Source organism: Oncorhynchus mykiss, chromosome 3 (assembly GCF_057628025.1).
Source record: "Oncorhynchus mykiss isolate SJ-2025 chromosome 3, ASM5762802v1, whole genome shotgun sequence".
Taxonomy (NCBI): Eukaryota; Metazoa; Chordata; class Actinopteri; order Salmoniformes; family Salmonidae; genus Oncorhynchus; species Oncorhynchus mykiss.
The window spans coordinates 4761246-5049603 of NC_143024.1; the positions used below are offsets into that span (position 1 = coordinate 4761246).

Genomic DNA, 288358 nt, shown 5'->3' on the forward strand with positions numbered 1-288358 from the left:
ATATAGTCCTAGACTATCATCAAGAGGATGAATGAAAATGAGTTAGAAATGTGTTTTTATGTTTTTATTTCACCTTTATTTAACCAGGTAGGCTAGTTGAGAACAAGTTCTCATTTGCAACTGCGACCTGGCCAAGATAAAGCAAAGCAATTCGACACAATACAACAACACAGAGTTACACATGGTATAAACAAAACATACAGTCAATAATACAGTAGAAAAAAAGAAAGTAAAAAGTGTATATACAGTGAGTGCAAATGAGGTAAGATAAGGGAGTTAAGGCAATAAATAGGCCATGGTGGCGAAGTAATTACAATATAGCAATTAAACATTGGAATGGTAGATGTGCAGAAGATGAATGTGCAAGTAGAGATACTGGCGTGCAAAGGAGCAAGATAAATAAATAACAGTTAGGAGAGGTCGAACCAAAATGTGCTGTTAAAATGAGATATATTTAAAATAAAAGCAATGCAATAGCGAAACTCATGCATCTCTAACCTCTAGGGTTAGGTTACTCTTGGCGGGTCTCCAGTTGTGAATGGGATGCGGAAGCCCCGCCTGTTTCGGGATATGACGCGAACCAATGAAAAAGCCCAGTGCGTTATGGAAGAACGTCATATCGTCATCAGACGCCGTAGGGTTGGAATGCCTCTGTGTGAGATCCAGAACAACTCACCAAACATTTTTTACAATTGGGATATGTTACGGATATGTTTCTTTAAAATGTGTAACAATAATTTCCCGACGCTTCAACAGACTGAGTTGTCTTTCATTGGACTAGGAGAGTAAATGAGAGAGAAATAGTGTTGTGAATGCTGCCAAGTCGAATTGCTTTCAACTATTGATTGAAGTGCAGAAATTCATATGGACCAGAAGGCTAGATATCAGGCTTGGTACCCTCCAACATTATGTTAAATGGTTCGTTTGGACCATGGAGTAGTCCAACACGGACCGTTATAATGTGAGTCCTGAATCTCTGGATGTTTGGGCAAGCTAGCCAAGTTGGCTACATTCTTGTCGCCCTGTGTAGCTGGCTAGAAAATTGTGATTGTGTGCTGCCGGAGCGTTAGGCTACAAAGCAAGAAAGTGTAAGTGAAAACACCTGCTTCTTTTTCATACAGGCAGATGAAACACTGAAGACGAATCCGCTAATGGCATAAAGAAATGTAAGGTCCGGGTGCATCTTCAATCCCTAACTTACCAGGAAGGTAGTCTACTCCTAAGTGCTGGAAGATAGCCACTGTTAGCCATAACTATTGACAAGGGGAGAAGTAAATTATCATTATAAATCGCCCACATGCGCTGGATCAATCGTCGGCTTGGGGAAAGGAATCAGAAGGTGGTGGACGTGTTGAGCGCTAAACCCTTCCTGGCTGCAGGAAGATGGCGCAGCCGTTCAATTGGAAGTAGTGGCGAGAGGAGTGAAACTTCATCGGGGCTCGTTGGATTTACTAGACATCTCGACCCTGATCGAAGGACACATGCAGGCCAAAAAACGGTACTTAATTCTGTTCTCCGCCGGTGCGTGTCTCATTCTGTTGTTGTACTTTGGAGGGATGCAAACCCCGCTATCCAGAAGCAACAACCGGCGTGATGACCGCAGCCTCGATGGACACCACGGGAGTCCCCAGTGGCACCACTTCTCGGGGTCCCTGCAGCCGTTCAGCCCCTGGGACCAAATGGAGACCGAGGAGTACAACGTTCACATATCGCCACGACAGAAGAGGGATGTCATTTCGGGAGTTTATAACGGGAAACGTTGCCGGATGGACTCCTGCTTTGATTTTTCCTTGTGCAAAACCAACGGATTTAAAGTTTACCTTTACCCGCAACAGAAAGGAGAGAAGATGTCAGAGAGTTATCAGAATATTTTATCTTCCATTGAGGCTTCCAGGTTCTATACGTCTGACCCGGGACAGGCTTGTCTGTTTGTCCTGAGTTTGGACACTCTAGACAGGGACATTCTGTCTCCGCAGTATGTTCACAACCTCAGAACTAAAGTCCATAACTCGCATCTGTGGAATAACGGAAAGAATCACCTCATCTTCAACCTCTATTCGGGAACTTGGCCCGACTACACGGAAGATCTGGGCTTCGACTTTGGACAGGCCATGCTAGCCAAGGCAAGCATCGGCGCAGAGAACTTCAGACCCAATTTCGATGTCTCCATCCCTCTTTTTGGGAAAGACCACCCCAGCGCCGGAGGGGAGAGGGGCTTTTTAAAACACAACTCTATCCCACCGTACAGGAAATACATGCTTGTGTTCAAAGGGAAACGATACCTCACTGGAATCGGATCAGACACGAGGAATGCGTTATATCACGTCCATAACTCCGAGGACGTGGTGCTGCTCACCACATGTAAACACGGGAAAGACTGGCAGAAGCACAAGGATGCCCGCTGTGACCTCGACAACGCCGAATATGACAAGTAAGTACATGACTATTGTCATGGTCCTGTATAGAGAGAGGTCTGTTGTCGTTTTAGATTTTTTCAGGTAAATGTGAGGGTGGCAGTGTGACATCACTCCCGAGCCTTGATGTGTGGCTGGCGTGGGACACATCAATGGATCAGTGTTGTCTGAGTTTGTTCGGACCCAAGGGAATTCATTAACTCAGTCGATATTGAAACAAACCTCATTAATATAATGGAATAACAGTGGTTCTGCCCAGCGTGTTTATAACAGTGGTACTGCCCAGTGTGTTTATAACAGTGGTACTGCCCAGCATGTTTATAACAGTGATACTGCCCAGTGTGTTTATAGCAGTGGTACTGCCCAGTGTGTTTATATCAGTGGTACTGCCCAGTGTGTTTATATCAGTGGTACTGCCCAGTGTGTTTATCAGTGGTACTGCCCAGTGTGTTTATATCAGTGGTACTGCCCAGTGTGTTTATAGCAGTGATACTGCCCAGTGTGTTTATAACAGTGATACTGCCCAGTGTGTTTATAGCAGTGGTACTGCCCAGCATGTTTATAACAGTGATACTGCCCAGTGTGTTTATAGCAGTGGTACTGCCCAGTGTGTTTATAGCAGTGGTACTGCCCAGTGTGTTTATAGCAGTGGTACTGCCCAGTGTGTTTATATCAGTGGTACTGCCCAGTGTGTTTATAGCAGTGGTACTGCCCAGTGTGTTTAACAGTGATACTGCCCAGTGTGTTTATAGCAGTGGTACTGCCTAGTGTGTTTATAGCAGTGGTACTGCCCAGCATGTTTATAACAGTGATACTGCCCAGTGTGTTTATAACAGTGATACTGCCCAGTGTGTTTATAGCAGTGGTACTGCCCAGTGTGTTTATAGCAGTGGTACTGCCCAGTGTGTTTATAGCAGTGGTACTGCCCAGTGTGTTTATAGCAGTGGTACTGCCCAGTGTGTTTATAGCAGTGGTACTGCCCAGTGTGTTAATAGCAGTGGTACTGCCCAGTGTGTTTATAGCAGTGGTACTGCCCAGTGTGTTTATAGCAGTGATACTGCCCAGTGTGTTTATAGCAGTGATACTGCCCAGTGTGTTTATAGCAGTGGTACTGCCCAGTGTGTTTATAACAGTGATACTGCCCAGTGTGTTTATAACAGTGTGTTTATAACAGTGATACTGCCCAGTGTGTTTATAACAGTGATACTGCCCAGTGTGTTTATAACAGTGGTACTGCCCAGTGTGTTTATAACAGTGATACTGCCCAGTGTGTTTATAACAGTGATACTGCCCAGTGTGTTTATAGCAGTGATACTGCCCAGCGTGTTTATAACAGTGTGTTTATAACAGTGATACTGCCCAGTGTGTTTATAACAGTGTGTTTATAACAGTGGTACTGCCCAGTGTGTTTATAATAGTGGTGCTGCCCAGTGTGTTTATAACAGTGATACTGCCCAGTGTGTTTATAACAGTGATACTGCCCAGTGTGTTTATAACAGTGGTACTGCCCATTGTGTTTATAACAGTGATAGTGCCCAGTGTGTTTATAACAGTGATACTGCCCAGTGTGTTTATAGCAGTGATACTGCCCAGCGTGTTTATAACAGTGTGTTTATAACAGTGATACTGCCCAGTGTGTTTATAGCAGTGATACTGCCCAGTGTGTTTATAACAGTGTGTTTATAACAGTGATACTGCCCAGTGTGTTTATAACAGTGGTACTGCCCATTGTGTTTATAACAGTGATACTGCCCAGTGTGTTTATAACAGTGATACTGCCCAGTGTGTTTATAACAGTGGTACTGCCCATTGTGTTTATAACAGTGATAGTGTCCAGTGTGTTTATAACAGTGATACTGCCCAGTGTGTTTATAGCAGTGATACTGCCCAGTGTGTTTATAACAGTGTGTTTATAACAGTGATACTGCCCAGTGTGTTTATAGCAGTGATACTGCCCAGTGTGTTTATAACAGTGTGTTTATAACAGTGATACTGCCCAGTGTGTTTATAACAGTGATACTGCCCAGTGTGTTTATAACAGTGATACTGCCCAGTGTGTTTATAACAGTGGTACTGCCCAGTGTGTTTATAACAGTGGTACTGCCCAGTGTGTTTATAACAGTGATACTGCCCAGTGTGTTTATAACAGTGATACTGCCCAGTGTGTTTATAGCAGTGATACTGCACAGTGTGTTTATAACAGTGGTACTGCCCAGTGTGTTTATAACAGTGGTACTGCCCAGTGTGTTTATAACAGTGATACTGCCCAGTGTGTTTATAACAGTGATACTGCCCAGTGTGTTTATAACAGTGGTACTGCCCAGTGTGTTTATAACAGTGATACTGCCCTGCGTGTTTATAACAGTGTGCTTATAACAGTGATACTGCCCAGTGTGTTTATAACAGTGATACTGCCCAGTGTGTTTATAACAGTGATACTGCCCAGTGTGTTTATAACAGTGATACTGCCCAGTGTGTTTATAGCAGTGGTACTGCCCAGTGTGTTTATAACAGTGATACTGCCCAGTGTGTTTGTTTTATACCGGTGAGACTCTCCCTGTTTGTTTCAGGTCGTATTGACAAGAACAATGTAGTGTTGAAAGCCAGTTGAAGGCCCACCACTCTGAAACCAGGAGGCAAAGTATGTTGAATCTTTGCATCCAAATTTGTCCCTTTTTATTGAACCAGATGGGTCTAATCTCCAGTCAACATCTAGAATTACCACTGCTGGTCTGATGGTGCTGCTAATATCAGTCACAGTCTACGATCAGTCACAGTCTACGATCAGTCACAGTCTACGATCAGTCACAGTCTACGATCAGGCAGCCAGTCACAGTCAGTCAGTCACAGTCTGTCAGCCAGACAGTCCAGTATCAGTCAGTCAGTCAGTCAGTCAGTCAGTCAGCCAGTCAGTCACAGACAGACTGATAGATACTGGACTATCAGTCAGTCAGTCACAGAGCTACTGCATATTGTTCCTGCTGCTCTGAGGTCAAACCCTTCTGAATGACCATGTTCAGGAAGCCCAGGTCCCTTCCCTGGCATTAAAACCGTCTGAATAAACTGACCCGGTCTCTGTTTAGTCAGTGGGCTCCCTGTCCTCCAGACCCTACAGTACTGTTGTTACTCTGACCGTGGCTCAGCTGGCACACGTTCATCAGGGCACAACGTTTTGAAACCTCTCCACTTTAAAACAAAACAAGCTCTTCTCATTGGACGATGTCCTCTTATTCCCTCCGGCCTGTTTTGAGTCTTGTTTTCATTGCGTTTTATTGCCTTATGAACACAACCCTGCCCTGTGTGTTGGACTGTGGCTCATTGATGGGTTACTGGGGTAGTCTGGTTACACTGCCCCGGTGACAGCAGGGAAAGCCTACCTCCCACTGTTGACTCAGTCACTTCCCAGCAGCAGGACCCCACTCTGTAGCTTGCTTCCCAATTGGCTCCCTATTCCCTAGTTAGTGCACTAGTTTTGACCAGGGCTGATAGGTCTCTGGCCAAAAGTAGTGCACTTATATAGGGAATAGGGAGCCATTTGGGATGCAGGCAATGGCCCCTGGAATGTGTCCTGTTTAAACTTCCTGACTGTGGTGGTGCTGTGTGTGGATGGTGCTGGGTGGCTTAGAGCTCTCCTACCCCAGCACGACGGGCCCCGACAGGATACATCGGGTTGGGGCCGGGCCTGTTTTCTTTCATCAGTAACTAGGGGCCAGGCCTGTTTACTTCATCAGTAACTAGGGGCCAGGCTTGGGGAACCCTAACATTTCTTTAACCTGAGACATTTCCAGTCCCGTCATGTCGGACTAAGATCATAACGTGGTGTCAGAAGTCCTTCAACCTCGTCAAATATAAAACACCACAGATTTTTATTTCACACCAACTAATAATGTTCCTTGAGTTTTGTCAGAGTTTTTAGAGTGACACCGTAACTAACTGCTAACTGCTCTCATGTCTCTTCATTGAGCAGAGCCGTTGCTATGGATACTCAGAGCGCCATGAGCAGAGTGCATGCAGAGCGAGCGGCGCAGGGAGCGAGTCACAGACTGACAGAAGCAGCTCATGGATTTACTGACGGAAGGAACTTATTTCGGACAGGGCCGGGGGTTTAAATTTGGCAGAAGCAATCGGGCCTGGATAGTGTAGGGCGTTGAGCGTCGTGGGTATGGGTAGGATTCCGGCTTAAAATACACGCAGGGCTCTAGTGTGGCTGTTTCTGTGTGGTGTGGGGCTGTTTCTGTGTGGGGCTGTTTCTGTGTGGGGCTGTCACTGTGTGGGGCTGTTACTGTGTGGGGCTGTTACTGTGTGGGGCTGTTACTGTGTGGGGCTGTTTCTGTGTGGTGTGGGGCTGTTTCTGTGTGGGGCTGTTTCTGTGTGGTGTGGGGCTGTGTGTGTGGTGTGAGGCTGTTTCTGTGTGCTGTGGGGCTGTGTGACCCCCCCCCCCCCACTATCAACCCTGCCTTCACAGGAAGGAACATTGTCTGCCCTTTATGGATCAGCTGAGGACCTACTATGCCTTCTGTCCACACAGATGAGCCGACAACAAGAACATCTACCCTGTAGACACTGGCCCACGTACACTACCAGTCATACGTTTGGACACACCTAATCATTCAAGGGGTTTTCTACATTGTTGAATAATAGTGAAGACATCAAAACTATGAAAAAACACACATGGAATCATATAGTAACCAAAGAAGTTTTGAGATTCTTTGAAGTAGCCACCCTTTTTGCCTTGACAGCTTTGCACACTCTTGGCATTCTCTCAACCAGCTTCATGAGGCAGTCACCTGGAATGCATTTCAATTAACAGGTGTGCCTTGTTAAAAGTTCATTTGTGTAATTTCTTTCCGTCTTAATGAGTTTGAGCCAATCAGTTGTTTTTGTGACTAGGTAGGGGTGGTATACAGAAGATAGCCCTATTTGGTAAAAGACCAAGTCCATATTATGGAAAGATGCATCGACCTGTCAACTGTTTCCAGGGAAACTAAGATGCATCGACCTCTCAACTGTTACCAGGGCGGCTAAGATGCATCGACCTGTCAACTGTTTCCAGGGAAACTAAGATTCATCGACCTGTCAACTGTTTCCAGGGAAACTAAGATGATGAAGAGGAGTCAAACCCTAACAAAGGAACATCACTTATGACTAATGTCCTAGAGATATATTGATAAAAGTCACCTTGTCCTAGAGATATATTGATAAAAGTCACCTTGTCCTAGAGATATATTGATAAAAGTCACCTTGTCCTAGAGATATATTGATGAAAGTCACCTTGTCCTAGAGAGATTGACATGGTAATTAAAACGCCACACCGGGGTAAACGACACCAAACACAGCCCTTATTTTAACTGTTTCTAAAATCCCCTATAGGGGGGAAAAATGAATGGTGAGAGAAAGATTGGAACCTTTTCCCTGTTTTTGACCCGCTAGGTTTTATGGGTATTATGACACCACCTCCACTGTGGGGCTCTATACCTCCAGTACCCTGCTGAAGTGAAGTCCTCTCAGCCAGAGGCTCTCCATTGGGATAAATACAGAGCTGGTACAGATACTGTATGACTCCATGTGAAAATGCTGCTAGCGTTCATGTTGAACAATTAAAAAATATATATATTTTAAACATTTTTTACCCCCTTTTTCTCCCCAATTTCGTGGTATCCAATTGTTAGTAGCTACTATCTTGTCTCATCGCTACAACTCCCGTACGGGCTCGGGAGAGACGAAGGTTGAGAGTCATGCGTCCTCCGATACACAACCCAACCAAGCCGCACTGCTTCTTAACACAGCGCGCATCCAACCCGGAAGCCAGCCGCACCAATGTGTCGGAGGAAACACCGTGCACCTGACAACCTTGGTTAGCGCGCTCTTGCGCCCGGCCCGCCACAGGAGTCGCTGGTGCACGATGAGACAAGGACATCCCTACCGGCCAAACCCTCCCTAACTCGGACGACGCTAGGCCAAGTGTGCGTCGCCCCACGGACCTCCCGGTCGCGGTCGGTTACGACAGAGCCTGGGCGCGAACCCAGAGTCTCTGGTGGCACAGCTGGCGCTGCAGTACAGGGCCCTTAACCACTGCAGTACAGGGCCCTTAACCACTGCAGTACAGGGCCCTTAACCACTGCAGTACAGGGCCCTTAACCACTGCAGTACAGGCCCCTTAACCACTGCAGTACAGGGCCCTTAACCACTGCAGTACAGGGCCCTTAACCACTGCAGTACAGGGCCCTTAACCACTGCAGTACAGGGCCCTTAACCACTGCAGTACAGGGCCCTTAACCACTGCAGTACAGGGCCCTTAACCACTGCAGTACAGGGCCCTTAACCACTGCAGTACAGGGCCCTTAACCACTGCAGTACAGGGCCCTTAACCACTGCACCGCCCAGGAGGCCCATTGAACAATTTTTTTATTACATTTCTCTTTATTTTCCAGTCTTTTATCTGATGCTTTCTACATTTTAATTTATAGCTTGTACCATTTCTGTATCCGTACAAATCGGTAGAATATGTTATTTTTTGGTTCTGTGGAGTTGTGATCCTATGTGATGCACCTGGGCTCTGGTTTATACACACCTGGTCACATCACCTGGCTAATCACTTTTAAAGTTCTCCCAATCCTCTGTGAGATGTTTTTCCAATGGGGAATCCTTAAAGCTGGCTGGGGTTAGCGTGTCCTGTCTGAAGTCCAAGCCGTTAGCTCTGTGTGGACACAGACAGCAGCACCTGTGGCAAGTGCTTCAATGGATGAAATGGGGTTTTTATGTTTCCACTGATACTTCCTCTTCGCCAGGAGGGACTACTATTTAGTCTTCGGCTTATTTTAGGCTTACATGTGTTCAGTATAGCTAGGCCCAGATCTGGAGCTAGGCCCAGAGCTGTAGCTAGGCCCAGAGCTGAGGCTATGTTCAGTATAGCTAGGCCCAGAGCTGAGGCTATGTTCAGTATAGCTAGGCCCAGAGCTGAGGCTATGTTCAGTATAGCTAGGCCCAGATCTGAAGCTATGTTCAGTATAGCTAGGCCCAGATCTGAGGCTATGTTCAGTATAGCTAGGCCCAGAGCTGAGGCTATGTTCAGTATAGCTAGGCCCAGAGCTGAGGCTATGTTCAGTATAGCTAGGCCCAGATCTGAGGCTATGTTCAGTATAGCTAGGCCCAGATCTGAGGCTATGTTCAGTATAGCTAGGCCCAGATCTGAGGCTATGTTCAGTATAGCTAGGCCCAGATCTGAGGCTATGTTCAGTATAGCTAGGCCCAGATCTGAAGCTATGTTCAGTATAGCTAGGCCCAGATCTGAGGCTGTGTTCAGTATAGCTAGGCCCAGAGCTGAGGCTATGCATGCATTGAAGAGGCCATAACAGAGAAATGGTTGGTCACCATGTTGACGCTGCATTGAAGAGGCCATAACAGAGAAATGATTGGTCAGAAAAGACTTCTATGACTAAATATACCAGCAGCCTACAACCTTGGATCGACTAGCAGGAAATAACCTTCATGAAAACATAAACCTGTTTATTATTCCCGTGTGACCCATACAGCATCAATCAAATGCAAACTGAATGTCAACACAACACATGTCCACAGGCTTCATAATACTGTGTGTTTAAAAACATTTTTGATCAGGCATTATATTACAAAGAAACAGAGATTCAGAGACCTAATGAGACAGGCATCCTGAAACGGCACCCTATTCCCTACATAGGGGACTTATTGACCCTAGTCAAAAGTAGTGCACTAAAAAGGGGACTAGGATGCCATTCGGTATACAACCGTGGTTTACTAGCTAGAGACTGGGTCAGATAGAGAGAGAGAGCAGTCTGGTTTACTAGCTAGTGACTGGGTCAGATGGAGAGAGAGAGGGCAGTCTGGTTTACTAGCGAGAGACTGGGTCAGATGGAGAGAGAGAGAGAGGGCAGTCTGGTTTACTAGCTAGAGACTGGGTCAGATGGAGAGAGAGAGGGCAGTCTGGTTTACTAGCTAGAGACTGGGTCAGATGGAGAGAGAGAGGGCAGTCTGGTTTACTAGCTAGAGACTGGGTCAGATGGAGAGAGAGAGAGGGCAGTCTGGTTTAATAGCTAGAGACTGGGTCAGATGGAGAGAGAGAGGGCAGTCTGGTTTACTAGCTAGAGACTGGGTCAGATGGAGAGAGAGAGAGAGGGCAGTCTGGTTTACTAGCTAGAGACTGGGTCAGATGGAGAGAGAGAGGGCAGTCTGGTTTACTAGCTAGAGACTGGGTCAGATGGAGAGAGAGAGGACAGTCTGGTTTACTAGCTAGAGACTGGATCAGATGGAGAGAGAGAGGGCAGTCTGGTTTACTAGCTAGAGACTTTGTCAGATGGAGAGAGAGAGAGGGCAGTCTGGTTTACTAGCTAGAGACTGGGTCAGATGGAGAGAGAGAGAGGGCAGTCAGTCTGGTTTACTTGCTAGAGACTGGGTCAGATGGAGGGAGAGCGAGGGCAGTCTGGTTTACTAGCTAGAGACTGGGTCAGATGGAGAGAGAGAGAGGGCAGTCTGGTTTACTAGCTAGAGACTGGGTCAGATGGAGAGAGAGAGAGGGCAGTCTGGTTTACTAGCTAGAGACTGGGTCAGATGGAGAGAGAGAGAGGGCAGTTTGGTTTACTAGCTAGAGACTGGGTCAGATGGAGAGAGAGAGGGCAGTCTGGTTTACTAGCTAGAGACTGGGTCAGATGGAGAGAGAGAGGACAGTCTGGTTTACTAGCTAGAGACTGGGTCAGATGGAGAGAGAGAGAGGGCAGTTTGGTTTACTAGCTAGAGACTGGGTCAGATGGAGAGAGAGAGAGGACAGTCTGGTTTACTAGCTAGAGACTGGGTCAGATGGAGAGAGAGAGAGGGCAGTTTGGTTTACTAGCTAGAGACTGGGTCAGATGGAGAGAGAGAGAGGGCAGTTTGGTTTACTAGCTAGAGACTGGGTCAGATGGAGAGAGAGAGAGAGGGTAGTCTGGTTGACTAGCTAGAGACTGGGTCAGATGGAGAGAGAGAGGGCAGTCTGGTTTGACCAGGCGGAAGCCATGTTGTTTCTCCCTCACAGTGGCCCATTGTGGGACAAATCCTGCTGTCCTCTCTCTCTGTCTATAAGGAAGTTATTGCCATCCTGCAGGGGTTCATCCTCTGATATTAATACCATATTAGAACTTAGTAATAACCATTAAATGCGTTATTGTAATTGTTATTTATTATTATTTATGGTTATTATTATTTATAATTATTATTATGGTTATTATTATTTGTAATTATTATTATGGTTATTATTATTTATAATTATTATTATGGTTATTATTATTTGTAATTATTATTATGGTTATTATTATTTGTAATTATTATTATGGTTATTATTATTGTAATTGTTATTATTATTTATGGGTATTATTATTTATAATTATTATTCTGGTTATAATTATTATTGTAATTGTTATTTATTATTATTTATAATTATTATTATGGTTATTATTATTTGTAATTATTATTATGGTTATTATTATTGTAATTGTTATTATTATTTATAATTATTATTATGGTTATTATTATTGTAATTGTTATTCATTATTTATTGTTATTATTTATAATTATAATTATTATTATGGTTATTATTATTGTAATTGTTATTTAATATTTATTGTTATTATTTATAATTATTATTATTATTATGGTTATTATTGTTTTTACTACTATTATTATTTGTTATTACTAGGCATACACTTGCCTTTTGAGAAATACTGAGAGGGATTCAGAAATGACTGTCTGCTTTAATACAAAAAACAACATCCTGAAGTAGAGAGACTTCATTCCCAGGAGGCTGTATGTGGTAATGAGAACCGTGGACTGACAGACTAGTGTAGCTGTCTAGAGGGCTATAGAGACACACACACACAACATTCCTCTGGGAGCATTGTATACACGATGCAGGGGATTTGTGGCTTTTGGGTTTCAAAAGTGCCCAGGATAAAAAGCATCTCATAGAGAGGACAGGGCTGTAGAGACTGTTCCTGGAACAGAACAGAGCACCTGTATCAATCCTACAATAGAGAGGACAGGACTGTAGAGACTGTTCCTGGAACAGAACACCTGAGTCAATCCTACAATAGAGAGGACAGGACTGTAGAGACTGTTCCTGGAACAGAACACCTGAGTCAATCCTACAATAGAGGGGACAGGACTGTAGAGACTGTTCCTGGAACAGAACAGAACACCTGAGTCAATCCTACAATAGAGAGGACAGGACTGTTCCTGGAACAGAACAGAGCACCTGTATCAATCCTACAATAGAGAGGACAGGACTGTAGAGACTGTTCCTGGAACAGAACACCTGTATCAACCTACAATAGAGAGGACAGGACTGTAGAGACTGTTCCTGGAACAGAACAGAGCACCTGTATCAATCCTACAATAGAGAGGACAGGACTGTAGAGACTGTTCTTGGAACAGAACAGAACAGAACACCTGAGTCAATCCTACAATAGAGAGGACAGGACTGTAGAGACTGTTCCTGGAACAGAACAGAGCACCTGTATCAATCCTACAATAGAGAGGACAGGACTGTAGAGACTGTTCCTGGAACAGAACACCTGTATCAACCTACAATAGAGAGGACAGGACTGTAGAAACTGTTCCTGGAACAGAACAGAACACCTGAGTCAATCCTACAATAGAGAGGACAGGACTGTAGAGACTGTTCCTGGAACAGAACACTGGTATCAGTCCTACAATAGAGGGGACAGGACTGTAGAGACTGTTCCTGGAACAGAACAGAACACCGGTATCAATCACGTTAGGATGGACATGAGCAGAAAATGAGTTCTCTGGGGACGTTTGTTGTCTACAATTAGAAAAGTATGTTTGATCTGAGCGCTCTCCTTTCATCCCTCTTGAACACAGTATCTCTCCTCATACAGAGACTGATGTTAGGAGACAGACAGACAGGCCGACAGACAGACAGGCCGACAGACAGGAAGACAGACAGACAGAGAGAGAGCCCTGACATTTCTCTGGTGAAGTGATGAGCATGGCATATATCCACCACATTTTGAGTTTCACATGTACACTTCAAACAGCCTGCTGGGGGGGGGTAAGCTAGGAAATGGTGGAACATTTAGGTCAGATAAATGATCCTCTTTCTGACATTTATCTGATGCAGAAGATCCCAAAGAAGCGATCTCATTTGAGTGAGAGGTGAGAGAGGATGATGAAAGCTTTGTGGCATATTCTATTTTATTACTTAGCCTATGTCTATCTATGTTATTACTTAGGCTAAGTAATGACATACATATAGGCTAAGTAATAACATACATAGGCTAAGTAATAACATAGATAGGCTATCTATGTTATTACTTAGCCTATGTCTATTTGAATTTCAGTGGGTGAGTTTTAAGAGCTGTCAGCCAGTTCCCTTTTTAAATATTGTGGCAGCAGTTTGTCGTCTGCCCCTCTTCCCATCTCCTCTGACGATGGGATGGGTCCTAAACCTACTCCTAGCTAGCTGTTCATCCCTGTGTTTAGTTAAATATTGTGGCAGCAGTTTGTCGTCTGCCCCTCTTCCCATCTCCTCTGACGATGGGTCCTAAACCTACTCCTAGCTAGCTGTTCATTACTGTGTTTAGTTAAGTATTGCCATGTTTGATGTGAGTGTCACAGATCAGCTGGGACCTCTCTGTATCATTCTGCATCTGACCAAGGCAACCCAGAGCTGTAAATAGCCTATATGGCTCTGTTCTGAGGCAACCTGTCTTTGCAAAGTATGCAGGTCCCTTTAATGCAAAATCTTTGTCTCTGGTTGGTCCACGGCTCTTCCTAGGAGTCTCTGGTTGGTCCACGGCTCTTCCTAAGGGTCTCTGGTTGGTCCACGGCTCTTCCTAAGGGTCTCTGGTTGGTCCACGGCTCTTCCGGAGGTCTCTGGTTGGTCCACGGCTCTTCCGGAGGTCTCTGGTTAGTCCACGGCTCTTCCGGAGGTCTCTGGTTGGTCCACGGCTCTTCCGGAGGTCTCTGGTTGGTCCACGACTCTTCCGGAGGTCTCTGGTTGGTCCACGGCTCTTCCGGGGGTCTCTGGTTGGTCCACGGCTTTTCCAGAGGTCTCCTGTTGCCCTAGCTAGCTAGCTTCTGTTATCCTAGCTAGCCGAGTACTGGTGTCCTAGCTAGCTAGCTCCTGTTGTCCTAGCCAGCTAGCTCCTGTTATCCTAGCTAGCTGAGTTCTGGAGTCCTAGCTAGCTAACTCCTGTTGTCCTAGCTAGCTGAGTACTGGAGTCCTAGCTAGCTAGCTCATGTTGTCCTAGCTAGCTGAGTACTGGAGTCCTAGCTGAAAAATGGACCTATAGAAGTATAAAGAGACGTTCCTGCCGAATTGTGGGCCGCAAAACACAACCTTTTCCCTAGGGCAGGGATGATTTCTGTCTGTCTACCCGACTGCCCTTCCCCCCGTCTGCCTGTCTACCCGACTGCCCTTCCCTCCGTCTACCCGACTGCCCTTCCCCCCGTCTGCCCTTCCCCCCGACTGCCCTTCCCCCCGACTGCCTGTCTCCCCGACTGCCTGTCTCCCCGACTGCCTGTCTCCCCGTCTCCGGGTCTGCCTGCTCCATTGCCCAGCTCTGTCCTGAGGGGGTTGGTTGGAGAGAACTCGTTGGCCTGCAGCAGCACATCATCAGGGTTTAGTTTAGCCAATACCCAGGATTAAACTTCTCTATAAATACTTCTATCAGACTAACGTCATTCAGTGGCATCTCTCTCTCTCTCTCTCTTCAGTCTCTCTCTCTTCCTCTCTCTTCAGTCTCTCTCTCTTCCTCTCTCTTCAGTCTCTCTCTCTTTCTTCAGTCTCTCTGTCTCTCGCGCTTGGCACTGCCTCTTAATTGGAACCATGCTGGCAGCTTTCAGTTTCAGGTTAAACATTTGATATCCTCAGCCTCCTGGCGTGACTTTCCCTTTCTCAGGGCTCACAATCTACAGTGTCCTACGCGGTAGTGGCTCGTGTCCTACGCGGTAGTGGCTCGTGTCCTACGTGGTAGTGACTCGTGTCCTACGCGGTAGTGGCTCGTGTCCTACGCGGTGGTGACTCGTGTCCTAGGCGGTGGTGACTCGTGTCCTACGCAGTTGTGACTCGTGTCCTACGCGGTGGTGACTCGTGTCCTACGCGGTGGTGACTCGTGTCCTACGCGGTTGTGACTCGTGTCCTACGCGGTTGTGACTCGTGTCCTACGCGGTAGTGACTCGTGTCCTACGCGGTAGTGGCTCGTGTCCTACGCGGTAGTGGCTCGTGTCCTACGCGGTAGTGGCTCGTGTCCTACGCGGTAGTGGCTGAGTCTCACTGAGTCTCTCTGGGGAGAATGAAGAGACGGTACTCACTGAGTCTCTCTGGGGAGAATGAAGAGACGGTACTCACGAGTCTCTCTGGGGAGAATGAAGAGACGGTACTCACTGAGTCTCTCTGGGGAGAATGAAGAGACGGGACTCAGAGTCTCTCTGGGGAGAATGAAGAGACGGTACTCACGGAGTCTCTCTGGCTGTATTCTACATACTGCAGGGTACACAGTGGTAAAGTATTGACATGTAGATGAGGTAGAATGAAGAGACGGTACACACTGAGTCGTGACTCACTCCGCCAGCTGGTACAGACGACAGGGTGTCTCAAACTAATGACGATGGACAGCAGGAAGTCGAATGACAAAAAAATAAATTTAGCTTTGTCATTTAGTTAATCATCTCTGTAACTTTGCTTTGTGATGGCTTTGTGATTCTCTACAGAGGCAGTAGCTACTAGCTAGCTACTAGTTTATCACCCTGTGGCGCTCTGGAGCATCCCGTCTTGTAAATATATCTCAGCTGTGGGGGGGTTTCCCCCCCCCCCCCATGTTGACCAACCATTCTAATCTGTCCAGAGGTTTTTAATGTGATATTTGTTAACATGTTTGATTTAGAGACCTGCCTCTTTCCCCAATAGAACTACATTTTAATGAGAGGGAAAATAAATCCCCCTGTGTTTCCTTCCTCGTCCAGAGGACTGGGCTTTCCCCGATGTGTTAATGATATGTGTTTATTAGGCATTGCAGGGTACTTTCTTTTAACAACATACAAACTTGCAAGGATGATTTTGTGTATTTTTTAAAATTATTTTTTTAATGGTCTTATCAAAACAACTGTAATGCAGACCAAAGATTATGTCTTATGCAACAGATAGCGTCTTCCTTGGCTCACTGTGGACAAGAGTAATGAAAGGCGGAGAGCAGATGTCCCCACGCACTGCAGTTTCACGGTTGAAGTGCTGGTTGAATCTGTGGCGTGTAGCATATAGCTTAGGCCTAGGCATATTGAACACTTTCCATGTAGCCTTGGCATATTGAACACTTTCCATATAGCCTTGGCATATTGAACACTTTCCATGTAGCCTAGGCATATTGAACACTTTCCATGTAGCCTTGGCATATTGAACACTTTCCATGTAGCCTAGGCATATTGAACACTTTCCATGTAGCCTAGGCATATTGAACACTTTCCATATAGCCTAGGCATATTGAACACTTTCCATGTAGCCTTGGCATATTGAACACTTTCCATGTAGCCTTGGCATATTGAACACTTTCCATGTAGCCTAGGCATATTGAACACTTTCCATGTAGCCTTGGCATATTGAACACTTTCCATGTAGCCTACTGTAGGCATATTGTACACTTTCCATGTAGCCTAGGCATATTGAACACTTTCCATATAGCTTACTGTAGGCATATTGTACACTTTCCATGTAGCCTTGGCATATTGAACACTTCCCATATAGCCTACTGTAGGCATATTGTACACTTTCCATATAGCTTACTGTAGGCATATTGTACACTTTCCATATAGCTTACTGTAGGTATATTGAACACTTTCCATATAGCTTACTGTAGGCATATTGTACACTTTCCATATAGCTTACTGTAGGCATATTGTACACTTTCCATATAGCTTACTGTAGGTATATTGAACACTTTCCATATAGCCTACTGTAGGCATATTGAACACTTTCCATATAGCTTACTGTAGGTATATTGAACACTTTCCATATAGCTTACTGTAGGTATATTGAACACTTTCCATATAGCTTACTGTAGGCATATTGTACACTTTCCATATAGCTTACTGTAGGCATATTGTACACTTTCCATATAGCTTACTGTAGGTATATTGAACACTTTCCATATAGCTTACTGTAGGCATATTGAACACTTTCCATATAGCCTAGGCATATTGAACACTTTCCATATAGCCTAGGCATATTGAACACTTTCCATATAGCTTACTGTAGGCATATTGTACACTTTCCATATAGCTTACTGTAGGCATATTGTACACTTTCCATATAGCTTACTGTAGGCATATTGAACACTTTCCATGTAGCCTAGGCATATTGAACACTTTCCATGTAGCCTACTGTAGGCATATTGTACACTTTCCATATAGCTTACTGTAGGCATATTGAACACTTTCCATGTAGCCTAGGCATATTGAACACTTTCCATGTAGCCTACTGTAGGCATATTGAACACTTTCCATGTAGCCTAGGCATATTGAACACTTTCCATATAGCTTACTGTAGGCATATTGTACACTTTCCATATAGCCTACTGTAGGCATATTGTACACTTTCCATATAGCTTACTGTAGGCATATTGAACACTTTCCATGTAGCCTAGGCATATTGAACACTTTCCATATAGCTTACTGTAGGCATATTGTACACTTTCCATATAGCCTACTGTAGGCATATTGTACACTTTCCATATAGTTTACTGTAGGCATATTGAACACTTTCCATGTAGCCTACTGTAGGCATATTGTACACTTTCCATATAGCCTACTGTAGGCATATTGTACACTTTCCATATAGCTTACTGTAGGCATATTGAACACTTCCCATGTAGTTTACTGTAGGCCCACTGAACACTTGCCGTGTAGCCTACAGTAGACCTACGGAACACTTGCCGTGTAGCCTACTGTAGACCTACGGAACACTTGCCGTGTAGCTTACTGTAGACCTACGGAACACTTGCCGTGTAGCTTACTGTAGACCTACGGAACACTTGCCGTGTAGCCTACAGTAGACCTACGGAACACTTGCCGTGTAGCCTACTGTAGACCTACGGAACACTTGCCTTGTAGCCTACTGTAGACCTACGGAACACTTGCCGTGTAGCCTACTGTAGACCTACGGAACACTTGCCGTGTAGCCTACTGTAGACCTACGGAACACTTGCCTTGTAGCCTACTGTAGACCTACGGAACACTTGCCTTGTAGCCTACTGTAGACCTACGGAACACTTGCCGTGTAGCCTACTGTAGACCTACGGAACACTTGCCGTGTAGCCTACTGTAGACCTACGGAACACTTGCCGTGTAGCCTACTGTAGACCTACGGAACACTTGCCGTGTAGCCTACTGTAGACCTACGGAACACTTGCCCTGTAGCTTACTGTAGACCTACGGAACACTTGCCGTGTAGCTTACTGTAGACCTACGGAACACTTGCCTTGTAGCCTACTGTAGACCTAGGGAACATTTCCCGTGTAGCCTAGACATATTGACAATCAGGCCGTTCTGTCCCATAGGGCTCTCAAACGGCACCATATTCCCTACCCCATAGGGCTCTGGTCAAAAGTAGTGCCCTACCCCATAGGGCTCTGGTCAAAAGTAGTGCCCTACCCCATAGGGCTCTGGTCTAAAGTAGTGCCCTACCCCATAGGGCTCTGGTCTAAAGTAGTGCCCTACCCCATAGGGCTCTGGTCTAAAGTAGTGCCCTACCCCATAGGGCTCTGGTCTAAAGTAGTGCCCTACCCCATAGGGCTCTGGTCTAAAGTAGTGCCCTACCCCATAGGGCTCTGGTTTAAAGTAGTGCCCTACCCCATAGGGCTCTGGTCAAAAGTAGTGCCCTACCCCATAGGGCTCTGGTCAAAAGTAGTGCCCTACCCCATAGGGCTCTGGTCTAAAGTAGTGCCCTACCCCATAGGGCTCTGGTCTAAAGTAGTGCCCTACCCCATAGGGCTCTGGTCTAAAGTAGTGCCCTACCCCATAGGGCTCTGGTCTAAAGTAGTGCCCTGTCCCATAGGGCTCTGGTCTAAAGTAGTGTCCTATGTAAGATTTGGGATGTAGTCATGTTGTTTGGTGTCAGGAAATACCCAGTCTCTTTTTAGAGAGATCTAACAGAGTGACATGTTGTCTTTAAACTACTGGATGTGTTGAGTCCCTGCTGGGAAGTGTTCAGGTCCTAGGTTGTATACCGTATAGGTCCATTTAGGACTGGGTTGTATACCGTATAGGTCCATTTAGGACTGGGTTGTATACCATATAGGTCCATTTAGGTCCTAGGTTGTATACCGTATAGGTCCATTTAGGACTGGGTTGTATACCATATAGGTCCATTTAGGACTGGGTTGTATACCATATAGGTCCATTTAGGACTGGGTTGTATACCGTATAGGTCCATTTAGGTCCTAGGTTGTATACCGTATAGGTCCATTTAGGTCCTAGGTTGTATACCGTATAGGTCCATTTAGGACTGGATTGTATACCATATAGGTCCATTTAGGACTGGATTGTATACCATATATGTCCATTTAGGACTGGATTGTATACCATATATGTCCATTTAGGACTGGGTGGTTTTACCTTCTGTAACGGTATTTGAGTGTTTGGTTTGTTAAATGGGATACGCAGTGTGTAAAGTCCATTTTTATAGTTTACTTGGCTCCTTGAGTCATTACTCTCCGCTTCCCACACAGACCTAGCCCCGCCCCGCCCTGCCCCGCCCCGCCCCGCTGCGATTCAAGGAGCGCCTTTGTTGTTCCTCGCCCACAACACACTTGTGTTCAGTCTCTGCATGGTCAATGCAGCGCATGTAACCATGTTGATGACAACGATGCTGTTTTCTCTTTGCATCTTAATATAAATCCACTAGTGTTCTATAGTGACACTATTAGTTTGTGTTTCTTACATCTGCAAACATCTAGTTTGTCTTTTTTCTTAGCAAGTTGGGCCTGAGTCATGTTAGCAGCTCTTAACCCTGATTGGTCCAGTAAGTCGCTCTGGAGAAGAGCGCCTGCTAAATAACTCAAATGTAAAAGTTGAATTGAACAGTATTTAACCAATCAGAATGGAGAAAGACCCATTGACATCACTTAGAATGTGTGTGTGTTGCCACCCTGGGATCACTCACTTCTCCTAAAGCACCCTGGGATCACTCACTACTCCTAAAGCACCCTGGGATCACTCACTACTCCTAAAGCACCCTGGGATCACTCACTACTCTTAAAGCACCCTGGGATCACTCACTACTCCTAAAGCACCCTGGGATCACTCACTACTCATAAAGCACCCTGGGATCACTCACTACTCCTAAAGCACCCTGGGATCACTCACTACTCATAAAGCACCCTGGGATCACTCACTACTCATAAAGCACCCTCGGATCACTCACTACTCATAAAGCACCCTGGGATCACTCACTACTCCTAAAGCACCCTGGGATCACTCACTACTCACTACTCCTAAAGAACCCTAGGATCACTCACTACTCATAAAGCACCCTGGGATCACTCACTACTCATAAAGCACCCCAGGATCACTCACTACTCCTAAAGCACCCCAGGATCACTCACTACTCCTAAAGCACCCCAGGATCACTCACTACTCATAAAGCACCCCAGGATCACTCACTACTCCTAAAGCACCCTGGGATCACTCACTACTCCTAAAGCACCCTGGGATCACTCACTACTCATAAAGCACCCTGGGATCACTCACTACTCATAAAGCTCCCTAGGATCACTCACTACTCCTAAAGCACCCTGGGATCACTCACTACTCCTAAAGCACCCTGGGATCACTCACTACTCCTAAAGCACCCCAGGATCACTCACTACTCCTAAAGCACCCTGGGATCACTCACTACTCCTAAAGCACCCCAGGATCACTCACTACTCCTAAAGCACCCTGGGATCACTCACTACTCCTAAAGCACCCTGGGATCACTCACTACTCATAAAGCACCCTGGGATCACTCACTACTCATAAAGCTCCCTAGGATCACTCACTACTCCTAAAGCACCCTGGGATCACTCACTACTCCTAAAGCACCCTGGGATCACTCACTACTCCTAAAGCACCCTGGGATCACTCACTACTCATAAAGCACCCTCGGATCACTCACTACTCATAGAGCACCCTGGGTCCATATCGCCCAGCCCTAGCTCCATTCCCGTCTCCCTCCCACACTGTGACTGATATGTGTGTCTCTGACGGGAGTCTCCGGCTGACTCCGGCATCATGATTAAACCAGGGAGTCGAGCCTGGGCATGTTCTCTAACAACCAGGACTAGAATTTAAGACCCGGGACACTGGAATGCTCTGAAAGTGAAGACTGGGTCAACCTCTAATGATCTCTATAGACTTCTTTAGGACAAACGTGCACGTCTAGTTGTAGGTGACTGTTTAAAGTGGAGAGTACCCTGGTTTGAGGCTCTCGACTACAGAAACCAACCTGATTTCCCTGGTGATCATTTTCCATAGTTTGCTACATTATACTTTTAAATTATTTTATAAAGATCTTTCTCAGTAAACCGAATGTGGGCCTCTACACGCCTGAGGAGGGAAAAGCTGAGCTTGTCGAATTCAGATCCATGCTGTGTGTTCAGGCTGTGTGTTCCTACCATCATCCATCACAATAAGGCAATGTGTTCAACTCTCCTAACTACTGCAGTAGTACTTAATATATATATACAACCATCATCAACTCTCCTAACTACTGCAGTAGTACTTAATATATATACAACTATTATCAACTCTCCTAACTACTGCAGTAGTACTTAATATATATACAACTATTATCAACTTTCCTAACTACTGCAGTAGTACTTAATATATATACAACCATTATCAACTCTCCTAACTACTGCAGTAGTACTTAATATATATACAACCATCATCAACTATCCTAACTACTGCAGTAGTACTTAATATATATACAACTATTATCAACTATCCTAACTACTGCAGTAGTACTTAATATATATACAACCATCATCAACTATCCTAACTACTGCAGTAGTACTTAATATATATACAACTATTATCAACTCTCCTAACTACTGCAGTAGTACTTAATATATATATACAACCATCATCAACTCTCCTAACTACTGCAGTAGTACTTAATATATATACAACTATTATCAACTATCCTAACTACTGCAGTAGTACTTAATATATTTACAACCATCATCAACTATCCTAACTACTGCAGTAGTACTTAATATATATACAACCATCATCAACTATCCTAACTACTGCAGTAGTACTTAATATATATATACAACCATCAGCCAACCAGCGCAGGTCCATCGTTAGGCCCAACCATCAGCCAACCAGCGCAGGTCCATCGTTAGGCCCAACCATCAGCCAACCAGCGCAGGTCCATCGTTAGGCCCAACCATCAGCCAACCAGCGCAGGTCCTTCGTTAGGCCCAACCATCAGCCAACCAGCGCAGGTCCATCGTTAGGCCCAACCATCAGCCAACCAGCGCAGGTCCATCGTTAGGCCCAACCATCAGCCAACCAGCGCAGGTCCATCGTTAGGCCCAACCATCAGCCAACCAGCGCAGGTCCATCGTTAGGCCCAACCATCAGCCAACCAGCGCAGGTCCATCGTTAGGCCCAACCATCAGCCAACCAGCGCAGGTCCATCATTAGGCCCAACCATCAGCCAACCAGCGCAGGTCCATCGTTAGGCCCAACCATCAGCCAACCAGCGCAGGTCCATCGTTAGGCCCAACCATCAGTCAACCAGCGCAGGTCCATCGTTAGGCCCAACCATCAGCCAACCAGCGCAGGTCCATCGTTAGGCCCAACCATCAGCCAACCAGCGCAGGTCCTTCGTTAGGCCCAACCATCAGCCAACCAGCGCAGGTCCATCGTTAGGCCCAACCATCAGCCAACCAGCGCAGGTCCATCGTTAGGCCCAACCATCAGCCAACCAGCGCAGGTCCATCGTTAGGCCCAACCATCAGCCAACCAGCGCAGGTCCATCGTTAGGCCCAACCATCAGCCAACCAGCGCAGGTCCATCGTTATTCCCAACCATCAGCCAATCAGCGCAGGTCCATCGTTAGGCCCAACCATCAGCCAACCAGCGCAGGTCCATCGTTAGGCCCAACCATCAGCCAACCAGCGCAGGTCCAACCATCAGCCAATCAGCGCAGGTCCATCGTTAGGCCCAACCCATCTCCCTGTAGAGGAGCCAATGTTTTGAACATACACAGGTTTCAGACGACCAACAATCAGCCAACCAGCGCAGGTCCAACCATCAGCCAATCAGCGCAGGTCCAACCATCAGCCAATCAGCGCAGGTCCAACCATCTGAGCGGTTTCTGAGGATTCTGTGTTTGTGGTGTGTTTCTGATTGATTTTCTCCTGTGTCATTTGTCTTCGTTCTGACTCCACTTGCTTTTGACTCCCGTGGATTTTACCGCAGCAAACGGACCAATAACTCGTAACATCCGTGAGTTATAGACCCGCGGAGAGGAGCCTGGGGAGAGGAGCCTGGGGAGAGGATCAACTGGATGTGTTGGTGAACAGGGCGAATAGGGCACAAGGATTATCAGGTGGTCATACTGCAGGGATTATAGAGAACTATAGCTGTTATCAGCTGGTCATACTGCAGGGATTATAGAAAACTATAGCTGTAACCAGCTGGTCATACTGCAGGGATTATAGAAAACTATAGCTGTTACCAGCTGGTCATACTGCAGGGATTATAGAAAACTATAGCTGTTACCAGCTGGTCATACTGCAGGGATTATAGAAAACTATAGCTGTAACCAACTGGTCATACTGCAGGGATTATAGAGAACTATAGCTGTAACCAGCTGGTCATACTGCAGGGATTATAGAAAACTATAGCTGTAACCAGCTGGTCATACTGCAGGGATTATATAGAACTATAGCTGTTACCAGCTGGTCATACTGCAGGGATTATAGAGAACTATAGCTGTTACCAGCTGGTCATACTGCAGGGATTATAGAAAACTATAGCTGTTACCAGCTGGTCATACTGCAGGGATTATAGAGAACTATAGCTGTTACCAGCTGGTCATACTGCAGGGATTATAGAAAACTATAGCTGTTACCAGCTGGTCATACTGCAGGGATTATAGAGAACTATAGCTGTTTCCAGCTGGTCAAACTGCAGGGATTATATAAAACTATAGCTGTTACCAGCTGGTCATACTGCAGGGATTATATAGAACTATAGCTGTTACCAGCTGGTCATACTGCAGGGATTATAGAAAACTATAGCTGTTACCAGTTGGTCATACTGCAGGGATTATAGAAAACTATAGCTGTTACCAGCTGGTCATACTGCAGGGACTATAGAGAACTATAGCTGTAACCAGCTGGTCATACTGCAGGGATTATAGAAAACTATAGCTGTAACCAGCTGGTCATACTGCAGGGATTATAGAGAACTATAGCTGTTACCAGCTGGTCATACTGCAGGGATTATAGAGAACTATAGCTGTTACCAGCTGGTCATACTGCAGGGATTATAGAAAACTATAGCTGTTACCAGCTGGTCATACTGCAGGGATTATATAGAACTATAGCTGTAACCAGCTGGTCATACTGCAGGGATTATAGAAAACTATAGCTGTTACCAGCTGGTCATACTGCAGGGATTATAGAAAACTATAGCTGTTACCAGCTGGTCATACTGCAGGGATTATATAGAACTATAGCTGTTACCAGCTGGTCATACTGCAGGGATTATAGAGAACTATAGCTGTTACCAGCTGGTCATACTGCAGGGATTATAGAAAACTATAGCTGTTACCAGCTGGTCATACTGCAGGGATTATAGAGAACTATAGCTGTTACCAGCTGGTCATACTGCAGGGATTATAGAAAACTATAGCTGTTACCAGCTGGTCATACTGCAGGGATTATATAGAACTATAGCTGTGGAATTAAAGAGAATGACGGATGAAAAGCGATCCAATCGGGATTTGTTATCCGAGAAGCAGTGTCATCTGTCCCAAGTCTCTCCTCTCCATCACTAGTTAACCCTTTTCATCGTGTGCCCCATGCTGACTGCTGGGATTGAATCAGCAGCTGTACCATTTATGGAGCTGTCGAAGGTTTTGGGCTTCGTCTGTTTTAAACTGACACAATGTCAATGGGTTGGACCTCGTCTGTTTTAAACTGACACAATGTCAATGGGTTGGACCTCGTCTGTTTTAAACTGACACAATGTCAATGGGTTGGACCTTGTCTGTTTTAAACTGACACAATGTCTTTGGGTTGGACGTCGTCTGTTTTAAACTGACACAATGTCAATGGGTTGGACCTTGTCTGTTTTAAACTGACACAATGTCAATGGGTTGGACCTTGTCTGTTTTAAACTGACACAATGCCAATGGGTTGGACCTTGTCTGTTTTAAACTGACACAATGCCAATGGGTTGGACGTCGTCTGTTTTAAACTGACACAATGTCAATGGGTTGGACGTCGTCTGTTTTAAACTGACACAATGTCAATGGGTTGGACGTCGTCTGTTTTAAACTGACACAATGTCAATGGGTTGGACGTCGTCTGTTTTAAACTGACACAATGTCAATGGGTTGGACGTCGTCTGTTTTAAACTGACACAATGCCAATGGGTTGGACGTCGTCTGTTTTTGAAGTTTTAGATGTCCAGCAGACTTCATAGATCAAATAAAATTTATTTATAAAGCCCTTCGTACATCAGCTGATATCTCAAAGTGCTGTACAGAAACCCAGCTGAAAACCCCCAAACAGCAAGCAATGCAGGTGTAGAAGCACGGTGGCTAGGAAAAACTCCCTAGAAAGGCCAGAACCTAGGAAGAAACCTAGAGAGGAACCAGGCTATGTGGGGTGGGCCAGTCCTCTTTTGGCTGTGCCGGGTGGAGATTATAACAGAACATGGCCAAGATGTTCAAATGTTCATAAATGACCAGCATGGTCAAATAATAACAATCACAGAGACCAATGATGGGCTACTTCAAGCACATTTGAGGCTGGTGGTCATGTTTGACGAGTGGTGAAACCTAATGCTTTGCTTCCCTGTTTCCAGTCACCGAGCAGCGGTATGAGCCCTGCTGGAAGGGAGGGAGGTGGAGACGGGTAGAGGGCATTGCCATTGTTTACTTAGCTTTCCCCTGTGTTCTGACAAGATGATGTATCTGTGGACCTTGGCAGCTCCATGCGCAGGTGATGTATTTGACTTGGAATGCTCTGGGTAGATATTATGCTCATAACCAGCCAGCCAGACGCAGTCAGAGCCAGCCAGCCAGCCAGTCACATAACCAGCCAGCCAGACGCAGTCAGAGCCAGCCAGCCAGTCACATAACCAGCCAGCCAGACGCAGTCAGAGCCAGCCAGCCAGATGCAGTCAGAGCCAGTCACATAACCAGCCAGCCAGACGCCGTCAGAGCCAGTCACATAACCAGCCAGCCAGACACATAACCAGACAGCCAGTCACATAACCAGCCAGCCAGACGCCGTCAGAGCCAGTCACATAACCAGCCAGCCAGACACATAACCAGACAGTCAGTCATATAACCAGCCAGCCAGCCGGTCACAGTATGGAATCAGCCAACCAGCCAGCCTCAGAACCAACTAGTCAGCTACAGAGCAGAACCAGCCATCCAGCAGCCAGCCAGTCACAGTATGGAATCAGCCAACCAGGAATATAGCATAGCCAGGCAGCTACAGAGCCAACCAGGAATATAGCACAGCCAGGCAGCTACAGAGCAGAGCCAGCCAGGACTATAGCATAGCCAGGCAGCTACAGAGCAGAGCCAGCCAGTCAGCTACAGAGTAGAGCCAGCCAGTCAGCTACAGAGCAGAGCCAGCCAGGAATATAGCATAGCCAGGCAGCTACAGAGCCAACCAGGAATATAGCACAGCCAGGCAGCTACAGCGCCAACAGGAATATAGCATAGCCAGGCAGCTACAGAGCCAACCAGGAATACAGCACAGCCAGTCAGCTACAGAGCCAACCAGGAATATAGCACAGCCAGGCAGCTACAGCGCCAACCAGGAATATAGCACAGCCAGGCAGCTACAGAGCCAACCAGGAATATAGCACAGCCAGGCAGCTACAGAGCCAACCAGGAATATAGCACAGCCAGTCAGCTACAGAGCCAACCAGGAATATAGCACAGCCAGGCAGCTACAGAGCAGAGCCAGCCAGGAATATAGCATAGCCAGACAGCTACAGAGCAGAGCCAGCCAGGAATATAGCATAGCCAGACAGCTACAGAGCAGAGCCAGCCAGGAATATAGCATAGCCAGACAGCTACAGAGCAGAGCCAGCCAGCCAGGAATATAGCACAGCCAGGCAGCTACAGAGCAGAGACAACCAGGAATATAGCATAGCCAGGCAGCTACAGAGCCAGCCAGGAATATAGCACAGCCAGGCTGCTACAGAGCCAACCAGGAATATAGCACAGCCAGGCAGCTACAGAGCCAACCAGGAATATAGCACAGCCAGGCTGCTACAGAGCCAACCAGGAATATAGCACAGCCAGGCAGCTACAGAGCCAACCAGGAATATAGCATAGCCAGGCAGCTACAGAGCCAACCAGTAATATAGCACAGCCAGGCAGCTACAGAGCCAACCAGTAATATAGCACAGCCAGGCAGCTACAGAGCAGAGCCAGCCAGGAATATAGCATAGCCAGACAGCTACAGAACCAACCAGGAATATAGCACAGCCAGGCAGCTACAGAGCCAGCCAGGAATATAGCACAGCCAGGCAGCTACAGAGCAAAACCAGCCAGTCAGCTACAGAGCCAGCCAGGAATATAGCACAGCCAGGCAGCTACAGAGCAGAACCAGCCAGTCAGCTACAGAGCCAACCAGGTATATAGCACAGCCAGGCAGCTACAGAGCAGAGCCAGCCAGGAATATAGCACAGCCAGACAGCTACAGAGCCAGCCAGCCAATCAGCTTGCCTGTGCGTGACCTGGATGCACCATTCCCCCTCCCCCTTCCTTCAAAGCCAATTGATAACCTGCTTCCTCAGTATGACAAGGCTTTAGTAATTATCCCCCTGTGTACAATGGAATCTGTTCTGAGAGCCGAATGGAGAATGAAGTGCATGTAGCCAGTAAAACCACAGGCAGGTCAAATCCTATGGGTTGTAATCCTGCTGTACTGCAGAGGAGAGACCTTCTGGCTCTCTGACTCTTTACCATCAGGGCCTGATTTTAGTTTTTTTTGGGGGGGGGGGGGGGGGGTAAAAAAGAGGATTATGTGCCATATTAATCAGCCTTAGTAATGTCTGTAGATTTGCAGTGCAAACCTAGGGGGAAGCTGGTGGAGAGAATGCCAAGAGTGTGCAAAGCTGTCATCAAGGCAAAGGGTGGCTACTTTGAAGAATCTCTCATCTGAAATAGATGTTTTATTTAATTTTAACTATAGTTAAATAACTATATAACTTTATTTAACTTTAGTTGCGTGGCTGGACTACATGTCTTGTCAGCAGTATGTTGTGTGGCTGGACTACATGTCTTGTCAGCAGTATGTTGTGTGGCTGGACTACATGTCTTGTCAGCAGTATGTTGTGTGGCTGGACTACATGTCTTGTCAGCAGTATGTTGTGTGGCTGGACTACATGTCTTGTCAGCAGTATGTTGTGTGGCTGGACTACATGTCTTGTCAGCAGTATGTTGTGTGGCTGGACTACATGTCTTGTCAGCAGTATGTTGTGTGGCTGGACTACATGTCTTGTCAGCAGTATGTTGTGTGGCTGGACTACATGTCTTGTCAGCAGTATGTTGTGTGGCTGGACTACATGTCTTGTCAGCAGTATGTTGTGTGGCTGGACTACATGTCTTGCCAGCAGTATGTTGTGTGGCTGGGCTACATGTCTTGTCAGCAGTATATTGCGTGGCTGGGCTACATGTCTTTCCACCAGCAGTATGTTATGTGGCTGGGCTACATGTCTTTCCATCACCAGCACTATGTTTTGTGGCTGGGCTACATGTCTTGTCAGCAGTATATTGCGTGGCTGGGCTACATGTCTTGTCAGCAGTATGTTGTGTGGCTGGGCTACATGTCTTTCCATCACCAGCAGTATATTGAATGGCTGGGCTAGCCAGTACTGATTTCAGGATAACACCACTCCCTTACACCTAAATGCTATCTCCTCCAGCCCGGAGTCGCCACTTCTTCACTGGTGATAAGGGCCGAGGTCTGATACCAACACTGACTGTCTGAGGGCCAAGTGGGGCCGTTACCATCCTCACAACACACAGAGGCTGCTGGTAGAAGGGTGCAATTCCCTCCCATTCCTCTATGGGTTTGGCTCGATCAGTGTCTGTTCATTTAGCCTTTGTCACACGCTCTTCCAAGCTCTCCTCATCTTCAACACACGGTACACTCGTGACTCAACACTTTTTTAAAAAATTTTAAGGTCATTGCTTTTTATCTTTAGGGAAACAAACAAAAGAAGCTTCTGGTCTGAAATGGCGTGCGACATCAGACTTCCTTCATCAAGATGTTCTGATTCTTTTTTTTAGATAACCTGCTTGGCTCCTACCTCCCATACTGTGTCCCGATTATGGTCTCTTCTGCTTGAGGGAACTTGTACAGTCCCTTGGCCTCTGTCCACTGCCTGGTTGGGAACACTGGGGGGTGGGGGGTATGTCCCAAATGGCGCCCTATGGGCCCTGTTCAAAAGTAGTGCGCCGTATATGAAAAAGGGTGCCATTTTGGGACACATGCCTGGTGATTTGTATGGTGAGATCAGGTTGCACCACCACCACCACCATTCCTGGCTGAGTGGATGGGATGATTTTGGTTCCTAGCCCACTGCTTCTCCTCTTCCTGCTCCTCCAAACCTGTCTAAACAACACCAGACTATTCAAACAGAGCCGTGGGAAGACCCCCCCCCCCCCCCCTCCTTAAAGGTTAGGCAGGCGGGCTACTCCTCCTCCTGCATTCTTTGTCTCAATGGTGACCTTTTTAAACGAAAACAGCTGTTTTGCATATTACTGATGTTCCTCTAAAGCAATCTTTAAAAAAAAAAATATGTTGACATTTTACTAGTTTACTAGTTGAAATTTTACTAGTTTACTAGTTGACATTTTACTAGTTTACTAGTAGACATTTTACTAGTTTACTAGTAGACATTTTACTAGTTTACTAGTAGACATTTTACTAGTTTACTAGTAGACATTTTACTAGTTTACTAGTAGACATTTTACTAGTTTACTAGTAGACATTTTACTAGTTTACTAGTTGACATTTTACTAGTTTACTAGTAGACATTTTACTAGTTTACTAGTAGACATTTTACTAGTTTACTAGTTGACATTTTACTAGTTTACTAGTAGACATTTTACTAGTTTACTAGTAGACATTTTACTAGTTTACTAGTAGACATTTTACTAGTTTACTAGTTGACATTTTACTAGTTTACTAGTAGACATTTTACTAGTTTACTAGTTGACATTTTACTAGTTTACTAGTAGACATTTTACTAGTTTACTAGTTGACATTTTACTAGTTTACTAGTTGACATTTTACTGTTGTGTTTTTTTTGCTTGACCATCGATGGGACGACTTCGAACTGTCGTAGCCTCTTCTGAGGTAGATCTGCCGTTGTTTAGTCTGAAGACTGGGTCCACCTGGTTTCACAGCAGGCAACCCTTTGGACAGGCTCTTCCTCTCTTTCTGCTAAACTGTCCTCGAGCTCCAGAAACCTTCTGCCTTCCATCCTGCCACCTCAGTGGAACCTCTGACTTCCTGGTGTAGAGGTCATAACTAAGGAGGGTAGTGCTCTTTTAATCCCTCCCTCCTGGAGAGTTAACAACACCCTCAGTGGAACCTCTGACTTCCTGGTGTGAGGTCATAACTAAGGAGGGTAGTGCTCTTTTAATCCCTCCCTCCTGGAGAGTTAACAACCCTCAGTGGAACCTCTGACTTCCTGGTGTGAGGTCATAACTAAGGAGGGTAGTGCTCTTTTAATCCCTCCCTCCTGGAGAGTTAACAACACCCTCAGTGGAACCTTTGACTTCCTGGTGTGAGGTCATAACTAAGGAGGGTAGTGCTCTTTTAATCCCTCCCTCCTGGAGAGTTAATAACACCCTCAGTGGAACCTCTGACTTCCTGGTGTGAGGTCATAACTAAGGAGGGTAGTGCTCTTTTAATCCCTCCCTCCTGGAGAGTTAACAACCCTCAGTGGAACCTCTGACTTCCTGGTGTGAGGTCATAAATAAGGAGGGTAGTGCTCTTTTAATCCCGCCCTCCTGGAGAGTTAACAACCCTCAGTGGAACCTCTGACTTCCTGGTGTGAGGTCATAACTAAGGAGGGTAGTGCTCTTTTAATCCCTCCCTCCTGGAGAGTTAACAACCCTCAGCTCGACTCGGCTGTCGGCCCTGGACTTCATTAACACGGGGTTTATCGGTGGTGATTTGTCTGTCAGTTTTACTGCTAGCTAGACCTTCCTTTTAACCTTTCGGGTCCAACTGAGGTTAATAAGATATTCATGACTGCCTCAAAGACGGGGAAAAACGACATTTCGAAGCTGTTAAATTAACGTGTTTTATTGGGAGGTGTATTGTCCTGTTTGCTATTATGCTGCCTTGCCCATTCTGTTCTATACCATCTCTCTAAGGTGGTCTGCTCTGGATATATCTAACAGCCACTGAGGAGTTGACCTGTAGTCTGAGGAGTTGACCTGTAGTCTGAGGAGTTGACCTGTAGTCTGAGGAGTTGACCTGTAGTCTGAGGAGTTGACGTGTAGTCTGAGGAGCTGACCTGTAGTCTGAGGAGTTGACCTGTAGTCTGAGGAGTTGACCTGTAGTCTGAGGAGTTGACCTGTAGTCTGAGGAGTTGACCTGTAGTCTGAGGAGTTGACCTGTAGTCTGAGGAGTTGACGTGTAGTCTGAGGAGTTGACCTGTAGTCTGAGGAGCTGACGTGTAGTCTGAGGAGTTGACCTGTAGTCTGAGGAGCTGACCTGTAGTCTGAGGAGTTGACCTGTAGTCTGAGGAGTTGACCTGTAGTCTGAGGAGTTGACCTGTAGTCTGAGGAGCTGTCCTGTAGTCTGAGGAGCTGACCTGTAGTCTGAGGAGTTGACCTGTAGTCTGAGGAGTTGACGTGTAGTCTGAGGAGCTGACCTGTAGTCTGAGGAGTTGACCTGTAGTCTGAGGAGTTGACCTGTAGTCTGAGGAATTGACCTGTAGTCTGAGGAGTTGACCTGTAGTCTGAGGAATTGACGTGTAGTTTGAGGAATTGACCTGTAGTCTGAGGAGTTGACCTGTAGTCTGAGGAGTTGACCTGTAGTCTGAGGAGTTGACCTGTAGTCTGAGGAGTTGACCTGTAGTCTGAGGAGTTGACCTGTAGTCTGAGGAGTTGACCTGTAGTCTGAGGAGTTGACTTGTAGTCTGAGGAGCTGACCTGTAGTCTGTCTGAGGAGTTGACCTGTAGTCTGTCTGAGGAGTTGACCTGTAGTCTGTCTGAGGAGTTGACCTGTAGTCTGTCTGAGGAGTTGACCTGTAGTCTGTCTGAGGAGTTGACCTGTAGTCTGTCTGAGGAGTTGACCTGTAGTCTGTCTGAGGAGTTGACGTGTAATCTAGGGGCTAGCCCCAGAGGAGTTGGTGTGTAATCTGAGGCGTTGGTGTGTAATCTGAGGAGTTGTGTAATCTAGGGGCTAGCCCAGAGGAGTTGGTGTGTAATCTGAGGAGTTGGTGTGTAATCTAGGGGCTAGCCCCAGAGGAGTTGGTGTGTAATCTGAGGAGTTGTTGTGTAATCTGAGGAGTTGGTGTGTAATCTAGGGGCTAGCCCAGAGGAGTTGGTGTGTAATCTAGAGGAGTTGATGTGTCAATGTGTAATCTAGGGGCTAGCCCCAGAGATGTTGGTGTGTAATCTGAGGAGTTGGTGTGTAATCTGAGGAGTTGTTGTGTAATCTAGGGGCTAGCCCCAGAGGAGTTGGTGTGTAATCTAGAGGAGTTGGTGTGTAATCTGAGGAGTTGTTGTGTAATCTAGGGGCTAGCCCCAGAGGAGTTGGTGTGTAATCTGAGGAGTTGGTGTGTAATCTAGAGGAGTTGATGTGTCGATGTGTAATCTAGGGGCTAGCCCAGAGGAGTTGACATGGGCAAAATGTGGAAAAAGTCAAGGGGTCTGAATACTTTCAGAGGTGCTTTGTGCTTACACTGAGTACCCTCTCTGTCTTGGGTACTCTCTTTGCCTTGTACTCCAGTTTAGCCTTTACTACCTTCTATCTTCTTTCAGGGTTTAGATGTTGACAGTTATTGCCACTAAGTACAATTACATTGATCTGGTTTTTCTTCATGAGATCCCATTTAAAAGAGAAAGGTTGTTTGGGAAGAAATAGGCTTGTTGTTGACATGATACTCTGTGTGATCTCCTCTAATGGAGATATCCAGTCCTGTCAGGTCACGAGGACTGTTCCCGTCGGGTCACCATGACTGTTCCCGTCGGGTCACCATGACTGTTCCCGTCGGGTCACCATGACTGTTCCCATCGGGTCACCATGACTGTTCCCGTCGGGTCACCATGACTGTTCCCGTCGGGTCACCATGACTGTTCCCGTCGGGTCACCATGACTGTTCCCATCGGGTCACCATGACTGTTCCCGTCGGGTCACGATGACTGTTCCCGTCGGGTCACCATGACTGTTCCCATCGGGTCACCATGACTGTTCCCGTCGGGTCACCATGACTGTTCCCGTCGGGTCACGATGACTGTTCCTGTCAGGTCACGATGACTGTTCCTGTCGGGTCACGATGACTGTTTCCTGTCGGGTCACGATGACTGTTCCCGTCGGGTCACCATGACTGTTCCTGTTGGGTCACGAAGTCCGTTCCTGTCGGGTCACCATGACGGTTCCTGTCGGGTCACCATGACGGTTCCTGTCGGGTCACCATGACGGTTCCTGTCGGGTCACGAGGACTGTTCCTGTCGGGTCACGATTACTGTTTCCTGTCAGGTCACGATGACTGTTCCCGTCGGGTCATGATGACCGTTCCTGTCGGGTCACGATGACCGTTCCTGTCGGGTTCCTGTCGGGTCACGATGACCGTTCCTGTCGGGTCACGATGACCGTTCCTGTCGGGTCACGATGACCGTTCCTGTCGGGTCACGATGACCGTTCCTGTCGGGTTCCTGTCGGGTCACCATGACTGTTCCCGTCGGGTCATGATGACCGTTCCTGTCGGGTCACGATGACCGTTCCTGTCGGGTTCCTGTCGGGTCACGATGACCGTTCCTGTCGGGTCACGATGACCGTTCCTGTCGGGCCACGATGACGGTTCCTGTCGGGCCACGATGACTGTTCCTGTCGGGTCACTGGTGTGGACTGTTCCCTGTCGGGTCACTGGTGTGGACTGTTCCCTGTCGGGTCACTGGTGTGGACTGTTCCCTGTCGGGTCACTGGTGAGGACTGTTCCCTGTCTGGTCACTGGTGCGGACTGTTACCTGTCGGGTCACTGGTGAGGACTGTTCCCTGTCGGGTCACTGGTGCGGACTGTTCCCTGTCGGGTCACTGGTGAGGACTGTTCCCTGTCGGGTCACTGGTGCGGACTGTTCCCTGTCGGGTCACTGGTGCGGACTGTTCCCTGTCGGGTCACTGGTGCGGACTGTTCCCTGTCGGGTCACTGGTGCGGGCTGTTCCCTGTCGGGTCACTGGTGCGGGCTGTTCCCTGTCGGGTCACTGGTGCGGACTGTTCCCTGTCGGGTCACTGGTGCGGACTGTTCCCTGTCGGGTCACTGGTGCGGACTGTTCCCTGTCGGGTCACTGGTGCGGACTCTTCCCTGTCGGGTCACTGGTGCGGACTGTTCCCTGTCGGGTCACTGGTGCGGACTGTTCCCTGTCGGGTCACTGGTGCGGACTGTTCCCTGTCTGTCGGGTCACTGGTGTGGACTGTTCCCTGTCGGGTCACTGGTGCGGACTGTTCCCTGTCTGTCGGGTCACTGGTGCGGACTGTAGTCGAGGGATTCATTTCCTCAGCCTTCTGCTTTACAACTAACCCAGTTGTGTCAAGTGCTTCAACATGTCTTCTGCTGTAATTCTGTCTACTTAAGAGCCTGAATGCCAATGTTCACTCTCTTCCCCCCATCCACACCCCATAATCTGTCAAACTCCGTGACAAAGCCTGACTGACTCTAGGCTTCGACTGTGGTTTGGTAATGTTGGGACTGAGGGTGTATCTACACACATTCTGGCAGTTCACTGAAATCCTGCTTTAGTCTCCACACTGCAGGTGAAATCCTGGGTTAGTCTCCACACTGCAGGGTAAATCCTGGTTTAGTCTCCACACTGCAGGTGAAATCCTGGGTTAGTCTCCACACTGCAGGGGAAATCCTGGTTTAGTCTCCACACTGCAGGTGAAATCCTGGTTTCGTCTCCACACTGCAGGTGAAATCATAGTTTAGTCTCCACACTGCAGGTGAAATCCTGGTTTAGTCTCCACACTGCAGGTGAAATCCTGGTTTCGTCTCCACACTGCAGGTGAAATCATAGTTTAGTCTCCACACTGCAGGTGAAATCCTGGGTTAGTCTCCACACTGCAGGTGAAATCCTGGTTTAGTCTCCACACTGCAGGTGAAATCCTAGTTTAGTCTCCACACTGCAGGTGAAATCCCGGGTTAGTCTCCACACTGCAGGGGAAATCCTGGTTTAGTCTCCACACTGCAGGTGAAATCCTAGTTTAGTCTCCACACTGCAGGTGAAATCCTAGTTTAGTCTCCACACTGCAGGTGAAATCCCGGGTTAGTCTCCACACTGCAGGGGAAATCCTGGTTTAGTCTCCACACTGCAGGTGAAATCCTAGTTTAGTCTCCACACTGCAGGTGAAATCCTGGTTTAGTCTCCACACTGCAGGTGAAATCCTAGTTTAGTCTCCACACTGCAGGTGAAATCCTGGTTTAGTCTCCACACTGCAGATTGAATGGGGTACTGTGGATCGCGCTAACATGCTGGAGATGACTCTGGCACTCTGAGTTAAAATGGGACCAGAATAACAGGTTGTTGATGGTGACAGGGAAATTAACTCATTGTTGAAATCACACTGAGCAGTCTTTACCCTAGAGATGACCTCTGTGATGTCATCATCCTGACCCACCCCAGCTGCCCTGACCGTGTGTGTGTGTGTGTGTGTGTATACTGTCATTATCCTAGTGAGGACCAGACCACTGCCCTGACCGTGTGTGTGTGTATATACTGTCATTATCCTAGTGAGGACCAGACCACTGCCCCTGCAGCTCTGCTAGATTACGTCTCTATCTGCTCTGCCACTTGGTATATTGGATCTGATCTGACTGACTCTGTGTTCCAAACGGAACCCCATGTCCTATATAGTGTCCCTATAGGGCCCTGGTGAAGGTAGTGTCCTATACAGTGTCCCTATAGGGCCCTGGTGAAGTTAGTGCCCTTATATAGTGTCCTATACGGCCCTGGTGAAGGTAGTGCCCTATAGAGGGTTGTATTTGGGACATGCCCTCAGTCTGCTCCTGTCTGATGGTATGATGGGAAATCCATAATCAGATGGCATTTAGGATGTAACCTACTGTCTCTTGTTGTCTAGGGTGTCATGGTTACTTTGACATTTAAAGGCAATATCTGCTGTGTGGTTTTCTAAATCAAAGGTGTGTTTGATAAAGGATTAGGATTAGTTTTGTTTTGTTTGTCGACTGCTTAAGAACGTGAGGTGAATTCTGAAAGGGTTGTTGTGAATCGCTCGGCTCTGGGGCTGATGGTTGCTGGCTGAAGGGTTTTAACCTCTGTTGTCCTCAGATCAAGTCCCTCTCAAACCATCTCTCTCTCATCCTCTCTCCTTTCTCTCTCTTTCTGTCTCTGTCTCTCTCTCCCTCTCTCCCTCTCTCTCTCCCATCCTCTCTCCATCCCCCTCTGACATGTCTGGCCCAGGAACAATCACATTCCTTCTCTCTGATTAACTCTCGAGTAGAACAGATCTCTTTTTTCCAGGAAGCAGAAACAACAACACTCCTCTCCTCGTTGTTATGTCTGAATCAGTCTCTCAGCTGAGAGGGACTCCTGACTCATCTCCTCAAGGGTTGTATCCCAAATGACAGCCTGTTCCCTATAGAGCCCTGGTCTATAGTAGTGTACTATATAGGGAATAGGGTTCCATTGGGTTCTGGTCTATAGTAGTGTACTATATAAGGAATAGGATGCCATTGGGTCCTGGTCTATAGTAGTGCACTATATAAGGAATAGGGTTCCATTGGGTCCTGGTCTAAAGTAGTGCACTATATAGGGAATAGGATGCCATTGTCCCCCTCCCCCTCATTTTCCTATTGGCCTAGAGACAGAGAGAGGCCTATTGGGTTGATGTATCTTGATGAATTGATTGAAGATAAGAAACCTCTAACCTCTGTCATGACTGTCCACCAGAATCCAAATAGGTCAGAACAGCTTTGCAATGAATAACTTCAATCAGACGCCCCCCTTCTCACCCGCGGAGGAGGATGGGGAGGAGGGAACTGGTAAGGGGGTGAACAACTCCCGTTCTGTTGTAAATCATGTGGAGATTATCCAAGTCTCGCTCTCCCAAGAGTCACCAAAGTATTTGTCCTTTTGTTTCAATAGACTTTTCCAGCTGAAACGCTTAACACGTTCAAAAGCAGGATAGTAGAACAATATTTCTGACATGTGAACGTGGGGAATGGTCATAGGCGATCTATAGAACACGGCTGCAGCTGTACGTTTTAATGTGGTTTGAACTGTTGAATTTCAACACGAGGTGGAGGCGATAAAACTCACCTCCCGGACAATCACTGGTACGGCTGAAACTGTCCTAAGTATCTTAGAAAAGCGAATTTCAGTAGGACCATTCTGTTACTCTGCTCAAACCATCGTATATCACTGCTCTCATCATCACCCCACTGGGGAACCATCGACACGGCTGGCTAGCCTATCTTCAAAGAAGCATCTTCAAGAGCGGACACTGAGCTATAAATCCAGACACTGAGCTATAGATCCAGACACTGAGCTATAGGTCCAGACACTGAGCTATAGATCCAGACACTGAGCTATAGATCCAGACACTGAGCTATAGATCCAGACACTGAGCTATAGATCCAGACACTGAGCTATAGATCCAGACACTGAGCTATAGATCCAGACACTGAGCTATAGATCCAGACACTGAGCTATAGATCCAGACACTGAGCTATAGGTAGACACTGAGCTATAGGTCCAGACACTGAGCTATAGGTCCAGACACTGAGCTATAGATCCAGACACTGAGCTATAGATCCAGACACTGAGCTATAGATCCAGACACTGAGCTATAGATCCAGACACTGAGCTATAGGTAGACACTGAGCTATAAATCCAGACACTGAGCTATAAATCCAGACACTGAGCTATAGATCCAGACACTGAGCTATAGATCCAGACACTGAGCTATAGGTCCAGACACTGAGCTATAGGTCCAGACACTGAGCTATAGATCCAGACACTGAGCTATAGATCCAGACACTGAGCTATAGATCCAGACACTGAGCTATAGTTCCAGACACTGAGCTATAGATCCAGACACTGAGCTATAGGTCCAGACACTGAGCTATAGGTCCAGACACTGAGCTATAGGTCCAGACACTGAGCTATAGGTCCAGACACTGAGCTATAGGTCCAGACACTGAGCTATAGGTCCAGACACTGAGCTATAGATCCAGACACTGAGCTATAGATCCAGACACTGAGCTATAGATCCAGACACTGAGCTATAGTTCCAGACACTGAGCTATAGTTCCAGACACTGAGCTATAGTTCCAAACACTGAGCTATAGATCCAAACACTGAGCTATAGGTCCAGACACTGAGCTATAGGTCCAGACACTGAGCTATAGGTCCAGACACTGAGCTATAGATCCAGACACTGAGCTATAGATCCAGACACTGAGCTATAGATCCAGACACTGAGCTATAGATCCAGACACTGAGCTATAGATCCAGACACTGAGCTATAGGTCCAGACACTGAGCTATAGGTCCAGACACTGAGCTATAGATCCAGACACTGAGCTATAGATCCAGACACTGAGCTATAGATCCAGACACTGAGCTATAGATCCAGACACTGAGCTATAGATCCAGACACTGAGCTATAGATCCAGACACTGAGCTATAGATCCAGACACTGAGCTATAGATCCAGACACTGAGCTATAGATCCAGACACTGAGCTATAGGTCCAGACACTGAGCTATAGGTCCAGACACTGAGCTATAGGTCCAGACACTGAGCTATAGATCCAGACACTGAGCTATAGATCCAGACACTGAGCTATAGATCCAGACACTGAGCTATAGATCCAGACACTGAGCTATAGATCCAGACACTGAGCTATAGATCCAGACACTGAGCTATAGATCCAGACACTGAGCTATAGATCCAGACACTGAGCTATAGGTTGACACTGAGCTATAGATCCAGACACTGAGCTATAGGTTGACACTGAGCTATAGATCCAGACACTGGGCTATAGGTCCAGACACTGAGCTATAGATCCAGACACTGAGCTATAGATCCAGACACTGAGCTATAGATCCAGACACTGAGCTATAGGTTCAGACACTGAGCTATAGATCCAGACACTGAGCTATAGGTTCAGACACTGATGATGATGTACGTATGGCCTCATCTATACATTACCCTGCGTCAGACAAGATGTCAGTATGTGTCTATGGGACAGGATAGGTGGGGACGTACAGTGCATGTAGTCCTCATGTTGATGGTAGACGTCTGATCTGTTAGAGCCACAGAGAAGGACAACACGCAGCTGGTTCTAGAACCATCTATCCCTGACAGCTCAGTTAGCAGTGATGGTTCATACGGACGCCGTCATGTTCTGCCTTTTAAGCCATGAGTGCGATGTGATAAACAGCATGGGATTCTCCCTGCCGGGGGCCAGGAATGACTTCCTGTTTCATGTATCTGCTCTGTACGTAGGTCAGGCTCTCTCTTGGCTTGACTTAGAGATCTCCGGGCTAGGTACGGCTTCATCAGGGTCCAATTACACAATAATTATCACTGTACAGGTTGTCCCACATCTGTCAAACGTCACTCTCATGCTTCCCGTAGTTTCTACTCATCTGATTGATGGGGAAGATGATTCAACTCTGACTCATCGTGTGAACAAACTAACAGGATGTTTCTAAGGCAACTAGTAAACACAACAGGCTAGCAAGATAAACAGGACGTTGTTGGGCTGTGTGAACATAACTGTGTTGTTACTACACGGCTGGGAAGATATCTCTGTACTAGTCTTATCTATCAGCTTACTGGGTTCCAAGACTAGAACTCATCAATCTATCAGCGTACTGGGTTCCAAGACGAGAACTCATCAATCTATCAGTTTACTGGGTTCCAAGACTAGAACTCATCAATCTTTCAGCTTACTGGGTTCCAAGACTAGAACTCATCAATCTATCTCCTATCTATCAGTTTACTGGGTTCCAAGACTAGAACTCATCAATCTATCAATCTATCAGCTTACTGGGTTCCAAGACTAGAACTCATCAATCTATCAGTTTACTGGGTTCCAAGACTAGAACTCATCAATCTATCAGTTTACTGGGTTCCAAGACTAGAACTCATCTATCTATCAGCATACTGTCACGTTCTGACCTCAGTTCCTTTGGTCAGGGCGTGAGTTGGGTGGGCAGTCTATGTTGGTTTTTGAGTTTGGCCTGGTATGGTTCTCAATCAGAGGCAGCTGTCAATTGTTGTCCCTGATTGAGAATCGTACTTAGCTAGCCTGGGTTTCAGTTTTTGGGTTGTGGGTGTTTGTCTTCCGTGTCAGTGTTTGTGATGCTGCACACAGTCACTGTTGTGAAGTCACTGTTGTGAAGTCACTGTCGTTAAGCCACTGTCGTGAAGTCACGTTAAGTCACTGTTGATACGTGTCTACTGAATGCCAGATCATATTAACGTGTAAAGTCACTGTTGATGCGTGTCTACTGAATGCCAGGTCATATTAACGTGTAAAGTCACTGTTGATACGTGTCTACTGAATGCCAGATCATATTAACGTGTAAAGTCACTGTTGATACGTGTCTACTGAATGCCAGGTCATATTAACGTGTAAAGTCACTGTTGATACGTGTCTACTGAATGCCAGATCATATTAACGTGTAACCCGTCTGTTCTGTCTTCAGACATGATTACAGAGAGATGCTTCACAACTCTACCTTCTGTCTGGTTCCCAGAGGACGACGCCTGGGATCCTTCCGCTTCCTGGAAGCACTGCAGGTACACACACACCATGCACACACACACACACACACACCATGCACACACACACCATGCACACACACACACACCATGCACACACACACCATGCACACACACACACACCATGCACACACACACCATGCACACACACACACACCATGCACACACACACACCATGCACACACACACACCATGTACACACACACACACAACACGCACACACACACACCCCGCACACACACACACCCCGTACACACACACACCCCGTACACACACACACACCATGTACACACACACACACCACGTACACACCACGTACACCACGTACACACACACACACCACGTACACACACACACACCACGTACACACACACACACACACACCACGTACACACACACACACACACCACGTACACACCCACGTACACACACACTCCACGTACACACACACACCACGTACACACACACACCACGTACACACACACACCACGTACACACCACGTACACACACACACACACACACCACGTACACACCACGTACACACACACACCCCGTACACACACACACACCCCGTACACACACACCCCGTACACACACACACCCCGTACACACACACACCCCACATACATACACACACACACCACGTACACACACACACCACGTACACACACCACGTACACACACACACCCCGTACACACACACACACCCCGTACACACACACACACCCCGTACACACACACACCCACACACTCTCTCTGTCCCGACCCCAGAGAGAGAGAGCAGCCTTCCTCTGTGTCTCTGTCCCGACCCCAGAGGGAGAGAGCAGCCTTCCTCTGTGTCTCTGTCCCGACCCCAGAGGGAGAGAGCAGCCTTCCTCTGTGTCTCTGTCCCGACCCCAGAGGGAGAGAGCAGACTTCCTCTGTGTCTCAGCTTTCATCTACTGTCCCCATCTACTGTCCCCATGTAGATCACTATACTGTCTCCATCTACTGTCTCCATCTACTGTCTCCATATAGATCACTATACTGTCTCCATCTACTGTCTCCATCTACTGTCCCCATGTAGATCACCATACTGTCTCCATCTACTGTCTCCATCTACTGTCCCCATCTACTGTCCCCATGTAGATCACTATACTGTCCCCATCTACTGTCTCCATATAGATCACTATACTGTCTCCATCTACTGTCTCCATCTACTGTCCCCATGTAGATCACTATACTGTCTCCATCTACTGTCCCCATCTACTGTCCCCATGTAGATCACTATACTGTCTCCATCTACTGTCCCCATCTACTGTCCCCATGTAGATCACTATACTGTCCCCATCTACTGTCTCCATGTAGATCACTATACTGTCCCCATCTACTGTCTCCATCTACTGTCCCCATGTAGATCACTATACTGTCCCCATCTACTGTCCCCATCTAGATCACTATACTGTCCCCATCTACTGTCCCCATATAGATCACCATCTACTGTCCCCATATAGATCACCATCTACTGTCCCCATATAGATCACCATCTACTGTCCCCATATAGATCACCATCTACTGTCCCCATATAGATCACCATCTACTGTCCCCATATAGATCACCATCTACTGTCCCCATATAGATCACCATCTACTGTCCCCATATAGATCACCATCTACTGTCCCCATATAGATCACCATCTACTGTCCCCATATAGATCACCATCTACTGTCCCCATATAGATCACCATCTACTGTCTCCATCTACTGTCTCCATATAGATCACCATCTACTGTCCCCATATAGATCACCATCTACTGTCTCCATCTACTGTCCCCATATAGATCACCATCTACTGTCCCCATATAGATCACCATCTACTGTCCCCATATAGATCACCATCTACTGTCCCCATATAGATCACCATCTACTGTCCCCATATAGATCACCATCTACTGTCCCCATATAGATCACCATCTACTGTCTCCATCTACTGTCCCCATATAGATCACCATCTACTGTCCCCATATAGATCACCATCTACTGTCTCCATCTACTGTCCCCATATAGATCACCATCTACTGTCTCCATCTACTGTCCCCATATAGATCACCATCTACTGTCCCCATATAGATCACCATCTACTGTCTCCATCTACTGTCCCCATATAGATCACCATCTACTGTCCCCATATAGATCACCATCTACTGTCTCCATCTACTGTCCCCATATAGATCACCATCTACTGTCTCCATCTACTGTCCCCATATAGATCACCATCTCCTGTCTCCATATAGATCACCATCTACTGTCCCCATATAGATAACCATCTACTGTCCCCATATAGATCACCATCTACTGTCTCCATCTCCTGTCTCCATATAGATCACCATCTACTGTCCCCATATAGATAACCATCTACTGTCCCCATATAGATCACCATCTACTGTCTCCATCTACTGTCTCCATATAGATCACCATCTACTGTCCCCATATAGATAACCATCTACTGTCCCCATATAGATCACCATCTACTGTCTCCATCTACTGGTCCCATATAGATCACCATCTCCTGTCTCCATATAGATCACCATCTCCTGTCTCCATATAGATCACCATCTCCTGTCCCCATATAGATCATCATCTACTGTCCCCATGTAGATCACCATCTCCTGTCTCCATATAGATCACCATCTACTGTCTCCATATAGATCACCATCTACTGGTCCCATATAGATCACCATCTCCTGTCTCCATATAGATCACCATCTACTGTCTCCATATAGATCACCATCTACTGTCTCCATATAGATCACCATCTACTGTCCCCATATAGATCACCATCTACTGTCCCCATATAGATCATCATCTACTGTCCCCATATAGATCACCATCTACTGTCTCCATATAGATCACCATCTACTGTCTCCATATAGATCACCATCTACTGTCTCCATATAGATCACCATCTACTGTCTCCATATAGATCACCATCTACTGTCTCCATATAGATCACCATCTACTGTCCCCATATAGATCATCATCTACTGTCCCCATATAGATCACCATCTACTGTCCCCATATAGAGCACCATCTACTGTCCCCATATAGATCACCATCTACTGTCTCCATATAGATCACCATCTACTGTCTCCATATAGATCACCATCTACTGTCTCCATATAGATCACCATCTACTGTCTCCATATAGATCACCATCTACTGTCTCCACATAGATCATCATCTACTGTCCCCATATAGATCACCATCTACTGTCCCCATATAGATCACCATCTACTGTCTCCATATAGATCACCATCTACTGTCTCCATATAGATCACCATCTACTGTCCCCATATAGATCACCATCTACTGTCCCCATATAGATCACCATCTACTGTCCCCATATAGATCACCATCTGTCTCCATATAGATCACCATCTACTGTCCCCATGTAGATCACCATCTACTGTCCCCATCTACTGTCTCCATATAGATCACCATCTACTGTCCCCATATAGATAACCATCTACTGTCCCCATATAGATAACCATCTACTGTCCCCATATAGATCATCATCTACTGTCCCCATATAGATCACCATCTACTGTCTCCATATAGATCACCATCTACTGCCCCCATCTACTGTCTCCATATAGATCACCATCTACTGTCCCCATATAGATCACCATCTACTGCCCCCATCTACTGTCTCCATATAGATCACCATCTACTGTCTCCATATAGATCACCATCTACTGTCTCCATCTACTGTCTCCATATAGATCACCATCTACTGTCCCCATATAGATAACCATCTACTGTCCCCATATAGATCACCATCTACTGTCTCCATCTACTGGTCCCATATAGATCACCATCTCCTGTCTCCATATAGATCACCATCTCCTGTCTCCATATAGATCACCATCTCCTGTCCCCATATAGATCATCATCTACTGTCCCCATGTAGATCACCATCTCCTGTCTCCATATAGATCACTATCTACTGTCTCCATATAGATCACCATCTACTGGTCCCATATAGATCACCATCTCCTGTCTCCATATAGATCACCATCTACTGTCTCCATATAGATCACCATCTACTGTCTCCATATAGATCACCATCTACTGTCCCCATATAGATCACCATCTACTGTCCCCATATAGATCATCATCTACTGTCCCCATATAGATCACCATCTACTGTCTCCATATAGATCACCATCTACTGTCTCCATATAGATCACCATCTACTGTCTCCATATAGATCACCATCTACTGTCTCCATATAGATCACCATCTACTGTCTCCATATAGATCACCATCTACTGTCCCCATATAGATCATCATCTACTGTCCCCATATAGATCACCATCTACTGTCCCCATATAGAGCACCATCTACTGTCCCCATATAGATCACCATCTACTGTCTCCATATAGATCACCATCTACTGTCTCCATATAGATCACCATCTACTGTCTCCATATAGATCACCATCTACTGTCTCCATATAGATCACCATCTACTGTCTCCACATAGATCATCATCTACTGTCCCCATATAGATCACCATCTACTGTCCCCATATAGATCACCATCTACTGTCTCCATATAGATCACCATCTACTGTCTCCATATAGATCACCATCTACTGTCCCCATATAGATCACCATCTACTGTCCCCATATAGATCACCATCTACTGTCCCCATATAGATCACCATCTGTCTCCATATAGATCACCATCTACTGTCCCCATGTAGATCACCATCTACTGTCCCCATCTACTGTCTCCATATAGATCACCATCTACTGTCCCCATGTAGATCACCATCTACTGTCTCCATCTACTGTCCCCATGTAGATCACCATCTACTGTCTCCATCTACTGTCCCCATATAGATCACCATCTGTCTCCATATAGATCACCATCTACTGTCCCCATATAGATCACCATCTACTGTCCCCATATAGATCACCATCTACTGTCCCCATATAGATCACCATCTACTGTCCCCATATAGATCACCATCTGTCTCCATATAGATCACCATCTACTGTCCCCATATAGATCACCATCTACTGTCCCCATATAGATCACCATCTACTGTCCCCATATAGATCACCATCTACTGTCCCCATATAGATCACCATCTGTCTCCATATAGATCACCATCTACTGTCCCCATGTAGATCACCATCTACTGTCCCCATGTAGATCACCATCTACTGTCTCCATCTACTGTCCCCATGTAGATCACCATCTACTGTCTCCATCTACTGTCTCCATATAGATCACCATCTACTGTCCCCATATAGATCACCATCTACTGTCCCCATCTACTGTCTCCATATAGATCACCATCTACTGTCCCCATGTAGATCACCATCTACTGTCCCCATCTACTGTCTCCATATAGATCACCATCTACTGTCCCCATGTAGATCACCATCTACTGTCTCCATCTACTGTCTCCATATAGATCACCATCTACTGTCCCCATGTAGGTCACCATCTACTGTCTCCATCTACTGTCTCCATATAGATCACCATCTACTGTCTCCATCTACTGTCTCCATATAGATCACCATCTACTGTCCCCATGTAGATCACCATCTACTGTCTCCATCTACTGTCCCCATGTAGATCACCATCTACTGTCTCCATCTACTGTCCCCATGTAGATCACCATCTACTGTCCCCATATACAGCACCAGTCAAAGTTTGGACACACCTACTCATTCAAGGGCTTATCTTTATTTTTTACTATTTTCTACATTTTAGAATAATAGTGAAGACATCAACACAATGAAATAACACATATGGGATCATGTAGTAACCAAAAAAGTGTTAAACAAATTTTATTTGCCTTAATGACAGCTTTGCACACTCTTGCCATTCTCTCAACCAGCTTCATGAGGTAGTCACCTGGAATGCATTTCAATTAACAGGTGTGCCTTGTTCAAAGTTCATTTGTGGAATTTCTTTCCTCCTTAAAGTGTTTGAGCCAATCAGTTGTGTTTATGACAAGGTAGGAGGGGTATACAGAAGATAGCCCTATTTGGTAAAAGACCCAAGTCCATATTATGGCAAGAACAGCTTAAATAAGCAAAGAGAAACGACAGTCCATCGTTACTTAAGACACAAATGTCAGTCTATCCGGAGAATTTCAAGATCTTTGAAAGTTTCTTCAAGTGTAGTCGCAAAAAACCATCAAGCGCTATGATGAAACTGGTTCTCATGAGGACCGCCTCAGGAAATGAAGACCCAGACCAAGAAGGAGAGTGATGGAGTGCTGCATCAGATGACCTGGCCTACACAATCATGGAGCCTCTATTTGGACACAGAGACAGTGGAGCACAGAGTGTGACACACACACACACACGTACACACACACACACACGCACGCAAACAAATTCATTTGCATACACATTTACACATTCTAATAGGCTCAAATGAAAGTATTTTATTTACCATTTTACTTTAGTCACAATTACAACAACAATTTGAGCAATTTGAGTCGTTGGCAGTGGAATTAATTAGGCTATTTTAATGACTAGAGTTCACAGGTCATGTCTTGCTGTGCGGCGCGTGAATAAAATGGTCTATCTGCTATTACAGCTGAAAGGGAAGTAGAAAGATCTGCTGAAGGAACCGACGTCCAGATGGCGCAGCGTGTTTTAAAGCCCCAAACCACTGATCACATGTCCGGGATGATTTCTTTGTTGTTTTTGCTGACGATAATTTGCATTATTAGATGGTTCGGCAGACAGGCAGGGACTGCATTAGTGTCATTAGTACTGACATCAGGGGACACGCTGCTTTCACTTCCTCTTGTCCTCATGGAACTAGACACAATACTAGTGGTGTCCTGTCCTGTCCTCATGGAACCAGACACAATACTAGTGGTGTCCTGTCCTCATGGAACCAGACACAATACTAGTGGTGTCCTGTCCTCATGGAACTAGTCACAATACTAGTGGTGTCCTGTCCTCATGGAACCAGACACAATACTAGTGGTGTCCTGTCCTCATGGAACCAGACACAATACTAGTGGTGTCCTGTCCTCATGGAACTAGTCACAATACTAGTGGTGTCCTGTCCTGTCCTCATGGAACCAGACACAATACTAGTGGTGTCCTGTCCTCATGGAACCAGACACAATACTAGTGGTGTCCTGTCCTCATGGAACTAGTCACAATACTAGTGGTGTCCTGTCCTCATGGAACTAGTCACAATACTAGTGGTGTCCTGTCCTGTCCTCATGGAACTAGTCACAATACTAGTGGTGTCCTGTCCTGTCCTCATGGAACTAGACACAATACTAGTGGTGTCCTGTCCTGTCCTCATGGAACCAAACACAATACTAGTGGTGTCCTGTCCTGTCCTCATGGAACCAAACACAATACTAGTGGTGTCCTGTCCTCATGGAACTAGACACAATACTAGTGGTGTCCTGTCCTCATGGAGCCAGACACAATACTAGTGGTGTCCTGTCCTGTCCTCATGGAACCAGACACAATACTAGTGGTGTCCTGTCCTGTCCTCATGGAGCCAGACACAATACTAGTGGTGTCCTGTCCTCATGGAACTAGACACAATACTAGTGGTGTCCTGTCCTCATGGAACTAGACACAATACTAGTGGTGTCCTGTCCTCATGGAACCAGACACAATACTAGTGGTGTCCTGTCCTGTCCTCATGGAACCAGACACAATACTAGTGATGTCCTGTCCTCATGGAACCAAACACAATACTAGTGGTGTCCTGTCCTCATGGAACCAGACACAATGCTAGTGGTGTCCTGTCCTGTCCTCATGGAACCAGACACAATACTAGTGGTGTCCTGTCCTCATGGAACCAGACACAATACTAGTGGTGTCCTGTCCTCATGGAACCAGACACAATATTAGTGGTGTCCTGTCCTCATGGAACCAGACACAATACTAGTGGTGTCCTGTCCTGTCCTCATGGAACCAGACACAATACTAGTGATGTCCTGTCCTCATGGAACTAGACACAATACTAGTGGTGTCCTGTCCTCATGGAACCAGACACAATACTAGTGGTGTCCTGTCCTCATGGAACTAGACACAATACTAGTGGTGTCCTGTCCTCATGGAACTAGTCACAATACTAGTGGTGTCCTGTCCTCATGGAACTAGACACAATACTAGTGGTGTCCTGTCCTGTCCTCATGGAACCAGACACAATACTAGTGGTGTCCTGTCCTCATGGAACTAGACACAATACTAGTGGTGTCCTGTCCTGTCCTCATGGAACTAGACACAATACTAGTGGTGTCCTGTCCTCATGGAACTAGACACAATACTAGTGGTGTCCTGTCCTGTCCTCATGGAGCCAGACACAATACTAGTGGTGTCCTGTCCTGTCCTCATGGAACCAGACACAATACTAGTGGTGTCCTGTCCTCATGGAACCAGACACAATGCTAGTGGTGTCCTGTCCTGTCCTCATGGAACCAGACACAATACTAGTGGTGTCCTGTCCTCATGGAACCAGACACAATACTAGTGGTGTCCTGTCCTCATGGAACCAGACACAATACTAGTGGTGTCCTGTCCTCATGGAACCAGACACAATACTAGTGGTGTCCTGTCCTGTCCTCATGGAACCAGACACAATACTAGTGATGTCCTGTCCTCATGGAACTAGACACAATACTAGTGGTGTCCTGTCCTCATGGAACCAGACACAATACTAGTGGTGTCCTGTCCTCATGGAACTAGACACAATACTAGTGGTGTCCTGTCCTCATGGAACTAGACACAATACTAGTGGTGTCCTGTCCTGTCCTCATGGAACCAGACACAATACTAGTGGTGTCCTGTCCTCATGGAACTAGACACAATACTAGTGGTGTCCTGTCCTGTCCTCATGGAACTAGACACAATACTAGTGGTGTCCTGTCCTCATGGAACTAGACACAATACTAGTGGTGTCCTGTCCTGTCCTCATGGAGCCAGACACAATACTAGTGGTGTCCTGTCCTGTCCTCATGGAACCAGACACAATACTAGTGGTGTCCTGTCCTCATGGAACCAGACACAATACTAGTGGTGTCCTGTCCTCATGGAACCAGACACAATACTAGTGGTGTCCTGTCCTCATGGAACCAGACACAATACTAGTGGTGTCCTGTCCTCATGGAACCAGACACAATACTAGTGGTGTCCTGTCCTCATGGAACCAGACACAATACTAGTGGTGTCCTGTCCTCATGGAACCAGACACAATGCTAGTGGTGTCCTGTCCTGTCCTCATGGAACCAGACACAATACTAGTGGTGTCCTGTCCTCATGGAACCAGACACAATACTAGTGGTGTCCTGTCCTCATGGAACCAGACACAATACTAGTGGTGTCCTGTCCTCATGGAACCAGACACAATGCTAGTGGTGTCCTGTCCTGTCCTCATGGAACCAGACACAATACTAGTGGTGTCCTGTCCTCATGGAACTAGACACAATACTAGTGGTGTCCTGTCCTCATGGAACTAGACACAATACTAGTGGTGTCCTGTCCTCATGGAACTAGACACAATACTAGTGGTGTCCTGTCCTCATGGAACCAGACACAATGCTAGTGGTGTCCTGTCCTGTCCTCATGGAACTAGACACAATACTAGTGGTGTCCTGTCCTCATGGAACTAGACACAATACTAGTGGTGTCCTGTCCTCATGGAACTAGACACAATACTAGTGGTGTCCTGTCCTCATGGAACTAGACACAATACTAGTGGTTTCCTGTCCTCATGGAACCAGACACAATACTAGTGGTGTCCTGTCCTCATGGAACTAGACACAATAATAGTGGTGTCCTGTCCTGTCCTCATGGAACCAGACACAATACTAGTGGTGTCCTGTCCTCATGGAACCAGACACAATACTAGTGGTGTCCTGTCCTGTCCTCATGGAACTAGACACAATACTAGTGGTGTCCTGTCCTGTCCTGTCCTCATGGAACTAGACACAATACTAGTTGTGTCCTGTCCTGTCCTCATGGAACCAGACACAATACTAGTGGTGTCCTGTCCTCATGGAACCAGACACAATACTAGTGGTGTCCTGTCCTCATGGAACCAGACACAATACTAGTGGTGTCCTGTCCTGTCCTCATGGAACCAGACACAATACTAGTGATGTCCTGTCCTGTCCTCATGGAGCCAGACACAATACTAATGATGCCCTGTCCTGTCCTCATGGAGCCATACACAATACTAGTGGTGTCATGTCCTGTCCTCATGGAGCCAGACACAATACTAGTGGTGTCCTGTCCTGTCCTCATGGAGCCAGACACAATACTAGTGGTGTCCTGTCCTGTCCTCATGGAACCAGACACAATACTAGTGGTGTCCTGTCCTCATGGAACCAGACACAATACTAGTGGTGTCCTGTCCTCATGGAACCAGACACAATACTAGTGGTGTCCTGTCCTCATGGAACTAGACACAATACTAGTGGTGTCCTGTCCTCATGGAACTAGACACAATACTAGTGGTGTCCTGTCCTGTCCTCATGGAACCAGACACAATACTAGTGGTGTCCTGTCCTCATGGAACTAGACACAATACTAGTGGTGTCCTGTCCTGTCCTCATGGAACTAGACACAATACTAGTGGTGTCCTGTCCTCATGGAACTAGACACAATACTAGTGGTGTCCTGTCCTGTCCTCATGGAGCCAGACACAATACTAGTGGTGTCCTGTCCTGTCCTCATGGAACCAGACACAATACTAGTGGTGTCCTGTCCTCATGGAACCAGACACAATACTAGTGGTGTCCTGTCCTCATGGAACCAGACACAATACTAGTGGTGTCCTGTCCTCATGGAACCAGACACAATACTAGTGGTGTCCTGTCCTCATGGAACCAGACACAATACTAGTGGTGTCCTGTCCTCATGGAACCAGACACAATACTAGTGGTGTCCTGTCCTCATGGAACCAGACACAATGCTAGTGGTGTCCTGTCCTGTCCTCATGGAACCAGACACAATACTAGTGGTGTCCTGTCCTCATGGAACCAGACACAATACTAGTGGTGTCCTGTCCTCATGGAACCAGACACAATACTAGTGGTGTCCTGTCCTCATGGAACCAGACACAATGCTAGTGGTGTCCTGTCCTGTCCTCATGGAACCAGACACAATACTAGTGGTGTCCTGTCCTCATGGAACTAGACACAATACTAGTGGTGTCCTGTCCTCATGGAACTAGACACAATACTAGTGGTGTCCTGTCCTCATGGAACTAGACACAATACTAGTGGTGTCCTGTCCTCATGGAACCAGACACAATGCTAGTGGTGTCCTGTCCTGTCCTCATGGAACTAGACACAATACTAGTGGTGTCCTGTCCTCATGGAACTAGACACAATACTAGTGGTGTCCTGTCCTCATGGAACTAGACACAATACTAGTGGTGTCCTGTCCTCATGGAACTAGACACAATACTAGTGGTTTCCTGTCCTCATGGAACCAGACACAATACTAGTGGTGTCCTGTCCTCATGGAACTAGACACAATAATAGTGGTGTCCTGTCCTGTCCTCATGGAACCAGACACAATACTAGTGGTGTCCTGTCCTCATGGAACCAGACACAATACTAGTGGTGTCCTGTCCTGTCCTCATGGAACCAGACACAATACTAGTGGTGTCCTGTCCTGTCCTGTCCTCATGGAACTAGACACAATACTAGTGGTGTCCTGTCCTGTCCTCATGGAACCAGACACAATACTAGTGGTGTCCTGTCCTCATGGAACCAGACACAATACTAGTGGTGTCCTGTCCTCATCGAACCAGACACAATACTAGTGGTGTCCTGTCCTGTCCTCATGGAACCAGACACAATACTAGTGATGTCCTGTCCTGTCCTCATGGAGCCAGACACAATACTAATGATGCCCTGTCCTGTCCTCATGGAGCCATACACAATACTAGTGGTGTCATGTCCTGTCCTCATGGAGCCAGACACAATACTAGTGGTGTCCTGTCCTGTCCTCATGGAGCCAGACACAATACTAGTGATGTCCTGTCCTCATGGAACCAGACACAATACTAGTGATGTCCTGTCCTCATGGAACCAGACACAATACTAGTGGTGTCCTGTCCTGTCCTCATGGAACTAGACACAATACTAGTGGTGTCCTGTCCTCATGGAACTAGACACAATACTAGTGGTGTCCTGTCCTCATGGAACTCGACACAATACTAGTGGTGTCCTGTCCTGTCCTCATGGAGCCAGACACAATACTAGTGGTGTCCTGTCCTGTCCTCATGGAACCAGACACAATACTAGTGATGTCCTGTCCTCATGGAACCAGACACAATACTAGTGTTGTTCTGTCCTGTCCTCATGGAACTAGACACAATACTAGTGGTGTCCTGTCCTGTCCTCATGGAGCCAGACACAATACTAGTGATGTCCTGTCCTCATGGAACCAGACACAATACTAGTGGTGTTCTGTCCTGTCCTCATGGAACTAGACACAATACTAGTGGTGTCCTGTCCTCATGGAACCAGACACAATACTAATGATGTCCTGTCCTGTCCTCATGGAGCCAGACACAATACTAGTTGGTGGTGTCCTGTCCTGTCCTCATGGAGCCAGACACAATACTAGTGGTGTCCTGTCCTGTCCTCATGGAACTAGACACAATACTAGTGATGTCCTGTCCTCATGGAACCAGACACAATACTAGTGATGTCCTGTCCTCATGGAACCAGACACAATGCTAGTGGTGTCCTGTCCTGTCCTCATGGAACTAGACACAATACTAGTGATGTCCTGTCCTCATGGAACCAGACACAATACTAGTGGTGTCCTGTCCTGTCCTCATGGAACCAGACACAATACTAGTGGTGTCCTGTCCTGTCCTCATGGAACTAGACACAATACTAGTGATGTCCTGTCCTCATGGAACCAGACACAATACTAGTGGTGTCCTGTCCTGTCCTCATGGAACCAGACACAATACTAATGATGTCCTGTCCTGTCCTCATGGAGCCATACACAATACTAGTGGTGTCATGTCCTGTCCTCATGGAGCCAGACACAATACTAGTGGTGTCCTGTCCTGTCCTCATGGAGCCAGACACAATACTAGTGATGTCCTGTCCTCATGGAACCAGACACAATACTAGTGATGTCCTGTCCTCATGGAACCAGACACAATACTAGTGGTGTCCTGTCCTCATGGAACTAGACACAATACTAGTGGTGTCCTGTCCTGTCCTCATGGAACTAGACACAATACTAGTGGTGTCCTGTCCTCATGGAACTAGACACAATACTAGTGGTGTCCTGTCCTCATGGAACTCGACACAATACTAGTGGTGTCCTGTCCTGTCCTCATGGAGCCAGACACAATACTAGTGGTGTCCTGTCCTGTCCTCATGGAACCAGACACAATACTAGTGATGTCCTGTCCTCATGGAACCAGACACAATACTAGTGGTGTTCTGTCCTGTCCTCATGGAACCAGACACAATACTAGTGGTGTCCTGTCCTGTCCTCATGGAACTAGACACAATACTAGTGGTGTCCTGTCCTCATGGAACTAGACACAATACTAGTGGTGTCCTGTCCTCATGGAACTCGACACAATACTAGTGGTGTCCTGTCCTGTCCTCATGGAGCCAGACACAATACTAGTGGTGTCCTGTCCTGTCCTCATGGAACCAGACACAATACTAGTGATGTCCTGTCCTCATGGAACCAGACACAATACTAGTGGTGTTCTGTCCTGTCCTCATGGAACTAGACACAATACTAGTGGTGTCCTGTCCTCATGGAACCAGACACAATACTAATGATGTCCTGTCCTGTCTTCATGGAGCCAGACACAATACTAGTTGGTGGTGTCCTGTCCTGTCCTCATGGAGCCAGACACAATACTAGTGGTGTCCTGTCCTCATGGAACTAGACACAATACTAGTGATGTCCTGTCCTCATGGAACCAGACACAATACTAGTGATGTCGTGTCCTGTCCTGTCCTCATGGAACCAGACACAATACTAGTGATGTCCTGACCTCATCATTGTGTTAGAGAATAGTGTTGACACAAGCACCATAATACACTATTAGACCCACCGTAGCCATCCGTAGTATGTGGCACTGTCATAACAGTGACATGTTACCAAGGATAGTAACTCCTCCAGTCCAAGTCACTGTATCGTCATTACTGTGTTTTAATTTAATTTTACCTTTATTTTACCAGGCAAGTCAGTTAAGAACAAATTCTTATTTTCAATGACGGCCTAGTGGGTTAACTGCTTGTTCAGGGGCAGAACGACAGATTTGTACCTTGTCAGGGGGTTTGAACTTGCAACCTTCCAGGTTACTAGTCCAACGCTCTAACCACTAGGCTACCCTGCCTGTGTGTCGGCCTGCAGGCTGCCTGTGTACCTGTGATACTCAGTAACGGCTGGGAGATGCCCTTCTCGGAGATCATCCACTGGAACACAGCAGCTGTGATCGGGGACGAACGACTGCTACTTCAGGTGACGTAGCAGATATTTTAACCCTGTGTTCACCAGGTTAACTAAGTTGGCTGAGAGACAACACATTCTTTTTAAAATATATGTTTAGATATTTGTGATCAGTTCCACCAGTATGTTAGAATGGTATATTTGACTGAATGGTCTGTTTAACTGAATGGTCTATTTGACTGAATGGTCTGTTTAACTGAATGGTCTATTTGACTGAATGGTCTATTTGACTGAATGGTCTATTTGACTGAATGGTCTGTTTGACTGAATGGTCTGTTTGACTGAATGGTCTATTTGACTGAATGGTCTATTTGACTGAATGGTCTGTTTGACTGAATGGTCTATTTGACTGAATGGTCTGTTTGACTGAATGGTCTATTTGACTGAATGGTCCATTTGACTGAATGGTCCATTTGACTGAATGGTCCATTTGACTGAATGGTCCATTTGACTGAATGGTCCATTTGACTGAATGGTCCATTTGACTGAATGGTCCGTTTGACTGAATGGTCCGTTTGACTGAATGGTCCGTTTGACTGAATGGTCTATTTGACTGAATGGTCTGTTTGACTGAATGGTCTGTTTGACTGAATGGTCTATTTGACTGAATGGTCTATTTGACTGAATGGTCTGTTTGACTGAATGGTCTATTTGACTGAATGGTCTGTTTGACTGAATGGTCTATTTGACTGAATGGTCTGTTTGACTGAATGGTCTATTTGACTGAATGGTCTATTTAACTGAATGGTCTATTTGACTGAATGGTCTATTTGACTGAATGGTCTATTTGACTGAATGGTCTATTTGACTGAATGGTCTATTTGACTGAATGGTCCATTTGACTGAATGGTCCATTTGACTGAATGGTCCATTTGACTGAATGGTCCATTTGACTGAATGGTCCATTTGACTGAATGGTCCGTTTGACTGAATGGTCTATTTAACTGAATGGTCTATTTGACTGAATGGTCTGTTTGACTGAAGGGTCTGTTTGACTGAATGGTCTATTTGACTGAATGGTCCATTTGACTGAATGGTCCATTTGACTGAATGGTCCATTTGACTGAATGGTCTGTTTAACATGTCCAGTGTCTCTGACTGTTTGATTGACAGATCACGTCACTGTATTCGTTCTGACTGTAGTTCTGTTGTTCCAGATTCCGTCTACGGTGCGTTCCATTCACCAGGACAACATCTTGTCTCTCAGACAGCAGACCCAGTTCCTGTGGGAGGCCTACTTCTCTTCTGTAGAGAGGATAGTACTCACAACACTAGAGGTAAGAGGACCGTATACTGCTGCTACTATTATTACTACCACTACTACTACTACTACTACTGCTGCTACTACTACTACTGCTACTACTACTACTGCTACTACTACTACTACTACTACTACTACTACTACTACTACTGCTGCTACTGAGGTAAGAGGACCGACCGTATACTACTACTACTACTACTACTATTATTACTATTACTACTATTACTACAACTACAACTACTATTTCTACCACTACTACTACCACTACTACTACCACTACTACTAGTAGTAGTAACAGGTGTTTGTCAGAGAGCTACTCAGAAGCCTTCTTGCCCGTAGCTCTGCTTGGGTGCCTCGTGAGGGTTCAGGTAATCCTCGACCAGTGAATTGTCTCGTTAGCAGCTTTGATTATTACCGTTGTTGACTTGACTCTGTTTCTCTCCCTGCACCAGATCATCCATGACCGGGTGCTCCAGCATGCAGCCCGTAGTAACCTGATGTGGAACAGTCTTCCCGGAGGTCTCTACTCCCTGCCTCAGTACTCCTCATACCTGGGGGACTTCCCTTTCCACTATGCAAAGCTAGGTGAGTCCTGCCACGATCTTCAGATAGATCTCAAATGTGCATCAAAGTTCATCCATGTGGATGGTCATGAATTTGGTTCTCCGGGCATTACGACAGGGGTACCGCAAGGTTCTATTTTAGGCTCTGTTCAGTTCACCATTTAAATCTCCTATCTGGTAGACTTCCCCGTTCGCCAAAGCCAGGTGAGTCCTGCAACGATCTTCAGATAGATCTCAAATGTGCATCAAAGTTCATCCATGTGGATGGTCATGAATTTGGTTCTCCGGGCATTACGACAGGGGTACCGCAAGGTTCTATTTTAGGCTCTGTTCAGTTCACCATTTAAATCTCCTATCTGGTAGACTTCCCCGTTCGCCAAAGCCAGGTGAGTCCTGCAACGATCTTCAGATAGATCTCAAATGTGCATCAAAGTTCATCCATGTGGATGGTCATGAATTTGGTTCTCCGGGCATTACGACAGGGGTACCGCAAGGTTCTATTTTAGGCCCTGTTCAGTTCACCATTTAAATCTCCCATCTGGTAGACTTCCCCGTTCGCCAAAGCCAGGTGAGTCCTGCAACGATCTTCAGATAGATCTCAAATGTGCATCAAAGTTCATCCATGTGGATGGTCATGAATTTGGTTCTCCGGGCATTACGACAAGGTTCTATTTTAGGCCCTGTTCAGTTCACCATTTAAATCTCCCATCTGGTAGACTTCCCCGTTCGCCAAAGCCAGGTGAGTCCTGCAACGATCTTCAGATAGATCTCAAATGTGCATCAAAGTTCATCCATGTGGATGGTCATGAATTTGGTTCTCCGGGCATTACGACAGGGGTACCGCAAGGTTCTATTTTAGGCCCTGTTCAGTTCACCATTTAAATCTCCTATCTGGTAGACTTCCCCGTTCGCCAAAGCCAGGTGAGTCCTGCTGTAACATAACGTGTGGTGTTGTTCCACGAGCATCTACATGCTCCCACTTGTAATTGCTCAGATCTTCCACTACGCCAAGCTACATGTCGGTGAGTCTTGTAACCATCTGTTAAAGAGAACCCAGAACGTTAACGCGGATGGTTGTAAAATCTGGTTTCCAGGACATTACAAAAGAGTGTACCACAAGCTTCTATTTTAGGCCCAGTCCTTTTACCATTTCTATAAATGACATTGGTAAAACGGGGGAGCGAAATGTAGCTTCATCTGTATTTAAAATTATTTTTTTTTATTTCACCTTTATTTAACCAGGTAGGCAAGTTGAGAACAAGTTCTCATTTACAACTGCGACCTGGCCAAGATAAAGCAAAGCAGTTCGACACATACAACGACACAGAGTTACACATGGAGTAAACAAAACGTACAGTCAATAACACTGATTGTTGATGATACTCTTCTACATTCATGTGCTCCCTTATAAAGATGCATATCACATCCGTTAGCAATATTGTGTGTTCGTTGTATATAGTGGGAAGTCACATATCAGCCTACTACCATACACTTGTGGAATAATCTCCATAGGTCTCTCAAAAGTGGATGGTTTGGTGTCCAGGGGTAATTCAGACGGCTGGATGAGGTCCTTCAAAGTGGATGATTTGGTGTCCAGGGGTAATTCAGACGGCTGGATGAGGTCCTTCAAAGTGGATGATTTGGTGTCCAGGGGTAATTCAGACGGCTGGATGAGGTCCTTCAAAGTGGATGATTTGGTGTCCAGGGTAATTCAGACGGCTGGATGAGGACCTTCAAAGTGGATGATACGGTGTCCAGGGTAATTCAGATGGCTGGATGAGGTCCTTCAAAGTGGATGATTTGGTGTCCAGGGTAATTCAGACGGCTGGATGAGGTCCTTCAAAGTGGATGATTTGGTGTCCAGGGGTAATTCAGACGGCTGGATGAGGTCCTTCAAAGTGGATGATTTGGTGTCCAGGGGTAATTCAGACGGCTGGATGAGGTCCTTCAAAGTGGATGATTTGGTGTCCAGGGGTAATTCAGACGGCTGGATGAGGTCCTTCAAAGTGGATGATTTGGTGTCCAGGGGTAATTCAGACGGCTGGATGAGGTCCTTCAAAGTGGATGATTTGGTGTCCAGGGTAATTCAGACGGCTGGATGAGGTCCTTCAAAGTGGATGATTTGGTGTCCAGGGTAATTCAGACGGCTGGATGAGGTCCTTCAAAGTGGATGATACGGTGTCCAGGGGTAATTCAGACGGCTGGATGAGGTCCTTCAAAGTGGATGATTTGGTGTCCAGGGTAATTCAGACGGCTGGATGAGGTCCTTCAAAGTGGATGATTTGGTGTCCAGGGTAATTCAGACGGCTGGATGAGGTCCTTCAAAGTGGATGATACGGTGTCCAGGGGTAATTCAGACGGCTGGATGAGGTCCTTCAAAGTGGATGATTTGGTGTCCAGGGTAATTCAGACGGCTGGATGAGGTCCTTCAAAGTGGATGATTTGGTGTCCAGGGGTAATTCAGACGGCTGGATGAGGACCTTCAAAGTGGATGATTTGGTGTCCAGGGGTAATTCAGACGGCTGGATGAGGTCCTTCAAAGTGGATGATTTGGTGTCCAGGGGTAATTCAGACGGCTGGATGAGGTCCTTCAAAGTGGATGATTTGGTGTCCAGGGTAATTCAGACGGCTGGATGAGGACCTTCAAAGTGGATGATACGGTGTCCAGGGTAATTCAGATGGCTGGATGAGGTCCTTCAAAGTGGATGATTTGGTGTCCAGGGGTAATTCAGACGGCTGGATGAGGTCCTTCAAAGTGGATGATTTGGTGTCCAGGGGTAATTCAGACGGCTGGATGAGGTCCTTCTGACTGAAGAATGTGTTTGTTTTCTATGATTCTGTTTTTGCTTTTCCCAATTGTATTGATACAACACACACACACACACACACACACACACACACACACACGCATAAACACACACACGCATAAACACCCACACACACACACATAAACACCCACCCACACACACACGCATAAACACACACACACGCACAAACACCCACCCACACACACACACACACACACATAAACACCCACCCACCCACACACACACACACACACACACACACGCATAAACACACACACACACACACGCATAAACACACACACGCATAAACACCCACACACACACACACACACACACACACACACACGCATAAACACCCACCCACACACACACGCATAAACACCCACCCACACACACACACACATAAACACCCACCCACACACACACGCATAAACACACACACACACACCGACTTGAGAGCAGGTTAACGTCATTTATTAGGGTGAGTCTTGTCCTTGGATGCAGTACTGAGTCATTTCTGCTAGATGGGCCAGCTACAAAGTCAAAATGGTCTATATTGGAAGAATTCATGGGGGAAAAAATTGCTTTTTGGTCTTAATCTAAGGTTAGGGTTAGGCATTAGGGTTAGCAGTGTGGTTAAGGTTAGGGTTAGGCATTAGGGTTAGCAGTGTGGTTAAGGTTAGGGTTAGGCATTAGGGTTAGCAGTGTGGTTAAGGTTAGGCATTAGGGGTAGCAGTGTGGTTAAGGTTAGGGTTAGGCATTAGGGTTAGCAGTGTGGTTAAGATTAGGGTTAGGCATTAGGGTTAAGGTTAGGTTTAAAATCAGATTGTATGACTTTGGGGCTGTGCCAGCTAGTGACCACTCTACAGAGCTTCCTCCAGATCACGATTCGTGAAACAAAACTCTAACCTTCGTCTTGGGAGGTCGTTATGTTAACCCGGTGACTGACGCAATCGTTGATACTGTCCCGTCCCCCAAATTGGAAGTAGTGGGATACTGGATTGGGAGAATGAGGAACGGTCCTAGTGTTTAATATTCTGACTGGCAGCTAGCTACTGTATTCATTGGCTATATCATTGTTGAGTTGAATTTATATTTATTACAGGGACAGTGCACATTAATCGTTTCAGTAAGTGACTGTTTTAGCCAGCCGGCTAATTTTCAACCGAAGTCCCTGCTAGTGTAACGGATGTGAAACGGCTAGCTTAGTTAGCGGTGGTGCTGAGGTAACGGATGTGAAACGGCTAGTTTAGTTAGCGGTGGTGCTGAGGTAACGGATGTGAAACGGCTAGCTTAGTTAGCGGTGGTGCTAAATAGCGTTTCAATCGGTGACGTCACTTGCGCTGAGACCTTGAAGTCGTGGTTCCCCTTTGCTCTGCAAGGGCCGCGGCTTTTGTGGAGCGATGGGTAACAATGCTTCGTGGGTGACTGTTGTTGATGTGTGCAGAGGGTCCCTGGTTCGCGCCCGGGTCGGGGCGAGGGGACGGTCTAAAGTTATACTGTTACACATGACTGTGCCTGAAACAATGCATCATGATGAGATAGATGCAAGGAGGGACACATTTCCAGCATCTTTGGTGTTAATAAATAATCTAGATCACATTGTTGACTTTGACTTTCGTCCTGTGTAGCTCAGTGGGTAAGAGCATTGGCGTTAGCCATGCCAGGGTTGTAAAGGTTCAATTCCTGCAGGGATCATGCACACTCGTAAATGTATGCACGGACGACTGGAAGTGGCTCTGATGTAGTGAATATTGTTGTTATTCGGCTGTGTTTCAGGTATCAAGCCTCGTCCCAAGTTCACGGCGATCATCCATGCTGTGACTGCCCTAGTCTCCCAGTCTCAGCCCATCCTCAAGCTACTGGTGGCTGTCGCCAAGTCCCAGCACTGTGTCCAGGTAGATTAACTCACATCTCAGCACTGTGTCCAGGTAGATTAACTAACTCACATCTCAACACTGTGTCCGGGTAGATTAACTAACTCACATCTCAACACTGTGTCCAGGTAGACTAACTAACTCACATCTCAACACTGTGTCCAGGTAGACTAACTAACTCACATCTCAACACTGTGTCCGGGTAGACTAACTAACTCACATCTCAACACTGTGTCCGGGTAGACTAACTAACTCACATCTCAACACTGTGTCCGGGTAGACTAACTAACTCACATCTCAACACTGTGTCCGGGTAGACTAACTAACTCACATCTCAACACTGTGTCCAGGTAGACTAACTAACTCACACCTCAACACTGTGTCCAGGTAGACAAACTAACTCACACCTCAACACTGTGTCCAGGTAGACTAACTAACTCACACCTCAACACTGTGTCCAGGTAGACTAACTAACTCACATCTCAACACTGTGCCCAGGTCACTCCCAGCACCACATGCCCATATATAGTCATCATGAGTCATAAGAATGAACCCAGAAATCCTTCAGCAACCTGACCTTGTAGAAAGTAGATTTTCGGCTCCTCTGGTGGCAGGTTGGCCAAGTCTCAGTACTTTTGTCTAGGTAACAGCTAGCGCCACGCTGTACGTGGTTGGCATTGATAGAATGAACCCAGAAATATAACTCCTTCTGTAACTTGAACCTTGTTATTTTGAGTTTAGATGTATAATATGTCTGTGTTGCACATGTCATGTTGTTACCCATATACAGTGGGGAGAACAAGTATTTGATACACTGCCCGATTTTGCAGGTTTTCCTACTTACAAAGCACCTTTGATAAAAAACTACAGACCTCTACATGCTCTGTAAGTAGGAAAACCTGCATCTCTATCAATGTTACATGAATGTGTGCTTTTATATCAGGTTATCATAATTCATATACAGTTGAAGTCGGAAGTTTACAGACATTTAGGTTGGAGTCATTTAAACTCGTTTTTCAACCACTCCACAAATGTCTTGTTAAACAAACTCTAGTTTTGGAAAGTCGGTTAGGACATCTACTTTATGCTTGACACAAGTAATTTTTCCAACAATTGTTTAAAGACAGATTATTTCACTCTATCACAATTCCAGTGGGTCAGAAGTTAAAATACACTAAGTTGACTGTGCTTTTAGAACAGCTTGGAAAATTCCAGAAAATTATGTCATGGCTTTAGAAGCTTCTGATCATCAACATAACCTGAAATGCCGCTCAGCAAGGAAGAAGCCACTGCTCCAAAACCGCCATAAAAAAGCCAGACTACAGTTTGCAACTGCACATGGGGACAAAGATCGTACTTTTTAGAGAAATGTCCTCTGGTCTGATGAAACAAAAATAGAACTGTTTGGCCATAATGGCCATTGTTATATTTGGAGGAAAAAGGGGGAGGCTTACAAGCCGAAGAGCACCATCCTAATCGTGAAGCACGGGGGTGGCAGCATCATGTTGTGGGGGTGCTGTGCTGCAGGAGGGTCTGGTGCACTTCACAAAATAGATGGCTTCATGAGGTAGGAAAATGATGTGCATATATTGAAGCAACATCTCAAGACATCAGTCAGGAAGTTAAAGCTTGGTCGCAAATGGGTCTTCCAAATGGACAATGACCCCAAGCATACTTCCAAAGTTGTGGCAAAATGACTTACGGGCAACAAAGTCAAGATATTGGAGTGGCCATCACAAAGCCCTGACCTCAATTCTATAAAAAAAATTGTGGGCAGATCTGAAAAAGCGTGTGCGAGCAGGGAGGCCTACAAACCTGACTCAGTTACACCATCTTTGTCAGGAGGAATGGGCCAAAATTCATCCAACTTATTGTGGGAGGCTTGTGGAAGGCTACCCAAAACATTTGACCCAAGTTAAACAATGTAAAGGCAATTCTACCGAATACTAATTGAGTGTATGTAAACTTCTGACCCACTGGGAATGTGATGAAAGAAATAAAAGCTGAAATAAATAATACTCTCTACTATTATTATTCTGACATTTCACATTTTAAAAAATAAATTGATGATCCTCACTGACCTAAAACAGGGACATTTTACTAGGATTAAATGTAGTAGCTTTCGGTTGTGATATAATCCATCCTGATGAAAACGCCATTTCATGTTTAAATCGATGTCATATTATTCCAGGTGATCGTCCTATGGAACTGTGACAAGCCCCTCCCGGCCAATCACCGCTGGCCTGCCACCGCCGTACCTGTCCTGGTCATAGATGGAGAGAGCAAGGTGAGTCCTCAGTACCTGTCCTGGTCATAGATGGAGAGAGCAAGGTGAGTCCTCAGTACCTGTCCTGGTCATAGATGGGGAGAGCAAGGTGAGTCCTCAGTACCTGTCCCGGTCATAGAGGAGGAGAGCAAGGTGAGTCCTCAGTACCTGTCCCGGTCATATAGGAGGAGAGCAAGGTGAGTCCTCAGTACCTGTCCCGGTCATATAGGAGGAGAGTAAGGTGAGTCCTCAGTACCTGTCCTGGTCATAGAGGAGGAGAGCAAGGTGAGTCCTCAGTACCTGTCCTGGTCATAGATGGGGAGAGCAAGGTGAGTCCTCAATACCTGTCCTGGTCATAGAGGAGGAGAGCAAGGTGAGTCCTCAGTACCTGTCCTGGTCATAGATGGGGAGAGCAAGGTGAGTCCTCAGTACCTGCCCCGGTCATAGAGGAGGAGAGCAAGGTGAGTCCTCAGTACCTGTCCTGGTCATAGATGGGGAGAGCAAGGTGAGTCCTCAGTACCTGCCCCGGTCATATAGGAGGAGAGCAAGGTGAGTCCTCAGTACCTGTCCTGGTCATATAGGAGGAGAGCAAGGTGAGTCCTCAGTACCTGTCCTGGTCATAGAGGAGGAGAGCAAGGTGAGTCCTCAGTACCTGTCCTGGTCATAGAGGAGGAGAGCAAGGTGAGTCCTCAGTACCTGTCCTGGTCATATAGGAGGAGAGTAAGGTGAGTCCTCAGTACCTGTCCTGGTCATAGATGGAGAGAGCAAGGTGAGTCCTCAGTACCTGTCCTGGTCATAGATGGGGAGAGCAAGGTGAGTCCTCAGTACCTGTCCCGGTCATAGAGGAGGAGAGCAAGGTGAGTCCTCAGTACCTGTCCCGGTCATATAGGAGGAGAGCAAGGTGAGTCCTCAGTACCTGTCCCGGTCATATAGGAGGAGAGTAAGGTGAGTCCTCAGTACCTGTCCTGGTCATAGAGGAGGAGAGCAAGGTGAGTCCTCAGTACCTGTCCTGGTCATAGATGGGGAGAGCAAGGTGAGTCCTCAATACCTGTCCTGGTCATAGAGGAGGAGAGCAAGGTGAGTCCTCAGTACCTGTCCTGGTCATAGATGGGGAGAGCAAGGTGAGTCCTCAGTACCTGCCCCGGTCATAGAGGAGGAGAGCAAGGTGAGTCCTCAGTACCTGTCCTGGTCATAGATGGGGAGAGCAAGGTGAGTCCTCAGTACCTGCCCCGGTCATATAGGAGGAGAGCAAGGTGAGTCCTCAGTACCTGTCCTGGTCATATAGGAGGAGAGCAAGGTGAGTCCTCAGTACCTGTCCTGGTCATAGAGGAGGAGAGCAAGGTGAGTCCTCAGTACCTGTCCTGGTCATAGAGGAGGAGAGCAAGGTGAGTCCTCAGTACCTGTCCTGGTCATAGAGGAGGAGAGCAAGGTGAGTCCTCAGTACCTGTCCTGGTCATAGAGGAGGAGAGCAAGGTGAGTCCTCAGTACCTGTCCTGGTCATAGAGGAGGAGAGCAAGGTGAGTCCTCAGTACCTGTCCTGGTCATAGAGGAGGAGAGCAAGGTGAGTCCTCAGTACCTGTCCTGGTCATAGAGGAGGAGAGCAAGGTGAGTCCTCAGTACCTGTCCCGGTCATATAGGAGGAGAGTAAGGTGAGTCCTCAGTACCTGTCCTGGTCATAGAGGAGGAGAGCAAGGTGAGTCCTCAGTACCTGTCCTGGTCATAGATGGGGAGAGCAAGGTGAGTCCTCAATACCTGTCCTGGTCATAGAGGAGGAGAGCAAGGTGAGTCCTCAGTACCTGTCCTGGTCATAGATGGGGAGAGCAAGGTGAGTCCTCAGTACCTGCCCCGGTCATAGAGGAGGAGAGCAAGGTGAGTCCTCAGTACCTGTCCTGGTCATAGATGGGGAGAGCAAGGTGAGTCCTCAGTACCTGCCCCGGTCATATAGGAGGAGAGCAAGGTGAGTCCTCAGTACCTGTCCTGGTCATATAGGAGGAGAGCAAGGTGAGTCCTCAGTACCTGTCCTGGTCATAGAGGAGGAGAGCAAGGTGAGTCCTCAGTACCTGTCCTGGTCATAGAGGAGGAGAGCAAGGTGAGTCCTCAGTACCTGTCCTGGTCATAGAGGAGGAGAGCAAGGTGAGTCCTCAGTACCTGTCCTGGTCATAGAGGAGGAGAGCAAGGTGAGTCCTCAGTACCTGTCCTGGTCATAGAGGAGGAGAGCAAGGTGAGTCCTCAGTACCTGTCCTGGTCATAGAGGAGGAGAGCAAGGTGAGTCCTCAGTACCTGTCCTGGTCATAGAGGAGGAGAGCAAGGTGAGTCCTTTTCTCCTATAGCTTCACATACATCAATGTGCTGATGGATGTGCAGAGAAAAGTCTACATTTATCCCTAGTAAGCACATTCTAGTCACGGGTATTGATTGTTCTCAGATATCTAGTGACTTGTATTGATTGTTCTCAGATATCTAGTGACTTGTATTGATTGTTGTTGCAGTGAAGAGTCCTACTGTTTGTTGCTGTGTCTTCAGGTGATGAGCAGTCGTTTCCTTCCCTATGACACAATACCAACAGACGCCGTTCTGAGTCTGGACGAGGATACAGTTCTCTCTACTACTGAGGTGAGTTACTGCCAGGAGTTTATTACTGTATGTAAACTAAGGGGGTACCACAGGGTTCTATTTTAGGCCCAGTTCTCTCTACTACTGAGGTGAGTTACTGCCAGGAGTTTGTTACCGTATGTAAACTAAAGGGGTAAACTAAGGGGGTACCACAGGGTTTTATTTTAGGCCCAGTTCTCTCTACTACTGAGGGGAGTTACTGCCAGTAGATTTATTACCGTATGTAAACTAAAGGGGTACCTCAGGGTTTCATTTTAGGCCCAGTTCTCTCTACTACTGAGGTGAGTTACTGCCAGGAGTTTATTACTGTATGTAAACTAAGGGGGTACCACAGGGTTTTATTTTAGGCCCAGTTCTCTCTACTACTGAGGTGAGTTACTGCCAGTAGATGTATTACCGTATGTAAACTAAAGGAGGTACCCCAGGGTTCTATTTTAGGCCCAGTTCTCAAATCAAATCAAAGTTTATTTGTCACGTGCGCTGAATACAACAGGTGTACAACAGACCTTACAGTGAAATGCTTACTTACAGGCTCTAACCAATAGTGCAAAAAGGTATTAGGTGAACAATAGGAAGGTAAAGAAATAAAACAGTAAAAAGACAGGCTATATACAGTAGAGAGGCCATATACAGTAGAGAGGCTATATACAGTAGAGAGGTTACATACAGTAGAGAGGCCATATACAGTAGAGGGGCTACATACAGTAGAGAGGCTATATACAGTAGAGAGGCTACATACAGTAGAGAGGCTACATACAGTAGAGAGGCTACATACAGTAGAGAGGCTACATACAGTAGAGAGGCTACATACAGTAGAGAGGCTACATACAGTAGAGAGGCTACATACAGTAGAGAGGCTATATACAGTAGAGAGGCTATATACAGTAGAGAGGCTGTATACAGTAGAGAGGCTACATACAGTAGAGAGGCTATATACAGACACCGGTTAGTCGGGCTGATTGAGGTAGTATGTACATGTAGATATGGTTAAACTGACTGCATATATGAGGAACAGAGAGTAGCAGTAGCGTAAAAGGAGGGGTTGGCGGGTGGCGGGTGAGACACAATGCAGGTGTTCACCATTTTATATAAATGACAAAAACGGTCAACTTCATCGATATATGCTGGATGCACTGTCACAACAGATGAGCTGAAGCTGAATGGAAGGATCGCAATCATGTACTGTAGTTGTATTACGAGCTATAGGGGCTCAATGTTAAACCACTCTCTCTCTCCCCCGTTTTTGAAAGGTGGACTTTGCTTTCACGGTGTGGCAGAGTTTCCCAGAGAGGATTGTGGGATACCCGGCCAGGAGTCATTTCTGGGACAGCAACAAGGAGAGGTGGGGTTACACCTCCAAGTGGACCAACGACTACTCTATGGTCCTGACAGGAGCTGCTATATACCACAGGTGAGAAGACTGAGGCTTGTTAGATTAGGGCTGACTACTCTAGGAGCTGCTGTATACCACAGGTGAGAAGACTGAGGCTTGTTAGATTAGGGCTGACTACTCTCTGGTCCTGACAGGAGCTGCTATATACCACTACCTGTCTTTACCTGTAGATATTACCACTACCTGTCTTTACCTGTAGATATTACCACTACCTGTAGATATTACCTGTAGATATTACCACTACCTGTAGATATTACCACTACCTGCCTTTACCTGTAGATATTACCACTACCTGCCTTTACCTGTAGATATTACCACTACCTGTAGATATTACCACTACCTGGAGATATTACCACTACCTGTCTTTACCTGTAGATATTACCACTACCTGCCTTTACCTGTAGATATTACCACTACCTGTAGATATTACCACTACCTGTAGATATTACCACTACCTGTAGATATTACCACTACCTGTAGATATTACCACTACCTGGAGATATTACCACTACCTGGAGATATTACCACTACCTGTCTTTACCTGTAGATATTACCACTACCTGTAGATATTACCACTACCTGTCTTTACCTGTAGATATTACCACTACCTGCCTTTACCTGTAGATATTACCACTACCTGTCTTTATCTGTAGATATTACCACTACCTGTAGATATTACCACTACCTGTAGATACCACTACCTGTCTTTACCTGTAGATATTACCACTACCTGTAGATATTACCACTACCTGCCTTTACCTGTAGATATTACCACTACCTGTCTTTACCTGTAGATATTACCACTACCTGTCTTTACCTGTAGATATTACCACTACCTGTAGATATTACCACTACCTGCCTTTACCTGTAGATATTACCACTACCTGCCTTTACCTGTAGATATTACCACTACCTGTCTTTACCTGTAGATATTACCACTACCTGTCTTTACCTGTAGATATTACCACTACCTGTAGATATTACCACTACCTGTAGATATTACCACTACCTGTAGATATTACCACTAACTGTGAACCTTGACCTTAACCCTCCCGGTCTAACCCTACCTGTACCTGTCTTTACCTGTAGATATTACCACTACCTGTAGATATTACCACTACCTGTCTTTACATGTAGATATTACCACTACCTGTCTTTACCTGTAGATATTACCACTACCTGTAGATATTACCACTACCTGCCTTTACCTGTAGATATTACCACTACCTGTCTTCACCTGTAGATATTACCACTACCTGTCTTCACCTGTAGATATTACCACTACCTGTCTTTACCTATAGATATTACCACTACCTGTCTTTACCTGTAGATATTACCACTACCTGTAGATATAACCACTACCTGTCTTTACCTGTAGATATTACCACTACCTGTCTTTACCTATAGATATTACCACTACCTGTCTTTACCTGTAGATATTACCACTACCCGTCTTTACCTGTAGATATAACCACTACCTGTCTTTACCTGTAGATATAATCACTACCTGTCTTTACCTGTAGATATTACCACTACCTGTCTTTACCTGTAGATATTACCACTACCTGTAGATATTACCACTACCTGCCTTTACCTGTAGATATTACCACTACCTGTCTTTACCTGTAGATATTACCACTACCTGTCTTTACCTGTAGATATTACCACTACCTGCCTTTACCTGTAGATATAACCACTACCTGCCTTTACCTGTAGATATAACCACTACCTGTCTTTACCTGTAGATATTACCACTACCTGTCTTTACCTGTAGATATTACCACTACCTGCCTTTACCTGTAGATATTACCACTACCTGTCTTTACCTGTAGATATTACCACTACCTGTCTTTACCTGTAGATATTACCACTACCTGTAGATATTACCTGTAGATATTACCACTACCTGTAGATACCACTACTACCCGCCTTTACCTGTAGATATTACCACTACCTGTAGATACCACTACCTGTCTTTACCTGTAGATATTACCACTACCTGTAGATATTACCACTACCTGTAGATATTACCACTACCTGTCTTTACCTGTAGATATTACCACTACCTGTAGATATTACCACTACCCGTCTTTACCTGTAGATATTACCACTACCCGTCTTTACCTGTAGATATAACCACTACCTGTCTTTACCTGTAGATATAACCACTACCTGTCTTTACCTGTAGATATAACCACTACCTGTCTTTACCTGTAGATATTACCACTACCTGTCTTTACCTGTAGATATTACCACTACCTGTCTTTACCTGTAGATATTACCACTACCTGCCTTTACCTGTAGATATTACCACTACCTGTCTTTACCTGTAGATATTACCACTACCTGTAGATATTACCTGTAGATATTACCACTACCTGTAGATACCACTACTACCCGCCTTTACCTGTAGATATTACCACTACCTGTAGATACCACTACCTGTCTTTACCTGTAGATATTACCACTACCTGTAGATATTACCACTACCTGTCTTTACCTGTAGATATTACCACTACCTGTAGATATTACCACTACCCGTCTTTACCTGTAGATATTACCACTACCTGTAGATATTACCACTACCCGTCTTTACCTGTAGATATAACCACTACCTGTCTTTACCTGTAGATATAACCACTACCTGTCTTTACCTGTAGATATAACCACTACCTGTCTTTACCTGTAGATATTACCACTACCTGTAGATATTACCACTACCTGCCTTTACCTGTAGATATTACCACTACCTGCCTTTACCTGTAGATATTACCACTACCTGTAGATATTACCACTACCCGTCTTTACCTGTAGATATTACCACTACCTGTCTTTACCTGTAGATATTACCACTACCTGTAGATATTACCACTACCTGCCTTTACCTGTAGATATTACCACTACCTGCCTTTACCTGTAGATATTACCACTACCTGTCTTTACCTGTAGATATTACCACTACCTGTAGATATTACCACTACCTGTAGATATTACCACCTCCTGTAGATATTACCACTAACTGTGAACCTTGACCTTAACCCTCCCGGTCTAACCCTACCTGTACCTGTCTTTACCTGTAGATATTACCACTACCTGTAGATATTACCACTACCTGTCTTTACCTGTAAATATTACCACTACCTGTAGATATTACCACTACCTGCCTTTACCTGTAGATATTACCACTACCTGTCTTCACCTGTAGATATTACCACTACCTGTCTTTACCTATAGATATTACCACTACCTGTCTTTACCTGTAGCTATTACCACTACCTGTCTTTACCTGTAGATATTACCACTACCTGTAGATATAACCACTACCTGTCTTTACCTGTAGATATTACCACTACCTGTCTTTACCTATAGATATTACCACTACCTGTCTTTACCTGTAGATATTACCACTACCCGTCTTTACCTGTAGATATAACCACTACCTGTCTTTACCTGTAGATATAATCACTACCTGTCTTTACCTGTAGATATTACCACTACCTGTCTTTACCTGTAGATATTACCACTACCTGTAGATATTACCACTACCTGCCTTTACCTGTAGATATTACCACTACCTGTCTTTACCTGTAGATATTACCACTACCTGTCTTTACCTGTAGATATTACCACTACCTGCCTTTACCTGTAGATATAACCACTACCTGCCTTTACCTGTAGATATAACCACTACCTGTCTTTACCTGTAGATATTACCACTACCTGTCTTTACCTGTAGATATTACCACTACCTGCCTTTACCTGTAGATATTACCACTACCTGTCTTTACCTGTAGATAGTACCACTACCTGTCTTTACCTGTAGATATTACCACTACCTGTAGATATTACCTGTAGATATTACCACTACCTGTAGATACCACTACTACCCGCCTTTACCTGTAGATATTACCACTACCTGTAGATATTACCACTACCTGCCTTTACCTGTAGATATTACCACTACCTGTAGATATTACCACTACCCGTCTTTACCTGTAGATATTACCACTACCTGTCTTTACCTGTAGATATTACCACTACCTGTAGATATTACCACTACCTGCCTTTACCTGTAGATATTACCACTACCTGCCTTTACCTGTAGATATTACCACTACCTGTCTTTACCTGTAGATATTACCACTACCTGTAGATATTACCACTACCTGTAGATATTACCACCTCCTGTAGATATTACCACTAACTGTGAACCTTGACCTTAACCCTCCCGGTCTAACCCTACCTGTACCTGTCTTTACCTGTAGATATTACCACTACCTGTAGATATTACCACTACCTGTCTTTACCTGTAGATATTACCACTACCTGTAGATATTACCACTACCTGCCTTTACCTGTAGATATTACCACTACCTGTCTTCACCTGTAGATATTACCACTACCTGTCTTTACCTATAGATATTACCACTACCTGTCTTTACCTGTAGCTATTACCACTACCTGTCTTTACCTGTAGATATTACCACTACCTGTAGATATAACCACTACCTGTCTTTACCTGTAGATATTACCACTACCTGTCTTTACCTATAGATATTACCACTACCTGTCTTTACCTGTAGATATTACCACTACCCGTCTTTACCTGTAGATATAACCACTACCTGTCTTTACCTGTAGATATAATCACTACCTGTCTTTACCTGTAGATATTACCACTACCTGTCTTTACCTGTAGATATTACCACTACCTGTAGATATTACCACTACCTGCCTTTACCTGTAGATATTACCACTACCTGTCTTTACCTGTAGATATTACCACTACCTGTCTTTACCTGTAGATATTACCACTACCTGCCTTTACCTGTAGATATAACCACTACCTGCCTTTACCTGTAGATATAACCACTACCTGTCTTTACCTGTAGATATTACCACTACCTGTCTTTACCTGTAGATATTACCACTACCTGCCTTTACCTGTAGATATTACCACTACCTGTCTTTACCTGTAGATAGTACCACTACCTGTCTTTACCTGTAGATATTACCACTACCTGTAGATATTACCTGTAGATATTACCACTACCTGTAGATACCACTACTACCCGCCTTTACCTGTAGATATTACCACTACCTGTAGATACCACTACCTGTCTTTACCTGTAGATATTACCACTACCTGTAGATATTACCACTACCTGTCTTTACCTGTAGATATTACCACTACCTGTAGATATTACCACTACCCGTCTTTACCTGTAGATATTACCACTACCCGTCTTTACCTGTAGATATAACCACTACCTGTCTTTACCTGTAGATATAACCACTACCTGTCTTTACCTGTAGATATAACCACTACCTGTCTTTACCTGTAGATATTACCACTACCTGTCTTTACCTGTAGATATTACCACTACCTGCCTTTACCTGTAGATATTACCACTACCTGCCTTTACCTGTAGATATTACCACTACCTGTCTTTACCTGTAGATATTACCACTACCTGTAGATATTACCTGTAGATATTACCACTACCTGTAGATACCACTACTACCTGCCTTTACCTGTAGATATTACCACTACCTGTAGATACCACTACCTGTCTTTACCTGTAGATATTACCACTACCTGTAGATATTACCACTACCTGTCTTTACCTGTAGATATTACCACTACCTGTAGATATTACCACTACCCGTCTTTACCTGTAGATATTACCACTACCTGTAGATATTACCACTACCCGTCTTTACCTGTAGATATAACCACTACCTGTCTTTACCTGTAGATATAACCACTACCTGTCTTTACCTGTAGATATAACCACTACCTGTCTTTACCTGTAGATATTACCACTATCTGTCTTTACCTGTAGATTATACCACTACCTGTAGATATTACCACTACCTGCCTTTACCTGTAGATATTACCACTACCTGCCTTTACCTGTAGATATTACCACTACCTGTCTTTACCTGTAGATATTACCACTACCTGTCTTTACCTGTAGATATTACCACTACCTGTAGATATTACCACTACCTGTCTTCACCTGTAGATATTACCACTACCTGTCTTTACCTATAGATATTACCACTACCTGTCTTTACCTGTAGCTATTACCACTACCTGTCTTTACCTGTAGATATTACCACTACCTGTAGATATAACCACTACCTGTCTTTACCTGTAGATATAATCACTACCTGTCTTTACCTGTAGATATTACCACTACCTGTCTTTACCTGTAGATATTACCACTACCTGCCTTTACCTGTAGATATTACCACTACCTGTCTTTACCTGTAGATATTACCACTACCTGTCTTTACCTGTAGATATTACCACTACCTGCCTTTACCTGTAGATATAACCACTACCTGTCTTTACCTGTAGATATTACCACTACCTGTGTTTACCTGTAGATATTACCACTACCTGCCTTTACCTGTAGATATTACCACTACCTGTCTTTACCTGTAGATATTACCACTACCTGTAGATATAACCACTACCTGTCTTTACCTGTAGATATAATCACTACCTGTCTTTACCTGTAGATATTACCACTACCTGTCTTTACCTGTAGATATTACCACTACCTGCCTTTACCTGTAGATATTACCACTACCTGTCTTTACCTGTAGATATTACCACTACCTGTCTTTACCTGTAGATATAACCACTACCTGCCTTTACCTGTAGATATAACCACTACCTGTGTTTACCTGTAGATATTACCACTACCTGTGTTTACCTGTAGATATTACCACTACCTGCCTTTACCTGTAGATATTACCACTACCTGTCTTTACCTGTAGATATTACCACTACCTGTCTTTACCTGTAGATATTACCACTACCTGTAGATATTACCTGTAGATATTACCACTACCTGTAGATACCACTACTACCCGCCTTTACCTGTAGATATTACCACTACCTGTAGATACCACTACCTGTCTTTACCTGTAGATATTACCACTACCTGTAGATATTACCACTACCTGTCTTTACCTGTAGATATTACCACTACCTGTAGATATTACCACTACCCGTCTTTACCTGTAGATATTACCACTACCTGTAGATATTACCACTACCCGTCTTTACCTGTAGATATAACCACTACCTGTCTTTACCTGTAGATATAACCACTACCTGTCTTTACCTGTAGATATAACCACTACCTGTCTTTACCTGTAGATATTACCACTACCTGTCTTTACCTGTAGATATTACCACTACCTGTCTTTACCTGTAGATATTACCACTACCTGCCTTTACCTGTAGATATTACCACTACCTGTCTTTACCTGTAGATATTACCACTACCTGTAGATATTACCTGTAGATATTACCACTACCTGTAGATACCACTACTACCCGCCTTTACCTGTAGATATTACCACTACCTGTAGATACCACTACCTGTCTTTACCTGTAGATATTACCACTACCTGTAGATATTACCACTACCTGTCTTTACCTGTAGATATTACCACTACCTGTAGATATTACCACTACCCGTCTTTACCTGTAGATATAACCACTACCTGTCTTTACCTGTAGATATAACCACTACCTGTCTTTACCTGTAGATATAACCACTACCTGTCTTTACCTGTAGATATAACCACTACCTGTCTTTACCTGTAGATATAACCACTACCTGTCTTTACCTGTAGATATTACAACTACCTGTCTTTACCTGTAGATATTACCACTACCTGTAGATATTACCACTACCTGTAGATATTACCACTACCTGTCTTTACCTGTAGATATTACCTGTAGATATTACCACTACCTGTAGATATTACCACTACCTGTAGATATTACCACTACCTGTCTTTACCTGTAGATATTACCACTACCTGCCTTTACCTGTAGATATTACCACTACCCGCCTTTACCTGTAGATATTACCACTACCTGTAGATACCACTACCTGTCTTTACCTGTAGATATTACCACTACCTGTAGATATTACCACTACCTGTCTTTACCTGTAGATATTACCACTACCTGTAGATATTACCACTACCCGTCTTTACCTGTAGATATTACCACTACCTGTAGATATTACCACTACCCGTCTTTACCTGTAGATATAACCACTACCTGTCTTTACCTGTAGATATAACCACTACCTGTCTTTACCTGTAGATATAACCACTACCTGTCTTTACCTGTAGATATTACCACTATCTGTCTTTACCTGTAGATTATACCACTACCTGTAGATATTACCACTACCTGCCTTTACCTGTAGATATTACCACTACCTGCCTTTACCTGTAGATATTACCACTACCTGTCTTTACCTGTAGATATTACCACTACCTGTCTTTACCTGTAGATATTACCACTACCTGTAGATATTACCACTACCTGTCTTCACCTGTAGATATTACCACTACCTGTCTTTACCTATAGATATTACCACTACCTGTCTTTACCTGTAGCTATTACCACTACCTGTCTTTACCTGTAGATATTACCACTACCTGTAGATATAACCACTACCTGTCTTTACCTGTAGATATAATCACTACCTGTCTTTACCTGTAGATATTACCACTACCTGTCTTTACCTGTAGATATTACCACTACCTGCCTTTACCTGTAGATATTACCACTACCTGTCTTTACCTGTAGATATTACCACTACCTGTCTTTACCTGTAGATATTACCACTACCTGCCTTTACCTGTAGATATAACCACTACCTGCCTTTACCTGTAGATATAACCACTACCTGTCTTTACCTGTAGATATTACCACTACCTGTGTTTACCTGTAGATATTACCACTACCTGCCTTTACCTGTAGATATTACCACTACCTGTCTTTACCTGTAGATATTACCACTACCTGTCTTTACCTGTAGATATTACCACTACCTGTAGATATTACCTGTAGATATTACCACTACCTGTAGATACCACTACTACCCGCCTTTACCTGTAGATATTACCACTACCTGTAGATACCACTACCTGTCTTTACCTGTAGATATTACCACTACCTGTAGATATTACCACTACCTGTCTTTACCTGTAGATATTACCACTACCTGTAGATATTACCACTACCCGTCTTTACCTGTAGATATTACCACTACCTGTAGATATTACCACTACCCGTCTTTACCTGTAGATATAACCACTACCTGTCTTTACCTGTAGATATAACCACTACCTGTCTTTACCTGTAGATATAACCACTACCTGTCTTTACCTGTAGATATTACCACTACCTGTCTTTACCTGTAGATATTACCACTACCTGTCTTTACCTGTAGATATTACCACTACCTGCCTTTACCTGTAGATATTACCACTACCTGTCTTTACCTGTAGATATTACCACTACCTGTAGATATTACCTGTAGATATTACCACTACCTGTAGATACCACTACTACCCGCCTTTACCTGTAGATATTACCACTACCTGTAGATACCACTACCTGTCTTTACCTGTAGATATTACCACTACCTGTAGATATTACCACTACCTGTCTTTACCTGTAGATATTACCACTACCTGTAGATATTACCACTACCTGTCTTTACCTGTAGATATTACCACTACCTGTAGATATTACCACTACCCGTCTTTACCTGTAGATATAACCACTACCTGTCTTTACCTGTAGATATAACCACTACCTGTCTTTACCTGTAGATATACCCACTACCTGTCTTTACCTGTAGATATTACCACTACCTGTAGATATTACCACTACCTGTAGATATTACCACTACCTGTCTTTACCTGTAGATATTACCACTACCTGTAGATATTACCACTACCTGTAGATATTACCACTACCTGTCTTTACCTGTAGATATTACCACTACCTGTCTTTACCTGTAGATATTACCACTACCTGTAGATATTACCTGTAGATATTACCACTACCTGTAGATATTACCACTACCTGTAGATATTACCTGTAGATATTACCACTACCTGTAGATATTACCACTACCTGTAGATATTACCACTACCTGTCTTTACCTGTAGATATTACCACTACCTGTACACCAGTTACCTGCCGGCTAGTCTGAGGGGCCTGGTGGATCAGCTGTCGAACTGTGAAGACATCCTGATGAACTTCCTGGTGTCAGCCGTCACCAAGCTGCCGCCCATCAAGGTCACCCAGAAGAAACAGTACAAGGAGACTATGATGGTGCAGGTGAGGTCTTTCTGGTCTTTCCCCGTTTGGTCTGCTTCAGGAACAACAACAGGAGATATTACTATAGGGCCGTCACGGTCGTCACGAAGGAGCAGCGTGGTATGTTTTCATCCTTTTTATTAGGAAGAGAAAACTCATAACAAAAATAAATACCGCGAACAAACGAAACGTGACGCTCAGGGAGTAGTGCTCCCAGGCAACTATACCTAGACAAGATCCCACAAAGCACAAAGGGGGAAGTGGCTGCCTAAATATGATCACCAATCAGAGACAACGATAAACAGCTGCCTCTGATTGCGGAATCATACCAGGCCAAAATAGATATATAATTACCTAGATGACCCACCCATGTCACACCCCGACCTGACCAACATAGAGAATAACAGGCTCTCTATGGTCAGGGTGTGACAACAGCATAGTCAATGAGAAGTTTACACAAACACATCCAACTAACTTTTCCGATGCAGGGTACGGCAGGGTAGCCTAGTGGTTAGAGTGTTGGACTAGTAACCGAAAGGTTGCAAGTTCAAATCCCCGAGCTGACAAGGTACAAATCTGTTGTTCTGCCCCTGAACAAGGCAGTTAACCCACTGTTCCTAGGCCGTCATTGAAAATAAGATTTTGTTCTTAACTGACTTGCCAAGTCAAATATTTTTTTTTTTTTAAAAACAACATTTAATTGAACATTGAATTTGAGCCTTCTCAGGAACAACTCTGGCTTTGAGTCCCTGGCTGCTGTGCCATATCTGTAGGGGAAAATGGTGATAAAGATGATTCTTTATTTATTTCTCAGGAAGTGCACAGGAAGTGCTCAGGAAGTGCTCAGGAAGTGCACAGGAAGTGCCGTGGCTTTTTAATGTTATTTTTTATTTCCTTTAATGTTCCTGATGACTTCAACAGACGCCACAGGGTCCACCTGCGTTGTTATTGATGTTTCTTATTGTTGTCTAAATAGATTTGGTTTCTGGCCTGAAACAAATAAACAAACCAATAACTACAGTAAAACCATCAACTTTAATTGGTAACATTATGAATCCATCAGTACTAATATCTCCGTCTCTCTCTCTCTCTCTCTCTCTCTCTGTCTCTCTCTCTCACCCTCTCGCCCTCTCTCTCTCTCTCTCTCTCTCTCTCTCTCTCTCTCTCTCTCTCTCTCTCTCTCTCTCTCTCTCTCTCTCTCTCTCTCTCTCTCCGTCTCTCTCTCTCTCTCTCCCCCCCCCCTCTCTCTCTCTCTCTCTTCCCCCTCTCTCTCTTCCCCCACCTCTCCCTCTCTCTCTATCTCTGTCTCTCTCTTCCCCCACCTCTCTCTCTCTCTCTCTCTCTCTCTCTCTCTCTCTCTGTCTCTCTCTCTCCCTCTCCCCCTCTCTCTCTCTCTCTCACCCCCTCTCTCTCTGTCTCTGTCTCTCCCTCTCTCTCTCTGTCTCCCCCTCTCCCTACAGACCTCCAGAGCGTCTCGGTGGGCCGACCCAGACCACTTTGCCCAGCGACAGAGCTGCATGAATAAGTTTGCCAGCTGGTTTGGCAGCATGCCCCTGGTGCACTCTAATGTGCGTCTGGACCCGGTGTTGTTTAAAGACCAGGTGTCCATACTGAGAAAGAGATACAAGGACATAGAGAGACTATAACCTGCCTGATCCTCTCTGTCTCCATGGTGGAGTGGAGAGGGACAGAGAGAGACTAGAACCAGCCTGATCCTCTCTGTCTCCATGGTGGAGTAGAGAGAGACTATAACCAGCCTGATCCTCTCTGTCTCCATGGTGGAGTGGGACAGAGAGAGACTATAACCAGCCTGATCCTCTCTGTCTCCATGGTGGAGTGGGACATAGAGAGACTATAACCAGCCTGATCCTCTCTGTCTCCATGGTGGAGTGGAGAGGGACAGAGAGAGACTAGAACAGCCTGATCCTCTCTGTCTTCATGGTGGAGTAGAGAGAGACTAGAACCAGCCTGATCCCCTGCTGCCCCCTAGAAGGACAGGAGAGTAGAGGGACAGAGAGGGACTACAACAAGCCTGAGACCCCTGCTGCCTCCTGGAAGGACAGGAGAGTAGTGGGATGGGAGACACACAGAGACCCTCCTAGAGAGAAGAGAGGAACAGGGGAAGAAATGAGAGGAGAGGACAGGGCGCTGTGGAGCCAGGACGCCACGGTTGACCCTCCCAGAGAGAAGGGAGGAACAGGGGAAGAAATGAGAGGAGAGGACAGGGCGCTGTGGAGCCAGGACGCCACGGTTGACCCTGCCAGAGAGAAGGGAGGAACAGGGGAAGAAATGAGAGGAGAGGACAGGGCGCTGTGGAGCCAGGACGCCACGGTTGACCCTCCCAGAGAGAAGGGAGGAACAGGGGAAGAAATGAGAGGAGAGGACAGGGCGCTGTGGAGCCAGGACGCCACTGTTGACCCTCCCAGAGAGAAGGGAGGAACAGGGGAAGAAATGAGAGGAGAGGACAGGGCGCTGTGGAGCCAGGACGCCACGGTTGACCCTGCCAGAGAGAAGGGAGGAACAGGGGAAGAAATGAGAGGAGAGGACAGGGCGCTGTGGAGCCAGGACGCCACGGTTGACCCTCCCAGAGAGAAGGGAGGAACAGGGGAAGAAATGAGAGGAGAGGACAGGGCGCTGTGGAGCCAGGACGCCACGGTTGCGTCTTCCACCCACACTCTCCATCTTTGTATGCTGTTGCTGGTGCCAACAGTGGTAACCGTGACAACCCAGGCTGTATTTTGGTAGGAGCTGTACACAGAAATTAAACTAGTTCATGCACAACTGACAACATGGACGTCTGGGGAGGGGGTGGGGGGGGGGGGACTTTGTTCTAGAACTTTCTACATGAGGAGAGACCCTGGCTGATGCCGTCTCCTCAGAGTCAACACGACGGCCGTTATAGTCAAGGAGAGACCATGGCTGCAGTCCTAACGACGGTCTACTGGTAGACTGTCTCTACAGACTGTGTTCAGTCTGCCAGTGGTAAATCTCTCCCAACCTACTAAAAAAAACCCTACGATGAAACCAAGGGAGGAGTACTTGTTTAGTTATAGAAGTGAACCTTTGTTCTGTTTGGTTCTAAACACTATGCACAGGTTCAACACAATTGCTGCCAGAATCTGAAAATACTATTTGGCTGTGTTTTAGTTAGCTTTTATAGTAAAGAATGAATGTCCAGCATTACTGTCTCTACTGTGTCCAGCCTTGGGTGGTGGTGGGGGGGGGGGGTCTGTGTTTTAGTTCGTTTTTATAGTAAAGAATGAATGTCCAGCATTACTGTCTCTACTGTGTCCAGCCTTGGGGGGGGGGGGGGGAGGTCTGTGTTTTCCTGCTGTGACAGGCTAGAGATACAGAGCTCAACCACAGAACTGACATTTCACTGTACCTGTAGTTAGGACTAATGTTGTGGTTGTTGTGCTCTGGGAGTCCTGAGTGTGACTGGGCGTGAATCGATGCTCACCTTGGATGATTTGGAGATTTTTTAACTTGATTTGCCATTTTCTTTTTTCAATATTCTAGAGAAGTTCTAAAAAATTATCGCTCACCAAAAAAAATATATTTTTGAGTGTCTGACTGAAGTACAATGAATCTTGCCCTTTGACCCCATCCTCCTTATCCCTTATTAGCATATTGATCCAGCTGCATTGTAAGGTTTAACAGTTGAGTTTCATATTGATCCAACTGCATTGAAAGGTTTAACAGTTGAGTTTCATATTGATCCAGCTGCATTCCCTGTTCCACGTTCTACCCCTCACAATGTATTCCCCGTTCCACGTTCTTCCCCTCACAATTTATTCCCTGTTCCACGTTCTACCCCTCACAATGTATTCCCCGTTCCACGTTCTTCCCCTCACAATGTATTCCCTGTTCCACGTTCTCCCCCTCACAATTTATTCCCTGTTCCACGTTCTCCCCCTCACAATTTATTCCCTGTTCCACGTTCTACCCCTCACAATGTATTCCCCGTTCCACGTTCTTCCCCTCACAATGTATTCCCTGTTCCACGTTCTCCCCCTCACAATTTATTCCCCGTTCCACGTTCTCCCCCTCACAATTTATTCCCTGTTCCACGTTCTCCCCCTCACAATTTATTCCCTGTTCCACGTTCTTCCCCTCACAATTTATTCCCTGTTCCAAGTTCTTCCCCTCACAATTTATTCCCTGTTCCACGTTCTCCCCCTCACAATTTATTCCCCGTTCCACGTTCTTCCCCTCACAAGACCTGGTGAACCACTATAATCACACAGCCCTCAACTAGTCAGCCCCCACTATAATAACAACATATACTATCTAACACAACCTTTTATGCAAAGACACAAACATTTTACTTCTGGGTCGTCCCAGGAATCGAACCCACTATCAAGACTAACACCCACATTTGACCATTAAAGGCTCTCTTCTTTGTCCATATTCAGCTCTCATTCACATTAACATGATCAGATTGATTTGAGTTGACACACATTCATCATCTTTAGAGTTAAAAGGACACTAAAGGGGGTTTTGGCATCTACTGACCCAGAGTCAGATGAGGTCCTTTATCTACTGACCCAGAGTCAGATGAGGTCCTTTATCTACTGACCCAGAGTCAGATGAGGTCCTTTATCTACTGACCCAGAGTCAGATGAGGCTCTTTATCTACTGACCCAGAGTCAGATGAGGTTCTTTATCTACTGACCCAGAGTCAGATGAGGTCCTTTATCTACTGACCCAGAGTCAGATGAGGTCCTTTATCTACTGACCCAGAGTCAGATGAGGTCCTTTATCTACTGACCCAGAGTCAGATGAGGTCCTTTATCTACTGACCCAGAGTCAGATGAGGTCCTTTATCTACTGACCCAGAGTCAGATGAGGTCCTTTATCTACTGACCCAGAGTCAGATGAGGTCCTTTATCTACTGACCCAGAGTCAGATGAGGCCCTTTATCTACTGACCCAGAGTCAGATGAGATCCTTTATCTACTGACCCAGAGTCAGATGAGGCCCTTTATCTACTGACCCAGAGTCAGATGAGATCCTTTATCTACTGACCCAGAGTCAGATTCCATCTTTATGTCTCTGTGTCCAGTATGAAGGAAGTTAATTAATAAGAGGTAGTTCCGTGAGCCAATGCTAATTAGCATTAGCGCAATGAATGGAAGTCTATGGGTATCTGCTAGCATGCTAGCAGGGACATGGCTAGTCTTTATTTGAAGATGTCTGATGGAGCGGTGTACATCTATATAGATTCATTATTAATATGACATTTAGATTATTGTGCCAACAGTTCAATGTTTTAATGTTCAATGATTTCACATCCCTAGAATGTCCCCTTGTTTTGATAAGAGAAAAGTCCCCCTTTCCATTTTTAGGTGAAGGCTGTGTGACTAGGTGAGGGCTGTGTGACTAGGTGAGGGCTGTGTGACTAGGTGAGGGCTGTGTGACTGTAGGTGAGGGCTGTGTGACTGTAGGTGAGGGCTGTGTGACTGTAGGTGAGGGCTGTGTGACTGTAGGTGAGGGCTGTGTGACTAGGTGAGGGCTGTGTGACTGTAGGTGAGGGCTGTGTGACTGTAGGTGAGGGCTGTGTGACTGTAGGTGAGGGCTGTGCGACTGTAGGTGAGGGCTGTGTGATTATATGGTGTGTAGTGTGACTGTGTAGTGTGACTGTGTAGTGTGTGACTGTAGTGTGACTGTGTGTGGTGTGACTGTGTGAGGTGTGACTGTGTTGTGTGAATGTGTAGTGTGTCTGTGTGAGGTGTGACTGTGTAGTGTGACTGTAGTGTGACTGTGTGGTGTGACTGTAGTGTGACTGTGTAGTGTGACTGTGTGAGGTGTGACTGTGTGAGGTGTGACTGTACAGTCCAGGATGTAGCCCCTAGCTCTGGTCCAGGGCATTAGTGCTGCTCTCTAACACTGAGCCTCCTGAACAGGCTGCACTAACACCCTGGACCAGAGCTAGTGGGCCTCGTGACAGACAACAGATGAGATATCTCAGCATTAATAGAAACACATGGTGTGTGTGTGTGTGTGTGTGTGTGTGTGTCAGAACCCTATGGGTTAATTCTCATGGCGCAATATGTGTTTGAGATTAAATCTAATCTCTCTCTGATCCTGTTCTCATTCTGGGTTGTGTCCCAAATGTCCCCCTATTCCCTATGGGCCCTGGTCAAATGGCCCCCTATTCCCTATGGGCCCTGGTCAAATGGCACCCTATTCCCTATGGGCCCTAGTCAAATGGCACCCTATTCCCTATGGGCCCTAGTCAAATGGCACCCTATTCCCTATGGGCCCTATTCCCTATGGGCCCTAGTCAAATGGCACCCTATTCCCTATGGGCCCTAGTCAAATGGCACCCTATTCCCTATGTGCCCTGGTCAAATGGCACCCTATTCCCTATGGGCCCTATTCCCTATGTGTCCTGGTCAAATGGCACCCTATTCCCTATGGGCCCTAGTCAAATGGCACCCTATTCCCTATGGGCCCTAGTCAAATGGCACCCTATTCCCTATGGGCCCTATTCCCTATGGGCCCTAGTCAAATGGCACCCTATTCCCTATGGGCCCTAGTCAAATGGCACCCTATTCCCTATGTGCCCTGGTCAAATGGCACCCTATTCCCTATGGGCCCTATTCCCTATGTGTCCTGGTCAAATGGCACCCTATTCCCTATGGGCCCTGGTCAAAGGTAGTGCACTATAAAGGGAATGGGGTGACATTTGGGATGCAAGCCTCTGATTCCCCTGTTGCTGTTCTAGGATGAAAATGAATGTGCCTTTTTAAAGAAAGCCACTTCAGAATGATTGTATTGTTGCCTTTTTAACAGAGGAGTTCCCATTTTAGTGAAGATCTCTCTGTGTCCCCAGTAACACTGACTGCTACAGTAGCTGGTTGTTTAGGTGACCTTATTGTCTAAACACTGGGACGTGACTCCATCTGATCTGTAGCAGACAGGTTCCTGTCTGTGTTTCGCTGGAACATTACGGAGCCTCTGTCGGTTCAGTCACAGTCTGGTCCCAGATCTGTCTGTAGTGTCTTGCCAACTCCTGTTATGATCGTTGTAGCGCAGCACAAACTGATCTGGGACCAGGCTAATTCAGACACTCTTCTTCCTGCCTGTTCTCTTCCTCCACCCTGGTCATTTACACACATCATTTTATAGAGATTAACATTCCAATAGAAACAACAACATTTTGTAAAGTGATTTTATAAAAGAAATAAACAAATATTTGATACATGTGTTGTCATGTTTCCTTCATGTTGTTGTTGTTGTTGTTGATGTGTTGATGTGTTGATGTGTTGATGTGTTGTTGTGTTGATGTGTTGATGTGTTGTTGTGTTGATGTGTTGTTGTGTTGCTGTGTTGTTGTTGATGTGTTGTTGTGTTGATGTGTTGTTGTGTTGCTGTGTTGTTGTTGGATGTGTTGGTGTGTTGTGTTATGTTGTTGTTGATGTGTTGTTGTGTTGTTGTTGATGTGTTGATGTGTTGTTGTGTTGATGTGTTGTTGTTGTGTTGTTGTTGATGTGTTGTTGTTGTTGTGTTGTTGTTGATGTGTTGTTGTGTTGATGTGTTGTTGTTGATGTGTTGTTGTGTTGTTGTGTTGATGTGTTGTTGTGTTGCTGTGTTGCTGTGTTGTTGATGTGTTGTTGTGTTGGTGTGTTGTGTTGATATGTTGTTGTTGATGTGTTGTTGTGTTGTTGTTGATGTGTTGATGTGTTGTTGTGTTGATGTGTTGTGTTGATGTGTTGTTGTGTTGCTGTGTTGTTGTTGATGTGTTGTTGTGTTGGTGTGTTGTGTTGATATGTTGTTGTTGATGTGTTGTTGTGTTGTTGTTGATGTGTTGTTGTGTTGATGTGTTGTTGTGTTAATATGTTAATGTGTTGTTGTGTTGTTGGTGTTGTGTTGATGTGTTGTTTTGTTGATGTGTTGATGTTGCGTTGCTATGTTGTTGTGTTGATGTGTTGTTGGTGTTAATGTGTTGTTGTTGCTGTGTTGCTGTGTTGCTGTGTTGCTGTGTTGTTGTTGATGTGTTGTTGTGTTGCTGTGTTGTTGTTGATGTGTAGCTGTGTATTGAATCTGTTGAAACTACAGGCCTAGAATCTATCCTAGCAGCCATTGGAGGCCAAAGTTCCACCATCCCAACTGCTCTTAACACACTCAGACAGGCTAATACCTCTACACAGATAAACAATCAGACAGGCTAATACCTCTACACAGATAAACAGTCAGACAGGCTAATACCTCTACACAGATAAACAGTCAGACAGGCTAATACCTCTACACAGATAAACAGCCAGACAGGCTAATACCTCTACACAGATAAACACTCAGACAGGCTAATACCTCTACACAGATAAACAGTCAGACAGGCTAATACCTCTACACAGATAAACAGTCAGACAGGCTAATACCTCTACACAGATAAACAGTCAGACAGGCTAATACCTCTACACAGATAAACAGTCAGACAGGCTAATACCTCTACACAGATAAACAGTCAGACAGGCTAATACCTCTACACAGATAAACAGTCAGACAGGCTAATACCTCTACACAGATAAACAGTCAGACAGGCTAATACCTCTACACAGATAAACAGTCAGACAGGCTAATACCTCTACACAGATAAACAGTCAGACAGGCTAATACCTCTACACAGATAAACAGTCAGACAGGCTAATACCTCTACACAGATAAACAGTCAGACAGGCTAATACCTCTACACAGATAAACAGTCAGACAGGCTAATACCTCTACACAGATAAACAGTCGTAGTTATAATTCATTAAATAATCCATCTGGACATTTACTGCGGCAGGAAAGTTCCTCATCCCCCCCTCTCACGTCCTCTTGTAAATCAGGCTCTCATTGGCAGAGGATCATTCCCAAGCATACCAAGCATGTTAGGTGAAACGGTGGGCGTCACTGGGCGAGCCAGACTAAATTATAACGCTGTGTGTGTGTGTGTGTGTGTGTGTGTGCGTGCGTGTCAGCCGAGCCCCATTACAAAACAGCAGCTGTGAACATCAGTCTCAGAGGGAGGCAGCGATCGGTTAAGACAAGTAAATAACAGCTACCATCTATCTATCCAAGCTGATCCCATAGTGGTACCACTGCCAACAACCATCTATCTATCCAAGCTGATCCCTTAGTGTTACCACTGACAACAACCATCTATCTATCTATCCAAGCTGATCCCATAGTGGTACCACTGTCAACAACCATCTATCTATCCAAGCTGATCCCATAGTGGTACCACTGACAACAACCATCTATCTATCTATCCAAGCTGATCCCATAGTGGTACCACTGCCAACAACCATCTATCTATCCAAGCTGATCCCATATTGGTACCACTGCCAACAACCATCTATCTATCCAAGCTGATCCCATATTGGTACCACTGTCAGCTACCATCTATCTATCCAAGCTGATCCCATATTGGTACCACTGACAACAACCATCTATCTATCCAAGCTGATCCCATAGTGGTACCACTGCCAACAACCATCTATCTATCCAAGCTGATCCCATAGTGGTACCACTGACAGCTACCATCTATCTATCCAAGCTGATCCCATATTGGTACCACTGACAACAACCATCTATCTATCCAAGCTGATCCCATAGTGGTACCACTGACAGCTTCCATCTATCTATCCAAGCTGATCCCATAGTGGTACCACTGACAACAACCACCCACCTCTGGACTGGACTCACTGCTGCCCTGATATTGGGTGTCTTCCAGATACACAAATCGCCAAATCTGCCCAGGCTTATTACAGGATCATCATCACATCATCACACCCCTCTCCAGATGAGGCTTATTACAGGATCATAATCACATCGTGCAGATGTGGTTTGGGAGACGTGACCCCTCTCCAGGTGGTTCGTGAGACGTGACCCCTCTCCAGGTGGTTCGTGAGACGTGACCCCTCTCCAGGTGGTTCGTGAGACGTGACCCCTCTCCAGGTGGTTCGTGAGACGTGACCCCTCTCCAGGTGGTTCGGGAGACGTGACCCCTCTCCAGGTGGTTCGGGAGACGTGACCCCTCTCCAGGTGGTTCGGGAGACGTGACCCCTCTCCAGGTGGTTCGGGAGACGTGACCCCTCTCCAGATGTGAGACGTGAGACGTGACCCCTCTCCAGATGTGGTTCGTGAGACGTGACCCCTCTCCAGATGTGGTTCGTGAGACATGACCCCTCTCCAGGTGGTTCGGGAGACGTGACCCCTCTCCAGATGTGAGACGTGACCATTCTCCAGATGTGGTTCGTGAGACATGACCCCTCTCCAGGTGGTTCGGGAGACGTGACCCCTCTCCAGATGTGAGATGTGACCATTCTCCAGATGTGGTTCGTGAGACATGACCCCTCTCCAGGTGGTTCGGGAGACGTGACCCCTCTCCAGATGTGGTTCGTGAGACATGACCCCTCTCCAGATGTGGTTCGTGAGACGGGACCCCTCTCCAGATTTGAGACGTGACCCCTCTCCAGATGTGGTTCGGGAGACGTGACCCCTCTCCAGACCGAATTAGTCATCAACCTCCCATTCTGTTAAGTTTTATCGCAGTAGTACTGTTGCTCCTGCAGGATGACAGTTAAATGGATGTGGGCCAGCTACTACAGAATGACAGTTAAATGGATGTGGGCCAGCTACTGCAGAATGACAGTTAAATGGATGTGGGCCAGCTACTACAGAATGACAGTTAAATGGATGTGGGTCAGCTACTGCAGGATGACAGTTTAATGGATGTGGGCCAGCTACTACAGAATGACAGTTAAATGTATGTGGGCCAGCTACTACAGAATGACAGTTAAATGGATGTGGGCCAGCTACTGCAGGATGACAGTTAAATGGATGTGGGCCAGCTACTACAGAATGACAGTTAAATGGATGTGGGTCAGCTACTGCAGGATGACAGTTTAATGGATGTGGGCCAGCTACTACAGAATGACAGTTAAATGGATGTGGGCCAGCTACTGCAGGATGACAGTTAAATGGATGTGGGCCAGCTACTGCAGGATGACAGTTAAATGGATGTGGGCCAGCTACTGCAGGATGACAGTTAAATGGATGTGGGCCAGCTACTGCAGGATGACAGTTTAATGGCCGTGGGCCAGCTACTGCAGGATGACAGTTAAATGGTCGTGGGTCGAACTAAAACATCCTTTCTCTCTCTATCCGCTCCAGAGCAGACTACCCAACATGCAATGGGGGGGATTTAATGAGGACGTCTCTTCTCTAACATACACACCAGAAGCTCCAGGAAGGTATCCCACTGTCTGGAGGGTTGACAACTCCACTGGGTTCGGATTCTCATTGAATAAATTAAGATTAAACGCATTAGGAAGCTGTTAGCAAAATGCATCATGGGATTAAGGAAAGCGGGAGTCATCTCTGAATATTTGCAAGAGATATAACTTGGGTTTGTTTCACTCTCCTCATTAGTGAGTCCCTTGGCAAGACTATATGCAGAGGAGAATAAGGAAGCCCTGACCCACAGTAGAATAGGGAAGCCCTGACCACAGTAGAATAGAGAAGCCCTGACCTACAGTAGAATAGGGAAGCCCTGACCCACAGTAGAATAGGGAAGCCCTGACCCACAGTAGAATAGAGAAGCCCTGACCCACAGTAGAATAGGGAAGCCCTGAACCACAGTAGAATAGGGAAGCCCTGACCCACAGTAGAATAGAGAAGCCCTGACCACAGTAGAATAGGGAAGCCCTGACCACAGTAGAATAGGGAAGCCCTGACCACAGTAGAATAGGGAAGCCCTGACTACAGTAGAATAGAGAAGCCCTGACCACAGTAGAATAGGGAAGCCCTGACCACAGTAGAATAGGGAAGCCCTGACCACAGTAGAATAGGGAAGCCCTGACCACAGTAGAATAGGGAAGCCCTGACCACAGTAGAATAGGGAAGCCCTGGTCCACAGTAGAATAGGGAAGCCCTGGTCCACAGTAGAATAGAGAAGCCCTGACCCACAGTAGAATAGAGAAGCCCTGACCCACAGTAGAATAGAGAAGCCCTGACCCACAGTAGAATAGGGAAGCCCTGACCCACAGTAGAATAGAGAAGCCCTGACCCACAGTAGAATAGGGAAGCCCTGACCCACAGTAGAATAGAGAAGCCCTGACCCACAGTAGAATAGGGAAGCCCTGACCCACAGTAGAATAGAGAAGCCCTGACCCACAGTAGAATAGAGAAGCCCTGACCCACAGTAGAATAGGGAAGCCCTGACCCACAGTAGAATAGAGAAGCCCTGACCCACAGTAGAATAGAGAAGCCCTGACCACAGTAGAATAGAGAAGCCCTGACCCACAGTAGAATAGGGAAGCCCTGACCCACAGTATAATAGGGAAGCACTGACCCACAGTAGAATAGGGAAGCCCTGACCACAGTAGAATAGGGAAGCACTGACCCACAGTAGAATAGGGAAGCCCTGACCACAGTATAATAGGGAAGCCCTGACCACAGTAGAATAGAGAAGCCCTGACCACAGTAGAATAGGGAAGCCCTGACCACAGTAGAATAGGGAAGCCCTGACCACAGTAGAATAGGGAAGCCCTGACCCACAGTATAATAGGGAAGCCCTGACCCACAGTAGAATAGAGAAGCCCTGACCACAGTATAATAGGGAAGCCCTGACCACAGTAGAATAGGGAAGCCCTGACCACAGTAGAATAGGGAAGCCCTGACCACAGTAGAATAGGGAAGCCCTGACCACAGTAGAATAGGGAAGCCCTGACCACAGTAGAATAGGGAAGCACTGACCCACAGTAGAATAGGGAAGCCCTGACCACAGTATAATAGGGAAGCCCTGACCACAGTAGAATAGAGAAGCCCTGACCCACAGTAGAATAGGGAAGCCCTGACCCACAGTAGAATAGAGAAGCCCTGACCCACAGTAGAATAGGGAAGCCCTGACCCACAGTAGAATAGAGAAGCCCTGACCCACAGTAGAATAGAGAAGCCCTGACCCACAGTAGAATAGGGAAGCCCTGACCCACAGTAGAATAGAGAAGCCCTGACCCACAGTAGAATAGAGAAGCCCTGACCACAGTAGAATAGAGAAGCCCTGACCCACAGTAGAATAGGGAAGCCCTGACCACAGTAGAATAGGGAAGCCCTGACCACAGTAGAATAGGGAAGCCCTGACCCACAGTATAATAGAGAAGCCCTGACCCACAGTAGAATAGGGAAGCCCTGACCCACAGTAGAATAGGGAAGCCCTGACCCACAGTAGAATAGGGAAGCCCTGACCACAGTAGAATAGGGAAGCCCTGACCACAGTAGAATAGAGAAGCCCTGACCCACCAAACTCCCTCCCTACAGGTGGTCTGGTTCATCAGGTTATCTGCACCAAACTCCCTCCTTACAGGTGGTCTGGTTCATCAGGTTATCTGCACCAAACTCCCTCCTTACAGGTGGTCTGGTTCATCAGGTTATCTGCACCAAACTCCCTCCCTCCCTACAGGTGGTCTGGTTCATCAGGTTATCTGCACCAAACTCCCTCCCTACAGGTGGTCTGGTTCATCAGGTTATCTGCACCAAACTCCCTCCCTCCCTACAGGTGGTCTGGTTCATCTGGTTATCTGCACCAAACTCCCTCCCTACAGGTGGTCTGGTTCATCAGGTTATCTGCACCAAACTCCCTCCCTCCCTACAGGTGGTCTGGTTCATCAGGTTATCTGCACCAAACTCCCTCCCTACAGGTGGTCTGGTTCATCAGGTTATCTGCACCAAACTCCCTCCCTACAGGTGGTCTGGTTCATCAGGTTATCTGCACCAAACTCCCTCCCTCCCTACAGGTGGTCTGGTTCATCAGGTTATCTGCACCAAACTTCCTCCCTACAGGTGGTCTGGTTCATCAGGTTATCTGCACCAAACTCCCTCCCTACAGGTGGTCTGGTTCATCAGGTTATCTGCACCAAACTCCCTCCCTCCCTACAGGTGGTCTGGTTCATCTGGTTATCTGCACCAAACTCCCTCCCTACAGGTGGTCTGGTTCATCAGGTTATCTGCACCAAACTCCCTCCCTCCCTACAGGTGGTCTGGTTCATCAGGTTATCTGCACCAAACTCCCTCCCTACAGGTGGTCTGGTTCATCAGGTTATCTGCACCAAACTCCCTCCCTACAGGTGGTCTGGTTGATCAGGTTATCTGCACCAAACTCCCTCCCTCCCTACAGGTGGTCTGGTTCATCAGGTTATCTGCACCAAACTCCCTCCCTACAGGTGGTCTGGTTCATCAGGTTATCTGCACCAAACTCCCTCCCTACAGGTGGTCTGGTTCATCAGGTTATCTGCACCAAACTCCCTCCTTCCCTACAGGTGGTCTGGTTCATCAGGTTATCTGCACCAAACTCCCTCCCTACAGGTGGTCTGGTTCATCAGGTTATCTGCACCAAACTCCCTCCCTCCCTACAGGTGGTCTGGTTCATCAGGTTATCTGCACCAAACTCCCTCCCTACAGGTGGTCTGGTTCATCAGGTTATCTGCACCAAACTCCCTCCCTCCCTACAGGTGGTCTGGTTCATCAGGTTATCTGCACCAAACTCCCTCCCTACAGGTGGTCTGGTTCATCAGGTTATCTGCACCAAACTCCCTCCCTACAGGTGGTCTGGTTCATCAGGTTATCTGCACCAAACTCCCTCCTTCCCTACAGGTGGTCTGGTTCATCAGGTTATCTGCACCAAACTCCCTCCCTACAGGTGGTCTGGTTCATCAGGTTATCTGCACCAAACTCCCTCCCTACAGGTGGTCTGGTTCATCAGGTTATCTGCACCAAACTCCCTCCCTACAGGTGGTCTGGTTCATCAGGTTATCTGCACCAAACTCCCTCCCTACAGGTGGTCTGGTTCATCAGGTTATCTGCACCAAACTCCCTCCCTCCCTACAGGTGGTCTGGTTCATCAGGTTATCTGCACCAAACTCCCTCCCTACAGGTGGTCTGGTTCATCAGGTTATCTGCACCAAACTCCCTCCTTCCCTACAGGTGGTCTGGTTCATCAGGTTATCTGCACCAAACTCCCTCCCTACAGGTGGTCTGGTTCATCAGGTTATCTGCACCAAACTCCCTCCCTACAGGTGGTCTGGTTCATCAGGTTATCTGCACCAAACTCCCTCCCTACAGGTGGTCTGGTTCATCAGGTTATCTGCACCAAACTCCCTCCCTACAGGTGGTCTGGTTCATCAGGTTATCTGCACCAAACTCCCTCCAGACAGATTGATGGTCTGGTTCAACCGGTTTATCTGCACCAAACTCCCTCCCTACAGGTGGTCTGGTTCATCAGGTTATCTGCACCAAACTCCCTCCCTCCCTACAGGTGGTCTGGTTCATCAGGTTATCTGCACCAAACTCCCTCCCTACAGGTGGTCTGGTTCATCAGGTTATCTGCACCAAACTCCCTCCCTACAGGTGGTCTGGTTGATCAGGTTATCTGCACCAAACTCCCTCCCTCCCTACAGGTGGTCTGGTTCATCAGGTTATCTGCACCAAACTCCCTCCCTACAGGTGGTCTGGTTCATCAGGTTATCTGCACCAAACTCCCTCCCTACAGGTGGTCTGGTTCATCAGGTTATCTGCACCAAACTCCCTCCTTCCCTACAGGTGGTCTGGTTCATCAGGTTATCTGCACCAAACTCCCTCCCTACAGGTGGTCTGGTTCATCAGGTTATCTGCACCAAACTCCCTCCCTCCCTACAGGTGGTCTGGTTCATCAGGTTATCTGCACCAAACTCCCTCCCTACAGGTGGTCTGGTTCATCAGGTTATCTGCACCAAACTCCCTCCCTCCCTACAGGTGGTCTGGTTCATCAGGTTATCTGCACCAAACTCCCTCCCTACAGGTGGTCTGGTTCATCAGGTTATCTGCACCAAACTCCCTCCCTACAGGTGGTCTGGTTCATCAGGTTATCTGCACCAAACTCCCTCCTTCCCTACAGGTGGTCTGGTTCATCAGGTTATCTGCACCAAACTCCCTCCCTACAGGTGGTCTGGTTCATCAGGTTATCTGCACCAAACTCCCTCCCTACAGGTGGTCTGGTTCATCAGGTTATCTGCACCAAACTCCCTCCCTACAGGTGGTCTGGTTCATCAGGTTATCTGCACCAAACTCCCTCCCTACAGGTGGTCTGGTTCATCAGGTTATCTGCACCAAACTCCCTCCCTCCCTACAGGTGGTCTGGTTCATCAGGTTATCTGCACCAAACTCCCTCCCTACAGGTGGTCTGGTTCATCAGGTTATCTGCACCAAACTCCCTCCTTCCCTACAGGTGGTCTGGTTCATCAGGTTATCTGCACCAAACTCCCTCCCTACAGGTGGTCTGGTTCATCAGGTTATCTGCACCAAACTCCCTCCCTACAGGTGGTCTGGTTCATCAGGTTATCTGCACCAAACTCCCTCCCTACAGGTGGTCTGGTTCATCAGGTTATCTGCACCAAACTCCCTCCCTACAGGTGGTCTGGTTCATCAGGTTATCTGCACCAAACTCCCTCCAGACAGATTGATGGTCTGGTTCAACCGGTTTATCTGCACCAAACTCCCTCCAGACAGATGGTCTGTCAGGCTCTGCAGGCTACAACAGACAGAAGAAGACAGAATACATGTACATTTCTCACCCTGTAAGTTGACACCCTGAACATGGCAATATGTGTTTAATAAACACAGCTAAACTCCCCTTTAATCACCAGATCTTTAGCGAAGCCCCTCAGACATCCTGTTTTACAACCGCAGAGGAGCTGGTGTGATTGTGATTACTCCATGAATATGTACGGAGTCGTAAGATACCTATTACAGAATTGGTTACTGTGTGAAGGTTCACTGTCTCCATCTGTGGTTACAGTAATGTAAGAAGAGGATTTAGCCTCAGTCTCCATGTTGCAGTCAGCAGTCTGGACCCTCTTGTACAGAGCTAGTGAGACCAGAGGATTTAGCCTCAGTCTCCATGTTGCAGTCAGCAGTCTGGACCCTCTTGTACAGAGCTAGTGAGACCAGAGGATTTAGCCTCAGTCTCCATGTTGCAGTCAGCAGTCTGGATCCTCTTGTACAGAGCTAGTGAGACCCGAGGATTTAGCCTCAGTCACCATGTTGCATTCAGCATTCTGGATCCTCTTGTACAGAGCTACTGGATCAATAACCAGGTGTGTGGGAGGCTGTGATCCACTATTGCTGTATCAATAACCAGGTGTGTGGGGAGGCTGTGATCCACTATTACTGTATCAATAACCAGGTGTGTGGGGAGGCTGGGATCCACTATTGCTGTATCAATAACCAGGTGTGTGGGGAGGCTGTGATCCACTATTGCTGTATCAATAACCAGGTGTGTGGGGAGGCTGTGATCCACTATTGCTGTATCAATAACCAGGTGTGTGGGGAGGCTGGGATCCACTATTACTGTATCAATAACCAGGTGTGTGGGGAGGCTGGGATCCACTATTACTGTATCAATAACCAGGTATGTGGGGAGACTGGGATCCACTATTACTGTATCAATAACCAGGTGTGTGGGGAGGCTGGGATCCACTATTATTGTATCAATAACCAGGTGTGTAGGAGGCTTGGATCCACTATTACTGTATCAATAACCAGGTGTGTGGGGAGGCTGGGATCCACTATTACTGTATCAATAACCAGGTGTGTGGGGAGGCTGGGATCCACTATTACTGTATCAATAACCAGGTGTGTGGGGAGGCTGGGATCCACTATTACTGTATCAATAACCAGGTGTGTGGGGGGGCTGGGATCCACTATTACTGTATCAATAACCAGGTGTGTGGGGAGGCTGGGATCCACTATTACTGTATCAATAACCAGGTGTGTGGGGGGAGGCTGGGATCCACTATTACTGTATCAATAACCAGGTGTGTGGGGAGGCTGGGATCCACTATTACTGTATCAATAACCAGGTGTGTGGGGAGGCTGGGATCCACTATTACTGTATCAATAACCAGGTGTGTAGGAGGCTGGGATCCACTATTACTGTATCAATAACCAGGTGTGTGGGGAGGCTGGGATCCACTATTACTGTATCAATAACCAGGTGTGTGGGGAGGCTGGGATCCACTATTACTGTATCAATAACCAGGTGTGTGGGAGGCTGGGATCCACTATTACTGTATCAATAACCAGGTGTGTGGGGAGGCTGGGATCCACTATTACTGTATCAATAACCAGGTGTGTAGGGGGGCTGGGATCCACTATTACTGTATCAATAACCAGGTGTGTGGGGAGGCTGGGATCCACTATTACTGTATCAATAACCAGGTGTGTGGGGAGGCTGGGATCCACTATTACTGTATCAATAACCAGGTGTGTGGGGAGGCTGGGATCCACTATTACTGTATCAATAACCAGGTGTGTGGGGGGAGGCTGGGATCCACTATTACTGTATCAATAACCAGGTGTGTGGGGAGGCTGGGATCCACTATTACTGTATCAATAACCAGGTGTGTAGGGGGGCTGGGATCCACTATTACTGTATCAATAACCAGGTGTGTGGGGAGGCTGGGATCCACTATTACTGTATCAATAACCAGGTGTGTGGGGAGGCTGGGATCCACTATTGCTGTATCAATAACCAGGTGTGTGGGGAGGCTGGGATCCACTATTACTGTATCAATAACCAGGTGTGTGGGGAGGCTGGGATCCACTATTACTGTATCAATAACCAGGTATGTGGGGAGGCTGGGATCCACTATTACTGTATCAATAACCAGGTGTGTAGGAGGCTTGGATCCACTATTACTGTATCAATAACCAGGTGTGTGGGGAGGCTGGGATCCACTATTACTGTATCAATAACCAGGTGTGTGGGGAGGCTGGGATCCACTATTACTGTATCAATAACCAGGTGTGTAGGAGGCTTGGATCCACTATTACTGTATCAATAACCAGGTGTGTGGGGAGGCTGGGATCCACTATTACTGTATCAATAACCAGGTGTGTGGGGAGGCTGGGATCCACTATTACTGTATCAATAACCAGGTGTGTGGGGAGGCTGGGATCCACTATTACTGTATCAATAACCAGGTGTGTGGGGAGGCTGGGATCCACTATTACTGTATCAATAACCAGGTGTGTGGGGAGGCTGGGATCCACTATTACTGTATCAATAACCAGGTGTGTGGGGAGGCTGGGATCCACTATTACTGTATCAATAACCAGGTGTGTGGGGAGGCTGGGATCCACTATTACTGTATCAATAACCAGGTGTGTGGGGAGGCTGGGATCCACTATTACTGTATCAATAACCAGGTGTGTGGGGGGAGGCTGGGAGGTGTGTGGGGGGAGGCTGGGATCCACAGAAGCACTGTAATTCGTTCATCTGGAATGTTTGACCTTTGTCTGAACTCATTAGGGGGAATATTGTCATTTTGGCCCACTCCCTCTCTCACCTGAATAAATAACCTTTTTCAGCCATCCTATATCTCAATTATTCACGTGAAAAAAACATAGCTCATCCTTTATAAATTCACAGTGGGTTCTGACTTGTAGTTTTCCCCTCAGCTGCTATACAGAGAGGCGTAAAACATTAATGAAAACTGTAAATAAATAGATAGACAAATCCACGTTCAATGCTCTGTAAACTCTGGCATGCACAAATGATATTGGAACATTTAGTTTAATCTCCCTCAAACCCCATGGAGCAGAAAATAAACCGTGATGAGCCAAAGCTGAGCAGCAACTGCAACAGATGCTGACAAGTCTCTCTCAAATCCTATTGGCCATTTTACTTCCTGATGATTCAGTCTTTAACCGACATGTTTTCACCTTTCACGTCATTCCAATATTTTTGTTGTTGTTGCAGTAGGGTGTTTTGAATTAAAGGATTCTATGAATCTGGTTTGGGGTGGGCGTGTTTTGCGCGCCCAATCAGCATTGAGTTGAGCTCAACTTGTGGGTTGTCCTGGCGCAGCAAAACTCCACCCCACAAGGGAGGCTTGGCTTCACACCAAATCAAATCACAGTCCTAAGCAAAATGTCATCATTGTCAGAAAAAAAAATGTGTCTGTTTCTGGTCTGCTTATGTTGATGTGCTACAGTAGCTAGTTTGCTAAATCTGCACTTTTCTAAACCATCGATTGAGATGTGGATTTGTGGTTTTGACTTAATTATCTGTACAGGTCAATGAATATGACGGTGATTCGGATCTCACCATAAATGCATATGTTGTGCCATCGGCCTGAAACGATTGAAGTTCAATATTTATCCTGGATGTTGTCTAGTAGGCTCAAATTAACTAGGGAGTTAACTTAGCTGGTTCATATGTTGTCCATGCGATGAAGTGACTCTGTACTGGTACTCCTTGTATATAGTCTCATTACTACCTGGTATCACTGCACAGTGACTCTGTACTTCTGGTATATAGTCTCATTACTACCTGGTACCCCTGCACAGTGACTCTGTACTCCTTGTATATAGTCTCATTACTACCTGGTACCCCTGCACAGTGACTGGTACTCCTTGTATATAGTCTCATTACTACCTGGTACCCCTGCACAGTGACTCTGTACTCCTTGTATATAGTCTCATTACTACCTGGTACCCCTGCACAGTGACTCTGTACTCCTTGTATATAGTCTCATTACTACCTGGTACCCCTGCATTGACTCTGTACTGGTACTCCTTGTATATAGTCTCATTACTACCTGGTATCACTGCACAGTGACTCTGTACTCCTTGTATATAGTCTCATTACTACCTGGTACCCCTGACTCTGTACTGGTACTCCTTGTATATAGTCTCATTACTACCTGGTACCCCTGCATTGACTCTGTACTGGTACTCCTTGTATATAGTCTCATTACTACCTGGTATCACTGCACAGTGACTCTGTACTCCTTGTATATAGTCTCATTACTACCTGGTACCCCTGCACAGTGACTCTGTACTCCTTGTATATAGTCTCATTACTACCTGGTACCCCTGACTCTGTACTGGTACTCCTTGTATATAGTCTCATTACTATCTGGTACCCCTGCACAGTGACTCTGTACTGGTACTCCTTGTATATAGTCTCATTACTACCTGGTATCACTGCACAGTGACTCTGTACTCCTGGTATATAGTCTCATTACTACCTGGTACCCCTGCACAGTGACTCTGTACTCCTTGTATATAGTCTCATTACTACCTGGTACCCCTGCACAGTGACTCTGTACTCCTTGTATATAGTCTCATTACTACCTGGTACCCCTGCATTGACTCTGTACTGGTACTCCTTGTATATAGTCTCATTACTACCTGGTATCACTGCACAGTGACTCTGTACTCCTTGTATATAGTCTCATTACTACCTGGTACCCCTGCATTGACTCTGTACTGGTACTCCTTGTATATAGTCTCATTACTACCTGGTATCACTGCACAGTGACTCTGTACTCCTTGTATATAGTCTCATTACTACCTGGTATCACTGCACAGTGACTCTGTACTCCTTGTATATAGTCTCATTACTACCTGGTATCACTGCACAGTGACTCTGTACTCCTTGTATATAGTCTCATTACTACCTGGTATCACTGCACAGTGACTCTGTACTCCTTGTATATAGTCTCATTACTACCTGGTACCCCTGCACAGTGACTCTGTACTCCTTGTATATAGTCTCATTACTACCTGGTACCCCTGCATTGACTCTGTACTGGTACTCCTTGTATATAGTCTCATTACTATCTGGTACCCCTGCACAGTGACTCTGTACTCCTTGTATATAGTCTCATTACTATCTGGTACCCCTGCACAGTGACTCTGTACTCCTTGTATATAGTCTCATTACTACCTGGTACCCCTGCACATTGACTCTGTACTGGTACTCCTTGTATATAGTCTCATTACTACCTGGTAACCCTGCACAGTGACTCTGTACTCCTTGTATATAGTCTCATTACTACCTGGTACCCCTGCACAGTGACTCTGTACTCCTTGTATATAGTCTCATTACTACCTGGTACCCCTGCACAGTGACTCTGTACTGGTACTCCTTGTATATAGTCTCATTACTACCTGGTAACCCTGCACAGTGACTCTGTACTCCTTGTATATAGTCTCATTACTACCTGGTACCCCTGCACATTGACTCTGTACTGGTACTCCTTGTATATAGTCTCATTACTACCTGGTACCCCTGCACAGTGACTCTGTACTCCTGGTATATAGTCTCATTACTACCTGGTACCCCTGCATTGACTCTGTACTGGTACTCCTTGTATATAGTCTCATTACTACCTGGTACCCCTGCACAGTGACTCTGTACTCCTTGTATATAGTCTCATTACTACCTGGTACCCCTGCACATTGACTCTGTACTGGTACTCCTTGTATATAGTCTCATTACTACCTGGTACCCCTGCACAGTGACTCTGTACTCCTTGTATATAGTCTCATTACTACCTGGTACCCCTGCACAGTGACTCTGTACTCCTTGTATATAGTCTCATTACTATCTGGTACCCCTGCACAGTGACTCTGTACTCCTTGTTGTCACGAACCGGCTCAAAGCCCGTAACAAAGGGAGACAACGTGGAGATAAGGAGTAACAAAATATATATTTATTAACTAAAGCAACTAAGGAAAATATACAATGATGTGTGTAATCAGTAGTGTAAGTGAGTTTTGCGTGCATGAATGTGATAATGCAGGGTGTTGAAAGGTGCCAAAGCAAACAAACAAAAGGCCACCAAGAACCACAACACAATCTACAAAGGTGTCTGCATGGAGAGAGTCTCCTCCATGAATGTGGAAGAGGTCTATTTATCCTGGGAGACACCTGGCCCAGGTGTTTCCCATGAAGCTGACGACCCTCCCAACTCCGCCCACCGGCATCCTAATAAGGAAACAAGAACAAAGACAGAATACAGCAGACAGAGTGGGAGGGTCATCACATTCCCCCCCATAAAACCGGGGACCAACAAGGACCCCGGAACAACATACCAGCCTCTGCGTCCCAAATTGACACAGCCTCTGCGTCCCAAATTGACACAGCCTCTGCGTCCCAAATTGACACAGCCTCTGCGTCCCAAATTGACACAGCCTCTGCGTCCCAAATTGACACAGCCTCTGCGTCCCAAATTGACACAGCCCCTGCGTCCCAAATTGACACAGCCCCTGCGTCCCAAATTGACACAGCCCCTGCGTCCCAAATTAATGAGGGGTTATGTGTTCACACCTCCACCTGCCCCAGCCAACCTCCTCCTCCCCAGACCTCAGCAACCTTTGCGCATAGGAAGCAATATTTAAGAGGAAAGAAGAACACAAGACCAGGAGGGAACAGACAGGAAAGATAGAACATGACAACCCCAACCAATGGTCAGTCACGTAAACATTCAGGAACATGGCACAAAAGACCACAACAGCTACAAACTCCAACGAAAAGAACATCAGGGTCCTTCTTAATTTTTTACAACTCCCAACGATTCCTAGTCACTTCCAACGATTCCTAGTCACTTCCAACGATTCATAGTCACTTCCAACGATTCATAGTCACTTCCAACGATTCATAGTCACTTCCAACGAAACAGAATTTCACTAATTTCAATAATTTAACCTTGTAGTGTTCAGCGATCTTCAACAGCTGTTCTTTAGTACCTAATTCTAACAGTTCCTCTGATGAAAGCGAATGAACTTGTCTACATGAGACACCATAGTCATAAGTAAATAATCTTGCTCAACCCCTCTGCTGAGCACATCAGACCACAACCAGAGAAATGACAATCACCCTGAGCACCACAGAAGAGAGATGAGATACGGAGCTTCCCCAAAACCTACAATAACTCAACCCTAGTCTTCATGCAGATTTGCGGTGGGTATTTACGCACTGTAGCCCGCTGGCAAGGAAATAGAACTCCCCAGCATGCTGGCAAATTCCACCAAGCCACTGATGTGCCCCCGAGACAACTGCTCAGTCCACAGACACCACACAAAAATAACAAACATTTAACCATGCCCAACATGTCCAAAATTGAAACACGTCGCTAAGCCTATCAGGGGAAAAGGCTATAGCTCCAGGTAGCAAGTTCCACTACCCTACACAAATCTCCTACCGAGGTACACAGCCGATTTACTCACCTCCTCAGACTGATGTCCCAACAGAAAGTAGAACAAACGTTTCCAGGCTAGGCAGGGCCTTTGCCTATTGAGGGTATCGACGTTATCCTTGGGAATAACTTGGCTGGTGAGCGTGTATGGCCTGCCGTGTTTCCATCTCTAGTGGTTTCCACTAAGCCGTCATTTGTTGGGATTCCTGATGAGAGTGTACAGAGTTTCCCAGAGGTGTTCTCTGCGTGTGCAGTGACACGCAGACGTTTATAGTCTCATTACTACCTGGTACCCCTGCACATTGACTCTGTACTGGTACTCCTTGTATATAGTCTCATTACTACCTGGTAACCCTGCACAGTGACTCTGTACTCCTGGTATATAGTCTCATTACTACCTGGTACCCCTGCACAGTGACTCTGTACTGGTACTCCTTGTATATAGTCTCATTACTACCTGGTACCCTGCACAGTGACTCTGTACTGGTACTCCTTGTATATAGTCTCATTACTACCTGGTACCCCTGCACAGTGACTGGTACTCCTTGTATATAGTCTCATTACTACCTGGTACCCCTGCACAGTGACTATGTACTCCTTGTATATAGTCTCATTACTACCTGGTACCCCTGCACAGTGACTCTGTACTCCTTGTATATAGTCTCATTACTATCTGGTACCCCTGCACAGTGACTCTGTACTCCTTGTATATAGTCTCATTACTACCTGGTACCCCTGCACAGTGACTCTGTACTGGTACTCCTTGTATATAGTCTCATTACTACCTGGTACCCCTGCATTGACTCTGTACTGGTACTCCTTGTATATAGTCTCATTACTACCTGGTACCCCTGCACCTTGACTCTGTACTGGTACTCCTTGTATATAGTCTCATTACTATCTGGTACCCCTGCACAGTGACTCTGTACTCCTTGTATATAGTCTCATTACTACCTGGTACCCCTACACAGTGACTCTGTACTCCTTGTATATAGTCTCATTACTACCTGGTACCCCTGCACAGTGACTCTGTACTCCTTGTATATAGTCTCATTACTACCTGGTACCCCTGCACAGTGACTCTGTACTCCTTGTATATAGTCTCATTACTACCTGGTACCCCTGCACAGTGACTCTGTACTCCTTGTATATAGTCTCATTACTACCTGGTACCCCTGCACAGTGTTACTGTTACCTTTTTTGCTCATTGTTTTTACTTTTTAACCCTGCATTGTTGGGAAAGGGCTTGTACATAAGCATTTCACGGTCGGCGCATGAGACATTTATAAACATTTATTACATTTACTTTTGCCCGTTCAAGTCACGGGCCATAGACTGGTGCCCCATGGCTAATCGAATCCGCACATTTTAAAGTCTGGCTCAGGAGCAAAGCATCTCTATCTTTCACACACATTCATTTTTTTGTCTGTTATCCAGAGCGATTTTACAGTAGATAGTGCATACACATTTCGTACACAACAAACACACTTGAATTAATCAGATTGCATATTTTATTTTTGCAATAATCGAATTTAAACAATCTCGCCCGCTATCATTGGTCAATGCATTTGCCATTTGCAGCTGGCTGTCAACACGAGCAGACTCCTCCCTTCGCCATGTTTCGGGCTGTAAACATCCTGCTGATTTTAAAAGGACACTGAGCGGGAGGAAGTCTACTGGCGCCATCTTGACTCTTTTCATGAGTACAACAGGAAGAGACAATCGCTGGGAGTAATTGCATAATCATTGATATTTATTTTGAAAGGGGGGGTACAATCGGTAAGTTAAATATATTTTACTTTATGAAAAAAAAAAAAAAGATTTGTGAGTTTTGTGATGAGATATTAGCGTGCACGCCGATGCTTTCTGTACCGGGGCCCTCCTACCAACTAGCGCGCCTGCTAACCGCTACCGGGGGGGAAAAAGTGTTTGCAGTTAATGCACGCACGCTCAGCACCGTCGCTAGTTAGCGTGAAATGATGCATCCCACAATTATGATCAATTAGGATGATGTATTATCATGCTTCTCTTCTTATTTTGTTTACTTTGATATATGTTCCGAAATTGTTGCTAGGATTTCAAGCTAGCTAACTAGCTCTCTTGCTAACTGAACAGTTAACGTGAGCTAGCATGTTAGCATGCTAGCCTAGCCATGTTCAATCAAAGCCCCAAGTAGTAGATTTTTTTTCCGGACAACTTTTAACTCGCAAGTCCACCAGTACTTGAATATGAGCTGCTAACTATATAAATCCCGTTTCAACCAGTACAATAATTAGCTACCCTAAGTTATTTATTAGATTGCAAGGCAGATATTTCTGATTATTGGTCTCCTATCATCCAAAAAGCCAAAAGAGTCGTGAATGAGAAGTATTTTCAATCCAAAACTACACATTTTATTCGTTGATATTAGCTACAACTACCGTCTATTTTGCATGTAGAATTTTCTTCCCAAAAGCTTAGCTACCTAAACATTTAGAGAAAGTTGCTATTTCACATACTATCACATACCATAAAGCGTTGAAATACGTATTTCTCTATTCCAGGTGCTCTGACCCCCGGTTCTTCAAGAGCTAGCAACCAACCGGGGCAATGTTCTACGCCCACTTTGTCCTGTCCAAACGTGGGCCTCTGGCCAAGATCTGGCTAGCGGCCCACTGGGACAAGAAGCTGACCAAGGCTCATGTGTTTGAATGTAACCTAGAGAGCAGTGTGGAGAGCATTATCTGCCCCAAGGTAAGCGGAGACCTGGCTAGCAGATATCATGATTCATGTCTCTGTTGAATGCCCTTACACAATGAAGACCCAGTCTGAGAAGTCAGTCTCATCCCTTGGCCGTTCATTAGACATCCCATTGGCTAACCTTATTTCCGCATTGCCCAATCCAATAGTTTCAGATCTACGTGTGGAAGAAGTAGGTATGGGTCTAATGATGGAACTAGGTAGTGACCAGATTAGAACCAGGCCGATTGACTGAGGCAGCATGCATGTTACCCACATCAAGTAACATACCTTGGTAGTGACCAGATTAGAACCAGGCCGATTGACTGAGACTGCATGCATGTTACCCACATCAAGTAACATACCTTGGTAGTGACCACAGCTACTGGGTGATGCTTGCGGTCGACTGTTCTTCGGCCGATGATGATGTAATGTTACCTATGACGTCTCCTCCCTGATGTGATCCATGGGACCTGGTCAGGAGGGCACATCGTTACGCAACGTTCAAACTAGAAGTCTATTCTTGTAGACCAGAAATGATTGTCAGATAGAATAGGGAATCATATCGTCTCTCTTCATTCTGTATCAACTGCGTTCAGAACATTTCACCACACTGAATACACCCATGGTTCTGTCTCCTCCCCCTAGGTGAAGATGGCGCTGAGGACCTCAGGTCACCTCCTGCTCGGTGTGGTGAGGATCTACAACAGGAAGGCCAAGTACCTCCTGGCTGACTGTAATGAAGCCTTCATCAAGATCAAGATGGCTTTCAGACCAGGTGCGTAGCTTGGCTCTTATTATGGGACTAGGAAATAAACTTAATCAAGATGGCTTTCAAACCAGGTATGTAGCTAGGGTCTTATGGGACTAGGAATAAGGTTAATCAATGTGGCTTTCAGACCAGGTACTTGACTAGGACTAAACTTGAGGAGATCAGGAGTTTGAGCGGCTGGTGATCCTAGTCTTACTGATTTTTTTGTTTGTTTATTTGCTCACCACTCTGTCTGGCTGCCCCCCAGGTGTGGTGGATCTGCCAGAGGAGAACAGAGAGGCTGCCTACAACGCTATCACCCTGCCGGAGGATTTCCACGACTTTGACCAACCCTTACCTGACCTTGAGTAAGTCATGTATATATATATATGTGTGTATGTGTGTGTGTGTGTATATGTATATGTATATGTGTGTATATGTATATGTGTGTGTATATGTATATGTGTGTATATGTATATGTGTGTATGTGTGTCTATGGAGGAAGTTCCCTCCCAATACAACCCTACACAGCCCTCCCAGGAAGAGGACTGTTGCTTTTGTAACAGGCAACTAATGAGGATGCAAATCACCTAACAAGTATCCTCCTAATTTTAGGAGACCCCCGTCCCTTCCTAACCAAATACAGATTGTGCTCGGCTATCTGACATAAGGAACGGGTGATTATGCTGCGCTATAACGTTGACACTGCCGGTTGTTTCCACAGCGACATAGACGTCGCCCAGCAGTTCACCCTGAACCAGAGCAGAGTGGAGGAGATCACCATGAGGGAGGAGGTGGGGAACCTCAGCCTCATGCAGGACAATGACTTTGGTAAGGGGCTGTCTGTCAATATTCCTGGCTTTTTGTTCGACGTGCTCCGGTATTTTTGGCGACCAAGAAAGTGTGTATATTTATTTCAACTCCCGTCTTTGGCTTGATGTCAATGTGGAGTTTACATCTCCCCCACGTGGGCCGGTCAGCCACCTAGCAATTTCAGTTCTAGCCAATGAGCTTCAGCTCCTCCCATTTTGCATAATCTATGAGCAGAATTACTCATACCTCAATTAGCTGTGAAATCCCCAGTTTCAAAGCAACTTTTTAAATATTTTTTTAATTTTAATTTTTAATTTTTTTTTTAACTGTAAGGTACATTTGGCATGGCACATCTCCCCCATGTGGGCCAGCCCCCTAGCAATTTTAGTTCTAGCCAATGAGCTTCAGCTCCTCCCATTTGAGTGACCGCTAGCCAGAGGCCTGCCCAGCGATATCCAGGGCGGGCTCAACGGCCCAGTGGACACAGCAGAGAGAGAGAGCAACGACGTGGTGCACATATCAGCACGTGTGTGATGTATTATGCAAATTTTTGTGGGCCGCTTTTGGCTCGTGTGCTACTTTCAGAACTACTGGCTGAAAAGTATACAAAGTACCTGAGAATCTCTTTAACCGGGTTTTGGATCGCTACTGAATATGCAACAGCAAGTCATGTTCATAATACACAATGTTGCATTTCCCCTGTAAAAACCAAACTGGTTCATGAATATGCAAATCTAAAACTAAGTCATACATTCTCATAATGCTAACTAGGTTACTTAGCTGGAGACATTCTCATAATGCTAACTAGGTTACTTAGCTGGAGACATTCTCATAATGCTAACTAGGTTACCTAGCTGGAGACATATATTGTTATTATGCTAACTAGATCACCTAGCTGGAGACATTCTCATAATGCTAACTAGGTTACTTAGCTGGAGACATTCTCATAATGCTAACTAGATTACCTAGCTGGAGACATTCTCATAATGCTAACTAGGTTACTTAGCTGGAGACACATTCTCATAATGCTAACTAGGTTACCTAGCTGGAGACATATATTGTTATTATGCTAACTAGATCACCTAGCTGGAGACATTCTCATAATGCTAACTAGGTTACTTAGCTGGAGACATTCTCATAATGCTAACTAGATTACCTAGCTGGAGACATTCTCATAATGCTAACTAGATTACTTAGCTGGAGACACATTTTCATAATGCTAACTAGATTACTTAGCTGGAGACACATTCTCATAATGCTAACTAGATCACCTAGCTGGAGACATTCTCATAATGCTAACTAGGTTACTTAGCTGGAGACATTCTCATAATGCTAACTAGATTACCTAGCTGGAGACATTCTCATAATGCTAACTAGATTACTTAGCTGGAGACACATTCTCATAATGCTAACTAGATTACTTAGCTGGAGACATATTCTCATAATGCTAACTAGATTACCTAGCTGGAGACACATTCTCATAATGCTAACTAGATTACTTAGATTAGTTAGAATCAGACCTTCTCATGAATATTACCTTACATCCTATCTCTTTGCCATTGGCTTTCCATGTATTGTAACAACCCTCTGTGTCCCTCCCGCGCTCCCAGCTGACTTTGGCATGGATGACCGTGAGATGATGAGGGTAGAGGGAGGCTTTGAAGAGGACATCATCCATGGAGCGACAGCCTCCAATCTGCTGCTGGAGGCAGAGCCTGGGCCTGCTCAACTGCCGGACAAGTCCAACCACCTGGAGTACGACGACTTTGGAGACACCATGGAGAACAACGAAGGGGGAATGCTGGGTAGGGAGGAGGAGGGGGGGGGGGGTGCTGGGAGGGAGGGGAATGCTGGGTAGGGAGGGGGGGTGCTGGCGGGGTAGGGTAGGGAGGGGGGTGCTGGCGGGGTAGGGAGGGAGGGGGATGCTGGGTAGGGAGGGGAATGCTGGGGGGTGTTAGGAGGTTGGGGGGGGGGGGGGGGGGGTGCTGGGAAACCGCTCTTAGTGTTGACTGTCTCTGTGCTCTTAGGGAGGGAGGGGAATGCTGGGATACCGCCCCATAGTGTTGACTGTATCTGTGCTCTTGGGGAGGGGAATGCTGGGAAACCGCCCCATAGTGTTGACTGTATCTGTGCTTTTAGGGAGGGGAATGTTGGGTAGGGGGGAGGGGAATGCTGGGATACCGCCCCATAGTGTTGACTGTCTCTGTGTTCTTAGGGAGGGAGGGGAATGCTGGGATACCGCCCCATAGTGTTGACTGTCTCTGTGTTCTTAGGGAGGGGAATGTTGGGTAGGGAGGGAGGGGAATGCTGGGAAACCGCCCCATAGTGTTGACTGTCTCTGTGTTCTTAGGGAGGGAGGGGAATGCTGGGATACCGCCCCATAGTGTTGACTGTCTCTGTGTTCTTAGGGAGGGAGGGGAATGCTGGGATACCGCCCCATAGTGTTGACTGTCTCTGTGTTCTTAGGGAGGGAGGGGAATGCTGGGATACCGCCCCATAGTGTTGACTGTCTCTGTGCTCTTAGGGAGGGAGGGGAATGCTGGGATACCGCCCCATAGTGTTGACTGTCTCTGTGCTCTTAGGGAGGGAGGGGAATGCTGGGATACCGCCCCATAGTGTTGACTGTCTCTGTGCTCTTAGGGAGGGAGGGGAATGCTGGGATACCGCCCCATAGTGTTGACTGTCTCTGTGCTCTTAGGGAGGGAGGGGAATGCTGGGATACCGCCCCATAGTGTTGACTGTCTCTGTGTTCTTAGGGAGGGGAATGCTGGGTAGGGTGGGGGATGCTGGGAAACCGCCCCATAGTGTTGACTGTCTCTGTGCTCTTTGGGAGGGGAATGTTGGGTAGGGAGGGAGGGGAATGCTGGGAAACCGCCCCATAGTGTTGACTGTCTCTGTGCTCTAAGCTGTGTGTTTGTGTGAAGGATTAATATAGTACTATTCTGGATTCAGAGTGATGTGTTGACGGCAGTCAATGTGTTATCACCCCCCCTCTCCCCAAATGGTTTGTCCCGGAGCCTGAACCGTGTGTTGTCTCGTTTGTCCAGTGGATAAACTACTGTCCCAGGAGGATGGGGGTGGTATATTTGACGACCCTCCAGCCATCACAGAGAGCGTGATTCCCCCAGACCATGGAGACGATGAGGACGACTTCGACAACCTACAGTCACGTGCGTTCATTACCCAGACCGATGTGGTCATTTTAAAACCTGTTGATCTTTCTCTCTTTCTGGGATAACGTGTCAGTGTGTTGTTTTCATTACCCAGACCGATGTGGTCATTTTAAAATCTGTTGATCTGTCTCTCTTTCTGGGATAACGTGTCAGTGTGTTGTTCATTAGGGCGTACCGTAGCAAATACATTTCCCAGCAGAAAACAAAACACCTGTGTTCTCATTTGACAAGTTCAGGTTGTAACCTCCCTGTTTCTCAAACGTTTTCTCCCTACTGAACACTACCCGGATCACAAGCTTGTGTGTTTGGTTAATCGATAACAATTCACCATTAAAACGACCTAGAAGCTTGTTATTGTCGACTTAACCTTGACGCCATTAAAACGACCTAGACACTTCTTATTATCGACTTAACCATGACACCATTAAAATGACCTAGAAGCTTGTTATTATTGATTTAACCATGACACCGTTAAAACGACCTAGAAGATAATTACTGCTGTCATCACTCCTACTGTGTGTATTAAGGTGTGTTGTTGTCCTACAGCGGGTCCAGACAGTCCCGACTCCGGCCCAGTCGAGCCCCTGCCGGCCATGCAGGACCAGACGGAACAGACCACTCTGGTCCACAATGAGGAGGAGGCTTTTGCGTTGGAGCCTATCGACATCACTGGTGAGCAGCTCTTCTCTGTCAGAATAGTGTAGAAACACAACCGAAAACACTTCTCTCAGCTTGTCTGGTGAGCAGCTCTCCTCTGTCAGAATAGTGTAGAAACACAACCAGAAACACTTCTCTCAGCTTGTCTGGTGAGCAGCTCTCCTGTGTCAGAATAGTGTAGAAACACAACCAGAAACACTTCTCTCAGCTTGTCTGGTGAGCAGCTCTCCTGTGTCAGAATAGTGTAGAAACACAACCGAAAACACTTCTCTTCTCTCTCTGGTACAGAGACATTCTAGAACTCTCTGGTACAGAGGATAATTAATTCATGGTTCCTTCTATTAAGGCAAGTCGTCCAGGTCCTGAGGCAGCAAAGCATCCCCAAAACCATCAAAATCAAATGTATTTATATAGCCCTTCGTACATCAGCTGATATCTCAAAGTGCTGTACAGAAACCCAGCCTAACACACCAAACAGCAAGCAATGCAGGTGTAGAAGCACGGTGGCTAGGAAAAACTCCCTAGAAAGGCCAAAACCTAGGAAGAAACCTAGAGAGGAACCAGGCTATGTGGGATGGCCAGTCCTCTTCTGGCTGTGCCGGGTAGAGATTATAACAGAACATGGTCAAGATGTTCAAATGTTCATAGATGACCAGCATGGTCGAATAATAATAAGGCAGAACAGTTGAAACTGGAGCAGCAGCACGGCCAGGTGGACTGGGGACAGCAAGGAGTCATCATGTCAGGTAGTTCTGTCTAGTGAACGAGAATGACATCCACACTTCCCTGTCTAGTGAAAGAGAATGACATCCACACTTCCCTGTCTAGGGTCTGAGAATGACATCCACACTTCCCTGTCTAGGGTCTGAGAATGACATCCACACTTCTGTCTAGTGTCAGAGAATGACATCCACACTTATGTCTAGTGAATGAGAATGACATCCACACTTCTCTGTCTAGTGTCTGAGAATGACATCCACACTTATGTCTAGTGTCAGAGAATGACATCCACACTTATGTCTAGTGAATGAGAATGACATCCACACTTCCCTGTGTAGTGTCAGAGAATGACATCCACACTTCCCTGTGTAGTGTCAGAGAATGACATCCATACTTCTCTGTCTAGTGTCAGATAATGACATCCACACTTCCCTGTGTAGTGTCAGAGAATGACATCCACACTTCCCTGTGTAGTGTCAGATAATGACATCCACACTTCTCTGTCTAGTGGACGAGAATGACATCCACATTTCCCTGTGTAGTGTCAGAGAATGACATCCACACTTCTCTGTCCAGTGAAAGAGACCAAGGCGAAGAGGAAGAGGAAGCTGATTGTCGACAACCTGAAGGAGCTGGACAGTAAGTCGATCCGCGCCCAGCTCAGCGACTACTCGGACATCGTGACCACGTTGGACCTGGCCCCTCCCACCAAGAAGCTGATGATGTGGAAAGAGACCGGAGGAGTGGAGAAACTCTTCTCTCTCCCCGCACAGCCGCTCTGGAACAGCAAACTGCTGAAGGTAAGAGACAGGAGGAGATCAACGCACAGACGTGAACACACAGACACATACACACAGACGTGAACACACACAGACACATACACACAGACGTGAACACACACAGACACATACACACAGACGTGAACACACACACACAGACGTGAACACACACACAGACGTGAACACACACACACACACAGACGTGAACAATGGCCTTTTGAAGTTGCAGTAACCGATGCATGAAACCATTTCCCTTTCAGCTTGTATCTCACTAGATATAGACGAGTCTAGACTTCTGAATCAGCTTGTCTGGAGGGGGTGGACACGCAGCTTTAGTCTGGAGGGGGTGAACACACAGCTTTAGTCTGGAGGGGGTGGACACGCAGCTTTAGTCTGGAGGGGGTGGACACGCAGCTTTAGTCTGGAGGGGGTGAACACACAGCTTTAGTCTGGAGGGGGTGGACGCGCAGCTTTAGTCTGGAGAGGGTGAACACGCAGCTTTAGTCTGGGGGGGGTGGACACGCAGCTTTAGTCTGGGGGGGGTGGACACGCAGCTTTAGTCTGGAGGGGGTGGACACGCAGCTTTAGTCTGGAGGGGGTGGACACGCAGCTTTAGTCTGGAGGGGGTGGACACGCAGCTTTAGTCTGGAGGGGGTGGACACGCAGCTTTAGTCTGGAGGGGGTGGACACGCAGCTTTAGTCTGGAGGGGGTGGACACGCAGCTTTAGTCTGGAGGGGGTGGACACGCAGCTTTAGTCTGGAGGGGGTGGACGCGCAGCTTTAGTCTGGAGGGGGTGGACGCGCAGCTTTAGTCTGGAGGGGGTGGACGCGCAGCTTTAGTCTGGAGGGGGTGGACACGCAGCTTTAGTCTGGGGGGGTGGACACGCAGCTTTAGTCTGGAGGGGGTGGACGCGCAGCTTTAGTCTGGAGGGGGTGGACGCGCAGCTTTAGTCTGGAGGGGGTGGACGCGCAGCTTTAGTCTGGAGGGGGTGAACGCGCAGCTTTAGTCTGGAGGGGGTGAACACGCAGCTTTAGTCTGGAGGGGGTGAACACGCAGCTTTAGTCTGGAGGGGGTGAACACGCAGCTTTAGTTTGGAGGGGGTAGACACGCAGCTTTAGTCTGGGGGGGTGAACACGCAGCTTTAGTCTGGAGGGGGTGGACACGCAGCTTTAGTCTGGGGGGGGTGAACACGCAACTTTAGTCTGGGGGGGGTGGACACGCAACTTTAGTCTGGGGGGGGTGGACACGCAGCTTTAGTCTGGGGGGGGTGGACACGCAGCTTTAGTCTGGAGGGGGTGGACACGCAGCTTTAGTCTGGAGGGGGTGGACACGCAGCTTTAGTCTGGAGGGGGTGGACACGCAGCTTTAGTCTGGAGGGGGTGAACGTGTCATTAACTGTCCCTCTGGGACGACAGGAGGTGAATGGGTTTTAACTGAAATATGTCCTGTGTTGTCAGATGTTCACGCGCTGCCTGACTCCCCTGGTGCCGGATGAGATGAGGAAGAGGAGGAAGGGAGGAGAGGCTGATAGTCTGGATGAGTTCCTGAAGGACCTGGAGAACCCCGAGGTGCCCAGAGAGGAGGCTCTGTCTGGCAGGGACGTTATTGGTAAGTTACCTTCAGCCTCCCATCCCTCATATACTAACCCCAGAGAGGAGGCTGTCCCACCCCTCATATACTAACCCCTGAGAGGAGGCTGTCCCACCCCTCATATACTAACCCCAGAGAGGAGGCTTTCTCCCTGTCTCACCCCTCATATACTAACCCCAGAGAGGAGGCTTTCTCCCTGTCTCACCCCTCATATACTAACCCCAGAGGAGGCTTTCTCCCTGTCCCATCCCTCATATACTAACCCCAGAGAGGAGGCTTTCTCCCTGTCTCACCCCTCATATACTAACCCCAGAGAGGAGGCTTTCTCCCTGTCTCACCCCTCATATACTAACCCCAGAGAGGAGGCTGTCCCACCCCTCATATACTAACCCCAGAGAGGAGGCTTTCTCCCTGTCTCTCCCCTCATATACTAACCCCAGAGAGGAGGCTTTCTCCCTGTCTCACCCCTCATATACTAACCCCAGAGAGGAGGCTGTCCCACCCCTCATATACTAACCCCTGAGAGGAGGCTGTCCCACCCCTCATATACTAACCCCAGAGAGGAGGCTTTCTCCCTGTCTCACCCCTCATATACTAACCCCAGAGAGGAGGCTTTCTCCCTGTCTCACCCCTCATATACTAACCCCAGAGGAGGCTTTCTCCCTGTCCCATCCCTCATATACTAACCCCAGAGAGGAGGCTTTCTCCCTGTCTCACCCCTCATATACTAACCCCAGAGAGGAGGCTTTCTCCCTGTCTCACCCCTCATATACTAACCCCAGAGAGGAGGCTGTCCCACCCCTCATATACTAACCCCAGAGAGGAGGCTTTCTCCCTGTCTCTCCCCTCATATACTAACCCCAGAGAGGAGGCTTTCTCCCTGTCTCACCCCTCATATACTAACCCCAGAGGAGGCTTTCTCGCTGTCTCACCCCTCATATACTAACCCCAGAGAGGAGGCTTTCTCCCTGTCTCACCCCTCATATACTAACCCCAGAGAGGAGGCTTTTTCCCTGTCTCACCCCTCATATACTAACCCCAGAGGGGAGGCTTTCTCCCTGTCTCACCCCTCATATACTAACCCCAGAGGGGAGGATTTCTCCCTGTCTCACCCCTCATATACTAACCCCAGAGGGGAGGCTTTCTCCCTGTCTCACCCCTCATATACTAACCCCAGAGAGGAGGCTGTCCCACCCCTCATATACTAACCCCAGAGAGGAGGCTTTCTCCCTGTCTCTCCCCTCATATACTAACCCCAGAGAGGAGGCCTTCTCCCTGTCTCTCCCCTCATATACTAACCCCAGAGAGGAGGCTTTCTCCCTGTCTCACCCCTCATATACTAACCCCAGAGAGGAGGCTTTCTCCCTGTCTCTCCCCTCATATACTAACCCCAGAGAGGAGGCTGTCTCACCCCTCATATACTAACCCCAGAGAGGAGGCTTTCTCCCTGTCTCACCCCTCATATACTAACCCCAGAGAGGAGGCTTTCTCCCTGTCTCACCCCTCATAGCCTCCTCTCTGGGGTTAGTATTTCTCCCTGTCTCACCCCTCATATACTAACCCCAGAGAGGAGGCTTTCTCCCTGTCTCTCCCCTCATATACTAACCCCAGAGAGGAGGCCTTCTCCCTGTCTCACCCCTCATATACTAACCCCAGAGGGGAGGCTTTCTCCCTGTCTCACCCCTCATATACTAACCCCAGAGAGGAGGCTTTCTCCCTGTCTCACCCCTCATATACTAACCCCAGAGAGGAGGCTTTCTCCCTGTCTCACCCCTCATATACTAACCCCAGAGAGGAGGCCTTCTCCCTGTCTCACCCCTCATATACTAACCCCAGAGAGGAGGCTTTCTCCCTGTCTCTCCCCTCATATACTAACCCCAGAGAGGAGGCTTTCTCCCTGTCTCACCCCTCATATACTAACCCCAGAGAGGAAGGAGGCTTTCTCCCTGTCTCACCCCTCATATACTAACCCCAGAGAGGAAGGAGGCTTTCTCCCTGTCTCACCCCTCATATACTAACCCCAGAGAGGAGGCTTTCTCCCTGTCTCACCCCTCATATACTAACCCCAGAGAGGAAGGAGGCTTTCTCCCTGTCTCTCCCCTCATATACTAAACCCAGAGAGGAGGCTTTCTCCCTGTCTCTCCCCTCATATACTAACCCCAGAGAGGAGGCTTTCTCCCTGTCTCTCCCCTCATATACTAACCCCAGAGAGGAGGCTGTCTCACCCCTCATATACTAACCCCAGAGAGGAGACTTTCTCCCTGTCTCTCCCCTCATATACTAACCCCAGAGAGGAGGCTTTCTCCCTGTTTCTCCCCTCATATACTAACCCCAGAGAGGAGGCTTTCTCCCTGTCTCACCTCTCATATACTAACCCCAGAGAGGAGGCTTTCTCCCTGTCTCTCCCCTCATATACTAACCCCAGAGAGGAGGCTTTCTCCCTGTCTCTCCCCTCATATACTAACCCCAGAGAGGAGGCTTTCTCCCTGTCCCACCCCTCATATACTAACCCCAGAGAGGAGGCTGTCTCACCCCTCATATACTAACCCCAGAGAGGAGGCTTTCTCCCTGTCTCTCCCCTCATATACTAACCCCAGAGAGGAGGCTTTCTCCCTGTCTCACCTCTCATATACTAACCCCAGAGAGGAGGCTTTCTCCCTGTCTCACCCCTCATATACTAACCCCAGAGAGGAGGCTTTCTCCCTGTCTCACCCCTCATAGCCTCCTCTCTGGGGTTAGTATTTCTCCCTGTCTCACCCCTCATATACTAACCCCAGAGAGGAGGCTTTCTCCCTGTCTCTCCCCTCTTATACTAACCCCAGAGAGGAGGCCTTCTCCCTGTCTCACCCCTCATATACTAACCCCAGAGGGGAGGCTTTCTCCCTGTCTCACCCCTCATATACTAACCCCAGAGAGGAGGCTTTCTCCCTGTCTCACCCCTCATATACTAACCCCAGAGAGGAGGCTTTCTCCCTGTCTCACCCCTCATATACTAACCCCAGAGAGGAGGCCTTCTCCCTGTCTCACCCCTCATATACTAACCCCAGAGAGGAGGCTTTCTCCCTGTCTCACCCCTCATATACTAACCCCAGAGAGGAGGCTTTCTCCCTGTCTCACCCCTCATATACTAACCCCAGAGAGGAGGCTTTCTCCCTGTCCCACCCCTCATATACTAACCCCGGAGAGGAGGCTGTCTCACCCCTCATATACTAACCCCAGAGAGGAGGCTTTCTCCCTGTCTCTCCCCTCATATACTAACCCCAGAGAGGAGGCTTTCTCCCTGTCTCACCCCTCATATACTAACCCCAGAGAGGAAGGAGGCTTTCTCCCTGTCTCTCCCCTCATATACTAACCCCAGAGAGGAGGCTTTCTCCCTGTCTCACCCCTCATATACTAACCCCAGAGAGGAGACTTTCTCCCTGTCTCTCCCCTCATATACTAACCCCAGAGAGGAGGCTTTCTCCCTGTCTCACCCCTCATATACTAACCCCAGAGAGGAGGCTTTCTCCCTGTCTCTCCCCTCATATACTAACCCCAGAGAGGAGGCTTTCTCCCTGTCCCACCCCTCATATACTAACCCCAGAGAGGAGGCTGTCTCACCCCTTATATACTAACCCCAGAGAGGAGGCTTTCTCCCTGTCTCTCCCCTCATATACTAACCCCAGAGAGGAGGCTTTCTCCCTGTCTCACCTCTCATATACTAACCCCAGAGAGGAGGCTTTCTCCCTGTCTCACCCCTCATATACTAACCCCAGAGAGGAGGCTGTCCCACCCCTCATATACTAACCCCAGAGAGGAGGCTTTCTCCCTGTCTCACCCCTCATATACTAACCCCAGAGAGGAGGCTTTCTCCCTGTCTCACCCCTCATATACTAACCCCAGAGAGGAGGCTTTCTCCCTGTCTCTCCCCTCATATACTAACCCCAGAGAGGAGGCTGTCCCACCCCTCATATACTAACCCCAGAGGAGGCTTTCTCCCTGTCCCATCCCTCATATACTAACCCCAGAGAGGAAGGAGGCTTTCTCCCTGTCTCTCCCCTCATATACTAAACCCAGAGAGGAGGCTTTCTCCCTGTCTCTCCCCTCATATACTAACCCCAGAGAGGAGGCTTTCTCCCTGTCTCACCCCTCATATACTAACCCCAGAGAGGAGGCTTTCTCCCTGTCTCTCCCCTCATATACTAACCCCAGAGAGGAGGCTGTCTCACCCCTCATATACTAACCCCAGAGAGGAGACTTTCTCCCTGTCTCTCCCCTCATATACTAACCCCAGAGAGGAGGCTTTCTCCCTGTCTCACCCCTCATATACTAACCCCAGAGAGGAGGCTTTCTCCCTGTTTCTCCCCTCATATACTAACCCCAGAGAGGAGGCTTTCTCCCTGTCCCACCCCTCATATACTAACCCCAGAGAGGAGGCTTTCTCCCTGTCTCACCTCTCATATACTAACCCCAGAGAGGAGGCTTTCTCCCTGTCTCTCCCCTCATATACTAACCCCAGAGAGGAGGCTTTCTCCCTGTCTCTCCCCTCATATACTAACCCCAGAGAGGAGGCTTTCTCCCTGTCTCACCCCTCATATACTAACCCCAGAGAGGAAGGAGGCTTTCTCCCTGTCTCACCCCTCATATACTAACCCCAGAGAGGAGGCTTTCTCCCTGTCTCACCCCTCATATACTAACCCCAGAGAGGAAGGAGGCTTTCTCCCTGTCCCACCCCTCATATACTAACCCCAGAGAGGAGGCTTTCTCCCTGTCTCTCCCCTCATATACTAACCCCAGAGAGGAGGCTTTCTCCCTGTCCCACCCCTCATATACTAACCCCAGAGAGGAGGCTGTCTCACCCCTCATATACTAACCCCAGAGAGGAGGCTTTCTCCCTGTCTCTCCCCTCATATACTAACCCCAGAGAGGAGGCTTTCTCCCTGTCTCACCTCTCATATACTAACCCCAGAGAGGAGGCTTTCTCCCTGTCTCACCCCTCATATACTAACCCCAGAGAGGAGGCTGTCCCACCCCTCATATACTAACCCCAGAGAGGAGGCTTTCTCCCTGTCTCACCCCTCATATACTAACCCCAGAGAGGAGGCTTTCTCCCTGTCTCACCCCTCATAGCCTCCTCTCTGGGGTTAGTATTTCTCCCTGTCTCACCCCTCATATACTAACCCCAGAGAGGAGGCTTTCTCCCTGTCTCTCCCCTCTTATACTAACCCCAGAGAGGAGGCCTTCTCCCTGTCTCACCCCTCATATACTAACCCCAGAGAGGAGGCTTTCTCCCTGTCTCTCCCCTCATATACTAACCCCAGAGAGGAGGCTGTCCCACCCCTCATATACTAACCCCAGAGAGGAGGCTTTCTCCCTGTCTCACCCCTCATATACTAACCCCAGAGGGGAGGCTTTCTCCCTGTCTCACCCCTCATATACTAACCCCAGAGAGGAGGCTTTCTCCCTGTCTCACCCCTCATATACTAACCCCAGAGAGGAGGCTTTCTCCCTGTCTCACCCCTCATATACTAACCCCAGAGAGGAGGCCTTCTCCCTGTCTCACCCCTCATATACTAACCCCAGAGAGGAGGCTTTCTCCCTGTCTCACCCCTCATATACTAACCCCAGAGAGGAGGCTTTCTCCCTGTCTCACCCCTCATATACTAACCCCAGAGAGGAGGCTTTCTCCCTGTCTCACCCCTCATATACTAACCCCAGAGAGGAGGCTTTCTCCCTGTCCCACCCCTCATATACTAACCCCGGAGAGGAGGCTGTCTCACCCCTCATATACTAACCCCAGAGAGGAGGCTTTCTCCCTGTCTCTCCCCTCATATACTAACCCCAGAGAGGAGGCTTTCTCCCTGTCTCACCCCTCATATACTAACCCCAGAGAGGAAGGAGGCTTTCTCCCTGTCTCTCCCCTCATATACTAACCCCAGAGAGGAGGCTTTCTCCCTGTCTCACCCCTCATATACTAACCCCAGAGAGGAGGCTGTCTCACCCCTCATATACTAACCCCAGAGAGGAGACTTTCTCCCTGTCTCTCCCCTCATATACTAACCCCAGAGAGGAGGCTTTCTCCCTGTCTCACCCCTCATATACTAACCCCAGAGAGGAGGCTTTCTCCCTGTCTCTCCCCTCATATACTAACCCCAGAGAGGAGGCTTTCTCCCTGTCCCACCCCTCATATACTAACCCCAGAGAGGAGGCTGTCTCACCCCTTATATACTAACCCCAGAGAGGAGGCTTTCTCCCTGTCTCTCCCCTCATATACTAACCCCAGAGAGGAGGCTTTCTCCCTGTCTCACCTCTCATATACTAACCCCAGAGAGGAGGCTTTCTCCCTGTCTCACCCCTCATATACTAACCCCAGAGAGGAGGCTGTCCCACCCCTCATATACTAACCCCAGAGAGGAGGCTTTCTCCCTGTCTCACCCCTCATATACTAACCCCAGAGAGGAGGCTTTCTCCCTGTCTCACCCCTCATATACTAACCCCAGAGAGGAGGCTTTCTCCCTGTCTCTCCCCTCATATACTAACCCCAGAGAGGAGGCTGTCCCACCCCTCATATACTAACCCCAGAGGAGGCTTTCTCCCTGTCCCATCCCTCATATACTAACCCCAGAGAGGAAGGAGGCTTTCTCCCTGTCTCTCCCCTCATATACTAAACCCAGAGAGGAGGCTTTCTCCCTGTCTCACCTCTCATATACTAACCCCAGAGAGGAGGCTTTCTCCCTGTCTCACCCCTCATATACTAACCCCAGAGAGGAGGCTTTCTCCCTGTCTCTCCCCTCATATACTAACCCCAGAGAGGAGGCTTTCTCCCTGTCTCTCCCCTCATATACTAACCCCAGAGAGGAGGCTGTCTCACCCCTCATATACTAACCCCAGAGAGGAGGCTTTCTCCCTGTCTCACCCCTCATATACTAACCCCAGAGAGGAGGCTTTCTCCCTGTCTCTCCCCTCATATACTAACCCCAGAGAGGAGGCTTTCTCCCTGTCTCACCCCTCATATACTAACCCCAGAGAGGAGGCTTTCTCCCTGTCTCTCCCCTCATATACTAACCCCAGAGAGGAGGCTGTCTCACCCCTCATATACTAACCCCAGAGAGGAGACTTTCTCCCTGTCTCTCCCCTCATATACTAACCCCAGAGAGGAGGCTTTCTCCCTGTCTCACCCCTCATATACTAACCCCAGAGAGGAGGCTTTCTCCCTGTTTCTCCCCTCATATACTAACCCCAGAGAGGAGGCTTTCTCCCTGTCCCACCCCTCATATACTAACCCCAGAGAGGAGGCTTTCTCCCTGTCTCACCTCTCATATACTAACCCCAGAGAGGAGGCTTTCTCCCTGTCTCTCCCCTCATATACTAACCCCAGAGAGGAGGCTTTCTCCCTGTCTCTCCCCTCATATACTAACCCCAGAGAGGAGGCTTTCTCCCTGTCCCACCCCTCATATACTAACCCCAGAGAGGAGGCTGTCTCACCCCTCATATACTAACCCCAGAGAGGAGGCTTTCTCCCTGTCTCTCCCCTCATATACTAACCCCAGAGAGGAGGCTTTCTCCCTGTCTCACCTCTCATATACTAACCCCAGAGAGGAGGCTTTCTCCCTGTCTCACCCCTCATATACTAACCCCAGAGAGGAGGCTGTCCCACCCCTCATATACTAACCCCAGAGAGGAGGCTTTCTCCCTGTCTCACCCCTCATATACTAACCCCAGAGAGGAGGCTTTCTCCCTGTCTCACCCCTCATAGCCTCCTCTCTGGGGTTAGTATTTCTCCCTGTCTCACCCCTCATATACTAACCCCAGAGAGGAGGCTTTCTCCCTGTCTCTCCCCTCTTATACTAACCCCAGAGAGGAGGTCTTCTCCCTGTCTCACCCCTCATATACTAACCCCAGAGGGGAGGCTTTCTCCCTGTCTCACCCCTCATATACTAACCCCAGAGAGGAGGCTTTCTCCCTGTCTCACCCCTCATATACTAACCCCAGAGAGGAGGCTTTCTCCCTGTCTCACCCCTCATATACTAACCCCAGAGAGGAGGCCTTCTCCCTGTCTCACCCCTCATATACTAACCCCAGAGAGGAGGCTTTCTCCCTGTCTCACCCCTCATATACTAACCCCAGAGAGGAGGCTTTCTCCCTGTCTCACCCCTCATATACTAACCCCAGAGAGGAGGCTTTCTCCCTGTCCCACCCCTCATATACTAACCCCGGAGAGGAGGCTGTCTCACCCCTCATATACTAACCCCAGAGAGGAGGCTTTCTCCCTGTCTCTCCCCTCATATACTAACCCCAGAGAGGAGGCTTTCTCCCTGTCTCACCCCTCATATACTAACCCCAGAGAGGAAGGAGGCTTTCTCCCTGTCTCTCCCCTCATATACTAACCCCAGAGAGGAGGCTTTCTCCCTGTCCCACCCCTCATATACTAACCCCAGAGAGGAGGCTGTCTCACCCCTTATATACTAACCCCAGAGAGGAGGCTTTCTCCCTGTCTCTCCCCTCATATACTAACCCCAGAGAGGAGGCTTTCTCCCTGTCTCACCTCTCATATACTAACCCCAGAGAGGAGGCTTTCTCCCTGTCTCACCCCTCATATACTAACCCCAGAGAGGAGGCTGTCCCACCCCTCATATACTAACCCCAGAGAGGAGGCTTTCTCCCTGTCTCACCCCTCATATACTAACCCCAGAGAGGAGGCTTTCTCCCTGTCTCACCCCTCATATACTAACCCCAGAGAGGAGGCTTTCTCCCTGTCTCTCCCCTCATATACTAACCCCAGAGAGGAGGCTGTCCCACCCCTCATATACTAACCCCAGAGGAGGCTTTCTCCCTGTCCCATCCCTCATATACTAACCCCAGAGAGGAAGGAGGCTTTCTCCCTGTCTCTCCCCTCATATACTAACCCCAGAGAGGAGGCTGTCTCCCTGTCTCACCCCTCATATACTAACCCCAGAGAGGAGGCTTTCTCCCTGTCTCACCCCTCATATACTAACCCCAGAGAGGAGGCTTTCTCCCTGTCTCACCCCTCATATACTAACCCCAGAGAGGAGGCTTTCTCCCTGTCTCACCCCTCATATACTAACCCCAGAGAGGAGGCTTTCTCCCTGTCTCACCCCTCATATACTAACCCCAGAGAGGAGGCTTTCTCCCTGTCCCACCCCTCATATACTAACCCCAGAGAGGAGGCTGTCTCACCCCTCATATACTAACCCCAGAGGAGGCTTTTTCCCTGTCTCACCCCTCATATACTAACCCCAGAGAGGAGGCTTTCTCCCTGTCTCACCCCTCATATACTAACCCCAGAGAGGAGGCTTTCTCCCTGTCTCACCCCTCATATACTAACCCCAGAGAGGAGGCTGTCTCACCCCTCATATACTAACCCCAGAGAGGAGGCTTTCTCCCTGTCTCACCCCTCATATACTAACCCCAGAGGGGAGGCTTTCTCCCTGTCTCACCCCTCATATACTAACCCCAGAGGAGGCTTTCTCCCTGTCTCACCCCTCATATACTAACCCCAGAGAGGAGGCTTTCTCCCTGTCTCACCCCTCATATACTAACCCCAGAGAGGAGGCTTTCTCCCTGTCTCATCCCTCATATACTAACCCCAGAGAGGAGGCTTTCTCCCTGTCTCACCCCTCATATACTAACCCCAGAGAGGAGGCTTTCTCCCTGTCTCACCCCTCATATACTAACCCCAGAGGAGGCTTTCTCCCTGTCTCACCCCTCATATACTAACCCCAGAGGAGGCTTTCTCCCTGTCTCACCCCTCATATACTAACCCCAGAGGAGGCTTTCTCCCTGTCTCACCCCTCATATACTAACCCCAGAGAAGGTTTTCTCCGTCTCTCTCCTCAGACCAGACCTGTCATAATCAAACCAACCCTGTGTCTCTCTATCCTCAGACCAGACCTGTCATTATCAAACCAACCTTGTGTCTCTCTCTCTCTCCTCAGACCAGACCTGTCATTATCAAACCAACCCTTTGTCTCTCTCTCTCTCTCTCCTCAGACCAGACCTGTCATTATCAAACCAAACCTGTGTCTCTCTCTCCTCAGACCAGACCTGTCATTATCAAACCAACCCTGTGTCTCTCTCTCCTCAGACCAGACCATCATGGAGGAACCCAGTATGCTGCAGGCCTCAGCCATGGAGGGGAGTAGGACCACCCTGGATGAGACTGTCATGCCACCACCGTCCACCCCACACGGACTCAAACACAAGGAGGCTGGCCTGCCTGTGAGTACTGCTGCTTTCATTCAGGAGACTGGGATATCAGCCTCCCCCCCCCCCCAACCAGCCACCAATGGAATCATTCATGTTTTGTCCATTTCCTGTGACTAGTTGTCTTAACTACTGTAGTCAGATGCACCTAGTAAAGTCTCTGAATCAGAGCATCTGCTAATGACAGCAAGGTGTAAATAAAGGTATTCAACAACCAGTAATGACATGGTTGATGTTTTGTCTTCCCTCTGACTTGTTCTGGTGTGTGTATCCAACAACCCTCTCTCGTCTCGTCCTTTTAGATGGGAGCCCAGGAGCCTCAGGCTGATCTCTCAGTCCTCTCGTTAGCTCAGGCTGATCAGTCGGTCCTCTCCATGGCCCAGGTAGACCTGCCCCCAGAGGAGAGCCTCAACCTCACACAGCTGGTGCCTGAGCTGGACCTGCTGGACAAGGAGAAGAAGGACAAGGATGACAGTGATGAGGAGGTGAGTGGTGGCAACTTACCATCAGGGAGGGTTTATACGGGGGGGGGGGAGGGTAGAGACCTGGGGGGTTGGTGGGGTGGGTAGAGACCTGGGGAGGAGGGTAGAGACTGGGGAGGAGGGTAGAGACTGGGGAGGAGGGTAGAGACTGGGGAGGAGGGTAGAGACTGGGGAGGAGGGTAGAGACTGGGGAGGAGGGTAGAGACTGGGGAGGAGGGTAGAGACTGGGGAGGAGGGTAGAGACCTGGCTGGGGAGGAGGGTAGAGACCTGGCTGGGGAGGAGGGTAGAGACCTGGCTGGGGAGGAGGGTAGAGACCTGGCTGGGGAGGAGGGTAGAGACCTGGCTGGGGAGGAGGGTAGAGACCTGGCTGGGGAGGAGGGTAGAGACCTGGCTGGGGAGGAGGGTAGAGACCTGGGGGGGTTGGAGGAGGGTAGAGACCTGGGGGGGTTGGAGGAGGGTAGAGACCTGGGGGGGTTGGAGGAGGGTGGTGACCCTGGGGGGTTGGAGGAGGGTGGTGACCCTGGGGGGTTGGAGGAGGGTGGTGACCCTGGGGGGTTGGAGGAGGGTGGTGACCCTGGGGGGTTGGAGGAGGGTGGTGACCCTGGGGGGTTGGAGGAGGGTGGTGACCCTGGGGGGTTGGAGGAGGGTGGTGACCCTGGGGGGTTGGAGGAGGGTGGTGACCCTGGGGGGTTGGAGGAGGGTGGTGACCCTGGGGGGTTGGAGGAGGATAGAGACCCTGGGGGAGGAGGGTAGAGACTGGGGGAGGAGGGTGGAGACTGGGGGAGGAGGGTGGAGACTGGGGGAGGAGGGTGGAGACCTGGGGGGTTGGGGAGGAGGGTAGAGACCTGGGGGGTTGGGGAGGAGGGTGGAGACTGGGGGAGGAGGGTAGAGACCTGGGGGGTTGGGGAGGAGGGTAGAGACCTGGGGCGGAGTGTAGAGACTTGGGGAGGAGGGTGGAGACCTGGGGGGTTGGGGAGGGGGTGGAGACTGGGGGAAGAGGGTAGAGACCTGGGGGGTTGGGGAGGAGGGTGGAGACTGGGGGAGGAGGGTAGAGACCTGGGGGGTTGGGGAGGAGGGTGGAGACTGGGGGAGGAGGGTAGAGACCTGGGGGGTTGGGGAGGAGGGTAGAGACTGGGGGAGGAGGGTAGAGACCTGGGGGGTTGGGGGAGTGGGTAGAGACCTGGGGGGTAGAGAGTGGGGGGAGATGGAGTGACGTAACTGATTAGAAGTTAAGATCAGAAGATGTGTAAAGAATGTTTATATTTTTTTATGTCGTCACACTTGGGGTCAACTTGAACCGTAGCTTGATAAACACGTCAACAATGTGACGTCAACCGGCCTGATGGAAAAGTTACATTTTGTGCGTTATACACATCTATGATACCTTTGGAGATGAATGGACTGTGTCCAGACGCCTTGAGGTCCTGCATGTTTTCAGAGAGAGTGTGTGTGTGTTTTCAGGAGGAGGAGGGTGATCCAACTCAGGACCAGGAGGAGAAGAGGTGGAACAAGAGGACCCAGCAGATGCTGCATGGCCTTCAGGTAAACAAACCTCTTGTTGTTCACTTCTTCAGGTAAACAAACAAACTATGCTGATGTTCTGTTGGAAATTAGAGGTACAGAATATTACATTTCCATGTGGAAAATTGCTGTAATGGAAAACAGGTCGTTGGAGAATATCTGATATCTACATCTGATGATATCTGATGTCTACATCTGATGATATCTGATGTTATCTGATGTCTACATCTGATGATATCTGATGATATCTGATGATATCTGGTGATATCTGGTGATATCTGATGTCTACATGTGGTGATATCTGATATCTACATGTGATGATATCTGATGATATCTGATGATATCTGATGATATCTGATGTCTACCTGATGATATCTGATGTCTACATCTGATGATATCGGATATCTACATCTGATGATATCTGATGATATCTGATGTCTACATCTGATGATATCTGATGATAGCTGATGTCTACATCTGATGATATCTGATGATATCTGATGTCTACATCTGATGATATCTGGTCGGTCTGTTGTCTAGCTGGTTGGACGAGCTCCTGGGTCGGTCTGTTATCTGGTTGGTACAGACCATTGATCAGTAAGGTGACGGTCTCTCTGTTCTCTCCTCTCTACAGCGAGTCATGGCCAAGACGGGAGCCGAGCAGGTCAGCTTGTTGGAGCTGTGCCGAGACAACAACAAGAAGCAGGCGGCCGCCAAGTTCTACAGTTTCCTGGTCCTGAAGAAACAGCAGGCCATCGAGCTCAACCAGACCGAGCCTTACAGTGACATCATCGCTACAGCCGGACCAAGATTCCACCTGGTTTAGACACTGCCCGAGGTCCAAATGGCACTGGTTCCTATACAGCGCCCTACTTTTGACCAGAGCCTCCTAGGGTTCTGGGCAAAAGTAGTGCACTATATAGGGAATATGGTGCCATTTGGAAATGTCTTTTTCACTATTTTTATGTATGTTTTAGGTTTTTTTTTTGCCATTTTTTTTGTTGGGGGGGGGGGGTGTCCTAAATGCTAACTTTGAAAAGGATTGTACTGTATCTACCACCAACTGAATCATGCAGTATTGTGTTTTTTTAAGTGAGAAATGCATTTATCCAGTATATTTATATTTCCTGTCAAGTTCCTTTTTTTTCCCCCTTCATTTTGTAAAGCTTTCCGACCACACTAGTTGTTTGTTTTGGGGTGGGGGGAGGGGGGGGGGAGGGTGTTGGAACAATACATGTCCCACTGCTCTGTAACGGTCAAATTCATCAAAAGATTCATCAAATTTTAGTCTCCAATCAAGAATTCCCCCCCCCCCAAAAAATGGTGTAAGAACATTTAGTCTTTTATGCTTACATACATGCTGTTTACAGGCACTGTTATATCATGAGAGAAATGGAATAAGTGCTCTTCACCTCGACTTCTTCCTCATTGCACTTGACATAAAATCCTGGTTTTCATATTAAAAAAAAAATCATTTTTTTCTGTTATTTCTGTTGATAAATTGGCTATATTACGACTAGCATTGAATTGTATTGTTTAGGTGTATAATAATGCCCATTTATTCCCGTTGCGTTTTGTACCTCCACAGCTATTGTTGTTGTTGTTGCATAAAGAAACTAGACATGTTTCAATGAAAGTTGACGATCCCATGTTTTTACGTCTTATGGTTAACTAGCTGTTGTGATACTTCTGTAAAGAATTTGAAATAAAAGTGTTTTAAATACTTGGTTTACACACTCTGAACTGTTCAGTCTGGTGAAATGACATCAAGCATCTGTTCCCGAAAGCAAGATCAATGACTTGGTCCAGCGGACTGTTCAAAATGGCTTGAAATGATTTAATCTTTTAGAGAAATGTGGACTTAAAATAACTGACTTGACGACAAGTTGAGGCTAACTTAAAGGGATGCTTAAATATTTTGGCAATTAAACCTTTTTACATACTTCCTCAGAGTCCAATGAATTCGTGGATATCATTTTTATGTCTGCAGTTTGAAATCAAATCAAAATGTATTTGTCCCGTGCGCAATTTAAAGGAAAAAAAGGGAAGTTGCTAACTAGCGTTAGCGCATTGAATGGAAGTCTATGGGAACAGCTAGCATGCTTCCTTCATTCTGGACACAGTCTGAGACACAAAAAATGGTATCCAGAAGAAGATAAAGGACTTCATTGCCAAAATCTCGAGGTATCCCTTTAATAATCCTGCTGTTTAGAATACAACACCAGTTGACACTCGTGACTCCCGCCGAAAAAGTTTAAAACCCGCCAGCTGTATGTTAATCATGTTGTTGTTCAGCCGCGACTCTGTGAAACATAAGATATTAATCAAATTTATTTATAAAGCCCTTTTTACATCAGCTGATATCTCAAAGTGCTGTACAGAAACCCAGCCTAAAACCCCAAACAGCAAGCAATGCAGGTGTAGAAGCACGGTGGCTAGGAAAAACTCCCTAGAAAGGCCAGAACCTAGGAAGAAACCTAGAGAGGAACCAGGCTATGAGGGGTGGCCAGTCCTCTTCTGGCTGTGCCGGGTGGAGATTATAAACCTAGAGAGGAACCAGGCTCTGAGGGGTGGGCCAGTCCTCTTCTGGCTGTGCCGGGTGGAGATTATAAACCTAGAGAGGAACCAGGCTCTGAGGGGTGGAGATTATAAACCTAGAGAGGAACCAGGCTCTGAGGGGTGGCCAGTCCTCTTCTGGCTGTGCCGGGTGGAGATTATAAACCTAGAGAGGAACCAGGCTCTGAGGGGTGGCCAGTCCTCTTCTGGCTGTGCCGGGTGGAGATTATAACAGAACATGGCCAAGATGTTCAAATGTTCATAGATGACCAGCAGGATCCAATAATAATAATCCCAGTGGTTGTAGAGGGTGCAACAGGTCAGCACCTCAGGAGTAAATGTCAGTTGGCTTTTCATAGCTGATCATTAGAGTATCTTTACCGCTCCTGCTGTCTTTAGAGAGTTGAAAACAGCAGGTCTGGGACAGGTAGCACGTTCGGTGAACAGGTCAGGGTTTCATAGCCGCAGGCAGAACAGTTGAAACTGGAGCAGCAGCACGGCCAGGTAGACTGGAGACAGCAAGGAGTCATCATGCCAGGTAGTCCTGAGGCATGGTCCTAGGGCTCAGGTCCTCCGAGAGAGAAAGAGAGAAAAGGAGAGAGAGAATTAGAGCATACTTCAATTCACACAGGACACCGGATAAGACAGGAGAAATACTCCAGATATAACAGACTGACCCTAGCCCCCCGACACATAAACTACTGCAGCATAAATACTGGAGGCTAAGACAGGAGGGGTCAGGAGACACTGTGGCCCCATCCGAGGACATCCCCCGGACAGGGCCAAACAGGCAGGATATATTGCCAAAGCACAGCCCCCACACCACTAGAGGGATATCTTCAACCACCAACTTACCATCTTGAGACAAGTTTTTAATGTCCCGTTGGTAGGTTATACGTGCTCGTCTATTTGATTCTAATTTGATTCTACGTTGGCTAATAGGACTGATGGTAAATGTAGATCACCCTCTTTGAGACGGATCCTTACAAGGCACCCGGACCGTCGTCCACGACATCTCCGTCTTTTCCTCCTGCGAAATACGGGGGGATGAGGGCCCTGTTGGGGATGACGTCATCGTTTCCGTCCGACTCGTTGAAGAATTCCTCCGGTACGGGGTGAGTAATCGCTGCCCTGATTTCAAAGAAGCTCTTTTCGGTCATAAGACACCACGTCAGAAACATTATGTACAAAATAAGTTACAAATAACGCAAAAAATAAATCAATTTTAAATCCATTCAGCCGCTTTTCCTCTCTTCCATTCATCCTTCCTTTCATCTTTCCTTCTCTCCCTCTCTCTCTCCATCTCTTAAAACGGCAACATCTTCTCTATGCCCCATGGCAAAATGTGTACAATTGCAGAAAATTAACTCTATAAAGGCTCGTGAACGGCACAAGACAACTTACTGTTAATTAAAAAGTATAGAAAGGAGAGCGGTTGAAGATCTTTTCCTCATGAAATGAATTATGTGATGGCAGCAATAAAGCAATAACATCGTGTTTGAACTACTTACTGTATGTAGATGTGACTGTATCCAGTCTCTGAATAATGGCTCTACACTCGGAACTATTTATTATGTAACCATTTACCCCAAGCCTAGAAAGCCGGTGCACTCTGTCCCACCCTCTCTTTCCTCCCTCTTTTTTTCGGCGTGTTTCAGAATGGCTACTCGCAAGGAAACACCGTCGACACCAACCGCCCCGATGGCTTCCACGTCTCCGGGAGCAACTTTAGATTCACCCGTGAAACAGATTCAGATCGAAGGGCTGGTGAGTTAAATACGAGGTTATTTCTGTCCGTTTTTGGAGGCTGTGGGACCCGGATAGACTGGCTGGAAAGTGTGGCTATGCTAGTTAGCGTTAGCATCATGGCGGACACAAGCGGGATGTATGGAATGTGTCCTAACTGTTAAATGTGGTCGGATAGTATCGCTGTCTGTACTATTTGTTGTTGTGACAATAAAAAGCCCGATTTACCAGACATTAACACCAGGGTCTTGTTGCTAACGTTAAATGTGGTTAGTACTGCCATACTGTGTTGGATCTTCTCTAGCCATCTTGTCTCAAGAGGACCACAATGAAAATAATCCCGTTAACCTCGATTTTATTCATGTGCATGTATAAGGCTTTTAAGTTTTATGTGTGCTTGTTTTTTTTTTTTTTTTAATGGTCGAATTAATAAACTAAACCAAAATACTTTTTTTTTCATGTAGAAAAGGATAGTGACGTCACTCCTGCCATACTGCTGAAAATCCATCTCAGACTATGTAGTTAAACAGGGGTGGACAAGTACCCCGTTTTCATACTTGAGTAAATGTAGACCTCTTAAAAGAAAATGACTCAAGTAAGTCACCCAGTAAAATACTACAAGAGTAAAAGTCTTAAAGTATTTGGTTTAAAATGTACTTTGATAAGTATCAAAAGTTAAAGTATACATTTAAAATGTCTTATATTTAGAGAACCAGAAGACACAATGTTCTTGTTTTTTACATTTACTGATAGCCAGGGTCACAGTTCAACTCTCACACATAATTTACAAACGAAGCGTTTGTGTTTAGTGAGTCCTCCAGATCAGAGGCAGTAGGGATGACCAGGGATGTTCTCTGTTTAGTGAGTCCTCCAGATCAGAGGCAGTAGGGATGACCAGGGATGTTCTCTGTTTAGTGAGTCCTCCAGATCAGAGACAGTAGGGATGACCAGGGATGTTCTCTGTTTAGTGAGTCCTCCAGATCAGAGGCAGTAGGGATGACCAGGGATGTTCTCTGTTTAGTGAGTCCTCCAGATCAGAGACAGTAGGGATGACCAGGGATGTTCTCTGTTTAGTGAGTCCTCCAGATCAGAGGCAGTAGGGATGACCAGGGATGTTCTCTGTTTAGTGAGTCCTCCAGATCAGAGGCAGTAGGGACGACCAGGGATGTTCTCTGTTTAGTGAGTCCTCCAGATCAGAGGCAGTAGGGACGACCAGGGATGTTCTCTGTTTAGTGAGTCCTCCAGATCAGAGGCAGTAGGGATGACCAGGGATGTTCTCTGTTTAGTGAGTCCTCCAGATCAGAGGCAGTAGGGATGACCAGGGATGTTCTCTGTTTAGTGAGTCCTCCAGATCAGAGGCAGTAGGGATGACCAGGGATGTTCTCTGTTTAGTGAGTCCTCCAGATCAGAGGCAGTAGTGATGACCAGGGATGTTCTCTGTTTAGTGAGTCCTCCAGATCAGAGGCAGTAGGGATGACCAGGGATGTTCTCTGTTTAGTGAATCCTCCAGATCAGAGGCTAGTAGGGATGGACCAGGGATGTTCTCTGTTTAGAGAGTCCTCCAGATCAGAGGCAGTAGGGATGACCAGGGATGTTCTCTGTTTAGTGAGTCCTCCAGATCAGAGGCAGTAGGGATGGACCAGGGATGTTCTCTGTTTAGTGAGTCCTCCAGATCAGAGGCAGTAGGGATGACCAGGGATGTTCTCTGTTTAGTGAGTCCTCCAGATCAGAGGCTAGTAGGGATGACCAGGGATGTTCTCTGTTTAGTGAGTCCTCCAGATCAGAGGCTAGTAGGGATGACCAGGGATGTTCTCTGTTTAGTGAGTCCTCCAGATCAGAGGCTAGTAGGGATGACCAGGGATGTTCTCTGTTTAGTGAGTCCTCCAGATCAGAGGCAGTAGGGATGTCCAGGGATGCTCTTTTGGTAAGTGCGTAAATTAGACAATTTCCTGTCCTGCTAAGCATTCAAAATGTAACGAATAATTTTGGGTTTCAGGGAAAATGTAAAAAGTACATTATTTTATTTAAGAATGTAGTGGAGTAAAACCTAAAGTTGTAAAAAATATAAATAGTTAATTACAGATACCCCCAAAAACTTCATAAGTACTTTACACCACTAGTAGTTAGTCTGTAGAAATAACTGGGAGCGTAGACACAGTTCACTAACTGGGAGCGTAGACACAGTTCACTAACTGGGAGCGTAGACACAGTTCACTAACTGGGAGCGTAGACACAGTTCACTAACTGGGAGCGTAGACACAGTTCACTAACTGGGAGCGTAGACACAGTTCACTAACTGGGAGCGTAGACACAGTTCACTAACTGGGAGCGTAGACACAGTTCACTAACTGGGAGCGTAGACACAGTTCACTAACTGGGAGCGTAGACACAGTTCACTAACTGGGAGCGTAGACACAGTTCACTAACTGGGAGCGTAGACACAGTTCACTAACTGGGAGCGTAGACACAGTTCACTAACTGGGAGCGTAGACACAGTTCACTAACTGGGAGCGTAGACACAGTTCACTAACTGGGAGCGTAGACACAGTTCACTAACTGGGAGCGTAGACACAGTTCACTAACTGGGAGCGTAGACACAGTTCACTAACTGGGAGCGTAGACACAGTTCACTAACTGGGAGCGTAGACACAGTTCACTAACTGGGAGCGTAGACACAGTTCACTAACTGGGAGCGTAGACACAGTTCACTAACTGGGAGCGTAGACACAGTTCACTAACTGGGAGCGTAGACACAGTTCACTAACTGGGAGCGTAGACACAGTTCACTAACTGGGAGCGTAGACACAGTTCACTAACTGGGAGCGTAGACACAGTTCACTAACTGGGAGCGTAGACACAGTTCACTAACTGGGAGCGTAGACACAGTTCACTAACTGGGAGCGTAGACACAGTTCACTAACTGGGAGCGTAGACACAGTTAAAAGAGAGATGTTGCCATGTCTGTCAATTTGAGGCACATTCATGTTCAGGCGTCAAACAAAACACAGGACTGACAGTCAGTGCCAGAAGTGGCCCCTGCTGTGTCCACAGTACAAAACACAGGACTCAAACAAACAAAAAAGCTCACAAATGAACTGGAAAAACAGAAATAACAGATTTGCATCTAGGCTACATTTACCTTTTCTCCTGCACTACCTCCGTTTTGCCAACAGAGGGCGACGTTGTTTTACTGCTAGTGAAATCTCCTAATCAATCTGCAGTAGAAAAAAATAAAGAACTAGTTTTTTTTTTTATGCTTCACGTTTTAATCAGAGGAGAGGAGAGGAACTTGACCGGGCAGCTGCTGCTAGAACACGATTTGATCGTCCTCGTTATAAATCAACAGCCAGACTAGAGGACTAAAAGGTTCAAATAAGAGTCTACTGTGTATGGTTTAATAAGTGCTTGGCTGGTTAGATACGAGGAGATTTGTTATGAAGAAATATGGACTCATTTTGGGAAATCATTGTCTGCTCGTATCTCAAATAGCACCCTATTCTCTAATATAGTTCACCGCAGGCCCTGGTCTAAAGTAGTGCACTATATAGGGAATAGGGCCCTGGTCTAAAGTAGTGCACTATATAGGGAATAGGGCCCTGGTCTAAAGTAGTGCACTATATAGGGAATAGGGCCCTGGTCTAAAGTAGTGCACTATATAGGGAATAGGGCCCTGGTCTAAAGTAGTGCTCTATATAGGGAATAGGGCCCTGGTCTAAAGTAGTGCACTATATAGGGAATAGGGCCCTGGTCTAAAGTAGTGCACTATATAGGGACTAGGGCCCTGGTCTAAAGTAGTGCACTATATAGGGAATAGGGCCCTGGTCTAAAGTAGTGCACTATATAGGGAATAGGGCCCTGGTCTAAAGTAGTGCACTATGTAGGGAATAGGGCCCTGGTCTAAAGTAGTGCACTATATAGGGACTAGGGCCCTGGTCTAAAGTAGTGCACTATATAGGGAATAGGGCCCTGGTCTAAAGTAGTGCACTATATAGGGACTAGGGCCCTGGTCTAAAGTAGTGCACTATATAGGGAATAGGGCCCTGGTCTAAAGTAGTGCACTATATAGGGACTAGGGCCCTGGTCTAAAGTAGTGCACTATATAGGGAATAGGGCCCTGGTCTAAAGTAGTGCACTATATAGGGAATAGGGCCCTGGTCTATAGTAGTACCACTATATAGGGAATAGGGCCCTGGTCTAAAGTAGTTCGCTATATAGGGAATAGGGCCCTGGTCTATAGTAGTGCACTATATAGGGAATAGGGCTCTGGTCTAAAGTAGTGCACTATGTAGGGAATAGGGTCCTGGTCTAAAGTAGTGCACTATATAGGGAATAGTGTCATTTAGGATTCAGCCTGTGTTTGTCTGTGAAATACACCGCATTCGTTCATTTTGGGGCTTCCGCGTGGCTCAGCGGTCTAAGGCACTGCAACTCGGTGTTAGAGGCGTCACTACAGGCCCTGGTTCGATCCCGGGCTGTATCACAGCCGGCCGTGATCGCAAGTCCCATAAGGCAACGCACAATTTGGCCCAACGGCGTCCCGGGTTAACGGAGGTTTTGGCCAGTGGCAGGCCGTCATTCGTAAATAAGAATTAACCGACTTGCCTGGTTGAGTAAAACATCTGACCCACCTGTGGTTGTTGCCTGCCTGGTGCTAGATTGAATCATTGTGGTTGCTGCCTGCCTGGTGCTAGATTGGATCATTGTGGTTGCTGCCTGCCTGGTGCTAGATTGGATCATTGTGAAGGCTGCCTGCCTAGTGCTAGATTGGATCATTGTGGTTGCTGCCTGCCTGGTGCTAGATTGGATCATTGTGAAGGCTGCCTGCCTAGTGCTAGATTGGATCATTGTGAAGGCTGCCTGCCTGGTGCTAGATTGGATCATTGTGGTTGCTGCCTGCCTGGTGCTAGATTGGATCATTGTGAAGGCTGCCTGCCTGGTGCTAGATTGGATCATTGTGGTTGCTGCCTGCCTGGTGCTAGATTGGATCATTGTGGTTGCTGCCTGCCTGGTGCTAGATTGGATCATTGTGGTTGCTGCCTGCCTGGTGCTAGATTGGATCATTGTGGTTGCTGCCTGCCTGGTGCTAGATTGGATCATTGTGAAGGCTGCATGCCTAGTGCTAGATTGGATCATTGTGAAGGCAGCCTGCCTGGTGCTAGATTGGATCATTGTGGTTGCTGCCTGCCTGGTGCTAGATTGGATCATTGTGAAGGCTGCCTGCCTGGTGCTAGATTGGATCATTGTGAAGGCTGCCTGCCTAGTGCTAGATTGGATCATTGTGAAGGCTGCCTGCCTGGTGCTAGATTGGATCATTGTGGTTGCTGCCTGCCTGGTGCTAGATTGGATCATTGTGGTTGCTGCCTGCCTGGTGCTAGATTGGATCATTGTGGTTGCTGCCTGCCTGGTGCTAGATTGGATCATTGTGAAGGCTGCATGCCTAGTGCTAGATTGGATCATTGTGAAGGCTGCCTGCCTGGTGCTAGATTGGATCATTGTGGTTGCTGCCTGCCTGGTGCTAGATTGGATCATTGTGAAGGCTGCCTGCCTGGTGCTAGATTGGATCATTGTGAAGGCTGCCTGCCTAGTGCTAGATTGGATCATTGTGAAGGCTGCCTGCCTGGTGCTAGATTGGATCATTGTGGTTGCTGCCTGCCTGGTGCTAGATTGGATCATTGTGGTTGCTGCCTGCCTGGTGCTAGATTGGATCATTGTGGTTGCTGCCTGCCTGGTGCTAGATTGGATCATTGTGGTTGCTGCCTGCCTGGTGCTAGATTGGATCATTGTGGTTGCTGCCTGCCTGGTGCTAGATTGGATCATTGTGAAGGCTGCCTGCCTGGTGCTAGATTGGATCATTGTGGTTGCTGCCTGCCTGGTGCTAGATTGGATCATTGTGGTTGCTGCCTGCCTGGTGCTAGATTGGATCATTGTGAAGGCTGCCTGCCTGGTGCTAGATTGGATCATTGTGAAGGCTGCCTGCCTGGTGCTAGATTGGATCATTCTGAAGGACAGTTATTCCCAGTGTCGCTAAACTATACTGGTACCCCCCCCTGTATATAGTCTCTATACTGGTACCCCCCCCCCCCCCCTGTATATAGTCTCTATACTGGTACCCCCCCCCCCTGTATATAGTCTCTATACTGGTACCCCCCCCCCCTGTATATAGTCTCTATACTGGTACCCCCCCCCCCCCTGTATATAGTCTCTATACTGGTACCCCCCCCTGTATATGGTCTCTATACTGGTACCCCCCTGTATATAGTCTCTATACTGGTACCCCCCCCCCCCCCCTGTATATAGTCTCTATACTGGTACCCCCTGTATATAGTCTCTATACTGGTACCCCCCCCCCCTGTATATAGTCTCTATACTGGTACCCCCTGTATATAGTCTCTATACTGGTACCCCCCACCCCCTGTATATAGTCTCTATACTGGTACCCCCCCCCTGTATATAGTCTCTATACTGGTACCCCCCCCTGTATATAGTCTCTATACTGGTACCCCCCCCTGTATATAGTCTGTATACTGGTACCCCCCCCCCCCCCTGTATATAGTCTCTATACTGGTACCCCCCCCCCCCCCCTGTATATAGTCTCTATACTGCTACCCCCCCCCTGTATATGGTCTCTATACTGGTACCCCCCCCCCCCCCCTGTATATAGTCTCTATACTGGTACCCCCCCCTGTATATAGTCTCTATACTGGTACCCCCCCCCCCTGTATATAGTCTCTATACTGGTACCCCCCCCCCCCCTGTATATAGTCTCTATACTGGTACCCCCTGTATATAGTCTCTATACTGGTACCCCCCCCCCCCCCTGTATATAGTCTCTATACTGGTACCCCCTGTATATAGTCTCTATACTGGTATCCCCCCCTGTTATAGTCTCTATACTGGTACCCCCTGTATATAGTCTCTATACTGGTACCCCCCCCCCCCTGTATATAGTCTCTATACTGGTACCCCCCCCCCCCCCTGTTATAGTCTCTTTACTGGTACCCCCTGTATATAGTCTCTATACTGGTACCCCCCCCCCCCCCCCCTGTATATAGTATAGAGAGTACCAGTAAAGAGACTATATACAGGGGGTGGGGGGTACCAGTATAGAGACTATATACAGGGGGGTACCAGTATAGAGACTATATACAGGGGGGGTACCAGTATAGAGACTATATACAGGGGGGGTACCAGTATAGAGACTATATACAGGGGGTGGGGGGTACCAGTATAGAGACTATATACAGGGGGGGTACCAGTATAGAGACTATATACAGGGGGGGGTACCAGTATAGAGACTATATACAGGGGGGGTACCAGTATAGAGACTATATACAGGGGGGGTACCAGTATAGAGACTATATACAGGGGGGGACCAGTATAGAGACTATATACAGGGGGGGGGGGTACCAGTATAGAGACTATATACAGGGGGGGGTACCAGTATAGAGACTATATACAGGGGGGTACCAGTATAGAGACTATATACAGGGGGGGTACCAGTATAGAGACTATATACAGGGGGTGGTACCAGTATAGAGTCAATATGTGGGGGCACCAGTTAGTCGAGGTAATATGTACATGTAGGCAGAGTTATTAAAGTGACTAGATGATAACAGAGAGTAGCAGCAGTGTAAAGATGAACCCTTAGGCAAAAAATGAAGAGTTAGGCCATTGATTTATAGACCTAATTACATTGGAGTTTCCTCTCTCTCCTCAATTTTCTCAGACAATTAGGCGAAGACGAGGGCTGTTTCCTCGTCTCCACTGCCTCCGCCTCATTGTTCTCCATCTCAACATGCTGGTTTCATTCAGTTATTATGCACATAGCAACATAGGGAAAGGTGCCAATTCCACAGTGCACTGAAAATGATGTTTCAGAACCGCGGACAGCGACCGTAATGACACGGGAGAAAGTGCTGTTGTTATAAAAACATAACATTAGACGGTGATTGGCGGCTGGCGTGGCTGAGGTTTTTCTATGTAGAGGGACTATCGGCAAAGCCAACGGAGAAGGGCAGGTGTCAGCCCCATATATTGGTCATTCTCTATTGATCAGCTTGGAGTCATACGATGAGTTTAACCAGCATTTTTTATTGTTGTTGCAATAGTCACTGATCTGGCTTTCAAGTCTATGAAAATGTCATTTTGTTGTTGTTGTGACAAACAGCATAAATCAGTGTTCATTGATACTCTTGTTTTCGTAGTGTCTGCTCTGAACTGCAGGTTTGAGGAATTGAGACATAAAGGTTATCAGTAGAAAGGTTAACTTGTCTATTACAGTAACATCATGTCTAAATGTGTTTTGGTGTCAATATGTCCCATTTCTGTTGGATCAAACCTCAAAATGTAACTAGCGAGTTGAAACCGCTTGTCAGACAGGAAGATGAGGCCAGGGGGAGGGGCTTGGCGTGAGAGGCCAGGGGGAGGGGCTTGGCGTGAGAGGCCAGGGGGAGGGGCTTGGCGTGGGGGGCCAGGGGGAGGGGCTTGGCGTGAGAGGCCAGGGGGAGGGGCTTGGCGTGAGAGGCCAGGGGGGAGGGGCTTGGCGTGAGAGGCCAGGGGGAGGGGCTTGGCGTGAGAGGCCAGGGGGGAGGGGCTTGGCGTGAGAGGCCAGGGGGGAGGGGCTTGGCGTGAGAGGCCAGGGGGGGGGGCTTGGTGTGAGAGGCCGGGGGGGAGGGGCTTGGTGTGAGAGGCCGGGGGGGAGGGGCTTGATGTGTGTGTAAACCTTAGAGGAAGAGGCGATGCGAGAGGTTTTACTCTCGCTAAAATCTGTCCACAATAAAGGCCAATGTGTTTCTATGGGGCTATTTCTGGACCTAAGCTTGTCGCCTGTCTTCCCTCCTTTGGGTCAACGAGTCCCATTGTTAGGGGCGGAGACGTGCATCTCTTCAATATATACAGATCTTTGTTCAGTTCAGATAAATGGTGCCAGTCAAGTTTGGACCCCTACTCAGGGGTTTTTCTTTATTTGTTAAAACCATTTTCTACTTTGTAGAATAATAGTGAAGACATGAAAACTATGACAAAATATATTTTAGATTCTTCAAAGTAGGCTCCCTTTGCCATGATGACAGCTTTGCACACTCTTGGCATTCTCATTCACTGGCAGTGTATATCGTGAATCACCCATCAGTCTGAAAAAATGTAGCTATAATTTTTAGGTCAGTCATGTGGCCCTCCACGGCAGCCGTGTGGCCCGGCCCTCCACGGCTCTCCACCGAGGCCCTTGCCAGCCTTACCAACAGTTCTATTGAGCGTTGCACCAGGTTAACAGGTCATCGGGGTGGAGGCCTCAGTCAGCTACTTCAGATGCTTGGCACGTACAAACATTCCACATCGTAGATCCTGAGTCACTCACATCCAGGCGACTCAAAGCTCACGTTTTATTTCTGACATCGTGTTGCCTTTACCTTCAGAATGTGTTATTGTGTCTGTGGGGCTCATGATTTATGGCCTGGAATTGAGGATGGAAGTCAGCAGGGTTTTCACCTACGATTTCATAATTTTTTTTTGTTTGTTTGTTGCGTGATTCAATTTTAAACCTGTTTTTGATTTTTACAATTTTAGTGCCCACACACATATCAATCTTCTCCACATGAAGTTTGCTGCCACCAGCTGTTGAGCAAGATCGATCTGAGGTAGAAGAGAAACCTACCTAATAAAGTCCAACAGGCTTTACTTGCAATACCTAATGGTATTTATATGAAGCCTGAATATCATCACAAAGCCACTACTAGCTGATTTTTAACCCGCAGTCCTTCAGGAGATGTGGGACGATCGATCTGTCACGGTTCCAGCTCTGTTGTGACGCTCCATAATTTTAGTTTTTGAGACGTGATGGAAGGATTGGTGTGGCTGGGTGAAGGTTTAGAATACGAGACGTGATGGAAGGCTGGGTGAAGGTTTAGAATACGTGACGTGATGGAAGGATTGGTGAAGGTTTAGAATACGAGACGTGATGGAAGGATTGGTGTGGCTGGGTGAAGGTTTAGAATGCGTGACGTGATGGAAGGATGGGTGAAGGTTTAGAATACGAGACGTGATGGAAGGATTGGTGAAGGTTTAGAATACGAGACGTGATGGAAGGATTGGTGAAGGTTTAGAATACGAGACGTGATGGAAGGATTGGTGAAGGTTTAGAATACGAGACGTGATGGAAGGATTGGTGTGGCTGGGTGAAGGTTTAGAATACGTGACGTGATGGAAGGATTGGTGTGGCTGGGTGAAGGTTTAGAATACGAGACGTGATGGAAGGATTGGTGTGGCTGGGTGAAGGTTTAGAATACGAGACGTGATGGAAGGACTGGTGTGGCTGGGTGAAGGTTTAGAATACGAGACGTGGACGTGATGGAAGGATTGGTGTGGCTGGGTGAAGGTTTAGAATACGTGACGTGATGGAAGGATTGATGTGGCTGGGTGAAGGTTTAGAATGAGTGTTGACAGACTTTAATCTGACCCGGTGGCTTTGAGAGAGGAAAGAAGGACGTTTGCAGCAGTGATAGAGGGGGAATAGGCCTTTAAAAGGTGTCCGTTCTGTCCCTATAAAACATGGACGAAATCCAGACTTTTTTTCAACAATATAAAACAAATCTATTGAACTTGGGAATCAAGTAAATGTATTGAAAATAAATGCTGCGTCCCGAGTCTTACCACTTAACGTAGCCGTTAGCGATGATGCTAACGAAAAGCCTTCTGGTAGATTAAAAGTCCCCCCCCCCCAAAAAAAACCTTCTCAATTAAATGTTAAGTACGAAGTAGCCAATGTTCACCTGGCAGAATGACCTCGTGAATATTTTAATATATGCAGTGGGTTTTCTGTCACCTGGCAGAATGACCTCGTGAATATTTTAATATATGCAGTAGGTTTTCTGTCACCTGGCAGAATGACCTCGTGAATATTTTAATATATGCAGAGGGTTTTCTGTCTCCTGGCAGAATGACACCATGAATATTTTTATATATGCAGAGGGTTTTCTGTCACCTGGCAGAATGACCTCGTGAATATTTTAATATATGCAGAGGGTTTTCTGTCTCCTGGCAGAATGACCTCGTGAATATTTTAATATATGCAGAGGGTTTTCTGTCACCTGGCAGAATGACCTCATTAATATTTTAATATATGCAGAGGGTTTTCTGTCACCTGGCAGAATGACCTCGTGAATATTTTAATATATGCAGAGGGTTTTCTGTCACCTGGCAGAATGACCTCGTGAATATTTTAATATATGCAGAGGGTTTTCTGTCACCTGGCAGAATGACCTCGTGAATATTTTAATATATGCAGAGGGCTCCCTGGTCTGTTATTCCCCATGACCTCATGAATATTTTAATATATGCAGAGGGTTTTCTGTCACCTGGCAGAATGACCTCGTGAATATTTTAATATATGCAGAGGGTTTTCTGTCACCTGGCAGAATGACCTCATTAATATTTTAATATATGCAGAGGGTTTTCTGTCTCCTGGCAGAATGACCTCATGAATATTTTAATATATGCAGTGGGTTTTCTGTCACCTGGCAGAATGACCTCGTGAATATTTTAATATATGCAGAGGGTTTTCTGTCACCTGGCAGAATGACCTCATTAATATTTTAATATATGCAGAGGGTTTTCTGTCTCCTGGCAGAATGACCTCATGAATATTTTAATATATGCAGAGGGTTTTCTGTCTCCTGGCAGAATGACCTCATGAATATTTTAATATATGCAGAGGGTTTTCTGTCTCCTGGCAGAATGACCTCGTGAATATTTTAATATATGCAGAGGGTTTTCTGTCACCTGGCAGAATGACCTCGTGAATATTTTAATATATGCAGAGGGTTTTCTGTCACCTGGCAGAATGACCTCATGAATATTTTAATATATGCAGAGGGTTTTCTGTCACCTGGCAGAATGACCTCGTGAATATTTTAATATATGCAGAGGGTTTTCTGTCACCTGGCAGAATGACCTCGTGAATATTTGAATATATGCAGAGGGTTTTCTGTTCAGACCCCTCTTGTTGGTGGAGAGCACATTATACACTTTTATAACTTTGATTTCCGGCAATTCTGTGTATTTATTTTACCATCGAGTGTAGATGTTATTTTTGTTGCAATTTTTAAAGCCCCTTTTCCTGCGATTCTACATATTTCGCAGTGTGTGTGTGTTCATGTGATATTTCAGAGACTCCCAACATTCTTCGGTGCCCCGGGAACAGTGGGTTAACTGCCTTGCTCAGGGGCAGAAGGACACATTTTCACCTTGTCCGCTCGGGGATTCGATCCAGCAACCTCTAACCACTGGGCTACCTGCCCGCATCTTAGGACTCCCCCTGGTCTGTTATTCCCCATGGCTCCCTGGTCTGTTATTCCCCATGGTTCCCTGGTCTGTTATTCCCCATGGCTCCCTGGTCTGTTATTCCCCATGGCTCCCTGGTCTGTTATTCCCCATGGCTCCCTGGTCTGTTATTCCCCATGGTTCCCTGGTCTGTTATTCCCCATGGTTCCCTGGTCTGTTATTCCCCATGGTTCCCCATGGCTCCCTCGTCTGTTATTCCCCATGGTTCCACATTGGCTCCCTGGTCTGTTATTCCCCATGGTTCCCCATGGCTCCCTCGTCTGTTATTCCCCATGGTTCCACATTGGCTCCCTGGTCTGTTATTCCCCATGGCTCCCTGGTCTGTTATTCCCCATGGCTCCCTGGTCTGTTATTCCCCATGGCTCCCTGGTCTGTTATTCCCCATGGCTCCCTGGTCTGTTATTCCCCATGGCTCCCTGGTCTGTTATTCCCCATGGCTCCCTGGTCTGTTATTCCCCATGGCTCCCTGGTCTGTTATTCCCCATGGTTCCACATTGGCTCCCTGGTATTAATAACCAGTAGGGTGCCTCAACCTCTCCTCTGTTCCAGCAGTGTGAGATTGTCTGTTGGTCTTGACCTGCTTCTGCTCTTATCAATGTGATTTATGAAGAACTCTTGTGACTTGTTGTTTTTCAGCTTGTTACTCTTGTTTTATTCACACCGTTGTCCTTCTTTATCTTCCACTTATCTTCCTCGTCTCCGGTGTGTTCTCTCTAGAACAACACGAGCGCTAAAGGTCTCTGACCCGTCATCCCTCCATGGTGTCTATTTTTATGTTTATGTTTATTTCACTTTTATATAACCAAGCAAGGCCAGTTGAGAACAAGTTCTCATTTACGACTGCGACCTGGCCCAGAATAAAGCAAAGCAGCGACACACAACAAACAACAACAACAGAGTTACACATGGAATAAACAAACACACAGTCAATAACACAGTAGACATAAAATCTATATACAGTGAGTGGAAATGAGGTGAGATTAGGGAGGTGAGGCAATAAATAGGCCGTAGTGGTGAAGTAATTACAATTTAGCAGTTAAACACTGGAGTGATGAATGTGCAAGTAGAGATACTGGGGTGCAAAGGATACAAATACAAGTAACACTATGGGGATGAGGTAGTTAGATGGGCTATTTACAAATGGGCTATGTACAGGTGGGCTATGTACAGGTGCAGTGATCTGTGACAGCTGGTGCTTAAAAGCTAGTGAGGGAGATATGAGTCTCCAGCTTCAGAGATTTTTGCAGTTCGTTCCAGTCATTGGCAGCAGTGAACTTGATGGAGAGGCGGCCAAAGTAGGATTTGGCTTTGGGGGTGACCAGTGAGATATACCTGCTGGAGCGCCTGCTACGGGTGGTTGCTGCTATGGTGACCAGTGAGATATACCTGCTGGAGCGCGTGCTACGGGTGGGTGTTGCTATGGTGACCAGTGAGATATACCTGCTGGAGCGCGTGCTACGGGTGGGTGCTGCTATGGTGACCAGTGAGATATACCTGCTGGAGCGCGTGCTACGGGTGGCTGTCCACACAGTCAGGATTGTTCCCTGAGTCTAGTGGAGACCAATAATCCTCTATAGTGTCTGGCTTGGTCCAGTTTCTGACCAAATACTTTGTCTTGCCCTTTTTCTGAAATTCTCTCTCTCTCTCTCTTTTCTTCCCCCCCCAGGTGGTCCTGAAGATGATCAAGCATTACCAGGAGGAGGGTCAGGGTAGTGAGGTGGTTCAGGGTGTACTACTGGGCCTGGTAGTGGAGGACAGGTTAGAGATCACCAACTGTTTCCCCTTCCCCCAACACACCGAGGACGACGCCGACTTTGACGAAGGTACGTGAGAACATCGGGTTTGTGCTTCGAATTGGAAAACCTACTGCTATTCTGTGTGTGTGTGTGTGTGTGTGTGTGTCCTTCAGTGTGTGTGTGTCCTTCAGTGTGTGTGTGTGTGTGTGTGTACTCTGAATGTTCAGTGTTTCTCATTATGTCTCCCGTGTGTCAGTCAGTACCTCATCAGAGATCATTCCTCTGACCGCAGCCCCTGCTGCTTTCTGTATCAAACCCTGTTTCTCCGGGCAGCTTGTTGGCACACAGTCCAACTGACTGACAGGCAGAGTCTGACCCGAGGAAGGGAAAGGTCTCTCCAATCATGTCCCTCATTTCTCTCACTAACAAGCTACGGTACTGAATTCTGGGTAATAACCTCGAGCATGAGAGGTTGCTAAAGGTCGTTAGTATCAGAGGTCTGGATGTATGTTAGTGAGCCAATCAGAGGTCTGTTTGTAGTAGTGAATGGAGAACAGTGACTCTGAGATATCTAGTAGGTCTGTAGTAGTGAATGGAGAACAGTAACTGAGATATCTAGTAGGTCTGTAGTAGTGAATGGAGAACAGTAACTGAGATATCTAGTAGGTCTGTAGTAGTGAATGGAGAACAGTAACTCTGAGATCTGGTAGGGCTGTCTGTAGTAGTGAATGGAGAACAGTGGCTCTGAGATCTGGTAGGTCTGTAGTAGTGAATGGAGAACAGTGGCTCTGAGATCTGGTAGGTCTGTAGTAGTGAATGGAGAACAGTGGCTCTGAGATCTGGTAGGTCTGTAGTAGTGAATGGAGAACAGTGGCTCTGAGATCTGGTTGGGCTGTCTGTAGTAGTGAATGGAGAACAGTAACTCTGAGATCTGGTAGGTCTGTCTGTAGTAGTGAATGGAGAACAGTAACTGAGATCTGGTAGGTCTGTCTGTAGTAGTGAATGGAGAACAGTGGCTCTGAGATCTGGTAGGGCTGTCTGTAGCTGTCTAGGGAGGAATGGCTGTATGGTAGTGACTACTAGTGAGTGTATAGCTGTCACCCAGATGGTAGGATTTGTCCTCTGCCTCTCCCCTTCGTTAATAAGTCCCCCTATGGGGTTCCCCTACAGGAGATCCTGGGATTTCCGTGGCCCGGTTCCCTTCTTTTTTAGGTCCGTTTCCCCTGCCATAAACCCTCACTGTCGACTACGTCTCAGTAGGCCACGCCTCCACCAGACCTGTCTCAGTAGGCCACGCCTCCACCAGACCCGTCTCAATAGGCCACGCCTCCACCAGACCCGTCTCAGTAGGCCACGCCTCCACCAGACCCGTCTCAGTAGGCCACGCCTCCACCAGACCCGTCTCAGTAGGCCACGCCTCCACCAGACCCGTCTCAGTAGGTCACGCCTCCACCAGACCCGTCTCAGTAGGCCACGCCTCCACCAGACCCGTCTCAGTGGGCCACGCCTCCACCAGACCCGTCTCAGTAGGTCACGCCTCCACCAGACCCGTCTCAGTAGGTCACGCCTCCACCAGACCCGTCTCAGTAGGTCACGCCTCCACCAGACCCGCCTCAGTGGGCCACGCCTCCACCAGACCCGTCTCAGTAGGCCACGCCTCCACCAGACCCGTCTCAGTAGGCCACGCCTCCACCAGACCAGCCCATCAATTCCACCTGCTTTTCAGTCTTTTTCATATCAGACACAGTGATGTCATTATTAGCAAAGAAAGGTTTAGTCAGGCCTGCGGTATGGAGCCACTTGTCAACACCTGTACATTATTTAAACCGTTTGTTGGTAAAGTACTAAATGAATATTGTAATAATGCTGTTCTGTAGTCTAGGCCTATCCATATATTTAAGTTTAAAACCAGATAAATTCTAGAAGCTGTTGATGAATGCTGTGTTTTATGTATCTGCTGAATATCACCTGTTGGGGTGGTAAGAGCTCTCAGCTCCTCACAGCTGATTGGTCAGTCGTGTGTTCTAATAAGCCCAGTCTCTGCACGACAGTGACCCATGACCCCAACAGAATAGTGGTGCCCTGTAGTGTACAAAACAAATTTTAAATTAACAGACAGCAGAGAAACAGGCTAAAGTGGTATAGGGCAGTAGAGGCGCTTGAAGATTTGTTTGTTTGGGTCTGGGAAAAATTAGACTTTTTAAAAATAAATAAATTATAAACTCATTTTAATGCAATTCTATGTAATTATACATGACTGGAGAATTAACAGATTTTTTTAAATGTATACTCAAATGATTGGCTGCTTTGACTCTGACAAATGGAGAATGTGAGATCATTAAAAAAACGACCTGGTCTTGAATCCATCAATAGTCGAGGTGTGTGGAAGAGAGACGCATGGTACAATATGAGGATGTTATAGTCCTAAATAAGCTTTCCAGTTTCACCCAGTCACCCAATGATGTGCAGCTCACTCACAGGCGATGGCCAATGGGCTCGTGCCTGAAGCCCGTCTCTCTCTTGTTTTAGTTTGGTAAACAACACTGTTCGAGTCAATAGGTCTATTTGGAAGTTTAATAAAATATTTTTTTTGTAGACTACATACAGTCTTTGTCTCAGCAGCTCTCCAAACTGTGCTGTCCCGCCATTTCTATTTTAAATATTGCTAAAGGCCTGTTTTGTTGTTGTTGCTGCAATGCTGTTCACTGACAGATTTGTTAAGCGTTACAGACTGTAGGCGATGCCTTGTGATTGGACTATACACAATCCACAGCTAGGCTATTAAAAAAATAAATAAGCTATCGATCCTCCGTGGCTAAATTATAGACCCACTCCTAGTGTAGTATTCTGAATTATTTAATTTATTTCTGAACAGACAGCAGTGATTTCTGTGACTTTGGCCAAATGTATTTCAGTTTATCAGGGTTGTGTTCGCTCCACCGGGACCCTTCCCATGGCTGTGACTCTATCAGGAAGTAAATGATGAAGGACCCTTCCTTCCCATGGCTGTGACTCTATCAGGAAGTAAATGATGAAGGACCCTTCCTTCCTCTGGCTATGATTCTATCAGGAAGTAAATGCTGAAGGACCCTTCCTTCCATGGCTATGATTCTATCAGGAAGTAAATGCTGAAGGTCCCTTCCTTCCCATGGCTATGACTCTATCAGGAAGTAAATGACGAAGGACCCTTCCTTCCCATGGCTATGACTCTATCAGGAAGTAAATGCTGAGGGTCCCTTCCTTCCCATGGCTATGACTCTATCAGGAAGTAAATGCTGAGGGTCCCTTCCTTCCATGGCTATGACTCTATCAGGAAGTAAATGCTAAGGGTCCCTTCCTTCCCATGGCTATGACTCTATCAGGAAATAAATGCTGAGGGTCCCTTCCTTCCCATGGCTATGACTCTATCAGGAAATAAATGAAGTTCAACTCTAGAGAGATGAGAGGTGCAGGCTCGTATCTATCAGAGCGGAGCGAGGGAGGAGAGAGATCATTGAAATATCATCTGGTTCTGTGAGAGATTGAGGCGTACTTCTCTCTCTCTCTCTCTCTCTCACCACAGCAATGGCCACGAGTTGGTCTACAGGCTACAACGTTGCACACATCATGAACCCGAGCCGGCCCAACTCGAAATCAATCATTTGTTGTTCCTTCGACCACGAGACACTTAAGTTCAGTCGGGTCATTGCAGCACATGTAACAATGTTGATGACAACGATGCTGTTTTCACTTTGAATCTTAATATAAATCCACTAGTGTTCTGTAGTGACACTATTAGTTTGTGTTTCTTACATCTGCAAACATCTAGTTTGTCTTTTTTCTTAGCAAGTTGGGACATGCATCTTGTTAGATGCTAATCGCTAGGTAGCTAGCTAATAAATGTACTGAGTCAGAGCAAACGTAGCTAGCTATACAGCCTGATAATACCAGTGATGGTGTAGACCTAAATCAGCATGTTGTTTGTTCAACAGTATCTTCTAAATCAAAAGAGGAATACAAGAAGCATGAATATGTTAGCGACATGAAGTAGCTAAGAGAGAACATTTAATGTAGCCAAAGATTATAGGGTCCCCTAGGAAACACTTATCAACACTTTGGTTCCTACCCTGTCACAGTAACTCCTCCCTGGCATTTTCATTCGTTGTCATGTCAAACAACACTGTATTCAAAGTCCCCACTGTTATTTATATTCTGACTATATAATTAGAATAATCATTTATATTTCCATGATTCCAACATTTCACCCAAAGTGTTTTGATCAAAATCACAAATCGAATCGTTATTGCAACATTTGGTTCAAAGTACGGTTTTGATAGTTTGCCCATATCGTGCAGCCCTACGTGGCAGTGTGGAAATGATCTCAAAAGAGAGCAGGAAATGCAGAGTTGGATGAAAAGTGCAACAAAAATATATATTTTTGGCGGGTGAAAGTTGAATTGGACTGTATAAACCAATCAGAATGGAGAAAGACTGACATCACTTAGTGGCAACACATACATTCTAATGACATCACTTAGTGGCAACGCATACATTCTAATGACATCACTTAGTGGCAACACATACATTCTAATGACATCACTTAGTGGCAACACATACATTCTAATGACATCACTTAGTGGCAACGCATACATTCTAATGACATCACTTAGTGGCAACACATACATTCTAATGACATCACTTAGTGGCAACACATACATTCTAATGACATCACTTAGTGGCAACACATACATTCTAATGACATCACTTAGTGGCAACACATACATTCTAATGACATCACTTAGTGGCAACACATACATTCTAATGACATCACTTAGTGGCAACACATACATTCTAATGACATCACTTAGTGGCAACACATACATTCTAATGACATCACTTAGTGGCAACGCATACATTCTAATGACATCACTTAGTGGCAACGCATACATTCTAATGACATCACTTAGTGGCAACACATACATTCTAATGACATCACTTAGTGGCAACACATACATTCTAATGACATCACTTAGTGGCAACACATACATTCTAATGACATCACTTAGTGGCAACACATACATTCTAATGACATCACTTAGTGGCAACACATACATTCTAATGACATCACTTAGTGGCAACACATACATTCTAATGACATCACTTAGTGGCAACGCATACATTCTAATGACATCACTTAGTGGCAACATACATTCTAATGACATCACTTAGTGGCAACACATACATTCTAATGACATCACTTAGTGGCAACGCATACATTCTAATGACATCACTTAGTGGCAACACATACATTCTAATGACATCACTTAGTGGCAACACATACATTCTAATGACATCACTTAGTGGCAACACATACATTCTAATGACATCACTTAGTGGCAACGCATACATTCTAATGACATCACTTAGTGGCAACACATACATTCTAATGACATCACTTAGTGGCAACACATACATTCTAATGACATCACTTAGTGGCAACACATACATTCTAATGACATCACTTAGTGGCAACACATACATTCTAATGACATCACTTAGTGGCAACACATACATTCTAATGACATCACTTAGTGGCAACACATACATTCTAATGACATCACTTAGTGGCAACGCATACATTCTAATGACATCACTTAGTGGCAACACATACATTCTAATGACATCACTTAGTGGCAACGCATACATTCTAATGACATCACTTAGTGGCAACGCATACATTCTAATGACATCACTTAGTGGCAACACATACATTCTAATGACATCACTTAGTGGCAACGCATACATTCTAATGACATCACTTAGTGGCAACGCATACATTCTAATGACATCACTTAGTGGCAACACATACATTCTAATGACATCACTTAGTGGCAACACATACATTCTAATGACATCACTTAGTGGCAACACATACATTCTAATGACATCACTTAGTGGCAACACATACATTCTAATGACATCACTTAGTGGCAACACATACATTCTAATGACATCACTTAGTGGCAACACATACATTCTAATGACATCACTTAGTGGCAACACATACATTCTAATGACATCACTTAGTGGCAACACATACATTCTAATGACATCACTTAGTGGCAACACATACATTCTAATGACATCACTTAGTGGCAACACATACATTCTAATGACATCACTTAGTGGCAACACATACATTCTAATGACATCACTTAGTGGCAACACATACATTCTAATGACATCACTTAGTGGCAACACATACATTCTAATGACATCACTTAGTGGCAACACATACATTCTAATGACATCACTTAGTGGCAACACATACATTCTAATGACATCACTTAGTGGCAACACATACCTTATTAGGTCATACACTACTTATAAAGCAAATTTAGACTTTTTATAATCTGAAAAACATAACATACTGTAAAATACTGTCAATTTGTCTAGTTTATTCTGTGATATCATATTTTGTCCGTATCACCCAGTACTAAAGGCAACTGACACCAGTTCTATTTAAAGGGGACTGTGTTTAGTGTGTGTGTGTGTGTGTGTGTGTGTGTTTAGGAATTGTGTAGCTAATATCGACTCTGTTTTTGACGTGGATTCCCTCTTGTTGGTTTTGCAGGAACACGTCTCTCTGCCTAGTTGGTGTCACACAGTAAACACACACACTGCCTGTAGTGCACTACTTTTGACCAGTGGCCCTCTGAGTTTCTCTATGGGCGTTGGTCTAAAGTAGTGCACTACATAGGGAATAGGGCCCTGGTCTAAAGTAGTGCACTACATGGGGAATAGGGCCCTGGTCTAAAGTAGTGCACTATATAGGGAATAGGGCCCTGGTCTAAAGTAGTGCACTATATAGGGAATAGGGCCCAGTCTAAAGTAGTGCACTATATAGGGAATAGGGCCCTGGTCTAAAGTAGTGCACTATATAGGGAATAGGGCCCTGGTCTAAAGTAGTGCACTATATAGGGAATAGGGCCCTGGTCTAAAGTAGTGCACTATATAGGGAATAGGGCCCTGGTCTAAAGTAGTGCACTATATAGGGAATAGGGCTCTGGTCTAAAGTAGTACACTACATGGGGAATAGGGTGCCATTTGGGACACTCTGTGTACTCAGACAGGGTATACCCACCCTCTGTATAATCTCCAGATTTGGTATTGTATAAACGTTTCAGACGTGAAGAGTGACTGGAATAAGACTGGCCTCAGATGGGGAGATGGAGACGGGTCCTCAGAGACCACCAGCAAGGAGAATCAGGGTTGCACATTCCTGACAACTTTACCCAAATGTAAAGTAGAGGACATTCAGCAGCTCTTGAAGGACAATAGAAGTACTTTTTTTTTTTTTAAACAACGAGAGAGAGAGACTGGGTTATGGGGAGGGAGATGGGGCAGAGAGAGAGAGAGACTGGGTTATGGGGAGGGAGATGGGGCAGAGAGAGAGAGACTGGGTTATGGGGAGGGAGATGGGACAGAGAGAGAGAGACTGGGTTATGGGGAGGGAGATGGGGCAGAGAGAGAGAGAGACTGGGTAATGGGGAGGGAGATGGGGCAGAGAGAGAGAGAGACTGGGTTATGGGGAGGGAGATGGGACAGAGAGAGAGAGACTGGGTTATGGGGAGGGAGATGGGGCAGAGAGAGAGAGAGAGACTGGGTTATGTGGAGGGAGATTGGGCAGAGAGAGAGAGACTGGGTTATGGGGAGGGAGATGGGACAGAGAGAGACTGGGTTATGGGGAGGGAGATGGGACAGAGAGAGACTGGGTTATCGGGAGGGAGATGGGACAGAGAGAGAGAGACTGGGTTATGGGGAGGGAGATGGGGCAGAGAGAGAGAGACTGGGTTATGTGGAGGGAGATTGGGCAGAGAGAGAGAGACTGGGTTATGGGGAGGGAGATGGGACAGAGAGAGACTGGGTTATGGGGAGGGAGATGGGGCAGAGAGAGAGAGACTGGGTTATGTGGAGGGAGATTGGGCAGAGAGAGAGAGACTGGGTTATGGGGAGGGAGATGGGACAGAGAGAGACTGGGTTATGGGGAGGGAGATGGGGCAGAGAGAGAGAGACTGGGTTATGTGGAGGGAGATGGGACAGAGAGAGAGAGACTGGGTTATGGGGAGGGAGATGGGGCAGAGAGAGAGAGACTGGGTTATGGGGAGGGAGATGGGGCAGAGAGAGAGAGACTGGGTTATGGGGAGGGAGATGGGGCAGAGAGAGAGAGACTGGGTTATGGGGAGGGAGATGGGGCAGAGAGAGAGAGAGACTGGGTTATGGGGATGGAGATGGGGCAGAGAGAGAGAGACTGGGTTATGGGGAGGGAGATGGGACAGAGAGAGAGAGACTGGGTTATGGGGAGGGAGATGGGGCAGAGCGAGAGAGAGACTGGGTTATGGGGAGGGAGATGGGGCAGAGCGAGAGAGAGACTGGGTTATGGGGAGGGAGATGGGGCAGAGCGAGAGAGAGACTGGGTTATGGGGAGGGAGATGGGGCAGAGAGAGAGAGACCTGGTTATGGGGAGGGAGATGGGGCAGAGAGAGAGAGAGAGACTGGGTTATGGGGAGGGAGGTGGGGCAGAGCGAGAGAGAGACTGGGTTATGGGGAGGAAGGTGGGGCAGAGAGAGAGAGATACTGGGTTATTGGGAGGGAGGTGGGGCAGAGAGAGAGAGAGACTGGGTTATGGGGAGGGAGGTGGGGCAGAGAGAGAGAGACTGGGAACCCAGCCAGGGAACCCAGTTCCACAGCGTTCCACCCAACCTACCCTCTCTGTAATCTCTACAGAGGTTTAATTAAGGAACGGAAATATTTTAACCAGATTTGAGTAAAGAGAGCGACGGGGGGACTAAGAGAGGGGGAGACGGAAAGTGTGAGAGAAAGATAGAGACTGGGAGAGAGAGGAAAATGGTGAGATGGAGGGAACAGGCAGAGTGAATTATCATTTTGGCATTTGTTTTAATTGGCCAAATGAATGCACTTAAATGCCCAAATGTAGTTTATGGCACTGCAGTGAAGCCACTCCAAAACAAGGGCAGTATTTATTTGGGGGAGCTGTAATTATGGAGAGGAATACTTAACGGAGGAACCCTGCTCTTATGGAGGGGCCCCGTCTCCTCTGTAGTCCTTAACACGGAGGAACCCAGAGTGGAGGAGAGGAGGCCCGTCTCCTCTGTAGCCCTTAACACCGAGGGGCCCCGTCTCCTCTGCAGCCCTTAACACGGAGTGGTCCCGTCTACTGTTCCATGGAACAGGATCAGTGTTCTGGATCAAGTTGTTTTTAATATGAGGAGAAACACTGCTCTGTCCCCGGCTCCAACGGGCCGTCTCCTCTCTGTCCCCGGCTCCAACGGGCCGTCTCCTCTCTGTCCCCGGCTCCAACGGGCCGTCTCCTCTCTGTCCCCGGCTCCAACGGGCCGTCTCCTCTCTGTCCCCGGCTCCAACGGGCCGTCTCCTCTCTGTCCCCGGCTCCAACGGGCCGTCTCCTCTCTGTCCCCGGCTCCAACGGGCTGTCTCTATCTAGCCTCTACAGTATAGCGTGAGGGTTCTATCTAGCCTCTACAGTATAATGTGAGGGTTCTATCTAGCCTCTACAGTATAGCGTGAGGGTTCTATCTAGCCTCTACACCACTACAGTATAATGTGAGGGTTCTATCTAGCCTCTACAGTATAGCGTGAGGGTTCTATCTAGCCTCTACAGTATAGTGTGGGGGTTCTATCTAGCCTCTACAGTATAGCGTGAGGGTTCTATCTAGCCTCTACACCTCCACACCACTACAGTATAACGTGAGGGTTCTATCTAGCCTCTACAGTATAGCGTGAGGGTTCTATCTAGCCTCTACAGTATAGCGTGAGGGTTCTATCTAGCCTCTACAGTATAGCGTGAGGGTTCTATCTAGCCTCTACAGTATAGCGTGAGGGTTCTATCTAGCCTCTACAGTATAGCGTGAGGGTTCTATCTAGCCTCTACAGTATAGCGTGAGGGTTCTATCTAGCCTCTACAGTATAATGTGGGGGTTCTATCTAGCCTCTACACCTCCACACCACTACAGTATAATGTGAGTGTTCTATCTAGCCTCTACAGTATAGTGTGGGGGTTCTATCTAGCCTCTACAGTATAGCGTGAGGGTTCTATCTAGCCTCTACAGTATAATGTGGGGGTTCTATCTAGCCTCTACAGTATAGCGTGAGGGTTCTATCTAGCCTCTACAATATAGCGTGAGGGTTCTATCTAGCCTCTACAGTATAGCGTGAGGGTTCTATCTAGCCTCTACAGTATAATGTGAGGGTTCTATCTAGCCTCTACAGTATGTGAGGGTTCTATCTAGCCTCTACAATATAGCGTGAGGGTTCTATCTAGCCTCTACAGTATAGCGTGAGGGTTCTATCTAGCCTCTACAGTATAGAGTGAGGGTTCTATCTAGCCTCTACAGTATAGCGTGAGGGTTCTATCTAGCCTCTACAGTATAGTGTGAGGGTTCTATCTAGCCTCTACAGTATAGCGTGAGGGTTCTATCTATTCTCTACAGTATAGTGTGAGGGTTCAGTGTAGTTGACAGCTATAATCCAGGACAGATGAGTCTGGCAGGGAAACATGAATAATAACTGAATGTAACCGCCTTGATTAGATCACTGCCGACTGCTGGTTCAGAGGTTTGCCCTCTCCCTCCATCTCTCCCTCCATCTCTCTCTGCTGCAGTAATTGTGGGGACTGGAGACACACACACACACACCCTCACACACACGCCCCCGGATGCACAGAAGAACAAGCACACACCTCTCTCTCTTTTCAGGGTGTTTATTTTAAGTCAAGGGATTAGTTTGCTCAGACATGATCTCTTCAACTGTTCTACCCATTATCTCTCCTTTCTCTCTCTCTCCTTTCTCTCCCAACATTCAGTATCCAATATGCATTAACTTAATTCTCCTTTCGTAATGTATCTTCCTTCCTTCCTTCCTTCCTTCCGAGTTACACATCCATTAGATCATTGATTCAGTCTTGTTTTCTCTCTCTGAGCTTCGCTAATTCAAATCATTTGTCAGTGTCCTTCAAAAGAAGTCAACTTGAGGAAGAAACTGCTATTTTGTATTGGCCCACCGGCCCAGCCGCATGGCACCAGAGTGTCCTGAACGGTCCCAAGCCGGCCAACCCGACCCACTTCTGAGGGCTGGTTACCAGACCTGGGTTCAAGTACTATTTGAAATCATTTCAAATATTTTAGCTGTGCTTGATTGTCCTGGTGCCATGGACCAAATATAATAGTTTCTGAACTGGGAACCTGGTCTTTCTGCCTTTCCAGGCTCAAGCAAAAACAAAACGCATTTGAACACACAGGTCCGCTGGCTTGCTGTTTCCTGTTTGAAATGTAATCCATGAAGTGGGTGTCTGCCGGGCCCTAGGGTGTCTGCCGGGCCCCAGGGTGTCTGCCGGGCCCCAGGGTGTCTGCCGGGCCCCAGGGTGGCTGCTTGCCGGTGCAGCTTGTGTAATATGACCAACCCACTACATGTTAGTCATACTCATATTGTGGAGTCTTTACTCAATAAAGGAATTATGTTCTTCAATAGACAGAAAGAGAAAGCACTAACACCATCACAAGGACACCGTCGGTCAGAGAGCTAGAGACAGGGAGAGAGAGCTAGGGACGGGGGGGAGAGAGAGCTAGAGACGGGGGGGAGAGAGAGCTAGAGACGGGGGGGAGAGAGAGCTAGAGACGGGGGGGAGAGAGAGCTAGAGACGGGGGGGGGAGAGAGCTAGAGACGGGGGGAGAGAGAGCTAGAGACGGGGGGGAGAGAGAGCTAGAGACGGGGGGGAGAGAGAGCTAGAGACGGGGGGGAGAGAGAGCTAGAGACGGGGGGAGAGAGAGCTAGAGACGGGGGGGAGAGAGAGCTAGAGACGGGGGGGGAGAGAGAGCTAGAGACGGGGGGGAGAGAGAGCTAGAGACGGGGGGGAGAGAGAGCTAGAGACGGGGGGGAGAGAGAGCTAGAGACGGGGGGCAGAGAGAGCTAGAGACGGGGGGGAGAGAGAGCTAGAGACGGGGGGGAGAGAGAGCTAGAGACGGGGGGGAGAGAGAGCTAGAGACGGGGGGGGAGAGAGCTAGAGACGGGGGGGAGAGAGCTAGAGACGGGGGGGAGAGAGCTAGAGACGGGGGGGAGAGAGAGCTAGAGACGGGGGGGAGAGAGAGCTAGAGACGGGGGGGAGAGAGAGCTAGAGACGGGGGGGAGAGAGAGCTCGAGACGGGGGGGAGAGAGAGCTAGAGACGGGGGGCAGAGAGAGCTAGAGACGGGGGGGAGAGAGAGCTAGAGACGGGGGGGAGAGAGAGCTAGAGACGGGGGGGAGAGAGAGCTAGAGACGGGGGGGAGAGAGAGCTAGAGACGGGGGGAGAGAGAGCTAGAGACGGGGGGGAGAGAGAGCTAGAGAGGGGGGAGAGAGAGCTAGAGACGGGGGGAGAGAGAGCTAGAGACGGGGGGCAGAGAGAGCTAGAGACGGGGGGCAGAGAGAGCTAGAGACGGGGGAGAGAGAGCTAGAGACGGGGAGAGAGAGCTAGAGACGGGGAGAGAGAGCTAGGGACGGGGAGAGAGAGCTAGAGAGACTGGCGGAGAGAGAGCTGGAGAGACTGCCGGAGAGAGAGCTGGAGAGACTGCCGGAGAGAGAGCTGGAGAGACTGCCGGAGAGAGAGCTGGAGAGACTGGCGGAGAGAGAGCTGGAGAGAGAGCTGGAGAGACTGGCGGAGAGAGAGCTGGAGAGACTGGCGGAGAGAGAGCTGGAGAGACTGGCGGAGAGAGAGCTGGAGAGACTGGCGGAGAGAGAGCTGGAGAGACTGGCGGAGAGACTGGCGGAGAGAGAGCTGGAGAGACTGGCGGAGAGAGAGCTGGAGAGACTGGCGGAGAGAGCTGGAGAGACGGGGGTGGAGAGAGAGCTAGAGAGCCAGGGGGAGCTGCTGTTCTGCAGCATCCACATGTCTGTAGCACGGTGATAAATGTGTGTCCTGCTGGAAGTAAAGGAACAGGGAGTTGTTGGTGAGGCGAGGGTTAATTTCCCCCCACTCCGTTTCTAATGGACTCAGTGGCTCCTCTCACCTGTTCTCCTCTGTTCCACCTGGTTCCTCTGATTGGCTGTAATTAATCTTAGTTAAGCAAGGCTCTGTGGAGAGCTGCCACCCTGTCTGCTGCAGGGGTGCTGAGACACACACACACGCACACAGATACCGAAACACACACACACACAGATACGGAAACACACACACACACACAAACACACACACACACACACAGATACGGAAACACACACACACACACAAACACACACACACACACACAGATACGGAAACGCACACACTGTTGACCAGGACCTCTAGGAAAACCCACAAGGGTCTGACTCAACACTACTGTTGACCAGGACCACTACTGTTGACCAGGACCTCTAGGAAAACCCACAAGGGTCTGACTCAACACTGCTGTTGACCAGGACCTATAGGAAAACCCACAGGGGTTTGACTCAATTACTGTTGACCAGGACCTATAGGAAAACCCACAGGGGTCTGACTCAACACTACTGTTGACCAGGACCACTACTGTTGACCAGGACCTCTAGGAAAACCCACAAGGGTCTGACTCAACACTACTGTTGACCAGGACCTATAGGAAAACCCACAGGGGTTTGACTCAATTACTGTTGACCAGGACCTATAGGAAAACCCACAAGGGTCTGACTCAACACTACTGTTGACCAGGACCACTACTGTTGACCAGGACCTCTAGGAAAACCCACAAGGGTCTGACTCAACACTACTGTTGACCAGGACCTATAGGAAAACCCACAGGGGTTTGACTCAATTACTGTTGACCAGGACCTATAGGAAAACCCACAGGGGTCTGACTCAATTACTGTTGACCAGGACCTATAGGAAAACCCACAAGGGTCTGACTCAACACTACTGTTGACCAGGACCACTACTGTTGACCAGGACCTCTAGGAAAACCCACAGGGGTCTGACTCAACACTACTGTTGACCAGGACCTATAGGAAAACCCACAGGGGTCTGACTCAACACTACTGTTGACCAGGACCTATAGGAAAACCCACAGGGGTTTGACTCAATTACTGTTGACCAGGACCTATAGGAAAACCCACAGGGGTCTGACTCAATTACTGTTGACCAGGACCTATAGGAAAACCCACAAGGGTCTGACTCAACACTACTGTTGACCAGGACCACTACTGTTGACCAGGACCTATAGGAAAACCCACAGGGGTCTGACTCAACACTACTGTTGACCAGGACCTCTAGGAAAACCCACATGGGTCTGTTTCAACACTACTGTTGACCAGGACCTATAGGAAAACCCACAGGGGTCTGACTCAACACTACTGTTGACCAGGACCTCTAGGAAAACCCACAGGGGTTTGACTCAACACTACTGTTGACCAGGACCTCTAGGAAAACCCACAGGGGTCTGACTCAAAGCGAGTGCCCGGTCTATGGAATACCTCTATGTGACCATAGAGGGACTGACAACATTTAGTATGAATAATACCTAAAGCAGTGGGCCAGGGCGTCAGTCAGTCACAGCCCTGGTCACAGCCCTGGTCACAGCCCTGGTCACAGCCCCCGGTCTCAGCCCCCGGTCTCAGCCCCCGGTCTCAGCCCCGGTCTCAGCCCCCGGTCACAGCAGCAGGTTCCTGGTTAGAAAGAGGTGGTTTGAGAATCAGACTTCCTGTTGTCATGGTGTGTAGTGATGATGATGATGATGAATATATCTTTGTTTTTACACTGCTGCTACTCGTTATTTATTACATAGTCCCCTGTACCCCCGCACATTGACTCTGTACCGGTACCCCCTGTATATAGTCTCCACATTGACTCTGTACCGGTACCCCCTGTACCCCCGCACATTGACTCTGTACCGGTACCCCCTGTATATAGCCTCCACATTGACTCTGTACCGGTACCCCCCTGTATATAGCCTCCACATTGACTCTGTACCGGTACCCCCTGTATATAGCCTCCACATTGACTCTGTACTGGTACCCCCTGTATATAGCCTCCACATTGACTCTGTACCGGTACCCCCTGTATATAGTCTCCACATTGACTCTGTACCGGTACCCCCTGTACCCCCGCACATTGACTCTGTACCAGTACCCCCTGTATATAGTCTCCACATTGACTCTGTACCAGTACCCCCTGTATATAGCCTCCACATTGACTCTGTACCGGTACCCCCTGTATATAGCCTCCACATTGACTCTATACCGGTACCCCCTGTATATAGTCTCCACATTGACTCTGTACCAGTACCCCCTGTATATAGTCTCCACATTGACTCTGTACCAGTACCCCCTGTATATAGTCTCCACATTGACTCTGTACCGGTACCCCCTGTATATAGTCTCCACATTGACTCTGTACCGGTACCCCCTGTATATAGCCTCCACATTGACTCTGTACCGGTACCCCCTGTATATAGCCTCCACATTGACTCTGTACCGGTACCCCCTGTATATAGCCTCCACATTGACTCTGTACCGTAATACCCTGTATATAGCCTCCACATTGACTCTGTACCGGTACCCCCTGTATATAGCCTCCACATTGACTCTGTACCGGTACCCCCTGTATATAGCCTCCACATTGACTCTGTACCGTAACACCCTGTATATAGCCTCCACATTGACTCTGTACCGGTACCCCCTGTATATAGCCTCCACATTGACTCTGTACCGTAATACCCTGTATATAGCCTCCACATTGACTCTGTACCGGTACCCCCTGTATATAGCTTCCACATTGACTCTGTACCGGTACCCCCTGTATATAGCCTCCACATTGACTCTGTACCGGTACCCCCTGTATATAGCCTCCACATTGACTCTGTACCGTAACACCCTGTATATAGCCTCCACATTGACTCTGTACCGGTACCCCCTGTATATAGCCTCCACATTGACTCTGTACCGGTACCCCCTGTATATAGCCTCCACATTGACTCTATACCGTAACACCCTGTATATAGCCTCCACATTGACTCTGTACCGTAACACCCTGTATATAGCCTCCACATTGACTCTGTACCGTAACACCCTGTATATAGTCTCCACATTGACTCTGTACCGGTACCCCCTGTATATAGCCTCCACATTGACTCTGTACCGGTACCCCCTGTATATAGCCTCCACATTGACTCTGTACCGTAACACCCTGTATATAGCCTCCACATTGACTCTGTACCGGTACCCCCTGTATATAGCCTCCACATTGACTCTGTACCGGTACCCCCTGTATATAGCCTCCACATTGACTCTGTACCGTAACACCCTGTATATAGCCTCCACATTGACTCTGTACCGTAACACCCTGTATATAGTCTCCACATTGACTCTGTACCGTAACACCCTGTATATAGTCTCCACATTGACTCTGTACCAGTACCCCCTGTATATAGCCTCCACATTGACTCGGTACCAGTACCCCCTGTATATAGCCTCCACATTGACTCGGTACCAGTACCCCCTGTATATAGCCTCCACATTGACTCGGTACCAGTACCCCCTGTATATAGCCTCCACATTGACTCTGTACCGGTACCCCCTGTATATAGCCTCCACATTGACTCTGTACCGGTACCCCCTGTATATAGCCTCCACATTGACTCTGTACCGTAACACCCTGTATATAGCCTCCACATTGACTCTGTACCGGTACACCCTGTATATAGCCTCCACATTGACTCTGTACCGTAACACCCTGTATATAGTCTCCACATTGACTCTGTACCGTAACACCCTGTATATAGTCTCCACATTGACTCTGTACCGGTACCCCCTGTATATAGCCTCCACATTGACTCGGTACCAGTACCCCCTGTATATAGCCTCCACATTGACTCTGTACCGGTACCCCCTGTATATAGCCTCCACATTGACTCTGTACCGTAACACCCTGTATATAGTCTCCACATTGACTCGGTACCGGTACCCCCTGTATATAGCCTCCACATTGACTCGGTACCAGTACCCCCTGTATATAGTCTCCACATTGACTCGGTACCAGTACCCCCTGTATATAGCCTCCACATTGACTCGGTACCAGTACCCCCTGTATATAGCCTCCACATTGACTCGGTACCAGTACCCCCTGTATATAGTCTCCACATTGACTCGGTACCAGTACCCCCTGTATATAGCCTCCACATTGACTCGGTACCAGTACCCCCTGTATATAGCCTCCACATTGACTCTGTACCAGTACCCCCTGTATATAGTCTCCACATTGACTCGGTACCAGTACCCCCTGTATATAGTCTCCACATTGACTCGGTACCAGTACCCCCTGTATATAGCCTCCACATTGACTCGGTACCAGTACCCCCTGTATATAGCCTCCACATTGACTCGGTACCAGTACCCCCTGTATATAGCCTCCACATTGACTCGGTACCAGTACCCCCTGTATATAGCCTCCACATTGACTTTGTACTGTAATACCCTGTATATAGCCTCCACATTGACTCTGTACCGGTACCCCCTGTATATAGCCTCCACATTGACTCGGTACCAGTACCCCCTGTATATAGCCTCCACATTGACTCGGTACCAGTACCCCCTGTATATAGCCTCCACATTGACTCTGTACCAGTACCCCCTGTATATAGCCTCCACATTGACTCGGTACCAGTACCCCCTGTATATAGCCTCCACATTGACTCTGTACCAGTACCCCCTGTATATAGCCTCCACATTGACTCGGTACCAGTACCCCCTGTATATAGCCTCCACATTGACTCGGTACCAGTACCTCCTGTATATAGCCTCAACATTGACTCTGTACCAGTACCCCCTGTATATAGCCTCCACATTGACTCTGTACCAGTACCCCCTGTATATAGCCTCCACATTGACTCGGTACCAGTACCCCCTGTATATAGCCTCCACATTGACTCGGTACCAGTACCCCCTGTATATAGCCTCCACATTGACTCGGTACCAGTACCCCCTGTATATAGCCTCCACATTGACTCTGTACCGGTACCCCCTGTATATAGCCTCCACATTGACTCTGTACCGGTACCCCCTGTATATAGCCTCCACATTGACTCTGTACCGGTACCCCCTGTATATAGCCTCCACATTGACTCGGTACCAGTACCCCCTGTATATAGCCTCCACATTGACTCGGTACCAGTACCCCCTGTATATAGCCTCCACATTGACTCGGTACCAGTACCCCCTGTATATAGCCTCCACATTGACTCGGTACCAGTACCCCCTGTATATAGCCTCCACATTGACTCGGTACCGGTACCCCTTGTATATAGCCTCCACATTGACTCGGTACCAGTACCCCCTGTATATAGCCTCCACATTGACTCGGTACCAGTACCCCCTGTATATAGCCCCCACATTGACTCGGTACCAGTACCCCCTGTATATAGCCTCCACATTGACTCGGTACCAGTACCTCCTGTATATAGCCTCCACATTGACTCTGTACCGGTACCCCCTGTATATAGCCTCCACATTGACTCGGTACCGGTACCCCCTGTATATAGCCTCCACATTGACTCTGTACCGGTATCCCCTGTATATAGCCTCCACATTGACTCGGTACCAGTACCCCCTGTATATAGCCTCCACATTGACTCGGTACCAGTACCTCCTGTATATAGCCCCCACATTGACTCGGTACCAGTACCCCCTGTATATAGCCTCCACATTGACTCGGTACCAGTACCTCCTGTATATAGCCTCCACATTGACTCTGTACCAGTACCCCCTGTATATAGCCTCCACATTGACTCGGTACCGGTACCCCCTGTATATAGCCTCCACATTGACTCGGTACCGGTACCCCCTGTATATAGCCTCCACATTGACTCTGTACCGGTATCCCCTGTATATAGCCTCCACATTGACTCTGTACCAGTACCCCCTGTATATAGCCTCCACATTGACTCTGTACCAGTACCCCCTGTATATAGCCTCCACATTGACTCGGTACCGGTACCCCCTGTATATAGCCTCCACATTGACTCGGTACCGGTACCCCCTGTATATAGCCTCCACATTGACTCTGTACCAGTACCCCCTGTATATAGTCTCCACATTGACTCGGTACCGGTACCCCCTGTATATAGCCTCCACATTGACTCGGTACCAGTACCCCCTGTATATAGTCTCCACATTGACTCGGTACCAGTACCCCCTGTATATAGCCTCCACATTGACTCGGTACCAGTACCTCCTGTATATAGCCTCCACATTGACTCGGTACCAGTACCTCCTGTATATAGCCTCCACATTGACTCTGTACCAGTACCCCCTGTATATAGCCTCCACATTGACTCGGTACCAGTACCCCCTGTATATAGCCTCCACATTGACTCGGTACCAGTACCCCCTGTATATAGCCTCCACATTGACTCGGTACCAGTACCCCCTGTATATAGCCTCCACATTGACTCGGTACCAGTACCCCCTGTATATAGCCTCCACATTGACTCTGTACCGGTACCCCCTGTATATAGCCTCCACATTGACTCTGTACTGGTACCCCCTGTATATAGCCTCCACATTGACTCGGTACCGGTACCCCCTGTATATAGCCTCCACATTGACTCTGTACCGGTACCCCCTGTATATAGCCTCCACATTGACTCGGTACCGGTACCCCCTGTATATAGCCTCCACATTGACTCGGTACCAGTACCCCCTGTATATAGCCTCCACATTGACTCGGTACCAGTACCCCCTGTATATAGCCTCCACATTGACTCGGTACCAGTACCCCCTGTATATAGCCTCCACATTGACTCGGTACCAGTACCCCCTGTATATAGCCTCCACATTGACTCGGTACCGGTACCCCCTGTATATAGCCTCCACATTGACTCGGTACCAGTACCCCCTGTATATAGCCTCCACATTGACTCGGTACCAGTACCCCCTGTATATAGCCTCCACATTGACTCGGTACCAGTACCCCCTGTATATAGCCTCCACATTGACTCTGTACCGTAACACCCTGTATATAGCCTCCACATTGACTCTGTACCAGTACCCCCTGTATATAGCCTCCACATTGACTCTATACCGGTACCCCCTGTATATAGCCTCCACATTGACTCTGTACCGGTACACCCTGTATATAGTCTCCACATTGACTCGGTACCAGTACCCCCTGTATATAGCCTCCACATTGACTCTGTACCAGTACCCCCTGTATATAGCCTCCACATTGACTCTGTACCAGTACCCCCTGTATATAGCCTCCACATTGACTCTGTACCGGTACCCCCTGTATATAGCCTCCACATTGACTCTGTACCGGTACCTCCTGTATATAGCCTCCACATTGACTCTATACCGGTACCCCCTGTATATAGCCTCCACATTGACTCGGTACAGGTACCCCCTGTATATAGCCTCCACATTGACTCTGTACCGGTACACCCTGTATATAGTCTCCACATTGACTCGGTACCAGTACCCCCTGTATATAGCCTCCACATTGACTCTGTACCAGTACCTCCTGTATATAGCCTCCACATTGACTCGGTACCAGTACCTCCTGTATATAGCCTCCACATTGACTCTGTACCAGTACCCCCTGTATATAGCCTCCACATTGACTCTGTACCAGTACCCCCTGTATATAGCCTCCACATTGACTCTGTACCGGTACCCCCTGTATATAGCCTCCACATTGACTCTGTACCAGTACCCCCTGTATATAGTCTCCACATTGACTCGGTACCAGTACCCCCTGTATATAGTCTCCACATTGACTCTGTACCAGTACCCCCTGTATATAGCCTCCACATTGACTCGGTACCAGTACCCCCTGTATATAGTCTCCACATTGACTCGGTACCAGTACCCCCTGTATATAGTCTCCACATTGACTCTGTACCAGTACCCCCTGTATATAGTCTCCACATTGACTCGGTACCAGTACCCCCTGTATATAGTCTCCACATTGACTCGGTACCAGTACCCCCTGTATATAGCCTCCACATTGACTCTGTACCAGTACCCCCTGTATATAGTCTCCACATTGACTCGGTACCAGTACCCCCTGTATATAGCCTCCACATTGACTCTGTATGGGTACCCCCTGTATATAGTCTCCACATTGACTCTGTATCAGTACTCCCTGTATATAGCCTCCACATTGACTCTGTACCGGTACCCCCTGTATATAGCCTCCACATTGACTCTGTATGGGTACCCCCTGTATATAGCCTCCACATTGACTCTGTATGGGTACCCCCTGTATATAGCCTCCACATTGACTCTGTATGGGTACCCCCTGTATATAGCCTCCACATTGACTCGGTACCAGTACCCCCTGTATATAGCCTCCACATTGACTCTGTACCAGTACCTCCTGTATATAGCCTCCACATTGACTCGGTACCAGTACCTCCTGTATATAGCCTCCACATTGACTCGGTACCAGTACCCCCTGTATATAGCCTCCACATTGACTCTGTACCAGTACCTCCTGTATATAGCCTCCACATTGACTCGGTACCAGTACCTCCTGTATATAGCCTCCACATTGACTCTGTACCAGTACCCCCTGTATATAGCCTCCACATTGACTCTGTACCAGTACCCCCTGTATATAGCCTCCACATTGACTCTGTACCGGTACCCCCTGTATATAGCCTCCACATTGACTCTGTACCAGTACCCCCTGTATATAGTCTCCACATTGACTCGGTACCAGTACCCCCTGTATATAGTCTCCACATTGACTCTGTACCAGTACCCCCTGTATATAGCCTCCACATTGACTCGGTACCAGTACCCCCTGTATATAGTCTCCACATTGACTCGGTACCAGTACCCCCTGTATATAGTCTCCACATTGACTCTGTACCAGTACCCCCTGTATATAGTCTCCACATTGACTCGGTACCAGTACCCCCTGTATATAGCCTCCACATTGACTCTGTACCAGTACCCCCTGTATATAGCCTCCACATTGACTCGGTACCAGTACCCCCTGTATATAGCCTCCACATTGACTCGGTACCAGTACCCCCTGTATATAGCCTCCACATTGACTCTGTATGGGTACCCCCTGTATATAGCCTCCACATTGACTCTGTACTGGTACCCCCTGTATATAGTCTCCACATTGACTCGGTACCGGTACCCCCTGTATATAGCCTCCACATTGACTCGGTACCAGTACCCCCTGTATATAGCCTCCACATTGACTCTGTACCGGTACCCCCTGTATATAGCCTCCACATTGACTCTGTACCAGTACCCCCTGTATATAGTCTCCACATTGACTCTGTACCGGTACCCCCTGTATATAGCCTCCACATTGACTCTGTACCGGTACCCCTGTATATAGTCTCCACATTGACTCTGTACCGGTACCTCCTGTATATAGCCTCCACATTGACTCTGTACCAGTACCCCCTGTATATAGCCTCCACATTGACTCTGTACCAGTACCCCCTGTATATAGTCTCGTTATTGTTATGTACATATAGTGTTAGTTTTTGTTTTAGAGTAAAAAAAAACGTTTAGTTTATTTTGTAAATATATAACTCTATTTCTTGAACTGCGTTGTTGGATAATAAGGGCTTGTAAGTCAACGTTTCACGGTAACACCTGTCGCATGTGACAAAAAACAATTTAGATTTGGTTTGAGAATGTAGCTGTGCTGTTGTCAATAGTCTATGGAGAGAGATGCGCATCTAGAAGTTTGGACCATTTTATAAGGAAATGCGTAATGATGTAAATATTTCTCTCTCTCTCTCTGCTCGTCTTTAGACTCCGGTAAGTCGTCTGTCGAAACCACCTCCTTTTGAATCTTTTCACTTGAATGAGAATCACACAGCGTGTAACTACCTCCTCCCAGGCTTCATTATAGAGCACAGGCTTTTATTAAAGGAGCCATTACCCATAGTCCCTCTCTGCTCTCCCATGGAATGTTTTTTTGAAGATACTTCCATCATCACTCCCACTTAAACCTCATCTCTCTCCGTGGTGGGGAGGGGGGGGGGGGTGACGAGGATCTGAACAGACCGTTCACCTGCTCCATATGTACGGTACGATGAGGATCTGAACAGACCAGTCACCTGCTCCATATGTACGGTACGATGAGGATCTGAACAGACCGTTCACCTGCTCCATATGTACGGTACGATGAGGATCTGAACAGACCAGTCACCTGCTCCATATGTACGGTACGATGAGGATCTGAACAGACCATTCACCTGCTCCATATGTACGGTACGATGAGGATCTGAACAGACCATTCACCTGCTCCATATGTACGGTACGATGAGGATCTGAACAGACCAGTCACCTGCTCCATATGTACGGTACGATGAGGATCTGAACAGACCGTTCACCTGCTCCATATGTACGGTACGATGAGGATCTGAACAGACCGTTCACCTGCTCCATATGTACGGTACGATGAGGATCTGAACAGACCAGTCACCTGCTCCATATGTACGGTACGATGAGGATCTGAACAGACCAGTCACCTGCTCCATATGTACGGTACGATGAGGATCTGAACAGACCAGTCACCTGCTCCATATGTACGGTACGATGAGGATCTGAACAGACATTCACCTGCTCCGTATGTACGGTACGATGAGGATCTGAACAGACCATTCACCTGCTCCATATGTACGGTACGATGAGGATCTGAACAGACCAGTCACCTGCTCCATATGTACGGTACGATGAGGATCTGAACAGACCATTCACCTGCTCCATACGTACGGTACGATGAAGATCTGAACAGACCAGTCACCTGCTCCATATGTACGGTACGATGAGGATCTGAACAGACCAGTCACCTGCTCCATATTTACGGTACGATGAGGATCTGAACAGACCAGTCACCTGCTCCATATGTACGGTACGATGAGGATCTGAACAGACCAGTCACCTGCTCCATATGTACGGTAAGATGAGGATCTGAACAGACCAGTCACCTGCTCCATATGTACGGTACGATGAGGATCTGAACAGACCATTCACCTGCTCCATATGTACGGTACGATGAGGATCTGAACAGACCAGTCACCTGCTCCATATGTACGGTACGATGAGGATCTGAACAGACCAGTCACCTGCTCCATATGTACGGTACGATGAGGATCTGAACAGACCATTCACCTGCTCCATATGTACGGGTACGATGAGGATCTGAACAGACCATTCACCTCCTCCATATGTACGGTACGATGAGGATCTGAACAGACCATTCACCTGCTCCATATGTACGGTACGATGAGGATCTGAACAGACCATTCACCTGCTCCATAAGTACGGTACGATGAGGATCTGAACAGACCATTCACCTGCTCCATATGTACGGTACGATGAGGATCTGAACAGACCATTCACCTGCTCCGTATGTACGGTACGATGAGGATCTGAACAGACCATTCACCTGCTCCATATGTACGATGATGATCTGAACAGACCATTCACCTGCTCCATATGTACGGTACGATGAGGATCTGAACAGACCATTCACCTGCTCCATATGTACGATTATGATCTGAACAGACCATTCACCTGCTCCATATGTACGGTACGATGAGGATCTGAACAGACCATTCACCTGCTCCATATGTACGGTACGATGAGGATCTGAACAGACCATTCACCTGCTCCATATGTACGATGATGATCTGAACAGACCATTCACCTGCTCCATACGTACGGTACGATGAGGATCTGAACAGACCATTCACCTCCTCCATATGTACGGTACGATGAGGATCTGAACAGACCAGTCACCTGCTCCATATGTACGGTACGATGAGGATCTGAACAGACCAGTCACCTGCTCCATATGTACGGTACGATGAGGATCTGAACAGACAGACAGTCTTAACAATTAGTTGTGGTTTTGAAAATATCCCCCTTAGATCACATGATCAAGGTGTCTCATTCATATGCATGGTAGGAACCGTAGGGACATAGAAGGGTGGGGGGGTGTAGGAGGCCCTTGCTTTTGGGCCCTTGCAGACAGACACACAACACAATCACCAAAGCAAATGGGATATCAACAGCGAACTCATTCCCCATCTCCCCCGACTGACTGATTGATAGCAGAACCAACTGATCTAAAGAAATGACTGAAGAATTGTTCAGGTGCGCCCCAAATGGCAGACTATTCCCTCCCTCTCTTTTTTATAGGGGTACTACTTTTGTTTAAAACTAGTGCGCTATATAGGGTTCCATATGGCCCTGGTCTATAGTAGTGCGCTATATAGGGTTCCATATGGCCCTGGTCTATAGTAGTGCGCTATATAGGGTTCCATATGGCCCTGGTCTATAGTAGTGCACTATATAGGGAATAGGGCCCTGGTCTAAAGTAGTGCACTATGTAGGGAATAGGGCCCTGGTCTAAAGTAGTGCACTATGTAGGGAATAGGGCCCTGGTCTAAAGTAGTGCACTATATAGGGAATAGGGCCCTGGTCTAAAGTAGTGCACTATATAGGGAATAGGGCCCTGGTCTAAAGTAGTGCACTATATAGGGAATAGGGCCCTGGTCTAAAGTAGTGCACTATATAGGGAATAGGGCTCTGGTCTAAAGTAGTATACTATATAGGGAATAGGGCCCTGGTCTAAAGTAGTGCACTATATAGGGAATAGGGTGTTGTTTTGGGGACGTGTGCTAGGAGAGGAGAGGTGAATGTGGCTGGGTCACATTGTCTCCGTGATTTATATAATAGAATTGGCTTTTCTCTGGGATAAGGAAGCTTCTAGACCACAGCATTATCTCTCTGGTTGGATTGGAGTGTGTGTGTGTGTGTGTGTGTGTGTGTGTGTGTGTGTGTGTGTGTGTGTGTGTTGTGGTTCAGAGATGTGCAGTACGAGGATCATTTCAAGCCGGGACACAGACAGCACCTGGAAACCGACCGGACTCTGAGCTTCAGCTAGAGTGACGGTCCTTGACCTGCACCCTATTCCCTATATAGTGCACTACTGTTAACACTAGCCCCGTGGACGGAATAGGGGACGATTTGGAACGTGTCTCGTACACTACTGTTAACACTAGCCCTGTGGACGGAATAGGGGACGAGTCTCGTACACTACTGTTAACACTAGCCCTGTGGGCTGAATAGGGGACGACTTGGAACGTGTCTCGTACACTACTGTTAACACTAGCCCTGTGGACGGAATAGGGGACGATTTGGAACGTGTCTCGTACACTACTGTTAACACTAGCCCTGTGGACGGAATAGGGGACGATTTGGAACGTGTCTCGTACACTACTGTTAACACTAGCCCTGTGGACGGAATAGGGGACGAGTCTCGTACACTACTGTTAACACTAGCCCTGTGGGCTGAATAGGGGACGACTTGGAACGTGTCTCGTACACTACTGTTAACACTAGCCCTGTGGACGGAATAGGGGACGATTTGGAACGTGTCTCGTACACTACTGTTAACACTAGCCCTGTGGACGGAATAGGGGACGATTTGGAACGTCTCTCGTACACTACTGTTAACACTAGCCCTGTGGACGGAATAGGGGACGATTTGGAACGTGTCTCGTACACTACTGTTAACACTAGCCCTGTGGACGGAATAGGGGACGATTTGGGACGTGTGTCTCGTTGATATTTGACTCAATTCATACATGGATTTTTCTCTCACCGATTCTCTTCCATTTGTTCATTCTCGTGTTCAGCAGAAATACCAGTCGTTGTGACCTACTTACCAAACGTGAGAGAAATCTACATTAAGATGCATTGGAGAGGAGAGCGATAGTTAGTTTAGAAACATGTTTATTTGTTCTGAAAGAGTGTTTGAGTCCAGAAGTACGAGTCTGCCTCATGAACAATGTTTATAAAAGACTGTAGACTGTGTTCCACTAGTGTACACAGCCTGATGTTAGTGTACACAGCCTGATGTTAGGGTACACAGCCTGATGTTAGGGTACACAGCCTGATGTTAGGGTACACAGCCTGATGTTAGTGTACACAACCTGTTAGTGTACGCAACCTGATGTTAGGGTACACAACCTGATGTTAGGGTACACAACCTGATGTTAGGGTACACAACCTGATGTTAGGGTACACAACCTGATGTTAGGGTACACAGCCTGATGTTAGGGTACACAACCTGATGTTAGGGTACACAACCTGATGTTAGTGTACACAGCCTGATGTTAGCGTACACACACACACAACCTGATGTTAGTGTACACAGCCTGATGTTAGTGTACACAGCCTGATGTTAGTGTACACAGCCTGATGTTAGCGTACACACACACAGCCTGATGTTAGTGTACACAGCCTGATGTTAGCGTACACAACCTGATGTTAGCGTACACAACCTGATGTTAGCGTACACAACCTGATGTTAGCGTACACAGCCTGATGTTAGCGTACACAACCTGATGTTAGCGTACACAGCCTGATGTTAGGGTACACAGCCTGATGTTAGGGTACACAGCCTGATGTTAGGGTACACAGCCTGATGTTAGTGTACACAGCCTGATGTTAGCGTACACAACCTGATGTTAGCGTACACAGCCTGATGTTAGCGTACACAGCCTGATGGTAGCGTACACAGCCTGATGTTAGCGTACGCAACCTGATGTTAGTGTACGCAACCTGATGTTAGGGTACACAACCTGATGTTAGGGTACACAGCCTGATGTTAGGGTACACAGCCTGATGTTAGGGTACACAACCTGATGTTAGTGTACACAACCTGATGTTAGGGTACACAGCCTGATGTTAGGGTACACAGCCTGATGTTAGGGTACACAGCCTGATGTTAGGGTACACAGCCTGATGTTAGGGTACACAGCCTGATGTTAGTGTACACAACCTGATGTTAGTGTACACAACCTGATGTTAGGGTACACAGCCTGATGTTAGGGTACACAGCCTGATGTTAGGGTACACAGCCTGATGTTAGTGTACATAGTCTGATGTTAGTGTACATAGTCTGATGTTAGGGTACACAGCCTGATGTTAGGGTACACAGCCTGATGTTAGGGTACACAGCCTGATGTTAGGGTACACAGCCTGATGTTAGGGTACACAGCCTGATGTTAGGGTACACAGCCTGATGTTAGTGTGCACAGCCTGATGTTAGTGTGCACAGCCTGATGTTAGTGTGCACAGCCTGATGTTAGTGTGCACAGCCTGATGTTAGTGTGCACAGCCTGATGTTAGTGTGCACAGCCTGATGTTAGTGTGCACAGCCTGATGTTAGTGTGCACAGCCTGATGTTAGTGTGCACAGCCTGATGTTAGTGTACACAACCTGATGTTAGTGTACACAACCTGATGTTAAGGTACACAGCCTGATGTTAGGGTACACAGCCTGATGTTAGGGTACACAGCCTGATGTTAGTGTACACAGCCTGATGCCCCCGGTACGAATTCTGAATTCTGCATTAACGCGACCCCTTAGTTTAACTTGCTAGTCTTCTGAATTCTGCATTAACGCGACCCCTTAGTTTAACTTGCTAGTCTTCTAAGTGTCAATGACGGGGAAACACACAGTGCATTCAGATCTCTTTACTTTTTTCAACATTTTGTTACGTTACAGCCTTATTCTAAAATGAGTTTAATAAAATAAAATCCTCATCAATCTACACACAATACCCCATAATGACATCACAATACCCCATAATGACATCACAATACCCCATAATGAGAGGTGGGGCTGGTATGGGATAGATGTTCTGAGTGGGGGGGGGGGGGGGGACTGGTTGGGGATAGATGTTCTGAGGAGGTGGGTGGGGGGGGGGACTGGTTGAGGGATGGATGTTCTGAGTGGGGGGGGGGGGGGGGACTGGTTGAGGGATGGATGTTCTGAGGGGGGGGACTGGTTGGGGGATGTTCTGAGGAGGGGGGGACTGGTTGGGGGATGTTCTGAGGAGGGGGGGACTGGTTGGGGGATGTTCTGAGGAGGGGGGGACTGGTTGGGGGATGTTCTGAGGAGGGGGGGACTGGTTGGGGGTCCAGAATGAGTGTTTGGGGTTAAGTAGGGGGGTTGGAGGCCACAGCTGGCCAATGAGACACGGATGAATCAATTTCTCTCCATCTCTCTCTCTCTCTCTGTTACTTAATAGCCAGACTGGTGTGTGTCTGACTCTGACTGCGGCCTGTGATTGACTGGGATGGTACACACACACACAAACAGTCACACTCGGAGTGATGTGTAAATGTGCTGTCTGTCCTCGTTAACCTCCCGGTGCTGTCTGTCTCCGGTCTTCCTCTACTCTATTCTGTCTGTCAGTGGGAGGCCAGGGGAGGAATATGGCTGATTCCCCAGCAGAGAGGGAGATGGTTGATTCCCCAGCAGAGAGGGAGATGGTTGATTCAGTCTGCTGTCATGTATTTATAACCTACCTGATGAATGGAAAAAGTAAAAGTCTCCTCCTCCCTCTGCCTGTCCTTTCTTTCTCCTCCTCCCTCTCTCTCTCTACCTCTCCTTCTCCCCCCCACCCTCTCTCCCCCACCCTCTCTCCCCCACCCTCTCTCCTCCCCCTCTCCCCCACCCTCTCTCCTCCCCCTCTCCACCCTCTCCTTCTCCCCCTCTCCACCTCTCCTTCTCCCCCTCTCCATCTCTCCTTCTCCACCTCTCCTTCTCCCCCCCACCCTCTCTCCTCCCCCTCCCCCACCCTCTCTCCTCCACCCTCCCTCTCTCCTCCCCCTCTCCCCCTCTAGTCCAGTATCAGATGGAGATGATGCGGTCTCTTCGTCATGTCAACATTGACCATCTTCATGTGGGCTGGTACCAGTCAACCTATTATGGATCATTTGTCAGCCGGGCCCTGCTGGACTCTCAGTTCAGTTACCAGCACGCCATCGAGGAGTCTGTCGTTCTCATCTACGGTAAGTCATCCGTCTGACACACACACACACACACACACCTGACAAGGCTGCTAAGGTGTGAGCCATGCTCACCTACAGTAAGTGGAGATTGGATGGAAACTAAAGTTTTATATAGCTGACACACACATACATATACATCACATCCACCCTGAAACAATACTACTGTCTCTGCTGTTAAGGTGCTGCTAGGTGGTAGTGATGCTAGGTGGTAGTGATGCTACTGTCTCTGCTGTTAAGGTGCTGCTAGGTGGTAGTGATACTACTGTCTCTGCTGTTAAGGTGCTGCTAGGTGGTAGTGATGCTACTGTCTCTGCTGTTAAGGTGCTGCTAGGTGGTAGTGATACTACTGTCTCTGCTGTTAAGGTGCTGCTAGGTGGTAGTGCTGCTAGGTGGTAGTGGTACTCCTGTCTCTGCTGTTAAGGTGCTGCTAGGTGGTAGTGATGCTCCTGTCTCTGCTGTTAAGGTGCTGCTAGGTGGTAGTGATGCTAGGTGGTAGTGATGCTAGGTGGTAGTGATGCTCCTGTCTCTGCTGTTAAGGTGCTGCTATGTGGTAGTGCTGCTAGGTGGTAGTGATACTACTGTCTCTGCTGTTAAGGTGCTGCTAGGTGGTAGTGATACTACTGTCTCTGCTGTTAAGGTGCTGCTAGGTGGTAGTGCTGCTAGGTGGTAGTGATACTACTGTCTCTGCTGTTAAGGTGCTGCTAGGTGGTAGTGCTGCTAGGTGGTAGTGATACTACTGTCTCTGCTGTTAAGGTGCTGCTAGGTGGTAGTGATGCTCCTGTCTCTGCTGTTAAGGTGCTGCTAGGTGGTAGTGATACTACTGTCTCTGCTGTTAAGGTGCTGCTAGGTGGTAGTGATACTACTGTCTCTGCTGTTAAGGTGCTGCTAGGTGGTAGTGATACTCCTGTCTCTGCTGTTAAGGTGCTGCTAGGTGGTAGTGCTGCTAGGTGGTAGTGATACTACTGTCTCTGCTGTTAAGGTGCTGCTAGGTGGTAGTGATACTCCTGTCTCTGCTGTTAAGGTGCTGCTAGGTGGTAGTGCTGCTAGGTGGTAGTGATACTACTGTCTCTGCTGTTAAGGTTAGGTGGTAGTGATACTACTGTCTCTGCTGTTAAGGCGCTGCTATGTGGTAGTGATGCTAGGTGGTAGTGATACTACTGTCTCTGCTGTTAAGGTGCTGCTAGGTGGTAGTGATACTACTGTCTCTGCTGTTAAGGTGCTGCTAGGTGGTAGTGCTGCTAGGTGGTAGTGATACTACTGTCTCTGCTGTTAAGGTGCTGCTAGGTGGTAGTGATACTACTGTCTCTGCTGTTAAGGTGCTGCTAGGTGGTAGTGATGCTACTGTCTCTGCTGTTAAGGTGCTGCTAGGTGGTAGTGATACTACTGTCTCTGCTGTTAAGGTGCTGCTAGGTGGTAGTGCTGCTAGGTGGTAGTGATACTACTGTCTCTGCTGTTAAGGTGCTGCTAGGTGGTAGTGCTGCTAGGTGGTAGTGATACTACTGTCTCTGCTGTTAAGGTGCTGCTAGGTGGTAGTGCTGCTAGGTGGTAGTGATACTACTGTCTCTGCTGTTAAGGTGCTGCTAGGTGGTAGTGCTGCTAGGTGGTAGTGCTGCTAGGTGGTAGTGCTGCTAGGTGGTAGTGATGCTACTGTCTCTGCTGTTAAGGTGCTGCTAGGTGGTAGTGATACTACTGTCTCTGCTGTTAAGGTGCTGCTAGGTGGTAGTGGTACTCCTGTCTCTGCTGTTAAGGTGCTGCTAGGTGGTAGTGATGCTACTGTCTCTGCTGTTAAGGTGCTGCTAGGTGGTAGTGATGCTACTGTCTCTGCTGTTAAGGTGCTGCTAGGTGGTAGTGATACTCCTGTCTCTGCTGTTAAGGTGCTGCTAGGTGGTAGTGGTACTCCTGTCTCTGCTGTTAAGGTGCTGCTAGGTGGTAGTGATGCTCCTGTCTCTGCTGTTAAGGTGCTGCTAGGTGGTAGTGGTACTCCTGTCTCTGTTGTTAAGGTGCTGCTAGGTGGTAGTGATGCTAGGTGGTAGTGATGCTAGGTGGTAGTGATGCTACTGTCTCTGTTGTTAAGGTGCTGCTAGGTGGTAGTCTGTGAGGCTAGTAGTGAGAAGATAAAACACCTTTTGCACATGACGGTAGTTGATTTTCTGTGTTGGGTGACAACAGGGACGACAGATCTAACCCGGCGCTGACAGGAGCTGGACACAACCGCTGTAGACGGAGAACAGAAACATTCATGTTTGTTTGTGGGTGTTTTAATGATGAGAACAGAGAGTGACGTGTCCAGATGATGTCCTCTCTAAATGGGATCAGGGTTTAGTAATATGCTCAAGCTTTCATTGGTACAAAAAAAACAACTTTTAGACAGGATGTTTTTTGACAGGGTTTTCTCAGCCCTGGGGCGGCAGGGTAGCCTAGTGGTTAGAGTGTAGAGGCGGCAGGGTAGCCTAGTGGTTAGAGTGTAGAGGTGGCAGGGTAGCCTAGTGGTTAGAGTGTAGAGGAGGCAGGGTAGCCTAGTGGTTAGAGTGTAAAGGAGGCAGGGTAGCCTAGTGGTTAGAGTGTAGAGGTGGCAGGGTAGCCTAGTGGTTAGAGTGTAGAGGTGGCAGGGTAGCCTAGTGGTTAGAGTGTAGAGGTGGCAGGGTAGCCTAGTGGTTAGAGTGTAGAGGCGGCAGGGTAGCCTAGTGGTTAGAGTGTAGAGGAGGCAGGGTAGCCTAGTGGTTAGAGTGTAGAGGTGGCAGGGTAGCCTAGTGGTTAGAGTGTAGAGGCGGCAGGGTAGCCTAGTGGTTAGAGTGTAGAGGCGGCAGGGTAGCATAGTGGTTAGAGTGTAGAGGCGGCAGGGTAGCCTAGTGGTTAGAGTGTAGAGGCGGCAGGGTAGCCTAGTGGTTAGAGTGTAGAGGCGGCAGGGTAGCCTAGTGGTTAGAGTGTAGAGGCGGCAGGGTAGACTAGTGGTTAGAGTGTAGAGGCGGCAGGGTAGCCTAGTGGTTAGAGTGTAGAGGAGGCAGGGTAGCCTAGTGGTTAGAGTGTAGAGGTGGCAGGGTAGCCTAGTGGTTAGAGTGTAGAGGCGGCAGGGTAGACTAGTGGTTAGAGTGTAGAGGCGGCAGGGTAGCCTAGTGGTTAGAGTGTAGAGGAGGCAGGGTAGCCTAGTGGTTAGAGTGTAGAGGTGGCAGGGTAGCCTAGTGGTTAGAGTGTAGAGGCGGCAGGGTAGCCTAGTGGTTAGAGTGTAGAGGCGGCAGGGTAGCCTAGTGGTTAGAGTGTTGGACTAGTAACCGGAAGTTTGCAAGTTCAAACCCCCGAGCTGACACGGTCTGCAAATGTCTGCAAATCTGTCGTTCTGCCCCTGAACAGGCAGTTAACCCACTGTTCCCAGGCCGTCATTGAAAATAATAATTTATTCTTAACTGACTTGCCTGGTTAAATAAAGGTAAATAAAAGTGTAATGTCACCTAAAAGTGCCTTCTGAAAGTATTCACACCTCCTTTTTCCCCTTTTTCCACATTCTGTTGTTACAAAGTCAGATTTAAAATGTATCTAATTGTGTTGTTTGTGTGTGTTTTTTTTTGTGTCAATGATCCTCATAAAATATTTCTGTCAGATTTGGAAGATAGATCACCCCAGTGTAATGTACCACAATACATTTACATGATTTCCACTGTCTCTATAGCCAAGATCTAGTCTGATTTTCAGAACACACAGGAGCAGATTCCACTTATCTCTCTCTCTCTCTCTTTTTTTACCCAGTGAAGGTCACATGCAGTTTGGCCACGGTGTGTTTTACAGATGTGATGCTATCTATTCATCTCCCAACTCCTGTGTATATTTGGCTTTGTGTTTTGGGTTATTGGAAGGTGAATTCATCTCACCAGTGTCTGTTAGAAAGCAGACTGAGCCAGGTTCTCCTCTAGGGTGTTGCCTGAGGAGGTTCTCCTCTAGGATGTTGCCTGTGTTTTAGGTTATTGGAAGGTGAATTCATCTCACCAGTGGTCTGTTGGAAAGCAGACTGAGACAGGTTCTCCTCTAGGGTGTTGCCGGTGCTTTAGGTTCATTTACGGCTCCTTTTACCCTAAACCCCCCCCCCCCAGTCCCGACATACTCTACTGGCGGACCGGAGCCAGACCCAGAACCGGGTCAATACGGACCGCAAGGCCCGAAGAAAGTTTAAAAAAAGATACAGTAGCAGTCGAAAGTTTGACACATCTACTCATTCAAGGGTTTTTCTTTATTTTTTACTATTTTCTACATTGTAGAATAATAATGAAGACATCAAAACTATGAAATAACAAATATGGAATCATGTTGTAATGAGAGAAAAAAAGTGTTCAACAAATCAAAAGTATATTTTAGATTTGAGATTCTTCAAAGTAGCTTTGCACACGCTTGACATTCTCTCAACCAGCTTCACCTGGAATTATTTTCCAACAGTCTTGAAGGAGTTCCCACATATGCTGAGCACTTGTTGGCTGCTTTTCCTTCACTCTGCGGTCCAACTCATCCCAAACCATCCCAATCGGGTTGAGGTCGGGTGATTGTGGAGACCAGGTCATCTGATGCAGCACTCCATCACTCTCCTTCTTGGTCAAATAGCCCTTACACAGCCTGGAGGTGTGTTGGGTCATTGTCCTCTTTGAAAAACAAATGATAGTCCACAAAATGCAAACCAGATGGGATGGCGTATCACTTCAGAATGAGGTGGTAGCCATGCTGGTGAAGTGACACAGACTGTGTCACCAGCAAAGCACCATCACACCTCCTCCTCCATGCTTCACGGTGGAAATCACACATGCAGAGATCATCCGTTCACCTACTCTGCATCACACAAAGATACGGAGGTTGGAACCAAAATATCTCAAATTTGAACTCATCAGACCGAAGGACAGATTTCCACCAGACGAATGTCCATTGCTCGTGTTTCTTGGCCCAAGCATGTCTCTTCTTATTATTGGTGTCCTTTTAAAAAAAAATGTTTAACTAGTCAGTTAAGAACAAATTCTAATTTTACAATGCCGGCCTAACCCAGACAGCGCTGGGCCAATTGTGCGCAGCCCCATGGGATTCCCGACCACGGCCTGTTGTGACAAAGCCCACTGAGATGCAGTGCTTTAGACCACAGTGCCACTCGGGAGCCCAAAAATAGTAGTTGTTTTTTTGTTGTTGCAGCATTTCGACCATGAAGGCCTGATTTCACACAGTCTCCTCTGAACAGTTGATGTTGAGATGTGGCTGTTACTGGAACTCTGTGAAGCATTTATTTGGGCTGCATTCTGAGGTGCAGGTAACTCTAATGAACTCATCCTCTGCAGCAGAGGTAACTCTGGGAGGTCCTCATGAGAACCAGTTTCATGGTGGTTTATGCGACTGCACTTGAAGAACCTTTCAAAGTTGTTGACATTTTCCAGATTGACTGACCTTCATGTCTTAAAGTAATGATGGACTGTCGTTTCTCTTTGCGTATTTGAGCTGTTCTTGCCCTAATATGGACTTGGTCTGTTACCAAATAGAGCTATCTTCTGTATACCACCCCTACCGTGTCACAACACAACTGATTGGCTCAAACTCATTAAGACGGAAAGAAATGGCACAGATTAACTGTTAATTGAAATGCATTCCAGGTGACTACCTCATGAAGCTGGTTGAGAGAATGCCAAGAGTGTGCAAAGCTGTCAAGGCTACATGATTTCCATATGTGTTATTTCATAGTTTTGATGTCTTCGCTATTATTCTACAATGTAAAAAATAAATAAAAACCCTTAAAAACCCTTGAATGAGTAGGCATTTTATTTTTACTCTGTTGGGCTTCGACCCATGGTATCATATAAACACACATAAGACATGGAATACTGTGTAGAACTGCAGGAAATGAGCTTTAAAAGAGAGAAAAAACAGCCCCATGCAAAATGTGTAGAAAACATCATTCATCTTTGACATTAAGGGTTATTGTTGGAAGGCCAATGACAACAACAACAAAAATCTACATTTTTATCTATTTTAAAATCAAGCGGTACCATAACAAAATGTGTAAAAAGTCAGAACGGATGTGATATATACTATATAATACTTCCCGAAGGCACTGGACATAAATTAGGTTTGATGATTGGTCACATGACCCAGGCCATGTCCTCTGCTGCCTCTGTCAGTAGCTGTGTTTCAGGAAGTCTTCATGATGATGTGAATATGAGAAAGACTTGAACATCTTGGTTCTGTTATAATCTCCACCCGGCACAGCCAGAAGAGGACTGGTCCACCCCTCATAGCCTGGTTCCTCTCTACAGTTATAATCTCCACCCGGCACAGCCAGAAGAGGACTGGCCCAACCCTCATAGCCTGGTTCCTCTCTAGGTTTATAGTCTCCAACCCTCATAGCCTGGTTCCTCTCTAGGTTTATAGTCTCCAACCCTCATAGCCTGGTTCCTCTATAGGTTTATAATCTCCACCCCTCATAGCCTGGTTCCTCTCTAGGTTTATAATCTCCACCTGGCACAGCCAGAAGAGGACTGGCCACCCCACATAGCCTGGTTCCTCTCTAGGTTTCTTCCTAGGTTCTGGCCTTTCTAGGGAGTTTTTCCTAGCCACCGTGCTTCTACACCTGCATTGCTTGCTGTTTGGGGTTTTAGGCTGGGTTTCTGTACAGCACTTTGAGATATCAGCTGATGTACGAAGGGCTATATAAATAAATTTGATTGATTGATTTGGTTGGTGACATCCTCATGATATTGCTCTGACAGGTCTTCCTCCATTAGTCCCCCTGTCCTCAAGACATCTTCAGGGTGACCTCTGTCCCAAATGGTTACCTTATTCCCTATATAGTAGTGCACTACTCTTTTTGTTACCAAGCGCTCTGTGGGGACATGCTCCTCAGTTGAACACGTGAATGTGACAGGAGAGTCTGATGTTCCCTGACTATGTGTCAGGAAGACCAGCCGTTTATAACTCACTCTGTCTTCTGCATGTTTAATGAGGGACCACTGTTAATCCGTTGGCAATCAATAATGAAGTGAATACCTAGGATTCATTCAAAATGGCACCCTATTCCCTATATAGGGCTGTCTGGTCAAAAGTAGTGTGCTCTATAGGGTATAAGGTACCATTTGTATAGGGTGCCATCTGTTTAGGGAATAGGGTGCCATCTGTATAGGGAATAGGGTGCCATCTGTATAGGGTATAGGGTGCCATCTGTATAGGGTATAGGGTGCCATCTTTCGGTACTTCTGTCAAATGCGTCTCATATCACATAAGGAATGAGAGGACGGAGCCTAGTAATTCGTCTGAATGTTCTCTAGGGGGCAGTAGTGAGCTATAGCCAGGCTACTTGTGCAAGCTAGAAGAGAGAGTTCCCACAGCTTCTTCAAACTAAAACATCATAACTCCAGTTGACAGAACTGGTTCCGGACTCCAACCCAGGGGAATACTTTGCTTACAGAGCAGACGAGGGTCCGACCCACCGAAACAACGAAGGTTTAGCTATTTTCACACACACACACAACATTTGCATTGTAACGTTGTCGTTTATTCTACTAAATTAGAATTGTTTTTGAGTGACAATGAACAGATATACAGTACGACATTCATCAAGTCAAACCTTACTGTGAAATGCTGAATACAACAGGTACCTTACCGTGAAATGCTGACTACAACAGGTACCTTACCGTGAAATGCTGAATACAACAGGTACCTTACCGTGAAATGCTGAATACAACAGGTACCTTACCGTGAAATACTGACTACAACAGGTACATTACTGTGAAATGCTGAATACATCAGGTACCTTACTGTGAAATACTGAATACAACAGGTGTAGTAGACCTTACAGTGAAATACTGAATACAACAGGTGTAGTAGACCTTACCGTGAAATGCTGAATACAACAGGTACCTTACCGTGAAATGCTGAATACAGCAGGTGTAGTAGACCTTACAGTGAAATGCTGAATACAACAGGTGTAGTAGACCTTACAGTGAAATGCTGAATACAACTGGTGTAGTAGACCTTACAGTGAAATGCTGAATACAACAGGTGTAGTAGACCTTACAGTGAAATGCTGAATACAACAGGTGTAGTAGACCTTACAGTGAAATGCTGAATACAACAGGTGTAGTAGACCTTACAGTAGAAATGCTGAATACAACAGGTGTAGTAGACCTTACAGTAGAAATGCTGAATACAACAGGTGTAGTAGACCTCACAGTGAAATGCTGAATACAACAGGTGTAGTAGACCTTACAGTGAAATGCTGAATACAACAGGTGTAGGTAGACCTTACAGTGAAATGCTGAATACAACAGGTGTAGGTAGACCTTACAGTGAAATGCTGAATACAACAGGTGTAGTAGACCTTACAGTGAAATGCTGAATACAACAGGTGTAGTAGACCTTACAGTGAAATGCTGAATACAACAGGTGTAGTAGACCTCACAGTGAAATGCTGAATACAACAGGTGTAGTAGACCTCACAGTGAAATGCTGAATACAACAGGTGTAGTAGACCTTACAGTGAAATGCTGAATACAACAGGTGTAGTAGACCTTACAGTGAAATGCTGAATACAACAGGTGTAGGTAGACCTTACAGTGAAATGCTGAATACAACAGGTGTAGGTAGACCTCACAGTAGAAATGCTGAATACAACAGGTGTAGTAGACCTCACAGTGAAATGCTGAATACAACAGGTGTAGGTAGACCTCACAGTGAAATGCTGAATACAACAGGTGTAGTAGACCTTACAGTGAAATGCTGAATACAACAGGTGTAGTAGACCTCACAGTGAAATGCTGAATACAACAGGTGTAGTAGACCTCACAGTGAAATGCTGAATACAACTGGTGTAGTAGACCTTACAGTGAAATGCTTACTTACAATAATGCAGTTGTTGGTTAAGAAAATAGAGTTAAGAAAATAAATACTAAATAAACGGAAGTGAAAATAATGAAATAAAATCAAAAAGTAACACAGACCAATTACATAACAGGTGTTTAGTCCCAGGGTCCTTAGCTTAGTGATGAGCTTTGTGAGTGTAACGGATGTGAAACGGCTAGCTTAGTTAGCGTGGGCGCTAAATAGCGTTTCAATCAGTGACGTCACTTGCTCTGAGACCTTGAAGTAGTAGTTCCCCTTGCTCTGCAAGGGCCGCGGCTTTTGTGGAGCGATGGGTAACGATGCTTCGAGGGTGACTGTTGATGTGTGCAGAAGGTCCCTAGTTCGCGCCCGGGTATGGGCGAGGGGACGGTTTAAATTTGTACTGTTACATGGGCACCACTGTGCTTCTACACCTGCATTGCTTGCTGTTTGGGGGTTTTAGGCTGAGTTTCTGTACAGCACTTTGAGATATCAGCTGATGTACGAAGGGCTATATAAAATACATTTGATTTGGTGTTGAACGCTGAGCTGTAGTCGGTGAACAGCGTTCTCACATAAGCGTTCCTGTTTGTTCAGGTGGGGGGAAACGGGGCCAGTGTGGAGAGGCGATTGAGACTTAGCGTCACCTTGTAGATTTGTTGTATGCGAATTGGAGTCTAGAGTTTCCGGCATGCTGGAGTTTGTGAGCCACAACCTTTTCAAAGCCCTTTCACGGCTACCGACGCGACTGCTACGTTGTGCTTGTCATTTAGTGTCGCGAGAATTGTCAATCCCATTGATGATAATAATCACTATAGCTTTGACCAATTGACCAAAGGCCCTGGTTAATAGAAGAATTAGACAAAGTCCCAGTCTGCATTAGATCAATACTTTATATCAGAGAGTACTCAGTCTTTTTATCACACACACACACACACACACACACACACACACACGAACTCACATCAGTAGAAACTCCACCTCTCTTTAGGTGGGCTGTATTTTTCCACAATACTAGAGACATAGTTTCTCATTATCTTCTGCAAGCCTAGCCAGTTCAGTTGGCCTTGAATGCCTCAACTATACCCAGCTCATATTGAGAAATAGTAACACAATGGCCTATTGAATTATGACTCCAACACATTTCATACAATTTATATGGTTTCAGGGTGGAATACTTTAGTCATTACTTTAAACATATAAATTCCATTATCATTTAGGCAGGCGACCTTCGCTTTCTTGTGCACAGGGACTATGGTGGTCTGTTTGAAACATGTTGGTATTGCAGACTCAGTCAGGGAGAGGTTGAAAATGTCAGTGAAGACACTTGCCAGTTGGTCCGCACATGCTTTGAGTACACGTCCTGGTAATCCGTCTGGCCCCTATGGCTTTGTGAATGTTGACCTGTTTAATAAGGTCTTGCTACGGAGAGCGTGATCACACAGTCATCCGGAACAGCTGGTGCTCTCATGCATGCTTCAATGTTGCTTGCCTCGAAGCTAGCATAAAAGGCATTTAGCTCGTCTGATAGGCGCGCGTCACATGTTAGCGTTATAATATGATTACACAACCCAAAAGTAATGTGAAATACACTCATAACTCAACAGAAACATACTGTATGTAGACTGCTTCATGTTTGTCTGTGCTTGCTAGCAGTAGCCAAATAGCCAGCCGGCAGCCCTGGGCAGAGCATTACACCCTGGGAAGTGAAATGTACTCTGATATTTGTTGTATGCTGTGTAAATTCCATTGTATTTCTATGGCGTGTAGTAGATGGCGTGTAGACTACATGTCCTCCGTCGTGACTTCCCCTAAAGGCCCATTTGCTAGCCTGCTAGCCGCAGCCAGCTAGCTATCTAGAGCATATCGGACTGTTAACTGAAGAGGTCCATCAGCCAATTTCTTGGGCTACAATAACTATTTTGCCAATTGGCCTGGACCTTTTTACTGCCGACACGGGGCCCTGCGACTTGTCTGCCGACGTAACCGTCCGAGGGGGGCTACAACAGACTGTCCCATCGCAACGTCCCCCTAAGGCCCTTCTGCTAGTCTGCTAGCCCCGGCCCGCTAGCTGTCTGAATCGCCATGTCTCCAGCCCGCCTAGCTACCAACTGGTCCCTATGATCACTTGGCTACGCATGCCTCTCCCTAATGTCAATATACCTTGTCCATTGCTGTTTTGGTTAGAGATTATTGTCTTATTTCACTGTAGAGCCTCCATCCCTGTCCAAAATGCCTTGTCCATTGCTGTTTTGGTTAGTGATTGTCTTATTTCACCGTAGAGCCTCCAGCCCTGTTCAATATGCCTTGTCCATTGCTGTTTTGGTTAGTGATTGTCTTATTTCACTGTAGAGCCTCGAGCCCTAGTCAATATGTCTCTCCCTAATGTCAATATGCCTTGTCCATTGCTGTTTTGGTTAGTGATTATTGTCTTAGCTGGCCCTTTTGTTTCACTGTAGAGCCTCCAGCCCTGCTCACTATGCCTTAGCTGGCCCTTTTTATTTCACCTCCCACACGTGCGGTGACCTCACCTGGTCTAAATTATGTCTCTAGAGACAAAACCTCTCTCATCGTCACCTCATCACCTCTCTCAATGCCTAGGTTTACCTCCACTGTATTCACATCCTACCATACTCTTGTACATTATGCCTTGAATCTATTCTTCCGCGCCCAGAAACCTGCTCCTTTCACTCTCTGTGCCGAAAGCACGAGACAAGTTTTTATAGCCTTTACCCTTATCCTACTCATCCTCTGGTGATGTGGAGGTTAATCCAGGCCCTGCAGCGCCTAGCTCCACTCTCATTCCCTAGGCGCTCTCATTTATTGACTTCTGTAACCGTAAAACCCTTGGTTTCATGCATGTTAACATTAGAAACCTCCTCCCTAAGTTTGTTTTATTCACTGCTTTAGCACACTGTGCCAACCCGGATGTCCTAGCCGTGTCTGAATCCTGGTTTAGGAAGGCCAACAAAAATCCTGAGAATTCCATCCCCAACTATAACATTTTCCGACAAGATAGGGGGGCGGCGTTGTAATCTACTGCAGAGAGAGCCTGCAGAGTTCTGTCATATTATCCAGGCCCAAACAATTCGAGCTTCTTCTTCTAAAAATCCACCTTTCCAGAAACAAGTCTCTCTCCATTGCCGCTTGTTATAGACCCCCTCAGCCCCAAGCTGTGCCCTGGACACCATATGTGAATTGATTGCCCCCCATCTATCTTAAGAGCTCGTACTGTTATGTGACCTAAACTGGGGCATGCTTAACGCCCCGGCCGTCCTACAATCTAAGCTTGATGCCCTCAATCTCACACAAAATATCAATGACTCTACCAGGTACAAACCCAAATCTGTAAACACGGGCACCTTCATAGATATCATCCTAACCAACGTGCCCTCTAAATACACCTCTGCTGTCTTCAACCAAGATCACAGCGATCACTGCCTCATTGCCTGCATCCGTAATGGGTCTGCGGTCAAACGACCTCCTCTCATCACTGTCAAACGCTCCCTAAAACACTTCAGCGAGCAGGCCTTTCTAATCGACCTGGCCGGGGTATCCTGGAAGGACGTTGACCTCATCCCGTCAGTAGTGGATGCCTGGTTATTCTTTAAGTGCTTTTCTCACCATCTTAAATAAGCCCCATTCAAAAACAATGTGAACCAAGAACAGATATAGCCATTGGTTCACCCCAGACCTGACTGCCCTTGACCAGCACAAAAACATCCTGTGGCGTACTGCATTAGCATCGAATAGCCCCCTGCGATATGCAACTTTTCAGGGAAATTAGAAACCAATATCCACAGGCAGTTAGGAAAGCTAAGGCTAGCTTTTTCAAACAAATGTGTGTCCTGAACCACCAACTCCAAAAAGTTCTGGGACACTGTAAAGTCCATGGAGAATAAGAGCGCCTCCTCCCTGCTGCCACTGCACTGAGACTGTTACACTGTCAGCACTGATAAATCCACGATAATTGGATCATTTCAATGGCCATGCTTTCCACCTGGCTACCCCTACCCTGGTCAACAGCCCTGCACCCCCCCACAGCAACTTGCCCAAGCCTTCCCCATTTCTCCTTCACCCAAGTCCAGATAGCTGATGTTCTGAAAGCGTTGCAAAATCTGGACCCCTACAAATCAGCCGGGCTAGACAATCTGGACCCTCTAAAGTTATCTGCCGAAATTGTTGCAACCCCTATTACTAGCCTGTTCAACCTCTCGTATCGTCTGAGATCCCCAAAGGTTGGAAAGCTGCCGCGGTCATCCCCCTCTTCAAAGTGAGAGAAACTCTAGACCCAAACTGTTACAGACCTATATTTTTGGGGATCTGATACTATTTCTGATTGTCTTAACTCACCACCACTAATGAGCTGTGAAGCTTCTCAAATAAATGTTTTCTTCACCTCAAACAGGACGTGAACCAAAGTCTGTTTTTACATCCATGGAGAAAGGAACTATTGTCAATTTGGAAAAATATTTCCAGCTCTCTCCCTTAACCAATCGGATTGAAAGGGGGAGGGAAATGGTGGAAACGTCATAAAATAGCTGATTTACTTCTGATCTCCTTGCGCAAATAGCCTTCGGTTGTCTGTCGGTTGTCTGTCAGGAGCTCCACTGGCGCAGGAAACTCTGAGGTTCCAGAATATTTTATACAATGTTGCAAGTTAGCACCAACTTCAGTCTGGACCAAGTTGATAGTCGATACAATGTTGCAAGTTAGCCCCAGCTTCAGTCTGGACCAAGTTGATAGTCGATACAATGTTGCAAGTTAGCACCAGCTTCAGTCTGGACCAAGTTGATCGTCGATACAATGTTGCAAGTTAGCACCAGCTTCAGTCTGGATCAAGTTGATAGTCGATACAATGTTACAAGTTAGCACCAGCTTCAGTCTGGACCAAGTTGATCGTCGATACAATGTTGCAAGTTAGCACCAGCTTCAGTCTGGACCAAGTTGATAGTCGATACAATGTTGCAAGTTAGCACCAGCTTCAGTCTGGACCAAGTTGATCGTCGATACAATGTTGCAAGTTAGCGCCAGCTTCAGTCTGGACCAAGTTGATCGTCGATACAATGTTGCAAGTTAGCACCAGCTTCAGTCTGGACCAAGTTGATTGTCGATACAATGTTGCAAGTTAGCACCAGCTTCAGTCTGGACCAAGTTGATCGTCGATACAATGTTGCAAGTTAGCACCAGCTTCAGTCTGGACCAAGTTGATTGTCGATACAATGTTGCAAGTTAGCACCAGCTTCAGTCTGGACCAAGTTGATAGTCGATACAATGTTTTACCTTCCTTGCAGTCATGGCATGCGTAGCCAATGTCATTTATCAAGATGTTTTCTACCGGCAGGCTGCAATGTTTTTATTTGTTGACTTTATGTATGCTATTTTTACATACACTATAAATATATGAAGTATGTGGATACCACTTTTTAAATGAGTGGATTCAGCTATTTCAGCCTCGCCCGTTACTGACAGGTGTATAAAATCACACATCCATGCAATCTCCATAGACAAACGTTGGCAGTAGAATGGCCTTACTGAAGAGCTCAGTGACTTTCAACGTGGCAGCATCATAGGATGCCACAATTCCAACAAGTCAGTCATATTTCTGCCCTGCTAGACCTGCTGCGGTCAGCTGTTATTGTGAAGTGGAATCGTCTAGGAGCAACAGCGTCTCAGCTGCGAAGTGGTAGGCCACACAAGCTCACAGAACGGGACCGCTGACGCACATACCGTGTAAAAACTTGTCTGTCCTCGGCTGCAACACTCACTTCTGAGCTCCAAACTGGAAGCAAAGTCGGCACAAACTGTTCGTCGGGAGCTTCGTGAAATTGGTTTCCATGGCAGAGCAGCCGCACACAAACCTAAGATCACCATGCGCAATGCCAAGCGTTGGCTAGAGTGATGTTAAGTTTGCCGCCATAGAAAACACATTCTCTGGAGTGATGAATCAAGCTCCTCCATCTGGTAGTCTGGCGAATCTAGGTTTGGCGGATTCCAACTGTAAAGTTTGGTGGAGGAGGAATAATGGTCTGGGGCTGTTTTTCATGGTTCGGGCCCCTTAGCTCCAGTGAAGGGAAAGCTTAACGCTGCAGCATACAATGACATTCTAGACGATTCTGTGCTTCCAACTTTGTGGCAACAGTTTGGGGAAGGCCCTTTCCTATTTCAGCATGACAATGCCATCAGTGCACAAAGCGAGATCTATACAGAAATGGTTTGTCGAGATCGGTGTGGAAGAACTTGACTGACCTGCACAGAGCCCTGACCTCAACCGCATCGAACACCTTTGGGATGAATTGGAATGTCGACTGCGAGCCAGGCCTAATCGCCCAACATCAGTGCCCGACCTCACTAATGCTGTTGTGGCTGAATGGAAGCAAGTCCCTGCAGCAATGTTCCAACATCTAGTGGAAAGCCTTCCTAGAAGAGTGGAGGCTGTTATAGCAGCAATGTTCCTACATCTAGTGGAAAGACTTCCTAGAAGAGTGGAGGCTGTTATAGCAGCAATGTTCCTACATCTAGTGGAAAGACTTCCCAGAAGAGTGGAGGCTGTTATAGCAGCAATGTTCCAACATCTAGTGGGAAGCCTTCCCAGAAGAGTGGAGGCTGTTATAGCAGCAAAGAGAGGACCAACTCCATATTAATGCCCATGAATTTGGAATGAGATGTACATAGTGTTTCTCTCTAGATTCTGTACATGGTGTTTCTCTCTAGATTCTATACACGGTGTTTCTCTCTAGATTCTATACACGGTGTTTCTCTCTAGATTCTATACATGGTGTTTCTCTCTAGATTCTATACACAGTGTTTCTCTCTAGATTCTATACACAGTGTTTCTCTCTAGATTATATACATGGTGTTTCTCTCTAGATTCTATACATGGTGTTTCTCTCTAGATTCTATACACGGTGTTTCTCTCTAGATTCTATACACAGTGTTTCTCTCTAGATTCTATACATAGTGTTTCTCTCTAGATTCTATACATGGTGTTTCTCTCTAGATTATATACATGGTGTTTCTCTCTAGATTCTATACACGGTGTTTCTCTCTAGATTCTATACATGGTGTTTCTCTCTAGATTCTATACACGGTGTTTCTCTCTAGATTCTATACACAGTGTTTCTCTCTAGATTCTATACACAGTGTTTCTCTCTAGATTCTATACACGGTGTTTCTCTCTAGATTCTATACACGGTGTTTCTCTCTAGATTCTATACATGGTGTTTCTCTCTAGATTCTATACACGGTGTTTCTCTCTAGATTCTATACATGGTGTTTCTCTCTAGATTCTATACACGGTGTTTCTCTCTAGATTCTATACATGGTGTTTCTCTCTAGATTCTATACATGGTGTTTCTCTCTAGATTCTATACATAGTGTTTCTCTCTAGATTCTATACATGGTGTTTCTCTCTAGATTCTATACATGGTGTTTCTCTCTAGATTCTATACATGGTGTTTCTCTCTAGATTCTATACATGGTGTTTCTCTCTAGATTCTATACATGGTGTTTCTCTCTAGATTCTATACATGGTGTTTCTCTCTAGATTCTATACACGGTGTTTCTCTCTAGATTCTATACACGGTGTTTCTCTCTAGATTCTATACACGGTGTTTCTCTCTAGATTCTATACATGGTGTTTCTCTCTAGATTCTATACACGGTGTTTCTCTCTAGATTCTATACACAGTGTTTCTCTCTAGATTCTATACACAGTGTTTCTCTCTAGATTCTATACATGGTGTTTCTCTCTAGATTATATACATGGTGTTTCTCTCTAGATTCTATACATGGTGTTTCTCTCTAGCTTCTATACATGGTGTTTCTCTCTAGATTCTATACATGGTGTTTCTCTCTAGATTCTATACACGGTGTTTCTCTCTAGATTCTATACACGGTGTTTCTCTCTAGATTCTATACACTGTGTTTCTCTCTAGATTCTATACATGGTGTTTCTCTCTAGATTCTATACACAGTGTTTCTCTCTAGATTATATACATGGTGTTTCTCTCTAGATTATATACATGGTGTTTCTCTCTAGATTCTATACATGGTGTTTCTCTCTAGATTCTATACACGGTGTTTCTCTCTAGATTCTATACACAGTGTTTCTCTCTAGATTCTATACATGGTGTTTCTCTCTAGCTTCTATACATGGTGTTTCTCTCTAGATTCTATACATGGTGTTTCTCTCTAGATTCTATACATGGTGTTTCTCTCTAGATTCTATACATGGTGTTTCTCTCTAGATTCTATACATGGTGTTTCTCTCTAGATTCTATACATGGTGTTTCTCTCTAGATTCTATACATGGTGTATGTGTTAGTTCTTATGGTGTGTTGTCCCATATTATAAGTGAACCACTTAATAGAATGTTTGACCTTTTGTTTTAATCTTAACATATGTTTCTCTCCCCTGCTTTCTCTCCCCCTGCCCCCCTCTCCTTCGTTTGCTCTCTCCCCCCCCCCCCCCCTGCCCCCCTCTCCTTCGTTTGCTCCCCCTCCCTCTCCCCCCTGCCACTCTCCCCCACTCTCCCCTCTCCCACTAGATCCCATTAAGACCGCCCAGGGCTCCCTGTCCCTGAAGGCTTACAGGTTAACACCCAAACTGATGGAGATCTGCAAGGAGAAGGACTTCTCAGCCGAGGGGTGAGACACACACACACACACACACCACACACGCGCGGAGACACACACACACACACGCAGAGACACACACGCGGAGACACACACACGCGGAGACACACACACATGCACAGGCACCAGGCTCCACTTCAGAGGCTGGATGAGAATTGCCAAAGGCCATCAATACCACACACACACCACAGAGACACAAATACCAACTGCACCTTTCCTGATAAGAATTCAGCATTAATGCTGTGCTTTGTGAAACTCCCTTCAAAAGGTTCCAATGCCTGATGTTATTTTCCCCATGAGCAGGGAGCGCCTCATCAGAGGCTCTTAGTGATGCGATGATAGGGGTTTATAACTAGTGTGTGTGTGTTGGGGCTGTCAAACAGCTATACTGCCATGTTGATCCTCCGCCTGGCTGGTTTTGACCCTCAGGCTGCTGGCCATTGATTTTAAATTGCATCTGAATGACGCGTAATGAGAGAGCCGTTTTCAAATAGATCTGAGTTCCCACAAGCTGAGTTTATGAAAAGAAGGAATCCCAACAGACTGGTATTAAATTGTGCAGAAAATAAACTGCGTTTGGATTTTAAAATAGGAGCACGTGGGTCAATATTAGGAACTGTTGGCTTTGGCTTGGATTTCTCCTTATTCTTTAGTTAGTTTCTTCATGTTCACACCTACACCTACCCTTACCTACCTACCTACCTACCTACCTACCTACCTACCCCTACCCTTACCTACCCCTTACCTACCCCCTACCTACCCTTACCTACCCTTACCTACCCCCTACCTACCTACCTACCTACCCTTACCTACCTACCTACCCCCTACCTACCCTTACCTACCCCCTACCTACCTACCTACCTACCCCCTACCTACCCTTACCTACCCTTACCTACCCCCTACCTACCCCCTACCTACCCTTACCTACCTACCCCCTACCTACCCTTACTTACCCTTACCTACCTCCCTACCCCCTCCCTACCCCCTACCTACCCTTACCTACCATTACCTACCCTCTACCTACCTACCTACCCTTACCTACCCTCTACCTACCTACCCCCTCCCTACCCTTACCTACCCTCTACCTACCTACCTACCCCCTCCCTACCCTTACCTACCCTCTACCTACCTACCTACCCCCTACCTACCCTTACCTACCTACCTACCCCCTACCTACCCTTACCTACCCCCTACCTACCCTTACCTACCCCCTACCTACCCTTACCTACCTACCTACCTACCCTTACCTACCTACCTACCCCCTACCTACCTACCTACCCTCTACCTACCTACCTACCTCCCCCCTCCCTACCCTACCCTTCCCCACCCTACCTACCTACCCTTACCTACCTACCTACCCCCTACCTACCTACCCCCTACCTACCCTTACTTACCTACCTACCCCCTACCTACCTACCTACCCCCTACCTACCCTTACTTACCTACCTACCTACCTACCCCCTACCTACCTACCTACCCTCTACCTACCTACCTACCTCCCCCCTCCCTACCCTACCCTTCCCCACCCTACCTACCTACCCTTACCTACCTACCTACCCCCTACCTACCTACCTACCTACCCCCTACCTACCCTTACTTACCTACCTACCCCCTACCTACCTACCTACCCCTTACTTACCTACCTACCTACCCCCTACCTACCTACCTACCCCCTACCTACCCTTACTTACCTACCTACCTACCCTTACCTATTCACCTACCTACCCTTACCTACCTACCTACCTCCCCCCTCCCTACCCTACCCTTCCCCACCCTACCTACCTACCTACCTACCTACCCTTACCTACCTACCTATAAAATCATAGACTTCATTATAATGTAATAAACACAGAAATTAGGAGCCTTAGGTAATTTAATATGGTCAAATCCTGAAACTATCATTTCCAAAAACAAACCGTTTATTCTTTCATTGAGGTACTGAACCGTTGTGTATTTTATCTAACGGGTGGCATCCATCAGTCTAAATATTGCTGTTACATTGCACAACCTTCAATGTTATGTCAGAATTACGTCCAATTCTGGCAAATTAATTACGGTCTTTGTTAGGAAGAAATGGTCTTCACACAGTTCCCAACGAGCCAGACGGCCCAAACTGCTGCATATACCCTGACTCTGCTTGCACTGAGCGCAAGAGAAGTGACACAATTTCCCTAGTTAATATTGCCTGCTAACATGCGTTTCTATTAACTAAATAGGCAGTTTTTTTGTATCTACTTGTGTATTGATTTTAAGAAAGTTATTTATGTTTATGGTTCGGTACATTGGTGCAACGATTGTGCTTTTTTCGCGAATGCGTTTTTGTTAAATCGTCCCCCGTTTGGCGAAGTTGAAGTAGGCTGTGATCCGATGATAAATTAACAGGCACAGCTTTTAGGTAAGGGTAGGTAGGTAGGTAGGTAGGTCAGGGTAGGTAGGTAGGTAGGTAGGTAGGTAGGCAAGGGTAGGTAGGTAAGGGTAGGTAGGTAAGGGTAGGTAGGTAAGGGTAGGTAGGTAAGGGTAGGTAGGTAGGTAGGTAAGGGTAGGTAGGTAGGTAAGGGTAGGTAGGTAGGTAGGTAGGTAAGGGTGGGTAGGTAGGTAGGTAGAGGTTAGGTAGGTAGGTAAGGGTAGGTAAGGGTAGGTAGGGGGTAGGTAGGTAAGGGTAGGTAGGTAGAGGTTAGGTAGGTAGGTAAGGGTAGGTAGGTAAGGGTAGGTAGGTAAGGGTAGGTAGGTAGGTAGGTAGGTAGGTAGGTAGGTAGGTAAGGGTGGGTAGGTAGGTAGGTAGAGGTTAGGTAGGTAGGTAAGGGTAGGTAGGGGGTAGGTATGTAGGTAAGGGTAGGTAGAGGGTAGGTAGGCAGGACAAGTTAGTTCACCTAGTAATATCATCAACCATGTGTAGTTAACTAGCTAGCACCTTACCATGGCTCCTTGCTTCACTGGCGTAACAGGTGTGGTCAGGTGTAACAGTTGTGGTCAGGTGTAACTGGTGTGGTCAGGTGTAAATGGTGTGGTCAGGTGTAACAGGTGTGGTCAGGTGTAACAGGTGTGGTCAGGTGTAACAGGTGTGGTCAGGTGTAACAGGTGTAACAGGTGTAACAGGTGTAACAGGTGTGGTCAGGTGTAACAGGTGTAACAGGTGTGGTCAGGTGTAACAGGTGTGGTCAGGTGTAACAGGTGTGGTCAGGTGTGGTCAGGTGTAACAGGTGTGGTCAGGTGTAACAGGTGTGGTCAGGTGTAACAGGTGTAACAGCTGTGGTCAGGTGTAACAGGTGTGGTCAGGTGTAACAGGTGTGGTCAGGTGTAACAGGTGTGGTCAGGTGTAACAGGTGTAACAGGTGTGGTCAGGTGTAACAGGTGTGGTCAGGTGTAACAGGTGTGGTCAGGTGTAACAGGTGTGACAGGTGTGGTCAGGTATAACAGGTGTGGTCAGGTGTAACAGGTGTGGTCAGGTGTGGTCAGGTGTAACAGGTGGTCAGCCTGCCACACAGTCTCCTCGTGGAGCAACATAATCGGCCATAATCAGCGTCCAAAAAGGCCAATTACCAATTTGTTGAATAGGTCATGCCGACCTCTACTTACCCACCCCTACACACCTACCTACCCACCAACTCTACCTACCTAACCACCAACCCTACCTACCCACTTAACCACCAACCCTACCTACCCACTTAACCACCAACCCTACCTACCCACCCACCCACCCTCTCTCTACCTATCTACCCATCTACCTAGTAGTTATTTCCTCTCTGAGGTCAGTTGCTCATTTATTGGCTGTTTGCTTAGCCACTGACTCCACCTGACTCTCTGTCCAGTTCGTTGCCGAGCCACTGACTCCACCTGACTCTCTGTCCAGTTCGTTGCCGAGCCACTGACTCCACCTGACTCTCTGTCCAGTTCGTTGCCGAGCCACTGACTCCACCTGACTCTCTGTCCAGTTCGTTGCCGAGCAACTGACTCCACCTGACTCTCTGTCCAGTTTGTTGCCGAGCCACTGACTCCATCTGACTCTCTGTCCAGTTCATTGCTTAGCCACTGACTCCACCTGACTCTCTGTCCAGTTCGTTGCCGAGCCACTGACTCCACCTGACTCTCTGTCCAGTTCGTTGCCGAGCCACTGACTCCACCTGACTCTCTGTCCAGTTCGTTGCCGAGCCACTGACTCCACCTGACTCTCTGTCCAGTTTGTTGCCGAGCCACTGACTCCACCTGACTCTCTGTCCAGTTCGTTGCCGAGCCACTGACTCCACCTGACTCTCTGTCCAGTTCGTTGCCGAGCCACTGACTCCACCTGACTCTCTGTCCAGTTCGTTGCCGAGCCACTGACTCCACCTGACTCTCTGTCCAGTTCGTTGCCGAGCAACTGACTCCACCTGACTCTCTGTCCAGTTCGTTGCCGAGCCACTGACTCCACCTGACTCTCTGTCCAGTTCGTTGCCGAGCCACTGACTCCACCTGACTCTCTGTCCAGTTCGTTGCCGAGCAACTGACTCCACCTGACTCTCTGTCCAGTTCGTTGCCGAGCCACTGACTCCACCTGACTCTCTGTCCAGTTCGTTGCCGAGCCACTGACTCCACCTGACTCTCTGTCCAGTTCGTTGTCAAGCTTTTTATTCGTTTCGCTGGGTCGTGTTCATTATAGGAACCGAGTGGGAGGAAACGAGACACCACCTGAATTTGTCCAATGAGAAATGCTATTTTTTTTGGTGGTGTCTGTTTTGTGATAATGTTTGGCTATGTTGTGATAATGACTAGGGAACCCTGTTAGTTTTCTAATGCACCGGGTCCTCATCAGTGTGTCTCTCAATACGCTGCTGATTGAAAGACCAGGAGGACAATAGCAGCTCTATTGCTTGGCTGGCGAAGACTCATTTCACCACCGTTATTATGAGGACAATCTGAATAATATATAATTTCCAAGGAGGGCTTCAGTTTTCTATGATGAGTTCTTTCCATGTGGCTGTATTTGATGTTTTATAAGCTGCTGTTTTTGTTATCTTTTAAATGAAAGGCAGGAAGAGAGAGACGGCACTGAAGTAGACTAGACTCTACAGGAAGAGAGAGACTGCACTGACTTAGACCCAGACTCTACAGGAAGAGAGAGACTGAATTAGACTAGACTCTACAGGAAGAGAGAGACTGCACCAAATTAGACTAGACTACAGGAAGAGAGAGACTGCACTGAAGTAGACTAGACTCTACAGGAAGAGAGAGACTGCACTGAAGTAGACTAGACTCTACAGGAAGAGAGAGACTGCACTGAAGTAGACTAGACTCTACAGGAAGAGAGAGACTGCACTGAAGTAGACTAGACTCTACAGGAAGAGAGAGACTGCACTGACTTAGACCCAGACTCTACAGGAAGAGAGAGACTGAATTAGACTAGACTCTACAGGAAGAGAGAGACTGCACCAAATTAGACTAGACTCTACAGGAAGAGAGAGACTGCACTGAAGTAGACTAGACTCTACAGGAAGAGAGAGACTGCACTGAAGTAGACTAGACTCTACAGGAAGAGAGAGACTGCACTGAAGTAGACTAGACTCTACAGGAAGAGAGAGACTGCACTGACTTAGACCCAGACTCTACAGGAAGAGAGAGACTGAATTAGACTAGACTCTACAGGAAGAGAGAGACTGCACCAAATTAGACTAGACTCTACAGGAAGAGAGAGACTGTACTGAAGTAGACTAGACTCTACAGGAAGAGAGAGACTGAATTAGACTAGACTCTACAGGAAGAGAGAGACTGCACCAAATTAGACTAGACTCTACAGGAAGAGAGAGACTGCACTGAAGTAGACTAGACTCTACAGGAAGAGAGAGACTGCACTGAATTAGACTAGACTCTACGGGAAGAGAGAGACTGAATTAGACTAGACTCTACAGGAAGAGAGAGACTGCGCTGAATTAGACTAGACTCTACGGGAAGAGAGACTGCACTGAATTAGACCCAGACTCTACCGGAAGAGAGAGACTGCACTGAAGTAGACTAGACTCTACAGGAAGAGAGAGACTGCACTGAATTAGACCCAGACTCTACAGGAAGAGAGAGACTGCGCTGAATTAGACTAGACTCTACGGGAAGAGAGACTGCACTGAAGTAGACCAGACTCTACAGGAAGAGAGAGACTGCACTGAAGTAGACTAGACTCTACAGGAAGAGAGAGACTGCACTGAATTAGACCCAGACTCTACAGGAAGAGAGAGACTGCACTGAATTAGACGACTAGACTCTACAGGAAGAGAGAGACTGAATTAGACTAGACTCTACAGGAAGAGAGAGACTGCACCAAATTAGACTAGACTCTACAGGAAGAGAGAGACTGCACTGAAGTAGACTAGACTCTACAGGAAGAGAGAGACTGCACTGAATTAGACTAGACTCTACAGGAAGAGAGAGACTGCACTGAATTAGACACTACTGTCTGTTGTCTCTGTCAGTTTACAACGACTGTTGTCAATATGATCCAGTTTTAGACTAGACCCTACTGTCTGCTATGTTGTCAATATGATCCAGTTTTAGACTAGACTCTACTGTCTGCTATGTTGTCAATATGATCCAGTTTTAGACTAGACCCTACTGTCTGCTATGTTGTCAATATGATCCAGTTTTAGACTAGACTCTACTGTCTGCTATGTTGTCAATATGATCCAGTTTTAGACTAGACTCTACTGTCTGCTATGTTGTCAATATGATCCAGTTTTAGACTAGACTCTACTGTCTGCTATGTTGTCAATATGATCCAGTTTTAGACTAGACTCTACTGTCTGCTATGTTGTCAATATGATCCAGTTTTAGACTAGACTCTACTGTCTGCTATGTTGTCAATATGATCCAGTTTTAGACTAGACCCTACTGTCTGCTATGTTGTCAATATGATCCAGTTTTAGACTAGACTCTACTGTCTGCTATGTTGTCAATATGATCCAGTTTTAGACTAGACTCTACTGTCTGCTATGTTGTCAATATGATCCAGTTTTAGACTAGACTCTACTGTCTGCTATGTTGTCAATATGATCCAGTTTTAGACTAGACCCTACTGTCTGCTATGTTGTCAATATGATCCAGTTTTAGACTAGACTCTACTGTCTGCTATGTTGTCAATATGATTCAGTTTTAGACTAGACTCTACTGTCTGCTATGTTGTCAATATGATCCAGTTTTAGACTAGACTCTACTGTCTGCTATGTTGTCAATATGATCCAGTTTTAGACTAGACTCTACTGTCTGCTATGTTGTCAATATGATCCAGTTTTAGACTAGACTCTACTGTCTGCTATGTTGTCAATATGATCCAGTTTTAGACTAGACCCTACTGTCTGCTATGTTGTCAATATGATCCAGTTTTAGACTAGACTCTACTGTCTGCTATGTTGTCAATATGATCCAGTTTTAGACTAGACTCTACTGTCTGCTATGTTGTCAATATGATCCAGTTTTAGACTAGACTCTACTGTCTGCTATGTTGTCAATATGATCCAGTTTTAGACTAGACCCTACTGTCTGCTATGTTGTCAATATGATCCAGTTTTAGACTAGACTCTACTGTCTGCTATGTTGTCAATATGATTCAGTTTTAGACTAGACTCTACTGTCTGCTATGTTGTCAATATGATTCAGTTTTAGACTAGACTCTACTGTCTGCTATGTTGTCAATATGATTAAGTTTTAGACTAGACTCTGTCTGATATGTCTCTACCCTCAGTTTACCACGACTGTTGTCAATATGATCCAGTTTTATAAACACACATGGCAAATTAGTTCAACTACATTTTGTAGAGCTGGCAATCAAATTGAATTGAACTGGGTTGAATCATTGACTTTGAATTGAACTGGGTTGAATCATTGACTTTGAATTGAACTGGGTTGAATCATTGACTTTGAATTGAACTGGGTTGAATCATTGACTTTGAATTGAACTGGGTTGAATCATTGACTTTGAATTGAACTGGGTTGAATCATTGACTTTGAATTGAACTGGGTTGAATCATTGACTTTGAATTGAACTGGGTTGAATCATTGACTTTGAATTGAACTGGGTTGAATCATTGACTTTGAATTGAACTGGGTTGAATCATTGACTATGAATTGAACTGAAGTGATTATTTTCTCTCCCTCCTCCTCAGATTGAAGAAGGCCATGATTGGTTTTGAGCACATGTTTGAGGAGGTTCCCATCGTGATCAAGAACTCCCACCTGATCAACGTTCTGATGTGGGAACTGGAGGAGAAGTGTACTGTGGCCGACAAACACGAACTGCTCAACCTCTCCAGCAGGTATGTGACTTGGTGCTGTCTACCCTTAGAAGGTAGGGGCTAGGGGTTGATGTGGGGGCTGTCTACCCTAGTGCCCTAGGGGCTATGGGTTGATGTGGGGGCTGTCTACCCTAGTGCCCTAGAAGGTAGGGGCTAGGGGTTGATGTGGGGGCTGGAGGAGAAGTGTACTGTGGCCGACAAACACGAACTGCTCAACCTCTCCAGCAGGTATGTGACTTGGTGCTGTCTACCCTTAGAAGGTAGGGGCTAGGGGCTAGGGGTTGATGTGGGGGCTGTCTACCCTAGTGCCCTAGGGGCTATGGGTTGATGTGGGGGCTGTCTACCCTGGTGCCCTAGAAGGTAGGGGCTAGGGGTTGATGTGGGGGCTGGAGGAGAAGTGTACTGTGGCCGACAAACACGAACTGCTCAACCTCTCCAGCAGGTATGTGACTTGGTGCTGTCTACCCTTAGAAGGTAGGGGCTAGGGGTTGATGTGGGGGCTGTCTACCCTAGTGCCCTAGGGGCTATGGGTTGATGTGGGGGCTGTCTACCCTAGTGCCCTAGAAGGTAGGGGCTATGGGTTGATGTGGGGGCTGTCTACCCTAGTGCCCTAGAAGGTACGGGCTAGGGGTTGATGTGGGAGCTGTCTACCCTAGTGCCCTAGAAGGTAGGGGCTAGGGGTTGATGTGGGAGCTGTCTATCCTAGTGCCCTAGAAGTTAGGGGCTAGGGGTTGATGTGGGAGCTGTCTACCCTAGTGCCATAGAAGGTAGGGGCTAGGGGTTGATGTGGGATCTGTCTACCCTAGTGCCCTAGAAAGTAGGGGCTAGGGGTTGATGTGGGATCTGTCTACCCTAGTGCCCTAGAAGGTAGGGGCTAGGGGTTGATGTGGGATCTGTCTACCCTAGTGCCCTAGAAGGTAGGGGCTAGGGGTTGATGTGGGTGCTGTCTACCCTAGTGCCCTAGAAGGTAGGGGTTGATGTGGGAGCTGTCTACCCTAGTGCCATAGAAGGTAGGGGCTAGGGGTTGATGTGGGGGCTGTCTACCCTAGTGCCCTACAAGGTAGGGGCTAGGGGTTGATGTGGGAGCTGTCTACCCTAGTGCCATAGAAGGTAGGGGCTAGGGGTTGATGTGGGAGCTGTCTACCCTAGGTAGGTCGGGGGGGGGGGGGGGGTCCGGCTGGTCACGGGGTGATGCTGTGCTCTGGCTGTCTCATTGTGTCTATTATCTAACCAACCAGGTCCGTCTTACTCCACATCTGAATCCCAAATGGACCCCTCCTCTACACTCGATTTAATGAAAGAGCTCTCTCTCTCCACGAACCCATTGTTCCTGCACCGAGGAGGATACACCAACTATATAGAATGTTTTGATTCATTTATCTGCAGAGATTCACCAAAAAGCCTCCCCGGTATGAAAAACAAGGGAGCCAAATTAAAGTGTCTCTCACCGATGCCAATCGGTAGGCTACCGACCAGTCACTCACCTTTTAACGTCACTGTCTGGCAAGTCCTGGTGGACTTCATATGGAAAAATACAAAACAAGATCTTCAGTTACTTGTCCCGCTGTGATACCACGGACATATACTGTAAATACGTTGTCTGATTTATGAATGGCAAGGACATGACATCGGCTTTATTCAGTCAGTTTGACACCTTTTAATGAACGAGGCAAGCTTGCTGTTCGTCTATTAAAGCCCAGTAAATAGCCATCGAACCAACACGTCATGGCTGCATGTGAAACACGGAAAGGAGAACAATATCCTAAATGGATCTGGACTAATCCTTACCTCGTTATGTGGGGGGAGGGGCTAATCCTTACCTCGTTATGTGGGGGGGGGGGGCTAATCCTTACCTCGTTATGTGGGGGGGGGCTAATCCTTACCCCGTTATGTGGGGGGAGGGGCTAATCCTTACCTCGTTATGTGGGGGGGGGGCTAATCCTTACCTCGTTATGTGGGGGGGGGGCTAATCCTTACCTCGTTATGTGGGGGGGGGGCTAATCCTTACCCCGTTATGTGGGGGGAGGGGCTAATCCTTACCTCGTTATGTGGGGGGGGGCTAATCCTTACCTCGTTATGTGGGGGGGGGGCTAATCCTTACCTCGTTATGTGGGGGGGGGCTAATCCTTACCCCGTTATGTGGGGGGAGGGGCTAATCCTTACCTCGTTATGTGGGGGGGGGGGGGCTAATCCTTACCTCGTTATGTGGGGGGGGGCTAATCCTTACCTCGTTATGTGGGGGGAGGGGCTAATCCTTACCTCGTTATGTGGGGGGGGGGGGCTAATCCTTACCTCGTTATGTGGGGGGGGGGGCTAATCCTTACCTCGTTATGTGGGGGGGGCTAATCCTTACCCCGTTATGTGGGGGGAGGGGCTAATCCTTACCTCGTTATGTGGGGGGGGGGGGGGCTAATCCTTACCTCATTATGTGGGGGGGGGGCTAATCCTTACCTCGTTATGTGGGGGGAGGGGCTAATCCTTACCTCGTTATGTGGGGGGAGGGGCTAATCCTTACCTCGTTATGTGGGGGGAGGGGCTAATCCTTACCTCGTTATGTGGGGGGGGGGGCTAATCCTTACCTCGTTATGTGGGGGGGGGGGCTAATCCTTACCTCGTTATGTGGGGGGGGGCTAATCCTTACCCCGTTATGTGGGGGGAGGGGCTAATCCTTACCTCGTTATGTGGGGGGGGGGCTAATCCTTACCTCGTTATGTGGGGGGGGGGCTAATCCTTACCTCGTTATGTGGGGGGGGGCTAATCCTTACCCCGTTATGTGGGGGGAGGGGCTAATCCTTACCTCGTTATGTGGGGGGGGGGGGGCTAATCCTTACCTCGTTATGTGGGGGGGGGCTAATCCTTACCCCGTTATGTGGGGGGAGGGGCTAATCCTTACCTCGTTATGTGGGGGGGGGGGCTAATCCTTACCTCGTTATGTGGGGGGGGGGCTAATCCTTACCTCGTTATGTGGGGGGGGGCTAATCCTTACCCCGTTATGTGGGGGGAGGGGCTAATCCTTACCTCGTTATGTGGGGGGGGGGGGGCTAATCCTTACCTCGTTATGTGGGGGGGGGCTAATCCTTACCTCGTTATGTGGGGGGGGGGGGCTAATCCTTACCTCGTTATGTGGGGGGGGGCTAATCCTTACCCCGTTATGTGGGGGGAGGGGCTAATCCTTACCTCGTTATGTGGGGGGGGGGGGGGGCTAATCCTTACCTCATTATGTGGGGGGGGGCTAATCCTTACCTCATTATGTGGGGGGAGGGGCTAATCCTTACCTCGTTATGTGGGGGGAGGGGCTAATCCTTACCTCGTTATGTGGGGGGAGGGGCTAATCCTTACCTCGTTATGTGGGGGGGGGGGCTAATCCTTACCTCGTTATGTGGGGGGGGGGCTAATCCTTACCTCGTTATGTGGGGGGGGGCTAATCCTTACCCCGTTATGTGGGGGGAGGGGCTAATCCTTACCTCGTTATGTGGGGGGGGGGCTAATCCTTACCTCGTTATGTGGGGGGGGGGCTAATCCTTACCTCGTTATGTGGGGGGGGGCTAATCCTTACCCCGTTATGTGGGGGGAGGGGCTAATCCTTACCTCGTTATGTGGGGGGGGGGGGGCTAATCCTTACCTCGTTATGTGGGGGGGGGGCTAATCCTTACCCCGTTATGTGGGGGGAGGGGCTAATCCTTACCTCGTTATGTGGGGGGGGGGGCTAATCCTTACCTCGTTATGTGGGGGGGGGCTAATCCTTACCCCGTTATGTGGGGGGAGGGGCTAATCCTTACCTCGTTATGTGGGGGGGGGGGGCTAATCCTTACCTCGTTATGTGGGGGGGGGGGGCTAATCCTTACCTCGTTATGTGGGGGGAGGGGCTAATCCTTACCTCGTTATGTGGGGGGGGGGGCTAATCCTTACCTCGTTATGTGGGGGGGGGGCTAATCCTTACCTCGTTATGTGGGGGGGGGCTAATCCTTACCCCGTTATGTGGGGGGAGGGGCTAATCCTTACCTCGTTATGTGGGGGGGGGGGGGGCTAATCCTTACCTCATTATGTGGGGGGGGGCTAATCCTTACCTCATTATGTGGGGGGAGGGGCTAATCCTTACCTCGTTATGTGGGGGGAGGGGCTAATCCTTACCTCGTTATGTGGGGGGGGGGGCTAATCCTTACCTCGTTATGTGGGGGGGGGGGCTAATCCTTACCTCGTTATGTGGGGGGGGGCTAATCCTTACCCCGTTATGTGGGGGGAGGGGCTAATCCTTACCTCGTTATGTGGGGGGGGGGCTAATCCTTACCTCGTTATGTGGGGGGGGGGCTAATCCTTACCTCGTTATGTGGGGGGGGGGGCTAATCCTTACCCCGTTATGTGGGGGGAGGGGCTAATCCTTACCTCGTTATGTGGGGGGGGGCTAATCCTTACCTCGTTATGTGGGGGGGGGCTAATCCTTACCTCGTTATGTGGGGGGAGGGGCTAATCCTTACCTCGTTATGTGGGGGGGGGGCTAATCCTTACCTCGTTATGTGGGGGGAGGGCTAATCCTTACCTCGTTATGTGGGGGGGGGGCTAATCCTTACCCCGTTATGTGGGGGGAGGGGCTAATCCTTACCTCGTTATGTGGGGGGGGGGGGCTAATCCTTACCTCATTATGTGGGGGGGGGCTAATCCTTACCTCATTATGTGGGGGGAGGGGCTAATCCTTACCTCGTTATGTGGGGGGAGGGGCTAATCCTTACCTCGTTATGTGGGGGGGGGGGCTAATCCTTACCTCGTTATGTGGGGGGGGCTAATCCTTACCTCGTTATGTGGGGGGAGGGGCTAATCCTTACCTCGTTATGTGGGGGGGGGCTAATCCTTACCTCGTTATGTGGGGGAGGGGCTAATCCTTACCTCGTTATGTGGGGGGGGGGGGCTAATCCTTACCTCGTTATGTGGGGGGAGGGGCTAATCCTTACCCCGTTATGTGGGGGGAGGGGCTAATCCTTACCTCGTTATGTGGGGGGAGGGGCTAATCCTTACCTCGTTATGTGGGGGGGGGGCTAATCCTTACCTCGTTATGTGGGGGAGGGGCTAATCCTTACCTCGTTATGTGGGGGGGGGGCTAATCCTTACCTCGTTATGTGGGGGGAGGGGCTAATCCTTACCCCGTTATGTGGGGGGAGGGGCTAATCCTTACCTCGTTATGTGGGGGGAGGGGCTAATCCTTACCTCGTTATGTGGGGGGAGGGGCTAATCCTTACCTCGTTATGTGGGGGGGGGCTAATCCTTACCTCGTTATGTGGGGGGAGGGGCTAATCCTTACCTCGTTATGTGGGGGGGGGGCTAATCCTTACCTCGTTATGTGGGGGGAATCCTTACCTCGTTATGTGGGGGGGGGGGGCTAATCCTTACCTCGTTATGTGGGGGGGGGGGGCTAATCCTTACCTCGTTATGTGGGGGGGGGCTAATCCTTACCTCGTTATGTGGGGGGAGGGCTAATCCTTACCTCGTTATGTGGGGGTGGGCTAATCCTTACCTCGTTATGTGGGGGACATAACGAGGTAAGGATTAGCCCCCCCCCAACCCCCCACATAACTAGGTAAGGATTAGCCCCCCCCAACCCCCCACATAACGAGGTCAGGATTAGCCCCCCCCAAGCTGTTCGTCTATTAAAGCCCAGTAAATAGCCATCGAACCAACACGTCATGGCTGCATGTGAAACACGGAAAGGAAAACAATATCCTAAATGGATCTGGACTAATCCTTACCTCGTTATGTGGGGGGAGGGGCTAATCCTTACCTCATGTGGGGGGAGGGGCTAATCCTTACCTCGTTATGTGGGGGTGGGCTAATCCTTACCTCCTTATGTGGGGGGGGGGGGGGGGCTAATCCTTACCTCCTGGGGGGGGGGGGCTAATCCTTACCTCGTTATGTGGGGGGGGGGCTAATCCTTACCTCCTGGGGGGGGGGGGCTAATCCTTACCTCGTTATGTGGGGAGGACGGACTAATCCTTACCTCGTTGTGGGGGGGGGGGGGGCTAATCCTTACCTCGTTATGTGAGGGGGGGGCTAATCCTTACCTCGTTATGTGGGGGGGGGCTAGTCCTTACCTCATTATGGGGGGGGCCTAATCCTTACCTCGTTATGTGTGGAGGACGGACTAATCCTTACCTCGTTGGGGGGGGGGGGGGGGCTAATCCTTACCTCGTTATGTGGGGGGGGGGCTAATCCTTACCTCCTGGGGGGGGGGGGGGGGCTAATCCTTACCTCGTTATGTGGGGAGGACGGACTAATCCTTACCTCGTTGGGGGGGGGGGGGCTAATCCTTACCTCGTTATGTGAGGGGGGGGCTAATCCTTACCTCGTTATGTGGGGGGGGGGGCTAGTCCTTACCTCATTATGGGGGGGGCCTAATCCTTACCTCGTTATGTGTGGAGGACGGACTAATCCTTACCTCGTTGGGGGGGGGGGGCTTATCCTTACCTCCTTATGTGGGGGGTTGGGGGGGCTAATCCTTACCTCCTTATGTGGGGTGTTGGGGGGGGGGGGGCTAATCCTTGCCTCCTTATGTTGGGGGGGGGGGGGCTAATCCTTACCTCGTTATGTGGGGAGGACGGACTAATCGTTACCTCGTTATGTGTGTGTGTGTGTGGGGGGGTGCTAATCCTTACCTCATGTGGGGGGGGGGGGGGGGCTAATCCTTACCTCGTTATGTGGGAGGGGGGGCTAATCCTTACCTCGTTATGTGGGGGGGGGGTGTTAATCCTTACCTCATTATGGGGGGGGGGGGGCTAATCCTTACCTCGTTATGTGTGGAGGACGGACTAATCCTTACCTCGTTGGGGGGGGGCTAATCCTTACCTCGTTATGTGGGGGGGGGGACTAATCCTTACCTCGTTATGTGGGGGGGCTAATCCTTACCTCGTTATGTGGGGGGGGGGGGCTAATCCTTTCCTCGTTATGTGGGGGGGGGGCTAATCCTTACCTCGTTATGTGGGGGGGGGCTAATCCTTACCTCGTTATGTGGGGGGGGGGGGCTAATCCTTACCTCGTTATGTGGGGGGGGGCTAATCCTTACCTCGTTATGTGGTGGGGGGGGGGGGGGGTAATCCACTCAGAGACGATGAAGCATCATGCTCTCTCCCTACGTGTGAAGAAATCTGACTTCAACCACAGAGCCCACACACCCAGGTTCTGAGAGGCAGGACAGACAGCAGGAACACGCCCAGGTTCTGAGAGGCAGGACAGACAGCAGGAACACGCCCAGGTTCTGAGAGGCAGGACAGACAGCAGGAACACGCCCAGGTTCTGAGAGGCAGGACAGACAGCAGACACACGCCCAGGTTCTGAGAGGCAGGACAGACAGCAGACACACGCCCAGGTTCTGAGAGGCAGGACAGACAGCAGGAACACGCCCAGGTTCTGAGAGGCAGGACAGACAGCAGACACACGCCCAGGTTCTGAGAGGCAGGACAGACAGCAGACACACCCAGGTTCTGAGAGGCAGGACAGACAGCAGACACACGCCCAGGTTCTGAGAGGCAGGACAGACAGCAGGAACACGCCCAGGTTCTGAGAGGCAGGACAGACAGCAGGCTGACAAACCAGATGTGTTTCCCTGTTGTGGCTAATTTTGTGACTGACAGCTGCCTGTCCTGTCGCTAGATGGCTAGAAGATGCACATCGTTCATACTAACGAGGCAGACCTTTATTCTGACGAGCCAATTGGAAAGTCGCCTGGTTGATTTAAGTGGAAAATGTAGCCGGCTGAAAATGTATTTTTAGCCGACACCTGGCACTAATGGATAACACTGGTACTACCCCCTACGCACTACGCGCTACCCCCTACGCGCTACCCCCTACGCGCTACCCCCTACGCACTTTGTAGATAAACTACCAACCATGTCTGTCTTAGTCCACTTACTGAACACCAAATGGACTGCTTTCCTACCTCATCCTCCTAGGCACTGTGTTATAAAAGCCATTTCCCCTCACTACTTCCTCTCTGTGTTATAAAAGCCATTTCCCCTCACTACTCCCTCTCTGTGTTATAAAAGCCATTTCCCCTCACTACTCCCCCTCTGTGTTATAAAAGCCATTTCCCCTCACTACTCCCTCTCTGTGTTATAAAAGCCATTTCCCCTCACTACTCCCTCCCTCTCTGTGTTATAAAAGCCATTTCCCCTCACTACTCCCTCTCTGTGTTATAAAAGCCATTTCCCCTCACTACTCCCTCTCTGTGTTATAAAAGCCATTTCCCCTCACTACTCTCTCTCTGTGTTATAAAAGCCATTTCCCCTCACTACTCCCTCTCTGTGTTATAAAAGGCATTTCCCCTCACTACTCCCTCTCTCTCTGTGTTATAAAAGCCATTTCCCCTCACTACTCCCTCTCTCTCTGTGTTATAAAAGCCATTTCCCCCCACTACTCCCTCCCTCTCTGTGTTATAAAAAGCCATTTCCCCTCACTACTCCCTCCCTCTCTGTGTTATAAAAGCCATTTCCCCTCACTACTCCCTCTCTGTTATAAAAAGCAATTTCCCCTCACTACTCCCTCCCTCTCTGTGTTATAAAAAGCCATTTCCCCTCACTACTCCCTCCCTCTCTGTGTTATAAAAGCCATTTCCCCTCACTACTCCCTCTCTGTGTTATAAAAAGCAATTTCCCCTCACTACTCCCTCCCTCTCTGTGTTATAAAAGCCATTTCCCCTCACTACTCCCTCTCTGTGTTATAAAAAGCCATTTCCCCTCACTACTCCCTCCCTCTCTGTGTTATAAAAGCCATTTCCCCTCACTACTCCCTCTCTGTGTTTATAAAAGCCATTTCCCCTCACTACTCCCTCTCTGTGTTATAAAAGCCATTTCCCCTCACTACTCCCTCTCTGTGTTATAAAAGCCATTTCCCCTCACTACTCCCTCTCTCTGTTATAAAAGCCATTTCCCCTCACTACTCCCTCTCTCTCTGTTATAAAAGCCATTTCCCCTCACTACTCCCTCTCTCTCTGTGTTATAAAAGCCATTTCCCCTCACTACTCCCTCCCTCTCTGTGTTATAAAAGCCATTTCCCCTCACTACTCCCTCTCTGTGTTTATAAAAGCCATTTCCCCTCACTACTCCCTCTCTGTGTTATAAAAGCCATTTCCCCTCACTACTCCCTCTCTGTGTTATAAAAGCCATTTCCCCTCACTACTCCCTCTCTCTGATAATGGAGATTCCTCTGAGGCGCTTTGATCCATTTAGAGCAGTTTGTATCCCAAATGGCACCCTTTTCCCTGTATAGAGCACTACTTTTGACCAGACGGCCCTATATAGATGGCACCCTTTTCCCTGTATAGCGCACTACTTTTGACCAGAAGGCCCTATATAGATGGCACCCTATACCCTATATAGCACACTACTTTTGAGCAGAGAGACCTATAGAGGGAATAGGGTGCCATTTTGAATGAATCCTGGGTATTCACTTCATTATTGATTGCCAACGGATTAACAGTGGTCCCTCATTAAACATCTAGAAAACTGAGTAAGTTATGAACTGCTGGTCTTCCTGACACATACAATTCTCTGGCAACAGCTCTGGTGGACATTCCTTGCAGTCAGGAAACCAACTGCACGTGTTCCCTCAACTTGAGACATCCGTGTGTCATTGTGTTGTGTGACAAAACTGCGCATTTTTAAAAATGTATTGTCCCCAGCACAAGGTGCACCTGTGTAATGATCATGCTGTTTAATCACTTTCTTGATATGCCACACCTGTCAGGTGGATGGATTATCTTGGCACAGGAGAAATGCTCACTAACAGGGATGTAAACAAATTTGAGAGATGTTTTTTTGTTGTTGTTTTTTTGCGTATGGAACATTTCCGGGATCTTATTTCAGCTCATGAAACATGGGACCAACACTTTACATGTTGCATTTTTATATTTTTGTTCAGTATTGTTACTCGACAATGATAACCGAAATGACAGAGTGAGAAGAAAGATGCCCGTACAAATATTCCAAACAAAAAAACAATGTCAAAGCAATAGATTTTTGGTCCTTAATGGTGTTTGGGGCAATTACAACACATTACTGAGTACCACTCTACATATTTTCTAGCATAGTGTTGGCTGCATCATGTTATGGGTATACTTGTAATCGCTAAGGACTAAGGGAGTTTTTCAGGATAAATAAAAAAAAAACGGAATGAAGCTAAGCACAGGTAAAATCCTAGAGGAAAACCCGGTTCTGCTTTCCACTAGACACAAGGAGATGAATTCACATTTCAACAGGACAATAACCTAAGACACGAGGCCAAAGCTACACTGGAGTTGCTTACCAAGAAGACAGTGACTATTCCTGAGATGCCGAGTTACAGTTTAGATTTAAATCTACTTGAACATGGCAATGATCAACAACCAATTTGACAGAGCTTGAATCATAAAAAATAAATGATGTTGTTTTGCACACTCCAGGTGTGGGAAGCTCTTAGAGACATCCACAGAAAAACCCTCGGCTGTAATCACTGCCTAAAGTGCTTTTTACAAAGGGGGTGTGTGTGTGAGAATACTTATAGAAATTAAATATTTCATTTTCAAAAAAATTCTAAAAAACATGTTTTCACTTTGTCATTATGGGGGTATTGTGTGAAGTTGGGCGACATTCGGTTTTTAAATAAACGGAATCCATTTTGAATTCAGGCTGTAGCACAACAGCATGTAGAATAGGTGAAGGAGTATGAATAGTTCTGAACTCACTCTCTCTCTCTATCCTCCCCCTGTGGGGCCCTGTTGCAGAGTCTAGCCATGAAATGTCTGGCCAAAATGGGTTTTCTGAAGTTGTCAGATTGCCTCGTGCGTTGCTTGGTCCTTCTGTCCGTGTGGACAGAGATGCTTCACATCTTAACAGGTAATAGATTTGATGTCGTTTCCACTGTGTCGTTTTCACATCGGCCACATTTGTTATCGTCATATTCTGAGAACAGTGTTTTGTTCCTTCTAAAAACCAGGTGTCACTAACAGTCATCGTGACATGTCCTTATCATGTACCTTGTCATTATTTATACCATATTATATCTCATTCCTGTTGGCAGGTCGGCCTATTAGAAGAGAGGATCTCTTGTGTTGTTTTAGTCCATAGTGTTGTTGTATTAGTCCATAGTGTTGTTGTATTAGTCCATAGTGTGGTATTAGTCCATAGTGTTGTTGTATTAGTCCATAGTGTTGTGGTATTAGTCCATAGTGTTGTGGTATTAGTCCATAGTGTGGTATTAGTCCATAGTGTTGTGGTATTAGTCCCTTAGTAGTGTTGTGGTATTAGTCCATAGTGTGGTATTAGTCCATAGTGTGGCATTAGTCCACAGTGTTGTTGTATTAGTCCATAGTGTGGTATTAGTCCATAGTGTTGTGGTATTAGTCCATAGTGTTGTGGTGTTAGTCCATAGTGTTGTGGTGTTAGTCCATAGTGTTGTGGTGTTAGTCCATAGTGTTGTGGTGTTAGTCCATAGTGTTGTGGTGTTAGTCCATAGTGTTGTGGTGTTAGTCCATAGTGTTGTGGTGTTAGTCCATAGTGTTGTGGTGTTAGTCCATAGTGTTGTGGTGTTAGTCCATAGTGTTGTGGTGTTAGTCCATAGTGTTGTGGTGTTAGTCCATAGTGTTGTGGTATTAGTCCATAGTGTTGTGGTATTAGTCCATAGTGTTGTGGTGTTAGTCCATAGTGTTGTGGTATTAGTCCATAGTGTTGTGGTGTTAGTCCATAGTGTTGTGGTATTAGTCCATAGTGTTGTGGTGTTAGTCCATAGTGTTGTGGTGTTAGTCCATAGTGTTGTGGTATTAGTCCATAGTGTTGTGGTGTTAGTCCATAGTGTTGTGGTATTAGTCCATAGTGTTGTGGTGTTAGTCCATAGTGTTGTGGTATTAGTCCATAGTGTTGTGGTATTAGTCCATAGTGTGGTATTAGTGTATAGTGTTGTGGTATTTGTCCATAGTGTGGTATTAGTCTATAGTGTTGTGGTGTTAGTCCATAGTGTTGTGGTATTAGTCCAGTGTGGTATTAGTCTATAGTGTTGTTGTATTAGTCTATAGTGTTGTGGTATTAGTCCATAGTGTTGTGGTATTAGTCCATAGTGTTGTGGTATTAGTCCATAGTGTTGTGGTGTTAGTCCATAGTGTGGTATTAGTCCATAGTGTTGTGGTATTAGTCCATAGTGTTGTGGTATTAGTCCATAGTGTTGTGGTATTAGTCCATAGTGTTGTGGTATTAGTCTATAGTGTGGTGGTGTTAGTCCATAGTGTGGTGGTATTAGTCCATAGTGTTGTGGTATTAGTCTATAGTGTTGTGGTATTAGTCCATAGTGTTGTGGTGTTAGTCCATAGTGTTGTGGTATTAGTCCATAGTGTTGTGGTATTAGTCCATAGTGTTGTGGTGTTAGTCCATAGTGTTGTGGTATTAGTCTATAGTGTTGTGGTATTAGTCCATAGTGTTGTGGTATTAGTCCATAGTGTTGTGGTATTAGTCCATAGTGTTGTGGTATTAGTCCATAGTGTTGTGGTATTAGTCTATAGTGTTGTGGTGTTAGTCCATAGTGTTGTGGTGTTAGTCCATAGTGTTGTGGTATTAGTCCATAGTGTTGTGGTATTAGTCCACAGTGTTGTGGTATTAGTCCACAGTGTTGTGGTATTAGTCCACAGTGTTGTGGTATTAGTCCACAGTGTTGTGGTATTAGTCCACAGTGTTGTGGTATTAGTCCACAGTGTTGTGGTATTAGTCCACAGTGTTGTGGTATTAGTCCACAGTGTTGTGGTATTAGTCCATAGTGTTGTGGTATTAGTCCATAGTGTTGTGGTATTAGTCCATAGTGTTCATCTCTTCCATTCAGAAGCACTAAAACATCATGTTTTTCTCCAGGTCCTCTCCTGTGCCCCAGCCCTCTCTGAAAGGGTTTCAGCAGGACCTCTCCTGTGCCCCAGCCCTCTCTGAAAGGGGTTTCAGCAGGTCCTCTCCTGTGCCCCAGCCCTCTCTGAAAGGGTTTTCAGCAGGCCCTCTCCTGTGCCCCAGCCCCCTCTGAAAGGGTTGTGAACATGGAGCAGGGGCGTGAGAGGGAAGGTTAATTGAGTGCAGGTTATAAGAGAGATGTGAAATGTTTTTTTTATCCAAAACACTCTGTTCTGAGGTGAAGGAGATCAGTGTAGAGAGAAATCTGTAGAGAGATTCTTCCATTCATTCAGAAGGTGGACTGACTCGGTGCACAACTGAACAAGAGGACAAGTACATTAGAGTGTCTAGTTTGAGAAACAGACTCCTCTCACAAATCCTCAACTGGCAGCTTCATTAAATAGTACCCGCAAAACACCAGTCTCAATGTCAACAGTGAAGAGGCGACTCAGGGGTGCTGACCTTCTTGGCAGAGTTTCAAAGAAAAAGCCTCATCTCAGACTGGCCAATAAAAAGAAAAGATTAAGATGGGCAAAAGAACACAGACACTGGACAGAGGAACTCTGCCTGGAAGGCCAGCATCCCGGAGTCGCCTCTTCACTGTTGACGTTGAGACTGGTGTTTTGCGGGTACTATTTAATGAACCTGCCAGTTGAGGACTTGTGAGGCATCTGTTTCACAAACTAGACGCTCTAATGTACTTGTCTTCTTGCTCAGTTGTGCGCCGGGGCCTCCCACTCTTTCTATTCTGGTTAGAGACAGTTTGTGCTGTTCTGTGAAGGGAGTCGTACACAGCGTTGTACGAGATTTTCAGTTTCTTAGCTATTTCAAGCATGGAATAGCCTTCATTTCTCAGAAAAAGAATAGACTGACGAGTTTCAGAAGAAAGGTCTTTGATTCTAGCCATTTTGAGCCTGTAATCGAACCCACAAATGCTGACTCTCCAGATACTCAACTAGTCTAAAGAAGGACAGTTTTATTGCTTCTTTAATCAGAACAGTTTACAATTATTTTAGCACATCTGAAAATGGGTTTTCTAATGACCAATTAGCCTTTTAAAATGATAAACTTGGATTAGCTAACACAATGTGCCATTGGAACACAGGAGGGATGGTTGCTGATAAAGGGCCTCTGTACGCCTATCTAGATATTCCATAAAAATCAGCCGTTTCCAGCTACAATAGTCATTTACAACATTAACAATATCTACACTGTATTTCTGATCAATTTAATGTTATTTTAATGGACAAAATATTAGCTTTTCTTTCAAAAACGAGGACACGTCTAAGTGACCCCAAACTTATGAACGGGGGTGTGTGTGTGTGTGTGTGTGTGTACCATACATGTGGAGATCCTCCGTTCACTTCCCCTTCGTCTCTCAAAGACACAGCGGTTGGAACCATAAAAATCTTACATTTGGACTCATCAGACCAAAGGACAGATTTCCACCAGTCTAATGTCCATTGCTCGTGTTTCTTGGCCCAAGCAAGTCTCTTCTTCTTATTGGTGTCCTTTAGTAGTGGTTTCTTTGCAGCAATTCGACCATGAAAGACCGATTTAACGAGTCTCCTCTGAACAGTTGATGTTGAGATGTGTCTGTTACTGGAACTCTGTGAAGCATTTATTTGGGCTGAAATCTGAAGTGCAGTAAACTCTAATGAATTTATCCTCTGCAGCAGAGGTAACTCTGGGTCTTCCTTTCCTGTGGCGGTCCTCATGAGAGACAGTTTCATCATAGCGCTTGATGGTTTTTGCGGCTGTAACTTGGAAGAAACTTTCTTGAAATTCTCCGTATTGACTGACCTTCATGTCTTTTAAAGTAATGGACTGTCGTTTCTCTTTGCTTATTTGAGCATTTCTTGCCATAATATGGACTTGGTCTGTTACCAAACAGGGTTATCTTCTGTATATCCCCTACCTTGTCACAACACAACTGATTGGCTCAAACTCATTAAGACGGAAAGAAATGGCACAAAATAACTTTGAACAAGGCACACCTGTTAATTTAAATGCATTCCAGATGACTCATCTCATGAAGCTGGTTGAGAGAATGCGAAGAGTGTGCAAAGCTGTCATCAAGCAATCTCCTTATTCTTTCAACCAATCATCAGTCCACTTGTCAGTGCAGTACATGTTGAGTACCCTTCTTTTATAAGCATGCTGAAAGACTGTTGTTAGAGAAATAGCATTGTATTTGGTCGAAACACGTTTTTTTTTCTCTCCACCCAAACAGTTTTCTAAGAGCTGGCAACAAGCTGAAAGGTTTTGCCGTTAGAGCCATTTTTAAAGGCCCCTTTACCGCTCTTGGGGAGCGGAATGACTTTGTCGTCAGGCCTAGACGGAAGACAGACTCCCCTCTAGATTCAGATTATAGATAATGACCGATTAGGAGTGGCTATAGAGTCAGTTACCATCTTCACTAGCTTCCCTTCTTAAGTTGTCAATGCCAGGAAGGTTGTTCATTATTGATTGATTGTTCCACATCTCCCTCGCTAACTTTATAAAATTCCAATGCTTTTCCTTTTCATTAGTAGTTGTTTTATGCATGAGCACAATTGCTCACTGGCATTTTTCCCCCTTTCTAAACTTTCCCACTTTGGCAATGAAATAATCACGAACCTAATTGGCAACATCAAATGGTTCTGTGATGAATAAGCCATCTGATTCGCTGAAAGACGGAGTAGAATCAGTCTTTTCTACCCATAATTCCATTTAAAGTACGTTTTATATTGTTGATCTTCATCATACAGTTTCTTCTTCTGTTGTTGATGAGTCGAGCCGTATCATTTCTCACTTCGCAGGAAGTCGGCCAGTCAGATGTACAGCCAGACTTATTAGCCACTTCCTGTTGTTGATGAGTCGAGCCGTATCATTTCTCACTTCGGCAGGAAGTCGGCCAGTCAGATGTACAGCCAGACTTATTAGCCACTTCCTGTTGTTGATGAGTCGGGCCGTATCATTTCTCACTTCGCAGGAAGTCGGCCTGTCAGATGTACAGACAGACTTATTAGCCACTTCCTGTTGTTGATGAGTCGAGCCGTATCATTTCTCACTTCGCAGGAAGTCGGCTAGTCAGATGTACAGCCAGACTTATTAGCCACTTCCTGTTGTTGATGAGTCGAGCCGTATCATTTCTCACTTCGGCAGGAAGTCCAGTCAGATGTACAGACAGACTTATTAGCCACTTCCTGTTGTTGATGAGTCGAGCCGTATCATTTCTCACTTCGCAGGAAGTCCAGTCAGATGTACAGACAGACTTATTAGCCACTTCCTGTTGTTGATGAGTCGAGCCGTATCATTTCTCACTTCGCAGGAAGTCCAGTCAGATGTACAGACAGACTTATTAGCCACTTCCTGTTGTTGATGAGTCGAGCCGTATCATTTCTCACTTCGGCAGGAAGTCGGCCAGTCAGATGTACAGACAGACTTATTAGCCACTTCCTGTTGTCCCATCTCTTTCAACCAATACAGTTTCTTCATTTCCTCATCGATCCATGGAGCCTTAACAGTTCTAACAGTCAGTTTCCTCATCGATCCATGGAGCCTTAACAGTTCTGAGAGTCAGTTTCCTCATCGATCCATGGAGCCCTTAACAGTTCTGAGAGTCAGTTTCCTCATCGATCCATGGAGCCTTAACAGTTCTGACAGTCAGTTTCCTCATCGATCCACGGAGCCTTAACAGTTCTGACAGTCAGTTTCTTCATCGATCCACGGAGCCTTAACAGTTCTAACAGTCAGTTTCCTCATCGATCCACGGAGCCTTAACGGTTCTGAGAGTCAGTTTCTTCATCGATCCACGGAGCCTTAACAGTTCTGAGAGTCAGTTTCTTCATCGATCCACAGAGCCTTAACAGTTCTGAGAGTCAGTTTCCTCATCGATCCACGGAGCCTTAACAGTTCTGACAGTCAGTTTCTTCATTTCCTCATCGATCCACGGAGCCTTAACAGTTCTGACAGTCAGTTTCCTCATCGATCCATGGAGCCTTAACAGTTCTAACAGTCAGTTTCTTAACCGGTGCTTGTTTATCAATAATTGAAAAAAGCTATTTTAATATTTTCAATAAGAGTAGCGTCTGGATGCTCCTTATTAATCACATCAACAAATATGTGTAACATCGTCCGCATAAGAGTCACAGTTAAATGTTTTGTATGATCTCTTATATACTATTTTAGGCCCTGCTGTTGGAGCTTTGTCCTTCCTGTATATAGCCACTGTACTGTGATCACTGTATCCAATGGGTACGAATAAACAACGTTCTACAGTATTAGTAGCAATGTGATCGATACACGTGGATGATCTTGTTCCTGTAGTGTTTGTAAACACCCTGGTAGGTTGATTAATAACCTGAACCAGATTACAGGCACTGGTTACAGTAAGAAGCTTCCTCTTGAGTGGACAGCTTGATGAAAACCAGTCAATATTCAAGGTCCCCTGAGAAAGTAGACCTCTCTGTTTACATCACATCCACTATGAAGCATTTCACACATATTATTTAGATACTGACTGTTGGCACTTGGTGGCCTATAGCAGCACCCCTAAAGAAAAGGCTTTAGATGAAGTGCCAAGTGAACCTGCAACCACAACACTTCAATAACACTTGACATAAGATCTTCTCTAAGCATTACGGGGAATATGGCTCTGAATATATACAGCAACACCTCCCCCATAAGCATTCCTGTCTCTTCTGTAGATGTTATATCCTTGTATTGCTACTGCTGTACCATCAAAGGAATTATCAAAGTGATTCTCAGAAAAGGCTAATTCTATAAATGTTATCGGATGTTAGCAAGTTATTGATTTCCTGACCCTTATTTCTAAGGCTATTATATATATTAATATGGGCCGTGTTCAGCCCTTTCCTGGGCAGCTTCTCATAGACAGACATAATATGGGCTGTTTTCAGCCCTTTCCTGGGCAGCTTCTCATAGACAGGCATAATATGGGCCGTGTTCAGCCCTTTCCTGGGCAGCTTCTCATAGACAGGCATAATATGGGCCGTTTTCAGCCCTTTCCTGGGCAGCTTCTCATAGACAGGCATAATATGGTCCGTTTTCAGCCCTTTCCTGGGCAGCTTCTCATAGACAGACATAATATGGGCCGTTTTCAGCCCTTTCCTGGGCAGCTTCTCATAGACAGACATAATATGGGCCGTTTTCAGCCCTTTCCTGGGCAGCTTCTCATAGACAGACATAATATGGGCCGTTTTCAGCCCTTTCCTGGGCAGCTTCTCATAGACAGACATTAATATGGAGAAGAACAAAGAAAGCAAGAAGAATAGAAATATACATTCAGCAGTCAGTTGGTGTGTGTTGTGCTGCGGGGTTGAATCTACGAACCCATAGGCTCTCCCATCCCTTCCAGACTTTTAGGGGGGGGGGGGGGGGGGGGGGCAATGAGCCTGTCATAGTGGATGTAAGCAATGTCTCTGGCAGCTTTCATGGCCGGGATAAGTTATTTCCTCTTCTGTCGCCCAGCTTCAGGATTTACAGACTGGGGGTATTTACAGACGGGGTCAGGGAGAGGTTGAACATGTCAGTGAAGACACTTCCCGGCGGGTCAGCGTTTATGCCTTGAGTACCCGTCCTGGTAATCCGTCTGGTCCCGCGGCCTTGGCTGTGTGAGACCGAGAGAGAGAAAGAGAGAGGAAACACCAGAGCTATGGACGGCTGAGTGAACCTGTCCCCCCTCGGACGACAGACGCCACTGTCTGTTCCTAGCATCTGTAGTGTGTAGTTCATCTCCCCTCAGTAACCACCTGGAGAATGTCATCTAATGTGTAATTCATCTCCCCTCAGTAACCACCTGGAGAAGTCTCTGCAGCTCCTGATGGACAGAGTGGATGATATGAGTCAGGACATTGTCAAGTATAACACCTACAGCCGTAACCTCAGCAAGCAACAGCAGCAGAAACACCAGGTAACACACACACAGAGACACAGAGAGACACACACACCCACAGAGACGTACACACCCACCCACAGAGAGAGAGACACACACACACACACACACACACACACCCACAGAGAGAGACACACACACACATTCTATTATCATGATGGGAAAATGTAATCAACACACTGTAGTTGATAATGAGATAATCTACTTCCTGGACAGTGATTGTGTTAGAGGGGCGTTATAGAATTAGGTTTAGACCCTGTCCACAGGGAGTCCTCTCCTCCAGAGAGGAAGGGAGGGGGAGGGAGAGAGAGACCATTGGGTTTTCATCTAAAGTAGTGCACTATTTAAGAGAGCGGGTAGTATTTGGGACTTGTCCTGACTGTCCTGCAGGGAAGCTGCTAACCAGATCCACAATACCAGGGGGACAGAGGCCTGGTACTATATAATATTGATGTATCCACTATACCAGGGAGACAGAGGCTTGGTACTATATAATATTGATGTATCCACTATATCAGGGAGACAGAGGCTTGGTACTATATAATATTGATGTATCCACTATACCAGGGAGACAGAGGCTTGGTACTATATAATATTGATGTATCCACTATACCAGGGAGACAGAGGCTTGGTACTATATAATATTGATGTATCCACTATATCAGGGAGACAGAGACTTGGTACTATATAATATTGATGTATCCACTATACCAGGGAGACAGAGGCTTGGTACTATATAATATTGATGTATCCACTATACCAGGGAGACAGAGGCTTGGTACTATATAATATTGATGTATCCACTATATCAGGGAGACAGAGACTTGGTACTATATAATATTGATGTATCCACTATACCAGGGAGACAGAGGCTTGGTACTATATAATATTGATGTATCCACTATACCAGGGAGACAGAGGCTTGGTACTATATAATATTGATGTATCCACTATATCAGGGAGACAGAGACTTGGTACTATATAATATTTTGAGATGGAACGCTAAATACCAGTTTGCATTTCTCGTATGAACCTGGAAGTCATTTTCTCGTATCAGCCTCGGAGTCATTTCTCGTGTCGGCCTCCGGAGTCGTTTCTCGTGTCAGCCTCGGGGTCATTTCTCGTGTCAGCTTCGGGGTCATTTCTCGTGTCAGCCTCGGGAGTCGTTTCTCGTGTCAGCCTCGGGAGTCGTTTCTCGTGTCGGCCTCGGAGTCATTTCTCGTGTCGGCCTCCGGAGTCATTTCTCGTGTCGGCCTCCGGAGTCATTTCTCGTGTCGGCCTCCGGAGTCATTTCTCGTGTCGGCCTCCGAGTCATTTCTCGTGTCGGCCTCCGAGTCGTTTCTCGTGTCGGCCTCGGAGTCGTTTCTCGTGTCGGCCTCCGGAGTCGTTTCTCGTGTCGGCCTCCGGAGTCGTTTCTCGTGTCGGCCTCCGGAGTCGTTTCTCGTGTCGGCCTCCGGAGTCGTTTCTCGTGTCGGCCTCCGGAGTCGTTTCTCGTGTCGGCCTCCGGAGTCGTTTCTCGTGTCGGCCTCGGGAGTCGTTTCTCGTGTCGGCCTCCGGAGTCGTTTCTCGTGTCGGCCTCCGGAGTCGTTTCTCGTGTCGGCCTCGAGTCGTTTCTCGTGTCGGCCTCCGGAGTCGTTTCTCGTGTCGGCCTCGAGTCGTTTCTCGTGTCGGCCTCCGGAGTCGTTTCTCGTGTCGGCCTCGGAGTCGTTTCTCGTGTCGGCCTCCGGAGTCGTTTCTCGTGTCGGCCTCCGGAGTCATTTCTCGTGTCGGCCTCGGAGTCATTTCTCGTGTCAGCCTAGTTATACAAGAATATTGTGATGTTGGTTTCTGGCAGGCTTGACAGGCTTTGTATGTGTATCCAGGTGCCGGTAGTTTCCTACCATCTACGCCCCTCCACCAACCTGTCCTCTGCTCTGCCTCCCCAAATTAAAAAGGCCTTTAGGTTCTGACACGCTGATTTACACTGTCATTTACCAACACACATCACTCCCTGTCTGTCGGATTTTATAGCTGTTCTCACTCACTTCTCCCTTGCTCGCTCTCTCCCTTTCTCCTCTCTCTCTCCTCTCCCTCTCTCCTCCTCTCCCCTCTCCCCTCGCTCCTCTCCCCCTCGCTCCTCTCCCCTCGCTCCTCTCCCCCTCGCTCCGCTCCCCCTCTCCCCTCTCCCCTCGCTCCTCTCCCCCTCGCTCCTCTCCCCCTCTCCCCTCTCCCCTCGCTCCTCTCCCCCTCGCTCCTCTCTCCCTCGCTCCTCTCCCCCTCTCCCCTCTCCCCCTCTCTCCTCCTCTCCCCTCCCCTCCCTCCTCTCTCTCTCTCCCCTCCTCCTCTCTCCCTCACTCCCCTCCTCTCTCTCTCTCCTCTCCTTCTCTCCTCTCTCTCTCCTCTCCCCCTCTCCTCCTCTCCCCTCCCCTCTCTCCTCCTCTCCCCCTCTCCCCTCCCCTCTCTCCTCCTCTCCCCCTCTCCCCTCCCCTCTCTCCTCCTCTCCCCCTCTCCCCTCCCCTCTCTCCCCCTCTCCCCCTCTCCCCTCCCCTCTCTCCTCCTCTCCCCCTCTCCTCCTCTCCCCTCCCCTCTCTCCTCTCTCCCCTCTCCCCTCTCTCCTCCTCTCCCCCTCCCCTCTCTCTCTCTGCAGTATATTCAGCGACGCCAGCAGGAGAATGCTCAGAGACAGACCAGAGGAGAGACTCCTCTACCAGAGGAAGATGTCTCCAAGATGTTCAAACCACCACAGCCCCCTCCTCGCATGGACACTCTCCTCATCGCAGGTACCCCCGCACCCTCCCTCCTAGCAGCTATCAGTTCTGTTCTCTCCCTGGTAGCTACCTATCTGTTCTCTTCTCTCCCTGGTAGCTACCTATCTGTTCTGTTCTCTCCCTGGTAGCTAGCTACCTATCTGTTCTCTTCTCTCCCTGGTAGCTACCTATCTGTTCTGTTCTCTCCCTGGTAGCTACCTATCTGTTCTGTTCTCTCCCTGGTAGCTAGCTACCTATCTGTTCTGTTCTCTCCCTGGTAGGTAGCTACCTATCTGTTCTGTTCTCTCCCTGGTAGCTAGCTACCTATCTGTTCTGTTCTCTCCCTGGTAGCTAGCTACCTATCTGTTCTGTTCTCTCCCTGGTAGCTAGCTACCTATCTGTTCTGTTCTCTCCCTGGTAGCTAGCTACCTATCTGTTCTGTTCTCTCCCTGGTAGCTAGCTACCTATCTGTTCTGTTCTCTCCCTGGTAGCTAGCTACCTATCTGTTCTCTTCTCTCCCTGGTAGGTAGCTACCTATCTGTTCTGTTCTCTCCCTGGTAGCTAGCTACCTATCTGTTCTGTTCTCTCCCTGGTAGCTAGCTACCTATCTGTTCTGTTCTCTCCCTGGTAGCTAGCTACCTATCTGTTCTCTTCTCTCCCTGGTAGGTAGCTACCTATCTGTTATGTTCTCTCCCTGGTAGCTACCTATCTGTTCTGTTCTCTCCCTGGTAGCTACCTATCTGTTCTCTTCTCTCCCTGGTAGCTACCTATCTGTTCTGTTCTCTCCCTGGTAGGTAGCTACCTATCTGTTATGTTCTCTCCCTGGTAGGTAGCTACCTATCTGTTCTGTTCTCTCTCTGGTAGGTAGCTACCTATCTGTTCTCTCCCTGGTAGCTACCTATCTGTTCTGTTCTCTCCCTGGTAGGTAGCTACCTATCTGTTCTGTTCTCTCTCTGGTAGGTAGCTACCTATCTGTTCTCTCCCTGGTAGCTACCTATCTGTTCTGTTCTCTCCCTGGTAGCTACCTATCTGTTCTCTTCTCTCCCTGGTAGCTACCTATCTGTTCTGTTCTCTCCCTGGTAGGTAGCTACCTATCTGTTATGTTCTCTCCCTGGTAGGTAGCTACCTATCTGTTCTGTTCTCTCTCTGGTAGGTAGCTACCTATCTGTTCTCTCCCTGGTAGCTACCTATCTGTTCTGTTCTCTCCCTGGTAGGTAGCTACCTATCTGTTCTGTTCTCTCCCTGGTAGGTAGCTACCTATCTGTTCTGTTCTCTCTCTGGTAGGTAGCTACCTATCTGTTCTCTCCCTGGTAGGTAGCTACCTATCTGTTCTGTTCTCTCCCTGGTAGGTAGCTACCTATCTGTTCTGTTCTCTCCCTGGTAGGTAGCTACCTATCTGTTCTGTTCTCTCCCTGGTAGGTAGCTACCTATCTGTTCTGTTCTCTCCCTGGTAGGTAGCTACCTATCTGTTCTGTTCTCTCCCTGGTAGGTAGCTACCTATCTGTTCTGTTCTCTCCCTGGTAGGTAGCTACCTATCTGTTCTGTTCTCTCCCTGGTAGGTAGCTACCTATCTGTTCTGTTCTCTCCCTGGTAGGTAGCTACCTATCTGTTCTGTTCTCTCCCTGGTAGGTAGCTACCTATCTGTTCTGTTCTCTCCCTGGTAGGTAGCTACCTATCTGTTCTGTTCTCTCCCTGGTAGGTAGCTACCTATCTGTTCTGTTCTCTCCCTGGTAGGTAGCTACCTATCTGTTCTGTTCTCTCCCTGGTAGGTAGCTACCTATCTGTTCTGTTCTCTCCCTGGTAGGTAGCTACCTATCTGTTCTGTTCTCTCCCTGGTAGGTAGCTACCCATCTGTTCTGTTCTCTCTCTGGTATCTACCCACCCATCTGTTCTGTTCTATCTCTGGTAGCTACCCATCAGTTCTGTTCTCTCTCTGGTAGCTACCCATCAGTTCTGTTCTCTCTCTGGTAGCTAGCTAACCATCTGTTCTGTTGTCATCTCTCCATGATGTCACAATCTACAGCGTTGTAGATTTCATCTGACATCCCTGCCTGTCTGCTGTCTCTTTGATGGTTGTCTTCATCCCAAAATAGCACCCTATTCCCTATATAGTGCACTTCTTGTGACCAGGGTCCATAAGGACACACCCATAGGGCTCTGGTTAGAACTAGTGCACCACATTAGGGGATAGCATGACATTTTGGGCACGGATGGTGTCTCCCTTCTTGACAACATGCAACTGATTGACCTCCAGCATTGCTAATGTGTTTCCTGCTGTTTATTCAGACTCCTGTGTTTGTCTGTGTGTTTCTGCCAAAACAGGACAGATTAACAATTACTGCCAGAATGTGAAGGAGTTCACCTCCCAGAACCTCGGCAAACTCTTCATGGCCGAGGCTCTTCAGGGACACAACAGCTAAAGGAGAAGACGTGAGGAGGAACTAAAACACACAGGAGAGAACCCCCCTTTCACCCAATCAGAATGATCCATACAGGCCTGTGTTCTAAATGGTACCCTCTTCCCTTCTTATATATATAGTGCACTACTGGTCAATACTAGTACACTATATAGGGAATAGGGTGTAATTTTGGGATGCATCCTATGATTGGAGGATTGATGTGATGCTGTAAGATTTGTTAAGAAATTAAAATAAATGTGACCAACATTATTATTCATTATTAAGAGAACATGTTCCACGTTCTCCAAAAGATGAGTTATTTGAATATTATTGTAACTTTTAATAAACATCTTTGCGTCTCCTCACATTGTTTTGCCTCTCTGTGCTCTTTCTATGTCTATTCACATAGATTAAACCTCGTCCTGCACCGAAACACACTTTCTATGGGGATTCTCCAGTGTCCAATACTAGGCATCGTCTGTTTCCGGGGAAACGGCCACCAGGAGTGTACGTGTCCAATACTAGGCATTGTCTGTTTCTGGGGAAACGGCCACTAGGAGTGTACGTGTCCAATACTAGGCATCGTCTGTTTCCGGGGAAACGGCCACCAGGAGTGTACGTGTCCAATACTAGGCATCGTCTGTTTCCGGGGAAACGGCCACCAGGAGTGTACGTGTCCAATACTAGGCATCGTCTGTTTCCGGGGAAACGGCCACCAGGAGTGTACGTGTCCAATACTAGGCATCGTCTGTTTCCGGGGAAACGGCCACCAGGAGTGTACGTGTCCAATACTAGGCATCGTCTGTTTCCGGGGAAACGGCCACCAGGAGTGTACGTGTCCAATACTAGGCATCGTCTGTTTCCGGGGAAACGGCCACCAGGAGTGTACGTGTCCAATACTAGGCATCGTCTGTTTCCGGGGAAACGGCCACCAGGAGTGTACGTGTCCAATACTAGGCATCGTCTGTTTCCGGGGAAACGGCCACTAGGAGTGTACGTGTCCAATACTAGGCATCGTCTGTTTCCGGGGAAACGGCCACCAGGAGTGTACGTGTCCAATACTAGGCATCGTCTGTTTCCGGGGAAACGGCCACTAGGAGTGTACGTGTCCAATAGAATAACGCTGACTCACTATAAACACCGTTTCATTCCTGTAATCAAATCAAATTCATTTATAAAGCCCTTCGTACATCAGCTGATATCTCAAAGTGCTGTACAGAAACCCAGCCTAAAACCCCAAACAGCAAGCAATGCAGGTGTAGAAGCACGGTGGCTAGGAAAAACTCCCTAGAAAGGCCAGAACCTAGGAAGAAACCAGGCTCTGAGGGGTGGCCAGTCCTCTTCTGGCTGTGCCGGGTGGAGATTATAAACCTAGAGAGTAACCAGGCTATGAGGGGTGGAGATTATAAACCTAGAGAGGAACCAGGCTATGAGGGGTGGCCAGTCCTCTTCTGGCTGTGCATTATAACAGAACATGGCCAAGATGTTCATAAATGACCAGCAGGGTCAAATAATAGATCTGGGACAGGTAGCACATCCGGTGAACAGGTCAGGATTCCTTTGTGTTTATGAAGCTGTAGCCACTTCCTGATTAACCAGTACATCACTCCCTGGGTCCTGCTGGTTACAAATCAACAGGACATGACTGTGTCGTGCCATAGGACTGTGATCTGACATAGTGCACCATGTATAATGAATCAGGGTGCTGTTTAGGACTCGGGACCCTTGAAGCAGGCAGGGAGAACAGGTAAAGCATAATTTTGTGTAATTTAGACGAGAACCTCCTTACTGCCAGGCAACTGAGTGGTCCACATTTTAATTTATTTTTATTTTACCTTTATTTAACCAGGCAAGTCGGTTAAGAACAAAATCTTATTTTCAATGACAGTCTAGGAACAGTGGGTTAACTGCCTGTTCAGGGGCAGAACGACCGATTTGTACCTTGTCGGCTCGGGGGTTTGAACTTGCAACCTTCCGGTTACTAGTCCAAAGCTCTAACCACTAGGCTACCCTGCCACCCCAGGGGCAGCACCCTATATAGTGGACCCATGACACATAACACCCTATATAGTGGACCCCCCCATAGGGTTCTGGTTAAAACCAGTGCACTATATAGGGAATAGGGTGCACTGACTCCAGTTTTAATGAGGCTGTCAGGCCGTGTTGGTCATTTTAAATAATTATCTCTCTGCACTGCCAGAGCACCAACCACTGTAGTATTACTATCTGCTGTTAATACAACTCAGATAGAGGCCGACATACAACACACACACACACACACACACCGACCCGCCAGCTGAGACAGAGCACGGAGGTGGGACATGTTATCTGCTGTTAATACAACTCAGATAGAGGCCGACATACAACACACACACATATATATATATATATATATATATATATATACATACATGCATACACACACACACACACACACACCGACCCGCCAGCTGAGGCAGAGCAGGGGAGGTGGGACATGTTATCTGTTGTGGTGACAACGCTGTGTGTGTGTGTGTGAGCAGCTGCAGGAGATTAACAGTAATTACCAGTCCGCTGGCTGAGCTATGTGTAATTGAAAACAGACCTTCTCCTCATAATTCACGGTTTTCCTTTTAAACCTTGACAGGAATTCTGACAGGCACAGTTTGGAGAATATTCATCAACTAAGTTTCCTGTCGAGTGTTGTTAGACGGTAGACTTTGTCTGTACTGTACCTGCACTTTGTAGCTGTGTTGTTTTTCTTATCACGCCACGTTGGATATCTAGTCTTGTTCAAATAACACTGTGTTTTTTAAGAAAATTGATTTGTCTCACCCCCACGAAAGGAGGATCCAATACATGTGTAATGCCCAGCAAATCATCACGGGGATTTCAAATCTGTTCTGATCGTCAACGACGGCTCTTCATTTCAGTAGTTTTATGTCGAGGTAATGTCACGAGAATTCTGTTCTCATTAACCAATTCAATTAAAACACTCTGTCCATTACTAATTCTTAGTAAGGTTTCTTATTAAAACGAAACAGACAGACTCCAGTCTACTTAGTCAGCAACGTTTATTCTCGAGAGCTCTGCCGATCATGTCCGGTACATTGGTCTATCTATAGACCTCACATTTCCATCATAAATGTCCCTCCTCCTCTCAGATACAACGGCAACATTAGTTCACAAGCCTTCTCACATTGTCTGCCACCTGTTAAAACAATCTACCACAAGCCCAAGGTCTCTCCCCTCCCCGGGTAGAGACAGGATGTCCTGTAAGGAACACCGTAGTCCAGCATTTCACACTTGCACCCTGCTTACATACTAAAAAGGAACAGAAAGTCCTTGTTCTAATTCTGGACCGAAACTACACACATTAGATTTAGTGTTATGATTCTAATAAGGTTCATACAGTGACAGGGTAATATTCTGTTGGTTATAGTTCATACAGTGACAGGGTAATATTCTGTTGGTTATAGTTCATACAGTGACAGGGTAATATTCTGTTGGTTATAGTTCATACAGTGACAGGGTAATATTCTGTTGGTTATAGTTCATACAGTGACAGGGTAGTATTCTGTTGGTTATAGTTCATACAGTGACAGGGTAATATTCTGTTGGTTATAGTTCATACAGTGACAGGGTAATATTCTGTTGGTTATAGTTCATACAGTGACAGGGTAATATTCTGTTGGTTATAGTTCATACAGTGACAGGGTAGTATTCTGTTGGTTATAGTTCATACAGTGACAGGGTAGTATTCTGTTGGTTATAGTTCATACAGTGACAGGGTAGTATTCTGTTGGTTATAGTTCATACAGTGACAGGGTAGTATTCTGTTGGTTATAGTTCATATAGTGACAGGGTAGTATTCTGTTGGTTATAGTTCATACAGTGACAGGGTAGTATTCTGTTGGTTATAGTTCATACAGTGACAGGGTAATATTCTGTTGGTTATAGTTCATACAGTGACAGGGTAGTATTCTGTTGGTTATAGTTCATACAGTGACAGGGTAATATTCTGTTGGATATAGTTCATACAGTGACAGGGTAATATTCTGTTGGTTATAGTTCATACAGTGACAGGGTAATATTCTGTTGGTTATAGTTCATACAGTGACAGGGTAATATTCTGTTGGTTATAGTTCATACAGTGACAGGGTAATATTCTGTTGGTTATAGTTCATACAGTGACAGGGTAGTATTCTGTTGGTTATAGTTCATACAGTGACAGGGTAATATTCTGTTGGTTATAGTTCATACAGTGACAGGGTAGTATTCTGTTGGTTATAGTTCATACAGTGACAGGGTAATATTCTGTTGGTTATAGTTCATACAGTGACAGGGTAATATTCTGTTGGTTATAGTTCATACAGTGACAGGGTAATATTCTGTTGGTTATAGTTCATACAGTGACAGGGTAATATTCTGTTGGTTATAGTTCATACAGTGACAGGGTAATATTCTGTTGGTTATAGTTCATACAGTGACAGGGTAATATTCTGTTGGTTATAGTTCATACAGTGACAGGGTAATATTCTGTTGGTTATAGTTCATACAGTGACAGGGTAATATTCTGTTGGTTATAGTTCATACAGTGACAGGGTAATATTCTGTTGGTTATAGTTCATACAGTGACAGGGTAATATTCTGTTGGTTATAGTTCATACAGTGACAGGGTAATATTCTGTTGGTTATAGTTCATACAGTGACAGGGTAATATTCTGTTGGTTATAGTTCATACAGTGACAGGGTAATATTCTGTTGGTTATAGTTCATACAGTGACAGGGTAATATTCTGTTGGATATAGTTCATACAGTGACAGGGTAATATTCTGTTGGTTATAGTTCATACAGTGACAGGGTAATATTCTGTTGGTTATAGTTCATACAGTGACAGGGTAATATTCTGTTGGTTATAGTTCATACAGTGACAGGGTAATATTCTGTTGGTTATAGTTCATACAGTGACAGGGTAGTATTCTGTTGGTTATAGTTCATACAGTGACAGGGTAATATTCTGTTGGTTATAGTTCATACAGTGACAGGGTAATATTCTGTTGGTTATAGTTCATACAGTGACAGGGTAATATTCTGTTGGTTATAGTTCATACAGTGACAGGGTAATATTCTGTTGGTTATAGTTCATACAGTGACAGGGTAGTATTCTGTTGGTTATAGTTCATACAGTGACAGGGTAATATTCTGTTGGTTATAGTTCATACAGTGACAGGGTAATATTCTGTTGGTTATAGTTCATACAGTGACAGGGTAGTATTCTGTTGGTTATAGTTCATACAGTGACAGGGTAATATTCTGTTGGTTATAGTTCATACAGTGACAGGGTAGTATTCTGTTGGTTATAGTTCATACAGTGACAGGGTAATATTCTGTTGGTTATAGTTCATACAGTGACAGGGTAATATTCTGTTGGTTATAGTTCATACAGTGACAGGGTAATATTCTGTTGGTTATAGTTCATACAGTGACAGGGTAATATTCTGTTGGTTATAGTTCATACAGTGACAGGGTAATATTCTGTTGGATATAGTTCATACAGTGACAGGGTAATATTCTGTTGGTTATAGTTCATACAGTGACAGGGTAGTATTCTGTTGGTTATAGTTCATACAGTGACAGGGTAATATTCTGTTGGTTATAGTTCATACAGTGACAGGGTAATATTCTGTTGGTTATAGTTCATACAGTGACAGGGTAATATTCTGTTGGTTATAGTTCATACAGTGACAGGGTAATATTCTGTTGGTTATAGTTCATACAGTGACAGGGTAATATTCTGTTGGTTATAGTTCATACAGTGACAGGGTAATATTCTGTTGGTTATAGTTCATACAGTGACAGGGTAGTATTCTGTTGGTTATAGTTCATACAGTGACAGGGTAATATTCTGTTGGTTATAGTTCATACAGTGACAGGGTAATATTCTGTTGGTTATAGTTCATACAGTGACAGGGTAGTATTCTGTTGGTTATAGTTCATACAGTGACAGGGTAATATTCTGTTGGTTATAGTTCATACAGTGACAGGGTAATATTCTGTTGGTTATAGTTCATACAGTGACAGGGTAGTATTCTGTTGGTTATAGTTCATACAGTGACAGGGTAGTATTCTGTTGGTTATAGTTCATACAGTGACAGGGTAATATTCTGTTGGTTATAGTTCATACAGTGACAGGGTAATATTCTGTTGGTTATAGTTCATACAGTGACAGGGTAATATTCTGTTGGTTATAGTTCATACAGTGACAGGGTAATATTCTGTTGGTTATAGTTCATACAGTGACAGGGTAATATTCTGTTGGTTATATTTCTACGTTAAATGTATACATAATTTTATTCATTATTCATACATTTCGTAACAGGTAAAAACTCTGCTGTTGTAAAACATCGGAGTCTACCAGCCATTATTATACAGTAAGAATACAGTCTTATTGAATCCACACATGATAGTTACAATACAGTCTGAATCCTTATTGAATCCACACATGATATTAACAATAGTCTGAATTCAGCCATTATACAGTAACAATACAGTCTGAATCCTTATTGAATCCACACATGATATTAACAATACAGTCTTATTGAATCCACACATGGTATTAACAATACAGTCTGAATCCTTATTGAATCCACACATGATATTAACAATACAGTCTTATTGAATCCACACATGGTAGTAACAATACAGTCTGAATCCTTATTGAATCCACACATGATATTAACAATACAGTCTTATTGAATCCACACATGGTAGTAACAATACAGTCTGAATCCTTATTGAATCCACACATGATATTAACAATACAGTCTTATTGAATCCACACATGGTAGTAACAATACAGTCTGAATCCTTATTGAATCCACACATGATATTAACAATAGTCTTATTGAATCCACACATGGTAGTAACAATACAGTCTGAATCCTTATTGAATCCACACATGATATTAACAATAGTCTTATTGAATCCACACATGGTAGTAACAATACAGTCTTATTGAATCCACACATGACAGTAACAATACAGTCTGAATTCAGCCATTATACAGTAACAATACAGTCTGAATCCTTATTGAATCCACACATGACAGTAACAATACTGTCTGACGCCTTATTGAATTCATCACCAACTTCACAGTGTACTGTTTTCCAAAATGTTGAAATATGAATACGTTATTTTGACTAACATTGACTGTGAAATACATTATTTTGACTGTTTAGTCTGTATGCATGGTGACAGGGTTAGAGAGAGAGTGTGTGTGTGTGTGTGTGTGTGTGTGTGTGTGTTGTCCTGTTTAGTTGTTGGTGTGTGTATGTTGTCCTGTATGGTTGTTGGTGTGTGTGTGTGTGTGTGTGTGTGTGTGTGTGTGTGTGTGTGTGTGTGTGTGTGTGTGTGTGTGTGTAGGGAATAGGGTGTATATTTTTTATAATTTATTTCCCTGAGCCTCCTATTGCCATTGAAATGCTCAGTCTGATCGTTGTAGGTGCATCGATACATATGTAAATATATTTGCATACGCAGCCCTGATTGGTCGGAGAGGATCGTCTAGACTAGAAGTTTACCCCGTCAGAGTAGGAGGATACATTTGCAAATTAAAGAGTGGTCAGAATAATCTGATCAGATTGTGATGTCATGATGTGGGCCAAAAAAACGTCATCCCACTTGAACGAGCTGGAATTCCAGGCATTGTTTTAAAAACAGCTCTTACACAAAATGAGCGTTATCATAATGGTCACAATTTCAGTGTTTTTTTGGACCACATTGTGTGGAAATATATCACCCCCCCCAAAAGAAGGGAAACACATTTTTGACTCCACTGCCCCTTTACCCTTCCCCTGAAAGAACATTCCTTTAACCTTCCCCTGAAAGAACATTATTTTAACCTTCCCCTTTAACCTTCCCCTGAAAGAACATTCCTTTAACCTTCCCCTGAAAGAACATTATTTTAACCTTCCCATGAAAGAACATTATTTTAACCTTCCCCTGAAATAACATTATTTTAACCTTCCCCTGAAATAACATTATTTTAATTAACCTTCCCCTGAAATAACATTATTTTAACCTTCCCCTGAAAGAACATCCCTTTAACCTTCCCCTGAAAGAACATCCCGTTAACCTTCCCCTGAAAGAACATTATTTTAACCTTCCCCTTTAACCTTCCCCTGAAAGAACATCCCTTTAACCTTCCCCTGAAAGAACATCCCTTTAACCTTCCCCTGAAAGAACATTCCTTTAACCTTCCCCTGAAAGAACGTTCCTTTAACCTTCCCCTTTAACCTTCCCCTTTAACCTTCCCCTTTAACCTTCCCCTGAAAGAACATTCCTTTAACCTTCCTCTGAAAGAACATTCCTTTAACCTTCCTCTGAAAGAACATCCCTTTAACCTTCCCCTGAAAGAACATCCCTTTAACCTTCCCCTTTAACCTTCCCCTGAAAGAACATTCCTTTAACCTTCCCCTTTAACCTTCCCTTGAAAGAACATTCCTTTAACCTTCCCCTGAAAGAACATTCCTTTAACCTTCCCCTTTAACCTTCCCCTGAAAGAACATTCCTTTAACCTTCCCCTTTAACCTTCCCCTGAAATAACATTCCTTTAACCTTCCCCTGAAAGAACCTTCCTTTAACCTTCCCCTTTAACCTTCCCCTGAAAGAACATTCCTTTAACCTTCCCCTTTAACCTTCCCCTGAAAGAACATTCCTTTAACCTTCCCCTGAAAGAACCTTCCTTTAACCTTCCCCTTTAACCTTCCCCTGAAAGAACATTCCTTTAACCTTCCCCTTTAACCTTCCCCTGAAAGAACCTTCCTTTAACCTTCCCCTTTAACCTTCCCCTGAAAGAACATTCCTTTAACCTTCCCCTGAAAGAACCTTCCTTTAACCTTCCCCTTTAACTTTCCCCTGAAATAACATTATTTTAACCTTCCCCTGAAAGAACATTATTTTAACTTTCCCCTGAAAGAACATTATTTTAACCTTCCCCTGAAATAACATTATTTTAACTTTCCCCTGAAAGAACATTCCTTTAACCTTCCCCTGAAAGCACATCCCTTTAAACTTCCCCTTTAACCTTCCCCTGAAAGCACATTCCTTTAACCTTCCCCTGAAAGAACACTATTTTAACCTTCCCCTTTAACCTTCCCATGAAAGAACATTATTTTAACCTTCCCCTGAAATAACATTATTTTAACCTTCCCCTTTAACCTTCCCCTGAAAGCACATCCCTTTAAACTTCCCCTGAAAGCACATCCCTTTAACCTTCCCCTTTAACTTTCCCCTGAAAGAACATTCCTTTAAAAAGCTTTCCCCTGAAAGCACATTATTTTAACCTTCCCCTGAAAGTTGAGATGAACATCATATAGGCTAGCCGTATCATACATCTCAGTTGGAGTGCTGTTCTCGGGTCAGTTTAGTCTCTTGGATCATAATCAATAAGATTATAAGGACAGGAGTGACCTGATCCAAGATGATTGATACAGACTGTTTGTGCTGAATAAACCAACTCCCGTGGTCGTTGTCACGACAACACAAACATAATCTGGGACCAGGCTAAGCAGAGTAATTCCTTTGGCGTAGACTACCCTTTTCAAAGAGCCACCTACTATATTTGTCTTTCTTCTAAGTCGAATGAGGATTGGCAGAGCAAACAGGGCATCGCTGTCCCAAGCAGTAGGGGCAATAGGCTATTTAATTAGACTACGGGATTTCTCTATCTTTCACTCCACCCCCCGCCCTTCTCGGTCCCCCTCGCTCTCTCTCCCCCTTCTCTCTCGCTGAAGCAGGAGCTCCATATGTCAGAGGGATATTAGTTTGGTGTCATTTAATCAGAGAATAAAGCCTGTATAGTTTGGTGTTATTTAATCAGAGTGTAAAGCCTGTATAGTTTGGTAATTATTTAATCAGAGTATAAAGCCTGTATAGTTTGGTGTCATTTCATCAGAGAGTAGAGCCTGTATAGTTTGGTGTCATTTCATCAGAGAGTAGAGCCTGTATAGTTTGGTGTTATTTAATCAGAGTGTAAAGCCTGTATAGTTTGGTAATTATTTAATCAGAGTATAAAGCCTGTATAGTTTGGTGTCATTTCATCAGAGAGTAGAGCCTGTATAGTTTGGTGTCATTTCATCAGAGAGTAGAGCCTGTATAGTTTGGTGTTATTTAATCAGTGTAAAGCCTGTATAGTTTGGTGTTATTTAATCAGAGAATAAAGCCTGTATAGTTTGGTGTTATTTAATCAGTGTAAAGCCTGTATAGTTTGGTGTTATTTAATCAGAGAGTAGAGCCTGTATAGTTTGGTGTTATTTAATCAGAGTGTAAAGCCTGTATAGTTTGGTGTTATTTAATCAGAGAGTAGAGCCTGTATAGTTTGGTGTTATTTAATCAGAGAGTAAAGCCTGTATAGTTTGGTGTTATTTAATCAGAGTGTAGAGCCTGTATAGTTTGGTGTTATTTAATCAGTGTAAAGCCTGTATAGTTTGGTGTTATTTAATCAGTGTAAAGCCTGTATAGTTTGGTGTCATTTAATCAGAGAGTAGAGCCTGTATAGTTTGGTGTTATTTAATCAGAGTGTAAAGCCGGTATAGTTTGGTGTTATTTAATCAGAGAGTAAAGCCTGTATAGTTTGGTGTTATTTAATCAGAGAGTAGAGCCTGTATAGTTTGGTGTTATTTAATCAGAGAGTAGAGCCTGTATAGTTTGGTGTTATTTAATCAGATTGTAAAGCCTGTATAGTTTGGTGTTATTTAATCAGTGTAAAGCCTGTATAGTTTGGTGTTATTTAATCAGAGAGTAGAGCCTGTATAGTTTGGTGTTATTTAATCAGTGTAAAGCCTGTATAGTTTGGTGTAATTTAATCAGAGTGTAAAGCCTGTATAGTTTGGTGTTATTTAATCAGATTGTAAAGCCTGTATAGTTTGGTGTTATTTAATCAGTGTAAAGCCTGTATAGTTAGTAGTAGTAACCTACGACATCGGTGTTGAAACACAAGAGAATCAGCTGGCTCTTTCCTCAGACCATCCTGTCTGTGGTAATAGAGAATCAGCTGGCTCTTTCCTCAGACCATCCTGTCTGTGGTAATAGAGAATCAGCTGGCTCTTTCCTCAGCCCATCCTGTCCGTGGTAATAGAGAATCAGCTGGCTCTTTCCTCAGCCCATCCTGTCCGTGGTAATAGAGAATCAGCTGGCTCTTTCCTCAGACCATCCTGTCCGTGGTAATAGAGAATCAGCTGGCTCTTTCCTCAGCCCATCCTGTCCGTGGTAATAGAGAATCAGCCGGCTCTTTCCCCTGTTCACCTTCAGACCATCCTGTCTGTGGTAATAGAGAATAAGCTGGCTCTTTCCTCAGACCATCCTGTCTGTGGTAATAGAGAATCAGCTGGCTCTTTCCTCAGACCATCCTGTCTGTGGTAATAGAGAATCAGCTGGCTCTTTCCTCAGACCATCCTGTCCGTGGTAATAGAGAATCAGCTGGCTCTTTCCTCAGCCCATCCTGTCCGTGGTAATAGAGAATCAGCCGGCTCTTTCCCCTGTTCACCTTCAGACCATCCTGTCTGTGGTAATAGAGAATAAGCTGGCTCTTTCCTCAGACCATCCTGTCTGTGGTAATAGAGAATCAGCTGGCTCTTTCCTCAGACCATCCTGTCTGTGGTAATAGAGAATCAGCTGGCTCTTTGCTCACACCATCCTGTCTGTGGTAATAGAGAATCAGCTGGCTCTTTCCCCCAGTTCACCCTCAGACCATCCTGTCTGTGGTAATAGAGAATCAGCTGGCTCTTTCCCCTGTTCACCTTCAGACCATCCTGTCCGTGGTAATAGAGAATCAGCTGGCTCTTTCCTCAGACCATCCTGTCCGTGGTAATAGAGAATCAGCTGGCTGAATCCCCAGTTCACCCTCAGACCATCCTGTCTGTGGTAATAGAGAATCAGCTGGCTCTTTCCCCAGTTCACCCTCAGACCATCCTGTCTGTGGTAATAGAGAATCAGCTGGCTCTTTCCTCAGACCATCCTGTCCGTGGTAATAGAGAATCAGCTGGCTCTTTGCTCACACCATCCTGTCTGTGGTAATAGAGAATCAGCTGGCTCTTTCCTCAGACCATCCTGTCCGTGGTAATAGAGCATCAGCTGGCTCTTTGCTCACACCATCCTGTCTGTGGTAATAGAGAATCAGCTGGCTCTTTGCTCACACCATCCTGTCTGTGGTAATAGAGAATCAGCTGGCACTTTCCTCAGAACATCCTGTCTGTGGTAATAGAGAATCAGCTGGCTCTTTCCTCAGACCATCCTGTCTGTGGTAATAGAGAATCAGCTGGCTCTTTCCTCAGAACATCCTGTCTGTGGTAATAGAGAATCAGCTGGCTCTTTCCCCCAGTTCACCCTCAGACCATCCTGTCCGTGGTAATAGAGAATCAGCTGGCTCTTTCCTCAGACCATCCTGTCTGTGGTAATGGAGAATCAGCCGGCTCTTTCCTCAGACCATCCTGTCCGTGGTAATAGAGAATCAGCCTGCTCTTTCCCCAGTTCACCCTCAGACCATCCTGTCCGTGGTAATAGAGAATCATCTGGCTCTTTCCTCAGACCAACCTGTCCGTGGTAATAGAGAATCATCTGGCTCTTTCCTCAGACCATCCTGTCCGTGGTAATAGAGAATCATCTGGCTCTTTCCTCAGACCATCCTGTCCGTGGTAATAGAGAATCAGCTGGCTCTTTCCTCAGACCATCCTGTCTGTGGTAATAGAGAATCAGCTGGCTCTTTCCCCAGTTCACCCTCAGACCATCCTGTCCGTGGTAATAGAGAATCAGCTGGCTCTTTCCTCAGACCATCCTGTCCGTGGTAATAGAGAATCATCTGGCTCTTTCCCCAGTTCACCCTCAGACCATCCTGTCTGTGGTAATAGAGAATCATCTGGCTCTTTCCCCAGTTCACCCTCAGACCATCCTGTCCGTGGTAATAGAGAATCAGCTGGCTCTTTCCTCAGACCATCCTGTCCGTGGTAATAGAGAATCATCTGGCTCTTTCCCCAGTTCACCTTCAGACCATCCTGTCTGTGGTAATAGAGAATCAGCTGGCTCTTTCCTCAGACCATCCTGTCTGTGGTAATAGAGAATCAGCTGGCTCTTTCCTCAGACCATCCTGTCCGTGGTAATAGAGAATCATCTGGCTCTTTCCCCAGTTCACCCTCAGACCATCCTGTCCGTGGTAATAGAGAATCAGCTGGCTCTTTCCCCAGTTCACCCTCAGACCATCCTGTCTGTGGTAATAGAGAATCAGCTGGCTCTTTCCTCAGACCATCCTGTCTGTGGTAATAGAAAATCAGCTGGCTCTTTCCTCAGACCATCCTGTCCGTGGTAATAGAGAATCATCTGGCTCTTTCCTCAGAACATCCTGTCCGTGGTAATAGAGAATCAGCTGGCTCTTTCCCCAGTTCACCCTCAGACCATCCTGTCTGAGGTAATAGAGAATCATCTGGCTCTTTCCCCAGTTCACCCTCAGACCATCCTGTCCGTGGTAATAGAGAATCATCTGGCTCTTTCCCCAGTTCACCCTCAGACCATCCTGTCCGTGGTAATAGAGAATCAGCTGGCTCTTTCCCCAGTTCACCCTCAGACCATCCTGTCTGTGGTAATAGAGAATCAGCTGGCTCTTTCCTCAGCCCATCCTGTCTGTGGTAATAGAGAATCAGCTGGCTCTTTCCTCAGCCCATCCTGTCCGTGGTAATAGAGAATCAGCTGGCTCTTTCCTCAGCCCATCCTGTCCGTGGTAATAGAGAATCAGCTGGCTCTTTCCTCAGACCATCCTGTCCGTGGTAATAGAGAATCAGCTGGCTCTTTCCTCAGCCCATCCTGTCCGTGGTAATAGAGAATCAGCCGGCTCTTTCCCCTGTTCACCTTCAGACCATCCTGTCTGTGGTAATAGAGAATAAGCTGGCTCTTTCCTCAGACCATCCTGTCTGTGGTAATAGAGAATCAGCTGGCTCTTTCCTCAGACCATCCTGTCTGTGGTAATAGAGAATCAGCTGGCTCTTTCCTCAGACCATCCTGTCCGTGGTAATAGAGAATCAGCTGGCTCTTTCCTCAGCCCATCCTGTCCGTGGTAATAGAGAATCAGCCGGCTCTTTCCCCTGTTCACCTTCAGACCATCCTGTCTGTGGTAATAGAGAATAAGCTGGCTCTTTCCTCAGACCATCCTGTCTGTGGTAATAGAGAATCAGCTGGCTCTTTCCTCAGACCATCCTGTCTGTGGTAATAGAGAATCAGCTGGCTCTTTGCTCACACCATCCTGTCTGTGGTAATAGAGAATCAGCTGGCTCTTTCCCCCAGTTCACCCTCAGACCATCCTGTCTGTGGTAATAGAGAATCAGCTGGCTCTTTCCCCTGTTCACCTTCAGACCATCCTGTCCGTGGTAATAGAGAATCAGCTGGCTCTTTCCTCAGACCATCCTGTCCGTGGTAATAGAGAATCAGCTGGCTGAATCCCCAGTTCACCCTCAGACCATCCTGTCTGTGGTAATAGAGAATCAGCTGGCTCTTTCCCCAGTTCACCCTCAGACCATCCTGTCTGTGGTAATAGAGAATCAGCTGGCTCTTTCCTCAGACCATCCTGTCCGTGGTAATAGAGAATCAGCTGGCTCTTTGCTCACACCATCCTGTCTGTGGTAATAGAGAATCAGCTGGCTCTTTCCTCAGACCATCCTGTCCGTGGTAATAGAGCATCAGCTGGCTCTTTGCTCACACCATCCTGTCTGTGGTAATAGAGAATCAGCTGGCTCTTTGCTCACACCATCCTGTCTGTGGTAATAGAGAATCAGCTGGCACTTTCCTCAGAACATCCTGTCTGTGGTAATAGAGAATCAGCTGGCTCTTTCCTCAGACCATCCTGTCTGTGGTAATAGAGAATCAGCTGGCTCTTTCCTCAGAACATCCTGTCTGTGGTAATAGAGAATCAGCTGGCTCTTTCCCCCAGTTCACCCTCAGACCATCCTGTCCGTGGTAATAGAGAATCAGCTGGCTCTTTCCTCAGACCATCCTGTCTGTGGTAATGGAGAATCAGCCGGCTCTTTCCTCAGACCATCCTGTCCGTGGTAATAGAGAATCAGCCTGCTCTTTCCCCAGTTCACCCTCAGACCATCCTGTCCGTGGTAATAGAGAATCATCTGGCTCTTTCCTCAGACCAACCTGTCCGTGGTAATAGAGAATCATCTGGCTCTTTCCTCAGACCATCCTGTCCGTGGTAATAGAGAATCATCTGGCTCTTTCCTCAGACCATCCTGTCCGTGGTAATAGAGAATCAGCTGGCTCTTTCCTCAGACCATCCTGTCTGTGGTAATAGAGAATCAGCTGGCTCTTTCCCCAGTTCACCCTCAGACCATCCTGTCCGTGGTAATAGAGAATCAGCTGGCTCTTTCCTCAGACCATCCTGTCCGTGGTAATAGAGAATCATCTGGCTCTTTCCCCAGTTCACCCTCAGACCATCCTGTCTGTGGTAATAGAGAATCATCTGGCTCTTTCCCCAGTTCACCCTCAGACCATCCTGTCCGTGGTAATAGAGAATCAGCTGGCTCTTTCCTCAGACCATCCTGTCCGTGGTAATAGAGAATCATCTGGCTCTTTCCCCAGTTCACCTTCAGACCATCCTGTCTGTGGTAATAGAGAATCAGCTGGCTCTTTCCTCAGACCATCCTGTCTGTGGTAATAGAGAATCAGCTGGCTCTTTCCTCAGACCATCCTGTCCGTGGTAATAGAGAATCATCTGGCTCTTTCCCCAGTTCACCCTCAGACCATCCTGTCCGTGGTAATAGAGAATCAGCTGGCTCTTTCCCCAGTTCACCCTCAGACCATCCTGTCTGTGGTAATAGAGAATCAGCTGGCTCTTTCCTCAGACCATCCTGTCTGTGGTAATAGAAAATCAGCTGGCTCTTTCCTCAGACCATCCTGTCCGTGGTAATAGAGAATCATCTGGCTCTTTCCTCAGAACATCCTGTCCGTGGTAATAGAGAATCAGCTGGCTCTTTCCCCAGTTCACCCTCAGACCATCCTGTCTGAGGTAATAGAGAATCATCTGGCTCTTTCCCCAGTTCACCCTCAGACCATCCTGTCCGTGGTAATAGAGAATCAGCTGGCTCTTTCCCCAGTTCACCCTCAGACCATCCTGTCCGTGGTAATAGAGAATCAGCCGGCTGAATCATATTAAACCAAGGGGGTAGCCTACGTCCTGAATGCCTCCCTGGTCCCTTTTATAAGTGCACTACGTTTTGACCAGGGCCCTAAAGGGCTTAACCAGAGAATGGGTGAAAAAGCGCTTGTTGGCACCTGATCAAAAGTAGTGCACTTATAACAGTGATTAGAGTTCCATTTGGGATGTAAATGAAGGGTTCCCTCACTGTCAATTCCAGGATACTTTCTACTCTTTTTTTCTCTCTCTCTCCTCTTCCTGGGTATTACCATGGCAACTGGATGGCTCATTGGATGGCTGTTGAAGATGTCAAGTAGCTCAACCTGGTGGAAAAGACTCATCTGTCAAGTCCTCAAAACAGGATGGAAAATAAAACACAGTTTAATATCTGGAAGGTTCGGGGGCTGATTGTCAATATACAATTGGTAGGATGTTTTTGAAAAAAATATATATATATATTTTAAACTAATTGAATGTAGCATCACTTAAATGAGATTAATTGCACCCGCTGTTGTTGCTTTCTTAGTTGATTGACGTATCCTACTGTTTTAACTTCTGTAACCTCTCACTCACTCACTCACTGTAAATACACAATTGACTGTTATCATGGGAGTCCTCCACCTCTGTGTGTCTCTGCATCTCTTCATATGGCTGTGGAGCTTCTATACCAACGGCATTCAATTGGCTGTTATCATGGGAGTCCTCCGTTTCAATTGGCTGTTATCATGGGAGTCCTCCGTTTCAATTGGCTGTTTTTTATTTTGTATTTTTATTTAACCTTTATTTAACGAGGCGAGTCAGTTAAGAACAAATTCTTATCTACAATGACGGTCTAGGAACAGTGGGTTAACTGCCTGTTTAGGGGCAGTTCAATTGACCAATTGAACCAGGATCTGTAGTGACGCATCTACCACTGAGATGCAGTGCCTTAGACCGCTGAACCAGGGTCTGTAGTGACACCTCTAACACTGAGATGCAGTGCCTTAGACCGCTGAACCAGGGTCTGTAGGGACTCCTCTAACACTGAGATGCAGTGTCTCAGACCGCTGAACCAGGGTCTGTAGGGACTCCTCTAACACTGAGATGCAGTGCCTTAGACCTCTGAACCAGGGTCTGTAGTGACTCCTCTTAACACTGAGATGCAGTGCCTTAGACCTCTGAACCAGGGTCCGTAGGGACTCCTCTAACACTGAGATGCAGTGCCTTAGACCGCTGAACCAGGGTCTGTAGAGACGCCTCTAGCACTGAGATGCAGTGCCTTAGACCGCTGAACCAGGGTCTGTAGTGACTTCTCTACCACTGAGATGCAGTGCCTTAGACCTCTGAACCAGGGTCTGTAGTGACTCCTCTTAACACTGAGATGCAGTGCCTTAGACCTCTGAACCAGGGTCCGTAGGGACTCCTCTAACACTGAGATGCAGTGCCTTAGACCGCTGAACCAGGGTCTGTAGTGACACCTCTAACACTGAGATGCAGTGCCTTAGACCGCTGAACCAGGGTCTGTAGGGACTCCTCTAACACTGAGATGCAGTGCCTTAGACCTCTGCGCCACTCGGGAGCCCAAAAACGTTAACATGCGTTAGTTGAATGCGAGCCAATCAATTAACTGGCCTGTCATCTGACCCGTATCACACAGCCGGTAGCAGGAGGAAATCAGTATCCACACGACTGGTTTATAGGGCACATCCCAAATGGCTCCCTTTTCCATATGTATTCTCCATTGGGCTCTGGTCTAAAGTAGTGCACTATATAGGGAATAGGGTGTCATTTGGGACTGATATAAATACCTAATCCTCTCTCCACAGCAAGGCCTCCACCATCCACCAACCACCATGACTGTTTTCAATACAACCAGGAAGTGGTATCCTGCTGTATCCCCGCAGTACATTTCAATACAACCAGGAAGTTGTATCCTGCTGTATCCCCGCAGTACATTTCAATACAACCAGGAAGTTGTATCCTGCTGTATCCCCGCAGTACATTTCAATACAACCAGGAAGTTGTATCCTGCTGTATCCCCGCAGTACATTTCCCTGTCAAAACAAGCCCTTTTTTAAACTGAATCTTCACCAAACCTCTACTGAGTAAAAAACATGAACTAGAATTTCTGGATCTGCGAGTGTTCCACCGATCTACCTGTTGGGAGAGTGTTCCACCGATCTACCTTTTGGGAGAGTGTTCCACGGATCTACCTGTTGGGAGAGTGTTCCACTGGTCTACCTTTTGGGAGAGTGTTCCACTGATCTACCCGTTGGGAGAGTGTTCCACTGATCTACCTGTTGGGAGAGTGTTCCACTGATTTACCTGTTGGGAGAGTGTTCCACTGATCTACCTGTTGGGAGAGTGTTCCACCGATCTACCTGTTGGGAGAGTGTTCCACTGGTCTACCTGTTGGGAGAGTGTTCCACTGGTCTACCTGTTGGGAGAGTGTTCCACTGATTTACCTGTTGGGAGAGTGTTCCACTGATCTACCTGTTGGGAGAGTGTTCCACTGATCTACCTGTTGGGAGAGTGTTCCACTGATCTACCTGTTGGGAGAGTGTTCCACTGATCTACCTGTTGGGAGAGAGAACCGGTCCAGTGCACCTCAGTCTCCAGTCAGACAGAACCGGTCCAGTCCAAGGCCAGCTCAGTCTCCAGTCAGACAGAACCGGTCCAGTCCACCTCAGTCTCCTGTCAGCGGGAACCGGTCCAGTCCACCTCAGTCTCCAGTCAGACAGAACCGGTCCAAGGCCAGCTCAGTCTCCAGTCAGACAGAACCGGTCCAGTCCAAGGCCAGCTCAGTCTCCAGTCAGACAGAACCGGTCTAGTCTAAGGCCAGCTCAGTCTCCAGTCAGACAGAACCGGTCTAGTCCAAGGCCACCTCAGTCTCCAGTCAGACAGAACCGGTCTAGTCCAAGGCCACCTCAGTCTCCTGTCAGAGGGAACCGGTCCAGTCCACCTCAGTCTCCTGTCAGAGGGAACCGGTCCAGTCCAAGGCCACCTCAGTCTCCAGTCAGACAGAACCGGTCCAGTCCAAGGCCACCTCAGTCTCCAGTCAGACAGAACCGGTCCAGTCCAAGGCCAGCTCAGTTGGACATTTTCTCATAGTGTCAGCCTTTTCACAGCTCTTAGCTCAAACTTGCAGGAATAAATTCTCACACAATTTTCTTGAGCTCAAATCAGTCATGTCCCATATGTCCTCCACTTCAGGACCTCTGGTAGTGCATATAGAAATGGAGGTGTGGGGGTGTGTGTCTGTGTGTGGGGGGGGGGGTGCATGCGCTTGTAGTAATGGATGTGTGTGTGTGTGCGTATAGTAATGGATGTGTGTGTGTGTGTGTGTGTGTGTGCGTATAGTAATGGATGTGTGTGTGTGTGCGTATAGTAATGGATGTGTGTGTGTGTGTGTGTGTGTGTGCGTATAGTAATGGATGTGTGTGTGTGTGTGTGTGTGCGTATAGTAATGGATGTGTGTGTGTGTGTCTGCGTATAGTAATGGATGTGTGTGTGTGTGCGTATAGTAATGGATGTGTGTGTGTGTGCGTATAGTAATGGATGTGTGTGTGTGTGTGTGTGTGTGCGTATAGTAAAGGACATGTGAGTGAGAGAGCATTTACAGGCTTGTCCCTATGTATTTGGGCTGTCTGGCAGTCCAGTCCACCTACATTACCTAAATCCATAATCAGAGAGGAACATTCTGAAATCCATCATTGTCCAATTTTGCCAGGATTGGTTCCACGGAATTGGTCTGGAGATGATTTGTAAATGTCAAGACCCCATAGAGATATTTTCTCCTGCCGTGTTTCTGTCCTTATTTTTTTAAAACATTTTATTTAAACAGGGAGTCATATTGAGATTAAAACATCTCTTTTACGAGAGAGTCTTGGTACACATTACTATAAATACAGAATAATCAAACATACACGTGTATAAAACAATATAATTCAACACAATAAACAAAAATGAGTCTTTTTTTAATTTAACCTTTTATTATGGAAACCAGAGTGTTAAATAGAGAACAATGATTATGGAATGGAAACCAGAGGGTTAAATAGACAACAATGATTATGGAATGGAAACCAGAGGGTTAAATAGACAACAATGATTATGGAATGGAAACCAGAGGGTTAAATAGACAACAATGATTATGGAATGGAAACCAGAGGGTTAAATAGAGAACAATGATTATGGAATGGAAACCAGAGGGTTAAATAGACAACAATGATTATGGAATGGAAACCAGAGGGTTAAATAGAGAACAATGATTATGGAATGGAAACCAGAGGGCTAAACAGAGGACAATGATTATGGAATGGAAACCAGAGGGTTAAATAGACAACAATGATTATGGAATGGAAACCAGAGGGTTAAATAGAGAACAATGATTATGGAATGGAAACCAGAGGGTTAAACAGAGGACAATGATTATGGAATGGAAACCAGAGGGTTAAATAGACAACAATGATTAAATAGAGAACAATGATTATGGAATGGAAACCAGACGGTTAAATAGAGAACAATGATTATGGAATGGAAACCAGAGGGTTAAATAGACAACAATGATTAAATAGAGAACAATGATTATGGAATGGAAACCAGAGGGTTAAATAGAGAACAATGATTATGGAATGGAAACCAGAGGGTTAAATAGGGAACAATGATTATGGAATGGAAACCAGAGTGTTAAATAGGGAACAATGATTATGGAATGGAAACCAGAGGGTTAAATAGACAACAATGATTATGGAATGGAAACCAGAGGGTTAAATAGAGAACAATGATTATGGAATGGAAACCAGAGGGTTAAATAGAGGACAATGATTATGGAATGGAAACCAGAGGGGTAAATAGACAACAATGATTATGGAATGGAAACCAGAGGGTTAAATAGACAACAATGATTATGGAATGGAAACCAGAGGGTTAAATAGAGAACAATGATTATGGAATGGAAACCAGAGGGTTAAATAGAGGACAATGATTATGGAATGGAAACCAGAGGGTTAAATAGACAACAATGATTATGGAATGGAAACCAGAGGGTTAAATAGACAACAATGATTATGGAATGGAAACCAGAGGGTTAAATAGAGAACAATGATTATGGAATGGAAACCAGAGGGTTAAATAGACAACAATGATTATGGAATGGAAACCAGAGGGTTAAATAGACAACAATGATTATGGAATGGAAACCAGAGGGTTAAATAGACAACAATGATTATGGAATGGAAACCAGAGGGTTAAACAGAGAACAATGATTATGGAATGGAAACCAGAGGGTTAAATAGAGAACAATGATTATGGAATGGAAACCAGAGGGTTAAATAGACAACAATGATTATGGAATGGAAACCAGAGGGTTAAATAGACAACAATGATTATGGAATGGAAACCAGAGGGTTAAATAGACAACAATGATTATGGAATGGAAACCAGAGGGTTAAACAGAGGACAATGATTATGGAATGGAAACCAGAGGGTTAAATAGAGAACAATGATTATGGAATGGAAACCAGAGGGTTAAATAGACAACAATGATTATGGAATGGAAACCAGAGGGTTAAATAGAGAACAATGATTATGGAATGGAAACCAGAGGGTTAAACAGAGGACAATGATTATGGAATGGAAACCAGAGGGTTAAATAGACAACAATGATTAAATAGAGAACAATGATTATGGAATGGAAACCAGACGGTTAAATAGAGAACAATGATTATGGAATGGAAACCAGAGGGTTAAATAGACAACAATGATTAAATAGAGAACAATGATTATGGAATGGAAACCAGAGGGTTAAATAGAGAACAATGATTATGGAATGGAAACCAGAGGGTTAAATAGAGAACAATGATTATGGAATGGAAACCAGAGGGTTAAATAGAGAACAATGATTATGGAATGGAAACCAGGTGTGTGTGTGTAATGAAGACGAAACAAATCGAAAAATGAAAGATGGGTGGTGACTAGAAAACCGGTGACGTTGACCTCCGACCTCCGCCCGAACAAGGTGAGGGGGGGGGGGGGGACCAACTTCGGCGGAAGTCGTGACACCTTGAAATGGGACGTTAGTTGTCAAGATCATTTGAATCCCCCTTTTAGGAAGTGGCAACACATATGTACATTTTAATGCTTTTGAAATACTTCCTGGTAACAATGTTAATTTAAAAAACGTGGGCTACTGAGCCAGTAATAATGGGGGAGATGGCTGTACACTTGAGCAGACCAGGCTCCAAATGATCAGCCCCTGGGGATTGTTCCTTATTGTTGTTGTTGAGCAGATCAGGCTCCAAATGATCTGCCCCTGGGGATTGTTCCTTATTGTTGTTGTTGAGCAGATCAGGCTCCAAATGATCAGCCCCTGGGGATTGTTTCTTATTGTTGTTGTTGAGCAGATCAGGCTCCAAATGATCTGCCCCTGGGGATTGTTTCTTATTGTTGTTGTTGTTGAGCAGACCAGGCTCCAAATGATCAGCCCCTGGGGATTGTTTCTTATTGTTGTTGTTGTTGAGCAGACCAGGCTCCAAATGATCAGCCCCTGGGGATTGTTTCTTATTGTTGTTGTTGAGCAGACCAGGCTCCAAATGATCTGCCCCTGGGGATTGTTTCTTATTGTTGTTGTTGTTGAGCAGATCAGGCTCCAAATGATCTGCCCCTGGGGATTGTTTCTTATTGTTGTTGTTGTTGAGCAGACCAGGCTCCAAATGATCTGCCCCTGGGGATTGTTTATTTATTGTTGTTGTTGTCAAATGTTAACAAACCAAACTGATTTCTTTATCAGTGAATTTTCCCCCGAAAAAAAGAACTCCTTACCAGCATTTATATCACGGACAGGTTCCATATAGAGAATATATGCTTTGGTGGTGATGTTCATGCCTTCTGAAGATAAATATATCATGACGATATGATCACTTATGTGGCAGGGTTTACGGGATTCGTTCATTTGTTATGTCCAATTGTTTCCGTGGAAATGAAGTGAGTTTATAAACGCCTTGCTTGTTTAATGTCAAACAGTCTTCAACATCACAACACATTGAGCCTGATATGTCCCACTGTACACTCTCTCAACATCACAACACATTGAGCCTGATATGTCCCACTGTACACTCTCTCAACATCACAACACATTGAGCCTGATATGTCCCACTGTACACTCTCTCATCACAACACATTGAGCCTGATATGTCCCACTGTACACTCTCTCATCACAACACATTGAGCCTGACATGTCCCACTGTTCACTCTCTCAACATCACAACACATTGAGCCTGATATGTCCCACTGTGCACTCAACATCACAACACATTGAGCCTGATATGTCCCACTGTACACTCTCTCAACATCACAACACATTGAGCCTGATATGTCCCACTGTTCACTCTCTCAACATCACAACACATTGAGCCTGATATGTCCCACTGTGCACTCTCTCATCACAACACATTGAGCCTGATATGTCCCACTGTACACTCTCTCATCACAACACATTGAGCCTGATATGTCCCACTGTACACTCTCTCATCACAACACATTGAGCCTGATATGTCCCACTGTTCACTCTCTCAACATCACAACACATTGAGCCTGATATGTCCCACTGTACACTCTCTCAACATCACAACACATTGAGCCTGATATGTCCCACTGTACACTCTCAACATCACAACACATTGAGCCTGATATGTCCCACTGTACACTCTCTCAACATCACAACACATTGAGCCTGATATGTCCCACTGTTCACTCTCTCAACATCACAACACATTGAGCCTGATATGTCCCACTGTTCACTCTCTCAACATCACAACACATTGAGCCTGATATGTCCCACTGTTCACTCTCTCATCACAACACATTGAGCCTGATATGTCCCACTGTGCACTCTCTCAACATCACAACACATTGAGCCTGATATGTCCCACTGTTCACTCTCTCAACATCACAACACATTGAGCCTGATATGTCCCACTGTACACTCTCTCATCACAACACATTGAGCCTGATATGTCCCACTGTGCACTCTCTCAACATCACAACACATTGAGCCTGATATGTCCCACTGTTCACTCTCTCATCACAACACATTGAGCCTGATATGTCCCACTGTACACTCTCTCATCACAACACATTGAGCCTGATATGTCCCACTGTTCACTCTCTCATCACAACACATTGAGCCTGATATGTCCCACTGTACACTCTCTCATCACAACACATTGAGCCTGATATGTCCCACTGTACACTCTCTCATCACAACACATTGAGCCTGATATGTCCCACTGTACACTCTCTCATCACAACACATTGAGCCTGATATGTCCCACTGTTCACTCTCTCAACATCACAACACATTGAGCCTGATATGTCCCACTGTGCACTCTCTCATCACAACACATTGAGCCTGATATGTCCCACTGTACACTCTCTCAACATCACAACACATTGAGCCTGATATGTCCCACTGTACACTCTCTCAACATCACAACACATTGAGCCTGATATGTCCCACTGTACACTCTCTCATCACAACACATTGAGCCTGATATGTCCCACTGTACACTCTCTCATCACAACACATTGAGCCTGACATGTCCCACTGTTCACTCTCTCAACATCACAACACATTGAGCCTGATATGTCCCACTGTGCACTCAACATCACAACACATTGAGCCTGATATGTCCCACTGTACACTCTCTCAACATCACAACACATTGAGCCTGATATGTCCCACTGTTCACTCTCTCAACATCACAACACATTGAGCCTGATATGTCCCACTGTGCACTCTCTCATCACAACACATTGAGCCTGATATGTCCCACTGTACACTCTCTCATCACAACACATTGAGCCTGATATGTCCCACTGTACACTCTCTCATCACAACACATTGAGCCTGATATGTCCCACTGTTCACTCTCTCAACATCACAACACATTGAGCCTGATATGTCCCACTGTACACTCTCTCAACATCACAACACATTGAGCCTGATATGTCCCACTGTACACTCTCAACATCACAACACATTGAGCCTGATATGTCCCACTGTACACTCTCTCAACATCACAACACATTGAGCCTGATATGTCCCACTGTTCACTCTCTCAACATCACAACACATTGAGCCTGATATGTCCCACTGTTCACTCTCTCAACATCACAACACATTGAGCCTGATATGTCCCACTGTTCACTCTCTCATCACAACACATTGAGCCTGATATGTCCCACTGTGCACTCTCTCAACATCACAACACATTGAGCCTGATATGTCCCACTGTTCACTCTCTCAACATCACAACACATTGAGCCTGATATGTCCCACTGTACACTCTCTCATCACAACACATTGAGCCTGATATGTCCCACTGTACACTCTCTCATCACAACACATTGAGCCTGATATGTCCCACTGTACACTCTCTCATCACAACACATTGAGCCTGATATGTCCCACTGTTCACTCTCTCAACATCACAACACATTGAGCCTGATATGTCCCACTGTGCACTCTCTCATCACAACACATTGAGCCTGATATGTCCCACTGTACACTCTCTCAACATCACAACACATTGAGCCTGATATGTCCCACTGTACACTCTCTCAACATCACAACACATTGAGCCTGATATGTCCCACTGTTCACTCTCTCAACATCACAACACATTGAGCCTGATATGTCCCACTGTACACTCTCTCAACATCACAACACATTGAGCCTGATATGTCCCACTGTTCACTCTCTCAACATCACAACACATTGAGCCTGATATGTCCCACTGTGCACTCAACATCACAACACATTGAGCCTGATATGTCCCACTGTGCACTCTCTCATCACAACACATTGAGCCTGATATGTCCCACTGTACACTCTCTCATCACAACACATTGAGCCTGATATGTCCCACTGTGCACTCTCTCAACATCACAACACATTGAGCCTGATATGTCCCACTGTTCACTCTCTCATCACAACACATTGAGCCTGATATGTCCCACTGTTCACTCTCTCATCACAACACATTGAGCCTGATATGTCCCACTGTACACTCTCTCATCACAACACATTTAGCCTGATATGTCCCACTGTGCACTCTCTCAACATCACAACACATTGAGCCTGATATGTCCCACTGTTCACTCTCTCATCACAACACATTGAGCCTGATATGTCCCACTGTACACTCTCTCATCACAACACATTGAGCCTGATATGTCCCACTGTACACTCTCTCAACATCACAACACATTGAGCCTGATATGTCCCCCTGTACACTCTCTCATCACAACACATTGAGCCTGATATGTCCTACTGTACACTCTCTCATCACAACACATTGAGCCTGATATGTCCCACTGTTCACTCTCTCAACATCACAACACATTGAGCCTGATATGTCCCACTGTTCACTCTCTCAACATCACAACACATTGAGCCTGATATGTCCCACTGTTCACTCTCTCAACATCACAACACATTGAGCCTGATATGTCCCACTGTACACTCTCTCATCACAACACATTGAGCCTGATATGTCCCACTGTGCACTCTCTCAACATCACAACACATTGAGCCTGATATGTCCCACTGTTCACTCTCTCATCACAACACATTGAGCCTGATATGTCCCACTGTACACTCTCTCATCACAACACATTGAGCCTGATATGTCCCACTGTTCACTCTCTCATCACAACACATTGAGCCTGATATGTCCCACTGTACACTCTCTCATCACAACACATTGAGCCTGATATGTCCCACTGTACACTCTCTCATCACAACACATTGAGCCTGATATGTCCCACTGTACACTCTCTCATCACAACACATTGAGCCTGATATGTCCCACTGTTCACTCTCTCAACATCACAACACATTGAGCCTGATATGTCCCACTGTGCACTCTCTCATCACAACACATTGAGCCTGATATGTCCCACTGTACACTCTCTCAACATCACAACACATTGAGCCTGATATGTCCCACTGTACACTCTCTCAACATCACAACACATTGAGCCTGATATGTCCCACTGTACACTCTCTCATCACAACACATTGAGCCTGATATGTCCCACTGTACACTCTCTCATCACAACACATTGAGCCTGACATGTCCCACTGTTCACTCTCTCAACATCACAACACATTGAGCCTGATATGTCCCACTGTGCACTCAACATCACAACACATTGAGCCTGATATGTCCCACTGTACACTCTCTCAACATCACAACACATTGAGCCTGATATGTCCCACTGTTCACTCTCTCAACATCACAACACATTGAGCCTGATATGTCCCACTGTGCACTCTCTCATCACAACACATTGAGCCTGATATGTCCCACTGTACACTCTCTCATCACAACACATTGAGCCTGATATGTCCCACTGTACACTCTCTCATCACAACACATTGAGCCTGATATGTCCCACTGTTCACTCTCTCAACATCACAACACATTGAGCCTGATATGTCCCACTGTACACTCTCTCAACATCACAACACATTGAGCCTGATATGTCCCACTGTACACTCTCAACATCACAACACATTGAGCCTGATATGTCCCACTGTACACTCTCTCAACATCACAACACATTGAGCCTGATATGTCCCACTGTTCACTCTCTCAACATCACAACACATTGAGCCTGATATGTCCCACTGTTCACTCTCTCAACATCACAACACATTGAGCCTGATATGTCCCACTGTTCACTCTCTCATCACAACACATTGAGCCTGATATGTCCCACTGTGCACTCTCTCAACATCACAACACATTGAGCCTGATATGTCCCACTGTTCACTCTCTCAACATCACAACACATTGAGCCTGATATGTCCCACTGTACACTCTCTCATCACAACACATTGAGCCTGATATGTCCCACTGTACACTCTCTCATCACAACACATTGAGCCTGATATGTCCCACTGTACACTCTCTCATCACAACACATTGAGCCTGATATGTCCCACTGTTCACTCTCTCAACATCACAACACATTGAGCCTGATATGTCCCACTGTGCACTCTCTCATCACAACACATTGAGCCTGATATGTCCCACTGTGCACTCTCTCAACATCACAACACATTGAGCCTGATATGTCCCACTGTTCACTCTCTCATCACAACACATTGAGCCTGATATGTCCCACTGTTCACTCTCTCATCACAACACATTGAGCCTGATATGTCCCACTGTACACTCTCTCATCACAACACATTTAGCCTGATATGTCCCACTGTGCACTCTCTCAACATCACAACACATTGAGCCTGATATGTCCCACTGTTCACTCTCTCATCACAACACATTGAGCCTGATATGTCCCACTGTACACTCTCTCATCACAACACATTGAGCCTGATATGTCCCACTGTACACTCTCTCAACATCACAACACATTGAGCCTGATATGTCCCCCTGTACACTCTCTCATCACAACACATTGAGCCTGATATGTCCTACTGTACACTCTCTCATCACAACACATTGAGCCTGATATGTCCCACTGTACACTCTCTTATCACAACACATTGAGCCTGATATGTCCTACTGGGCACTCTCTCAACATCACAACACATTGAGCCTGAAATGTCCCACTGTACACTCTCTCATCACAACACATTGAGCCTGATATGTCCCACTGTACACTCTCTCAACATCACAACACATTGAGCCTGATATGTCCCACTGTACACTCTCTCATCACAACACATTGAGCCTGATATGTCCCACTGTACACTCTCTCATCACAACACATTGAGCCTGATATGTCCCACTGTACACTCTCTCATCACAACACATTGAGCCTGATATGTCCCACTGTTCACTCTCTCAACATCACAACACATTGAGCCTGATATGTCCCACTGTGCACTCTCTCATCACAACACATTGAGCCTGATATGTCCCACTGTGCACTCTCTCAACATCACAACACATTGAGCCTGATATGTCCCACTGTTCACTCTCTCATCACAACACATTGAGCCTGATATGTCCCACTGTTCACTCTCTCATCACAACACATTGAGCCTGATATGTCCCACTGTACACTCTCTCATCACAACACATTTAGCCTGATATGTCCCACTGTGCACTCTCTCAACATCACAACACATTGAGCCTGATATGTCCCACTGTTCACTCTCTCATCACAACACATTGAGCCTGATATGTCCCACTGTACACTCTCTCATCACAACACATTGAGCCTGATATGTCCCACTGTACACTCTCTCAACATCACAACACATTGAGCCTGATATGTCCCCCTGTACACTCTCTCATCACAACACATTGAGCCTGATATGTCCTACTGTACACTCTCTCATCACAACACATTGAGCCTGATATGTCCCACTGTACACTCTCTTATCACAACACATTGAGCCTGATATGTCCTACTGGGCACTCTCTCAACATCACAACACATTGAGCCTGAAATGTCCCACTGTACACTCTCTCATCACAACACATTGAGCCTGATATGTCCCACTGTACACTCTCTCAACATCACAACACATTGAGCCTGATATGTCCCACTGTACACTCTCTTATCACAACACATTGAGCCTGATATGTCCCACTGTACACTCTCTTATCACAACACATTGAGCCTGATATGTCCTACTGGGCACTCTCTCAACATCACAACACATTGAGCCTGATATGTCCTACTGGGCACTCTCTCAACATCACAACACATTGAGCCTGATATGTCCCACTGTACACTCTCTCATCACAACACATTGAGCCTGATACGTCCCACTGTACACTCTCTTATCACAACACATTGAGCCTGATATGTCCCACTGTACACTCTCTTATCACAACACATTGAGCCTGATATGTCCCACTGTACACTCTCTTATCACAACACATTGAGCCTGATATGTCCTACTGGGCACTCTCTCAACATCACAACACATTGAGCCTGATATGTCCTACTGGGCACTCTCTCAACATCACAACACATTGAGCCTGATATGTCCCACTGTACACTCTCTCAACATCACATTGAGCCTGATATGTCCCACTGTACACTCTCTCATCACAACACATTGAGCCTGATACGTCCCACTGTGCACTCTCTCAACATTACAACACATTGAGCCTGATATGTCCCACTGTGCACTCTCTCAACATCACAACACATTGAGCCTGATACGTCCCACTGTACACTCTCCCATCACAACACATTGAGCCTGATGTGTCCCACTGTACAAGGCTGCCTACTTCACCTACTGTTATACTTTGAAGATGAAAGATAAGATTTTCAAGGACGAAGAAGGCAGTTAGTAGTTTAGGAATGGTGATTGGTGCTCTCTCTGTCTCCGTCTCTGTGTGTCTCTCTTTCTCTGTCTGTCTCTCGCTCCGTCTTTCTCTTTGTCTCTATCGCTCCCTGTCTCTGTGTCTCTTTCTCCCTGTCTCCGTCTCTGTGTCTCTGTCTTTCTCTTTGTCTCTGTGTCTCTTTCTCCCTGTCTCTGTGTCTCTTTCTCCCTGTGTCTGTCTTTCTTTTTGTCTCTGTCTCTTTCTCCCTGTCTCTGTCTTTCTCTTTGTCTCTGTGTCTCTTTCTCCCTGTCTCTGTCTCTCTCTGTCTCTCTCCCTCTCTCTCTGTCTCTCTCTGTCTCCCTCTCCCTCTCTCTCCCTCTCTCTCTCTGCCGAACCTCTATATAAGGTTAGGTGGTGCTGGTAACAGTATATACCTCTACAGTACCTTCCTTCTCCAACCGTAGTTTACAAGATATTTATATTCTTGCCAAGAAGAGTCAAATAAATCCTTTCTGGATCCAGGTAGCTTAGAAAGACGTATTTTTATACCGGAGGAGGAATCTCGATGTCCCAGGTGGTGGACTGGCGGTGCAGATGAAAATCTATACTCTCTATCCACTGCTATGACGGATACTGATCTGTACCAGTTATTTCCCCGGCACCTAGTGTCATTTAGCTGCCTGGCTGAGTGAGTGAGCCTGCATCCTAAATGGCACCCTTTCCCCGACACCTACTGCTGAGTGAGTGAGACTGTCATTTAGCTGCCTGGCTGAGTGAGTGAGACTGTCATTTAGCTGCCTGGCTGAGTGAGTGAGACTGTCATTTAGCTGCCTGGCTGAGTGAGTGAGGCTGTCATTTAGCTGCCTGGCTGAGTGAGTGAGACTGTCATTTAGCTGCCTGGCTGAGTGAGTGAGACTGTCCTTTAGCTGCCTGGCTGAGTGAGTGAGGCTGTCATTTAGCTGCCTGGCTGAGTGAGTGAGACTGTCCTTTAGCTGCCTGGCTGAGTGAGTGAGCCTGCATCCTAAATGGCACCCTGTTCCCTACATCGCGCACTACTTTTGACCAGATCATATAGGGAATAGGGTGCCATTTATGTGATGCATCCTGAGTGAATTCTTGCCAAGGCGCTGATCTAATTCTCTCCCTGGCAGCCAGCCAGGCAGTCTATAGAGCCAGTGGGTGATTAGGGGTGGTTCAAGCTATAGAGACAGTGGGTGATTAGTGGTGGTTCAGGCTATAGAGCCAGTGGGTGATTAGTGGTGGTTCAGTCTATAGAGCCAGTGGGTGATTAGTGGTGGTTCAGGCTATAGAGCCAGTGGGTGATTAGTGGTGGTTCAGTCTATAGAGCCAGTGGGTGATTAGTGGTGGTTCAGGCTATAGAGCCAGTGGGTGATTAGGGGTGGTTCAGGCTATAGAGCCAGTGGGTGATTAGTGGTGGTTCAGTCTATAGAGCCAGTGGGTGATTAGTGGTGGTTCAGGCTATAGAGCCAGTGGGTGATTAGTGGTGGTTCAGTCTATAGAGCCAGTGGGTGATTCGTGGTGGTTCAGGCTATAGAGCCAGTGGGTGATTAGTGGTGGTTCAGGCTATAGAGCCAGTGGGTGATTAGGGGTGGTTCAGGCTATAGAGCCAGTGGGTGATTAGTGGTGGTTCAGGCTATAGAGCCAGTGGGTGATTAGTGGTGGTTCAGGCTATAGAGCCAGTGGGTGATTAGTGGTGGTTCAGGCTATAGAGCCAGTGGGTGATTAGGGGTGGTTCAGGCTATAGAGCCAGTGGGTGATTAGTGGTGGTTCAGTCTATAGAGCCAGTGGGTGATTAGTGGTGGTTCAGGCTATAGAGCCAGTGGGTGATTAGTGGTGGTTCAGTCTATAGAGCCAGTGGGTGGTTCAGGCTATAGAGCCAGTGGGTGATTAGTGGTGGTTCAGGCTATAGAGCCAGTGGGTGGTTCAGGCAATAGAGCCAGTGGGTGATTAGTGGTGGTTCAGGCTATAGAGCCAGTGGGTGGTTCAGGCTATAGAGCCAGTGGGTGATTAGTGGTGGTTCAGTCTATAGAGCCAGTGGGTGGTTCAGGCTATAGAGCCAGTGGGTGATTAGTGGTGGTTCAGGCTATAGAGCCAGTGGGTGGTTCAATCTATAGAGCCAGTGGGTGATTAGTGGTGGTTCAGGCTATAGAGCCAGTGGGTGATTAGTGGTGGTTCAGGCTATAGAGCCAGTGGGTGGTTCAGTCTATAGAGCCAGTGGGTGATTAGTGGTGGTTCAGGCTATAGAGCCAGTGGGTGATTAGTGGTGGTTCAGGCTATAGAGCCAGTGGGTGATTAGGGGTGGTTCAGGCTATAGAGACAGTGGGTGATTAGTGGTGGTTCAGTCTATAGAGCCAGTGGGTGATTAGGGGTGGTTCAGGCTATAGAGCCAGTGGGTGATTAGTGGTGGTTCAGTCTATAGAGACAGTGGGTGGTTCAGGCTATAGAGCCAGTGGGTGATTAGTGGTGGTTCAGTCTATAGAGACAGTGGGTGATTAGTGGTGGTTCAGTCTATAGCAGGAAGCACAGAAGTCCTTATAATTTTATTTTCTTGGGGCATAAAACTCTCCGTGAATTAAAGTTCATCAGTCCCAATAAACAAATTCATTTCTGCTTCTTAAAAATGTGCTCTTTAAATTCTATCAAACATAATTATAACAGACTTGAATTACACTTTCATGGTTTGTTTCATTAGTTGGTTTGACTTTCATGGTTTTATGCTTTCCAAAAGGTCTCCTATTCCCTTAGTGCACTACTTAGGTCCCCTATTCCCTTATAGTGCACTACTCTCGGTGAAATGTAGTGCACTATATAGGGTGCCATTTGCTACTCCACCTTGTATCAGCCTTTCATGGTTTGTTTAATTGGTTGTGTTGACTTTCAGAATGCTTATTAGCCCCTATCGGTTACTGCCTGCCTCATGGTCATTATTCTGGCTACTCTGCTATCTGATGCATGCAGAGCCTCTATTTAACTGGGACACAGTTTGCGTCGGAGGTACCAAGAATTAGCTCTTTGTGTGTGTGTGTGTGTGTGTGTGTGTGTCATAGCGAGCATTGATGAGGAACAGAGCCAGACTCATTGTGGGAGTCTATGAATGTGTCTCAAATGGTACACTATTCCCTATATAGTGCACTACTTTTGGCTCCTTATTCCATAATAGTGCACTACTTTTGGCTCCCTATTCCCTATATAGTGCACTACTTTTGGCTCTCTGTTCCATATATAGTACACTACATTTGGCTCCCTATTCTGTATTAAAGTGCACTACTTTTCGGCTCCCTATTCCCTATAGGCCCTGGTCAAAAGTAGTGTGCACTATGTAGGTAGTAGGGTGCCATTTGGGACAGATATTTTGAACATTTAATTATTGTGTCGCCTAACTGGGAAGAGAGACAGAATAACAATACAAACACAACATGTCAAGGTCTCATGTTTCATTTAGCTGAAAAAAAATAATCCCAGAAATGTTCCAATACGCACAAAAATATTATTTATCTCAAATGTTGTGCCCATCCCTGTTAGTGAGCATTTCTCCTTTGCCAAGATAATCCATCCACTTGACAGGTGTGGCATATCAGGATGCTGATTAAAAAGCATGATCGTTACACAGGTGCACCTTGTGCTGGGGACAATACAAAGCCACTCTAAAATGTGCAGTTTTGTCACCCAACACACTGCCACAGATGTCTCAAGTTTTGAGGGAGCGTGCAGTTGGCATGCTTGACTGCAGGGAGGTCCACCAGAGCTGTTGAGAATTGAATGTTGATTTCTCCCATCATGTAATAGAATGTGGCAGAACGTCCAACCGACCTCACAACTACAGACCACGTGTAACCAGGCCAGCCCAGGACCTCCACATCTGGCCTCTTCACCTGCACGATCGTCAGCTGATGAAACTGAGGAGGAGTTTCTGTCTGTAATAAAGCTCTTGTGTGGAAAAAAAACTCATTCTGATTGGCTGGGCCTGACTCCCCTGTGGGTGGGCCTATGCCCTCCCCTATCCAGTCATGTGACATCCATGAATTATGGAAAAATACATTTCTATAAATTGACTGATTTCCTTATATGAGGAAATAACTTTGTAAAATCGTGGAAATTGTTGCATGTTTTATATTTGTTTTGTTCAACGTTACATAAACATGCTTGAATGATTAATTTCATTCACCCCAATTAGAGGGAAGTCATTACATGGAACGTTTCACATATTTGAAGCCCCATGACAGATAAAGAAAAGAACCACGGTGAAATGTAACAAAGGTTTACGCTTTATTTTAACAGTCTGTGATAAACCATTTACCAATCAATACCCCCTCAAACCATTTACTAATCAATACTCCCTCATTAATAAACCATTTACTAATCAATACTCTCTCATTAATAAACCATTTACTAATCAATACTCCCTCATTAATAAACCATTTACTAGTCAATACTCCCTCATTAATAAACCATTTACTAATCAATACTCCCTCAAACCATTTACTAATCAATACTCCCTCAAACCATTTACTAATCAATACTCCCTCAAACCATTTACTAATCAATACTCCCTCATTAATAAACCATTTACTAATCAATAATCCCTCAAACCATTTACTAATCAATACTCCCTCCAACCATTTTCTAATCAATACTCCCTCAATAAACCATTTACTAATCAATGCTCCCTCAAACATTTACTAATCAATACTCTCTCATTAATAAACCATTTACTAATCAATACTCCCTCATTAATAAACCATTTACTAATCAATACTCCCTCAAACCATTTACTAATCAATACTCCCTCCATTTACTAATCAATAATCCCTCTTCAATAAACCATTTACTAGTCAATACTCCCTCAAACCATTTACTAATCAATACTCCCTCAAACCATTTACTAATCAATACTCCCTCAAACCATTTACTAATCAATACTCCCTCAAACCATTTACTAATCAATACTCCCTCAAACCATTTACTAATCAATACTCCCTCAAACCATTTACTAATCAATACTCCCTCAAACCATTTACTAATCAATACTCCCTCAAACCATTTACTAATCAATACTCTCTCCTTAATAAACCATTTGCGAATCATTAGTAAAGTATTTTTGCAGTCCCTAATCTAAAGTGAGCACTATTTATAATTTATAAATACCTTATAAATGTAAGTGACCATGCCATTGGTAGACATTCCTGCAGTACCTGGTAATAGAATAAGCACACAACATTGGATGTTTAAGGATATACAGTGTAGTATTCAGACCCCTTTTTCCCACATTCAAGTCCGGTCTCCGGCAGGGCCACTCAAACGACATTCAGAGACTTGTCCCGAAGCCACTCCTGCGTTGTCTTGGCTGTGTGCTTAAGGTAATTGGCCTGTTGGAAGGTGAACCTTCGCCCACAGTCTTAGGTCCTGAGCGCTCTGGAGCAGGTTTTCATCAAGGATCTCTCTGTACTTTGCTCCGTTCAGCTTTGCCTCGATCCTGACTAGTCTTTTGTGTGTATGTCAAATCAAACTTCATTCATCAAATGCGCCGAATACAACAAGTGTAGACTTTACCGTGAAATGTTTTACTTACAAGCCCTTAACCAACAGTGCAGTTCAAGAAGAATTAAGAAAATATTGACCAAATAAACTAAAGTAATAAATAATGACAAGGCTTTATACGGGGGGGAGGGGGGGGTACCGGTACAGAGTCAATGTGGAGGCTATATACAGGGTGTTACGGTACAGAGTCAATGTGGAGGCTATATACAGGGGGTACCGGTACAGAGTCAATGTGGAGGCTATATACAGGGGGTACCGGTACAGAGTCAATGTGGAGGCTATATACAGGGGGTACCGGTACAGAGTCAATGTGGAGGCTATATACAGGGGGTACCTGTACCGAGTCAATGTGGAGGCTATATACAGGGGGTACCTGTACCGAGTCAATGTGGAGGCTATATACAGGGGGTACTGGTACAGAGTCAATGTGGAGGCTATATACAGGGGGTACCTGTACCGAGTCAATGTGGAGGCTTTATACAGGGGTTACCTGTACCGAGTTAATGTGGAGGCTATATACAGAGGGTACCTGTACCGAGTCAATGTGGAGGCTATATACAGGGGGTACCTGTACCGAGTTAATGTGGAGGCTATATACAGAGGGTACCTGTACCGAGTTAATGTGGAGGCTATATACAGGGTGTTACGGTACAGAGTCAATGTGGAGGCTTTATACAGGGTGTTACGGTACAGAGTCAATGTGGAGGCTATATACAGGGTGTTAAGGTACAGAGTCAATGTGGAGGCTATATACAGGGGGTACCTGTACCGAGTTAATGTGGAGGCTATATACAGGGTGTTACGGTACAGAGTCAATGTGGAGGCTTTATACAGGGGGTTACGGTACAGAGTCAATGTGGAGGCTATATACAGGGTGTTACGGTACAGAGTCAATGTGGAGGCTATATACAGGGGGTACCGGTACAGAGTCAATGTGGAGGCTTTATACAGGGGGTACCGGTACAGAGTCAATGTGGAGGCTTTATACAGGGGGTACCGGTACAGAGTCAATGTGGAGGCTATATACAGGGGGTACCGAGTCAATGTGGAGGCTTTATACAGGGGGTACCGGTACAGAGTCAATGTGGAGGCTTTATACAGGGGGTACTGAGTCAATGTGCGGGGATACAGGGGGTACCGAGTCAATGTGTGGGGGTACAGGGTAGTCGAGGTAATTTGTACATGTAGGAAGGGGTAAAGTGACTGTGCATAGATAATAAACAGCGAGTAGCAGCAGTGGGGGGGGGGTGTCAATGCAAATAGTAGGAGGGGTTTAGTCTCACGGTCCTTAGTGATGAGCTTTGACGGTACAATGGTATTGAACGCTGAGCTGTTGTCAATGAACAGCATTCTCACATAGGCGTTCCTTTTGTCCAGGTGGGAAAGGGCAGTGGGGGGAGGCGATTGAGATTGGATCGTCTGTGGATCTGTTGGGGCGGTATGCAAATTGGGTCTAGGGTGTCCTGGATGATGGTGTTGATGTGAGCCATGACCAGCCTTCGTGGTAATTGACGTGAGTGCTACTGGTCGGTAATATTTTAGGCAGGTTACCTTCGCTTCCTTGGGCACAGGGACTATGGTGGTCTGCTTGAAACATGTAGGTATTACACTTGGTCAGGGAGAGGTTGAAAATGTCAGTGAAGACACTTGCCAGTTGGTTCGCGCATGCTTTGATTGCACGTCCTGGTAATCCGTGTGGCCCCGCGGCTTTGTGTATGTTGACCTGTTTAAAGGCCTTGCTCACATCAGCTACAGAGAGTGTGATCACACAGTCATCTGGAACAGCTGGTGCTCTCATGCATGCTTCAGTGTTGCTTGCCACAAAGCGAGCATAAAAGGCATTTAGCTTGTCTGGTAGGCTCACGTCACTGGACAGCTCGCGGCTGGGTTTCCCTTTGTAGTCCGTAATAGTTTAAGCCCTGCCACATCCGACGAGCGTCAGAGCCGGTGTTGTAGGATTCAATCTTAATCCTGTATTGACGCTTTGCCTGTTTGATGGATCATCTGAGGGCATAGCGGGATTTCTTATAAGCGTCCGGATTAGTGTCTCTCTCCTTGAAAGCGGTAGCTCTAGCCTTTAGCTCGATGCGGATGTTGCCAGTAATCCATGGCTTCTGGTTGGGATATGTACGTACGGTCACTGTGGGGACGACATCATCGATGCACTTATTGATGAAGCTGATGACTGAGGTGGTATACTCAATGCCATTGGATAGAATCCCGGAATATATTCCAGTATATGCTAGCAAAACAGTCCTGTATTTTAGCAGCCGGGCCATGTGACCACTTCCATATTGAGCGAGTCACTGGTGCTTCCTGCTTTAGTTTCTGCTTGCAAGCAGGAATCAAGAGGATGTAATTATGGTCAGATTTGCCAAATGGAGGGCGAGGGAGTAAAGGGAGTCTAGAGTTATTTTTCCTCTGGTTACACATGTGACATGCTGGTAGAAATGAGGTAAAATGGATTTCAGTTTGCCTGCATTAAAGTCCCCGGCCACTAGGAGCACCACTAGGAGCACCACTAGGAGCACCACTAGGAGCACCACTAGGAGCACCACTAGGAGCACCACTAGGAGCACCGCTTCTGGGTGAGCATTTCCTGGTTTGCTTATGGCCTCATACAGCTGGTTGAGCGCGGGTCTTAGTTCCAGCATCGGTTTGTGGTGATAAATAGACGGCTACGAATAATATAGATGAGAACTCTCTTGGTAGATAGTATGGTCTACAGCTGATCATAATGTGCTTTAGCTCAGAGCAATACCCTCGAGACTTCAGCCAGTCCCTGCCACGGAAAAACATCATGATGCTGCCACCACCATGCTTCACCGTAGGGATGGTGCCATGTTTCCTCCAGACGTGACCCTTGGCATTCAGGCCAAACAGTTCAATCATGGTTTCCTCAGACCATTTTTTGTTACCCTTCCCCAGATCTGTGAATCGACACAATCCTGTCTCAGAGATCTACGGACAATTCCTTCAACCTCATGTCTTGGTTTTTGCTCTGACATGCACTGTTAACTGTGGGACCTTATATAGACAGGTGTGTGCCTTTCCAAATCATCTCCAATCAATTGAATTTACCACCAAGTGGACTCCAATCAAGTTGTAGAAACATCTCAAGGATGATCAATGGAAACGGGATGCACCTGAGGATGCACCTGAGCTCAATTTTGAGTCTCATAACAAAAGGGTCTGAATACTTATGTAAATAAGGTGTTTCTGATTTTTAAGGTTTTATACATTTGATAAAATGTCTAAAAACCTGTCACTTTTGCCATTATGAGATATTGTGTGTAGAGATGAGAAAATAAATGTATTTAACACATTTTTAGAATGATGCTGTAATGTAACAAGATGTGGAAAAAGTAAAGGGGTCTGAATACTTTCCAAATGCTCTGTGTATATATACATGTGTGAATAACTAGCTTACTAACATGTACAGATATGTGCGTAATAATTAACATATGGTGAGCAAACGGTTTGTAAATGCCTTTATAAATAGTTTTGTTACGGAAGTGCTTGGTGTCATAACGGTGTGCTGCAGGATGTGGAGACGTAGAAGACAGCAGCTGCTAGCTAGCCAAGGGCTGAGAGAGACCAGAGCCAAGGGCTGAGAGAGACCAGAGCCAAGGGCTGAGAGAGACCAGAGCCAAGGGCTGAGAGAGACCAGAGCCAAGGGCTGAGAGAGACCAGAGGCAAGGGCTGAGAGAGCCCAGGGCTGAGAGAGACCAGAGCCCAGAGCTGAGAGAGACCAGAGCCCAGGGCTGAGAGAGACCAGAGCCCAGGGCTGAGAGAGATCAGAGCCCAGGCCTGAGAGAGACCAGAGCCCAGGCCTGAGAGAGACCAGAGCCCAGGGGTGAGAGAGACCAGAGCCCAGGGCTGAGAGAGACCAGAGCCCAGGGCTGAGAGAGACCAGAGCCCAGGGCTGAGAGAGACCAGAGCCCAGGGCTGAGAGAGACCAGAGCCCAGGGCTGAGAGAGACCAGAGCCCAGGGCTGAGAGAGCCCAGGGCTGAGAGAGACCAGAGCCCAGGGCTGAGAGAGACCAGAGCCCAGGGCTGAGAGAGACCAGAGCGCAAGGAACAAGCTGAAATACTGATCTATAAAAACCGTTAATGCACCAGTATTCATGAACAAAACTGCTGTGCTTCCTTTTAAAGTTTCACTGATTCCGATATTGATGACTAAGTAAAGAACAATTTTAATTGGTCAATTACTTTCAGGAAGCTGTGAGCATTAAAATGGTCTATTTACTTCAGAGAGAAGAGAGTTGAGCGAATATAGATGAACGACCTTTCTTTCTCCAACAGCTTACGCCTGTGTCCAGAACATGTCCAGACACATGGAGTGTTTGAGTACGGGAGGCTGAGCAGTGACATTTGATGATTAACCTCTCCTATAGTAACTGTACTATATACCAGGATGTAAGAGAAGCCTGGCGAATGGGGATTTCTTCTCCTGATCAGAGAAACTATGACACTAAAACAATTAGGATGTAAATACAAATTACCAACCTGCATTGAATGACTTCGTTAGAGCAGAGGGAGAGGTAAAGGTAGAGAGAGGTAGAGGGAGGGAGAGAGAGGGAGGGAGAGGGAGGTAGAGAGGTAGAGGGAGAGGGAGGGAGAGAGAGGGAGAGAGGTAGAGAGAAGTAGAGAGGTAGAGGGAGGGAGAGAGGTAGAGGGAGAGAGGTAGAGAGGTAGAGGGAGGGAGAGAGGTAGAGAGGTAGAGGGAGAGAGGTAGAGGGAGGGAGAGAGGTAGAGAGGTAGAGGGAGAGGGAGGGAGAGAGAGGGAGAGAGGTGGAGAGAGGTAGAGAGGTAGAGGGAGAGAGGTAGAGGGAGGGAGAGAGGTAGAGGGAGAGAGGTAGATAGGTAGAGGGAGGGAGAGAGGTAGAGAGGTAGAGGAAGAGAGGTAGAGGGAGGGAGAGAGGTAGAGGGAGAGAGGTAGAGGGAGAGCGAGGTAGAGAGGTAGAGGGAGGGAGAGCGAGGTAGAGAGGTAGATGGAGGTAGAGGGGGGAGAGAGGTAGAGGTAGAGGGAGGGAGAGGTAGAGAGGGAGAGGTAAAGGTAGAGAGGTAGAGTGAGGTAGAATGAGGTAGTGAAGTAGAGGGTGGGAGAGAGGGAGAGGTAAAGGTAGAGAGGTAGAGGTAGGTAGAGGAGTAGAGAGGTAAAGGTAGGTAGAGGTAGAGAGAGAGGTAGAGAGGTAGAGAGGTAAAGGTAGAGAGGGAGAGGTAGAGGTAGGTAGAGGAGTAGAGAGGTAAAGGTAGAGAGGTAGAGGTAGAGAGAGAGGTAGAGAGGTAAAGGTAGAGAGGTAGAGAGGTAAAGGTAGGTGTAGAGGTAGAGGTAGAGAGGTAGAGAGGTAAAGGTAGAGAGGTAGAGGTAGAGAGAGAGGTAGAGGTAAAGGTAGAGAGGTAGAGAGGTAGAGGTAGGCAGAGAGGTAGAGAGGTAGAGGTAGAGAGGTAGAGAGGTAAAGGTAGAGAGGTAGAGGTAGAGAGAGAGGTAGAGAGGTAAAGGTAGAGAGGTAGAGGTAGAGAGAGAGAGGTAGAGAGGTAAAGGTAGAGAGGTAGAGAGGTAGGTAGAGAGAGAGAGAGGTAGAGAGGTAAAGGTAGAGAGGTAGAGAGGTAGGTAGAGAGAGAGGTAGAGCTAGGTAGAGAGAGAGGTAGAGGTAGAGAGAGAGGTAGAGGGTGTGGTGTCAGGAAAATAACCTCACACTCAACGTCAACAAAACAAAGGAGATGATCGTGGACTTCAGGAAACAGCAGAGGGAGCACCCCCCTATCCACATCGATGGAACAGTAGTGGAGAGGGTAGTAAGTTTTAAGTTCCTCGGCGTACACATCACAGACAAACTGAATTGGTCCACCCACACAGACAGCGTCGTGAAGAAGGCGCAGCAGCGCCTCTTCAACCTCAGGAGGCTGAAGAAATTTGGCTTGCCACCAAAAGCACTCACAAACTTCTACAGATGCACGATCGAGAGCATCCTGTCGGGCTGTATCACCGCCTGGTACAGAGGGTAGTGAGGTCTGCACAACGCATCACCAGGGGCAAACTACCTGCCCTCCAGGACACCTACACCACACGATGTTACAGGAAGGCCATAAAGATCATCAAGGACATCAACCACCCGAGCCACTGCCTGTTCACCCCGCTATGATCCAGAAGGCGAGGTCAGTACAGGTGCATCAAAGCTGGGACCGAGAGACTGAAAAACAGCTTCTATCTCAAGGCCATTAGGGGAGAAGAGTCCCCTAAGCAAGCTGGTCCTGGGGCTCTGTTCACAAACACAAACACACCCTACAGAGCCCCAGGACAACAGCACAATTAGACCCAACCAAATCATGAGAAAACAAAAAGATAATTACTTGACACATTGGAAAGAATTAACAAAAAAACAGAGCAAACTAGAATGCTATTTGGCCCTAAACAGAGAGTACACAGTGGCAGAATACCTGACCACTGTGACTGACCCAAAATTAAGGAAAGTTTTGACTATGTACAGACTTAGTGAGCATAGCCTTGCTATTGAGAAAGGCCGCCGTAGGCAGACATGGCTCTCAAGAGAAGACAAGCTATGTGCTCACTGCCCACAAAATGAGGTGTAAACTGATCTGCACTTCCTAACCTCCTGCCCAATGTATGACCATATTAGAGAGACATATGAACAAACACCAGTGTAAATACAACCCACATTTATGCTTATTTATTTTCCCTTGTGTACTTTAACTATTTGTACATTGATACAACACTGTATATATATATATAATATGACATTTGTAATGTCTTTACTGTTTTGAAACTTCTGTATGTGTAATGTTTACTGTTAACTTTTATTGTTTATTTCACTTTTGTATATTATCTTCCTCACTTGCTTTGGCAATGTTAACACATGTTTCCCATGCCAATAAAGCCCCTTGAATTGAATTGAATTGAGAGGTAGAGAGAGAGAGATAGAGGTGTAGAGAGAGAGAGAGAGAGATTTAACAGAGTAATAACTGATAAAAAGATGTAATGCCTCAATAAAAGGATATTAACACAGCACTTCTCATTAGTGGTAACTTCCCTCCTTCCAGCTCTCTCTCTCTCTCGCTCTCTCCATCTCTGTCCTCTCCCTCTGTTTTCTCTCTCTCCCTCCCTCCCTCTCTGTCTCTCTCTCCGTCTCTCTCTCTCTCTCTCTCTCTCTCTCTCTCTCTCTCTCTCTCTCTCTCTCTCTCCATCTCTGTCCTCTCCCTCTGTTTTCTCTCTCTCCCTCCCTCCCTCTCTCTGTCTCTCTCTCTCCATCTCTGTCCTCTCCCTCTGTTTTCTCTCTCTCCCTCCCTCCCTCTCTCTGTCTCTCTCTCCGTCTCGCTCTGTCTCCCTTCTTCACCCTCTCTCTCTCTCTCTCCCATTTCCACCCCCCCTCTCTCCCATCTCCACCCCCCTCTTCGTCTCTCTCTCCCCCTGCTCTCTCTCTCTCTCTCCCATCTCCACCCCCCTCTCTTCGTCTCTCTCTCCCCCTGCTCTCTCTCTCTCTCTCTCTCCCATCTCAACCCCCCTCTCTTCGTCTCTCTCTCCCCTCTCTCTCTGTCTCCCATCTCCACCCCCCTCTCTTCGTCTCTCTCTCCCCCTGCTCTCTCTCTCTCTCTCTCCCATCTCCACCCCCCTCTCTTCGTCTTTCTCTCCCCCTGCTCTCTCTCTCTCCCATCTCCACCCCCCTCTCTTCGTCTCCCTCTCCCCTGCTCTCTCTCTCTCCCATCTCCACCCCCCTCTCTTTGTCTCTCTCTCCCCCTGCTCTCTCTCTCTCTTTTTCCCTACTCTTCCTTCCTTCCAAAAATATTTACGATTGCCTAGAGAGGGTTGGGGGGGGGGGGGGGGGGTTATAAGTGAAGAGCAGACAAATTGCATTCTCAAACTGTATTACTGTCTCTGCACGTGGAAATGAAAAACGAACAATAAGCCTGCAATCAACATTCTCCCACAGGCACCGTGTCAAACTCCCCTACGACCCCTTAGATTAGCGCTTGAGTCCCAAATGGCACCTTATTCCCTATATAGTGCACTACTTTAGACCAGGACCCAATGGCACCCTATTCCCTATATAGAGCACTACTTTAGACCAGAGCCCTATTCCCTATATAGTGCACTACTTTAGACCAGGGCCCTATTCCCTACATAGTGCACTACTTTAGACCAGGGCCCATTGTGCACTACGTAGGGAATAGGGTGCCATTTGGGATACAAACCCGCTAGTGTAATTCTATTCTGATTTGTGATATCAGTGCTGAGAGCTTCAGGGTTAAACATCACTACAGTTTGGAACATTATGTTGCCCTCTGGACTGAAATCCTTATTGGAATTCATAACGTCATTATTTTTATTTTTTAGACTCGAGAAAGGTATAATTGATGGGTCTGCCTGTACTAATGATGCATTGTGGGAGTTTTTTGTCATTAGAAAAGCAGTACTTGCTCAGAGGCAGGCTAATTGCAGCGTCTTGAAATGTGAAGAGAGGAGTTGAAAATGCATGGCGTGATCTGAGATGAATTAACGGCAGCGATGATAGCTAGGTATCAGTAGAATCATCTAAATGTGATTTACACACACAGGTATTTATCAAATCGTTAGTAATGAACTACTGTAATAATCAGGCTGAACATTTATAGGTGCTTTACAGTATGGGTGTTAAATGTTGAATTAATGAATCAGCCAACGTTTCTCCCATTGTTATTCATCCAACTCATCTTTTCCTTGGTTCGTTGGTTTGGAAAGACACCGCATGTTATTGAGTCATGTCCCAGCCACTGACAGAGAGATTTAAACCTCTGACACAAACTGAAGGACATAATGTTTACGCTTCCTGATACAATATTTACATTAACTATATGAATATTTACATTAACTACATGCATGTTTACCTTACCTTAGGAATATTTGATCTGAATGATTAGAAATGAAGAGTGACAGGTGAAGGTTGTCCTCCTCCTCCTCAACATCATGACTAGATTGTCCTACTCCACCTCCCCAACACCATGACTAGATTGTCCTCCTCCTCCTCCTCAACAACATGACTGGGTTGTTCTCCTCCTCAACATCATGACTAGGTTGTCCTCCTCCTCCTCCTCCTCCTCAACAACAACATGACTAGATTGTCCTCCTCCTCCTCAACATCATGACTAGATTGTCCTCCTCAACATCATGACTAGATTGTCCTCCTCCTCAACAACAACATGACTAGATTGTCCTCCTCCTACTCCTCAACATCATGACTAGATTGTCCTCCTCCTCCTCCTCAACAACATGACTAGGTTGTCCTCCTCCTCCTCCTCCTCCTCCTCAACAACATGACTAGGTCCTCCTTCTCCTCCTCCTCCTCAACATAATGACTAGGTTGTCCTCCTCCTCCTCCTCCTCAAAATGACTAGGTCCTCCTTCTCCTCCTCCTCCTCCTCCTCCTCAACATGACTAGGTCCTCCTTCTCCTCCTCCTTCTCAACATAATGACTAGGTTGTCCTCCTCCTCCTCCTCCTCAAAATGACTAGGTCCTCCTTCTCCTCCTCCTCCTCCTCCTCAACATGACTAGGTCCTCCTTCTCCTCCTCCTCCTCAACATAATGACTAGGTTGTCCTCCTCCTCCTCCTCCTCAAAATGACTAGGTCCTCCTTCTCCTCCTCCTCCTCCTCCTCAACATGACTAGGTTGTCCTCCTCCTCCTCCTCAACATGACTAGGTTGTCCTCCTCCTCCTCTTCCTCCTCAACATGACTAGGTTGTCCTCCTCCTCTTCCTCCTCAACATGACTAGGTTGTCCTCCTCCGCCTCCTCAACATGACTAGGTTGTCCTCCTCCTCCTCCTCCTCAACATGACTAGGTTGTCCTCCTCCTCCTCAACATGACTAGGTTGTCCTCCTCCTCCTCCTCAACATGACTAGTTTGTCCTCCTCCTCCTCCTCCTCAACATGACTAGGTTGTCCTCCTCCTCCTCCTCCTCCTCAACATGACTAGGTCCTCTTCCCTCTTCCTCAACAACATGACTAGGTCCTCCTCCTCCTCCTCCTCAACATCATGACTAGGTCCTCCTCCTCCTCCTCCACAACATCATGACTAGGTTGTCCTCCTTCTCCTCCTCCTCCTCAACATCATGACTAGGTCCTCCTCCTCCTCCTCCACAACAACATCATGACTAGGTCCTCCTCCTTCTCCTCAACATCATGACTAGGTCCTCCTCCACAACAACATCATGGCTAGGTTGTCCTCCTTCTCCTCCTCCTCAACATCATGACTAGGTCCTCCTCCTCCTCCTCCACAACAACATCATGACTAGGTCCTCCTCCTCCTCCTCAACATCATGACTAGGTTGTTCTCCTCCTCCTCCTCAACATCATGACTAGGTCCTCCTCCTCCTCCTCCACAACAACATCATGACTAGGTCCTCCTCCTCCTCCTCAACATCATGACTAGGTTGTCCTCCTTCTCCTCCTCCTCCTCCTCAACATCATGACTAGGTCCTCCTCCTCCTCCTCCACAACATCATGACTAGGTTGTCCTCCTTCTCCTCCTCAACATCATGACTAGGTCCTCCTCCTCCTCCTCAACAACATGACTAGGTCCTCCTCCTCCTCCTCCACAACATCATGACTAGGTCCTCCTCCTCCTCCTCAACATGATAGGAGAGACCATGTAAAGATATGACAGAGCTGAGTGACTTGGTCCATAGAGTCTATAGAGAGAAGAGGACAGGGCCTAGAACTGAACCCTGGGGGACACCAGTAGTGATGGTACGTGGTGCAGACACAGATCCTCTCCACATCACCTGGTAGAAGCGGCCTGCCAGGTAGGATCCAAGAGAGTGCAGAGCCTGAGACGCCCAGCCCTGAGAAGGTAGAGAGGAGGCGGAGCCTGAGACGCCCAGCCCTGAGAGGGTAGAGAGGAGGCGGAGCCTGAGACGCCCAGCCCTGAGAAGGTAGAGAGGAGGCGGAGCCTGAGACGCCCAGCCCTGAGAGGGTAGAGAGGAGGCGGAGCCTGAGACGCCCAGCCCTGAAAGGGTATAGAGGAGGCGGAGCCTGAGACGCCCAGCCCTGAGAGGGTAGAGAGGAGGCGGAGCCTGAGACTCCCAGCCCTGAGAGGGTAGAGAGGAGGCAGAGCCTGAGACGACCAGCCCTGAGAGGGTAGAGAGGAGGCAGAGCCTGAGACTCCCAGCCCTGAGAGGGTAGAGAGGAGGCGGAGCCTGAGACTCCCAGCCCTGAGAGGGTAGAGAGGAGGCAGAGCCTGAGACGACCAGCCCTGAGAGGGTAGAGAGGAGGCAGAGCCTGAGACTCCCAGCCCTGAGAGGGTAGAGAGGAGGCGGAACCTGAGACTCCCAGCCCTGAGAGGGTAGAGAGGAGGCAGAGCCTGAGACGACCAGCCCTGAGAGGGTAGAGAGGAGGCAGAGCCTGAGACTCCCAGCCCTGAGAGGGTAGAGAGGAGGCGGAGCCTGAGACTCCCAGCCCTGAGAGGGTAGAGAGGAGGCAGAGCCTGAGACGCCCAGCCCTGAGAGGGTAGAGAGGAGGCGGAGCCTGAGACGCCCAGCCCTGAGAGGGTAGAGAGGAGGCAGAGCCTGAGACGCCCAGCCCTGAGAGGGTAGAGAGGAGGCGGAGCCTGAGACGCCCAGCCCTGAGAGGGTAGAGAGGAGGCAGAGCCTGAGACTCCCAGCCCTGAGAGGGTAGAGAGGAGGCAGAGCCTGAGACTCCCAGCCCTGAGAGGGTAGAGAGGAGGCGGAGCCTGAGACTCCCAGCCCTGAGAGGGTAGAGAGGAGGCAGAGCCTGAGACTCCCAGCCCTGAGAGGGTAGAGAGGAGGCGGAGCCTGAGACTCCCAGCCCTGAGAGGGTAGAGAGGAGGCAGAGCCTGAGACGCCCAGCCCTGAGAGGGTAGAGAGGAGGCGGAGCCTGAGACGCCCAGCCCTGAGAGGGTAGAGAGGAGGCGGAGCCTGAGACGCCCAGCCCTGAGAGGGTAGAGAGGAGGCGGAGCCTGAGACGCCCAGCCCTGAGAGGGTAGAGAGGAGGCAGAGCCTGAGACGCCCAGCCCTGAGAGGGTAGAGAGGAGGCAGAGCCTGAGACGCCCAGCCCTGAGAGGGTAGAGAGGAGGCAGAGCCTGAGACGCCCAGCCCTGAGAGGGTAGAGAGGAGGCAGAGCCTGAGACGCCCAGCCCTGAGAGGGTAGAGAGGAGGCAGAGCCTGAGACTCCCAGCCCTGAGAGGGTAGAGAGGAGGCAGAGCCTGAGACGCCCAGCCCTGAGAGGGTAGAGAGGAGGCAGAGCCTGAGACTCCCAGCACTGAGAGGGTAGAGAGGAGGCAGAGCCTGAGACGCCCAGCCCTGAGAGGGTAGAGAGGAGGCAGAGCCTGAGACTCCCAGCCCTGAGAGGGTAGAGAGGAGGATCTGATGTTTCACGGTGTCCATGGCAGCGAATAGATCTAGGAGGATGAGAACAGAGGAGAGAGAGTCAACTGCTTTGGCAGAGAGTCTCCATGACACATCGAAGAGACTGTCTAGATTGAGTGACCCGTCTTGAAGCCTGACTGGTTAGGGTCACGAAGATCATTCTGACAGAGATAGTGAGAGAGTTGAACAGAGACAGAAGGCTCAAGTGTTTTGGAAAGAAAAGAAAGAAGGGATACAGGTCTGTAGTTTATTTTGTATTTTTTTTACATCAGCGGGGTCGAGTGTTGGTTTCTTGAGGAGGGGAGAAAAGTCCTCCGCAGAGAGTGAGGATTAAGGAAGGAGGAGAAGGTGGAAAATAGTTTCCTAGAGTTAGAGACAGAAGCCTGAAATTGAGAGCGACAGAAAGTGGCTTAAGCAGCGGATAAAGAGGAATAGGAGGCAGTGAAAAGATGATAGGTCCTCCGGACCGTCCTCCATTTTCACTCATCTTCCCGCAGCAACCTGTTCTGTAAGCTGGCAATGAGCCACTCAGCCACGGAGCAGGAGGGGAGGGTTGAGCAGACTGGGAGGAGAGGGGGGGGGGGGGGGCTGAGCAGACCGGGAGGAGGGGGGGGGGGGGGGCTGAGCAGACCAGGTGGAGAGGGGAGAGCTGAGCAGACCAGGAGGAGAGGGGAGGGCTGAGCAGACCAGGAGGAGAGGGGAGGGCTGAGCAGACCAGGAGGAAAGGGGAGGGCTGCGCAGACCAGGAGGAGAGGGGAGGGCTGAGCAGACCAGGAGGAAAGGGGAGGGCTGAGCAGACCGGGAGGAGAGGGGAGGGCTGAGCAGACCGGGAGGAAAGGGGAGGGCTGAGCAGACCAGGAGGAGAGGGGACGGTGCCAGTCATAGGGTGCAGAAAGGGAGGAGAGTTCGGTCGAATAGGTAGAGTGAGGAGACAGGAGGGAGAAGGATTTAGCAGAACGGAGAGAGGATAGAAGAGGAGAGAGAGAGAGAGAGAGAGAGAGAGAGAGACCATCTGGGTAGGGGCTGAGTGGTTAGAGATGATAGAAGAGGAGAGAGTAGTGGGAGAGAGAGAAGATTAATATGCCTGATGAAAATCTATTAAAAAGAAGCTCTGGGGAATCCAGCATTACAGAGTTAACTTTACAGTTATCAGAGATAACCTGGAGATACCTGAAGATAAGGGCTGGGCTCCAAATGATACCCTATTCCCTAATGGGCCCTGGTCAAAAGTAGTGCACCATATATGAAATATTTGGAACATAGCCAAGTTCAAATCTTTGATAAGTCACCGTGCTGCACCGTGTCAGTCTACCCAGGTGGGTGTATCGTATCCCTTAGGAGCTACCCACTAATCCTTCCGCTTATTCTCAGAGAGAGAGAGACACAGAGAGAGACAGAGAGAGACAGAGAGAGAGAGAGACAGAGACAGAGAGAGACAGAGAGTGAGAGCGTGAGAGTCAGAGACAGAGAGACAGAGACAGAGAGTCAGAGAGAGAGAGGGTATGAGAGAGTCAGAGACAGAAAGACAGAGAGAGAGAGAGAGAGAGAGACAGACAGACAGAGAGAGAGAGCGAGAGCGAGAGAGGCTACACTTAACTTCTATCTGATTTCCCCCCCTATGTGGAAGCTAGCTGAATCACAATACCATTAGGCTACATTCAAAACAAATCTCCCCCTCCCCACATCACATTTTCCAATAACGTGGCAGTCTGTTTTGGTCCTCCACCTTCATACAACTGGAAAAACAATCATTTATATTATTGAAAATATATTTCACAGCGATTTAGATGGTACAAGGATTCCCTAAACTATTCAGTGTTTGTTTACTTACATCAACTGAAATTGAGTCAACAGTGTAGATTTTTTAGCATCCAGGAAATGACAGGGTCGATTTCTACATTTGGACGCTTGACCCGATTTACCACTAGATAGCACAGCCGCAAATATCCCAGCCAATCACAACACTGGAGGGTAAGAAATACTTCACCCGATTTACCACTAGATAGCACAGCCACAAATATCACAGCCAATCACAACACTGGAGGGTAAGAAATACTTGACCCGATTTACCACTAGATAACACAGCCACAAATATCACAGCCAATCACAACACTGGTGGGTAAGAAATACTTGACCACCCGATGTACCACTAGATAACACAGCCACAAATATCCCAGCCAATCACAACACTGGTGGGTAAGTAACACAGTGAAACACTGTCATTCCACCATCACTGCAGAAATATTATGGACATTTCTGAAATTACAAATGTAAAAATGTCTTGTAATCACAGAGTAATACTTTTAACTAAATCACCAGATTTCTCTCTTTTGATGAGATGATGAAACGTGACGCTTTCAGAGGCTTTTTCTGACAGAGAAGGAAAAGTGTCCGAAGTTAAAGTATTTCTGTATTTATATTATTATGATATTATTATTTATTATATATTATTATTATATTATACATATATATTATACATATATCCTTTGACACTTTGTGGCAATCTTTATATATTTATCAATCACTTCAGATATAGGGCTGCCGACTGGCGCATCGGTCTAAGGTGCTGCATCTCAGTGCTAGAGAGGTGTTACTATAGACACCCTGGTTGAATCCAGGCTGTATCACGTGATTGGAAGTCCCATAGGGTGGTGCACAAATTGGCCCAGCGTTTTCCGGGTTTGGCCGGTGTAGGCCGTCATTGTAAATAAGAATTTGTTCTTAAAAACCTCTTTGGGCAGTGTTCGGAAGTTTGGATAGTCTGACATGCCCAAAGTAAACTGCCTGTTACTCAGGCCCAGAAGCTAGGATATACATATAATTGGTTCTATTGATAGAAATCACTTTGAAGTTTCTAGAACTGTTAAAATAATGTCTGTGAGTATAACAGAACTGATATGGCAGGCAAAACCCAGAGGAAAATCCATCCTGGAAAATGTGTTTTTTGAGCTCCCAGGCCATTCCTCTGTTGGCCTATTGAATTTCCAACCACAAAGGACCCAGATTGCAGTACCTATGGCTTCCACTGGATGTCAACAGTCTTTATAAAAGGTTTCAGGCCTGTTTTTAAAAAAATGAACAATAGTTGTAGTTGATCCCAGGTGTCCCTCATTAGGACTCTAGTCGCGCGTGAATGAGGGCACTTCGTTATTGATCTCCGGTATTGAACACACTACATTCCGTCTTAAATTGTATCATTTATTTACATATCAGGGTACCTGAGGATTGATTAGAAACGTTGTTTGACTTGTTTGGACGACGGTTACCGGTAACTTTTGGGATTCCTTTGTCTGTATGTTGAACCGGTGGATTACTGAATCAAACGCGCCAACTAAACTGACTTTTTGGGATATAAAGAAGGACTTTATCGAACAAAACAACCATTTGTTGTGTAGCTGCAAGCCTTGGGGATTGCAAAGAGAGGAAGAAGGGAAGTGATTTATTTGATCACTATTTATGATTTCTGTGACTCCTCTGCTGGTTTGGAAAATCATTTTACGCGGGGGCGCTGTCCTCAGACAATCAAATGCTACGCTTTCGCCGTAAATCCTGTCGTAAATCGGACAAAGCGGTTCGATTACCAAGACTCTAAGCTAAAGAATGATGTATGACACTTCTATTTTCATGAATGTTTCACGTTACGATTTTTCCGTATTTTGAATTTCGCGCTCTGAAATTTCACCGGATGTTGTCGTAGTGGAACGTTAGCAGGACACCGAGCCCAAAGAGGAACTGACTTGCCTGTTTAAATGGATAGAAATATATTTATCAATTATTTCTATTTGGATTAGATACAAACGTTTAGTAGATATTCTTCATCTCTGGTAGTCTGAGTCTCTAGTCAGGGAAGTTGTTTCCTCAAATCTCCACCCAATACGGTCAGAGAAACTACATCTAGATTTCTGAGCCTTTGATGGAAAGGCTGGATGATGAGATGAATGGGAGGATTGTGGGATGAGTGGCTCCAAGGTCCCCCAGTCCCAGACACTGATTGAAGGAGGAAGGAATGAGAGAGAGAGAGAGACAGAGAGAGGTGACACAAGTCACAGCTAAGGCCTCAGTGAGGATCTTCATTTTGGCTGTGCCCCACATTGGCTGCGTCCCTATTCCTATACTGCGCTACTATTGACCCGGTCGACAGTAGCACACTATATAGAGGAATAGGGTGTAATTTGGGACGGAGCCTTGATCAACATCAGTCAGTGGCTGTCCTGCTGCTGTGTGCTGATGCATCAATCTACTTCCCAGGGTGTTGTGTCCCAATTGGCACCCTATATTCCCTATATAGTGCACTATTTTCGACCAGGTCCCACAGGGCTCAGGTCAAAAGGAAGTGCACTGTGTACAGAGCCAAGGGAAAGTCTACACACCCCTTTGTCACATTTTTGTTGCCTTTTAAAATGTAAATAAAACAACAAAGAAAAGGGATTAAATTATTACGTTTTTCTACAGATCGACACAATCTGCTCCACATTTACAAAGATGTCTTGGTTGCGTCTGTCTTCATCCCCCTTGAGTTCGTCTGTCTTCATCCCCCTGAGTTCGTCTGTCTTCATCCCCCTGAGTTCGTCTGTCTTCATCCCCCTGAGTTCGTCTGTCTTCATCCCCCTGAGTTCGTCTGTCTTCATCCCCCTGAGTTCGTCTGTCTTCATCCCCCTGAGTTCATCTGTCTTCATACCCCTGAGTTCATCTGTCTTCATCCCCCTGAGTTCATCTGTCTTCATCCCCCTGAGTTCGTCTGTCTTCATCCCCCTGAGTTCGTCTGTCTTCATCCCCCTGAGTTTGTCTGTCTTCATCCCCTTGAGTTCATCTGTCTTCGTCCCCCTGAGTTCATCTGTCTTCATCCCCCTGAGTTCGTCTGTCTTCATCCCCCTGAGTTCGTCTGTCTTCATCCCCCTGAGTTCGTCTGTCTTCATCCCCCTGAGTTCGTCTGTCTTCATCCCCCTGAGTTCGTCTGTCTTCATCCCCCTGAGTTCGTCTGTCTTCATCCCCCTGAGTTCATCTGTCTTCATCCCCCTGAGTTCATCTGTCTTCATCCCCCTGAGTTCGTCTGTCTTCATCCCCCTGAGTTCGTCTGTCTTCATCCCCCTGAGTTCATCTGTCTTCATCCCCCTGAGTTCATCTGTCTTCATCCCCCTGAGTTCATCTGTCTTCATCCCCCTGAGTTCGTCTGTCTTCATCCCCCTGAGTTCATCTGTCTTCATCCCCCTGAGTTCATCTGTCTTCATCCCCCTGAGTTCATCTGTCTTCATCCCCCTGAGTTCGTCTGTCTTCATCCCCCTGAGTTCATCTGTCTTCATCCCCCTGAGTTCGTCTGTCTTCATCCCCCTGAGTTCGTCTGTCTTCATCCCCCTGAGTTCGTCTGTCTTCATCCCCCTGAGTTCATCTGTCTTCATCCCCCTGAGTTCATCTGTCTTCATCCCCCTGAGTTCATCTGTCTTCATCCCCCTGAGTTCATCTGTCTTCATCCCCCTGAGTTCATCTGTCTTCATCCCCCTGAGTTCATACTTAGAGGAAGAGCCTCTGGTCAGCCATTACAGGTTATTAAAAAAAACATTCTACCAGCTGTGTACAATACGTAGGGCAACATACTGTGTATCCATTGTTTTTGTCGTGAATCTGGTTGGGAGTCATTGATAGCCTCATTCCTGTTGAATCCTCACGCAGCCTCATCCCTCTTGAATCCTCACGCAGCCTCATCCCTGTTGAATCCTCACGCAGCCTCATCCCTGTTGAATCCTCACGCAGCCTCATCCCTGTTGAATCCTCACGCAGCCTCATCCCTGTTGAATCCCCACGTAGCCTCATCCCTGTTGAATCCTCATGGAGAGTTGTTGGTGAGTATTTCTGAGGCTTTTCATAGAGTCTACATCGTGTGTACTTTAGAGATGCAAAAACAATCGAATAACATTGTATTTGGTCACATGCTTCGTAAACAACAGGTGTGTGGACTAACAGGGAAATGCTTAGCAAAGGGCCCTTCCCAACAATACAGACAGAAAAATAGAAAGATATTAACACAAGGAATAAATAGTATTTCTATTTCACTGCCGTACTGTGTTTAACTGTGTTGAATCTTTTCCAGCCATCTTGTCTCGAGGACCACAATGGAAATCAGTCCCAGACTTTATTGTGTGTTGTCCTCCATCATTTTACTAATGTTTTTTTAAAGGTTTTATGTGTTCTTGTTTTTTTAAATGGTCAAATTTATAAACTAAACTAAACACAATGAGCAACGATAACAGGAGTAAGAGGTAATAACTTGTCTATACACACAGGGTACCAGTCCTGAGTCAATGTGCAGGGGTACGAGGTAATAACTTGGCTATATACACAGGGTATCAATACTGAGTCCATGTACAGGGGTATGAGGTAATAACATGGTTATATACACAGGGTATCAATACTGAGTCCATGTACAGGGGTACGAGGTAATAACATGGTTATATACACAGGGTATCAATACTGAGTCCATGTACAGGGGTATGAGGTATGAGGTAATAACATGGTTATATACACAGGGACTTGGGTGCATCCACACTGCTTGCCGTGAGAGATCAGTCTATGACTTGGGTGGCTGGAGTCTTTGACCATTTTTAGGGCCTTCCTCTGACACCGCCTGGTACAGAGGTCCTGGATGGCTGGAGTCTTTGACCATTTGTAGGGCCTTCCTCTGACACCGCCTGGTACAGAGGTCCTGGATGGCTGGAGTCTTTGACCATTTTTGGGCCTTCCTCTGACACCGCCTGGTACAGAGGTCCAGTGGTGTAGCGCCTTGCGGTCGGATGCAAAGCAGGTGCCATACCAAGCATTGATGCAGCCAGTCCAGATGCTCTCGATGGTGCAGCTGTACAACGTTTTGAGGATCTGAAGGCCAATGAACAAATCCTCTCAGTCTAATGCGCGGGAAGATTCGCTGTCGTGCGTTGGTGTTCCTCTTATTCAGGTATTCTCGAGAGGGCAGTGCAGAGTGCAATAGAGATTGCGTCATCTGTGGATCTGTTGGTGCGGTATGCAAATCGGAGTGGGTCTAGTGTGTCTGGGAGGATGGTGTTTGATGTGAGCTATGCTTTCGAAGTCTGTCATGGCTACAGATGTGAGTGGCATGGGGTGATAGTAAATTAGACAGGTTACCTTGGCGTTCTCGGGCACGAGGACTACGGTGCTCTGCTTGAAACATGTAGGTATTACAGACTGGGTCAGGGAGAGGTTAAACATGTCAGTGAAGACACTTGCCAGCAGGTCAGTGCATGCTCTGAGTATGCATCCTGGTAATCTGTCTGGCCTTGCGGCCTTGTGAATTTTAACCTGTTTAAAGGCCATACTCACATTGTCTACTTGTAGCATGATCGAACAGTCGTCAGGAACAGCTGGTGCTCTCATGCATGGTTCAGGTTTGCTTGCCTCGAAGTGAGAATAGAAGGCGTTTAGCTTGTCTGGTAGGCTGGGCAGCTCCCAGCTGGGCTTCCCTTTGTTTCACCCTGCCGCGTCAGAGCCGGCGCAGTAGGATTCCATCTTAGTCATGTATTGATGCTTTGCCTGTTTGATGGAATTTCTCATAAGCGTCCAGATTAGTAGCTCCAGCCTGTAGCTCAGTTTATATGTTTATTCATGTGTTTATTTGGATCCACATTAGCTTTTTCTGAGGCAGCAGCTGTTCTTCCTGGGGTCCACAAAAAAAAAACACAAAACATGACAAGTATCAACTGATACACTGATCGTCACACAAATGTAAACATACAACTATTTAAAAAAATTAATACAAAACATTTTGAAATAATAATACAAACAATACAACTAAATAGTAAATAGATCATGTGTGTTAGATTTGGGTTTCACAAACTCGGTCCTGGGCCCCCCCTGTGTACACATTTAGTCCCCCCCCCCCCTAGCACTACACAGCTGATTGAAATATCAACGCTTGATGATGAGTTGATTATATGAATCAACTGTTTCATGCTAAAAAAAACAAAATGTGCCCCCCATGGGAGGTCCCGGGACCAAGTTCAGGAAACCCTGTGTTAGAGTGTCGGTGTGTGTCCCCTCACAGTCCTCGCCGTTCCATGAGATGTTGTTTAATCTTCTTCTTCTTTTTTTTAAAGGTCATTTTGCTGTTGGCTTGAGTAACTGGAGATGGAATGGAGTTGCCATGTGATCATGTATAACACTGTACCTTGCTGTGTGGATGTTGCCTGTAATCCATGGCTTCTGGTTGGGATATGCACGTACGGTCACCGTGGGGAAGATGAAGCCGGTGTCTGCTGTTGTAAAACTCCTCAATGTTACGGGATGAATCCCTGAACATGTTCCAGTCTAGCGAACTGGTCCTGTAGCTCCGCCTCCGTTTCATCGGACTGCTTCTGTATTTGAGTACTTCCTGTTTGGGTTTTTTACTTATAAGCGGGAATCGTGAGGATGGAGATATGGTCAGATTTGCCCCAAAACAAGTGAAAGATCAGAATAAATAAAAACACTAAATAGTAGAGAAATAGCAGAATTGGTCAGGAGCCCGTTAGACGGCTACTATCCACTGCAGCGCCATCTGGTGTGCCACAAAGGCAATAGAGACACCACAGGAGGCTGCTGTCGTGAGGACGGCTCTTAATAATGTCCGGAACGGAGCAAATGGAATGGCATCAAAACAACCTAGAAACCATGGAAACCTAGAAAACCATGGAAACCACGTGTTTGATGTATTTGATAAACCATTCTACTGATTCCGCTCCAGTCATTTTACCACGAGCCTCGTCCTCCCCAAAGGAAGGTGCCACCAACCTCCTGTGGTAGACACACTAGTGTAGTACAGTCTTTATCCCTGTTTGGGGATATTTATGAGGTTAGACTCATTTCCCATCTCTTTTCTATAGTCCTTGATCTAAATGAATCCCTTTTTAGGGATATTTATGAGGTTAGACTTATTTTATCTCTGAGTCTGAACTGAATAGCTCTGACACGAATGGCAGCCTAATCCCTATAGGCCCTGGTCATAAGAAGGGCACTACATAGGGAATAGGGTTCAGAGATATTCTGCCCTTGTAACGGTTCTCTTGATGTGAAGTAGAGGCGGACCAAAACGCAGCGTGGTGGTTGTTCATTGTATTTTAATGAAGACACTATACATTAACAAACTAACGAAAACAAGAAACGTGAGAACTCAAAACAGCCCGATCTGGTGCAAACACAAAGACAGGAACAATCACCCACACCCACACAGTGAAACCCAGGCTACCTAAGTATGATTCTCAATCAGAGACAACTAATGACACCTGCCTCTGATTGAGAACCATACTAGGCCGAAAACATAGAACTGCCCCAAAACATAGAAAAACAAACATAGACTGCCCACCCAACTCACGCCCTGACCATACTAAATAAATACAAAACAAAGGAAATAGAGGTCAGAACGTGACAGTACCCCCCCCCAAAGGTGCGGACTCCGGCCGCAAAACCTTGACCTATAGGGGAGGGTCTGGGTGGGCGTCTGTCCGCGGTGGCGGCTCTGGCGCGGGACGCGGACCCCACTTCGCCATTGTCTTAGTCCGCCTTATTGTCCGCCTCCGTGGCTTACTCACCATGCCCACCCCTCTCAATGACCCCACTGGACAGAGGGGCTGCTTGGGACAGAGGGGCAGCTTCTCGGGACAGAGGGACAGCTGCTCGGGACAGCTGCTCGGGACAGAGGGACAGCTGCTCGGGACAGAGGGACAGCTGCTCGGGACAGAGGGACAGCTGCTCGGGACAGAGGGGCAGCTGCTCCGGGCGGAGGGGCTCTAGCGGCCCCTGGCTGACTGGCGGCACTGGCGGCCCCTGGCTGACTGGCGGCCCCTGGTTGACTGGCGGCGCTGGCGCTGGGCTGACTGGCGGCACTGGCGGCCCCTGGTTGACTGGCGGCACTGGCGGCCCCTGGCTGACTGGCGGCACTGGCGGCCCCTGGCTGACGGGCGGCACTGGCGGCTCCTGGCTGACGGGCGGCATTGGCGGCTCCTGGCAGACGGGCGGCACTGGCGGCGCTGGGCAGACGGGCGGCACTGGCGGCGCTGGGCAGACGGGCGGCACTGGCGGCGCTGGGCAGACGGGCGGCACTGGCGGCGCTGGGCAGACGGGCGGCGCTGGCGGCGCTGGGCAGACGGGCGGCGCTGGCGGCGTTGGGCAGACGGGCGGCGCTGGGCAGACGGGCGGCACTGGCGGCGCTGGGCAGACGGGCGGCACTGGCGGCGCTGGGCAGACGGGCGGCACTGGCGGCGCTGGGCAGACGGGCGGCGCTGGCGGCGTTGGGCAGACGGGCGGCGCTGGGCAGACGGGCGGCACTGGCGGCGCTGGGCAGACGGGAAGCTCCGGCAACGCTGGGCTGAGTAGCTCTCCTAGCGCCGAACAGGCGGGAGACTCCGGCAGCGCTGGAGAGGAGGAAGGCTCTGGTAGCGCCGGAGAGGCGGGAGACTCCGGCAGCGCTGGAGAGGAGGAAGGCTCTGGTAGCGCCGGAGAGGCGGGAGACTCCGGCAGCGCTGGAGAGGAGGGAGCCCCTGCAAGGATGGGCCGGAGAGACAGCCTGGTACGGGGAGCTGCCACCGGAGGGCTGGTGCGTGGAGGTGGTGACCGTGCAGGCGCACTGGAGCTCTTGAGCACCGAGCCTGCCCAACCTTACCTGGTTGAATGGTCCCGGTCGCCCTGCCAGTGCGGCGAGGTGGAATAGCCCGCACTGGGCTATGCAGGCGAACCGGGGACACCGTGCGCAAGGCTGGTGCCATGTAAGCCGGCCCAAGGAGACGCACTGGAGACCAGATGCGTAGAGCCGGCTTCATGGCACTTGGCTCGATGCCCACCCGCACTGGGGACACCGTGCGCTCCACAGCATAACACGGTGCCTGCCCGGTCTCTCTAGCCCCCCGGTAACCACAGGAAGTTGGCTCAGGTCTCCTACCTGGCGTAGCCATACTCCCTGTTAGCCCCCCCCCCAATAAATTTTTGGGGCTGACTACCGGGCTTCCATCCACGACGCCGCGCTGCCTCCTCATACCAGCGCCTCTCCGCTTTCGCCGCCTCCAGTTCTTCTTTGGGACGGTGATATTCTCCTGGCTGAGCCCAGGGTCCTCTTCCGTCTAATTCCTCCTCCCATGTCCATACCTCCTCGCGCTGCTCCTGCTGCTGCTTTTTCCGTTGCCCATTACCACACCGCTTGGTCCTGTTGTGGTGGGTGATTCTGTAACGGTTCTCTTGATGTGAAGTAGAGGCGGACCAAAACGCAGCGTGGTGGTTGTTCATTGTATTTTAATGAAGACACTATACATTAACAAACTAACGAAAACAAGAAACGTGAGAACTCAAAACAGCCCGATCTGGTGCAAACACAAAGACAGGAACAATCACCCACACAGTGAAACCCAGGCTACCTAAGTATGATTCTCAATCAGAGACAACTAATGACACCTGCCTCTGATTGAGAACCATACTAGGCCGAAAACATAGAACTGCCCCAAAACATAGAAAAACAAACATAGACTGCCCACCCAACTCACGCCCTGACCATACTAAATAAATACAAAACAAAGGAAATAGAGGTCAGAACGTGACAGCCCTTGGCTCTTTGCCAGGTTCTGAAGGCCTTCTGAGACTTCCCATTGGTCAGAGAGGTCAAGGTGCTTCAGTCGATTGGTCTAGAGGACTGGACTTGGCGATAGTAACTGCCTCCTCTCTCTCTCTCTGTCTGTCTGTCTGTCTGTCTGTCTGTCTGTCTGTCTGTCTGCCTGTCTGTCTGTCTGTCTGTCTCCCCTCCTCTATCTCTCAATCTGTTTCTCTGCCCCTCCTTCTCTCTCTCTGTCTCTCTCTCTCTCTGCAGTCAGTCAGTCATTAAGGGCTGGATTCAAACCATTAAAATGAAAAGGTAATTTCAGATTGAGCCGACATGGCAGCGTTTACAGAGAATGTCCACGAACGGTGGAACGTTGCCATTAAATTTAAATTGAGCTATAAGGCGATACTTTGGCGATACTAAATCCAGCCTCATAGCATTGCGGTACCAGCTCTGTGTTAATTTGTGTGCATCTTAATGAATGTAGCCTGAAAGCTGTTTCCTCTGCTTCACCAGAGAGCTCCTGAAGGTCAGGGCTTCACAGCAGACAGCAGACGTTAACAACATCGCTATGGCTGGGATGCAAGACAATGGACCGTTCACAAACACACTTGATATGCAGGCACGCAGGTACACACACACACACACACACACACACACACACACACACACACACACACACCACACACCACACACCACACACCACACACCACACACCACACACCACACACACACAACACACCACACCACACACACACACACACACACACACAGAGGATTATCAGGTTGTTACCGTGCAGGCATAATGAAGATAACTTCACATTCGCCACACCAGTGCCTTGACCTCTTGGTATTTTCTAGGTGGTCTTGATCATTGGTTCTCATTCTGACAGCTTTATCTCACCATAAGAGACTTGTATTCTCACACTGAAACACAAAGGTAGACTCAGCGAAATGACGCAGATATTGAGATGACCAAGATGCCAGACTTTACTCTCACACAGTCACACACAGTACTTATTTTTTTATTTTGTTATTTCACCTTTATTTAACCAGGTAGAACAAGTTCTCATTGTCAACTGCTGTCACGACTTCTCCCGAAGTAGAAGCCTCTCCTTGTTCGGGCGGTGCTCGGCGGTCGACGTCACCGGTCTTCTAGCCATCATTGATCCATTTTTCATTTTCCGTTGGTTTTTGTCTTGTCTTCCTACACACCTGGTTTGAATCCCATTCATTACCTGTTGTGTATTTAACCCTCTGTTTCCCCTCATGTCTTTGTCAGATTGTTTGTTATTCAGTGCTGTTTTGGTTCCCACTTTGTTTTATTGTTACATTTAGTGTTTGGAGTTATGTTTCGTTTATCGTTATTAAATACCTCCATTACATTCAGTTTGATTCTCCTGCGCCTGACTTCCCTGCTATACACACGACCACACGACCTATACATGCGACCTGGCCAAGAATAAAGCAAAGCAGTCCGACACATACAACAACACAGTTACACATGGAATAAACAAACATACAGTCAATAACACAATAGAACAAAGTCTATATAGGCAATAAATAGACCATGGTGGCGAAGTAATTACAATATACAACGAAATACTGGAGTGATTGATGTGCAGAAGATGAATGTGCAAGTAGAGATACTGGGGTGCAAAGGAGCAAAATAAATAAATACAGTATGGGGATGAGGTAGTTGGATGAGCTGTTTACCAATGGGCTATGTACAGGTGCATCGATCTGTGAGCTGCTCTGACAGCTGATGCTTAAAGCTAGTGAGGGAGATATGAGTCTCCAGCTTCAGTGATTTTTGCAGTTTGTTCCAGTCATTAACAGCAGAGGACTGGAAGGAAAGCTGGCCAAAGGAGGAGTTGGTTTTGGGGGTGACCAGTGGCTTTGGGGGTGACTAGTGGCTTTGGGGGTGACTATTGGCTTTGGGGGTGACTAGTGGCTTTGGGGATGACTAGTGGCTTTGGGGGTGACTAGTGAGATATACCTGCTGGAGCGCGTGCTACGGGTGGGGGCTGCTATGGTGACCAGTGAGATATACCCGCTGGAGCGCATGCTATGGGTGGGGGCTGCTATGGTGACTAGAGAGATATACCTGCTGGAGCGAGTGCTACGGGTGGGGGATGCTATGGTGACCAGTGAGATATACCTGCTGGAGCGCGTGCTACGGGTGGGGGCTGCTATGGTGACCAGTGAGCTGAGATAAGGTGGGGCATTACCTGGTAGAAACATGTAGATGACCTGGAGCCAGTGGGTTTGGTGACGAGTATGAAGCGAGGACCAGCCAACGAGAGCGTACAGGTCGCAGTGGTGGGAAGTATATGGGGCTTTGGTGACACAACGGATGTGCCATCCGTGATAGACTGCATCCAATTTGCTGATTAGAGTGTTGGAGGCTATTTTGTAAATGACATCGTCGAGGATCGGTAGGATGGTCAGTTTTACGAGGGTATGTTTGGCAGCATGAGTGAAGGATGCTTTATTTGCGAAATAGGAAACCAATTCTAGATTTAATTTTGGATTGGAGATGTTTAATGTGAGTCTGGAAGGAGAGTTTACAGTCTAACCAGACACCTAGGTATTTGTAGTTGTCCACATATTCTAAGTCAGAACCGTCCAGAGTAGTGGTGCTGGATGGGCGGGCAGCAATTGGTTGAAGAGCATGCATTTAGTTTTACTTGCATTTAAGAGCAGTTGGAGGCAACGGAAGGAGAGTTGTATGGCATTGAAGCTGGTCTGGAGGTTAGTTAACACAGTGTCCAAAGAAGGGCCAGAAGTCTACAGAATGGTATCGTCTGTGTAGAGGTGGATCAGAGAATCACCAGCAGCAAGAGCGGCATCATTGATGTATACAGAGAAGAGAGTCGGTCCAAGAATTGAACCATGTGGCACCCCCATAGAGACTGCCAGAGGTCCGGACAACATGCCCTCCGATTTGACACACTGAACTCTGTCAGAGAAGTAGTTGGTGAACCAGGCGAGGCAGTCATTTGAGAAACCAAGGCTGTTGAGTCTGCCGATGAGAATGTGGTGATTGACAGAGTCGAAAGCCTTGGCCAGTTTGATGAATACGGCTACAGAGTAATGTCTCTTATCGACGGCGGTTATAATATCGTTTAAGTCTTGGTTGAAGACAGCAGACGTGTATTTAGAGGGCAAGTTGGTTAGGATGATATCTATGAGGGTGCCCGTGTTTAAGGCTTTGGGGAGGTACCTGGTAGGTTCATTGATAATTTGTGTGAGATTGAGGGCATCAAGCTTAGATTGTAGGATGGCCAGGGTGTTAAGCATGCCCCAGTTTAGGTCACCTAACAGTACGAGCTCTGAAGATAGATGGGAGACAATCAATTCACATATTGTGTCCAGGGCACAGCTGGGGGCTGAGGGGGTCTATAACAAGCGGCAACAGTGAGAGACTTGTTTCTGGAAAGGTGGATTTTTAGAAGTTAGAGCTCGAATTGTTTGGGCACAGACCTGGATAGTATTACAGAACTCTGCAGGCACTCTGCAGTAGATTGCAACTCCGCCCCCTTTGGCAGTTCTACCTTGGCGGAAAATGTTATATTTAGGGATGGAAATGTCAGGGTTTTTGGTGGTCTTCCTAAGCCAGGATTCAGACACAGCTAGAACATCCGGGTTGGCAGAGTGTGCTAAAGCAGTGAATAGAACTAACTTAGGGAGGAGGCTTCTAATGTTAACATGCATGAGACCAAGGCTATTACGGTTACAGAAGTCAACAAATGAGAGCGCCTGGGGAATAGGAGTGGAGCTAGGCACTGCAGGTCCTGGATTCACCTCTACATCGCCAGAGGAAAAGAGGAGGAGTAGGATAAGGGTACAGTTAAAGGCTATAAGAACTGGTCGTCTAGTACACTCGGAACAGAGAGCAAAAGGAGCAGGTTTCTGGGCGAGGAAGAATAGATTCAAGGCATAATGTACAGACAGAGGTATGGTGGGATGTGAGGACATTGGAGGTTAACCTAGGCATTGAGTGATGAAGAGAGAGATATTG

General features: G+C 46.9%; 3 protein-coding genes across 8 annotated transcripts; all 3 read left to right on the top strand.

Annotated features, from left to right (window-relative positions):
* The first annotated feature begins 603 nt into the window (after positions 1–603).
* LOC149984276 (exostosin-1a-like) lies at positions 604–86323 on the top strand. Of its 5 annotated transcripts, none has more exons than XM_090219635.1 (12): positions 604–961; positions 1122–2431; positions 41609–41702; positions 56086–56193; positions 57339–57458; positions 57895–58027; positions 62592–62710; positions 64881–64976; positions 67479–67568; positions 68819–68979; positions 78967–79138; positions 80578–86323. In XM_090219635.1, the coding sequence occupies exons 2-12, from the start codon at positions 1482–1484 to the stop codon at positions 80761–80763; spliced, it is 2229 nt and encodes a 742-aa protein (XP_090075761.1). In that variant the 5' UTR covers positions 604–961; positions 1122–1481; the 3' UTR covers positions 80764–86323. The 5 variants fall into 5 exon arrangements, 1 of the variants encoding a protein (XP_090075761.1); XR_016491644.1 differs by having other exon boundaries at positions 609–2431; positions 80578–84860; positions 84924–86323; XR_016491647.1 differs by having other exon boundaries at positions 609–2431; positions 80578–84860; positions 84939–86323.
* An 18398-nt stretch (positions 86324–104721) lies between these two features.
* LOC110512108 (double-strand-break repair protein rad21 homolog A) lies at positions 104722–128256 on the top strand. The gene is made up of 14 exons (XM_090219641.1): positions 104722–104906; positions 105671–105860; positions 106494–106623; positions 106865–106964; positions 107321–107427; positions 109020–109214; positions 110457–110579; positions 111129–111254; positions 112536–112759; positions 114197–114347; positions 124414–124547; positions 124835–125017; positions 126477–126557; positions 127171–128256. Exons 2-14 carry the CDS (start codon positions 105717–105719, stop codon positions 127360–127362), a joined length of 1890 nt encoding a protein of 629 aa, XP_090075767.1. The 5' UTR covers positions 104722–104906; positions 105671–105716; the 3' UTR covers positions 127363–128256.
* A 1922-nt stretch (positions 128257–130178) lies between these two features.
* LOC149984277 (eukaryotic translation initiation factor 3 subunit H) lies at positions 130179–224734 on the top strand. 2 transcript variants are annotated; one of them, XM_090219645.1, is made up of 8 exons: positions 130179–130859; positions 144841–144997; positions 174584–174751; positions 192128–192227; positions 200339–200488; positions 219142–219262; positions 221871–222003; positions 224293–224734. In XM_090219645.1, exons 1-8 carry the CDS (start codon positions 130752–130754, stop codon positions 224388–224390), a joined length of 1035 nt encoding a protein of 344 aa, XP_090075771.1. In that variant the 5' UTR covers positions 130179–130751; the 3' UTR covers positions 224391–224734. The 2 variants fall into 2 exon arrangements, 1 of the variants encoding a protein (XP_090075771.1); XR_016491660.1 differs by having other exon boundaries at positions 130688–130859; positions 219095–219262.
* The last annotated feature ends 63624 nt before the right edge of the window (positions 224735–288358 follow it).

Bases quoted from the DNA above. Each gene is read 5' to 3' on its own strand.
- LOC149984276 (XM_090219635.1), top strand. From the start codon at position 1,482: ATGCAGGCCAAAAAACGGTACTTAATTCTGTTCTCCGCCGGTGCGTGT. The intron at 41,703-56,085 runs GTACACACACAC...GTCGGCCTGCAG, and splicing joins GCTTCCTGGAAGCACTGCAG to GCTGCCTGTGTACCTGTGAT. The intron at 68,980-78,966 runs GTGAGAAGACTG...CTTTACCTGTAG, and splicing joins GGAGCTGCTATATACCACAG to ATATTACCACTACCTGTACA.
- LOC110512108 (XM_090219641.1), top strand. From the start codon at position 105,717: ATGTTCTACGCCCACTTTGTCCTGTCCAAACGTGGGCCTCTGGCCAAG. The intron at 109,215-110,456 runs GTAGGGAGGAGG...TCGTTTGTCCAG, and splicing joins CAACGAAGGGGGAATGCTGG to TGGATAAACTACTGTCCCAG. The intron at 124,548-124,834 runs GTGAGTACTGCT...TCGTCCTTTTAG, and splicing joins ACAAGGAGGCTGGCCTGCCT to ATGGGAGCCCAGGAGCCTCA.
- LOC149984277 (XM_090219645.1), top strand. From the start codon at position 130,752: ATGGCTACTCGCAAGGAAACACCGTCGACACCAACCGCCCCGATGGCT. The intron at 174,752-192,127 runs GTAAGTCATCCG...CTCTCCCACTAG, and splicing joins GTCTGTCGTTCTCATCTACG to ATCCCATTAAGACCGCCCAG. The intron at 200,489-219,141 runs GTATGTGACTTG...ATCTCCCCTCAG, and splicing joins CTGCTCAACCTCTCCAGCAG to TAACCACCTGGAGAAGTCTC.